Below are 287,933 nucleotides of genomic sequence, written 5' to 3' on the forward strand. Positions count from 1 at the left end.
TAAGTTTTCAGCTGTCTGCTCTGATATTAATATAAAGATTTGAGACTCGACATGAATGTGTTGTGAGGGTCAATGACCTTTGAGCCTGTAGACATGACATCTTGAGTATCTGCTGAGCTGATGCAATTTGAACTGCTTTATATAAACTGTTAATGCTGCATGCTTTTACAGCGTTTGAGCAGTCAGAGATCAAAATAAACTTTTACGCTGGTATTTATCACCTCATTTAAAAGTAATTCATTCTGTTTTTATATGTAAGACTATGAGGCCTATTTATTAAGAACTTATGCCCTTAAAGTATGCAGAAACTGGTATCTCCACATGTTTCACTTGTGACGTGAGTGCACTGTATACCAATATTCCCCATGAGGGGGGTATAGAAGCAGTTAAATTTGATCTTACCGGAGATGGGGGGTCTCAGAGAGACAGCGTGAGTTTATATTATCATCCATTTTATTTATATTGAAGCACAATTATTTTCTGATTAATCACCATTTTTCTTTACAGCGCACTGGTACCGTGATGGGGACCCAGTTTGCACTGAGTTTCGTTAACCTTTATATGGGCCGCCTTGAGGAGCGGCTCATTTGGGATAGGAGATTCGGTGCAAATCTGGTCCTCTATTGGAGATTTATAGATGTATTTTTTATTTGGGATGGTGATGAGGGTTCTGTTGTTGAGTTTTTGAGCTATTTGAATTCCAATGAATTCAATCTCACATTCACAAGCACCTGTCACTTTAACATCATTGTTGACAACTGTATTCAAACTAGTACATTCCACAAGGAAGTAGATATGTACAACTATATTGTTTACCGTAGTAATCATAACAGAAAATGGTTGGAAAATATTCCCTCTAGACAATTGCGATGGATTCGCCACAATTGCTCAACCAAGAATGTCTATGAGGAACAGGCTACTGTCCTGGTGGAGGCTTTCAGGGAAAATAAATATCCTGAAATAGTGTTACAAAGTGCTTTGGATTCCGTCTCAGGTATTAATAGGATGGATCTGTTGGATCCTTTGGGGGAAAAAAGAAAGAAAAAGGAAGATAAGGAGGATATCGATAGGTCAAACATTTTTGTTTCTAAATATAACAGCTGTGCACGAAGGATAAAAAGTATTTTTAATGAGAATTACAAGATCCTTCAAATGGATCCCCTCTTAAAATCAGAGTTAAAATCTGGTCCAATGGTCATTTTTAAAAAGGATGATAATTTAAAAAATATACTGGCTCTGAGTTTTTTAAAAAAATAGAAATAAATATAAAAATACAAATAATAATGATAAGAAACAGAGTGAACATATTGGTGGTAATTTTTTGGATCTACCCTTAAAAATAACTGGGTGCTACAAATGTGGACATACTCGTTGGTTTTTACTGCTAAAGGTGTGGACAAAAAATTCTCAATCCAATCATTCATTAATTGTAATAGCACATATGTTGTATACTTGCTAGAATGTTCTTGCAAGTTGCAATATATTGGACGTACTACAAGTTCTCTTAAGATCAGGTTTTGCGAACACAGAAGGAATATTTTAAATGAATTGAGAAACATAGTGTCTCAAGACATTACATTCAGGTTCATGCAAAAAATCCAGAGGGTCTGAAAATTGTAGGTATTGAATCCATTGCCCCTACACCGAGAGGGGGGGATAGGTACCACAAACTATGCATGTGGGAGGCTTTCTGAATATACATACTGTGCACTATGTATCCAGAGAGCTTAAATGAGACTATAGAAATGGATTTTGATTAATTTTGGATGTTTGGGTTGTTTTATGTCTTCTGTTTTTAAACCTACTATATTTGGTTAATCACTATGTATGGTACTATATAAGACTCAAATCCCTATAAAACATTTGCAAATACAAGCAATTATTCAGATGGCCAATTTTATTCATGTGGGTCGCTCTACATCTCTTTTAGGCTGAATACATGGGGTTAATCAGCTCAAGTCTCTATAGAGGAGTTGAATATGTAAATGATCACTGGTTATAATGTGGTTAATTATTGCAATGTAATTTGTGATAGATACATTTTTGGTTATATTTTGACCCATTCTCTGAGTGTCTATTTATTTTATATTTATTAATTTTTTATTTATTAATTTATTAAATTTGTTGATTTGAGATTTATTAGTATTTATTATCATATGCTCCCAAGGCTGGTTTAACTTTGCATCTGTTGTAGCATATTAATTAACGTGGATAAACAGTTGTATCCTTTTATGATTGATTGGATGCAGGATAAATAGGTTAATCTCTTTAGGGAGTGTTACTTCTTTTCCTTTTGACAAAACCCCTGAGAGAGGGGAGAAACTAGTCAAGGCTATACAGTGGACTGCTCTCATACTTTCTGCATACCTCCTATTAATGGGACATTACTTCTTTGGCTATTAGTGGCATCCCTGAATTTGGAGAACTGCCTATCACCATCAGGGGTAGAGCCGTCTTTTTATCAGTGGAGAAGCGACACACCACACGGAGTCGCAGTATACAGGTACCCATTTTCTCCACCCACAACCAATTATACTGCTTTCAGTCACTACACATGGTAGACTGGACATTGCTTTATTCACCTCTATTACCTTGTTGCGAGTCTCTGGAGTGACGTTTAACTAAGGACATTGTCACATTTACTCCCCTGGCCTGGTCAGCAGCTGCCGGAGCGGTGCCACCATAAGGAGATGCCAGAACGTGGATCTATTGTGAACACCTTAACACATAAGCTGGAGCTCTGTGATCCAGAACGTGATGCAGGATTGTGCAATAGTCAGGTTGATTCCTGGCTTTCTTAGATATGGAGTTAACGCATTGTGGTCATACAATATACGCATGAGCTTTTGTATTGGACAGGCGGCTCATTCCTCAAACGATCTTGTATGGTGACTATACATCAATATATTGTTCCACACCTAAAGCCTTTCTTTTCCTTATGTATATGTGATCAACTCCATATAAGGTATATAGAGGGGATTTAATTTTCCACTGGTCTCAAATACTACATTGAGGCATTTCATAGACACATTGTGTTTTAGTTCTATAACAACAGTATTGTGTTAGTTATTTGCCACAGGTCGTAATGTTTGGAGGCACATTTACACTGTGTATTAATGCTATTAAGAGCTGAGGGTTAGTCTTGGTTGGACCTAGTTGGTAAACAGCCTTGAGGGCTGATTTAGCTTTAAGTGGTGACTGTCAGAGGACCAAAGGTGTGATGCAGCCAATGGGCTGTTGAAGCAGCCTTGAGGGCTGGAGTGCCTCGGCTGGCAGTGGCCTGAGGGGCTGGAGCAAGATGCAGCCTTTGGGCTTGTGAAGTAGCCTTGAGGGCTGATTTGCCTTGGCTGGTAGTGGCCTAAGGGCCTGGAGCAAGATGCAACCTTTGGGCTGGTGATGCAGCCTTGAGGGCTGGTTTGGGTTGGCAAGTTGTGACCTGAGGCCCCAGGATTAGATGCAGCCTTTGGACTGATGAGTCTTAGGTGGTGGAAGTTCAAAGACGTAGCGCTGCTACCAATTTCGCCGGGATGAAACTGGCGACGTTGCGCTGGCTTGCACACTGGGGATGCTAAGTTGCTACGAATGCCACCGGGATGACACTGGTGACGGTGTACAGGGTTGTGCACTCGGAACGCTGGGTTGCAGCCAATGTCGCTGGATTGATACAAGCCGCCGGGCTAGACTGGTGCTTCCGGAGGAGGAAGCACACTGTGCCACCTGGATGACAAGAGCAGCACGAGAAGGAGGAATGCAGACTGCCTGGATGGTACAAACGGCAGTAGACAAACACAGTAAACTGACACAGGAACTCAACTGAGAATCAGGAGACTGGAACAACTGGAAGTACGAGAAACTCTATCACTGGCATGGAGTGAAGGACTGGCTGCAATTTAACAGACACAGGGCCCAATCCGAGCATGCCCTGTAAGCCTCCCTAATGACAGACTCCTGCACCTGGCCTATGCACCCAGACAAGATAATCAATTAGTGTGCAGCTGATATTGTACAGAGACAGAGAGCAATTACTGAACACATGGGATCAGCACACAGACAGACAGGAATGACTGCAATGTCTCAGTAGCAAATAAAATTATCTGCTTAACCGCAGATCCTAACAAATGCTTAATGTATGTATATGTTTTTAGTTTGAACTGCAGTTCTCTTATACTTGTTTATCAAATATATATTTAATACATTTTTATAATTATACAGTCTTGGGTTATTTTGTATTGGAATTAGCGCGGACACCTTTTTTACATCTCTGGCAAGTGCGGCTGCCAAGAAAAAACGAAAATAAAGGTGCGTATCCACTACATGAGAGTGAAACGACTGTACGATTACTATATTGTATATATTACAATCGTTCATCATCCTGTGCAGTGGATAATGTGCCCACACTGAACAATATGTCGTTCATTGCAGGCACCCACCCTCCCTCATCCCTAAACATGCACAACCTGACGATCTCGTCAGGTTGGCCTGCATGTTCAGGCAATGACAAATGCCGACAATGACCAGCAGGAGCGCGCATCGCTGGTCGTTGCCGGCATAATTACTGCATGATTTATGAGCTCATTTTTCTCGTGTAGTGGATAGGCGCCATAAGACCCACTGGTGATGCAGGTGAGTCAACACAACCAAGTTTTGACATCTGGTCGGGTCTAAAATAATTGCCTACAATTAAATTAATGAGACCAATACCGTGACTCCATCTGATATGGTCACCATTCAAAGAATAGTTGAGGACTATTTTTAATGATAGCATCCAAATAGGCATGTCAGACAGTCCATTTGACTACTAGCAGGAAATAAAGGCAATTTGCACAAACTGGCTTTGCTTTACTAGAGCTGCCCACCCTCCAGCATGTACTCTGAAAGAGTTTTCAACACAGCCAGGAACCTTGTCAGCGATCAGTATAGGAGGCTACTTCCTCAAAATGTGGAAAAGATGATGTTCATCAAAATGAACTACAAATTTCACGAGGAAGACCTTTACCGCCAATTATGTCCAAAAATTACAGAGGCACCTGTAATTGTGGATTCCAGGGAGGACAAATTAATATAGTGTGAAGAGAGATGATGTAGACACGCATGAGGGTGAGGAATTGGATGATGATGACAGCGACAACGTCTTGCCTCTATAAAGCCAGTTTGTGCACATAGAGATGATTGCCAGCAATGTCAGCTGCCCATTGGTAGCTTGTCTTCTGGGGGCCCAAACAAACCAATCGCTTCATGATTCAGGATATTGTTGATGAAGGTGTTGGTGGTGAAGATGGCAGGTGCTTGGATCTAGCAGAGAGAAGGGAGCTAGCTGATGCTGGACTGCTTGTTGGTACTTTTTTAGCCAAAGTTGCTGAATTTTGAAAAAACTTTTTTGATGGATGCGCTGCAGATGACGTAACAGGGAGGAGGTTCCTAGATGGTTAAGGTTCCTACCTCTACTTATTCTGGCTTTACAAAGGGTATAGATGGCTTGACAATTGTTATCTGGATTTGGGTAGAAATAATTCCACACATAAGAAGAAATTGATTTTTTTCGTCTTATGCCCAGACATGACAATGGGCATAAGAAACAACTGTTTCTTCCACTGGTGCCTGATTTACACAAACAACATCCTTATCAACAACATCCTCATCATCAACATCCTTATTAGTGTCAGCTACACAATTATCCTCCTCATCCTGGTGCACTTCCACAGAAGCATCCTCGATTTCTATGTCAACATGTTCACTTGTGCTTAAATCATCATAAGAGGCAGAACCACAGTCATAAATAAAGGCCAAGGCCTTAGCCTTTCCTTGCCACTTCATGTGGTGAAAGGCATATTGACAATTTTATGTCTTTCGCAGAAAAACTGATTTTTTCTGCAGCACACTGTAGCAAAATCAAAAATACTTAAATTCTACATAATAATAGAGATTCAGAGGTATTAGTTACAAACATTTGCAAATATATGAATAAGGGCCAGGCCAATCGTCAAGGCTCCTCTATACTGGCGTCCCTAGTATAGAGTATACCAGCATAGAGGAGCCTTGACAATTGGCCTGGCGCTTATTCATATATTTGCAAATGTATGTAGGATTTAAGTATTTTTGATTTTGCTACAGTGTGCTGGAGGGAAAATTCCTTTTTTTCTGTGCTCAGTGTAAACCCCACCCTTTACACTTTACACCCTTTATACCTTTGTGGTATCTCATTAAGCTGATTTGAGCAACTACCATATATTTTGTTTGCAATTTTATGTCTTTCTACAGCTAACTTTCCCTTTGATGTTTTTTTCTTTACTACTGTAAAAGATTGGTTCTTTGATTTTAGATGCCCTGACTTAAGCCCTATATGCCCTTTGGCATCGGCTTTAGTAGATGATGTAGACTGACTAGTATCGTCATGACTGTTGGTACTGGCAGCAGCTCCAGCACTAGAATGTGGTTCCTGCTCTCCTCTCAACTTATCGTTTTCCATATCAACAAACACGAATGAAGTGGGTTACAGCACACACGTTAGTTTGTACCAATTTTAAATATTACACTGCGGCGTCAGTGACCTACAGTGTCACTATTTTTTATGAATAAGAAAAGAATAACAAATTGCGCTACCACTTACAGTGTCACAAGATTTATTCTGAATAATAACACACTGCATTACGACTTATAGTGTCACAATACTTGGATGATAAACTGCGGTCATGCCAGAGAACAATATTTTTTTTTACACTGGGGAAGAGCACCCCTGGATGAGGCAGCAGCCCCTTGATGAACAACACAGCACCCCTTTATAGACAAAAAAGTACCCCTGCAGAGTGCGGATGGACCAACTGCAGAGTCACAAATACGTGGATGATAAACTGCGGTCTGACCAGCAGTGTCACCGAACAATAATAGCGTAGCTAGCACACACACACAAAAAAAAATTTTTTCAATTTTTTGTGGAATGATAATTATTAATGTTAATTAACATTTTTTTAAAAATCACACTGGGAAAGAGCACCCATGGATTGACAGAGCACCCCTGGATGACACAGCACCCCTTTATGTACTGCAGCCCTAGCCCCTTGATGAATAGGACAACACAGCAGCACCCTTTTATGTACTGCAGTCCCCCTTTATGTACTGCAGTCCCAGGCCCTTTATAGACAACACAGCACCAGCCCTTTATGCACTGCAGCTGCTTGATTGACAGGACAACAGTGACACAACAATACCTCCCCTCCCTTTATGTACGGCAGCCCCAGCCCCTTTATGAACAACACAGCAGCAGCCCTTTATTACTGCAACCTCCCAAGCCCCTTGATTGACAGGACAACAGAGACACAGCAGCACCCCCCCCTTTATATACTACAGCCCTAGCCTGACAACACTGCACCCTTAAACTGACAGAGCAGCACAGAGCACCTGTTCTCTGTACACTGGCCCTGAGTCAGAGGCGCTCGCTATTCGCTCTGAAACAAGGTGGGCCATTTTTTTTACCACCTCCAGGCCGCTCGCTAAGCTGTGGGAGACCATCCAAAGCATTAGCAAGTGGCCTGGCGATGGTCGCGATTATCGTGACCATCAGGCTTGCGACGCGACCCTTGTGGTAGGGTCTCATCCACCGCAAGCCCCAGTGAACTTCCTGCTTTAATAGAGCAGAAAGTTCACTACTGACATCACTTGTGATGCCAGTAGGGCCGCCCACAAATGGCAGGCGTTCCTTCAGGAACGCCTTCGTTTGTCCAGCCACCCCCCCTGCACGCCTAGAAAACGGGGTGAGCTGTCAATCACAATCGACAGCCGCCCCATCTTGTAGTGAGTCCCGCAGCGAGTAAAAATTCACTCGCTACGGGGCTCGCGCACGTGCGCACTGCCCGGCCATCGGCCCACTTGCGAGCGTTATGCGCCCGCGAGCGGGTCTGAATCAGGCCCGCTATCCACAGCTAGAGTGAAAATGGCACCGATCACAGGAACTTTAGCATCCAAAACGAGCAAGAATGATGATGTTTTGCCTCATTTTGGATTCCGAGTTAGGCGGGAAAACCTGAGCCTCTTTGGATCCTACTCGGATCCCCTATGTTTGGGTGGATTCGGTTCTCAGAGTACCGGACCCGCTTATCTCTAAGTATAATAATGGAGAAATATCTGGACAAATATATACAGTCAGGTGCATAAATATTGGGACATTGACAGAATTTTCATATTTTGGCCTCTATGCACCACCACAATGGCTTTGAAATGAAACAATCAAGATGTGCTTTAACTGCAGACTTTCAGATTTAATTTGAGGGTAATTACATCCAAATCAGGTGAACGGTGTAGGAATTACAATGGTTTCTATATGTGCCTCCCACTTTTTAAGGGGCCAACAGTAATGGGACAAACTAAACAATCCTAAATCTAACTTTCACTTTTTAATACTTTGTTGCAAATCCTTTGCAGGCAATTACAGCCTGAAGTCTGGAACACATAGACATCACCAGACGCTTGGTTTCATCCCTGGTGATGCTCTGCCAGGCCTCTACTACAAATGTCTTCAGTTCCTGCTTGTTCTTGGGGCATTTTCCCTTCAGTTTTGTCTTCATCAAGTGAAATGCATGCTCAATCGGATTTAGGTCAGGGGATTGACTTGGCCATTGCATAACATTCCACTTTTTAGCCTTAAAAAACTCTTTGGTTGCTTTTGCAGTATGCTTCGGGTGATTGTCCATCTGTACTGTGAAGCACCGTCCAATGAGTTCTGAAGCATTTGACTGAATATGAGCATATAATATTGCCCGAAACACTTCAGAATTCATTCTGCTGCTTTTGTCACCAGTCACATCATCAATAAATACAAGGGAACCAGTTCCATTGGCAGCCATACATGCCCACGCCATGACACTACCACCACCATGCTTCACTGATGAGGTGGTATGTTTTGGATCATGAGCAGTTCCTTTCCTTCTCCATACTCTTCTCTTCCCATCACTCTGGTACAAGTTGATCTTTGTCTCATCTGTCCATAGGATGTTGTTCCAGAACTGTAATGGCTTTTTTAGATGTTGTTTGGCAAACTCTAATCTGGTCTTCATGTTTTTGTGGCTCACCAATGGTTTACATCTTGTGGTGAATCCTCTATATTCACTCTTGTGAAGTCTTCTCTTGATTGTTGACTTTGACACATATACACCTACCTCCTGGAGAGTGTTCTTGATTTGGCCAACTGTTGTGAAGGGGTTTTACTTCACCAGGGAAATAATTCTTCTGTCATCCACCACAGTTGTTTTCCGTGGTCTTCCGGGTCTTTTGGTGTTGCTGAGCTCTCCGGTGCGTTCTTTCTTTTTAAGAATGTTCCAAACAGTTGATTTGGCCACACCTAATGTTTTTGCTATCTCTCTGATGGGTTTGTTTTGATTTTTCAGCCTAATGATGGCTTGCTTCACTGATAGTGACAGCTCTTTGGATCTCATATTGAGAGTCGACAGCAACTATTTCCAAATGCAAATGTCACACCTAGAATCAACTCCAGACCTTTTACCTGCTTAATTGATAATGAAATAACGAGGGAATAGCCCACACCTGTCCATGAAATAGCTTTTGAGTTGATAGTCCCATTACTTTTGACCCCTTAAAAAGTGGAAAGCACATATAGAAACCGTTGTAATTCCTACACCGTTCACCTGATTCGGATGTAATTACCCTCAAATTAAATCTGAAAGTCTGCAGTTAAAGCACATTTTGTTTGTTTCATTTCAAAGCCATTGTGGTGGTGAATAGAGGCCAAAATATGAAAATTCTGTCAATGTCCCAATATTTATGCACCTGACTGTATGTTTTTCCCATGCACCTGACTGTATGTTTTCCCAGTAAGAGATGTAGCAGGCTAGTAAGTGGCAATAGCCAGAATGCAGTTTGTATCCATATAAGGTTTGCATTGCATAGTCAACTGGTAACCAGAAGATTAAAATGTGAACAGATAAAATTACCATTTCATCTTACAGGATTCAAGCACTGGAAAGTATGTAGAAATACTGTAGCACATTTTGGTATAAACGGTCACTGCAAAGGTAGTACCCTTGAATCGATGTCTCCAGCACATTGTTTCCAATGCCACAATTCCAATTGACTTGTTGGACTTCATGGGAGAAGAATCCACGGATGCAGTTTCCAGGAAATTGGTTGTTGTAACAAGACTCATCCTATATGTCACATACTGAAGGATTGATAATGTGGATGCCAGGGCCGTAACTAGGGTAGTGCACCACAAGGGGCGCTGTTTGGGTCTGTCAATTTTACTGTTTATTATCATTCTCACTTGTAGCTTCCTCTTCTTTTATCCCCGGCATTTCCTGGCTGCCCCAGGAGTACCCCAAGCTCTTCCCTAGCCCTTTCCCATGAAGCCATGGCCCTATTCCCCTATTTAAAAAATGGGGGGGAGGGGGGTACCAATGCTCTCTCTGGCACAGGGCACCAAAAAGTCTTGTTACGGCTCTGGTGGATGCTGACCCATAATTGTGGATTAACTAATACCCAGAACAGAGGCGTGAAGTCTAATATGCTGGTTAGCAGTTTATTAGGATAGAAAACAGATTAGGAAGCAGGAACACTGGAGCTAGGAATGAGGCATAATACTCTGGCACTTGTCTGTGCTCAGTCTTCCTTTTATAGGGAGAAGATTTGAATTTTATGCTGGATGTGAGGTCACATTCAACATGCATCTCCCCTTTAAATTTTAAACATGTTAGTGCGCATGCTCCTATGGGAGCTGCCCCCACCTGTACTACATAGTAGGAGAGACCAGCAGAAAGGAGGGACTAGCCGCCTTCATGTCACCATGGCTGGTGCCAACGGAGACGCAGCTGCATTGGAGACATGTAAGCCCATTGAGAACAGCGCCGCTGGCCTCGGTAAGTGAACTCCAGTGTGCTGCGACACTGCACCAATGAATGATGGATATACTGTACCTTGAGACAAAAGGGATGGGATATATCAGGCTAAAAAGAAATCCTGCTTTAAAAGATTGTAGGCTGTAGATGCCTTCGAATAGCTTTATGCAAATGCTGCTTCAAAGTCCTTCCCTGGTTTTCATCCGTTCTCCAAATGTGCAAGGACCGACACACCCACTATAAGAATCCGTACACACTGTAATACCGATTGGTGCATCTTTAGATGCACCATCGGTCGCATCATTGAAACTCGCGCCCAGTTTCTACATCCGAGTATGGTCTCCTATGTAAGGGGTTGAGCATGTTTGCTAACATACCACAACATGTTTGCTAACATACCACAACATCCTACCTACTCCTTTAACATGCCCATTAGATGGACCATCTCCATGCATGCACTAAGCCACCTCCCTGTCACCACCTAGGAATGCCCACTGCATTTTCAACACATTACTGTCACTGTGCGTCTCCTGTGTGTCTCAATTGCAACTCCGACTCTGTGCCCACTATCGGGGCACATGCACAGAAGAAAAAAATCGTTCCACTGCATCCGATATCGGCAGTATACGTGACTCAGAATCAGGCCTGATGTGTTCCGGGAAATTTAATTGAAGTAATAGAAAAAGGCACCGACTTACAGTACAAATTATGATCTCTAAGTAAGATGTGTTAGGACCTCCGCAACAATGCTCCCTGTCAGCCTCAACTTCACGAGAAAAGATTAAAATGTCTTCTTAAGTACATGACTACAAATTGATGTGCAATGTTAACAAAACTCTGGAATACAGGAGAGGTAATGAATAGGCCTAGGGGCATCACAAGGTATTATTACCTGGTGTTAGGGCCCTCTTCCACAAATTGCCTTTTCTGATTCAGATAAAATTGAATGCACACCTAAGACCCACCTTAGAAAAAATGGTCACTTGATATGGAGAAAGAGCTCTGCAATAAAAAGGTAAAGGGTGTTTTTCTCTTTTTTTAATCGTGATGGAGTCCAGTCCTCAGTAAATAATGCTGGGGTGCTTACATTTTTTTTATTGAAAAAGAAGCCTACCCCTGCTGTTCATGGAGACTCCCATAAATAAAAAACCCTAAGTTCTCTTAAATGTAATCGGCTATGGTTTGTGTCTATGGTCACAAAAGTTGATAGACATGTCTATGGAGAGAGACTTTACAAGGCAGAAGATCTTTAACACAACCCCTTTCCCAATGGTGATTTAGCTCCTACACATTTGTATACTACATACATCAGCAAAGGATGAATGTTGTCGGGGTAAGAAATGCTCCAATATCATGGAAGATAAAGATGCAACCTTTTAAAGACACTGAAAGTGACAGCTAGGACTCCAAGATAACACTTGAGTGCAATACTAGTCAAGATCCTGTCATGAACCCCCTGCGTGTGGTTGTTCAATAAGTCACAGGATGTACCAGTGTTTTAATACACTTCCTGGAGATGACGTGCGCTAGTCGGCGTCTCTACATACGCTAATGGGCATCTATAGACACAAAGTGATTGCTCACCAACACAAAGTGGTCGTGCTTATGCCTTTCCGAACGAGCGCCTGCCATGCCTTCACTTTGCCGAATTTGCATACGCTGGGTGCGAGCGATCGCATCTAGCGAGCAGCTCTTAATGAGCTCCTAAGACTACTTGACTGCCTTAAGAATAACATGAAAGGAAATAGTATCCTTGTGTAAGGCTTCTACTGATATTGTCATTGGTGTATCACAATGACAAATAGCACCATGAGAAATTTTGCTACCATGGACAGCTGTCAAAAATATTAGATGATCTAGTACCTGGGTAGGAAGGGTGATCTTGGAGATGACTGAGGATGTGATGGAGCACAGGAATGCAGATAAGGAAACTGAGCCACTGGATAGGTGAATAATGAGTGTGGTAATGAAGCTGAAGGCAGCATTGTTGGAGGGAGAGTAGACAGATGAGCCTAACATGGCCTCTGACCAGCTCATCTTCCATTTGCACCAGTATTTGGAAGATAGGTCAGGGCCGCAATTAAGGGGGGGGGCTAGAGGTGCACGTGCACCGGGTGCCGGAATGCAGGGGGTGAAAAAGGGCTGACTCACGGTGGCTTGGGGACTGCAGATTCAGAAAATGGCCATCTAAAAATGGCCGCCACCAAGGAGGAGACAGATGCTAGAGGTCCTACTGGACCTCTAGTGTCTGTTAGGCCAGCGCAATGGACACAGCATTCCCGGAAGTGCCGGGAACGCTGGTGCTGCCGGGAGAAGATGCGGAAAGCTGCATCTTCTCCCGTGAAACCCCCTGGCAACGAGCAAAAAACCCCATGGCAACGAGCATGAAACCCACTGGCAATGAACATGAAAACCTTGGCAACTAGCATGAAACCCCCTGGCAAGGAGGATGAAACCCCTGGCAATGAGCATAAACCCCATGGCAACGAGCATGTAACCCCTGACAATGAGCATAAACCCCATGGCAATGAGCATGAAACCCCCTGGCAACGAGCATGTAACCCCCTGGCAATGAGCATGGAACCCCTGGTAGTGAGCATAAAATTCCTGACAACGAGCAGGTAATTTTAAAGTAATTACAAGCCTTACTGTGGGGCATAAAATGGTAGCGGGGAAATATGTAAGTGGCACTTTGGTAATAGGCATTACAGTGTGGCATAATGGTGTTTAGAATAATGTAAGTCACTATACCAGGGACGTCTGAGTAGTGCACTGCCTTATGGAGGAGCAAGGACAAAATCCAGGTATGGGAAGGGAGGGGGCGCAAAAATACTGCCTTGCACCGGGTGACAGATATCCTAGTTTCGGCTCTGGAGAGGTGTAAACCTAATGGTGGATTTGTTACAGCTTTCTCTTGTGTATTCTCTCTGAGTTGGATATCCATTCTGTTGCATAGATGAATGAGATCATCCAAGCAACATAGAAGTTCCCAGAAAGCAATTAATGTCAGGAGGTAGTGATTAGTGTATCATTATTTCACAGAAGTTCTGATGGTAAAGTATGTACCACATATTCACTCCCTGATGGAGGAGAATGACAGAAGTATGTGATGATACCTGACCAGGTTAATTGAAAATTCTCCTAAATTCATCCAGAAAGGCAGTGCAAATGTACTGAAGGCCTACACTGAACTCTTAGAAAAATGAGGCATTGATGAGAACTTGCCTAAATAATAGTAGGATTATATATAACAGCTTCACCTTTTCAAGGAAAAATAGCCTGGTTAGAGTTTCAGTTGGACGAAGCACTGGTTCAAGAACTCTCTGCAAGCTTCAAGAGGATTAGTGATGTGAAGCTGAGAGGACACAGGAATAGTGGAGGGATCACTGGTGGGAATTTAGGAGGAGCCAAAGTAGTCAGGCATTGCTTCAGCTGATCTTGGCTTACCTCGTGTCTTTAAATCCTTCCAACACTGTGCTGTAAATAGCCTCAGTGAGTACTGTCATGCTATGGAATATAATAGCAGATTCATTGTTGCCAATTGGGGCTAACACTGACCTATCAGAGACAGAGTCTAACAAACCCACAAAAGGATATTTTTGCTATGTGGGTGGGTCACAGGTGGCTGCCTTCTGCCCTGCCCCTTCATGTGGCTTGCTGGTATTAAGTGGGAAGTCTGACTAGGTGAGATCTGGGGAACTGGAACATAATATAACAGAGGCTAAGAGAAGGATCAGGACAAGTTGGGGCCAGTAAGCAGAAGACCTAATGCACAGTACCATTTTAGGTGACAGAAATTAGATCAATAACAAGCCAAAATATGGAACACAGGGCCTGATTCAGACCCGGTCGCAAGCAGTGAGCGCTCGCAACCGGGTCGATGGTGGCCCAGAGTCATGTGCACGACGGAGCCGGCTCTGTCGTGCGCATGTGCGAGACCCGGATAGCGACAGGCAATCCGTGGCTCCGGGTCTCGCACCAAAGGGGGCGTGCTGTCGTTGTTGAGTGACAGCACGCCCCCTTTGGTGGGCGGGCCAGGGGGGTGGCTGCCAGACGGAGGCGTTCCCATGAGAACGCCTACCGTCTGGGGCCGGCCCCACTGACATCACAAGTGATGTCAGTGGGAGAGCTTTCGGCTCTGTTTGAGCCGAAAGCTCTGTGGGGCTTGCGGCCACAAGACCCTACTACAAGGGTCTCGTTGCAAGCCCGATGGTCACGATGGTCTTGACCATCACGACCATCATCCTGGCCACTCGCATTAGCTGTGGGTGGCAACCTACAGCAATGTGAGCGGCCAGGAGGCCACTCCATTAAAAAAAAAAAAACTGCCCTGATTCAGAGCGAGCGCTCTGTCAGAGCATCCGGCTCTGAATCAGGGCCACAGATATCATAGCACAAGTGTGTTGCAGAATCACAAGGAAGGAGAGGTAGGAGATCAACACCCTGGAAGCAGGACACTACTTAAGTAAATAGATAAACCTGATTTGAAAACTGGTGCTTTGGTGTTGTTAGCAGTCAGGTGTCAACAGGGAACTCGGCACGTGATCGGCCACTGCTACAGAGTGGAGTAGTGCAAGAAGAATGCCGTATATTGGGACTGGTAAATTCAAGCTGGATATGTATGTTATAGTCATTAACTTTGTTTGCACTGACTTTGGCAGAGTGAGAGCCCACCCCATGTGAGGAAGGGATTCATCTTCTGTGATTCAGGTGGTGACCACCCCTCCCTCACATATGGTTAATTCAAGGCCCATTTAAGGCCTAGTAGTTGAATTCTGTTTGTATGTGTGGTAAAAGGGGTGTGTGACCCTCCACTGCAGGACACAGACTAACTGGCACACCACTTCCCCCAATGGACATATACTACCCTCCTCCTCCCCCTGGACATACACTACCTGACAACATGCCTCCTGGGACATAAACTACCTGCCTCCCCCCCAGGACATAGATTACACACCTGGGCGGCTTCTGTGTTCTCCTCACAACTCAACCAGCTCTTAGAGAAGGAGAAACCTCTTTTTGAACCCAAAATAGGCAATGTGAAACTGCTCTATTTTGATAAAGCAGGTTGCCTGGGAGCCAGCTGAGATGCTATGGGCTGCCATAACGGGTGTGTGCATGCACACCCTGTGCGCAAACCTATGAGTATGCTGTAATCCTGCTATGCATTTATACTACTATGCTATGATACTACTATGGTACAACAAGGATAAACTGATGCTGTAATCCAGCTTTGTTACTGCTGAAACACTACTATACTGTGACTACTTAATAAAGAGGTTATTTACAAATTTGTTAAGACTCTACTTACCTACCTTGCTACAAGTTGGTGTAAGAAGAGGTACTGTATCAAGGAAATGAGAGATGCACATCAGGAAGAGGTAAAAGTCATATAGGCTGAAGTAGATGCACCAATTACAAGAGTAACAAAAGATTAGGTGAGGATTCAGATGCCTTTCTGACAAGTTTCTGAACATGTGGTCAATAGCCACAAATAGCCTAAAGTACCCTAGGCAATGTGATTAGCTCAGTTTTTAGCAGGATAGGCTCAGCTAGCATTTACAGCCCTGTGTGCTGTGGAGTCAGTGGACTATAATTAAATAATAATACATGTTGGTAGCTGCTCAATCACTTCAGTAATATCACTCAGGTGCACGTAAGGGAGTGTTATTCTATACAAGAAACAACAAAAAGTAATCCTGCAGCACTCAGAATGAAATCAGCAATAAGATTTGAAAAACTACATGGTGGTAGATAATTCAGAGATCTTAGTTGCATATATTTGCAAAAATATGGCTAAGCCTCCAGGCCACGTCACGGCTTCTCTGATACTGGAGGTCCCTAGTACTTGGTCAGTCTGGGGTGCAGAACCCCAAAAAAGCCAGCAAAGACCAGCCACCCCTGGGAAGCACACCAGTGAAAGACTAAAGTGTTAATAAGAATAAAGCAAAAACTATTTGTTAATAGGTGATACATAGGTGAAAGGTGTAATTAAAATGCTAAGAACAAAAATGCTGAGACAAAGAATATATAATTTGAAGGTGTTAGAGTGCTAAATAAAGTGTTAATGTGTGCCACCATAGAGCAGCCTAGCCACACCAACCCCATGGGGCACCGCACCCCAAACTCATCCCCAAAACTAATAACTATTTCCAATTTTGGTCATATAATTGCCCAATATAAGGTCACATGATAATGGCACCTACACAAATATACCTGAATTGAGAGCCAGCTTACCTTGGAGTAACCCGTAAGTCCTCCTAATGGCACTACAAGAACCAGCATGCCCATCAAATGCTGGTCCCATCTATCAGGGCCGGCTCTAGGGGTGTTTGACCAGTGCGGTCGCACAAGGGCGCCACCCGTAGGGGGCGCACCCCTCCCCAGCATCCCGATTTCAGCGGTACTGTACCGCTGGTCCACCCGTTGGCCGAAATGGCTCGCGGGTGGTCATATCGGGAGGTTGGGTACCCCCACCGCTGCAGCCGTGCGACGGACCCCTGAAGTGTGAATGTATGCAGCACGCATGAGCACGGCATCCATTCACTGACAGGAGAGGGCTGGGTTAAGCCCAGCCAGTGACGGAGGGCTGGGCTTTACCCCCAGCCTGACGTTATTTGGAGGCGTGCCATGCGGGCTCTCCTCCAAATAACGTCACATAGGGGATGTGGCCTATGGTAATTAGGCCACGTCCCCAATTTTGGTTACGCGCCATGCAATGGCGCCTAGTTCTGGGCCGGCACAGGGTGCTACGACCCCTGGAGCCGGCCCTGCCATCTATGCCTCGCACAACAGCAATACATATTGGCAGCTGCTCAATGACCTCAGTAATATCACTCAGGTGCACGTAAGGGAGGGTTATTCTATATAAGAAACAGCAAAAAGTAATCCCCCAGCACTCAGAATGAAATCAGCTATACGATTTGAAAAACTACATGGTGGTAGATAATCCAGAGATCTCAGTTACATATTCAAGTCCCTGATACTTGGTCAAAGTCTGGGGTGCAGAACCCCCAAAAAGCCGGCGAAAGGCCAGCCACCTTTTCTTAGCATTTTAATTACACCTTTCATCTATTAACACATAGTAAGTGTTAATAAGAATAAAGAAAAAAACAAATGCGACCAGCATTTGGTGGGCAAGCTGGTTCTTGTAGTGCCATTAGGAAGACTTAGGGGTGTCTCCAAGGTAAGCTGGCTCTCAATTCAGGTATATTTGTGTAGGTGCCATTAGCATGTGGCCTTATATTGGGCAATTATATGACCAAAATTGGATATAGTTATTAGTTTGGGGTGCGGCGCCCCATGGGGTTGGTGTGGCTATGGTGCTCTGGGGTGGCACACTTTAACACTCTATTTAACACTTTATTTAGCACCCTAAAGCTGGCCACACACATGGCGATCTGCACACAATCAGCCGATGTGTACGATTTGTGTACGATTTCCCTTGAAACTCTCACCGGCAGTTCTGCACACGATCAGCACACAATTTGGTGTCCACTCTTCATACAATCTCTCCTGCATCCAGACTTTCAGAGTGCATCGCCTCCTAGATTGTCAGATCTGCCCTACTGCACAGCAGATCTGATGATGCGATGTGGGACCAGCGGGGACACGCATCGCATCGTGATTGTGAGTAGGGACTCACGATTTACTCAGGATTTGGCCACATTTTACACGATCTGTCATTCCAATGTGTCGGAATCGGCCAGATCGGGTAAAATATCGCTGTGTGGCCAGCACTATACAGTCAAATTATATATTCTTTGTCTCTTAGCATTTTAATTACACCTTTCACCTATATATCACCTATTAACACTTTAGTTATTCACTGGTGTTCTTCCCTAGGGTGGCTGGCCTTCGCCGGCTTTTTTGGGGTTCTGCACCCCAGACTTTGACCAAGTACTAGGGACCTCCAGTATTAGAGAAACCATGACGTGGTCTGGAGGCTTAGCCATATTTTTGCAAATATATGCAACTGAGATCTCTGAATTATCTACCACCATGTAGTTTTTTAAATCTTATTGCTAATTTCATTCTGAGAGCTGGGGGAATACTTTTTGCTTGTTTCTTGTAATGTCTGCCTTCTTTGACCGGTTGGCTTTGGATCTGGAATCTTATCAAGAGAGGTTCCACTCTGAGCTACTGTCAGCTTGACACAAAGATTGATGGACTATGCTACTATGTGACTGCAGTCTGTGCATAATACAGGGTGATTACTATCGATCATGTGCTGTATCAGTCAGGAGACTTTGTGTCCCATGTGGTATGGAGTCAAGCCTGAGACTGGTGCCGGCTGTCATTGAGCTGTTGGAGTCTGTTTGTGTGTACTGCCAGGAGAAGGAGCATACTGAGGCTATCTGCCCTCAGATGGATTGCTTTTTTTCAGAAATCTTTACTACTGTGAACAAGGGCTTACCAATGGTTCAGGTTACTGGTTCAGGTTGAATTTAAGGTGGTTAGGAGCATGGTGAATTTGGGCTCTGCAAATACTTTTGTTTTATACTTTAGTTATATTCGGTCTGTTTCCAGATGAGAAAGTTTCTTATAATCAACCTTTATATTGGCTGTATACATGATGGGCAAATGTATCCAACTGACTTAGGGCCTCATTCAGACCCAGTCGCAAGCGCTGAGCGCTCGCAACTGGGTCGATGTTTGCCCACTGGGCATGCGCACGTCGGAGTCGGCTCCGACATGCGCATGCGCGAGACCCGGCTAGCGACGGGCGCTCCGTTGCTCCGGGTCTCGCACCAAAGGGGGCGAGCTGTCGATGTGAATTGACAGCTCGCCCCGTTTGGAAGGTGGGCCGGGGGGGTGGCCGGCCAAACAGAGGCGTTCCCGACGAAACGCTTGCCGTTTGGGGGCTGCCCCACTGACATCAGCAATGATGTCAGTGGAGAGCTTCCTGCTCGATCAGAGCAGGAAGCTCCCTGGGGCTTGTGAGTGCCGAGACCCAACATTATGGTCTCGTCGCAAGCCCCAATAGTCGTGATGGTCTTGACCATCGCGCCCATCAACCTGGTCGCTCGCTAAGCTGTGGGTGGTAACTAGGGATGTGCAGGCTCGGTTTTACTCTGATTTACTCGGTTCTTATCGCCACTTTACCGCAAATTCGGATTTATTCTATTGGCTATCCAAAACACATGATAGGCGATAGCCAATAAAATGCCGTTTAAAGATCCGAGTAAATCCGAGTAAAACCGAACCCGCTCACCCCTAGTGGTAACCCACAGCTTAGCTAGCGACCAGGAGGCCGCACTTCAAGATGCAAGCGGCCGCCCTCAATCAGAGCGACCGATTGCATCTAACGATCGGGTCTGAATGAGACCCTTAGTCCCTTTAATTATTAAAGGGGAAACTACAATATTAAGGATAGGTGTTTGCCCTTGCTGGCTTCTGTGTTGCTTGGTTGGAACTGGCCATAATTCTCCTAACCTTGTAAAGATAAGTACAGTCCTTTGGGATTTCCTTCTGAAGCCCTTGTTGAGACAGTTCCCTTTCTCCTGATCTATTTTCTAACCAGATAAAGAGCCAGAAACAGAGAAAAAAAAGATCATAAGGATTGGAAATGTTAGTGGGAGAGAACAATGATATGCACAAATCTGTGGAAATAGTTGATATACATGAATCTATAGACATTGATACTGATGTTTAGGCTCAATGGGAAAATCTAGTAGAGCTTTGAAAATGTGGTGGCTGTGGTCAATTTTTGAATAGTACAAATAAAATTATTTAATATTAAAATTAAATATTCATAAATGTTTTGTTTTATGGAATCATATTTTATGCAGAAAATATCATAGACAATTAGGTGAAATCATTCAGAAATTGATAGTTCTCATCTCTCATCTCTTTCCATAAACATGTATTTTCATTAGCCAATACCTTGGGCATTTTGACTGCTGCCTGTAGGGGGTGAGTATTTGGGCTGTGCTCCAGTCATTACGCTATGCAGGCTTAACTGCTATATTTAGAAAATGTGGCCTGGAGGGAAAAAAAAAGAGACCAAATACTTGGGTTACATGGTAGCCAGCCAATGGTTGTCTTAAACCTTTGATAAATAAGGTCCATACCTTAAGGAATACTGTAGTGCCCACCTCAAAGAAGCAGGTGTGTTCTTCAGTATATTACAGGAGGTGTATTCCTCAATTTTCAATGTTAAAAGCACGTTTGACAGATTTATTAAACAAATCTTCTGCAAATAATCTGAAGTAGTCTCCTGAATGTGAGTTAAGATGACCATACACCAGACCAGCTTTCTTCCAACCATCCAACTAGTTGGTTGGTTGGAATGAAAATCCGGTAATGCATGTTTTTATGAAAGTTGGTCTGGTGTATGGCCAGCATTAGCTTTTGACTCTTTTAAATGAAAGCTCCGTAACAGTCTAGTATTGAAAGGGTATGCAGTCTGGAAGCGGGCGTACCTAATCCCAACAGCCAGCTTTCCGACTGCGTAATCCTGGCGAGGGTTAAATGACAGGCGTCCGTCATTTTACCGACGCCAGGAGACCGGCGCCCGGCATCCGATCGAAGTGATGCAGGGGCCGAGCGCGGACAGCTGTGCAGGGGGGGATTAGGTTTAGGGTTCCAGGGGGGGATTTAGGGTTAGGCATCTCCCCGGGAGGTTAGGGTTAGGCTAGAGGGAGGGAGGGAGGGTTAGGGTTAGGCACCCCCGGGGGGGAATAGGGTTAGGCCCCCTCCCGGGGGACTTAGGTTTAAGCGGCCGGGAAGGCGGGGTTAGGTTTAGGCACTTAGAGGGGGGCATCCGATCGAAGTGATGCAGGGGCCGAGCGCAGACAGCTGTGCGGGGGGGGGTTAGGTTTAGGGTTCCAGGGGGGGATTTAGGGTTAGGCATCTCCCCGGGAGGTTAGGGTTAGGCTAGAGGGAGGGAGGGTTAGGGTTAGGCACCCCCGGGGGGGAATAGGGTTAGGCACCCCCCCGGGGGACTTAGGTTTAGGCGGCCGGGAAGGCGGGGTTAGGTTTAGGCACTTAGAGGGGGGATTAGGGTTAGGCGCTGGGGGGTGAAGGTTGGGGTTAGGCACCCCTAAGGGAGGGTTAGGGTTAGGAGGTAGAATAGGTTAGTGAATACTTACCTGGGGTCTTACCTGGGGACGATCAGGATTTTCATCCTTGTCGGGCTGCCGTTATCGGGAATTGAACCGCCGGCCAGGGGTCCGGCGGTAAATCATACCAATTCCGTTGAAAGCACCTGATTTCTCCAAACAGTTCATTATACAAACAGATGCTTCCAATGGCAGGAATTTAAGAGGGTAGAGCTTCCAATCTTATATTTAAGTCGGTAACTCTTTCCTCAGGCGGTTTGTTACTCCACTATTGGGAAATAATGTCTTGCTATAAAATGGGCAATACGGATACTTTGGTGTTACTTATCAGAGTGTCTTTTGGTTACATTCCATGAAAGTTGGGAATCCAAGACTCGTGATATGGTACCTACTACTTGGCCCTGCAGCCATTTTGTTTGACTTCATCTTAATGTGAATTTTTTATTCCAAGGTGAACTGTAGTGCTGGGCTTCTGCCTAGGGAGGTCAAGGACTATTCTTTAAGGAAGCAGGGGCAGTGGCGTATCTATAATGGATGCAGGGTGGGCGGTGCATATGTGCCCTTGGGTCCCTGAGGGCCAACACCACACATCCAGCAAGCATGTTCTTTAACTTTTTTAATACTTACTTTCTGTAATCTTGAGGCAACAGCACTGCACAAACCACTGGGAAAATGGCGCTGCTACTATTTTCCCAGTGATCTACGCATGCGCAGTGGGAAAATGCCTGCTGCACCATTTTCTCGGAGTCCTGCGAATACGCAGTAGACCCTGGCACATCGCCAGAGTCTACTACTAACTTTTGCTGCCGACTGCTAGTGCTAGAAAGGTAGGATCCGAACGGAGACTGTGTGTGGAGTGTCACACTGCCTCATGTAAGGAAGGGGTTAATCTCCTGGGATTCATGTGGTGACACCACTCCTCCCTCACACCTGGTTAATTCAAGGCATATTTAAGGTTTGGTAGTTGAATTGATATGATACTGCTATGCTATGATACTGCTATGCTATGATACTTATATGCTGTTACACTATGCTATAATACTAATATGCTACAATGTTGCTACTGTATGCTGTGATACTAATATGCTGTTACAACTATCATAGTTGCTGACCTTCTGGCTATCTCCTCCGGGAGGAGGCAACCAGATTGCCACTGTGGGGGCGGGTTTCAGCGGAGGTGAGCGAGGCTGGGAGCGACAACAGGTGGGGCTCGACGGAGATGAGTGAGTCTGGGGGGATGATGACACAATCACGCCAATTGTAGCCCCCCCCACTATGCAATGCCAAGATTACTTTGCAGTGTGGAGTAGGGGATGGATCCAAGCTGATGTGATTCAATGCAAATTGCTTCATCGGCCTCCTGTGCTGCCCACTTCACTGGGGAAGTGGGCGGCCACAGCCAGGTGGGCCCAGCAACCGGTAGACTTGTTCACCTTTCCGTGTGGCCAGGAGTGCCATACGATTTTTGGAAACCTCCCAGCCATTCCACGAGGGTAGGCAGGTATGCTACTATGTTGTGATACTAATATGCTGCAATACTGCTGAGCTGATGCTATAACAATACTTTGTCACAGCTGAAACTTTACCGTTGCTATCACTACTTAATAAAGTGCAGTGTTTATTTATGACTGTGTCAAGACTGGACTTGAAACTGCCCTGCTACACTGGCCCATAGACTTTAGTAAATATTTTTATAAAATTCCACATTGTCCAGATGAAATGAGGAATGTAAGTGTGAACTGCTTTCCCATAGAACATTCATTTTGTGTTGGCATATCTAATTACAGGGTACATCTCTTAAGCAATAAGAAGATGAACATATCTTAGATCTGTTATTATAACTCGTATTTGGGTTATAGCAAAACCTGTAAACCATTGACAAATGTTAAACATAGCAGTGCAGATACAACTCTTGTGTTTGCAGGAAAGAATTTGTAGGAGACATATCTAAATTAAGGCTGAAAATGGCAATGAGCCAGGTTGGTATTCATATCAATGCTTGGCGGCTGTATAGGCCTATAGCAATGGAAGGAGAAGGGGCTTCATTTTACTGTAAAGATCTTAAGTTACACACAATCAGGGTAATGATTCCACTCTTAGAAAGGTAATGGCAAACTATATCCAAAGAGGGACTATGCCTTCTCGCAAAGGAAAAAATCCATCCAAAAACAGTATTTATTTATATGCCTAATTTGTGAGCATGAACATATACTGGACACTCGCTGTCTGAAGACGATGGGTGCAGACTTGTAGTTAAGGCTGTGTGAGTGGTGCCGCTGCCAAGGGTGCAAGGCCAAGCCGGCGGCACTGCCAATGCTCTGCCCTTAATGCAAATGTGTCCCATTCAGATTAGCAAGACTGCGCATATACGCAAGTTAGGAGGCATTTCTTTTATCCTTTTATTAGAAATGTTCATCCCTCTTTTTTATAATATTATTCATTGTTATATATGGTAATTAGATTATTATATACATACAGAGGCATCAGATAGGATGCTTGATGTTGAGCACTGTATACATTTGTGTTTTTTTAAGATTTGATCTATAGTGAGCTTTATCTCTTCCCTGTTGTACAGCTGCTTATAACTCAGTCACATCTAATATAGTTATTATATTTATATTGTCATTATACATTTTTATTCTTTATACAAAGGTCACAATACCATTTCCAGCACCCTATGAGAAATTTTGCTGGCAGATCTTTTGAATATCCAGTAATAAATACACCTGTGCATCAACTAGGAGATCTAGAAAACTTGCACTGTTAGGGGTGCACTGCTATAGACCATCAATAGGGTTAATTATTAATACCGTATAATAATACACTATCCAGTGCATAACGAGACCAATATGTACATAATATGTGTCCAGGGCGGTGCTAGGTTCTTCTGCTGCTCCCCCAGACTCCCAGACTTGGTCCAATGCTCTGGAATGATGCTCACATCTGAAACTTCATTATGATTATAATTATTATTATCGTTTATTTATATGGCACCACGAGTGTTCCGCAGCGCCTTACAAAGTACATAACCAAAAAAGTAACTTATAGTACAATACAATACAATACAATACAATACAGGACATGGGATAATATACATTGATACATTGGTGCCATAACACCAAAAAGAAGCAACAGAGCATAAGCAACCAAGTGTTTGGTGTCCTAGTGGTGGGTAAGAAGTAGATGAAAATATAGTAAGGAGAAGCACAAGAGGGTAGAGGGCCCTGCTTGCAAGAGCTTACATTCTCAAGGCCATTCAGCTCAGGCAGAATGGTCCTACTGCTGCATTTAATGGCTAAAGCTGGGTACACACATAAAGATTTTCTGTCCAACCATCCAATTAGTTGATTGGTTGGAAAGAAAGTCTGGTAACATATGGGAGTAAATGATGATCAGCAATTTGCTCCTAAATGGTCGTTCAGACAAGTTTGTTCAATGTTTGATCTAAACAATTTGTTCAACTAACAGTTTTTGTCCAGTTTCCGGCATTTGGGAGCAAATTGCTGATTGTCATTTGCTGTCATACCTTACCAGATTTTCATTCCAACCAATCAACTAGTTGGATGGTTAGACAGAAAATCTTTACGTGTGTATGCAGCTTTAGTGTGATCGCTGGTCCTGTATACGCTGGAATTATGACACTCAAAAGTTCAAAACACTATCTATGATGCATATTAAAGCTGGATAAGTGCTAATTATGCCCTCTTCATGGACTTGCCACACTGGTAAAATGAAGCGTTTGGAAACCCCCTTTAGAAATTCTGCGTTTGCCACGGTCATGTGCTATTCTTCTCTGCACTTTTCAGCAATTTGCACTCGTTTGGCTACCCACTCTGCATGAGCCCTAATATACTCATAAAAATGCATAATTAGACGGTATGTAGTTACCATCCCAGCAGTCGCAATGTTGGCACTCAGTATACTGGCTCTGGAATCCCGACAGCAGATGGTATCCCAGCTCCAGAATCCTCACCGTCAGCATCCCGACAGTAAGTATGAAGGTTAGGGAGAGGGTCAGGTTTAGGGTTAGGGACTAGGGGGAAGGGTTAGGGACTAGGGGGAAGGGTCAGGCTGCAGGGGAAGGTTAGGGATAGAATGCCGTGGGGGGGGGATTAGGGCAAGGCTGCGGGTGGGGAGGGTTGGGGATAAGGGGAGAGTTAGGGGTTAGGACACTTACCTACTTGTGTCAGGATACTGACTGTCGGGATACCGCTGTTGGTATTCTGACTACCGGCACCCCAACCGCCGGGATCCCGTATCCAACCCAATTAGACATTTTAGCAAGCTATTTTTACAATTGTAATTAGAAGTAGATGAAATAAATATGGTTTATGAAATCCATCAGAGTTTGTTAACTAGAGAAACAGTTATGTTTATTATGCCGAGAATCTGTCTCAAGGAAATATATCCCTGTTACTGACCCTTAAGGAGAGGAATTGCACATGTGATATGTGTCATACTCCTAAATATATACTGCCAAGTTGTTGTTTAGTGTAGCAATGTAAAGTATCATACAGTACTAAGCAGCCAAGCAATGACCTCACTTTGGATATAGCCATTGCCAACAACATAGATGGACGGAAAAAAATACCTTTAATGAAGAGAATGTCAACTTTTGAAGAAAAAAACACCCCTGAAGAGCAGAGGCAGCTGTTACTGAGAGGAGCCATCATCTAATGAGCATTATATACAGGTAAGTGATTTTTAGGTTACTGTGCATGTTCCATTTGTTGGATATCATCTAATTAAAGTTAGTTAAGTAGAATTTGTAAGAACACATTCTGCTAATACTTAGTATCTGAATAAGAGAAATTAAAGTGAAGTCAGGTATAGAAAAAGATTAAGGGGAAGATCATAAGCAGCAGCGTGTGGGGGGATCCAGTTAGCAGCAAACATGGATAGAAATAATTTACCTAATCCAATTTTACAAGAGCCTCTGTGCTTTCCCAGCGGCAGCAGCTTCTCCTACCAAGGGGGAAAAGGAATAACTTGCAACTTGCAGGCAGTGACGAAATCCCAGAGAGTCTGGCCAATGTTTTAAAGTGGAAATCATTTAAAAGGCAAAACCAACCTGGTTTTGCCTTTTAAATGATTGAGACTTTAAAATATTGTTAAAGCTGGCCATCGACTATACAATTTTCTGTCAGATATCTGTCCAATCTGGCTGGTTGGAATGAAAACCTGGTAATGTATGGGAGCAAATGACAATCGTCCATTTGCTCACAAACACTGGAAAATAGCCAAAAATGATTGTTCAGATAAATTGGTAAAAACGCACAAATTTAACCAATTTGAATAATTTTTTTCGTCCTTTTTTCAGTGTTTAAAACCATATGATCGACTGTTATTTGCTCCCATACATTACCAGGTTTTCATTCCAACCAGCCAGATTGGACAGATATCTGACAGATAATTGTATAGTGGATGCCCATCTTTATCTGGGTACACACATAAAGATTTTCTGTCCAACCATCCAACTAGTTGATTGGTTGGAATGAAAATCTTTACGTGTGTACTCAGCTTTTGACTCACCGGGATCTCTCCGATGCCTGCAAGTCGCAATCTATTCCTTTTCCCACAAGTCTGCTGTGTGTTTGAATATGAGCACTCAATCAGAAGAGACATACATCTAAACATGAGATGAGAAAATGTGTGCTTAGAAACCTTAGTTCTGTCTCTTACTAGTTATACGATGTATGTATATTTATTATGGGGTGTTTAACCTTTTCCTGACCACTTTTGTTATTTATACTAGATAAATATATTTGATAAAGAAAATTTGTTTTTTTAGACTTTCTTCTACAACCTATACTATAGACCACAGGTTCTCACACTCAGGAGCTCATTCAGACCAGATCGCAAGATGCGGGCGCTCGCTAGCAAAAGGGGGCCGGATATTTAAATGAAACGCTCGCACTGTGGCGCGTAAGGACGCCCTCTATGTCTTAGCGAGCTACGGCCAAGTGTGCTCACAAGTGTACAAAGGCGCCCCCTTGCCACTCGCAACACACATCATCTCCGGGAACTGTAGGATTAATCGTTAACATCAAGAGCCATCGGAGCTGCTCGTTGCCCTTGAGGTTGCCCTTCCCAGCCGCAAGCACAGCGATCAGTGCGGGCTGAAATACATGCAGGTGACGTGTACAATGACGCTACTTTGCTAATTATGCACTCCCTTTAAACGGCGTTTTGGCGGCCTGACATGCCTGCGTCCGTAACACCACTCCCCTATTTACAAGCACCTTCCCCTGTTACCACCCACAAACGGCACTTTCTGTCACTCAAAGTAGCGACCTGATAGTGGCTTACGAGCAACCAAAATCAGGTCGCAAAGACTGGTTTGCACACGCGCACTGCGAATTATACGCATGTGCAGATGGGCGAGTGCACCTTAGCGACTGGGTCTGAATCAGGTCCTCAGACCTCAGGACCAGAGGAGTAGCGTGGTGTCATGGCACCTGGCTGGAGCGAGTACGTGCTATGGCGCCCCCCTCCCTTCTCCCCCCACCAGCCATCCCCCACATGTCCAGCAAGAAAGCGTTGGATTTGGGAATGAAAGGGCTAGTAGAAGAAATACAATGGTAAGAGACCAGGAAGTGACATGGATAGCAGCAAGAGGGAGTGTGGTTACTGATTTGTCTTTTAGAGGGCATCTGAGATTTTGGGCTTTCATTTCCACTATAGTGGAAAACAGGTGTTTTTGTTTGAGAAGCTTAAAAATATATACGTTTATTGTTTATTTAAAAAAAATATATAAAATATTTATTAACATAAAATACTTTATTCAAGGAGTAAAGCATATTTTTATTAACTAGAATATATACCACCATAATTGTGGGATCTTTGGGAAGCATTTGCAATTGATCGCCAGTGACTCTTACCACCGCTAGGGTTATTGCTGGCATTAGAAAGATTATAGGTCAACAAGGTTCAAAGCATAAGACTGCACTTGCCTTCAATTTTCAGATTTGTTCACTTTGCTTATTATCGGTATCCAGCAGACTCCAGCGACTTCATTGAGAGAAAGGTAAAAGTGAGTATCCACTACCCGATTATTTAGAGCGATTGAACAATAACGACATCGTTATCGTTCAATCGCCTGTTAATCGGGCAGCTTAATGTCAGAAACGACCAGCAATGCGCTGGTAATTTTTTACATCTATCATTGCTCGAACATGCTGGTTAAGCTGCCGATAACGACAGATTGGCCATGTTCGGGGATGAGGGAGGGCGTCTACACTGAACGACTGCTCGTTCAGTGTAGGCACAGCACAGACTGTGAAATGACTGCATGATTACAATGTCGAAATCGTGCAGTCGTTTCACAGTCTGCTAGTGGATGTGCCCCTTAAGGGGTGAAGAGCCACAAGGGGGTGGTGTGAGAAGATGCTCAAAAGAAAAAGTGTGTGGTTTGGGGCTCAGGGAAAAGGGATGTAATAAGGGCTAATTGTAGAAGAAGGTGGGGCATAGATATAATAAGGAGTAAAGGGAAATAGAGTGGGGAGAGAGAAAGCATAATGTAGGTACACATCATTAGGAGTCAGAGAGACACAAGGGGGGAGGTGTTAGAAGAATGCACACTGGTGTGGGGGGGGGGGGGCAAGGAATTCTACATGCAAAGTAATTAGCTGCAGAATGAATGAATGAATGAAATGGGGATGAGAAGAGGTGCACAAGAGCTGAGCACCAAGGAGGAGCTGCAGTCAGGGGGGGTAGCATAGGCACAGGAAGCTGCGCCCCCAGTGAAAGAATGGATGCTAGCATGGGTGTAACTAGAACTATTAAGGCCCCACAGTACAACTTTAAAAGCCCCCCACCCCCCAGCTGATAGTCACCTCTTTCCACAGCGTTCCTCCAGACTAAGTATACCTCCTGGTTGGGCCCACCTACCAATGTGAGCTCTTCTGCAGCCTGCACTGCTGCAGACTATCACAGCTATGTGTGGGTGATGAGCGCTCACCTCTCCTTTGGGCGCCGGCTTCTGTTCGGCTGCATGAGCTCTGCAGTCAGGGAAGTGTTGGCTCCTCTAGTCCCGGCGCAGTTCATCTCTCTGATGGTGGGAGGAGGGGGCTGCCCTGCGCGGCCCATGGCTTTCTGTCACTTCCAGTAGGCCAGGCATAGGGGCATCGTGATTGGGTGCAGGGGGAAAGGCAGGCATGGGAGGAGTGATCAGGCACCCACGATAGAGGGCTGCATGCGGCTAAGCTATTGTTTAGTCTCCACTCTGCCGGAATATTAAAAATGTGATTGCTGCCTGATACCTCCATTCAGCGCCTCCTGTCATAGATGGCGCATGGAGCATAAGCTCCAGAGGCTCCGCCCATGCTACGCCCCTGCTCAGGACCCCAAACTGTGCTTGTTTTACAGATCTCAGTATCACTAGTGAAATAATTAGCACCACCTTTGGTTATTTTAAAATATTTCAGCCAGTAATGAATACTCCTGTGCACCAACTAGAAAACATGCACTGTTCCCGAGGACAGAGTTTGTGAAACACTATTATAGACTATTTATAGTATAATTATTAATACTATTACATACAGTACACTATCCAGTGTATAATGAGCTTAATGTGTACATGTCCAGGGCTAGTGCTAAGTGCTTCTGCTGCTCCCCTAGACTCCTGGACTGGCTTCATTGCTCCAAAGAGCAGGGGACTTGCTTTGTAGGACATTCAGCTCACTCGGGCAAGCCCTGTGTGTCATCCCACCATGATCCTGTGTGCCTCCTCATGCTGAGCTGTTGCCCCTGTTTCCCATGAGGGATGAGGCCAGGGTCTGCATCTATGGACGTAGCCTTCCTGGCCTCGCAAGCCTGCCAGCCTGCCAGCCTGCGTAAGCTGAGGCTTACTCAGCTGGCCAGTGCCGCACAACATTGCGATCTCAATAGCAGAGCTGGGATTACAGATGTAGACAAGAGGTGTCTCTTCAATTCAGACAACTACTGCATTTTTGGATTTTAGCAAGACGTAATTGCAAAGCCTCTTGTGTGTGACTTTGCAATTCCGTCCACTGCTGAATCAGGCCATTAGTACCCAGTCAAAATAGAAAGGGTATAACGTTAGCCCTGATCAAGGAACAGTGCCAGAATCTTATTAACATCTTTTGAGCCAAGAAACTCTCCAGTAATAATATTGAGCTCAGATACTTTCTGGAGCACAGTACTTTGTTGCTAATTACTAATCAGTGTGTTGCAATTATCTCTATGCAAAACTAAAGCTGGGTACACACCTAACAGATATATCTGCAGATGATGGTTGCTCATACACACTAAACAACCATCATCTGTCATCTGGCCACCGATCCAGCTGGCCGGGGGTCACGCTATGACCCCCTCCACGCGGCTAGTGTACGTGTAAGTGATTGCCCATAGACATAGCACGATGGACAGATATATCTGCAGATATAGTGGGCATCGGCTGTGCAGCACAGCCAGCGCGATGTCTGTGAACTACGTCGTTCACAGACATATCGCTGGTATACACTGGCCGACTGTCACACGATATATTGGCCGATCAATTCATCGGCCAATATATCTGCCAGTGTGTACTCAGCATAAGATAGTTTAGTACTTAATTAAGCACAGTTTAGCAAACACAGTACCTGCTGTGTAACATATAAATCACAGACTCCGTAACGTGGGTCATGCAGCAAGACAATAACCCACAGCACACAAGTCATTCGACCAAAGAATGGTTAAAGAAGAATAAATTTAAAGTTTTGGAATGACCAAGTTGTGACCGTAATCCAATCGAAATGTTGTGGAAGGACCTGAAGCGAGCATTTCATGGGAGGAAACCCACCAACATAACAGAGTTGAAGCTGTTTTATATGGATGAATGGGGTAAAATTCCTCCAAGCACATGTTCAGAACTAATCAACAATCACCAGAAATGTTTAGAAGCAGTTATTGCTGTACAAGGGGGTCATACCAGATACTGAAAGCAAAGGTTCACATACTTTTGACACTCACATATATGTGATATTGGATAATTTTCCTAAAAAAAAGAGCACATCAAATTTTTTTGTCTCATTTGTTTGATTTGGTTCTCTTTATCTACTTTTAGGACTTGTGTGAAAAACTGGGATAGTTTAAGCCAAATTTCAGTATAAATATAGAAAATTCTGAAGGGTTCACAAACTTTCAAGCACCATTGTACAACTGCGTAAGTGTAATATTATAAAACGGGTTCCGGGCTATAGATAGACAGTAAAAAGGTTGACAGTGTCTAGAGGTCAATAGGTCGGCTGGGACAAAAATTGACCCACTAAAGGTCGACCTGTAAGAAGGTCGACACAAAAAAATGGTCCACACATGGTTTCTTTGTTTGCTAGGGTTAGGCACTTACTCCGCCGGTTAGGGTCAGGCACTCACCCCGACGGCTCGGGTTAGGCACCATGAGGGAGGGTTAGGTACTAGAAGGGACGGTTAGGGTCAGGTACCTACCCCGATAGTTAGTGTTAGGCACCAAGGGGATGGTTAGGGTGAAGATTAGGACTAGAAAACAAAAAAAAATTGTGTCAACTTTTTTTGTCTACCTTTTGACCATGTTGACCATTTGTACATGTTAACCTGCTTACATGTCAACTTTTTGTCCCTGTCAAGCTTTTGTCCCAGTCGACCTATTGACTGTCTAACATCTGATGTCTATCTAGAAACTGTCAACCTTTTTACTGTCTATCTGTTAATCCTCATCCTTACAAAATGTTTATTGTTAGGTACAAAAGTTAATGCTGATCAACCAGAAGTTCTTTCAGCCAAAGAAGTCTACTCAGTCGAGTTTCCAGTTAGATAAATTGTATAAATTATTATTGTGGCAAAAGTTATTCGATATTTAATATTTTCTGTTTGGAACAATCCTTCTTTACCTCTCTGTTGGGCAATAGTGGAACCTGCGCTGAAGCGGTGGAACAGAATTATACGTTTCGGTAAGGAAGTCACCTCTTAACACAATACAACTTACCTGAGTATCTCACCTGCTGCTGGCATCTGACATCTTACTGTGACTGTACTGTAGTTCATGTTTGTGTGTGAAATATTACATAAAGTGCACTTTGTATGAGGCAGAGTTTAAAATGTCATGTGCTTATTATGCCCACTTCATGTGTAATACTCCGTTATGCAACAGATAATATCTGACACTGAGCAACATGCGCATGTTGTTACACAGTCAGATCATGGACTACAATTCCCAGCAGCCTCTACAGCTGCTCATGTAAACAGCAGGATATCACATGAGTAGTGTCCGGGTGTCGGGTGGTAAGGTAAGTAACCGTTAGGAGCAGAGGACAATTGGAAGTGTGAGGGAGGAGGTGAGGCAGTGAGCAGTGGTGTGAGGCATGTCCTAAAGAAAGTGTAATGTAGGGTTCACATTTGTCAGATGGATCAACCAAAGATGGTAAACTTACTAATCGGATGACCAATATGTCTGACCAGAGGAACCTTTGTTGATGTAATTGTCAGTGGTTCCTGCAGCCAGCAGACAGTTGGTCTGTCTGTCATCCATATACACAGGCAGATGCGCACGATATATCTGGACAATATATCGCATCTGCATTGCTGCATGGCCCACACAATATATCTATGAATAACGTAATTCACAGATATACCAAGTGTACACACCTGCAGATGGACCGAACTATATATTTATTGTTTGTCTGCTGAGCGAACAATATATCATTCGGTGTTTACCCAGCATTAGAAGCAGTCAGAGACGGCAGCAGAAGTAAAGATAAAGAGAAGAGAAAAGTGAATTGAGGGGAGTGGTGGAATCGTAGTGTCTGACAGAGAGCGCAGAGCAGTGAGAGAAAGAAGAGGGATTGAGAACTGGATGCCGGCACTCGAGATCATGGCAGTCAGAATCCTCCTGCCGGCATCACAACCAGGGTTAGGATACCAACACCTGCGTTAGTATCCTAAGCCTCCCCCTCTCCCTAACCCTCCGCCCCGCTGCCTAAAACTAACCTTCCCCTCTAGTACCTAAACCTAACCTCCACCTCTAGTACTAAACCTAACCTCCCCCTCTAGTACCTAAACGTAACCTCCCCCTCTAGTACCTAAACGTAACCTCCCCCTCTAGTACCTAAACCTAACCTCCCCCTCTAGTACCTAAACCTAACCTCCCCCTCTAGTACCTAAACCTGACCTCCCCCTCTAGTACCTAAACCTAACCTCCCCCTCAAGTACCTAAACCTAACCTCCCCCTCTAGTACCTAAACCTGACCTCCCCCTCTAGTACCTAAACCTGACCTCTAGTACCTAAACCTGACCTCCCCCTCTAGTACCTAAACCTAACCTCCCTCTCTAGTACCTAAACCTAACCTCCCTCTCTAGTACCTAAACCTGACCTCCCCCTCTAGTACCTAAACCTAACCTCCCTCTCTAGTACCTAAACCTGACCTCCCCCTCTAGTACCTAAATCTAACCTCCCCCTCTAGTACCTAAACCTGACCTCCCCCTCTAGAACCTAAACCCGACCTCCCCCTCTAGTACTTAAACCTAACCTCCCCCTCTAGTACCTAAACCTAACCTCCCCCACACCATAAAACTCCCCTCCTTAGAGCCTAACCCTAACCCACCCCCTAACCCTAGTACTTACCGTTGGGATTCTGACAGGCGTTGGGATCCAGCGCCGGCATTTTAAGCGCTGGCATCCGACTGTCAGTATTTTGACCGCATCCCAAAGAAGAGCCAGGAGATAAAGCATCACTCAGAGGGGAGCAGTAAGATACTAATAACAGTGAGAGAGAGAAGGAGAGACTCTTGTTGATCTGCTTTGGAAAGTAGGGTCCTTTGAGTGATGGTACACAGAGCGTAGCTCTGCTAGTGAAAGAGAGGTCCCAAATGTCAGACCCAGGGCAGTGAGTAACATTGTGCTTTGGTGGGAATTGAATAGATCTAAATATATTCCACATTCCAAAAAGACTGCCAGTGTAATGGCCTGTACACACGGGACAATCAAACAATGATCAGATATCATTGACTGATCGTCCTGCATGTGCTGGTTGTTTAATATCAAACATCCAGCAACATGCACCAACCCCCAAATGACGTAACGACCCGCAATCAACGATCGCGGGTCCCTATAGTAAACAGCCTAACCTGGCCGATATCGATATCAACATCCGTGCCCGCGCATCGACCATCGTTTGGTCATTACAGGGGGTTTAAAAAAAGGACGATATGAACGATCAAACAATATCGTTATCGTTTATATTGTCCTTTTTATCTGACCGTGTGTATGCACCATAAAGCTGGGCATACACGTCTAGATAAATTGTCTGTCAGATCGACAGACATTTTATCTGGCAGCCTGCCAGCCACAGATGTCCGCGGCATACACTGTGAGATTTCTCACAGTGTATTTGCCCGACAACTGCGCTCCACCCCCCGGGGGAGGAGACATTTCCCTATTCCTTCCATGGGAAGAAACACAGGAAATGACGGTCAGTCGGCCATGGCTGGGCATACACTGCCCGATGCGGCCGACAGGTTACCCCCTAAATATCCAATATTTAACCCTCGGTCGGCCGCAGGGCCGGCCCAAGCCTAAATTTTTTGGTAAGCGAATATAGATTTTGGCGCCCCTTACATGTGTGATAATTGTGCAATTTAAATTTAGCTTAAATATTGGTCTCGTACTCCAGGCACACCCGATATTAATAATTGCATAGTCTGTAATAATTTAGCTCTATATGGAATAGAAATAGATTTATGGGTTTCGTTTTCAGAAGATTTCCAAAAAGGTCAGATGTAGCCTTAGGCATTATGGGTGGCAAACAGGTAAAGCTGAGAATATGTAACTTCATGTAAAATGTAAATGAGCCAAGAGGTGAGGGTAAATGATGTAGGGTCTGGTACTACATTCAGCGGTGTAACACATAGCTACAAAAGATGTGAGTAGTGGATAAAGGTGCCCCAGTTATGCCCCAGGTTCAGGATAATAATGTGACAATACACAAGGTGAATCTTTAGATCAAAAGACCATTTTTATATATATATATAAAAAAAAAAACATGTCATGAACACTCATAACGATATGGAAATGTGCAAATTTTGTTTAAAGATACATAAATTATGATCGAAATAGCCCCTGTCATATGCAAGTAATGTATTAAAAGACGTCTAAAAACAGAAGGTATTCTTATAACTACTGTAGTGGATATCAACCAGCATTAGAACACAGAACAAAACAATCCTAGCAATTCTAAAGAACTGTTGCATTTCTAGCCAGGCACCAGAGCTTTAGTCTGGGTACAGACCTAAACGACCGGCAATCGTGCCGATGTTCAGGGAGATTTGCCTTCATCCTGGACATCGCATAATTGCCGGTACACACTTAAAAGATTTAATGAAAGACGGAACAATCACTGTTCCGTCCTTCATTAACATGTACAAGCTCACATGCGATATCGTGTGATTGACTGTGCAGCACAGCCAATCGCATGATATCGCATGCGACCACGGGTACTCGCAAATTGGGCATACACACTGTACTATATGCCCGATTTGGCTAAATCGGTCAAATCGGGACGATATCGTGCAGATGTGTATGCAGGGCCGGTTCTATGATTACGCATGGTACGTGGCCGCGACCATGCCGATTTGTTAATTTACTTACTTACAATAGCCAGCAGCAGACAGGTGACACAGCAGCACCGCGGTTCTTATGGGCGGCTGTTCGATGGCTTCTATAGGGCGACGTGACGTCATGACGTCACGTTGCAAGGTCGCAGGTCACCGGCACATGGCGCTAGGGCTGGATCGCGGCGGTGGAGTCTGTGACGGGAGCCTCGGCGCGTGTTTGATCAGGAGTAGTTGCCGAGTAGCTATATTGGCGCGGCGCCAGCATCAATCTGTCTATGTTGTCATTCAGTACTGTGGGCTGGAGCGCCAGCGTCTCCAGACTTCTTGAAGGGTATTCAATCCACATTCCCCTTGCTCCGGGCTGGCTGGTAAGTTGGTATTCTAACACAGTCAATTGTGTCAGTCTGTGTGTGTCGCAGGAAAATACTCTAATTGAGTGATGAGGTGCTGGACTGGCCCTGGGGAAGGGGCAGGGCTTAAACCTGCATATGATGTTGATTCATAGATATATATCTATAAGATATATATCACCAAAATAATTTGACCCCTAGGCTATCATATCATAAAGCTATATCTATCTATAGAGCTTAAACATGGTAATGGTGTGGTTTTATAGATATAGCTATAGAGATGTTGCTATATCTATAAAACCACACCATTAGCATGTTTAAGCCATATACTGTATATAGATACAGCTATATGATAGCCTAGAGACATATTATTTTTGGTGAGGAGATAGATAGATAGATAGATAGATAGATAGATAGATAGATAGATAGATAGATAGATAGATAGATAGATAGATAGATAGATAGATAGAAATATATATCTCTTATAGATCTATATCTATCTGTAGAAAGATATAGTTGTAGTGAGGCTATGCCCCATCTTTGTTATTTAACAAATAAATATGTGAGGTATACTTTACATATATATATATATATATATTATATATTCTCACACACATGCGTGTGTGTGTGTATATATATATAGGCATTACTGGCGGCACTGCATAAGGGACATTACTGGGGGCGCTGCATAAGGGACATTACTGTGGGGCTGCATAAGGGACATTACTGGGGGCGCTGCATAAGGGACATTACTGGGGGCTGCATAAGGGACATTACTGGGGGCGCTGCATAAGGGACATTACTGGGGGCGCTGCATAAGGGACATTACTGGGGGCGCTGCATAAGGGGCATTACTGGGGGCGCTGCATAAGGGACATTACTGGGGGCGCTGCATAAGGGACATTACTGGGGGCTCTGCATAAGGGGAATTATTGGAGGCACTGCATAAGGGACATCACTGGCGGCGCTGCATTTTTAGACATTACTGGGGGCGCTGCATAAGGGGCATTACTGGGGGCGCTGCATAAGGGACATTACTGGCGGCACTGCATAGGGGGCATTACTGGCAGCACTGCATAAGGGGCACTACTAGGGACATTACTGGGGGCTCTGCATAAAGGGCACTACTAGGTGCATTACTGGGGGCACTACTAGGGACATTCCTGGGGGCACAACCTAAGGGGCATTACTAGGGCACTGCATAATGGGCACAAATTCAGGGGGCATTGCATAAGGGGCTCTAATACAGAGGGGAATTGCATTGTTTTTTTAATTAATAATACACCTTTCAAAATTTCATATAAGACTTTTTTGTTGTTGCGGCCCATACACTCTTACACCTTGAATATTAGGCCTGGTTGGTATTTTGAGTTTGACATGCCTGGTGTAAGGGAATATGGTGTCACACTTTGTGTATGAAGGGGGAGGGTATGCTGATTCCCTCGTGTGTGTGTGTGTGTGTGTGTAAGGAGTGTATTTGTCGCAGTGCGTATGTGTAAAGCAGGCATGGGGAACCTCAGGTCCAGGGGCCGTATAAGGCCCCCAGAATCATTTGGTGCGGCCTTCTGAGCTTTTTTCTGCTAGCATCATCTGGCCAACAGGGAGCCTAGATTGGCACCCTGCAGCCAGAATCTATGCAGCAGTGCCGCCTGGAGTGTCCTTAGGATGCGTCAGTCGGTCACACTGCTGCCCTTACAGCTCCATGGAGCATCCTCAGGATACTCCGGGCATTGCTGTAATCACCGGTGACTGTGGAATCGCCCCCCGTGTGACATCACACGGAGGGGGCATGGCCCCCATCGGGCCCTCGAATAATGTTATATATATTAAAATGGCCCATGGACGAAAAAAGGTTCCCCACCCCTGGTGTAAAGGGATATGGTGTCACACTTTGTGTATGTAGAGGGAGGTCATACTATCACTCATTGTGTGTATGTGTAAGGGGTGGATCAGTTGCAGTGTGTATGTGTAAGGGGATGTGTGTATTGGGTGAGGATGCTATCACATTCTGTGTGTGTAGGGGAGGGGTGCTGTCACAATTTGTGACTGTAAAGGGCGATGCTGACACATTTTGTAAGGGGGAGGGCATGTTGTCACAGTGCACATTGTGTCCACCCAGCTGCTATCTACACTTTCATCCTCCATACCACCAGTGCTGGCTAGCTGCTATCCTGCCCCCTTTCCCTACCCCCAACACTGACCCTAACACCCTCCTTGCCCCCAGTACTGCCCTAGCAGCTATCTACCCTTGCATCCCCTCCCTGTCTTCAGAATTGTCTGCCCCTAGTCCCCTCCTTGCCCCTCAGCACTGTCACAACTGCTGTCTGCCCTAACCCCCTTTAATATGTGATGGACCCATAAACAGTGTATTAGGACCCCAATTTCTTAAATTGAGGGGTCCCTGGGAGACACAATTTTTTTCACTCCGCGCGATCACTGACCATGTAAAGGCTCCTGTGATCATCCACCATTTCTGTCTTCCATGGACGTCCAGACCTTTATGTGTTGCAAGATGACCAGTGCTTTGTTCTTTTCTTAAGGTGCCCAGCCACTTGACGATTTTGACAGGCGACTGCACGATAACGACGTCGTTATCGTGCAATTGTTTGCAAATCATCCGCAAATAGGGCACTTTAAAGTCGGAAACGACCAGCGATGCGCGCACCCGCTGGTCGTTTCTGACATCTATCATCAGGCAAACATGCTGGACAACCTGACAATATCGTCAGGTTCAACATGTTGCCAGATGATTGATTGAGCCTGCACTGAACATCTGCTCGTTCAGTGTAGGCTCATCACAGACGGAGAAACGACAGCACGATTACAATGTCGTAATCGTGCTCTCATTTCTCCGCCTGCTAGTGGATGGGCACCTTTAGAATGTGCCACACTGTTGATTTGGCCACTCCTATGGTTCACACTGTCTCTCTCATGGATTTTTTTGTTTTTACAGCCTAAGGATGACCTGTGTCACTTATATTGAGAGTTCACAGCAACATCTTCTAAATGTAATTGCCTCAGTTAGAATCAACTCCAAACCTTTTTGCCTGCTTTATTGGAAAATAAATAGCAAAGGAATGGCCCGCACCTGTCCATTAAATTTTTACTTTTGGTCCTTTTGAAAAGAGGGGCTACATATTAAACAGCTGTAATTCCTTAACCCTTCCAACATTTTGGATTTGAATACCCTCAATTTAAAGCTTATAGTATGCACTGTAGAACCATATTCAATATATAATTGTCACTTGAATTCATTTTGGAAAAGAGCTAAAATAACAAAATGAGTCAATGTCCAAATAAATATGGGCCTAACTGTATTTAAGCATTTAGAGCAATCTGCATGCTCACCGAGTTTAAAGTCATTCAATATTTTTATTTGAAGTAATAAATTTTTGGTTGAGTACTTTATAAGTATCACAGTGTTTACTCTATATCTTTCACTGAAAACTGTAATCATAATTAAGTTGGAAAGTAAGGGTGCATACTAGGGGTGAGCGGGTTCGGATTTCTGAAATCCGAACCCCCCCGAGCCCCCCCGATCCGAGTCTGATCCGAGTCAGGCTCGACTTTTCCCGCCTGACTCGGATCTGAAATCGAGGCAAAACGTCATCATCCCGCCTTCCGAGTCTCGCGGGTTTTGGATCCTATATAAGGTACCCGCGTCGGCGCCATTTTCTCACTCGGCTGTGGACAGTGAAGAGGGAGGGTAGGAGTTAGGGCTGTGTAGTGTAGTGTAGTGTAGTGCTGCTGTTGTCCACTACTTCAAAGTCCATAGGGGCTGGCTGTGTTGTTCTGTGCTGCTGTTGTTAATAGGGGCTGTGTCCACTCCAAAGTCCTGTGCAGTGTCCCAGTCCTAAAGGAGTGCTGTAGTGTTGTCCAGGGGGTGCTCTGTCCATCAGGGGTGCTCCCCCCAAGTGCTAAAAAAATAATATATTTTCTGTGTTTGTGAATTGTGTGCGCAGTAGCCGCACGTGCATCAACAAAGTAGTGCCAAGCGTGCGCCTGTGTCATAAGTAAAGGGCCGGCTGGCTTGACCGTTAAAGGGTGCTGTAACCCACGAAAGTACACTCCAGTCCAAACCAAAAAAAAATTATTTTCTGTGTTTGTGAATTGTGTGCGCAGTAGCCGCACGTGCATCAACAAAGTAGTGCCAAGCGTGCGCCTGTGTCATAAGTAAAGGGCCGGCTGGCTTGACCGTTAAGGGTGCTGTAACCCCCGAAAGTACACTCCAGTCCAAACCAAAAAAAAAATTATTTTCTGTGTTTGTGAATTGTGTGCGCAGTAGCCGCACGTGCATCAACAAAGTAGTGCCAAGCGTGCGCCTGTGTCATAAGTAAAGGGCCGGCTGGCTTGACCGTTAAGGGTGCTGTAACCCCCAAAAGTACACTCCAGTCCAAACCAAAAAAAAAATTATTTTCTGTGTTTGTGAATTGTGTGCGCAGTAGCCGCACGTGCATCAACAAAGTAGTGCCAAGCGTGCGCCTGTGTCATAAGTAAAGGGCCGGCTGGCTTGACCGTTAAAGGGTGCTGTAACCCCCAAAGTACACTCCAGTCCAAACCAAAAAAAAAATTATTTTCTGTGTTTGTGAATTGTGTGCGCAGTAGCCGCACGTGCATCAACAAAGTAGTGCCAAGCGTGCGCCTGTGTCATAAGTAAAGGGCCGGCTGGCTTGACCGTTAAGGGTGCTGTAACCCCCAAAAGTACACTCCAGTCCAAACCAAAAAAAAAATTATTTTCTGTGTTTGTGAATTGTGTGCGCAGTAGCCGCACGTGCATCAACAAAGTAGTGCCAAGCGTGCGCCTGTGTCATAAGTAAAGGGCCGGCTGGCTTGACCGTTAAGGGTGCTGTAACCCCCAAAAGTACACTCCAGTCCAAACCAAAAAAAAAATTATTTTCTGTGTTTGTGAATTGTGTGCGCAGTAGCCGCACGTGCATCAACAAAGTAGTGCCAAGCGTGCGCCTGTGTCATAAGTAAAGGGCCGGCTGGCTTGACCGTTAAGGGTGCTGTAACCCCCGAAAGTACACTCCAGTCCAAACCAAAAAAAAAATTATTTTCTGTGTTTGTGAATTGTGTGCGCAGTAGCCGCACGTGCATCAACAAAGTAGTGCCAAGCGTGCGCCTGTGTCATAAGTAAAGGGCCGGCTGGCTTGACCGTTAAGGGTGCTGTAACCCCCGAAAATACACTCCAGTCCAAACCAAAAAAAATATTATTTTCTGTGTTTGTGAATTGTGTGCGCAGTAGCCGCACGTGCATCAACAAAGTAGTGCCAAGCGTGCGCCTGTATCATAAGTAAAGGGCCGGCTGGCTTGACCGTTAAGGGTGCTGTAACCCCCGAAAGTACACTCCAGTCCAAACCAAAAAAAAAATTATTTTCTGTGTTTGTGAATTGTGTGCGCAGTAGCCGCACGTGCATCAACAAAGTAGTGCCAAGCGTGCGCCTGTGTCATAAGTAAAGGGCCGGCTGGCTTGACCGTTAAGGGTGCTGTAACCCCCGAAAGTACACTCCAGTCCAAACCAAAAAAAAAATAATTTTCTGTGTTTGTGAATTGTGTGCGCAGTAGCCGCACGTGCATCAACAAAGTAGTGCCAAGCGTGCGCCTGTGTCATAAGTAAAGGGCCGGCTGGCTTGACCGTTAAAGGGTGCTGTAACCCCCGAAAGTACACTCCAGTCCAAACCAAAAAAAAAATTATTTTCTGTGTTTGTGAATTGTGTGCGCAGTAGCCGCACGTGCATCAACAAAGTAGTGCCAAGAGTGCGCCTGTGTCATAAGTAAAGGGCCGGCTGGCTTGACCGTTAAAGGGTGCTGTAACCCCCAAAGTACACTCCAGTCCAAACCAAAAAAAAAATTATTTTCTGTGTTTAGCCGCACGTATATATCAAATCGATATAACATAAATGGAGGACCAAACTTTCTCCGATAAAAATAAAATAGAGAAAGATCAAGAACCACTTCCTCCTAGTGCTGAAGCTGCTGCCACTAGTCATGACATAGACGATAACATGCCATCAACGTCGTCTGCCAAGGCCGATGCCCAATGTCATAGTAGAGGGCACATACAATCCCAAATGGCAAAGTTCAGGAAAATGACCTTGAAAAAGACATTTAAATCAGCTGAAGAGAAACGTAAACTTGCCAATATGCCATTTACGACACGGAGTGGCAAGGAACGGCTAAGGTCGATCCCTAGTATGTTCATGACTAGTGGTTCAGCTTCACATGACGATGGAAGCCCTCCTCCCACTAAAAAAATCAAAATAGTTAAGCTGGCAAAAGCACAGCGAAGAACTGTGCTTTCTAAGAAGATATCACAAATCCCCAAGGAGAGTCCAAGTGTGGTGGTGGTTGCGATGCCTGACCTTCCCAGCACTGGACGGGAAGAGGTGGCTCTTTCCACCATTTGCACGCCCCCTGCAAGTGCTGAAAGGAGCACCCACAGTCCACTTGCTGATATGCAAATTGAAGATGTCACTGTTGAAGTACAACAGGATGAGGATACTGGTGTAGCTGGCGCTGAGGAGGAAGTTGGCGAGGAGGATTCTGATGGTGATGTGGTTTGTTTAAATCAGGCTCCGGGGGAGACAGTTGTTGTCCGTGGGATGAAAAAGCCCATCACGGTCATGCCTGGGCAGAAGACCAAACATTCCACCTCTTTGGTCTGGCAATATTTCTATCCAAATCCGGACAACAACTGTCTTGCCATATGTACCATATGTAAAGGTGAAATAAGTAGGGGTAGGGGCGTCAACCACCTAGGAACATCCTCCCTTATACGGCACCTGCAGCGCGATCATAAAAAGTTACTGTCAAGTTCAGAAACTTTGGCTAAGACCGTAAGCAGTCCAGGGACACCTAAATCCCTGTGTCCTGTTGTATCCAAGCGCCTGCAAACCACACTGTCAACTCCCTCCTCGTCAATTTCCTCCTTAGTCAGGATCGGAAGTAGTCCTGCAGGCCATGTCACTGGCATGACTGACTCTCCTATCCGGGATTCCTCTGGAGGATCCTGCATTGCTACGCCTACTGCTGCCGCTGCTGCTGTTGCTGCTGCTGGGAGTCGTTCATCATCCCAGAGAGGAAGTAGGAACACCACTACTTTTACTAAACAATTGACCCTCCAACAGTCCTTAGCGAGGAGGATGAAGTACGACAGCAGTCATCCTGAAGCAAAACGTATAACTGAGGCCTTGACTGCTATGTTGGTGTTAGACGTGCGTCCGGTATCCGCCATTAGTGCAGTGGGATTTAGACAATTGATGGAGGTAGTGTGTCCCCGGTTCCAAATCCCGTCTAGATTCCACTTCACTAGGCAGGCGATACCGAGACTGTACAGAAACGTCAGAAAAAGTGTCCTCAGTGTCCTGAAAAATGCCGTTGTACACAATGTCCACTTAACCACGGACATGTGGACAAGAGGAACAGGGCAGACTAAGGACTATATGACTGTGACAGCCCACTGGGTAGATGTATCACCTTACGCAGCAACAGCAGCAGCGTCACCAGTAGCAGCATCTCAGAAACGCCAGCTCGTTACAAGGCAGGCTACGCTGTGTATCACCGGTTTCAGTAAGAGGCACACCGCTGACAACCTCTTAGAGAAACTGAGGGAAATCATCGCCCAGTGGCTTACCCCACTTAGACTCTCCTGGGGATTTGTGATATCTGACAACGCCACCAATATTGTGCGGGCATTACATCTGGGCAAATTCCAGCACGTCCCATGTTTTGCTCACACAATAAACTTGGTGGTGCAGAATTTTCTGAAAAGCGACAGGGGCGTGCAGGAGACGCTTTGGGTGGCCCGAAAAATTTGTGGCCACTTTCGCCATTCAGCGACTGCGTGCCGAAGACTGGAGCGCCAGCAAACACTCTTGAACCTGCCCTGCCATCACCTGAAGCAAGAGGTTGTGACGCGGTGGAACTCAACCCTCTATATGCTTCAGAGGATGGAGGAGCAGCAAAAGGCCATACAAGCCTATACATCCACCTATGACATAGGCAAAGGAGGGGGTATGCACCTGACTCAAGCGCAGTGGAGAATGATTTCCGTGTTGTGCAAGGTTCTCCAGCCCTTCGAACTTGCCACACGTGAAGTCAGTTCAGACACAGCCAGCTTGAGTCAGGTCATTCCCCTCATCAGGCTTTTGCAGAAGCAGCTGGAGAAAGTGAAGGAGGAGCTAAGACGGAGCGATTCCGCTCGGCATGTGGGACTTGTGGATGAAGCCCTTCATTCGCTTTGCCAGGATTCCAGGGTGGTCAATCTGTTGAAATCAGACCACTACATTTTGGCCACCGTGCTTGATCCTAGGTTTAAAGCCTATGTGGTGTCTCTCTTTCCGGCCGACACAAGCCTGCAGAGGTGCAAAGACCTGCTGGTGAACACACTGTCAGCTGAAGCGGAACGTGACACGTCAACGGCTCCTTCGTCATTTTCTCCCGCAACTGGGGCTGCCAGGAAAAAACTTAGGTATCCTAAGCAACCCGCTGGCGGTGATGCAGGGCAGGCAGGACCAAGTTTGGACATGTGGTCCGGACTGAAGGACCTGGCAACAATTTCTGACATGTCTACTGTCACTGCATATAATACTGTCACCATTGACAGAATGGTGGAGGATTACATCGGTGACAGCATCCAAGTAGGCATGTCAGACAGTCCATACCTGTACTGGCAGGAAAAAGAGGCAATTTGGAGGCCCCTGTACAAGCTGGCTCTATTTTACCTGAGTTGCCCCCCCTCCAGTGTGTACTCCGAAAGAGTGTTTAGTGCAGCCGGGAACCTTGTCAGCGAAAGGCGTAGGAGGTTGCTTCCACAGAATGTGGAGAAGATGATGTTCATCAAAATGAATTATCAGCTCTTCCAGGGAGACCAGCCTCCAGAAGGTACAGAGGGACCTGTGGTGGTGGATTCAAGTGGGGACGAGTTAATACTTTGTGAGGATGAGGATGTACACACTGAAGAGGGTGAGGAATCGGTGGATGAGGAGGATGAGGATGACATCTTGCCTCCGTAGAGCCAGTTTGTGCAGGGACACATTAATTGCCAGCTTGTTTTGTGGGGGCCCAAACGAACCAATCATTTCAGCCACAGTTGTGTGGCAGACCCTGGCGCTGAAATGATTGATTTGTTAAAGTGTGCATGTCCTGTTTATACAACATAAGGGTGGGTGGGAGGGCCCAAGGACAATTCCATCTTGCACTTCTTTTTTTTCTTTGCATTATGTACAGTTTGGGGCCTAGTTTTTCTAACTGCCATCCTGTCTGCCACTGCAGTGTCACTCCTAGATCGGTCACGTATTTGTGCCGCCCACTCGTGTCGCTTAGCATAGTCATCCAGCTACTTCGGTGCAACCTTTTGGACATGAAAACACTATTGTGAGGTGTGAGGTGTTCAGAATAGACTGGAAATGAGTGGAAATTAAGGTTATTGAGGTTAATAATAGCATAGGAGCAGAGAAACCAACAAATTCTGTGATTTTAGCTGTTTTTATGCTTTTTTAAAAAAAAATACAGATCCAAAACACAAAACCCAGAACCCAAAACACGGAAGGGTGGTTTTGGCAAAACCAATCCAGATCCAAAACACGAAGAAAGATCCAGATCCAAAACCAAAACACAAAACACGAAAAGTGGCCGGTGCACACCCCTAGTGCATACACACAGGGCCGGCCCAAGCCTAAATTTTTTGGTAAGCGAATATAGATTTTGGCGCCCCTTACATGTATGATAATTGTGCGATTTAAATTTAGCTTAAATATTGGTCCCGTACACCAGGCACACCCGATATTAATAATTGCATAGTCTGTAATAATTTAGCTCTATATGGAATAGAAATAGATTTATGGGTTTCGTTTTCAGAAGATTTCCAAAAAGGTCAGATGTAGCCTTAGGCATTATGGGTGGCAAACAGGTAAAGCTGAGAATATGTAACTTCATGTAAAATGTAAATGAGCCAAGAGGTGCAAATTTTGTTTAAAGATACATAAATTATGATCGAAATAGCCCCTGTCATATGCAAGTAATGTATTAAAAGACATCTAAAAACAGAAGGTATTCTTATAACTACTGTAGTATCAACCAGCATTAGAACACAGAACAAAACAATCCTAGCAATCCAGCAATTCTAAAGAACTGTTGCATTTCTAGCCAGGCACCAGAGCTTTAGTCTGGGTACAGACCTAAACGACCGGCAATCGTGCCGATGTTCAGGGAGATTTGCCTTCATCCTGGACATCGCATAATTGCCGGTACACACTTGAAAGATTTAATGAAAGACGGAACAATCACTGTTCCGTCCTTCATTAACATGTACAAGCTCAAATGCGATATCGTGTGATTGACTGTGCAGCACAGCCAATCGCATGATATCGCATGCGACCACGGGTACTCGCAAATTGGGCATACACACTGTACTATATGCCCGATTTGGCTAAATCGGTCAAATCGGGACGATATCGTGCAGATGTGTATGCACCCTTACTTTCCAACTTAATTATGATTACAGTTTTCAGTGAAAGATATAGAGTAAACACTGTGATACTTATAAAGTACTCAACCAAAAATGTATTACTTCAAATAAAAATATTGAATGACTTTAAACTCGGTGAGCATGCAGATTGCTCTAAATGCTTAAATACAGTTAGGCCCATATTTATTTGGACATTGACTCATTTTGTTATTTTAGCTCTTTTCCAAAATGAATTCAAGTGACAATTATATATTGAATATGGTTCTACAGTGCATACTATAAGCTTTAAATTGAGGGTATTCAAATCCAAAATGTTGGAAGGGTTAAGGAATTACAGCTGTTTAATATGTAGCCCCTCTTTTCAAAAGGACCAAAAGTAATAATTTAATGGACAGGTGCGGGCCATTCCTTTGCTATTTATTTTCCAATAAAGCAGGCAAAAAGGTTTGGAGTTGATTCCAACTGAGGCAATTACATTTAGAAGATGTTGCTGTGAACTCTCAATATAAGTGACACAGGTCATCCTTAGGCTGTAAAAACAAAAAAATCCATGAGAGAGACAGTGTGAACCATAGGAGTGGCCAAATCAACAGTGTGGCACATTCTAAAGGTGCCCATCCACTAGCAGGCGGAGAAACGAGAGCACGATTACGACATTGTAATCGTGCTGTCGTTTCTCCGTCTGTGATGAGCCTACACTGAACGAGCAGATGTTCAGTGCAGGCTCAATCAATCATCTGGCAACATGTTGAACCTGACGATATTGTCAGGTTGTCCAGCATGTTTGCCTGATGATAGATGTCAGAAACGACCAGCGGGTGCGCGCATCGCTGGTCGTTTCCGACTTTAAAGTGCCTTATTTGCGGATGATTTGCAAACAATTGCACGATAACGACGTCGTTATCGTGCAGTCGCCTGTCAAAATCGTCAAGTGGCTGGGCACCTTAAGAAAAGAACAAAGCACTGGTCATCTTGCAACACATAAAGGTCTGGACGTCCATGGAAGACAGAAATGGTGGATGATCACAGGAGCCTTTACATGGTCAGTGATCGCGCGGAGTGAAAAAAATTGTGTCTCCCAGGGACCCCTCAATTTAAGAAATTGGGGTCCTAATACACTGTTTATGGGTCCATCACATATTAAAGGGGGTTAGGGCAGACAGCAGTTGTGACAGTGCTGAGGGGCAAGGAGGGGACTAGGGGCAGACAATTCTGAAGACAGGGAGGGGATGCAAGGGTAGATAGCTGCTAGGGCAGTACTGGGGGCAAGGAGGGTGTTAGGGTCAGTGTTGGGGGTAGGGAAAGGGGGCAGGATAGCAGCTAGCCAGCACTGGTGGTATGGAGGATGAAAGTGTAGATAGCAGCTGGGTGGACACAATGTGCACTGTGACAACATGCCCTCCCCCTTACAAAATGTGTCAGCATCGCCCTTTACAGTCACAAATTGTGACAGCACCCCTCCCCTACACACACAGAATGTGATAGCATCCTCACCCAATACACACATCCCCTTACACATACACACTGCAACTGATCCACCCCTTACACATACACACAATGAGTGATAGTATGACCTCCCTCTACATACACAAAGTGTGACACCATATCCCTTTACACCAGGGGTGGGGAACCTTTTTTCGTCCATGGGCCATTTTAATATATATAACATTATTCGAGGGCCCGATGGGGGCCATGCCCCCTCCGTGTGATGTCACACGGGGGGCGGGTCCACAGTCACCGGTGATTACAGCAATGCCCGGAGTATCCTGAGGATGCTCCGTGGAGCTGTAAGGGCAGCAGTGTGACCGACTGACGCATCCTAAGGACACTCCAGGCGGCACTGCTGCATAGATTCTGGCTGCAGGGTGCCAATCTAGGCTCCCTGCTGGCCAGATGATGCTAGCAGAAAAAGCTCAGAAGGCCGCACCAAATGATTCTGGGGGCCTTATACGGCCCCTGGACCTGAGGTTCCCCATGCCTGCTTTACACATACATTGTACACTGTACAATGTATGTGTAAAGCACATTGTACACATGCACTGCGACAAATACACTCCTTACACACACACACACACACACACACACACACACACACACACACACGAGGGAATCAGCATACCCTCCCCCTTCATACACAAAGTGTGACACCATATTCCCTTACACCAGGCATGTCAAACTCAAAATACCAACCAGGCCTAATATTCAAGGTGTAAGAGTGTATGGGCCGCAACAACAAAAAAGTCTTATATGAAATTTTGAAAGGTGTATTATTAATTAAAAAAACAATGCAATTCCCCTCTGTATTAGAGCCTCTTATGCAATGCCCCCTGAATTTGTGCCCATTATGCAGTGCCCTAGTAATGCCCCTTAGGTTGTGCCCCCAGGAATGTCCCTAGTAGTGCCCCCAGTAATGCACCTAGTAGTGCCCCTTATGCAGAGCCCCCAGTAATGTCCCTAGTAGTGCCCCTTATGCAGTGCTGCCAGTAATGCCCCCTATGCAGAGCCCCCAGTAATATCCCTAGTAATGCCCCTTATGCAGTGCCGCCAGTAATGTCCCTTATGCAGTGCCCCCAGTAATGCCCCTTATGCAGCGCCCCCAGTAATGTCTAAAAATGCAGCGCCGCCAGTGATGTCCCTTATGCAGTGCCTCCAATAATTCCCCTTATGCAGAGCCCCCAGTAATGTCCCTTATGCAGCGCCCCCAGTAATGTCCCTTATGCAGCGCCCCCAGTAATGCCCCTTATGCAGCGCCCCCAGTAATGCCCCTTATGCAGCGCCCCCAGTAATGTCCCTTATGCAGCGCCCCCAGTAATGTCCCTTATGCAGCCCCCCAGTAATGTCCCTTATGCAGCGCCCCCAGTAATGTCCCTTATGCAGTGCCGCCAGTATATATATATACACACACACACACACGCATGTGTGTGAGAATATATATATATATATATATATATATATATATATATATGTAAAGTATACCTCACATATTTATTTGTTAAATAACAAAGATGGGGCATAGCCTCACTACAACTATATCTTTCTACAGATAGAAATATATATCTCTTATAGATCTATATCTATCTATCTATCTATCTATCTATCTATCTATCTATCTATCTATCTATCTATCTATCTATCTATCTATCTATCTATCTATCTATCTATCTATCTCCTCACCAAAAATAATATGTCTCTAGGCTATCATATAGCTGTATCTATATACAGTATATGGCTTAAACATGCTAATGGTGTGGTTTTATAGATATAGCAACATCTCTATAGCTATATCTATAAAGCCACACCATTACCATGTTTAAGCTCTATAGATAGATATAGCTTTATGATATGATAGCCTAGGGGTCAAATTATTTTGGTGATATATATCTTATAGATATATATCTATAAATCAACATCATATGCAGGTTTAAGCCCTGCCCCTTCCCCAGGGCCAGTCCAGCACCTCATCACTCAATTAGAGTATTTTCCTGCGACACACACAGACTGACACAATTGACTGTGTTAGAATACCAACTTACCAGCCAGCCCTGGGCCAGGAGGGATGTGGATTGAATACCCTTCAAGAAGTCTGGAGACGCTGGCGCTCCAGCCCGCAGTACTGAATGACAACATAGACAGATTGACGCTGGCGCCGCGCCAATATAGCTACTCGGCGACTACTCCTGATCAAACACGCGCCGAGGCTCCCGTCACAGACTCCACCGCCGCGATCCAGCCCTAGCGCCATGTGCCGGCGACCTGCGTCCTTGCGACGTGACGTCATGACGTCACGTCGCCCAATCGAAGCCATCGAACAGCCGCCCATAAGAACCGCGGTGCTGCTGTGTCACCTGTCTGCTGCTGGCTATTGTAAGTAAGTAAGTAAGTAAATTAACAAATCGGCATGGTCGCGGCCGCGGCGCCCTTCACTATGTGGCGCCTTACGCGGCCGCGTACCATGCATAATCATAGAACCGGCCCTGGTCGGCCGCAGACATGCTACAATTATCGGGGCGATCCGCGGATATCGGGTGGATCGCCCCGATAATTGTAGCGTGTATGGCCAGCTTTAGAGTTACAACTCCACAAACAAACAGATGATATAAAAATTAGGGGCCTATTCATTATCACTTAATTTATACAAAAGCTGGTGAAAATTAACATTTTCACTTACTTTTGTAAAAATTGTTAGGGTCATTTATTATAAAAGTAATGCAGGAGATAGCACTGATATCTTCTGCTTACCTTTCAGCCCTGAGCTGTCCTCATACACTATGGCAGGGGTGGGGAACCTTTTTTCTGCCAAGGGCCATTTTGATATATATAACATTATTGCAGGGCCAGTGCAGGCCAGGCCCCCTCCATGTGATGTCACACTTGGGCGGGGCCACAATCGCCGGTGATTACAGCAATGCCCGGAGCATCCTTAGGATAAGGGCAGCGATTTGACCTTCTGAAGCTTCCTAAGGATGCTCCAGGCTGCACTGCTGCATAGATTCTGGCTGCAGGGTGCTATTCTAGGCACCTGGCTACCAGAAAAATGCTCAGAGAGCCAGACCAAATGATTTTGGGGGCCCCCGGGCCTGAGGTTCCCCATTCCTGCACTATGGGGACCTAAATTCATCAAGCTCCGAAAATACAAAATTTTCACAGGTTGACTGTGGGAACATTCGCCATCTTCAGATGGGGTTTGTTCCCGTACCCGGCTCCTTCCCTATAGGAAGGAGTCCCAGATTACGAAGCCCCTGTTTGGCTCCTTCTGCCAGTTCACCCAGGCGCACTTGCATTGCCGAGTCAGACTATTGTATCAGTGAAAGGATTAGTGGGGAAGACAGATCTTCGGATCAGCTGTCTCCATGTTGGAGCAATGTTGAATTGCTCAGGGGCTTGCGGGGAGTCATAATATTAATTATTAGGGGCCACCTGCCCCACGATAATTAACATAATAAATAGGTCCCTAAATGTGATTAAAATTTACTTTTTAGAAGAACAACTAATAACAGCCCAGTTAGCCCGCTTGTGAGGGAGACTGTACGCTAGTTTTACTGATGTCAGTCATATCAGATGCCAGGCAGTAGCTGCTTCATGAGAGAATAAGTATTAGTGCTAATAACTTCACCTGCCTTGAATAAAAGACTGTACAAATTCTTGTGAGAAAGGATTGGCAATTACTTGCCCCACAACTGGACCACCACCCCTGGTGTTACACAGCACTGTTTATGCTTGGCTGTTTATGCTATGCTTACCTGCGTTGCCATTAGCTCTATTAATGGGGACTCTATTACAGTACTCACCAGATGTGACTAGACAGGAATCAGGCCTAATGCCCACAGACTAGGAGGTCTGGTTTACATGAGAGACTATTTACGCTAGACATACGAATTGTAGAGGGCAAAAAAGTAAAACCCTTTTCTGGGGCACACTTACAGTATGTGAATCAAGGAAGAAAGATAAGTAATTTGAACTTTGGACCTGATTCAGACCCGGTCGCAAGCGCTGAGCGCTCGCAACCGGGTCGATGGTGACCCAGAGCGCATGCACACGACGGAGCCAGCTCTGTCGTGCGCATGCGCGATACCCGGATAGCGACGGGCAATCCGTCGCTCCGGGTCTCGCACCAAAGGGGCGTGCTGTCGATGTTGAGTGACAGCACGGCCCCTTTGGTGGGCGGGCCGGGGGGGTGGCTGACCAGACGGAGGCGTTCCCATGAGAACGCCTACCGTCTGGGGGCGGCCCCACTGACATTACAAGTGATGTCAGTGGGAGAGCTTTCGGCTCTGTTTGAGCCGAAAGCTCTCTGGGGCTTGCGGATACGAGACCCTACCACAAGGGTCTCGTCACAAGCCTGATGGTCGCGATGGTCTTGACCATCGCGACCTTCATCCTGGCCGCTCGCATTAGCTGTGGGTGGTAACCCACAGCAATGCGAGCGGCCGGGAGGCCGCTCCATTAAAAAAAAAAAGACGCCCTGATTCAGAGCGAGCGCTCTGTGAGAGTGTCCGGCTCTGAATCAGGGCCTTGACTTTTGATAATTTTTTCCCTAAGGGAACACTAAAGGTATATCTATTTAAAATCTATATTAATGTGAATGCCAAATTATATGATATTTCACAAATGTGTGAATGAATTGGAACCTCAAAATTGCCTAACAATGTGATTTATCACAAATATGTGACTATTTGGTGAAAATTATCCATTGTATTCATATATATACAATAAGTAATAATATAATTATTTTGCAAGGGATATAAAACTGATCCTGAGTTGCTAACTTATTTATAAGTCAATATATGACAAATTCAATAGTATCTGACCACATTGCCCATACAATGTCATGATATGAAAAATTTCAATCACAATACTTTAATATATATATATAGTCAAAGTATAGATTGGAACAGTATGTCCATGTGAAATGATATATGGAGACAGTCATCAAACAATTGTTATGTCACTAGTAAAATGACAGTGAGTTGTCTGTTTCACAATATCACAGCGAACTCAGGGCCTAATTCAGACCCGCTCGCAAGCACGTCGATGTTGCCCAAGTGCGCATGCGCATGACGGAGGCGGCTCCATCGTGCACATGCGCGAGACACGAATAACGACGGCCAAGCCGTCGTTATGGGTCTCGCACCAAAGGGGGCGTGCCGTCGATGGTGATTGACAGCACGCCCCCTTTGGTGGGCGTGCCGGGGGCGTGGCTGCCCAGACAAAGGCGGTCCCATGGGAACGCCTACCGTCTGGGTCCGGCCCCACTGACATCACCGCTCGCACTAGTGATGTCAGTGGGAGTGCTCCAGGGCTTGCAGCAGCGAGACTCTACCGCAGGGGTCTCGTCGCAAGCCCGATGGTCGCGATGGTCTTGACCATCGCGACCATCATTTTGGCCGCTCGCTATAGCTGTGGGTGGTCACCCACAGCTATGCGAGCGGCCAGGAGGCCGCTCCAAAAAGGAGGAGGGACAGCCCTGATTCAGAGCGTGCGCTCTTTCAGAGCATCCGGCTCTGACTCAGGGCCTCAATACCCAGAAAATGCTGAACATAAATAATTCATAATACATAATTTAATTATGCAGCAGGCATTTGCAGTACAAAAAGATGTTAACATATAGCAAAAGATTAGTGTGCAGCACACAAGTCTAAATATATGTCTGGAATAATATGTCCACATAAAATAATATAATTCGGAAGTAGTCGTCAGACAATATTACAGAAAAATTAGTAACTATATAATGTTTAATGCAAATAATTCAACATACATAATTTCATTATGCATCAGACATTCTGTCGGTGAGAATCAACAAATATAAGATTATTAGTACACGACGAGAATAGTCTGCAGCACAAAAGGATATTATCATGTGAAACGGAATAGTTCTAGCACAAGATGCAATAATGTCAGGGTAATATTCCCACTAGATGCTGTTTAGTGTCTGGACAAGGTTATTCATAAAAAGTACACAGGAAAGTAATTAGCACTTGGTCTGTCCAAATAGCATGTGTATCTATGCAGCTGTTTTAAACTACAGGAAATGGGTTTGTTCACAGAATCCAATGATGAGCCACAGCAAAAAGAAGACAATGCAGATGTTTCAGAGGTGGACACACTGCCGATGTTCATGTACTTGAGCGATTATTTGCAACTGGCATGTGCGAAAATCCCTAAAAACTCCTACGGTGCATGCTTTCCTGTATGCACAACTCTAATTCACAAGGAGCTGTAGATACACGCCCACAACATGCCCATCAGAAACAGCCACTCCGTGTATCATCATACTCACCGCCAAGATACGCCTACTTCAGGTTAGTCTCCATTCACAAGACCTGGCATGCATGCACCTACTTGTGACTTCAGAGGTAGTGTGCGGCACATGCACATACACTGTGACATGGGTCCATTTTCACAGATCCATCCCACTCAGAAATGTACTGTGTATATATATATATATATATATATATATATGTATTAGGCATGAGCGGGTTCGGATTTCTGAAATCCGAACCACCCCCGATCCGAGTCGTATCCGAGTCAGGCTTTACTTTTCTGAAATCGAGGCAAAACGTCATCATCTTGCCTTCCGGATCTCGCGGGTTTTGGATTCTATAAAAGGTCCCCGCGTCGGTACCATTTCTCACTCCGGCTGTCTACAGTGAAGAGGGAGGGTGGGAGCTAGGGCTGGCTGGGCTGTGTTGTGCTGCTGTTGTCCATAGGGGCTGTGTCCACTCAGTCCATAGGGGCTGACTGGGCTGTGTTGTGCTGCTGTTGTCCATAGGGGCTGGCTGGGCTGTGTTGTGCTGCTGTCATAGGGGCTGACTGGGCTGTGTTGTGCAGTCAGTTGTCCATAGGGGCTGTGTCCGCTCCAAAGTCTATAGGGGCTGGCTGGACTGTGTTGTGCAGTGTCCCATAAAGGTGTTGTACAGGGGGTGATCTGTGTATCAGGGGTGCTCCCCCAAAGTGCACTCAAAAAAAAAATTAATTTTTCTTTCTGTGTCTGTGAATTGTGTGAACAGTAGCCGCACGTGCATCAACAAAGTAGCGCCAAGCGTGCTCCTGTGTCATAAATCAAGGGCCGGCTGGCTTGTCCATTAAAGGGTGCCCCAAAGTGCACTCCAAAAAAAATTTAAAATACATTTTTTGTGTTTGTGAATTGTGTGCGCAGTAGCCGCACATGCATCAACAGAGTATCGCCAAGCATGCCCCTGTCCCATAAGTAAAGGGCCGGCTGGCTTGTTCGTTAAAGGGTGGTGTAACCCCCAAAGTGCACTCCAAACAAAATAAAAAATTATTTTCTGTGTTTGTGAATTGTGTGCACTGTGGCTGCACGTGCATCAACAAAGGAGCAGCGCCAAGCATGCGCCTGTGTCCCATAAGTAAAGGGCCGGCTGGCTCATCTCTTAAAGGGTGGTGTAAGCCCCCAAAGTGCACTCCAACAAAAAAAAAACATTTTCTTCTGTGTTTGTGAATTGTGTGCACTGTACGTGCATCCTCAAAGCAGCAGCGCCAAGCGTGCGTCTGTCTGTTAAAGGGTAGTGTAACACCCAAAGTGCGCTCCAACAAAAATAAAAAATTCTTTTTTTTTTCTGTCTTTGTGAATTGTGTGGGCTGTAGCCACACCTGCATCCTCAAAGCAGCAGTGACAAGCGTGCATCTGTCTGTTAAAGGGTGGGGTAACCCCCAAAGTGCGCTCCACAAAAAATAAAAAATTCTTCTTTTTTTTCTGTCTTTGTGAAATGTATGCGCAGTAGCCACACCTGCATCCTCAAAGCAGCAGTGACAAGCGTGCGTCTGTCTGTTAAAGGGTGGTGTAACCCCCAAAGTGCGCTCCACAAAAAATAAAAAATTCTTATTTTTTTTTCTGTCTTTGTGAATTGTGTGGGCTGTAGCTGCACCTGCATCCTCAAAGCAGCAGCGACAAGCATGCTTCTGTCTGTTAAAGGGTGGTGTAAACCCCAAAGTGCGCTCCACAAAAAATAAAAAATTCTTCTTTTTTTTCTGTCTTTGTGAATTGTGTGGGCTATAGCCGCACCTGCATCCTCAAAGCAGCAGCGACAAGCATGCTTCTGTCTGTTAAAGGGTGGTGTAAACCCCAAAGTGCGCTCCACAAAAAATAAAAAATTCTTCTTTTTTTTCTGTCTTTGTGAATTGTGTGGGCTATAGCCGCACCTGCATCCTCAAAGCAGCAGCAACAAGCGTGCATCTGTCTGTTAAAGGGTGGTGTAACCCCCAAAGTGCGCTCCGCAAAAAGTAAAAAAATTTTTTTTTTCTGTCTTTGTGAATTGTGTGGGCTGTGCATCAACAAAGGAGCAGCGCCAAGCGTGCACCTGTGTCCCATAAGAGCCAGCTGGCTCATTTCTTAAAGGGTGGTGTAACCCACAAAGTGCACTAGTCTCCAACAAAAATAAAATATTATTTTCTGTGTTTGTGTGCACCTTAGCCGCACGTATATATCAATATTACATAAATGGAGGACCAAACTTTCTCTGATAAAAATAAAATAATTCCTCCTAGTGCTGAAGCTGCTGCTACTAGTCATGACATAGACGATAACATGCCATCAACGTCGTCTGCCAAGGCCGATGCCCAATGTCATAGTAGAGGGCATATACAATCCCAAATGACAAAGTTCAGGAAAATGACCTTAAAAAAAATTAAAATCATCTGAGGAGAAACGTAAACTTGCTAATATGCCATTTATGACATGGAGTGGCAAGGAACGGCTAAGGTCTTTCCCTATGTTCATGACTAGTGGTTCAGCTTCACATGATGAATGAAGCCCTCCTCCCACTAAAAAAATCAAACGAGTTAAGCTGGCTAAAGCACAGCGAAGAACTGTGCGTTCTAAGAAGATATCACAAATCCCGAAGGAGAGTCCAAGTGTGGTGGCTGTTGCTTTGCCTGACCTTCCCAGCACTGGACGGACTGGACCCACCAATTGCACGCCCTCTGCAAGTGCTGAAAGGAGCACCCACAGTCCACTTGCTGATATGCAAATTGAAGATGTCACTGTTGAAGTACAACAGGATGAGGATACTGGTGTAGCTGGCGCTGAGGAGGAAGTTGGCCAGGAGGATTCTGATGGTGATGTGGTTTGTTTAAATCAAGCTCCGGGGGAGACAGTTGTTGTCCGTGGGCTGAAAAAGCCCATCCCGGTCATGCCTGGGCAGAAGACCAAAAATTCCACCTCTTTGGTCTGGCAATATTTTTATCCAAATCCGGACAACAACTGTCTTGCCATATGTACCATATGTAAAGGTGAAATAAGTAGGGGTAGGGACGTTAATCACCTAGGAACATCCTCCCTTATACGTCACCTGCAGCGCGTTCATAAAAAGTTACTGTCAAGTTCAGAAACTTTGGCTAAGACCGTAAGCAGTCCAGGGACACCTGAATCCCTGTGTCCTGTTGTATCCAAGCACCTGCAAACCACACCGTCAACTACCTCCTCATCAATTTCCTCCTTAGTCAGGATCAGAAGTAGTCCTGCAGGCCATGTCACTGGCATGACTGACTCTCCTATCCGGGATTCCTCCGGAGGATCCTGCATTGCTACACCTACTGCTGCCACTGCTGCTGTTGCTGCTGGGAGTCGTTCATCATCCCAGAGAGGAAGTAGGAACACCACTACTGTTACTAAACAATTGACCCTCCAACAGTCCTTAGCGAGGAGGATGAAGTACGACAGCAGTCATCCTGAAGCAAAATTTATAACTGAGGCCTTGACTGCCATGTTGGTGTTAGACGTGCGTCCGGTATCCGCCATTAGTGCAGTGGGATTTAGACAATTGATGGAGGTAGTGTGTCCCCGGTTCCAAATCCCGTCTAGATTCCACTTCACTAGGCAGGCGATACCGAGACTGTACAGGAACGTCAGAAAAAGTGTCCTCAGTGTCCTGAAAAATGCGGTTGTACCCAATGTTCACTTAACCACGGACATGTGGACAAGTGGAACAGGGCAGACTAAGGACTATATGACTGTGACAGCCAACTGGGTAGATGTATCATCTTACGCAGCAACAACAGCAGCGTCACCAGTAGCAGCATCTCAGAAACGCCAGCTCATTCCAAGGCAGGCTACACTGTGTATCACCAGTTTCAGTAAGAGGCACACCGCCGACAACCTCTTAGAGAAACTGAGGGAAATCATCGCCCAGTGGCTTACCCCACTTAGACTCTCCTGGGGATTTGTGATATCTGACAACGCCACCAATATTGTGCGGGCATTACTTCTGGGCAAATTCCAGCACGTCCCATGTTTTGCTCACACAATAAATTTGGTGGTGCAAATTTTCTGAAAAGCGACAGGGGCGTGCAGGAGACGCTTTGGGTGGCCCGAAAAATTTCTGGCCACTTTCGCCATTCAGCGACTGTGTGCCGAAGACTGGAGCGCCAGCAAACACTCTTGAACCTGCCCCGCCATCACCTGAAGCAAGAGGTTGTGACGCAGTAGAACTCAACCCTCTATATGCTTCAGAGGATGAGGAGCAGCAAAAGGCCATTCAAGCCTATACATCCACCTATGACATAGGCAAAGGAGGGGGTATGCACCTGACTCAAGCGCAGTGGAGAATGATTTCCGTGTTGTGCAAGGTTCTCCAGCCCTTCGAACTTGCCACACATAAAGTCAGTTCAGACACTGCCAGCTTAAGTCAGGTCATTCCCCTCATCAGGCTTTTGCAGAAGTAGCTGGAGAAAGTGAAGGAGGAGCTAAGATGGAGCGCTTCCGCTTGGCATGTGGGACTTGTGGATGAAGCCCTTCATTCGCTTTGCCAGGATTCCAGGGTGGTCAATCTGTTGAAATCAGACCACTACATTTTGGCCACTGTGCTCGATCCTAGGTTCAAAGCCTATGGGGCATATTCAATTACCCGCGGGACTTCTCCCCCGAGTAATTGAGGCTCGAATGTCCCGTGGTGCGGGGTTAAGCTATTCAATAAAATAGCTTTTTCCCCGCGCCGGTAAATGAGCCCTCGCTTGCGGGAACACACTGTTTCCACGAGAAGTGCGGAAACAGTGTGTTTTTCTGACGTGCGCGAGGCCGACAAGGCGGCTTCGTGCAGCTGTTACCTCGCACCTACATGAGGTAAAGCCCGTCAGCGGGGATTCGCGCGCGGGGTCTCGTGGACACCCGCGCGTGGAATCCCCATTTATTGAATCACCACCAGCGCGACAATTAGCCGTGGGGTAAACCCCGCGGCTAATTGAATATGCCCCTATGTGGTGTCTCTCTTTCCGGCCGACACAAGCCTGCAGAGGTGCAAAGACCTGCTGGTGAAAACACTGTCAGCTGAAGTGGAAAATTACACGTCAACAGCTCCTTCTTCATTTTCTCCCGCAACTGGGGCTGCCAGGAAAAAACTTAGGTATCCTAAGCAACCCGCTGGTGGTGATGCAGGGCAGGCAGAACAAGTTTGGACATCTGGTCCGGACTAAAGGACCTGGCAACAATTTCTGACATGTCTACTGTCACTGCATATGATACTGTCACCATTGACAGAATGGTGGAGGATTACATCAGTGACAGCATCCAAGAAGGCATGTCAGACAGTCCGTACCTGTACTGGCAGTAAAAAGAGGCAATTTGGAGGCCCCTGTACAAACTGGCTCTATTTTATCTGAGTTGCCCCCCCTCCAGTGTGTACTCCGAAAGAGTGTTTAGTGCAGCCGGGAACCTTGTCAGCGAAAGGCGTAGGAGGTTGCTTCCACAAAATGTGGAGAAGATGATGTTCATAAAAATTAATTATCAACTCTTGAACGTACAGAGGGACCTGTGGTGGTAGATTCCAGCGGGGACGAATTAATACTCTGTGAGGATGAGGATGTACACAACACTGAAGAGGGTGAGGTATCGGTGGATGAGTAGGATGAGGATGTACACAACACTGAAGAGGGTGAGGAATCGGTGCATGAGTAGGATGAGGACGACATCTTCCCTCCGTAGAGCCAGTTTATGCAGGGACAGATTAATTGCCAGCTTGTTTTGTGGGGGCCCAAACGAACCAATCATTTCAGCCACAGTCGTGTGGCAGACCCTGGCACTGAAATGATTGGTTTGTTAAAGTGTGCATGTCCTGTTTATACAACATAAGGGTGGGTGGGAGGGCCCAAGGACAATTCCATCTTGCACCTCTTTTTTTTCTTTGCATTATGTACTGTTTGGGGCCTAGTTTATCAAACTGCCATCCTGTCTGCCACTGCAGTGTCACTCCTAGATGGGCCACGTGTTTGTGCTGCCCACTCGTGTCGCTTAGCATAGTCATCCAGCTACCTCGGTGCAACCTTTTGGACATAAAAACACTATTGTGAGGTGTGAGGTGTTCAGAATAGACTGGAAATGAGTGGAAATTAAGGTTATTGAGGTTAATAATAGCATAGGAGCAGAAAAACCCACAAATTCTGTGATTTTAGCTGTTTTTATGGGTTTTTTAAAAAAAAAAAAAATACAGATCCAAAACACAAAACCCAGAACCCAAAACACGGAAGGGTGGTTTTGGCAAAAACAATACAGATCCAAAACACGAAGAAAGATCCAAATCCAAAACCAAAACACGAAAAGTGGCCGATGCACACCCCTAATATATATATATATATATATATATATATATATATATATTTAGGACCACACCCCACCCAGAAAATCCTGTGTTTGCCCTTGCTCTTGTTCAATACATTTTTTTGTCCCTTTGGAGTCGGCACGTGTGACTTCATGACGTCATGCCACGCCGCTGGAAGGAAGAGGTCAAAGGTGCCACGGCACGTGAGGAGCAGCGCTAGCCAGACCTGGAGGAGAAGAAGCCAGAAGGAAGGAGCATTCTTTAAGGCAATAAGGTAAGTCATGCCTCATGAGACTTAGAGGTAGCGGGGGAAGGAGGACCCAGGGACCCTGCCTATTTTGTTAGTCACAATTTCTGATGGCAGCCCTGGAAACTAATACTGACTATCCGAATGTGACTTTTACCACACTACTACTCTGCTAAGAGGAGCTAATTAAGACACTTCAAAGTTTCTATTACTGTGCTAACATCTACTGACAGCTCACCAGAGGAAAAATTGACAATATAAATATGAGCCATTGGGAATGTGTGTGTCCTGGAAAATTACTAAGCCACTAATTATTTTAATTTGCTCTCTGTTAATTATTCTTTTTATTTGGTAGAACAAAAAATACTTTTATACTAACAACATTGATATGCTTATTATAGTTTACTAATAGTATCTATGTTATATGCTTGCCGCCAGCCGTGTGATCCTTATTATTTGAGTGTTAGTGTTAATGTAGGGAATAAATGTGCTATTTTTGACAAAGCATCAGTTTATTTTCTTCCTGCTAAATGTACTAAATACATATCACACACCTTTATAGGCCACCTGCTTGCAGCATGGGCGAGAGGAAGCAAATAATGCTCCTTGGCTACTTTGATCATGTATAAGGGGCATATTAGGTATAATGTGCAGTGTGGCCCCAAAAATAGGATTCCATATCGCTGTACATTGCGGCATCAAGGAGTCTATATTCATATCAAGTTCTTACCACACCAATATATAACCTCAATAATGCTTTAGGCATTTTTACACAGAAAGGTAGGTGAAAAATGTTATATTGTACGTGATTTTTCTCAAGATTGGAATGTATGTTAATATCTGCATATTGCAATTAGAAATGATAAAACAGCATGACAGATCAACCTTAAGATCAAATGTTTTACCCAAGTTCTCTCAATATCTTTCACTATTATCATATTCATTATTTCAATAAGTAATCATATTGGTGTTCTTGTAAAGGGCTTGGCATGCCCCCAAAATACAGTGCATCCGGAAAGTATTCACAGCGATTCACTTTTTACACATTTTGTTATGTTACAGCCTTATTCCAAAATGGAATAAATTCATGTTTGTCCTCAAAATTCTACACACAGTACCCCATAATGACAACGTGTAAAAGTTTTTTTGAGATTTTTGCAAATTTAATAAAAAAAAAAATATAAATAAAAAATCACATGTACATAAGTATTCTCAGCCTTTGCCATGAAGCTCAAAATTTAGCTCAGGTGCATCCTGTTTCCACTGATCATCCTTGAGATGTTCCTACAGCTTAATTGAAGTCCACCTGTGGTAAATTCAGTTGTTCGGACATGATTTTGAAAGGCATACACCTGTCTATATAAGGCCCCACACTTGACAGTGCATGTCAGAGCACAAACCAAGCATGAAGTTCAAGGAATTGTCTGTAGACCTCTGAGACCGGATTGTCTCAAGGCACAAATCTGGGGAAGGGTACAGAAAAATATCTGCTGCTTTGAAGGTTCCAATGAGCACAGTGGCCTCCATCATCCGTAAATGGAAGAAGTTCGGAACTACCAGGACTCTTCCTAGAGTTGGCCGGCCATCTAAACGGAGCGATCGTGAGAGAAGGGCCCTATCAGTGAGGTGACCAAGAACCCGTCGCTCTGTCAGAGCTACAGCATTCCTCCGTGGAGAGAGGAAAACCTTCCAGAAGGACAACCATCTCTGCAGCAATCCACCAATCAGGCCTGTATGGTAGAGTTGCCAGACGGAAGCCACTCCTTAGTAAAAAGCACATGGTAGCCCGCCTGGAGTTTGCCAAAATGCACCTGAAGGACTCTCGGACAAACAAAATTCTCTGGTCTGATGAGACAAAGATTGAACTCTTTGGCGTGAATCCCAGGCATTATGTTTGAAGGAAACCAGGCACCGCTCATCACCAGGCCAATACCATTCCTACAGTGAAGCATGGTGGTGGAACTGGGAGACCAGTCAGGATAGAGGGAAAGATGAATGCAGCAATGTACAGAGACCTCCTGGATGAGAACCTGCTCCAGAGCGCTCTTGACCTCAGACTGGTGTGACGGTTCATCTTTCAGCAGGACAACGACCCTAAGCACACAGCCAAGATATCAAAGGAGTGGCTTCAGGACAACTCTGTGAATGTCCTAGAGTGGCCCAGGAAGAGCCCAGACTTGAATCCGATTGAACATCTCTGGAGAAATCTGAAAATGGCTGTGCACCAATGCTTCCCATCCAACCTGATGGAGCTTGAGAGGTGCTGCAAAGCGGAATGGGCGAAACTGCCCAAAGATAGGTGTGCCAAGCTTGTGGCATCATATTCAAAAAGACTTGAGGCTGTAATTGCTGCCAAAAGTGCATCAACAAAGTATTGAGCAAAGGCTGTGAATACTTATGTACATGTGATTTCTAAGTTTATTCTTTTAATTAAATTTGCAAAAATCTCAAAAACAATTTTTACACGTTGTCATTATTGGTTATTGTGTGTAGAATTTTGATGAAAAAAATTAATTTATTCCATTTTGGAATAAGGCTGTAACATAACAAAATGTGGAAAAAGTGAAGTGATGTGAATAGTTTCCGGATGCACTGTATATGGCATCATTATCACTTTCATCAAGAGAGGGCTTCAGAGGGCCCACTAACACTTATCCACAATATTATATACAGTAGTAGTAAACATCCATTCATGAAACAGCAGGTGTGAGCTAGTTGTACTGTAACTGTACATAACTAGTTGAACTGAACATGACTGTAGCCAGGGCCGGATTAAGGGGGGGCGACAGGGGCGGTCGTCCCTGGGCCCCCACGCACAGAGGGCCCCCACACCACTGCATGCAGCAGCACAGTCAGTGCTGCTGCATCAGCTTGGAGCAGGGCGGTAGTGTGGATGGCACATAAGTGCTGTCCACACTACACAGCACAAACACACAGCCGCCGGCGCCAGCAGCTGTGTGTTTGTTTTAGCAGCAGATGAGAGTCACACAGACTCTCATTGGCTGCTGCGCTGCGGCCCACTGCCGGAGCCTCCATCTTCCGCAGTGGCTGATGGGAGAGACAATGACGTCTCTCCTATCATGCACAGCGGGCCGGCCCGGGAGGACGCCGGACGGAGGAGCAGATGCCGGAGCGGGGATTAAGGTAAGTGGAGATTTTTTTTTTCCTGTATGTGTGTGTCTGGGGGTGGGGACAACTACTCCTAAGGGCACTGCTGGGGCGAGAACGGACTACTACTAAGGGCACTGCTGGGGGGGGAAGGACTACTACTAGGGGCACTGCTGGGGGGGAACGGACTACTACTAGGGGCACTGCTGTGGGGGGGGAGGACTACTACTAGGGGCACTGCTGGGGGGGGAAAGGACTACTACTAAGGGCACTGCTGGGGGGGAAAGGACTACTACTAAGGGCACTGCTGGGGGGGGGATCGGACTACTACTAGGGGCACTGCTGGGGGTACTACTAGGGACACTGCTGGGTGTACTACTGGGGGCACTGCACACTGGTGGGACCACTACTGGGGGACACTGCATAGACGGAGGTACTACTAGGGGCACTGCTGGGGATACTACTGGGGGCACTGCACACTGCTGGGACCACTACTGGGGTACACAGCATAGAGGGGGATTACTACTAGGGGTACTCCTGGGGGGACTACTGTTGAGGGGGGACTGTTACTGGGGGCACGGCTGGGCTTGGCTCAGTTCTGTGTGGCTTGAAGGGGGCCCCCGCAATTTAGTTACCCTGGGGCCCTCACAAGCCTTAATCCGGCCCTGACTATAGCTGTAGTTGAACTGAACATGACTGTAGCTGTAGATTAACTGAACATGACTGTAGCTGAACTGAACATGACTGTAGCTGTAGATTAACTGAACATGACTGCAGCTGAACTGAACATGACTGTAGTTGAACTGAACATGACTGTAGCTGTAGATTAACTGAACATGACTGTAGCTGAACTGAACATGACTGTAGCTGTAGATTAACTGAACATGACTGTAGCTGAACTGAACATGACTGTAGCTGTAGATTAACTGAACATGAGTGTAGCTGAACTGAACATGACTGCAGGGCCGGATTAACAATGGGGCGGGTGGAGCTACAGCTCCAGGCCTCCCATTGAAAATAGGCCCACGCAGATTGCATTGCAGTGCAGGCAGGAAAATTTATTTTTTTCTTTCCTGACACTACCAACTATCAGCCCAGACCACTCATCTAACGGCCGCCAGAACAGCTTAGCTTAGCCCATTCTAACCCCCTCCTTTTGGGCGATCCGTCCAGCCAGGCTGAAGCCCCGCCCACCCCCGGGCAGCCGAAGCCCAGCCGACACTCGGCAGATGAAGCCCCGCACACCTTTGGTCCGCCGAAGCCCCGCCCCCTGTTCTTTCCTGCTCTCAATCAATCGCCTAGCTGAAGAGGGAAGGAAGTTCAGCCCAGCTTGTCCGTTTATACAGGTCAGTGTGAACATATTATACATGTATATGTTACATATACTACATGTGTGTACTGTATATGTACATATACATATGTGTGCATATATATATATATATATAAGCAATCCAAAGTACAGGGAGAAAGTGCAGCATTCACTGAGTGAAGTATAGTACAAACGCAGGGGACCTGACAAAGTAATCCTTGCACCACCTACAAGGTTACTTGTATATCAGCCCAGCTTGTCTGTTTATACAGGTCAGTGTGAATATATACATGTGTGTACTGTATGTGTACATATACATTTGTGTGTGTATATATATGTATATATATATATATATATATATATATATATATATGTATACATATATATGTATACATACATGTATATATAATTATATATATATATATACATATATACATATATGTATACATACATATATATATATATGTTTACATATATATATATATATACATATATATATTATATATATATATTATATATATATGCATATTATATATAAAAAAAATCATTAATAATTGTTTTCCATTAATAATTATTAGTTTTATTAATGTCGTTATTTTCTCTTTTGGGGTTTTATTTGAGTGTGCCATATTATATGTTCACATTTATTTAATATGGTGATTGGGCCATCTGTGTATCTTGGCGCTTAATATCTTTGTCTTATATGTTAGTCTGTTTGCCAAGTTTTTGGTGCCTGTCAGACACTCACACTATTAGATCTTGTCTATGTTTACCTATGTTGATTACTATGGCAACACCTATAACATTGATGTTCCTTTGACTGAAACAAACGTGATGTATGTGAGTCACGTGCTTCTAGCTATTGGTCCATGTTTGATGGCCGTGATCACATTGCATTGTGTCCGGCCCCCAGGAGACACACTGGCATTGGCCCCTTTGCAGCGTGTTTCTCCCTCTGGGTGGACCTATTATGCCTGACCATGTGTCCGGCTGGTTAGATGGAACTCTCTGTGACATTGATTCCGGGACGCAGCGGCCAGCATGTAGTCTGGCCCCCCCGGTGACAGGTGAGATCTATGTATGTTTGTTTGATTTGGCGCCACACTCCCTATTTAACACCATGCTTTTACACTTAAGGGGCCTATCCATTAGGTGACTTAAAAACTGAACGACTAGCATTCAGTCCTTCAGGTCGCCTAGGTGCGGTGGCCGCACTGAACGGCGTTCACTGAACGTCATTCAGTGCAGGAGACCGACCTCCTATCTGAGAACATTCCGAACCTGACAATCATCTTCAAGTTGACGGGCATGTTCCACAGATAGTCGTCGTCGGCAGGGACCCAGCGTGCACGCGCATCGCTGGTCCTTGCCGGATATCCATTAGATGATTTTCTGAACGAACTTGGAGGTTTTGGTCGGATTATTCAAAAAGTCGTCTGATGGATAGGCCCATTTACTCTGTGCTCATGATGAAGGTGGTTTGCCACCGAAACGCCCGTCGGGCTCTTGATTGAGTATATGCATATGGTCACCAGGCACTGATAAGTATAACAGGAATCTACTGCATAGCAGATGTGACGTGCATTTGTGTATACCCGATTAAGCATGGCTGTGTTTTAATACATTCCATTTTACATGCATTAAGTTAAAGGTGTGCTGGTCTCGTTTTTTGATCCCTTGGGATTGAATATGATATATGCTACAATATGTGACCTCAGCATCCGCTAATTCTATTAGTTGTGTGCGGTTCTTCTTTTTGGATTTTTACACAAATATATATATATATATATATATATAAAGACCAATACTCGGCACTCCACCTGGCTGTATAGAAAATCAATGGATTTCGGTGCCCTCCGACTCCACAGAGAAAAATAAGCCACATTAGGCGGCACTCACGGAGACAATAAAGAAGGGTCACACACAGGGGCTGGCTGGCAACTTTTAGCCTGGGGGGCAAATGCATGCAGGCGGCCCTGGCAGAGGAGTAGCATGTAGCCACACTGAACGATATATTGTTCAGTGACGTCACCCTCTCTCATCCCCGTACTTGCAGAACCTGACGATATCGTCAGGTTGCCCTGTAAGTACAGGCAATGATAGATGTCATCAACGACCAGCAGGAGTGCGCATCACTGGTCGTTGACGGCATATCTACTGCACGATATTGTGGACGATGAACTATAATAATATTGTTCAAAGCATCTAATTTATCATGTAGTGGATATGTGCCTTCACTGTAACCTTCCCTAGTGCCTAACCACCCCATGTAGCCTAATCCTAACCTCCTCCACCTGTAGCCTAACCCTAACCTTCCCCTAGTGCCTAACCCCTGATGTCGACATTTTCATGTTAACATGATGAATGTTGACATTATGACTATCTCACCACACCTGCTTCGGCCCCCTTAAGTGTGCCTCAAATTCCTGTACCCTCCCAATTTACGTGTATGTGTGTGGGTATGGGTATGTGTAAATCTGTTTAAGTTATCAACGCTTCAGAACTTGTATTCATTCTTACAAGGCCATTCTTGTATTCATCAGGATTACTGAGAGAATGAATACAAGTTCTGAATTGTTGATAACTTAAATGGATTTTTAGTGTGTTTTATACAATTCGTCCAGAGTGCCTGCCGCCCATTCGACTGCTACATGGTTCCCTCCCTTCACAGGCAGAGGTAATTAGGGGGGCACCAGACGCCATAGCACTATACTTTGCACAGGAGTGCCGGCCTACACATACACATCTGCGTACCAGGACTGGCTCCGGAGCGCCGTGACGGCCCTATGCCTCTTAAGTGCATGATGCACTTATGTCATGCTGTTGCGCAAAAGTACTGAGGACACCGGAACCTGGAAATGCAGCACTGCATTGAGCGTCCTAAGAGAACGCTGCACAGGCTACACCCCTATGTAAACCCCAACCACACTGCACTGGGCATGACCCCACATTACCAGTCACACTGCTACGGCACTTGTCACACCCCTTGCAGCGGCACACAATAGGCCCATCATAAATTTCAGCTCCAGGCCCATGTGTACATTAATCTGGCACTGCATGACTGTAGTTGAACTGAACATGACTGTAGCTGTAGATTAACTGAACATGACTGTAGTTGAACTGAACATGACTGTAGCTGTAGATTAACTGAACATGACTGTAGCTGAACTGAACATGACTGTAGCTGTAGATTAACTGAACATGACTGTAGCTGAACTGAACATGACTGTAGCTGTAGATTAACTGAACATGACTGTAGCTGTAGATTAACTGAACATGACTGTAGCTGAACTGAACATGTCTATAGCTGTAGTTGAAGTGTACATGACTATTCAGTTCAACTACAAGCTCCACACCTTTTCAAATACATCTATGTTAGTTTATAATGTACATTAATCTCTAGAGCATATGTAATAACAGTACATTTAAGTTCAAAATTTGCACTAAACCACTAGTTAGACAATTGGCTGCAATGGTTTAGTGCATAATAAGTGTACTATACAAAAGGATAACAAAAGGTTTGAGTTGGACATATTCAGTTTTCACTTAATATTTGTACGTTGACTTATCATCCTTATATAAAACCACACCAGTATAGATTTATTTGAAGATCATATTTCATTTTAACCAGTGAGGCAAAATACAAAACACACAATTTACCTTTACATGTGTGTGAACATATGTAAAACATTTTCTGTTAATAATACCGATTTCTATACATATTTTGTTCACTCTGATTGTTTTAAAAATGTAATAACTTATTTGGAATTTCCATACTATTAATAAAAATTATTTACTGAGTGTGTATCTTCTTCTAGCACTATAGACTTTTATGTTCAGACTTGGCAGATCATAGACAACCTCCATGTCGAATGATTTCTGGAAATTGTTTATAAAGGCATTTTCTAGAAGAGTATTTTCTCTCCGAAATCTCATGGCCCAGAGGATAGTGGTCTTCTCCTTGCACAAATGCTGAAATGTCTCTAAAAGTTCCTCCAGGTACGGATGGTTATACACAACATCTGCTGCAAGGATGTAATCAAAGTCTGATGAAGCTTTAGGAAACGTTTCCTCCAGAGAAGATCCCCAAGTCAGTACTTTAACTTGTGGGACATGTTTACATTTTAGTTTGGTATTTCGAACAACATTATAATGCAGGTTTCCAATGAGTTCTTCAAGGTCTGTTGCTATAACTTGTGCTCCTGCAACAGGAAAAATGTGTGAATAATGGAATTGAATACAATTAGACACTTTTTTAATTAATACACCACAATATTGTTGCACATTATTAAAGAAAACATGAACCAGTTTTATGTATTGTAAGATTTCAATATTTAAAAAACAAAGGAAAAAGTATATTAGAACTGTATAGTATAGTCAGTAAGCATCAAAAGGCATGGGAGAGAACCAGGGCATTCCTTCCATGAGACAAGGATTGCCTCTCCCCACCTCCCACAGCGCTCCTATAGTGGTAAGAGTTATAGACAGCATTGTTTCTCCTTAATCCACTAGAGGACACTGGAGGCTTCATGACAGTAATGTCTGTGACAGAGCAACTTCCCAAGATAGGGGTATATTCAATTGGGCGTGAGGTTTTGCGAGGAAAAAACCTTGCGCCCCTCGCGGCCAATTTTGGAATCCCGCGGGTATGCGCGCTCCCGATACCCGCGGGATTCAATTAAAAAACAGTGGACGCGGGGTTTTCATCACTGAAAACCCAGCGCCGCGTAAATTTAAAAAAAAAAAAAAAAAGTCACTTACCTGCCCGGTCCCCGCGGCTCCCGGCGGCCTCCCCTCTCTCTTCTTACTGGAGAGGGGGCTGCTGGGACTCCCGGGGGCTGATGGGAGGAGCAAGGGCTGCTGGGAGATGTAGTTCTCCCAGCGCCAATTCCGGAGGGCCACACAAGCACTGCGGGGGCACACTGACAACGGGACACACACACACTCATGCACACACACACACTCAGACACACACACACTCTCAAACACACTTACATACACCACACACACTGATATACGAACCGCTGCTGCAGAAGAGCCGGCTCCCGACGCAGGATGAAGAAGACAACGCTGCTGGAGGTAAGTAATTAAGGACTAATTAAGCTAAATGGTTACTTCCAATTGCTTAATTAGTCCTCAGGGGGGGGCGCCGCAGGGGTGTCAGAGCAAGTGCCGGTGATTTGTCCTGAAATCATCGATTTCAGGAAAAATCACGCTTGCTCAGGAGGTGCGCAAAAAAAAACCTCCCGGCACGTGTTTTTAAACAAAACACGCACCTAATAGAATAGCAAAAAACCCGCACCTGCAGGAAAAACCTCGCAGGTGCGGGTTTTTTTCCTTTTCACGCAGCCTATTGAATATGCCCCATAGTGTTTAGCAATGATGAGATTACTTTAGAGAGTAAAGAGATGAGTAATATAAAATGGGCTAATTCGTTTACCAAGAAGTTGGGAGCAGTGCAGAAAGTGAAATGAGATCTTGGTATCAGGCAATATAAATTCCATGGCATATTCTGCTAGTTAACGAAGATAAAGAAATAAAAGCCACCGGCGCTGCAAAGAACAAATGTAAATGCTAAAATTCAATATATAACAGACATCATTGGCCAATGAGAATACACATATAAATATGAAGTGATAAAATTGCAGCAGATAGCGAAAAGTATCAAAAAATGACCAACAGATATCAATCAATGAATAGAGATTATTGGAACAAGAAAGGGTAGGAAATCATTGATTCATTTAGGTCACCACACTATTAGGTATCTACTACCATTTGAGGTAGATAATTGTTTTATTGATGTTTCACATCCCACATGTGGGGAAAAAGTTTTTGTTACAGTTCCAGCAAAAGTGTCACATATGTATCATCCCCTGAAGAATATAAAGGGTGGAATTTCACCTTGTTACTACCGCTTGCTTCAGCTGGTGGCAGGGCAAATTTAATTGTTCTTGCAAGTGCTGCAATCTTCTACATGCAGCTGCTGAATGCCAAAATTGTCCCAACATTTTTAGGGCCACAGACAGCATCTCCTGCATGCGCCTGTAATTTATCAAAAAATTCTGCACCACCAAATTGATTGTGAGTAGACGATGCCTGACTGACAGCAGTTGTAGAACCACCACTGAGAAATACAGGACAAGGCCTGAAAATTTTCTTGCCACGGCGTGTGGTGTATGGCGTGTTAGCAATTTTATGTTTTTCTGCCAGAAACTTTTCCTTTATTGTTTTTTTTATTTAGCAATGTAATAAAATGTTTTTTTTATTTATTTTACATGCACTGACTGACCTCTAATCCCCTGAGTATCGCCTTTAGTACATGACGTTAAAGCGGTACAGTTATGATGACTGGTGGTGGCTGCAGCTGCAGCACTAGTGCTTGGTTGCTGCACCTGCTTTTCTATTGATTGATCGTCGTGTTCCATATCAACGCCTGAAGGTTGTTTTAACAAAAAACATTAATGTTTTTTTTAAAAAAGCCCTGCCAACTCACTGCAATACACTGCGCAGATAGTATAAGCCAGTCTTGACCTAATGACCGTTACTGTTATATATCACGGACACAGTATCATGGCCTGATGTTTTGTTTAATAAAAAAAAAACCTCTTTTTTTAAACCACACACAAGTGATATTAGTAGTCATATTAATAAATGATGTTCCTGCACTATAAAAAACAAACAATGATTTGCTGACTGCCTATGCAAAAAACTAGCTCGGCCAGTATTACCTAGGGGACTGATGTGGATGGCACTGCCCATCAAAGACAGTGTCATTGAACCTGTCCTGACTCCTGAACTGTCTCTGTCTCTCTAACTCTCACTAGCTAGCCTAACTTCTTTCCCTTCCAGCGGCCCTGAGGCAAATGAAGCCTAATCACCATTAGAGGTACTTACATCAGTTCCAAAATGTGCGAGATATGGTGTTGGGAAGATGATGTTTGGCCTTGTTTTTGAATCTGAATATAGCGCAAAGATTACTGAGCAGAGGCTCAGATCTGCTCGGTAAAGGTAAGTTCGGATGGGTTCGGTTTCCAGGAACCTGAACCCACTCATCTCTAGTTTTCAGGGGACTGGTGACATTCGATAAAGCCAGCCGAATGGTCTGGATCAATAAACAAGTCATTTCATGATTTAGTGAAGTCTCTAAGACCTTTGCAAATATGTTTAGATCCATTTGATATTGGGCAGTAGCTAAAGCGTAAAGGTAGCTCTTCTGGATAGCTATTATTGTAGTAGAATTGGACCATGTGTGTGCCATCCATGAATGAGTTGAAAGTTGCCAAAAGTCTAGGGACCTATAGTTCAGAAAAAATGTCAAAGAACTTAGTTGTACAACTAACCAGACCAGGTGTTGAAGAGAATTTTATATTATAAAAAAATTAGCATTAGTGTATATGTACGAGTGTGTATGTACATGTCATAAGGAATATAGATTGTAAGCTCCACTGTGGCTGAGACTTAGTGAGCTGTCACTTTGTGTGAGCATACGCCCAATCGCAAAACAGAGCCGCCCAGCAGCACATCATCATCTCCTGGAATTTTATTAAAACGTTGGTACATCGAGCACTATCGTATGCTAACGCAGTGCTTGCGGGAGCTTTACCCTACCGTAAGCATTGCGAGGAAATCAGGGTAAAAAAATGGCAAGTGACGTGTACTATGACGCTGCCTGTTAATTATGCACGCCTCTGAATACGGCGTTGAAACACTCAGGCACGCCTGCATTTGCATCTCCAACCCCGTTATTAGTGTCCTGCCCCTGTTACCAAAATATGTGTACGCTATAAAAATAACTGTTAATAAATAATAAATAAATGAATAATGAGGTGATAAAGGTTGCTGTTTGTTCACACCCAATACAAGTGATGAATGTCTTGTATTTAGAAAAACTTACCTAGTAGACAAGCTACGATTGCAACTAAGCCCGTTCCAGATCCTATCTCGATTATGCATTTGTCCTTGATACATAACTGCTTTCCGTACTTTTCCAAAAAATAACACAACACAAGTGCCTGTGGAAATGAAACATTGGGTCATGTACATTGTATACATATTCATAGGCAGTGGTCAAAATATGAAGCGTAGATGGCTTTGCCTACTGAGTTTTGAAGCCTATTCAATATTAATGGAGAAAAAAGATAATCTTTTGTATTACCAGAGGCAGAGGTGTAACTCCCAGAGACAATGGAGGTGGGGGGCACGCAAAACTCTAACTTTCCTCCGGGCGACTGGGATGAACTTACGCCCCTGACCTGAAGGGGAGATGTATCAAACCTTGGAGAGAGATAAAGTGGACAAGTTGCCCATAGCAACCAATCAGCTTCTAACTGTCATTTATCTAGCACAGTCTATTGATTCTGATTATTTGGGGCAGATTCAATTAGCCGCAGAGTTTTCCCTGCGACTAATTGCCGTCCAAAATCCCTGTGACGCTGGGAAAAGCTATTCAATGAAATAGCCTTTTTCACGCACCGTAAAATCGGGACTCGGCATTCTGCGTAAACTGCGGAATCAATGTGTTTTATCCCCGTGAGCGAAGCCGATTTGGTTTTATTAACGTACAGTAGATTTTACCTCGCACCTCCATGAGCTGCGAGGTAAAGTCCGACTGCAGGGACTCGCCGGCAATTGAATTGGTCCGGCGTGGCAATTAACCGCGGGGAAAACCCAGTGGCTAATACAATCTGCCCCAATGTGTGTGCATGAATGTGTAATATATATATATATATATATATATATATATATATATTAAGGCTGCATCTAAAAAAACAGATTTCTCCATAGAGAATTCCGGAGGGGGGCATGGTGTTTAAGGGGTTACACCTCAAGAGCTATAAAGGGTACCGGGCTGAAATTTGGCAGGGGCGGGTAGAGCTGTTGCTCGGTGCTGTATGCCAAATTTCAGGGCAAAAACATAAAAAATTAAGATTTGGTAGCAATATAAATCTCTAACTGTCACTCAATTAGGACCACTTTTCTGCTGTAGTCTATGGGGGATTTTTGGGAAGGCATAGCTCAGGGTAGGGGGCGAATTTAGACTTGGGTTTGTTTTATTAGGTAGCTATTGTGCCAGGGTACATGCTTTTGGGGTTCAGGTAAATTAGAGAGTTACAGTTTTTAATAAATTACCTCAAGAATGCACCATTGAATAGATAGGAGCCTCCGGCAGGTGTATTCACTGTGGCTTCACTTGGGTGCAGCAAGATGGCTTCCTTTTTTGGGCGGCAGTGGGGGCCGGGTCCGGGGGGAAGGAAGCCGGTGTTTGCTGCGGTCGGGGTGCGGGGGAGAGGGGGAAGGGGTTAGCGGGCGTTAGCTGCGGCCAGGAACCGGGGACGGTAGCAGGTGTTAGCAGCGGCGGGGCAGCAGCAGTGCAGGCGGTGGTGTAGCAGGCATTAGGACCTGGAAGAGGTAGCAGCACACAGATGCAGGCTTGGATCTGGAATATCCATAATACCTGCATCTGTGTTAAAAAAAACAAACACAGAAGCAGGGACGGGTCACTGAGACCCGTCTGTGCTTCTGTGTTTAATTAAAAAAAAAAACATGTTTAAAAGAAAGAAATGGCATGGCCCCCTCCCCAACAACAACCAGCACTGGGCTTTGGAAAGCCAGTAGTGGTTGTGCTAAATACAGGGGACAAATGACGTAGGGGTCCCCCGTATGAAGCACAACCAGCACCAGGATTTTCAGAACCAGTCCTGGTTGCCAAAATACGGGGGACAAATAACATAGGAGTCCCCAGTATTCAGCGCAACCAACACTGGACTCTGAGCCGGCCCTGGTTCTGGAAGTACAGGCTGGAAATGCGTAGGGTCCCCCCGTATTTACGAGAACCAGCACCGGACCCTTTCTAGCGGGAGGTGATGCCACAGCCAGAGGAGCTCTTTCACCAGGCCCCCCAGCCGAAGCATCACCCCTGACTGCTAGTCAGCCCAGGCCGGGGATCCCTGGGGAGCTGGGGACCCCCCCCAATAAAGGGGTCCCCCTCTCCAGGAGACCCCAGGCTGATAGCCCGGGGCTACCCCAGCACCCCTGGGTGGTGGGTGCTGAGTTGATTGTGTTGTGTGGTGCATATGAAAATATAAATATTGTCTTTTGCAGTAGTACTACAGCTCCCAGCAGGCATCCTCGCATACTGGCACTTGGAGAACCACAAGTACCAGCAAGCAGGGCATTAAGAGCCTGCTGGTACCTATAGTACCCCTGCAAAAGAAATATTAAAATAAAAAAAACAATTTTTTAAAAGTATTTTATTTTGCTGCACCTTCACCTGAGGGGCGACAGGCTTTTAGCTCTTTTACATGGCTGCCGCTTCCCCCAGGACTTCTGCGGCATCTTCACTTGGAGGATGGCAGCCTTTAAGCTTTTTTCCAGCCACCGCCCATTCACGGTTTCCGCAGTGTCTTCTGTCTTCGGCAGCATTTCTCTGCTGCCTCCTGGCCAATGGACTGTGAGTGGATGGCACCTCGCGCTGGCTGTATATAAGCCAGCCGAGGGGGTGGGGCAATGATGTCGTGAGCCATGATTGGCTCGCAGCGGCCATGATTGGCTCGCGGCGGCTGTATTTAGCACAACCAGTACTGGGTCTTCAAAGCCCGGTGCTGGTTGTTGTTTTTGGGGGGCAAGGCACACTTTTTTTTTTTTTCATATTTACAGGTGCTTCATTGGACAGATTGGCTACAGGGATATATAGGTGAGTATGTGAGATAGTGGGTCTCATTCAGACCCGGTCGCAAGCACCGATGTGCTCGCAACCGGGTCGATGGGTAGTGTGCGCAAGCCCCCGAGTGAGAGAGAAACTCTCTTGCTTCGGAGCTCGCTACAAAAGGGGCGGCTGTCGATGTTGATCGACAGCTCACCCCATTTTGTAGGCAGGCCAGGGGGGTGGTTTCCAAAATGGAGGCGTTCCTTAAGGAACGCCTACCGTTTTGTGGGCGGCCGCACTGACATCATCAGTGATGTCAGTGGGGAGCTTCCTGCTCCATCAGAGCAGAAAGCTCCCTGGGGCTTGCGGTTGCTGAGACCCAACCTTAGGGTCTCGTCGCAAGCCCTGATGGTGATCACCATCACGACCATCAACCTGGCTGGTCGTTAAGCTGTGGGTGGTAACCCACAGCTTAACTAACAATCAGGAGGCCACACTTCAAAAATTAAGTGGCCACCCTCATTCAGAGAGAGCGATCGCTTCTTGCGACCGCCTCTGAATGAGGGCCAGTGTGTGCATGTGTGAGTACACGTGTGTGTGCATGTATGATTTTATCAAATGTAACTTTTCTATGGTGTGTGTGTTGTGGCTTTTTAATAATGCTTTTGCTGTGGAACTACAGGTACCAGCAGGCACGTAATGCCCCGCATGCTGATACTTGTGGTTCTCCAAGTACCAGCATGCGGGAGAGGCTTGCTGGGAACTGTAGTTCCACAGCAAAAGACAATATTCAAACTTTACTTGCACCACACTTTACATAATCAACCCGGCACCCACCGCCCAGGGGTGCCAGGGATAGCCCTGGGCTATCAGCTTGAGCCAGTGGTGCCCTGGAGAGGGGGACCCCTTTTTTTGTGGGGGGTCCCCAGCTCCCCAGGGATCCCCGGCCAGGGCTGACTAGCAGCCTGGGGTGATGCTTCGGCTGGGGGGGCCTGGTGAAAGGGCTCCCCTGGCTGTGGCATCACCCACCCCCACAAGAAAGGGTACAGTGCTGGTTCTGGTAAATACAGGGGGACCCTACACATTTTCCCCCCTGTATTTCCAGAACCAGGGCCTGCTCAGAGCCCAGTGCTGGTTGCGCTGAATATGGGGGATCCCTACATCATTTGTCCCCCGTATTTTGGCAACCAGGGCTGGTTCTGACTAGCCCGGTGCTGGTTGTGTTTAAGTACAGGAGACCCCTACGTAATTTTTCCCCTGTATTTAAACACAACCAGGACTTGCTGTTAAAAGCTCGGTGCTGGTTGTGTTTTGGGAGGGGCGGGGGGCTTTTTTATTTTACACATTCAATTTTTAACATAGATGCGTAGATGGATCTCACTGCTGCGTTCGTGCATCTGTGACTAATTGATTTTATTTTCTCAGGTGCATGCACACTTCCAGTGAGCCCTCTGTCACCCACTGATGCCCCCTTTGCACTGCACCGCTGCTACTGCTCTGCACCACCGCTGCTGCCACTACCATGCACGCCTACAGCCATCTCGCACTCTGCACCTCCCAAACCACCTCCTGTGTGCTGTCCCCTCTACCACCTGCGCTAATATACCATTTTGTAGCCCTCCTCCCCTGCAGGTGGCCCAGTTTGCTCATCCAAACCCTGATAGTTAATACATTTTTAAAAAACTATGAAATTCTATAGACAAAAAAACTTACGGTTTCACATGTCTCATTAAGGCTGCTTAGACATGATCTGAAAATTCACAAAACCTATTAAATTTCTGCCACTCAAACTCCAAACAGCAATGAAATTACGATCATTAAGGCTGGCACCTTAATGGACGTGTTCCTTGCGTAATACAGATATGGTATGCCATGACACAATATGGTTAATTGCAGATTCAGCACTCTCACAGAGTGATATTGCTGTCACTCATAAAATGTTGAGCTGCTAATTCACAGAATTGTGTGCTCATTGGAATACACACATGCAGTCTATGCATCTGAGTTCTGAGCAGAACATAAAGCTGCGCCTGCCATCGAGTGCCAGCACTGAAGGGGCACTTCCTCCATTGCCCATAATATATTCACCCCGGTTAAGGCTATTTTATATTAGTGTTTTTGTGCATATGTAATACATAGATAGATAGATAGATAGATAGATAGATAGATAGATATGCATAATATATATTTTCCCTTTTTTTTTTAGGGGTGGCACCAAATTAAAACTTGCCTCCGGCGTTTGGGCTGAACTTACGCCACTATGGGGGAAGGAGACATAGCGGTCTGGATGGGGCAGACAGAATGGTGTGTAGAGGGGAAGATTAGGCACTATAGATGGAGGCGAGCCAAAGTGATGCAGATTGGTGGAAAATGGTGCACATGGGGGGGAGACAGAGTGGCACTGTTTGGGGGAAGAGAGCGACATGAGACATGTGAGGTACAGAGTGGCATGGATGCGGGAAGACAGAGCAACACAGTTGGGTAAAGCCAGATTGGTGTGGATGAGGAATACAGACTAGCACAATGGGAGAACACACAACAGAAATGATTGTGGAAGACAGATTGGTGCAAAATGGAAGACAGAGTGGTATGGGTGGGAGGGGAAAGACAGAGTGGCATGGTTGGGAGGGACAGAGTGGTGCAGATGGAGGAATAAAGAGTGGCAGAGATAAGGGGAAGACAGAGTGACGTGGTTGGGGGCAAGGCAGTGGTGCAGATGGAAGGAGACACAGTGGCATGGATGCAGGAAGACAGGGCGGTGCACATGGGGAAAGACAAACTGGTGTGGATCAGGGCATGCAGACTAGCACAGTTGGGAGAACACACAGCTGTAGGGATTGGGGAAGTTATAGCAGCATGGAGGCGAAGATAGTGTACATGTATAGGCAGAGTATGATAGTTTTAGCAATTGGGAAGCTGAATGTGTATAATGAATGAGATGGATGTATGGAGTGAAAAGGATGTTGGAACTCAGTGAAATTTTTGTGGTGACTGAATGGGAAGATTGTGGGCAATGAGTGGGATGTGGGTGCCACATAACTGCTTAGACCTCAGTTGCTTAGACTGCATGTGTGTATTCCAATGAGCACACAATTAGCAGCTCCACCATTTTTTTAATAAAATAAGCAGCCTAATGTCCAGATCTCACTGGATTCCTGACAGCCAGAGAGGAAGGCACAGCCGCTCTTCTCCCCCAGCACCATTATAGTGCAAGTGCTTGAGACCCTCTTCCTGTCACCAAAGACACAGCCCATTGGAGGAAGATCAAGGTCCTCAACCACCCAATGCAAATGACAGCTGGGTCTTGCATGGACTGGGAAGAGTGAAAGAGAAGGTTCCAAATCAGTTCACGGCCCACTCCCCCACACCTGCAGGAGACATTGCCACACAGTGGATTGCGCGCACTGCCATAGGAGAAAGTGTCAAGTTGGATTGCCCCTCACCCCTTTCTACACCCAGACATACTCAGGCCCACTGATAGTCTTTTAGTCTTTATATACCTCACATAGGGGGACATTTATCAAAACTTGGAGAGAGATAAAATGGAGAGAGATGCCAACCAATTTCTGTCATTTTACAGGTTTTAGAAAAATCATATTTAGGAGCTAATTGGTTTGTACTTTGGGGTCTATCCATATAGCAGTGAAAAGCCCTTTAACAGGGCTTTTCACTGCCTTACCATATTCCTAGAAGGGGTTACCATGGAGAAATCTCAGATTTTTCCAGCGGTGCCCCTGATTAGTGTACACATCGCTTCCCCATACCGAAGTATGGGGAGAGCGATTCATATAAGCACGGAAAGCTCTGCTCTTCTTTTCACTTCACAAAAAAAATTCTCCATCTCCAGATGGCTTAAACAACCTCCTGACGGGAGATAAGCCAGCTGTCTCCCTGCCTTCTCCCTGTTCTTTCTGACCCCGGCTGCTACACCAGCCAATCAGAGGAGCCTAGTCTACTCATCTTATCCGCATACACTCTGAGTCAGGTAATGGGGAGCATTGGGGGGCACATGAGGGGGGGTCTCTGCACCACACCACAGACCTGGTCAGTGAGTGACTGACCACCATAGCATAGCATGGTGCTGCATGGAGGCTTGGAAACGCATCCGTCCCCCGCTCCATGCTTCCATTGGGCATTGGGGCCAGTCTTCCGTGGCCAGCAGCAGTAGAAGGTCCCCAGCACCATGCTGCTTAGTGAGGTCCCTGTTCTGCTGCTCCTATGCAGGTACCTGAAGGATGCTAGAGTACAAGGGGACTGTCTTCAGCCTTCAGTCAGGAGATCAGCAGCTGTTCCCATCACTTGTTTCCTCCATGACCGACATACTGAATCTGATCTACTGCTAACTGCCGGAGCATGCGCAGTCAGGTACTAATGGCTGAGAATGCGGTATCTGGTAGTACCGCACCTCACCAGGATTGGTGAGGGCCTGCTATGGGACCCACATAGCAGTGTCTCTCCTCACTGATGCTGGTAAGGACAGTTGTATGAGAGGAAAGACAGGGCTCATAAGTTTGACAGGGTAGGAGATGTACTAAGCTTTGGAGAGAGATAAAGTGGAGAGAGAGAAAGTACTAACCAATCAGCTCCTAACTGTAATTTTACAGGTTTTGTTTGAAAAACAACAGTAAGGAGCTGATTGGTTGGTACTTTTGCTCTCTCCACATTGTCTCTCTCCAAAGCTTAGTACATGTACCCCACTGTCCCGCAGCGCTGATACCCTGAAGCAAACTGCTTACTTGTCTTAGGCTGAAGTGTGCCTGTGACTAAGAAGCAGTTTGCAGGAGGCTCCAGTCAGACTTATCAGCCTCTTCCCTCCTCTCTTCCAGTACTCACTCCACCAAAATTTGGAGCAGGGGGAGACAGGCCCTGTAGGCACTGTGGACCCCGTAGCAACAGAACTCCCTGCACCCATGGTAGCTACACCCCTAATCATCACACAATTTAAATGCATGGTAAGCAGGGGAACTAGATGGAGGTAATGTCAAGACACAAATTCAGCATTGTTCAGTAAGCAAATACTGCAGAGGACTTTGATAAATCACCCAGCATTCTGTTCCCCAAACTGGCCAAGTCCACCCCCAAGGTTGCTGCTAATCAGGGAACATTATCGTTACTCAGAGGTACTTCAAATCATATATTTAAAATTTGTTGCTGACAGGCAAGTGCTATGAGTGCTGGCAGGACTCAGGAGCAGGGCACTGGTCAAAGGTGAGGGCAGTAACAGGAAAACAGGATCCGGGGTGTATGTCACCCTCACTGCTATGTGCATTGACAATTATGGATCACAGCCATTAATACTTTCATTGCTGGGACTTGGTCTACAAATTTGGATCACTGGATGGATAGGTGATTATGGATGGGTGATTATGGAGCATATTTATCACAATCTGCATCTCAGATGTGGATGGGATGTGATAAGTTTGTACAAATTTGCAATGCGATATTTGAATACATCACAAGGCTGTATCAAATATGGCATGCAGGGACAGAGCTGGCGATTAAGCTCTATCTCTGTGATCCCCTCCAAGCGCTTCTCAGGATATTTTTCACAAAAAATAGCCTGAGACTGTGCCTGCGCCGCAGGCTCTCCCTCGCCTCTCCCACTCAGCTTACACTTACCTCCGTTCAGGTGATCGGATCAGTGACCCGGTGAGCTCCTCTGTGATACAGTCATCTGATGGCTGTGCGTGACCCCGGTCATCTGATCCCTGCAGTAAACTGAGGATGCAGCCGGGACTTCACAGTATCTCACATTACTGATCAGATGACTGGGGCACAGCGATCGGATGACTGGGTCACCGGGGAGCTCACCGGATTACCAATCACTTCAGTGTTTTCTAACGCCATCTCCATATAGTGTTTTTTTTTTTTTTTTCAAGATTAGATTTTTATTGAGAGAGTATACATGCTTATACAGAATTAGGAGGAGAAAAGGAGAGGTATACAGGAATAAAAATGGGGAAGGGAAGAAAGAGGGTTTAAGGGGGAAAGGCACAAATTGTTACACACATCAAATTAGTGTCTCATAGAATAGGATTATACATCAACTTCAAAACGGTACACCATAAAAACATTGTGATAGAGAATAAAGTAGTATTGAGGAATTGCAGCAAAAATAAACAATACACAAACCAGTATCAATATATAATCTTAATCCATTTTAGGATGAAAGCGGGAGTATTGATTAATGGAGTTTTGTTACCCAGTATTCATTCCATCTAAACCATTTAATATGTAGATTGGAGGCTGACGAGGAATACATTACTCCTGCTACTTCCATTTCGTAATGGGATTGTACACTTTTCTCTACTGCATCGATGGTTGGGACAGTTGGGGAGCACCAATGGTGGGCTAGTTTAGTGGATATAAGAATGTGTCCAATTATATAGGATTCACTAAATATTTTATTTCCTTCAGGTAAATGGAATAAAGCTAGGATTGGACAAAACGTAATATGTTAGTTGGAGATTTGTGATATTAACATAAAGACCGACCTCCATAAGCTTATAATCTTGGGACAAGATCAAAAGATGTGCAATAGCATTCCGACATATCCACATTCTCGCCAACATAAGTTGGAGGTAGTAGGTTGTATAACATGCAGAAGCGCTGGGTAAGATATAATCTGTGCAGGAGTTTGTAGTACTGCTCGCTATGAGATATACATCTAGATAGACAGAAACAACTTGAGTAAATCGTATTCCATGGGATATCTGAGGCTAAGCAAGAGAGATCCCTTTCCCATTTAACCAATGAGGGGAATCGTATCGGGGTTTGAGGTTGGATTAGTGATGAATACCACCATGTGATATTACCTCTACTACCCAATTTAAATAATTTGTCTCTTATATAATTAGGGAGTGATCGAATGTCTTGGGAATTTTGTATGTTACAGCTTATCCAATGTCGCAACTGAAGATATTTATAAAAATCCTTGTGGGGTAAATGGAACTGAGATTGTATTTGAGAATACGTGGCCAGGGAGCCTCCCGTCCAAACGTCCTTTATTTGGGAAATTCCATGGGCAGCCCAGGATCGGAAGGATAAATTAGGAATCAGAAGTGCAATACTTTTTAACGATATTTCGGACAATTTGAGGGAAACATCCTCCGACAATGATATGAACTCCTGCCCGGCCCTATGGGAAGTCTGTACCGCCAACAACCCTGTAAATGAGAGGTGTATAATAGTAGCGTAGCCACAGTAAATCAGTTAAAGAGAATTGTGATATTTGACCCCGTTCAAGTAATACCCACGTTTTGGGATTCTCTATTGCTGTCCATTCATTTAATTGGACGAGGAGGCAAGCTAGTTGATAGTAATGTCGCTCTGGGAAGGAAAGTCCTCCTTCACATTTAGGGACTGACAATGTGCGTTTAGCTCATCTATGTTTTATATTTTTCCAAACATATTTACAGAAAATGGTGTAGAATTTGTTTAATAGATACTTGGGGACCAATATTGGGATGGTTCGAAATAGATATAAAATTTTAGGTAAGATTACCATGTTTAAGGCTGCTATTCGCCCCATCCAGAGACCTCCTGAAACATCCAAGCCAATAGCATAAGAGAAATTTTACTTAATAAAAGGTAGATAATTAGCAGAGATCATTGATGTAATCTTGGGAGTTATATTAATAGCTAGGTATTTTATACTATCTACCTGCCAAGAATATGAATATGTGTCGTTCAAAGAGCGTAATAGCTGGTGTGGGAAATTAATGGGAAGTGCTTCTGTCTTGGAACAATTTAATTTATAAAAAGATACTCTGGAATATTCTTCCAAAACAGAATGTACATGGGGTAAAGAGGAGGCCGGGTCGACCAAAGACAATAATACATCGTCTGCATACAGACTTACTTTGTGAATCATTCCGTATAATTTAGGACCCTTAATAAGAGTGTTAGCACGTATAGTCTCTGCTAATGGCTCAATCGCCAATGCGAATACCAGCGGAGATAGAGGGCATCCCTGATGGGTGCCGTTTGATATCTGGAATGCTGGGGACAGGAGGCCATCCACGAAGACCCTAGCCGAAGGGTTGGAGTATAATGCAAAAATAGAAGACAGGGGTCTCCCTGTGATCCCAAACTTGCAAGTGGTGGCTCGCAAATAGCCCCAATGAAAATTGTGGAACGCCTTCTCTGCATCCAGGGACAGCAACAACAGGGGATCTCCCAATCCAGAGAAGGCATCAATTACATTTAAAATTCTTCTAGTGTTGTCAGGGGCTTATCGGCCCCGCACAAACCCAACCTGATCCTGGTCAACAAGAGACGGGAGTAATGGGTTAAGGTGATTGGCAATTAACTTTACATATATTTTCACGTCCGTGTGGATTAGTGCAATAGGGCGATAGTTAGCTAGCATGTTATGGTTTTTACCGGGTTTAGGAAATGTAACTATTCTAGTTTCTAGCATTTCCTTAGGGAAAATACCAGATGTCGATGCTTCATTAAACACCTGGACCAATAGAGGAGTTAAGGAGTCTTGGAAACATTTATAGAATTTATTGATAAACCCATCTGGGCCTTGGGCTTTATCCGAGGGAAGGGCATTAATTACTGCCAATATTTCCTGAGATGACCATGGATCACTAAGGGTCTGCAAGGTCTCCATGTCTAAAGAGGGTAAATTAATGTTATTTAGAAATGTATTAATATCTTCCATTGTTGGTTGATGGGGCATGGTATCGTTTGATAAACTGTACAATTGAGAATAGAATTTGGTAAATGCATCCACAATTCCCATGGGATCTGATATTTTGACACCATTGGAATTAATGATTTGTCTGATTCTGTTCTTGGCCATCTTTCCCCTAAGCTTTCTAGCGAACATCCTACCTGCCCTATCCCCCTGTACATAAAACTTTTGTTTTAATTTAAAGAGGGATTTATGTACCTCCTTCATTGTTAATATGTTCCATTCTTCCCTCGCATTTAGTAATTCTTCTATATATTTTGTTATTGGAGGGGGAATCTTTTTGTTTAGCCTCCAAATTTGCAATTTGAGTTTCCAGATCCTTTTGACATTGCCCAGCTCTCCTCCGAAGTCTGGCAGCCGTCTGAATCGCGGGCCCGCGGACTACCGATTTAAGAGAGCACCACGTTGTGAAAATGGATGTGTCCTCTACTTGATTTGTGTCAATATATAATTATAGAGATTGAGCAATTGAGCTTTTTGCTTCGGGATCATTCAAAAGATATTCGGGTAATCGCCATGGGCTAGGGGGGATTCGCACTGCAGATACATTCCATTGTAAACTGAGAGCGGAGTGATCCAACCACAGTAACGGTAGGATAGTGGCTCGTTTGATGTACTGAAGGGACCACTTATCTGTAAGTGCCAAATCAATTCGGGAATACGACAGATGAACATGGGAGAAAAAGGTATAATCTCTTGTAGAAGGGTTTTTGGCCCTCCATATATCATATAATTCAAAATCTGAAAGGATGCGTCTGAAGGCTAAAGAATAGTTATGAGTATGATGAATCCGATGGGTATTTTTTGGTATAGATTTATCTAAATGGGAGTCTAATACCATATTGAAATCTCCCAGTATCAGCAGTAGACCTTTACAGTGTGACCGGAAGACATTGTAAAATCGTCTAGTAAACGTAATTTGTTTTGTGTTGGGGGCATATACTGTGGCTAGCGTCACTGGGATCTCATCTATTTTACCTATTAGAATTAGATACCTGCCTTCTTGATCCTTCACCTGCTTATCCAAAGTGATTTACATTAGGCGGATAAAAGTATGGCCACACCTGCCTTCTTATTTGGGCCGCTTGGCTTATAGCAGTGTGGAAATGTGTGGTTTGTAAATTGGGGGGTAGAGTGGAGGAAGTGTGTTTCCTGTAAAGCCACAATGTGTGCTTTCTTTCTTGCAAAATAGCGTAGTGCTAATTTCCGTTTGTTGGGTGAATTCAAACCCTTAACATTCAGGAAAATTGCATTAACCATTAAAAATCAAAGGAAAAGATAATGGGTGTACACAATGAGACATGTTCAGTATATTCAACAACCTTGTGCGTGGGAGAAGAAACTTAAAACAATACACAGAAATACATAAACTAAATTATAATGGAAATAGTTCCTAAATGGGGCTAACTGGGGCCACCTCCAAAGGTAGCGAATAGGGGGCGTGGAGACATTGTAAAATATCAACCTCCCTCCAATACTCCAAAGATATAACAGCAAAAGAGAAATTAAAAAAAAAAAAAGGGGTTAAACCAGTAACTTATAAAGTCACTCCAAAATTACCATATTTGATAAGATCAATCCTCTTCCCGGGGCGAAGCCCAGATTCCCAACCCCTTGTGATGCCCAAACTATTCAATTTACTAGAGACATGAAGGGGTCTTCTAATAAATTCTGCCATAGGATGGTACTATCCCAACTAAGGCCGGGTGATCCGCCCCTCGTAGGGGAGATGGAAAACCAAGGGACAAATTAACACCTATAGCTCTAATAAGATAAAATTTGATAATGTCCCAAAAAGTAATGGAGTATATTAAGAAAGTATATAGTGATACGTGTAATTATAATCTGATACCTGACTACCTTGTGAATAAGATGATAACATAAAAATCAACTATCAACTTGTGTCAGCTATAAAGTCTCTGACCTTAGATATAAATTTCGAACAATGAAATAAACCTTAGAAGTGGTAAGTAACTAGTGACAGTTATTGACAATTATCTTAACTGTAAACTGGCATCATTATCTGGGCTTAACTGGCAGTCTTATGAGGAGGAGTTCCCCACTGTAGACCACTCCTGAGCTATATGAGGGCTCCCAGGTAGTTTTGAAGAGATTTCTTCAATGTTCCATGATACCAGTAGCCGGACCCCATCTGCTGGGTTGGAAACCATGGACGTCGAGCCATTTATTCTTATAATAAGCTTTGTCGGGAATCCCCAACGATAAGGGATGTTGGCCTTCTGGAGTGTCCGGGTCACCGGAAGGAATGACCTGCGTAAGGCCAATGTGGAAGCTGAGAGGTCTCCGAAAATCTAAAGATCTCTCAGAACTTGGGAGGATGTTTCCGATGGTCTTGCTGCATGTAGGATGGATTCCTTATTATGATAATAATGCAACCACATCAATGTATCTCGCGGAGCATCTGTTGGAGCAGCTTTCGCCTTAGGGATACGATGTATTCTATCCAGTAGAAAATCAGTAATGAGAGTAGTCGGTAAGAGTTTTGTAAACAGATCTGTAACATATTGAGTGAAATCTGATTAAGAGACTGAGGGCCTGATTCAGAGCCGGACGCTATTTGCGGACGCTCGTTCAGAAAAAGGGGCTGGCTATTTAAATTAAGCGCTCGCTCTTTGCGGTCTGTTGACGCCTCTATGTCTGAGCGAGCGTCCAAAACATGCGCTCACTATTTTGGAAAAAACTCCCCCTGGCCGCTCGCATCATACGTCATCTCCGCTATTTATTAGATTAATCGAGTACATCGAAAGGCGTATGAACTGCTCGCAGTGCTTGTGGTAGCATTTTCCTACCGCAATCATGCGAGCAGTTCAGGCTAAAAGACAACCAAGTGACGTGGTCAATGACGCTGCTTTGTTAATTATGCACACCCTTAAAATGCCCGTTTTGACCATTTGGCACGCCTGCGTTCGGATCTCCTCTCCCCGTTTTCAAGCACCTTCCCCTGTTACCACCCACAAACGCCTCATCCTGTCACTCAAATTAGCAGGCATTCACTATTTTGCGAGCACACGATTTTAGACCGCACTGACTGGTTCGAGCATGCGTACTAAAATCCATACACATGCGCAGATGTGCGAACATCGCTCAGAGCGAACGAGCGTCCGCTTACGAGCGGCTCTGATTCAGGCCCTGATTCCGGGATACCTCTTATTTTTAGATTATTACGCCTCGAATGATCTTCAAGGTCACCCACTTTGCTTGGCAGGGCTACAAATTCTGGCCCTGATTCAGAGCCGGACGGTCTGACAGAACGCTCGCTCTGAATCAGGGCCGTCCCTCTTACTTTTTGGAGCGGCCTACCGGCCGCTCGCATAGCTGTGGGTGACCACCCACAGCTATAGCGAGCAACCAAAATGATGGTCATGATGGTCAAGACCATCGCGACCATCGGGCTTGCGACGAGACCCTAAGGTAGGGTCTCGTCTGCCGCAAGCCCTGGCTCTATCAGGTAAACGGTGTAGGAATTACAGCAGTTTCTATATGTTCATCCCACTTTTTAAGGGGGCAAAAGTAATGGGACTATCAACTCAAAAGCTATTTCATGAACAGGTGTGGACTATTCCCTCGTTATTTCATTATCAATTAAGCTGGTAAAAGGTCTGGAGTTGATTCTAGGTGTGACATTTGCATTTGGAATCAGTTGCTGTCGACTCTCAATATGAGATCCAAAGAGCTGTCACTATCAGTGAAGCAAGCCATCATTAGGCTGAAAAATCAAAACAAACCCATCAGAGAGATAGCAAAAACATTAGGTGTGGCCAAATCAACTGTTTGGAACATTCTTAAAAAGAAAGAACGCACCGGAGAGCTCAGCAACACCAAAAGACCCGGAAGACTATGGAAAACAACTGTGGTGGATGACAGAAGAATTATTAGCCTGGTGAAGAAAAACCCCTTCACAACAGTTGGCCAAATCAAGAACACTCTCCAGGAGGTAGGTGTATATGTGTCAAAGTCAACAATCAAGAGAAGACCACAAGAGTGAATATAGAGGGTTCACCACAAGATGTAAACCATTGGTGAGCCTCAAAAACAACAAGACCAGATTAGAGTTTGCCAAACAACATCTAAAAAAGCCATTACAGTTCTGGAACAACATTCTATGGACAGATGAGAGAAAGATCAACTTGTACCAGAGTGATGGGAAGAAAAGAGTATGGAGAAGGAAAGGAACTGCTCATGATCCAAAACATAGCACCTCATCAGTGAAGCATGGTGGTGGTAGTGTCATGGGGTGGGCATGTATGGCTGCCAATGGAACTAGTTCCCTTGTATTTATTGATGATGTGACTCCTGACAAAAGCAGCAGAATGAATTCTGAAGTGTTTTGGGCAATATTATATGCTCATATTCAGTCAAATGCTTCAGAACTCATTGGACGGGCGCTTCCCAGTGCAGATGGACAATGACTCGAAGCATACTGCAAAAGCAACCAAAGAGTTTTTTAAGGCTAAAAAGTGGAATGTTATGCAATGGCCAAGTCAATCCCCTGACCTGAATCCGATTGAGCATGCATTTCACTTGATGAAGACAAAACTGAAGGGAAAATGCCCCAAGAACAAGCAGGAACTGAAGACATTTGCAGTAGAGGCCTGGCAGAGCATCACCAGGGATGAAACCCAGAGTCTGGTGATGTCTATGCATTCCAGACTTCAAGCTGTAATTGCCTGCAAAGGATTTGCAACAAAGTATTAAAAAGTGAAAGTTAGATTTAGGATTGTTTAGTTTGTCCCATTACTTTTGGCCTCTTAAAAAGTGGGAGGCACATATAGAAACCATTGTAATTCCTACACCGTTCACCTGATTTGGATGTAATTACCCTCAAATTAAATCTGAAAGTCTGCAGTTAAAGAACATCTTATTTGTTTCATTTCAAAGCCATTGTGGTGGTGAATAGAGGCCAACATATGAAAATTCTGTCAATTACCAATATTTATGCACCTGACTGTACATAATGAGAGAAGGAAAATGCATTCGGAGGCAGTTATAAGGAGTAATTATGCCAGGGTAATCATCTCAACATTTCTTCTCTTTTACTGGGTCACCACAGCAGGGACTGGGGTAGCAGTGACAATAGTAGTAATCAAATTGAGTGGGGTGAGGAGGACTTGTACTTGCCCAGCTATTAGGAATGCGTCCGGTAGCGGCTCAGTCACTTGATTGGCGCGAGTCCTATAAGGAAGTCCGGGGACTTGGAAGGAGTGCTAGGCCTTGATCCGGCAGGACCAGCGGGCCGTCTGCCGCCGCCTGGGGCTCTCTGCTTATTCACTGGAGGGATCAGGTGGTTCCGAGCAGTGTATTGGCTGCGTGCGGTTGCTGGAATGGTTCCTCCGCAGCAGTAAACTCGGGATCTCCCTGCTCCTCACTGGGTCTCCAAGAGGATGAAAAGGGCAAGCACCGTCCCCCACCTGTGAGATGGTGAGCGAGCTTCCAGCGGCCGTTAGCAGCACCTTCCATATAGTGTTTTTATAGCAGGGCTCCCTCCTGGTATTTTTTTTTTACAGTTTCTTTTAGTAAATCTGAAACAGATCGTATTTCCCAATACAAGTATAGGAAATGCAATCTGCTTACTAAAAGAATGCAAATTTAAGGGCTTGGAGTAGTTTTTTACGAAACCTGTGATTTAAGTGATACTAAAATAATGTGAAAGGATTATTTTAGTTAAAAAAAAAAGATTGACAAATAGACCCCTATAGCTGAATATCTTTATAAAAGTAAAAGATTTGCCATAAAGAGAGGCAAGAGATGTGAAAAGAAAGGACCTTGGCATGTCGAATCTTTATGAATAGGGCCCATAATTTACATGCTGTACAGTACAATCTATTCAATAAACAAAAATATGACTTTTCTGCAGCATTTTAACTGGAGAAAACCATAAGTTTGTTTTCTCTGAATTTCTCTGTATTTAGCTACATGAAAGTATGGGTAAAAAAAGGGTGAGGAGATAGGGGATAAGAGAGGGGCAAAGAGAGTAAATAACAGCATGCACAGCCTGCCAGGCACAAAATCTAGCAGCCTGGCATTGGTGGTTGATTAACATGGATACTGCATAATTCTTGAATAATTATTTTTATTGTTAATCTTTACATGAAAATAAATATTTAGCAATGTCATTTTTTTGGGATGACTATATATTTGCATTCAGCCACCAGATGTGTGAATATTCTGTGTTCAGGATGGGTACAATGCAATTATACATTATAAGTTATAGTCTTGCCTATAAAATTTGACTTTGAACTTGTCAACAATTTAAACTAATTACTACTCTACAAGCTACAGCTGTTATCCATAGACGGGAATTCCAGCTACAGTATATGATACCTAGTTATGTGAAACCTCATGCCTCTTTTTGATGTGCTTGCTGTAAGTATTTACATTTTTTACTGATCCGGCAACAGATATTTTACTAATCATTATGTTCAATGTAACTATTTATTGATATGTTTGTTATAATGAATGGAACTGGCATCCCAATATCAGAGAACATCTGCCACATTAATACATTTGACAGATTCAGAGAGCATAATAGCTCTCTTTGAGTAAGTACTTTTGTGAAAATCATAGACTGAACTGGGTGCTAAATAAATAATTAACTAATTTTTTTCTTGTACTGTAAGTCAAAAAATGCGTGCATGTGCAACGGTAAGTTACAGTGTCACATATGTTATGTTACAAAGGCTGCATGTGCGTCCTATTCACATTGCTTTGTGCATAAGATTATTTCTTTATTATTTATTTATTACCAGTTATTTATATAGCGCACACATATTCCGCAGCGCTTTACAGAGAATATTTGGCCATTCACATCAGTCCCTGCACATGAACACACATACACACTAGGGTTAATGTTTTGTTGGGAGCCAATTAACCTACCAGTATATTTTTGGAGTGTGGTAGGAAACTGGAGTACCTGGAGGAAACCCAGGCAAGCACAGGCAGAATACACAAACTCCACACAGATAGGGCCGTGGTGGGAATCGAACCTACAACCTCATCGCTATTAGTCAGTAATGCTGATCATTACACCGCCAGATGAATTTGAAGGTAAAAAGTTGCACAAAAAGACTGAGTCGCATTGCGCTCATGCGTTATGTTTATCGCGACTTGTAGCGCACAATGGTAAGATGTATGTGGACACATCTGAATATCAAAAGTACCCCCAGTTTAGATTATACCACATTACAATGCCCCCAATACATTATAGCATCTAAGCACACCCTTATCATAATAGCATGCACTACACACACCACTTTACAGAAAATGGAATGTAAACCCATAGGCAGCCTCATCCTACATAGCAGGGCCGGCTCCAGGGGTCTGAGCTCCTTGTGCCCGGCAAGCAGCACCCTGCAATCGCGCGCGGCTTAGCCGCACCTGACTGAAATTGGGGACGTGGCCTCATTACCATAGGCCATGCCCCATACGTGACATTATTTGGAGGCGTGCCCGCATGGCACGCCTCCAAATAATATCAGGCTGGGGGTAAAGCCCAGCCCTCAGTCACTGGCTTCCCCCAGTCCTCTCCCGTCAGTGAACGCATTCACTCACACTCCGGGGGTCCGGCACCGCCGCACAGCTGTGGCGGTGGGGGCCCCAACCTCCTGATTTGACCACCCGCAGCCACTTCGGGATGTTGGGGAGGGGTGCACCCTCTATGGGTGGCACTCCTGTTCGACCGCACTGGTTGAACACCCCTAGAGCCAGCCCTGCTACATAGAAGTCTAAAGGTGGGTACACACTGCAAAGATATATCTGCAGATCAAGTGATCTGCAGTTATATCTGTAGATGATGGTCGTTTATATACAAGACCATCATCTTCCAGGCAGCTGAGGGTCCCGCTGGCCAGCAGGCGGGTTGGTCCGCCCCCTCCCCGCGGCTGCTGCTGCATGTGTATGGGCGATTGGCTGATCGCCCTACACACTTGCCGATGGACAGATATATATGTCCATCGGCTGTGCAGCACAGCTAATGCAATATGTCTGTGAACGACGACGTTAACAGACATATCACTGGTACACACTGGTCGATGGGCACCAGATATATTGGCCGATCAATTGATCGGCCAATATATCTGTCAGCATAGGAAGAGATTATGGGTCTCATTCAGACACGGTCGCAAGCGCCGGAGCTCTCTACAAAAGGGGCGGCTGTCGATGTTGATCCACAGCTTGCCCAGTTTTGTAGGCGGGCCAGGGGGTGGTTTCAAAAACTGCCGTTTTGTGGGCGGCCACACTGACATCAGCAGTGATGTCAGTGGGGAGCTTCCTGCTCAATCAGAGCAGGAAGCTCCCTGGGGCTTGCGGTTGCCGAGACCCAACCTTAGGGTCTCGTCGCAAGCCCCGATGGTCGCGATGGTGTTCACCATCGCGACCATCAACCTGGTCAGTCGCTAAGCTGTGGGTGGTAACCCACAGCTTAGCTAGCGACCAGGAGGCCGCACTAAAAAAAAGGAAGCGGCCGCCCTCATTCAGAGAGAGCGATTGATTCTTGCGACCGCCTCTGAATGAGGGCCTATGTCCCAGAGAGACATTTTATTTTATCTCACCTTTATTTCCGATGGCGATACTGCAAGTGCTCCCTTACTGTCAGTTTCTGCAGGGCCTTCAGGGCTGAGATGATTGTAGTTTTCAATGAGTGTAAAGACGGGAGGAGGAGACAGGGACCAAACAGTTCCTATCTGAGGGGTATACTTATATACCTTTCTGGGACCAGTGGCAAACGCAGGATTTTTAAAGGGGGGTTTTCATTATATATAAATATAAAAATATATAAACGCACACACACACAGTATACACACACACAAAAGCATGCATGCATACATACACACATAGCATACACACACACTTATGGCAAACACACACATTGCATAAATACACACAAATAGAGTACATACGTACAGTACACGCAAACGTACATGCATACACATAGCATATAGTACTTACAAAAGGGCTGAGGAAAAGGAGGCTCACGCGCGGGGGGGTCACGGTACCGGCCCATCCTAGTTAGCCAGTGTAGTGCCGTCCACAGTGAGTGCGTTCAGCACTACACATTTACTCAGGACCAGCACTAGGCTTCCCTGCGCTGCACAGCCGAGCCCCTTCCCTCCCCCTCCAGTGCTTACCCAATAGCGCCAGGCGGAGGGTGGGAGGCAGGCTCAGGCTGGTGCCAGCGCTCTGGCGATGTGTGTGTTAATCAGCAGCCAATGAGAGTCAGACAGACTCTCATTGGCTGCTGCTGCTGCGCCCACTGCAAGAGCCAGGCTGAAGCTCACTCATGAGCTCCGTCTTCCGGCTCCTGCAGTTGGTAATGGGAGAGATGTCATGACGTCTCTCCCATAATGCAGAGCGCGCCAGCCAGGGAGGACTGACATGCGGACAGCGGCGGGAGCAGTAGCCGGAGCTGGAGCATGGATTCGGGTAAGGGTATTTTTTTCTCTTTTAGTTACTTGCGTGTATTTATCGGGGGAGGGGGGATGTTGGGGGCACCACTGGGGTGGGACTACCACTGGGAGCACTGCATTAGGAGTCCACTACTAGGGGCCCTGCATAGGGGGGCTGCTAATGGGGACACTATATAAAGGGCACTGCATAGGGGGGACTACTACTGGGGACACTATGGGCACTGCATAGGGGTGGACTGCAAATATAAAGGGCATTGCATAGGGGGAACTACTACTGGGGACACTATGTAAAGGGCACTGCATGGGGGGGACTACTACTGGGGACACTATATAAAGGGCACTGAATAGGGGAGGACTACACTTGGGGACACTATATAAAGGATACTGCATAGGGGGGACTACTACTGTGGACACTATATAAAGGGCACTGCATAGGGGGGACTACTACTGGGGACACTATATAAAGGGCACTGCATAGGGGGGACTACTACTGGGGACACTATATAGAGGGGCACTGCATAGGGGGGACTACAAATATAAAGGGCACTGCATAGGGGGGACTACATAAAGGGCACTGCATAGGGGGGACCACTACTGGGGCACTGCATAGGGGGGGACTACTACTGGGGACACTATATAAAGGGCACTGAATAGGGGGGACTACTACTGGGGACACTATATAAAGGGCACTGAATAGGGGGGACTACTACTGGGGACACTATATAAAGGGCACTGCATAGGGGGGACCACTACTGGGGCACTGCATAGGGGGGGACCACTACTGGGGCACTGCATAGGGGGGGACTACTACTGGGGACACTATATAAAGGGCACTGCATAGGGGGCTACTACAAATATAAAGGGCACTGCATAGGGGGGGACTATTACTGGGGGCACTATATAAAGGGCACTGCATAGGGGGACTACTATTGGGGACACTATATAAAGGGCACTGCATAGAGGGAGACTAATAATACTGGGGACACTATATAAAGGGCACTGCATAGGGGGGGACTACTACAGGGGACACTATACAAAGGACACTGCATAGGGGGGACCACTACTGGGGCACTGCACAGGGGGGGATCTACTACTGGGGGCACTATATAAGGGCCTTACTACTGGGGGCACAAGGGACACTGCACTGGGGGCACTGAATAGGGAGGACCACTACAGGGAGCACTGTATAGGGGGATCTACTACTGAGGGCACTATATAAGGGGCTTACTACTGGGGGCACAAGGGACACAGCACTGGGGGGACCTATACTGGGGGTACTGAATAGGGAGGACCCCTACAGGGGGACTGGATAGGGGGGAGATCACTACTGGGGACCTGTATAAGGGGGACCACTACAGGGGGCCTGCATAAGGGGGAACTAATGGGGGGCTGCTTAAGGTGGACCACTACTGGGGGTACTGTATAAGGGGCACTACTGGGGGCATGCATAAGAGGGACCACTACTGGGGACATTGCATACTAGGGGTACTGTATATGGGGCACTACTGGGGGCACTGTATAACGGGCACTGCATTAAGGTGCATATGGAAAGGAATGTTCAGAGTGACGAGAAAGGGGTGTGTGTCATGTTGACACGCCCCATTTTTAAGTGACCACGCCCCTCGTGACAGCGCCCATTTTCCGCCCAAGGGGGGAGGGCTCCATTTTTATATTTGCCATGGGCTCTAAATACCCTAGTTACGTCACTGGTGCAGAGGCAGCCGTCTGGGAGCATAAAAGGGCATAGATTAAAGGGAAAAGTATCTCTCTTTCAAAAAGACGACTCCGCAAAAAGAGCAGCTTTTCGGAAGTGATACTTTTGTTAGGGCAGCTTGATGAATGCCTCCAAAACATTTTTTAAACTCGCAGTGAGTTTAACACATAATTATCACGACATGGTCTCTAATGCTGGGTACACACATGGCTGACCCTCAGACCTATCTAACAATTGTAAGTGCATACCAATAATTCGGCCGATGTGCCTGCGCTGGCATCACAACTGAGCAGGCATTAAAATTTGGCCGCGCAGCTCAGATGTCAGGTGGGCGGCAGGTCGCCTGTACAGAAAGCCAGATGTGCCAACATATCGTCTGTATACACCCACCGATGCACTACAGATATATTGTGTGTAACCAGCTCCAGATCTAGCCACATTTGCATAGGAGTCGCTAGTTTGTATTTTAGTAGCATCATTATTGTTACTTAATGATCTTGCTTGTTACATGAGCAAATCACAATGTGGTCACATATCCCTAAAGCAATATTAGGCAGCACTGAGAAATGTTGGTGGCCCAGAGTATTCCTCAGCGTCAACCAACACATTCCAAACACACATGTATATTTTCTAAAAATATTCCAGTATCAAAGTCAAGCTGCATACTTACCGAAGGCCAAACTGTAGCACCATAGAGATCTGTGGCTTCTACTATTTTTATATCATGTCCAGCAAAGTTAAAACCTTCCCAGGCCACACTTTTAAGATAAGCTGGTACATAACGACGATTCAGGATGTCCAACACTATAGCATCTTCCTTGTTAGGACGTTCTGCAAATAAATGAGGAACAAATACAAGATAGATGATAATTGTATGCTAAATGGATTTATATAATAATTTCTTCCTATAAATGAAGCCTCTCTGCCATCTCGCAACCTCCAAAATACAGCACTTGTCTTAGAATGAGTGATATATAAAAGTTGCTCGGAACGTTTATATGAGTTTTGTTAGATCCTTGCAAATTTCTTGGAAATTAACACCCAACAGTCATTAAAGAGCATTTTTCATTAGGCGTTATTCCCAGATTTTAGGATCAGAATGAGTCAAAATTCTCAGCAGGGGTGTATCTAGGGATCCAAGCGCCCCTGGCAATGTAATGTATTGGCGCCCCCTACCCCCCTTATGCAATGCCCCCAGTAGTAATCCCCCCTATGCTGCATTGCCCCCAGTAGTAGCCTCCCCTATACAGTGCACGCAGTAGTAATCCCCCCTATGCTGCATTGCCCCCAGTAGTAATCCCCCCTATGCTGCATTGCCCCAAGTAGTAGTCCCCCCTATACACTGCCAACAGTAGTAGACCCCAGTAGTATGTCCCTATACAGTGCCCCCAGTAATAGTACCCAGTAGTAGTCCCCCCTATACAATGCCCCCAGCAATAGTACCCAGTAGTAGTCCCCCCTATACAGTGCCCCCAGTAGTAGTCCCCCCTATACATTGCCCCCAGTAGTAGCCCCCCCCTATACAATGCCCCCAGTTGTAGACCCCCTATACAGTGCTCCCAGTAGTGGTCACCCCAATACAGTAGCGGGCACCCCCCATAAAGTGCCCCAGTAGCCCCCCCCTGTAGTGCCAGGCTTATCCACACACACACACAGAACAAAAAAAAATTCTACTTACCTGGTCCCCGCTCCTGACACGACCGCCGCTGTCCGAGTCTCGGCCCTCTCTTCTCCTGCATGGGAGAGACGTCATGACGTATGACGTCTCTCCCGTCACATGTTGCGGGGGGAGCCAGAACATGGAGCTCATGAGTGAGCTCCAGCCGGCTCCCTCCGCGGAAGACGCAGCAGCTAATGAGAGTCTGTCTGACTCTCATTAGCTGGCTGCTATTACAAACACACAGCCGCCGCTGGCGGCTGTCTGTTTGTAAACTGTGTAGGGCAGACCGCTCTCACTGCGGTCTGCCCTACACTTGTGGGGCTGAGGGACTTGTCCACCCCTCCACAGTACACCTTTGCACTCCCCGGGCCCTGGGGAAAACGGGTTGGAGTGGTTGAAGGGGAAAACCTGCATGATTCACTTGTACTGGGCCCTCCTGATATTCCTCCCCTCTTAATAGCAGTCTCAAGATGAAGAAATGTGCAAAGAAGATTAGGATAATGAATGTTCTCCGGTGATTCTTTCAACTGAAAACAGTATTGTTATATACTTGATCGCGTCTACCCATCTAGTACCTCTTCTGCCTAGCATCACTGGACACCTTATTTTCCTCTCGCAGCTCAATCTCCACTGTCCATTTCTGCCAGTCGCTGCACTGGCTCCATGTAATAAACAGTGAAACGTTCATACACCTCTCACTCAGCCAGAAAACACTCTCTCTCCCCTACACCATAAACCTCATTTCCACACACTCTGCTCTGCCAGTAACTGCTGCCTCAACTCCTCATTGGCCACCATTTAACACTTTTACACTGTTCCCAACCTCTGAAATGCCTACCATGCTCAATTACTGTAGATTTTCAATCAACCTCAAAGCTATTGAATGTTCACTTAAAACTCATCTTTCTTTCAAGACTACCAGCCCTCCTTCTAATTCATAATGTATCCCCCACCTCTGCTCCCCCCACTTCCTCTCTCTGTCAGCCCATCCCCTCTAGAATGTAAGCTCTCAGCGGTGCCCTATGTTTTCTATATGTAATTAATTATGTAATCTACATGTTCTAATCATGTAATTAAGTAATGTGTTTGCATTTTGTTAATTTCTTTCACTTTTATTGTATGTATTTCTATGTATGGTTCCTCCCTTGTGCAGCCATATAAAATATAATATTAATTATAATAATACATTAAATTCCTCTGATCCTTTCTACAACACGATTTGGATATTGAAGACTGTGGTCAGGAAATTGGATAAATCTACACTACGTAATACATAGAAGACAAAGGGCCTGATTCAGACCCACTCGCGAGCGGCTGTCCGCTCGCAAGTGGGTCGATGGTGTGCACTGAGCATGCGCACGATGGAGGGAGCTCCGTCGTGCGCATGCGCGAGACACGACGAGCGAAGGACTTTCCTTCGCTCGTTGTGTCTGATCAAAGGGGGCGTGCTGTCGATGTTGATTGACAGCACGCCCCCTTTGGTGGGCGTGACGGGGGCGTTCCCAAGGGAACGCCTACCGTCAGAAGCCGGCCCACTGACATCACTAGTGATGTCAGTGGGAGTGATTTTGGCTCTGATAGAGCCAAAATCACTCCAGGGCTTGTGGTCGAAAAACCTGATCACAGGCTGCTGGTCGCACTGGCGATGGTCGCGATGGTCAAGACCATCGCGACCATCATCCTGCACGCTCGTATGTGCTGTGGGTGGTGACCCACAGCTATACGAGCGTCCAGGAGGACGCTCCATTTTTATGGAGGACGGCCCTCATTCAGAGCGAGCGCTCTGCTCAGAGCGTCCGGCTCTGAATGAGGGCCAAAGGTTGAATTGGTAAAAATGCAGGTGACTTAAACTTTCTTAGTAAATGGTCCTGAAAAATATATTTGTTCAACATTCATTTGTTCCACATGTTCATAATGTGGACATTGACCATATCAACATTCAGCATGTCGACATTGTTATAATGTTGACATGCTGTTTTTCCTGTCAGTCTGTCCCTAACCCTAATGGCAACGGTAACCCTCTCCCTAATGTTAACCCTAACCCAAACCGTAACCCTAACCAAAATGACAACATTATGACAATGTCGACAATGTCAGATATTGACATTCTGCCGATGTTGACAACAATGATGTCGGCATGTTAACCACGTTGACATAATCATTGTCGACCTACTGTAGACCTTGTGAATGGAGACTTTATGACTGCACACCCATGGAAATGTAAGATCCAACTTCTTAGAAGCACACGAAAAGTGTAGGTTTGTTGTGGACAACGACACGTGTACAAGCTCTGAAATAAATTGTCATTTTTTTTTCTATCTGCAACTCTTTTTTTATGTATTCTTATGTGTTTTTTATTTAGAATATTCCATGCATAACAACAAATAGGGTCAGTACAACATAAAAAAGAAGAAGTAGCATAATAAATAGAAGCCACTGAGTATTATTATTATTGTTTATTTATATGGTGCCACCAGTATTCCGCAGCTCCTTACAGGGTACATAAATAAATAAGTGACCAGTGACTTACAGTACAATACAATACAATGCAGGACAAGGAAAAGGATAAAATACATTGATACATTAGTGAGCATAATACCTAGATAAGCAACAGTGTAAGCAACCAAGTGTTAGGTGCCCTAGTGGGGAGTAAGGAGTAGATGAAAATAACATAAAGAGAAGCACATGAGGGAAGAGGGCCATGCACGTAAGAGCTTACATTCTAAAGGGGAGGGGCAGACAGATAGGGGTGACACAGATGGGATAGACAGGGAGGAAGGAGCATGTAGCAGCAAGTTAGGATGAGAGCTGGAAGGCTATGATGAAGTAGTGGGTCTTGAGAGCCCGTTTGAACGATTGTAGAGAGGTGGAGAGTCTGGGGTGTGGATTAAGAGATAGAGTGTAAAAAGGTCGACAGTGTCTAGATAGACAGCAGGGTCCAAATGTAATAGGGCTAGAGTTTAGAAGATGTGAGAGTAAACTCTCAAACTTTTTAAACTCGGCCAATGTAATAGAGTCCAAGAACATGCAAACTCGAATGTTTTTCAAACTCACGATTTACACTCTCATCCAGATGTTTTCCCATTTTAAAAAATACAACTGTGCCAATGTAATAGTGTGAGAGTTTACTGTTAAACTCTCATATTTTCGAAACTCTCACCCCATCACATTTGGCCCTAGATGTTAGACAGTCAATAGGTCGACTGGGAGAAAAGGTTGACATGTAAGAAGGTTGACAAGTACAAAGGGTCGACAGGGACAAAAGGTCTATACAAAAATGGTCGACACCTTATTTTTTGTGTTTTCTAGCCCTAATCTTCATCCTAACTCTAACCCTCCCCTTGGTGCTTAATCCTAAACTTCCTCCTGGTGCCTTATTCTAACCATCAGGGTAGGTGTCTGACCCTAACCATCCCTTCTAGTGCCTAACCCTCCAATAAGTGCCTAACCCTAACCCTCCCTCCTGGTGCCTAACCCTACAATAAGTGCCTAACCCCAACCCTCCCTCCTGGTGCCTTACCCTAACCGTCAGGGTAGGTGCCTGACCCTAATCGTCCCTTCTAGTGCCTAATCCTAACCCTCCAGTAAGTTCCTAACCCTAAAAAAAATATATATAAAACTTCACATTAGGCAAGCAGCACACACCTTTAGATACAAAAGGGTAGGAGTGCCTGGCACATAAATGTTAAATGTGTATACACATAAAAAAAAGATTCAGCACATCCAAAATAGAAAATAATTTATAACCAGTAAGTGTCCATAATAGTAAACATGATCATGTCATAAATGCTAAGTAGCACGCATCTTCCCTTGTAGTAGCCAGCCCAACAGCCGTTTTGGTGGTCAGTTACCACCTTCATCAGGAGCACAGCTATACTGAGGGCTGGACAACATATATATACCCCAAGACCCTAAGTGACAATCCCGCTCACCTGAAAGAAGTCAGCCCGAGTGTGCCATCACGGTTAGGACTAGACTATACAGCGCAGATGGACCTGTGACGTCACACCCACGTGACCCGACCTGAAAGGGGGAGGGGCGGGGATGCTAACGGGGGACCAAAAGTGTCCCCTCGCGGGCTCGCTACGCTTGCCGCGCTTCGGGCACCGAATATATATTCCCCCTCTATGCCCTAGTGGATGGTAACGCAGGAGCGGTCCAGCCTCCTGCAGCGGTCACGTGGTGGATACGTCACAAAGGTCCTTTCTCCAACTAGGTAATAGCAGCAACCGTGCCATCACACAGACGCTTGTGGAAACCGGAAGTGACGCGACGACCATCCCGTGCTGCCAGAAGTTGTCGTGCGTCACCACGGAAACCAGGGGCGTGAACAAGCCAGTCTGCATAGATCACCATAGGACACGCAGCCGCCGGCAAGCAGCGGACTCACGCAGCCATAGCAACCACACAGACGGTGAAACGGGCGACATACCCAGAACACCAAGACAACTTTATACAATAGCCCTACCTAAAACTAATGCTGCCCTGGGAACAGTGCTAAGCACATGATAGAGTATAAAGGCTATCATAGTCTCATACATGGTGTCTCAAAATTAAAGGATATAATAGACTGGATCAGGTATATAAATGCAACAGCCCAAAAGTAAATCAGAAAAAAACCTAATTGAAAGGAAAGTGCCAAAACGATAATCATATATACAAAAAGACATAATAGGTATTTCAAGCTCAAATGTCCTTATTTACATAATCCAAATAATGACAGAAGGCTGCACCCTTATATATATAATCAAAACAATGTATCAAGCCTAAGGGTGCAGCCTTCTGTCCGTGTTTGGATTATGTAAATAAGGACATTTGAGCTTGATATACCTATTATGTCTTTTTGTATATATGATTATCGTTCTATGTCTGTTATTGGTTTTGGCACTGCTTCTTTTGATGAGCTTTTGAACGCCTCCCTTACATTGTGGACTGTCACATGATCATGTTTACTATTATGGACACTTACTGGATATAAATTCTTTTCTATTTTGGATGTGCTGACACTTTTTTTGTGTATATATATATATATATATATATATATATACATACACACAATATCACGTGTCGACCATTTTTTGTGTGTTACCTTCTTGACCCTGTTGACAATTTTTACCTGTTGACCTTCTTACATGTTGACCTTTAGTGTGTCGACCTTTTGTCCCTGTCGACCTATTGACTGTCTAACATCTGGTGTCTATCTAGACATTGTCGACCTTTTTACTGTCTATCTATAGTCTGGAACTTGAGAGTCTGATGGGGAGAGGGAGAGAGTTCCAAAGGTGGGGAGCAGCACTGGCAAAATCTTGGAGGCGGGAGTGGAAGGAAGTAATCAGTTGGTATGAGAGGCGATGGGCATTTGTTGAATGAAGTGAGTGGCCAGGAAAGTGAAGGGAGATGAGGTCAGAGAAGTAAATGGGAGAGCAAATGGGAGAGCAATAGAGTACAGAGAAAAACCTGTTGCAAAGCCAGTATAGCTGGAAAATTACATAGCAGATGGTGGTGGGGGCGGGGAGGGGGGTGTCTTAGCGGTGTCAGTATCTAATTAGATCAGAGCCGTAACTAGACTTTTTGGTACCCTGTGCCAGAAAGAGCAAATGCGCCCCCCTCATTTTTCAAATACACCCAAAAAAGGGGAATGGCCTTATAGGGAAGGGTCAGGGAAGAGATAGGGGAGGCCAGGAGATGCTGGGGATGAAATAAGAGGAAGCTACAAGTGAGAATGATAATAAACAGAAATTTGACACGCCCAAACAGCGCCCCCTGACCTTTGGTGCCCTGTGTGATGGCACCGGCCGCACTACCCTAGCCCTGAATTAGATGGCCTAATGCAGAGATGTACGTAATCCTGATGTTTACATACAGCTCCAATGTTTTTAGATCTGTGCATGCACAAATGCTGCACTGCGCACATGCAGATCTGGAGCTGCGATGTCGCTTGCAGTGCCCCAAGCACTGCAGCATGACTGAATGACTGACAAGGTGCTGGCAATTGGGACGGCGAAAGGCAACGGTACAAAAGATGGGGGCATGTTGGCACCGGTTTTCTGGGAATGCTGAACCCAGTGGCTGTGTCCTTCAACGCAGCTTCACTGGATTCGAAAGCATGAATTTCCTGCCCATTCTGAGTAACCTGAAGGTTACTCAGATGACTGATGTTCACGTAGATGATCTGATGCTGCGTCCTCAGCAGATCTGATAAGCCGACAGGAGGCATGTATTTACACAAGATGCCTCATGCATAGGAATGGCCATTGGTAGGGTGTCCATCGATGGTTACCATCGATGGTACACAAACCATTTATGGTGAACCATTGATGGATTGCACACCCTCGATGGCTACCGCCGGGTTGACATCTGGGAAACACTGTACACCTTGTCCTCTTTGTGGAACCTGCTTGAAATAACACATGCTTAGTGACATGGCATGTATTATCCTTCTGAAAATAACCATTAGAATATGTGTAGACTTTGGGCCTGATTCAGAGCCGGACGCTCTGACCAGAGCACTCGCTCTGAATCAGGGCCCTCCTCCATGAAAATGGAGCGTCCTCCTGGATGCTCGTATAGCTGTGGGTGACCACCCACAGCTATAGCGAGTGTCCATGATGATGGTCGCGATGGTCAAAGACCATCGCGACCATCGGGCTTGCGACGAGACCCTGCGGTAGGGTCTCGCTGCCGCAAGCCCAGGAGTGATTTTGGCTCTATCAGAGCCAAAGTTACTCCCACTGACATCATTACTGATGTCAGTGGGGCAGGACTCAGACGGTAGGCGTTCCCATGGGAACGCCTCCGTCTGGCCGCCATGCCCCCAGCACGCCCACCAAAGGGGGCGTGCTGTCAGTCACCATCGACAGCACACCCCCTTTGGTGCGAGACCCCGAGCGATATATTTCTCGTCGTTCGCCGGGTCTCGCGCATGCGCACGACGGAGCTCCCTCCGTCGTGCGCATGCGCAGTCTAACAACATCGACCCGCTAGCGAGCGAACTTTGCTCGCGAGCGGGTCTGAATGACCCCCTTTGGCCATAAAGGGATGCACATGATCAGCAAAAATGCTCAGGAAGACTGTGGCAATTAAAGGATGCTCAGTTAATATTAAGGGGGCTAATGTGTCAACAAAAAAATCCCCACACTGTTAATTACCAGCAGCCTGTACTATTGTTACAAGGCAGGATGGATCTATGGATTCATGACCTTACCATTTATATGTCACAGCAAAAACTGAGATTCCTCAGACAAGGCACATTTTTAAATCCTCAAGTGTTCAGTATTGGTGAGCATGTGTCCATTATAGCCTCACTTCCTGTTCTTGGCTGACCGATGTGGAACTCGTGGGCTTGTGATACTTTATGCCATCCACAAAAAGATCCATTCACAGATGCTGTTTAGAATAACATTGTTGCAACATATGGTTATTTGAGGTACTGTTGCCTCCCTGTCAGTTGCCCATTTTTCTCTGATCTCTCTCATTAACAAGACATTATTGCCCACAGAAGTGACTGTCACTGGGTATTTTGATTTGCATTTTGCACTCTGGCCCTGATTCAGAGCCGGACGCTCTGACAGATCGCTCGCTCTGAATCAGGGCCATCCTTCTGAATTTTAGAGCGGCCTCCTGGCCGCTCGTATAGCTGTGGGTGACCCTTGTGGTAGGGTCTCGTCTGCCGCAAGCCTTGGAGTGCTTTCGGCTCTATCAGAGCCGAGAGGACTCCCACTGACATCACTTGTGATGTCAGTGGGGCCGGCCCCAGACGGGAGGCGTTCCCATGGGAACGCCTCCGTCTGGCCAGCCACACCCCCAGCACGCCCACCAAAGGGGGCGTGCTGTCACTCACCATCGACAGCACGCCTTCTTTGTAGCGAGACCCGGAGTGACGGCTTGGCCGTCGCTAGCCGGCTCCCTCGTGCGCATGCGCACTGAGCCAACATCGACCCGCTTGCGAGCGCTAAGCGCGCACGAGTGGGTCTGAATCAGGCCCTCTATTCTTTGTAAACTCTGGAGACTGTTGAAAATCGCAGATCAGCAGTTTGTGAAATACTCAAACCACTTTGTACAGCAACAACAATCATTCCATGGTCAAATTCAATTTGTTCCACTTTCAACAACGAAATCTCTTGACTATTTTATGAACTGAGATGCTGCCACATGATTGTCAGATTAAATATTTGCATTAATGAGCAGATGTACCTAATAACGTGGCCACTGAGTGTATGTATTTGTACTAATTAAACCATTTTATATCTAAACGTTAAACCCTGTCATAGCGAAGTATCACTCGAAGGCCCCTATTTTCTACATTACGCATTTTAAATGTGGTTGTAGTGTGATATTTTTGCCTAATTTCGGAAACCGGTATCACAGGAATGCATCAAAAATCACATGCAGGGACAGAGCTTGCGATAAAGCTCTGTCCCTGCGAATCCCCTCTGCACACTTCTCAGTATTTTGCGCAAGAAATACCGTAAGAAAGTGTCTGCACATGTGCTGCCTGCACAGCCAACAAATGACCCCCTATCCCCCCGTACGTGGCCTACCCTGAGCTCTGCTTACACTTACCTCGGTGATTGGTGCTCTGGACATCAGCTGGTCTCTGGGCTACGCAACTGTGATGCTGTGATGTAAACTGAGATGCCGGCATGCATAGAGCAGCTCACCAGGGTCCGGGTGCAGGAGCCGGGAGACCAGCTGACCGGAGCCCCTGAGGACCTTACTGGAGCACCGATCACCGGTTCCTGGATACAGGTAAATGTTTGTTTTTCTTAACTATTTTTTTTTTTAAAGTGATTAGCTTGTAATCTATTTAGACTACAAAGCTGATCACAGGGGCCGGTTCGGGGAACCTGGGGAAAGCCCTGATAATACCATCTGAAGATAGCATTCTTATCACAGGGCTTTTCCATGTATTTTTTTACTATTGATTTTTAGTAAATTTCAGGCAGATCTCATTTCCCATTACAAGTATGGGAAATGCGATCATCATCTGCTTACTAAACATATGTGAATTGAAGTGATTGGAGTAGTTTTCGAGAAAACTACTCCAATTGCTCTTTAATACATGTATGTGATACTAAAATAATGTGAAGAGAGTGTGAAAACACCCTTTTTCACATTTTATTAGTAAACATAAAATTGATAAATAGGGCCCAAAGTGCTCTCCCTGCACATGTACAATTGTAGCTGTAGAGGAGCCACAGCTGCAGCAGAGGCTCTGGATTGCTTAGCAAAAAGGACTGGGCCAGCATAAGGGAGCACAGCTACAGTATACAGGAGGATGGTCACATGCTGCCAGTGAACATTCCAGACAAAGTATATAAGAGGAGGAAAGCCGATAGGCCAGCTGATTTGATGTGAGGTAACTGTGAGGGAGAGGATCTGTGTTTGTTATCTGTGCTGAACACACAGATGGAAGTAGTCTGAAGGTGGTCTGTTACATATACTTCACACCTCACCTCAGGGGCTCCTTCTTTTTTGGACGATCAATAATTCTCTGAAAAACTTGGTTTAGGCTAAACCAATTTGTTGAAAGGACTTATGGGAAAACTTAAAAAACCCACCTTTGTATGATCAGGATTCGTATGAGCAGCATACGTATTTATAGAAATCACAGATTTTGCTATCAGTGTCCTCCTCTCAACTGTAGGATTATCAAGAGGCTCCAGAGGAAGACCAGATGTTCTCCTACCCAAGGAAGCATTGTGCAGCATACTCAGCTGACCTCAATGACTGACCCAATCTGGACTTTATAAAACCTACTTGAAGAGTTGACTCAAGACATAACAAAGATGTGCTGGGAGTTGCAAAGTCTAAAAAGAAGACAAACTCTACAGCAATAAGATAAAAAATGCGCCTCCATAAGGGCAGGGTGCAATTTAGTAGTTTAAAAATGGGGCAGGGTGTGGTGCCTCACTGAAACATCCTAGCGGGAACGCTAAGCCTATCCCCCAGCCTGCATTGCTTTAAGCGGGCGCTGAAAACCCACTTGCTCATAAAAGCATAACCGTCCACCACTTAACCCTGTCACCACGTAGTCTACCTCACCTTCTTGCACTCTCCAGTTCTCTCACACCTGCTTCCTGCCCGTATTTCTCTTTACACTGGCTCACTTCTTATGTCATCTATTTGTCTCACTCCCTCCCTTTAGACTGGAAGCTGTATGAGTAGGGCCCATCACCTTTCGGTTCTCATTACCTACTTCTCTTGCACACCGGCTACACTCTACACCTCCTCCTTGGGCACTCTGACCTGGACTCCACTTCTCCATTGTTTTCGGTACTTTCAACGACCTAGACCCTTTATCTGCAATCACACTAATAGGTACAGGTTTCATCTTTCGCCGAATAATTCTATTGCACCACTTGCACTAGTGGCTTTGTTGAGATTTGTAGTGCTATTTGTTACTTGTCTACTGTGTCGTACTGTACTGCTTTAAACTGTACTGTCTTATTGTTTGCCCTCTGTACAGTGCTGCAGACCACTTGTAGAGCCCTATCAATAAAGTTTAATAATAATGGTGACTAGTATCAAACCAAGTGCGTGGCTAGGAACAGGGAGTACTGCAAAGATACATACAACTCTGTATACAGGCAGCTATATACGCATTCATTTGCATGCACACAATGCAGGAGCATCTATGCCTAATTCACTTACAACTTTGCATCAGGCTCTGCTATTGCATATTTTAACATTACTACAATATGTATGCCATAAACAATTGTTCAACAACTGCTCCATTCAGCACAGAGACATAGCTCACTCGTCTGGTACACTATAATCTGAAATTGTGTAGTACTTCAGTACTTCATTATTCAAACCATATTCCATTATGTACAGTCCCATCTAAGCAAGAAATGTTACCTTGTTCATCTTCCATTGTGATAGTCCTGAAGATATTAAATATTTAGTTGACCCTCTTCTGTTGGAAAGTGGAAAACATAAAACATATTCCATTAAAGTTGAAACTACAATATCCACACAAGAATCTTCACCGGTGGCCAACACTATATATGGTGGAGAATAAAGGTGGAGCACTATTGCTTTCCACTAAAAATATGCGCCATGCGTATATTCTGTGTGCGCCTCGGGGTAATCTGCATGCGAAAAGCTACTTTAAATTGTCACAGCCGCTGACAGTGTAAAGTAGCATTACGAATACAGATATAACCGTAGTCGCACACAGAATATACGCATGCCGCATTATCATTTTAGTCAGCAGAAGCTGCTTGTGCGTCCTATTCACATTGCTGTGTGATTAAGATGCATTTTAAGGGAAAAAGTTGCACGAACAGACGATCACTGCTACAGTGTCGCATAACTTTTAGTGCATGGAGGATAGATGTATGTGGACACATCTGCATATGTATCTGTTACAGCTGTGATATATATATACATTTTGTAGACAAAAGTGATTGGACACTGACAACATATAGATCAACAAGATTTTATTGACTTCTTTACTTTGTAGGTCCACCACGTGCAGTGATTACTGCAGACATCATTCTTGGCAAACTGTTCACAAGTTCCTGGACAACAGCAGGGGGTATGTTTTGCAATTCTGCCTTAAGTACAGTGACCAACTGTGATACTGAAGGAGGTCAAGTCAGCCTAGAACGCACCCATCGCTCCAATTCGTCCCAGAGGTTCTCAATGGGGTTAAGATCAGGACTCTGAGCTGGCCAGTCCACCTGGGTTACTGAATTTTCTGTATACAGTCCAGCGTTGCCCTGGAAACATGACAGGTGGCATTGTTGCCCTTATTCAAAATATTTGTTGTTTCCATAGAACTGCAAGTGTATGGGCTCCCTACGAAGTGTTCTTGTTGAAACCGCCACAATAGTGGCCATTGGAACTCGTGTGCAATGGTATGCATTTTGCTTGTGCAGGGGTGTTTAATCACTTTTGTCTACATAGTGTATATTTGGATAACAAGTATATACCTCTACAAAATTGTGGTATACTGTACTGTAGATTGCATGCTTTATTTTGATCTATCTCTTCTTCAGAATATTACTGTTTGTAATGCACCAAACCAAATATCTAGTTCTAAATATGGTTTTCTACCATGTTAGTTTTTACATTTAATGACACCACTGAAAGAATATTTAATTTATGTGAAATGTAGATATTGTGAGAACCTTTATCAGATGGTTTTCCATTAACTACAGTAGCTCAAAAATATATATCCACTTTACTTATACAATACATCAAACACCCTTCCACATTAATTTTCAAATATCATTTAGTGCTATATATTGGGCCGGATTATTAATGGGGCTGATGGAGCTACAGCTCCAGGCCCACAACCACAATAGGCCCACAGCAGCATCTGCTGTTTGCAGACAGCTTCATGCCTTCATTAGCCTGCCAGTTCAAGACCCCGCCCCCTCAACCCGAGAGCAAACCTCCGCCCCAGGTTCGGACTGGGCTGTCGGGGAATTCGGTAATTCAGCGGTAGGCCCCACGCCCCTTTATGTGAGGGGGTGGGGATTAGTGGGCCGCGAAAGAGGGGGGTGCGCTGCCATCAGGGCTGGATTAACAATGGGGCAGCTGTATTAAGCTCCAGATCCCTGCCCATACAGCCCCCTGCCAGCCAAAGCCCCGCCCATGGCCAATGAAGCTCCACCCACTCGCGGATAGGCAACCCAAAGTTTTTGTCGATTTACATCACCAAATAAGTCAGTTGGAGACTGTAGTGAGCACTAAAGTAATGAAAATAAGTGGAGCCGCAGAGGCAGAGCTGCCTTCAGAAGTAGGACAAAGGAAATACCTATCATCCCCACAGGTCAGAGTAATATGATCTGGTGCTGCTCTGTGTTTTAGTGTGATCTTTCCCTGGGGCTGTATATATGTTTTAGTCTACTGAATGTAACTATATATATATATATATATATATATATATATATATATATGCATGTGTGTGTATAATATATATATATAATTAATACACGTATGTATGTGTGTGCAGTATATATATAATATATATATATGTGTTTGTGAGTGTGCATACATATATACACATAAATATATATATACACAGACCCTTCATCATGGCCTGTGCAATTAGGTACAAAATGTTCTGCTCTTGGACTTCCCACCTGATATATGATTGAAGCCACCTGTGTTTAAGCTTCCTTCTCATCAATTAACTAGTTCAGCACAGGTGACTGCAATCTAAAATTAAGTGGAAGTCCAGGAGCACAGCATTTTGGCCTGCAAAACTGACCACCCACCCACTGCCCCCAGTGTTTGCATATTAGTGCTACAAAGATCACAGAAGCAACGGTAGCCGGCAATATCGCTGAAGCACTGCAAGTTGCTGTCGTGTTTGACTATTGCATATCATCAATAAATGATTCCGCGCAGCAGCAGCATCATGGGACCTGGCTGGGTAGAGCCCAGAAGAAGGTGGAAGGAACAGGACACAGGCGGCATAGAAAAAAAACAGTGTCTCAAGTTTAATTAGAGTTGGGGACTAATGCTGCATGACACTGCACAGATAGATCTGCAGATACTGTATATCTGTAGATGAGGTCGTTCATATACACTAGAACGACCATCATATTCCAGGCAGTCACGGGTCCTGCTGGCCGTGGTTCGCATCCCCGCCCCGCGGCTTAACGCGCGGGGTAATCATAGATTCCAGACACCTAATGCGGACTCTATGGGCTAACAGCACAAGTGAGCCACAGGTTTACCGCGCAGGGAAAATGCATAATAATTGAATAGTGCCGGACGTTAAATCCGGATCTTTACCTGCGCTGTAAACACTGTGGCTAACTGAATCTGCCCCTATAAATTAAAGTAGTTGAAGGTAGGCGCTAGCTATGCCCCATGAAATGAGCCACACCCCATCGCAGAGACTACACACCCTGTGCTGACTACACCCACACAGCTCTGATCCCGCTCCCACATCACTGGTCACACCCCCCTGTAGTGGCACACAATAGGCCCTTAATAAATCTCAGCTCCAGGCCCATGTGAACCTTAATCTGGCACTGATTGTATATACTGTATAACAAACTGTTAATTTGTTCATTAGGTGTATATATTATCTCTGTCCCACGGTCATCTTCTAAGCACAATTAGTAGAGTTTGCACTGTTTATACCTGTGTGCCCAATCATGCTGTACACCTTTCGTTTGCCCTTTGAAAAAAAATATCACAGTAAATTTTACAAAACAGACACAGGATCATTCTGGAAAGCTGCCAAATAACCATGAAATTGCGCAGCCATTTCCTGCAGTACCATTTCATAAGGGTTCCATACTTTGGATAAAATAAAATATGCCCTGCTGTAAATTGCACGTTTATTGGAAGTCACCATCAAATCTTGGATACATAAGTGAGATGAAGCAGAATGCTATTCTACTGGTCCCATAACAACGTTTACTATCCACATTACTTACAGCAGGTAGTAAATATATCATCACTAAGCATTGACTTGTGTGAATTAATGATATCACTAAGCACTATCTATATAGACCTAATTGATAGAAATGTACATTTGTTAGAATTGATAGAATTTATAGAAATGTACTGTTCTTTATAACCACTGTTTTATTACAATGCTACTTTAGCTATAAACTGAAATGTTCACAATTTTATTTCTGAATCGTATCGTATTTTATTTCTGTATCGTATTCTTTTCTTCACTGGATTAATCACAGGAAAAACAACATATGTTATTAGACATAAGATGCAGATATTTTCTCCTGATATAAAGATGTAAATGCCCCTGAAAGTGTTGCTTAATAAAACATTTTTATTGCCAAATAAGTTATTCAAGAATGCAAAGGACATATCCTGGAATTTTCATATTGGAATTGTAATGTCGTTGCGGAAAACTGAAGGCTCAAGCTTGTTTTGCCTGGGACAGTCATGGATATTATTATGTTGTTCTTTATCAACTATGAACAATGTTTTCTGTAGTTTTGTAAACAGAGTTAAACATTAATATTACTGCTTTATTTTATCCACAACTGTGTAATCCAGTAACTAGCATGGAACAGGACAAAACAAAGCTACGTTCTAAGATATTGGTAGGACAATAACATTACCTTTCACTGGAGCAGACTATGACAATATTCACTGCATTCCTTGTTGAAAAACACTTGAACTTGGATGTTGTACTTAGATGTTGCTTCCATGGGGACTGTATTCCTAGTGTACGTTACATGCTGATAGTGTCATTGTGAGGTTTTCCCTACAAGGAAAAGGATTAGTGAATGCTGACAGCTGCAGCTGGAACGTCCTATCACAGCATTCCTAAAAAAGGCTGCGGGAGCAAGTATGCTTAAGATCTCTTAGAGCAGGGGTTCCTCAAAGCACACTAACAGTCCAGGTTTTAAGGATAGCCATACTTGAGCACAGGCATCTTACTTAGTACCTCAATTATTTAACTATCTGTGCTCAAGCACAGATATCACTAAAACCTGCACTGATATACTGATTTTATACAGAAGTTCCGGGTCTGACCTGGAGTTGGAACAGAGTTCCAATCCAGATCAGGCCCGGAATTTCCCCGGCACCGACCCAAGATATTCCTGAGTTGGCGCTGTTCACACCGGTGCCGGGTCTGCAGAGACCCGGCTTTTCTGGCGTTGAAGTGGACACTTGAAGATGACGTCATCTCCAAGCGCCACTGAAGCTGCCTAATCGGCAGGAATGCGGCACGATCCAGGTCACTGTGACCCGGATCACGCTGTTTACACTACAGGGTTTCACAAGTTATTCCCGTGTTAAAGCCTGCAACTTACCTGGGTTGGATTTCCGGCTCACTCGACCCAGCAATCCAACCCTTTACCCTTTTACACCAAGGAGCTACCCGAGTTAACCCTGCAATAACCGGGTTTTAGCTCTGGTGTAAAAGGGGTATTAGTGTGCCTAGAGGACTGAGGTTGGGAAACACGGTCTTAGAGTAACCAGTCCAGAGGAAAAGGACATTAATAGTAGTATGCTACTCTACACATAATGGGATTTTATACTACTACTTGTTGTGATATTTGCAATAAAGAAGTCCTTCTATACCTGAAGGAACTGTGTGAGAAACCAATTAGAGAAATAATCACAATTTCATATATATAAATCCATTGCTATGGTACCCAGAAACTTATTAGGGGGTCCATCTTCAATGCACACAGAACATATAGTTGTTTACCAGGTCCCTGGAATTGTCTGCTAAGCAATTGGGTCCAATCCATTGCCCGGCCTGAAAAGAGTGAATTGTGATATAGGAGATGGTCTCAGTCTCTGCCTCTCAGTAAAACTCCACACTGATATGATCCATCTCCTGCACATCTGAGCCAATCAGTGAGCCAAACACTGTCGAATAGTAGACTTTCCTTGATTACAACTTCTGTGAACGTGGGGCGGGATTGAGCTCTGATATTAGGATTGTCCCAAAAAGGGACAGTGTGCCGAAATTAGGATGATCTCTACTCAAAGTGAAATTTCCTGCATTAGCATCGGAATGGGATTGTAATGCCGGCGGCTGTTTAGCCGCTGGTTCAAATTCTGACACCGTGAGCCCGACAGATGGAAATCCCAACAGCGTGAGGTAAGTACCCTAACCCTCCCCCCCCCCTAACCCTCTTTTAGGGGTGCATAACCCTAACCCCCCTAGTGCCTGACATCCCCCCAGGGGTGCATAACCCTAACCCCCCTTTCCCCTAAGCCTCCCGGGGGGGGGGGGGGGGGGGGAGAGGGTGCCTAATCCTAACCCCCCCCCCTCCCGCGGCTAACAGTACAGGTGTCCCGTACTCACCTCGTTCAGGCCCGCGTCGTTCTGGATTCTGGCGTCGGTATCTCAACGTCTGTCATAAATCCCTAGCTGGCATTCTGCCATCGGGATTGTGACCAGCGCCTTGCAGCCGCCAGTCACATCACTACATACCGGAAGCATCCCCTCAGGTTTGGTCCCAGCCCCCTCTTCTCGTGTTTACACTGACTGAAAACTGTAATCTGCTTAGCCCTTATTTTGTCATGTGTATGACGGGGTGTGGTACATTATGTTGACATGTGTAAGGTCAACATGAGATTGTCAAAATGCTAAGCATGATAGTGTGTCGACATAACATCTCTGGTGGCAGCAGCATCTCCAACCTCATCTTCCGGCGGTCATGTGACAAGTAGTTCTGGTGTAAACATGCGATGAGCGGTGGTTTTGGTGAGTATTCTCCCCCTATCCCTAATCATTAACCATAAACCTCCCCCAGTGCCTAACCAAGACACCAGCTGGTGTTCTACGTTATGTTGGTCCTGTCCAAATCTACCTGCATTTAAAAAGTGTCAAATAATTTAGATCCTTCCTCTAAATCTGCAACTGCCAGCCAACATACAGCATTAGAATGCATGGATATCTCCCACTGCCCCTTCATATGTTTCTCACTGCTCATAACTATTTTACTGTCCCCTCCATAACAGTCTCATTGTGACCTTCCCTCATATCTCTCAGATTTTCCCCTCCATGGAAGCTCAGTGTGTACGCTGGTACACACAATCGGAATGACCATCAAATGATCGATGACCCATCCAGGTGTGTAGCCAGCTTTACTATGTGTGGTAGATAATTTAACACTGTTAGCTCCGACGAGTCAGGGACTGTGAATGATTTAATATTCTCTCTAAAGTATAGTGTAAATAAACTTTAATAATATAAGAAAAAAAAGTACGTGTTGAAAGTATAAATAGCAGTCTAGTACTACATTCATAAAAATTATTTTCTATAAAACTTGCAAATAAGTGGCAGAGATGAAAAAGTTTAAGGTTTAGCTGTATAATAATTAATCTTGTGGAAAGGATCGGTTGTCTAGAGTGATCTATATTTAGGTAGTGTTACAAAGCAATGCTAACTCAGCCTCTCCATGCACAGATCAGCAAGCAGGCTAAACTATTTGCTGTTGGCAAGGCTGCCACAAATATCTAACAGAATCTTTTATGATTGTGTTGTTTATTAAGAGAACAACAATGGTAAATATTTAAAAAAGTTTTGATAAGAGTGTACTCTGAACTTGTAGTTAAAACATAATAATAATGAATTAAAGCAATAAGGCTGTGTGCCGTCCAACACTGAATGTGCCACTTCTTAAGTAGGGGGCATAACCTTTAGTCAGGAGTGATTATTACAAGATTAGTTCCCATTAGTCTCAGGCTCACTGATTTATTTTTTCCCTTTTGTTTCTCAGCTGTACCCATACAAACTCCATTGTATTGTCTCTACTCTGAGACCTAAGCTCAAGCAAAGCAGCCAAAATCTAGACAGTGCCATACTCAGTGCTCAAGGCACCCTAACAATCCAGATTTTTTTTTTTGTATTCGTTTATTGAATATAAATGATAGCACAGTAATTTGTACAAATTACGTATTGGGCAATATTATTCAATAGCATATCAATAACAGTCAGGTAACGAAACACTTGCCACAGAATGTATGGGTAATTAACAATCAAAAACAGTTTATAATGTAAGTATGGTGGATTAGAAAAGGGACTAGGAGAGAGTAGGATTAGGATGGATTTATATGAGATGGAGGGAGGGGACAGATAACAAAAAATGGGGAGAGAAGTGTAAGAGAGTGAGCCACAAGTAAGTAGTGTATTTATATATAATTATATGAGGAACGGTAGGCCGAAACTAACCACGGCCTGGGAGAGGTAAGTTTTGAAAGGTATACCAGGGATTCCACACGGTATGACATTTCCGAACAGCATTGTTTTTGTAGATTGGTGATATATTCCATATTTGCTATAAACCAAATTCTGTTCAATAGCTCCTGGTGGCTGGGAGTGTGTTGAACTTTCCAATTCCGAGCGATTTGAAATTTGGCTGCGCAGGAGATATGAAGGATTAGTTTATTTGTAGTGTTGGGGATGGAGTCGATCGGAGCACAAAGTAGAAGAGTAGCTGGGGTAAGAGAGATCGGAATGGTAACAATTTGGGAAAGTAGGGTACGGACCATGTTCCAGAATGGGACAATCAGGGGGTATGACCACCACGTATGAAAATAAGTTCCGAGTTGACCGCACCCTCTCCAGCAGAGATTAGAGGTGCTGGGGTAGATCTGATGTAGACGTTCTGGCACTAAATACCATCTGGTGTATACCTTGTATGAGTTCTCGCGGATGGCCACATTGATGGAGCATGTAGAAATGGTCAAGCGTATAGTGTCCCATGCTTCTTCCCCGATAGAGAGGCCAAGATCCGATTCCCAAGCCTGTTCGTGTGTTTCAAGCGGAGGTTTCAACGCCAGTATGAAGTGATAAAGGTGCGAGATAGCTCCTTTGTCATTAGGTCTATACATGCATAGTCTATCTATAGGTGTGGGGTTAGGAGGGGAGCGAGTGGAGGGATTTGAGCTAGCGAAGTGGCAGATTTGTAAATATTGATAGTGGAGTTTACTGGGAATTTTATGTTTGTCTTGAATGTCTGAGAAAGATCTAGGTGAGGATACTTCAACTACATGATGAAGCCTAGTGATGCCTGCTGATATCCAGGGGCAAGCCACTGTTTGAGATAGACCAGGGGGGAATGCAGGGTTGTTCCAAATGGGGATTAGAGGGGAAGGGTGTGGAGAGAGATCCAGTTTTTTATTAAGGGAGTCCCAGTTATTAAGTGTCAGTGCTATAGTTGGGAATAGAAGAGCGGATCTAGGTCTATGTTTACGGGGCATCCAGGGTTGAAGAGACATCCACTAAGTCGCTTTCCAGATCAACCCATCTCTTAACATGGCGGGTTGAGTGCCAGGCGGCCAACTGACTCAGTCGGGTTGCATTATAGTAGGGGTGCAGGGAGGGTAACCCCAAGGCTCCGTCCCAAGAACGCTTAGTGGGTATATCTCGACGAATTCGGGGTTTTCCGTAGTTCCAGATGAATTTACAGAGTGCGGTTTGAAGTGTGTTGAGGGTGTGGGAGGGAATAGGAATAAGGAGAGTTTGGAATAGGTATAATAGTAATGTCGGGGTTGGCCCATACACGAGAGGCAAGTGGTTCAATAATAAGGGCAAATATGAGTGGCTATAGAGGGCATCCTGGTCCCATTTGCTATTGAGAAGGAGTCGGAGAGCAGGCCTCCTGCTGAGACCGTAGCAGAGGGATTGGAGTAGAGTGTTTGGATGGCTTGTAAAAACTGTCCTCGGAATGCGAATTGGCGCAATGTTTGGAAAAGAAAAGGCCAGGAAACCCTGTCGAAGGCCTTCTCCGCGTCCAGAGCAAGCACCAGGGAGGGGAGTTTGTGAGTATTGATATAGTGAACTAGATCGATTGTGCGTCTAGTATTGTCCAATGCTTGTCTGGACGGGACAAAGCCCACCTGGTCGGGGTGGATTAATGAGGGAAGGAGGGGGTTGAGCCTATTTGCAATTACCTTAGCAAAGAGCTTTAGATCAGTATTGAGTAGTGAGATGGGATGGTAATTAGTCACTAAAAGGGGGTCCTTATTAGGTTTTGGGATGATGGTTATGGTAGCTCTAGTCGTGTGTGGGTGGAATGCAGTTGAAAGCCACAGTAAGGTGAGGTATCAAGGAAGTTTGAAAAGTTTTATAATAGGACATTGGAAGTCCATCGGGACCAGGTGCCTTCGAAGATTTTTGTGTTCTGAGAGCTGAAACAATTTCTTCTGCAGAAATAGGGTCATTTAGCGCGGAAGAGGTGGCAGTATTGATTCGTGGGAGATTACAGGAGGCCAAATAGTCCGCGGTTGAGGTGTCAACGTTGGTGTCATTTGTTGGGGGGAGATTGTAAAGGCATTCGTAATCATTTTTAAATAAAGAATTGATGGTGGATGGACTATAGTGGCTGGTGCCGCGGTCATCATTTAATGCTGGGATAGCGGTCCTGGCCTTCCGAGCTTTCAATCTATTGGCTAGTAGGGAATCAGCTTTGTTGCTCTTTTCATAGAATTTTTGGTTGAGCCAGCGTAGGGCCTGTTCAGTCTTTTCAGCGTTAAGGGCATTAAGGGCCGTCCTGGAGGAAGTCAGTTGGGCGTATAGTGAATGATGGGGGGGGGGGGGGGGGGGGGGAGTACATTTATGAGCGGTTTCAAGACGTTGAACCTCTGCGGTCATGGATATTATTTGGGACCTACGTTCTTTATTTCTAAAGGAAGCATAATTAATGATATGTCAACGAATAACACCTTTATGCGCTTCCCATACCAAAGGGGTACAAGTAGGATCATTGTTTAAAGAAAAATAGTCCTCAAGAGCGGACTTCACCTTTTCCTGAAATTTTGGAATGGTAAGCAGAGTTTCATTTAAACGCCATGGGGGTCGTGAGGGTGGAACATCAAAAAAAATCGAAGGACGCAGTGACGATGGAGTGGTCTGACCAAGCGTTAGACAAAATAGAGGAGTCAACAAGGTGTTCGCTGGCTGATGTGCTACATGAAATAAGATCTATTCTTGAGTAGGACTGGTGGGGTATCGAGAAGAAAGTAAAATCCTTGGATGAGGGGTTGAGGGCCCGCTGTGTATCAAATAGACCCGATTCGCGGAGGTGGTTGTTTAGAGAGCGAGTTGCTGGGCAGGGTCGTGTTCTGGTAGGGGTAGGACCTTTCAGAAGCTCGTGGCTAAGGACTGCATTGAAGTCTCCTCCGACAATGAGGCTGCCTATCCTATATTTGTTTATTTTAGAGAAAACAGAATTAAAGAATGATGATTGATCTGAGTTGGGAGCATATATATTAGCAATCGTGCATTCTAAACTGCCTAATTTGCCTGTCAAAATAATATACCTCCCGTCTGAGTCTGTATGTACTGTGTGTAAGGAGAAGGGGATTTTGTTATTAATCAGTATCGCTACTCCATTGTGTTTAGACCGACTAGAAGAGTAGTATGCGGTGGGGAAACTCTTAGTATGTAGTGAGGGATGTGACTGCGCTTTAAAGTGGGTTTCCTGGATCAGAATAATCCCAGCCTTGAGATCTCAGATAGATCGGATGAGCGCTTTTGAGGGGTGTTTAAGCCCTTGGAGTTAAGGGAGGCAAAAGTTAGCGACATTTGGCTGGAGTGTAATACTCAATGTAGATAATGGAAGCGGGAAATTCCTGACTCGCTAAGAGGCAGAAGGAAAAAGAAAATAAAGACAGTGGGGGAATAGAAAAAGAAAAATAAAGAAATGAGAAAGAGAGTGGTTAAAAGTGCGGAAGACAAGAGGGAGAGAACCGGGTGGGAATTCCCCGTGTCCAGCAAGGGAAAACACACTCGGAGAGTGGGACTAAGCAGTCCAGGAAGGTAGTAGGGAGGGGAATCCGAACAACCTTTAGGTAACTAATAAAAATAGGTTAGAAAACAAATAATTGTATATACCGAAGAGTACTGAGTATGTATAGAGGAAAGAAATGAGAGTGTCAGAGAGCCTTGGCCCTCCAATTGTGGTTGTGTAGTAGAGGTAAATGAAGACCTAGTAATGATTGAAGAGATGTCAATGTGAGTTGTCAGAGGGGGGGGGGGGGGAGAGAAAACATACAGTAGAAAAGCCCAGATAAGGGTATACCTATCAATTACAAAGTCAATTATAACTGTATATATCACGTACATAAACATTTCAAATATGTTCGTCAGATATTCCTAGAAACAAAGAAAGAATAGGATAATATTACTCGCGTGGGACCCGCATGCGACGTCCTGATGAGCAGAGTGTTCCAGTAGCTCCAATGGAGTAATAAACTACTAAAGATACAGCTACAAGAAATAAAGTAGACATATAGCCAAAATGTTCTACTATGAATCAGTAGAGCAGGTAAAACAACTACAAATATCTTAACACATAGTAATATGACTGAGAAAAAGGATATGAAATGGCCGTCTGTGTAGAGACTCAGGGCCAAGATTAGGATCCCATGGCGGAGGAGGGTAGTCTCTGCCCAATAGTAGTATGTTTCTCAGAAGAGTGTCCAGTTATCGTGGGTAAACCTAAATGGGAATAAGAAACAGCATGTAACTTTAATCATATTATATGTTCTCTGAGGCGGTTGGAGAGGGGCCGGAGTCTTCCAGATGGGAAAGAAAGTCTTTGCCTTCTTTGGGGTCTCTGATGATAATTGTTTTACCGTTGAAGTCAACCATTAGTTTGAAGGGGAAACCCCATCGATAACGGATCCCCCGTGCTCTTAGTGCCCTCGTTAGATCTTGAAGTTCTCTGCGTTTCAAAATTGTAATGGGGGCTAGATCTTGGAAGAATTGTAATTTGATGTTATCATAGAGAATATGGGATTTTCCACGTGTCGGGGCCAAGACTTTTTCTTTGTCCTTAAAGCTTAGGAAGCGTATGACTACATTTCTTGGGGGTTCACCATCTCTTGGTTTAGGTGTCAGGGCTCGATGGGCTCTTTCAAGGGACAGCTGATGAGGGCTTAAGTCAGGGAGAATGGAGGAGAACACGTTGTGGAGATAAGTCTCTAAGTTATCCGGAGACACCGCTTCTGGGATGTTTCGTATGCGGAGATTGTTTCGTCTTTCTTGATTCTCCAGATCCTCATTCTTGGTACGGAGATCAGCGAGATCCTGGACAATGTGATCAATGTCCCTGTGAATCTTATTTTGGAATTTTTGAAGGGTGTCTTGGCGTCATTCTAATTTAGAGGTTTTTGTAGAAAGTGAGGATAGGTCTGATTTGATTGAGGAAACTGCTTTATCCAACTTGGACTCTAGAGATTCTTTAAAATCTGTAATAAGGGATCGTAGTGCCATAATGTCTTCTTTTGTGGATAGAGCTGAAGAAGGTGTATCCTCTCCCTCTATATGGGGTGGACTGGGGGAAGGAGGGTCGGCAGCCGCCAAGGACTTGTCACCTTTAGGGAAATGTTGGGAGATATCACCACCCACATGTTTTCTGGTATTAGTATTTGACCTGTTCATAATGGCAGTGAGGGGGTAAGTAGTCAGGGGTAAGTATGGTGATTGAAAGGACTCTATGGGCCTAGTTGATCAGCGACAGAGGACCCGAGATGGTGGACGTCTGCAAATATGCAAAAAGTGTAATTGTGCGGCCTTTGTCTAGAAAAGAACCAGAAGAGGGCACTGCTCCAACACTCTCAGGGGGTCATTGCTTCAAATTGTAAACACATTTATTACAGTATCATAGAGCGGTTTATAGGCGGCAGTGGAGCTCTGCTAGAGTCGGATGTGCGTGCTCGCTTCAAAACTACTTTTCAGCCCAGCCAGCGGTATCGGAGAATGAAAAAGTTTAGTGACCTCTATCAGGTGTGGATTTTATAAGAAGGGGTGCAGTCTGTGTGATATAAAAGTGTGGACAAATCAGAATCTGCACTTATCCACGTCTGCTTAGCTTGCCTGCCAAGCCACGTCCCCCATAAAATCACTTTTTATATAATCAAATGTTCAGTTTATTGTGAATGCACTCACCCTTCTGGTTAGTAGTAGGTAATCAAACGATGTAATCGGGGTGAGGGAGACCCTTGATGTTAGATCACTGTGCAAGTTGATGTAGTTGGTAGACCGCAGGCTGTAAAAGGGACTGCCAGTATTATAAGGATTGTCAATCCAAGGTGGTTAGCATAGAAGGGGAGAGAATTACAGTGGAGGAAGGGTCCAGCAAGGAAGGCGAGTCACCTGGGGGCCCACACGCTGCAGGACAGGGCAGAGGAGCTGATCCGACAGGAGGGAGGCAGCACAGCAGGGAGAAGGTGACCAGTAGAAGCTGTGAGCAGACTAGCGTGGTCTGAAATGCAGGCCAGTCTCCAGGGCCGTTTTCAAGATGGCGGCCACCCGCGATTCGCGGCTCCAGCCGTGGTTGCTTATAGGGGACCTCCGGGCTATGAAGCACCCCTCCGCATATCCCCACACCGCCAGGGGAGTCCAGGGAGAGGACCGGAAGGTAGCGCTGGCAATCTGAGCTGGCCGCGGCGCCGCCGACCTGCTGGGCTCCAAAATTGAGCCCCCGGATTCTGGAGGAGTAGGCCGCGATGCTGCTGGAGCCGGATATCACTCCCGGAGCTCAGGTAGGAGTTCAGAGGGGTGGTAGGAGGTCAGGAGGTGTGAAGGGATCCGCTGGGACAGCAGTAATGGGTTGGTTTGAGGTGGTTTTCTGGGGAGCTCCGGAGAAACACAACCTCTCCACTTGCTAGACAGGCCACGCCCCAACAATCCAGATTTTCAGGATATCCATACCACAGGTAACTTAATTAGTACCTCAGTCAGGTTGATTATATCTATGCACAAGCATGAATATCCCCAAAACCTGTACTGTTAGGGTGCCTTGAGGACAGAGTTTGGGAACCCCTGATCTAGAGTAATGATTGCAGCACGGCCTGTAATACCAAGCTGGATAACGGATTAGTGGTTTAATAGTGAAGATGATGGGTTATTTAGTGTTAAGGCGGGTATCCACTACCCGATTAAACAGAGCGATTGAACGATAACATAGTTATCGTTCAAACGTTTGTTAATCGGGCAGCTTAATGTAAAAAACGACCAGCGATGCGCGTTCGCCGATAACGACAGATTGGCTATGTTCGGGAATGAGGAAGGGTGTAGGCACAGCGGAGACTGTGAAACGACTGCACGATTAGAATGTCGTAACCATGCAGTCTTTTGACAGTCTGCTAGTGGATGTGCCCCTTTAGACAGGGCAACTCACAGCTATCAGATACCATTTTATTTTAGCACTAGACACCAAAATGTTAAAGCCCACTTACTGACAAAACCAGCATTCAGTACCATCATTAAGCTGGCCACAGCCATAGCGATGTGCTCACGATCAGCCGATGTGTACAATTTGCCGTGAACTCTCCACGGGAGCTCCCCGGCAGTCGTGAGCACGATTTGGTCAAAAAAAACTGCCAATTTAACTTCCAATCTCACGATCCATCGGATCGTACGAATCGTGAGTTTCATCTTGACTTTCCCAAAACAAGATAAGAGGCTCTTCATGATTGGTGGGAGATTTAAATAATAACAAATGGCGGGGCTAGCCAGGGTGTATAAAAAGCAGCCACCATTTTAACCCTGTGCACATTCTGCTCTGCTACTAGTGAGGCTAGGTGTATACCAGCTGAAACCTGTACATTGCTACTGTGCTCTGCTTTGTATTTGGCTTTTACCTTTTACAAAGTGTCTTCTACCTGCAAGTGTGTGCAACTGCATTCTATCGTGTTCCTGAATTCTGTGCTGATGCATCCCTATCAGTATAAAGTGTTGGTCGCCCATGCTGGGGTCCAGTTGATCCAGGAAAGGGTCCAGCGAAGGAGAAGAACATGCTGGACCAAAGAGTGGCTGCAGCAAAGGGATACTCGCTATCACATGTCCCTGCTGATGGAGATCAAGGACAATAACCCGGACGATTATCACAACTACCTGCGCATGGATGACGCCACCTTCCAGGAGTTGCTGACTATGGTGACCCCTTCACATCCGAAGGCAAGACACAAGGTGGCGGAGGGCAATCCCTGCTGAAGAGAGGCTGGTGGCTACCCTGAGGTACCTGGCTACAGGAAGGTCATTTGAAGACCTGACGTTTGGGACACTCATCTCACCTCAGTCGTTGGGCGCCATCATTCCGGAGACCTGCAAGGCTATCGTTAAAGTGCTGCAGTGCCAGTATTGCAAGGTAAGAAAAAAAAAAAAAAATTATATATATATATATATATATATATATATATATATATATATATATATATATATATATATATCACACAACACATTTGTTTCTTGTCAAAGAAAAAAAGTTTTTATTTTTTTGGTTCAATTTAACTCTATATATAACTATGACAGCCATTAAGGCTGCATTAACAAGACTGTGCTGCATAGCAGTCATGAATATTTGTGTGGCAAGAACACAACAGTATGCAATTGTAAATATATTACATAAACATATGTATAAACAGTACAAAACAGCATTATCACCAAATTTTATCAATCCCAATAGGTAGCCTGCTATATGCTATATGGCGGGTCAGACACCAGATTGAACAGGCCAATACACACATGGCACAAGTACACATTGTGGCCCTGGCCTCCAGCAATCTGTACTTGTGCCATGTGTGTAGTGACCTTGTCCAATTGGTGTCATCACCACTATATAGCATACAGCGTGCACCGATTGGGAGTGCTGAAAATTGGTGATAGAACGGAAGAAAAAAAAAAAAAAAAAGCATTAGGAGTAACGTGGCAAATCCTCCTCTGACTCCAGCATAGCAATGTAAACAGTGTTGCTTGTGGTTGGGATGCTAGGGGGGGGGGGGGGGAGGTGGCTAGAGAGGGAGTCATCTACAACTGGGCTGGGGGGTGCCTGGCATTTGGAGCAGGGGAATAAAGCATAGGGTCACGAATATAGGTGGAGTTGTGCAAATTACTGTTGACGGATCGAATGAGAGGCTCATAGACGAGCCTATGGAAATTTTTGGCAGTTACCGCATCCATTTTTCTCATCTATTTATGTGAGCAGTAAAGTAATCTATAGCATCAGGTGATTTTTGGAGGATGCTTTCAGCTTTTTGGAGGTGCTTTTTTGTTTTCTTTTTTTTTTTGGGATGATACCGAGGAGGATGATGCTCCTGCTTCAATGGGTGTGGTGAAGTTTTCAACCTCGCTGTCCCCGATCAAAGTTAAGACCGGCGTCACGGACAAATCAGGATCTTGGGTGGGAGTCTATATAGGAATAAAAAATAAAAAAAATTCATGTTTTTCTATATACTTATTTTTCAATATTTCCAGTTTCCTAACACCGTGGAAGAGCACCGCTGAAGAATTTGAACAACGTTGGAATTTCCCTAACTGCGGAGGAGCCATCGATAGAAAACACATCCGCATCAACCCACCTGCCAACACCAGATCATATTACTACAACTACAAAGGATACTTCAGCATCGTTCTCATGGCAGTGGTGAATGCGAACTACGAAATTCTGTTTGTGGATGTCGGCAAGAAAGGCCGTGCTTCAGATGGTGGGTCCTTCAAACAGACTGCTTTCTACCAGAGACTCACCAACAAAACCCTCCACTTGCCATCACTGGATGAGACAAAGCACGGGCTAAATTACGTTTTCGTCACAGACAAGGCTTTTGCATTACATGAACATGTGATGAAGCCATTTGCACAGGAGGGGCCTGACCAGAGAGAAGAGGATCTACAACTATCGCCTATCCCGGGCACGGCACATTGTGGAAAATGCGTTTGGAATACGCAGCAACCGGTTCCGCATTTTCCACACCACCATAAACCTACGTGTGGAGAAGGAAAACTACACAACGAGGACCAGTCCCAGCTAGACCAGAAGATGTAGGACAGGACATTGCCCAGTTTATATCAATGCCTGCATCAACAAATGCAACAACATCAACAGCACGTGCCAAAGTAGTGAGGGAGGAGTATATGGCCTATTTCAAATGACCAGGTGCAGTGCCATGGCAGGAGGTCTGTGAGAAAATTGACTATAGTGGACAACTGTGATTGAGCAACAAAACTTATAAGGTTTTGGTTTATGAACTGTGGGCCCGATTCAGAATGGGAATAGAGTGAGATATCTCTCTCAACTGTGAACCTGAACAAACCATGTTGCAATGCAAAGGGTGTAAATACATAAAAACTTTTACATGTGGGGGTAAATACTGGCTGATTATGCCTGTAGCCCACAAAACTCTACAATTTAGATGTCAGTTTGGACACACTCCTCCCAAATCTAAATCTCTCTGCACATTTTATATCTGCCCCACATGCAGTGCAGCATGGTTTCACCAAGATGATCAGTTGAGATATCTCACTCTATTCCCAAGTCTGAATCAGGCCCTGTGTCTCTACTTACCAACAAATCCTCAGACGTTGCAATCACTTCTGCCGCCTCCTGTTCTCCCTCTTGCTCGGCCATCAGGACCACTGACTGACATTGTGGCTCTTGTTCGCTTATGAAACTTATAAAGGTCATAGTACCAGAGTGTTGGCTCGTACACGTCGTCACTGCCTGCCCCTGAACTTTTGGGCTCATCGACTTTTCGCTTTTCTTTTATATACACGGTACGCAGGTTCTGTATTTTGTGCCATACTGCTTTAAGGTCAGCATCCGCAATGAACCTTTTTGTGTAGTCCAAAAGGACCCCCAAAGCAGCCAATTTTGCCGACTTGTGGTGATACTGCCAACAGGATATCAGCCATAGACACTCCTTTTCTTGAAGGATCTCTAGGAAACCAGTTACAAACTCACATTCACTATCCACAGACATTGCTAGGAGGAAATAAGGACATTTTAATAATCTACAAATGTGAATTGTTTTGTACATTTTTAATGTATATTTTTACATTTTTCAAAATTTTTGTATATTTTATTTGTTTTTTTATATTATATCTTTACAGGAATTTAATGTTTTTTTAAAATGTATTTTAAAGTGTTTTTTTTTTTTTTTTTTTTACAGGAATGTTCTGTGATTTTATATGTATTTTAAAATGTTTTTTTCCAGGGATGTTTTGTGGTTTGTCTATGTATTTTAACATATATTTTTTTGCAGGGATGTAATGTCTATTTATATGTATAGTAATATGTTTTATTTTTGTTGTTGCAATATATTTGTTTATGTTGGTGACATACATTGGTTTATGGTGGTATACTCAAACATCATAAAATAATGTACCACAGCAACAAAAACAAATTTTATATATGTATTGATGTTATTGTAATGTTTTAATATTTGTTGTTGAACAAAATTTTTTATTCAATTTATAAAATTTTTGAGTGATTTTTTAATTGTGAGGTTATTTTATAGGCGTCACATGAGATTGGTGGGTGGCACACATAGGTAAGCAGTGGGAGGTTAATGCATGGCCCAGCCACCACCCGCCTCATTCTGGCGGGCGGTGGCTGGGTCATGCATTTATAAATGGCTGGCACACATTGGTGGGTAGCACACATTGGTGGGTAGGTGGCTGGCACACATTGGTGGGCAGTGGGGTTGCATTAAATACAGTACCAATACTCACCAAAAGTGCTCTGTAATCCAGACTTCACTGTGCAGGCTCTATCGTGCTTCCCTCTTCTGCTATCCACAATGCTGCACAAGATGGCGATTGGGCGTGTACAGGATCCTTTCAGTCAAATTCCCCAAAGTATGATGAATCGTGATACATCGTGAGTAAAAAAAAAAACTCACGATTTGAATCAAATCGGGTCCCTGATTGGCAAATCTGGCCTACAGCATGGCAGATCTGAAGATGTGAGGTACGACGAGCGGGGACGCGCATCGTGATCAGGAGTAGAACTTCACGATTTGGCCATATTTTACACGATTTGTCGTCACAATCCCTCGAAATCGGCAAAATCATGGAAAAAAAATCACCATGTGTGTGGCCAGCTTAAGTGTTTTAAATGCTTTAAGTCTATAGAGAAGCTTGCATGGCCTATTTTTATACAGGAAAGTAAGCAATCCAAGTGTTTATCATTATTTTGGGGGGTGAGAATAAATAGTCTGTCTTGGGGAATCATCAAGAGCAGCTGCCTTATCCACACGTGGAGCATTGAGTCTGCAAGGACAGCCGCTGTCTCTCGATTTGCAGCAGTCTTCAATCTACCCAGTTCCTCCCTTGGTCTTACCAGGTGGGATGATACAGACATCAGAATGGCAGCCCTGACTAGCTCCTGGGTAAGATCCTAAGAAGGATGCCTGTTCTGTTTGTATTGAGTCAAGGTGGGGATTTAGAATTTCTCATGTGCTCAACTGAAGTTATGCGGTGTAGACCATTATGTGTACAGGGGTTTGATTTGTGCTAAAAACAGTTTAGCGCTGACTATCTAAATATGTTTAAATGTATTGACTTAACGCTTTTAGATAAGACATTTTTCCATAGTGTGTGTGTGACCGTTGGAAAGTGCATTGAGTGGCAACGTTGCCCGTTAAGGGAAGTCTATTGTGTCACACAGACAAAAGTACTAAATCAGATTGTAAGTGAAAATAATTGTTAAGTGGTGAAGAAAGTCCATTCACGCTGTTCTCGGAAGAGTAACCTTTTCTTTGATCACCTAGTAGAGCGAGGGCATCCAATCACAATGGGTAATTCTACATAGCCCGGCAAGAGGGGAAGAAAGGTCCCTCACATATGTTCCTTCACTTGAACTCAACAGGATTCAGAGTACCAGCACACCAGCCAAAAGGCTGCTGTTACTACTGGTTTTTTAATATCTGATATTTATTTATTAAGTTACTTATGTAGCACAAACAGATCAGGTTGAAAGGAAACCAACAACTATGTGATGGCTTGTCCGATTGTATACTTTTGTACTGTTCCCTTGGATGAATAAATAAACCCACATCATTACGTGGATTCATCTATTGTCTCCCCTTATACTGTATGTTGATTTGGTTTGGTAATGTTTCATCTCATCCTGACATTAAAGTATAGTTATGTAGACAGAGTATTACAGCATTTTCAGAATCGGTTATTCCTCTGCAGATGTTGTTCACTTAATCGTTAAAATAAAGCTCTATTATACGCAGACTTTTTCACATCAATAACAATTTAATACATTATATAGATTTGCTCTAGACACGGGATAGCACCAGTAACGTGTATTACCTATGGGATTGTTACATATACATTTGTGATAATTCTTGAAAAAAATATTTTACCATGTAATTGTTTTTTGAAAAAATTAAATGTATAGTAGAATGAACTTCGGGTTGACCCTTCTATCTGGCTGGTGAAAATGTGTTATATTTAGACACTTCATTCCATCTTATTGACTTACCATTTTCTACCTATTATAAATAATGGGTAGCTGTGCTGTTTAAAGCACATACAGACTGGTTGCTACTTTTCCATATTGGAACAAAAAAATCATGTGATGTCATTAGGAGTTCCTCCAGCTAGACATTCCCAGGGTAGTACATATATCTTTACTAGGCGACTCATGCCTGTTAGCACTATTGGATCCATGTAAAATGGATCTGCAGCTCAATTAAAGAAGGTCCTGACAAAAAGGGTGACCAAAACAAAATCAGGGACGCAAAATTACAAATAAATAAAATGGAAAAAAAAAAAAAAAAATCTACAAATTCCATTACAGCCCTATGACAACTTCCTATTTTCTAAGAAAAACTACATATAGGTTCGTATTGCTTTAGTCAAGAAATCTAGCAAATTAAGGGGTCTATTTACTAAGCAGTGCTAGGAGACAGAATGATAAGTGATAAGGTGCCAGCCAATCATCTCCCAACAGTAATTTTTCAAACACAGCCTGTGAGATGGCAGTTAGGAGCTGATTGGCTGGCATCTTATCACTTTTCACTCTGTCTCCTAATACTGCTTAGTAAATAGACCCCTAAGTTTTCGATAACTTAATGGACTTACAGCAACGGTTGTGGAAAAAAAAATTTTTATAAAAAAACCCAGAAATTAAATAGTGTATTTTCATAAATAAGTAGTTTTAGTTTCCCTATAAACTGCACTAAATAATAAATATACTTATTCCAATGTTACCAAAAGTAAAATGGACTAAAACAAAGAAAAATAGAATTTCATTAAACAAATACACCCCAAACGTTAAAAGAGAAAACAAATATCCTGGTTAGAAGGAAGCTTGTTCCAGACATGATGTGGTTACATTTTTGTGGGAATTCCTAACTAAAAAAGACAAAGAGCAGTAACCAATATTCATATTACATTTCATTATGAATACAAGTTGATGTAAAATCAAATTAAGAAACATCAAATTCATATACAGTAATAGTAATTATATAGCAGCTCTGTTTCCCAATTTCATTTCTTTCTCCCTCTCATAGCTCTTGGCTTTTTCTTGTTGCCCTGAAACACAGGCTTGGCGGTTACCAGTGCCATAGTATTCTCATCCTCGCTTGAACTGCTCGTTTCCACTTTTTCAGTCTTTCCTGGTGTTGGAACATTTCCAGCCTTGCATATTTTTGTACGAGTGTGTGCGTCTTCTGCGCCAGTTTCCCAGTCAGTGAGGGGGCTTTCATTCTTACGAGGAGACCAAGCTTTGTCTCCATCACCAAGAAATCCCCCCATCACACTCACAGAGTCAGCATTGTCAAGCTGTGTCCCACTTTTCTTCCTTCCTTTGTGAGATTTTCTATTGGACTTTGCACCTTTTTGATCCCCATGAGCATATTCCTTCTCCATCAGTGCTGTAGCCTCTTCTACCTCCATAGTTTCTTTTTCGCTTTCCTTTCTTTTCATGCACGTTACAGCCCGCCGCAGTCGCTGACTCTTCAGAGCATGAGCCTCATGCTGCTCTACCCGAAAGAATGAGTCTATTCGGAGCTGGGTCTAAGGAAGGAAACATTTTTTTTATAGAACACATTCAAAACAAAAGTCTATTAAGTCAAAGGGTATTTTAAATACTTTAATTCCCTATCTATAGAATTAATGTCATCATTCTATGTGACTTCATAAGTGCAGATAGAATTTACTGTGTCCATCTCCAGTGTAAAATACATGTGTTTTTGTCAAAATCAGTTATGCTGACTACTCGGAATACCATCTGTGCTCCTTGGTAATACGGTACACACAGCCATGACCACTGAGTGTTTCCACCCTAAGTCACTGTGAGGAACACTGCTAAACAATTTGGTCATACGGGGGTTACCAGGAGTAGTGTGTGTAAAGACAGGTCATTCTTAATTGAAAGTTAGCACATTTTATGAATTATGTCTCCAAATAATGGAAAAACGTAAAGATTAAACAGTATGGAAAATGGATGTCCCGCATACAGACAAATACCTAGAGACCATAAAAGCGTATATCACCTTGGAGAATTTTGTACAACCAACTTGCTTAAGTAGTTAGACTTGGAAATATAGTATAGCATAAGTGAAACATTAATATTTCCTATATGCACTTAACTTAAATCGTTTCAACACATGCGTGTATTACCTGCTTGAAACTGTTATACTGTACACTATTATCTTGGACCTGTCATTCGCCAGGTCACTAGCTATTGTGGCAGCGATATATCCTCATTCCCCAGGTGCCTCTCCACACCCATCCTTCAATGTTCTCTCCAGTGCCATCCCCCAATGTTCTGACAACAAAATCCTCTTTTTTTTATTGCAATCCCCCATGGTCTCTCCAGCCTTATCTCTCCTGTATCTCTAAAGCCCTATGCTCCTCCCCCGTGTCTCTCCAGTCCCATGCCTCCTGCACCCTTGTCTCTCGATCCCCATGCCTCTCCACCAGGAGGTAGTTATGAGACCAGCGGCCTCGATGCCGCCGGTCTCAATACCGACATCTAAATACCGACAAGGAACTTATGACATGCGTCGAAATACTGACGCCGACCTTAATCCCGATGCCGGAATACCAAAGGACGCCAAACTGAACTAAGCAAGACTACGGCACCCTTAGTGTTAGCCTCGGGGGGGGGGAGGTTAGGTTTAAGGAGCGTAGCAGGGTTAGGTTTTGGGGAGTTAGGCACCCCGGGGGAGGTTAGGGTCAGACACCCCCGAGTAAAAGTTAGGGTTAGGCACCACTAAGGGAAATTTATGGAGGGGGGGTGGCGAGGGGTAGAGATAGGTTACTTATTTGCCATGTTGGGATCTTCTACCATCTGGCTGCCAGCATCGGGATATGAACAGTCAGCTATTCACCCGCCGGGACTACATAACCATTCCCTCCCCACCATGCCTCTCCAGCCTCATATGTGTGTCTGCCCCCATAGCATCTGCCAGTATGACACGGGCACAATGGACGCATAGTACATTCCTGCCAATATCGGACCTGCTGGAAAGCAGCCATGGCAGGTCCACAGGTAGATGGGGCCTCCTGACTATGGGAACCTACAGAGAGCGCCATGGGGTCAGGGAGTGCATGCTCCTCCATTCAACTCTCACGGTTGACTGTCACTGGCAGAGGGCACAGGCACACTATCATTCTATCAGCCTCCAAGAGCTCTGAGGGGGGTACAGAGCATCCCCTCATCACTAGCACACAGAGAGATAGACTATATATAAACGTAAACCTGTATGTTTCTGGCATTGAAATATGAATATCTTTAAAGCTATAAAATTTCAAGAATAGTCACCTTATGTAAATATTCAATTTGCATATTAAATCTATATACACATTTGTGAACAAAGACAATAAAAGTCCAGATTAAACTTAATAATGTACCTGTTGCGTGTTCAACTGTTTAAGCACTGGCAGAAGCACTTCATCTGTCTTTGAACGAAACCACCCAAAACGGGTCTCGCAGAATGTACATATGTTGATAAGAAAGCAACATCACATTGACAATGCAAACTATAGGATTCATTTTGGTTACCAGTCTACCTTAAAGAAAAATACTTTAAGTGATTCTCCTAAAGGACCACCCGCAACACAAAAAAAAACAAACATAAAACACCAAAAGATAAATTGCTATACATATAAAGGATATTCTCGGATTTGTTCTAGGTCTGGCCTTCCCCAGGCAAATGCTCCTTTGGACTCGTCTGCAACAGGTCTCAGATATGCATCAGCCACTGCCTGGTTAGGAAAGCCAGGATGTAGCTCTAGATCCCGTAACTTCTTCTTTACTCTGGTATCATGTGGATTAGGTCTTATTTTCTTATTCTTTTGGGCTTCTACCCACCACTCCCTGTAAAAGACAATAAACATGCAGTTATGGTGATCACAACTCAAAACCCTGTCAGAACTGAAGACAGATGTTACTCTGTGGTAAGAGTAAGTATAGTGAGCATCAGACGGCATGCCGAGAAGTATAGGCAATGCTACAGTAAAGCTGCTAAAGAACAAATTGCGAAGTTTAGAAGAGAAATAGTAACGTACACTTTTCGTCACCAATTGTCTCTGCAAAAAAGTATTCATTGGGCGGTATTCAATTGTCGATCTTCCGTCTAAAGCAGGGGTGGGGAACCTTTTTTCTGCTGAGGGCCATTTTGATTTATATAACATTATTTGCCGGCTCGGTGCAGGCCATCTTCCTCCATGTGACATCACAATGCAGCGGGGCCACAATAGCCGGTAATTACAGTAATGCCCGGAGCAACCTCAGGATGCTCCGGGGAACTGTGAGGGCAGCGGTGTGACCACCTGAAGAGTCTGCTGCATAGTCTGGCTGCAGGGTGCCATTCTAGACACCCTGTTAGCCAAATGAGGCTAGCAGAAAAAGCTCTGAGGGCCAGACCAAATGATTCCGCGAGCCATATACGGCCCCGGGCATGAGGTTCCCCCATCCCTGGTCTAAAGTGACAGGATATCGCGGGGCGCTATTCAATTAATACCGATTGTCGCGCCCATAAGAGGTCGGATTTAGTCATGTAAAACGGCTACCCCCGACCAAAGTGCTGGACGCGATCGCGAAAAGTATGGGCACCCAAGCGGGTCACTTTTTACCCATTTCAGCTCACTCCCCCTGTGGGGTGCAAGCTGAAATTGTGCGCCGGCAGCTGATCACACCCAACAGGAGCAACAATTGAATAGCTCCGTCAGGCGCAAACAATTGAATACCGCCCACTACACACACACACTCTGAAGGCTTAAAATACCATCACTTTAATTCTCATGGATCAATTTGGATTTTACAATTATTTTTGCATATGAATCAGCTAAAACTTTGTTCACCTCGATTTAACTCAAAACAAAAAGCATGACATATGTAAAAGCACAACATAATAATACAAAACAATAGGCTTTAGATACCCTTGATACATATGTGAATGATAACCAGATGTCACACTGTCATTTGGAGAAGGAGTTTCATCATATGGTAATCTGAAGATGGTGTAAACTACCGGGGCTAAAACCTGAAAAGCTTCACTTTTTGGAGCTTGGTACATAGGGGTCAGATAGTAGTCCCTATTGAAAATAATAAAGGACTGATCTGCAACTCTAATTTGCACTTTGCTGGAGATTTCTGTGAAATCTCCCAATACATAAAATTATACAGAAACTGCAGTTTCTATATAATTTTATGTGAAAAACAGCTTGACACATAGGCCCTTAAATTAGAAGGGCTGCGTTTACGTGTGGAAGCCGATGGATCCACAGGTTTGGATAATTAAAAATATGGCTGTAAGAGTACTGTAGATAAAACTGAAAAACACCACCTTTGAAAAAGTCACATGGTCTGTGACGAAACGCGTTGTACGGGACGCTATTCAGACACACTGTTGTAAGATATTATTGATGCATGCTTTATCCACACAGATTCTGGATACCGTTAAAAGTATAGTGGATCCTTAGCTTTCGGCCAGCTGTGGTTACTCCGGAAACCTAAACAGAACTCAGGACACTACAAGTAAGGGGGCCCCCATTATGTCCCATCAGATTACTGTGAGTACACATCAGAACAACTGATGATTTATTTGTTACCGGATGTATGCAGAGTTCATCATACAAAGTAAGGCTGATAGTGTCCTATCGAGTTGCACTAAGAAATGCGTTTTCTCACTTCTGCAGTGAGTTCAGGATACACCTCAGTGTATTTATATCCGAATATAAAATATATAAATACTCATAAAAGGAGGACCAGTGAGAGGCAATTACATTACACTACAGAAACATCAATACACGCAAGTTATTTTTCTCTCTATACAGGAGGAGACTCAGCTATTTTTGGAGTAATAGCATTCATATGGACACTGGTGTCCAATAATACATAGGGGCCGTATTCAATTAGCCGCGATTAGTCAGTTTCTGCGGAAATGTATCGCCGGTGACGTCATTTCGCCATGCAAAAAGTTTCCTCCGTATTCAATTCCAAAGACTTTTTCGCCGGTGTGGTAATTTAATTAAATGGGACCTGCGATAAATTTTTGCCTATGAATAGGTGTCGAAAAAAATCCAGAATTGGTGTTTTGGGGTGTTTGGAGCTGAGGACACAGGGCTGGGGGGTTGAATTGAAGCTGATGACATAGGGAAGGGGGGAGATTGGCGCTGACGACAGCTGAGGTGACACAGGGGTTGACACAGGGGCATGTGCAGAGAGATGCACTGGGACTGCAAGAGGCATACTGGGTCTAGGGCAATGGGGCTGAGAGACGCACACTGGGTCTGGGGGAGTGGGGCGAAGAGACGCACACTGGATCTGGGGGAAAGGGGCACAGAGACACACACTGGGTTTGGGGCAATGGGACTAAGACATGCACTGGGAATGGGGCTGAGAGACGCACACTGGGTCTGGGGGAATGGGACAGAGAAGCACAAAAAGTTTGGGTGACTGGGGCTGAGTGACGCACACTGGGTCTGGGGGACTGGGGCTGAGTGAAGCACACTGGGCCTGGGGGAATGGGGTGAAGAGATGCCCAAAGAGAGTATCATTCATCAAGATTTATGTTACCGACCCTGCTTTCCTCAGTGGCTTGCAAAAGTCCCTCCAGACCCTAAGAGGAGGGAGTATCCTCCCAGACCCTGCCCCCTCAACAGACCCACCCCCGTTAGGGCTGCTTCCAGAAATTTCCCAGGCTGGTTTTCCATCCCAATCCACCCCTGACCCAGGGTTATCCCCATTAACTCAGAGCCCCGTGGGAGGGCGGGGCCCAAAGCTGAACCAACACCTGGCCACAGCAAGGCACCGACCGATGGCATGTGCTGAAGTGAGTCCTCTCAACACTAAAGGGGCAAACGCAAAATTTGTGAGGAGGAAGGGGATGGGGGTTCTGCATGTGAGATATATAGATCACCTTGCTGCTTGTGTTTCTGCTTTGCAGTGAGTGCCACCTAATGGGGGTATATACAAGGACCTGTAAACTGCCTGGCAGGTCTACACTCACTTGGACTGCAGACAGCTACCCAACACACACAAAGCCCTCTCCTCCCACTCCCCCACACTTGTGCTACAGACTACTACCCTACACCCCGAACACGCTTGGACTGCAGGCATCCCCCCCACTGATGCTTGGACTGCTGCCAGACCCCTCTCCCATCACACACACATGGACTGCAGACCACACACACACACACACACACACACCTGTACTGCAGACTGCTGCCCTCCAGCCCCCACACAGACCCCTGGATTGCAGACTGCTGCTCTCCATTCACCACACACACACCTGGACTGCAGACTGCTGCCCTCCACCCCCCACACACACACACTTGGACTGCAGATATCCCTCACCACACACACCCCTGGATAGCAGACTGCTGCCCTCAAGACCCCTCATACACACTTGGACTGTAGACTGCTGCCCTCCACCATCCCCCCCCCCCTACACACACACATACACACCCCTGGATTATAGACTTCTGCCCTCCAGCCCCCCCCACACACACATACTTGACTGACACTGATGGGCTGTTATGATATGTGTGACGGTCAGTCAGTTGCGTTATGTGTGACGGTCACATGTGCATTACACTCTCCCCTGCCAGGGGCACAGCAGTTGCTGGGTCCTCAATGCCTGCTATGGGGACCGCATCACTATTGCCATGTATAGATGGAGCAAGCGGTACATTAATACGCTAAATTTACAGCTGTTTGTTAAATACTGAAAGGACACCATAACCTCTTCAGTAAGTGCTAAAGGGATTAGGTTTCATTTAATTTTCAAATGGGAACCTATATTGTCTCTTTTTCTGAGAAATATCCACCATTTTATTTTCCTCTTAGTATGTTTTATTTATGTAAGTGTATGTACTGAGACTAACATCCCTATGTGAGTAATTGATTTGGACAATCATTTTTGAATTGTGCCGGTCGGTCTACGCACGAGATCTCGCAATCTTTATGTAAGGATGAGCCATTGCATATGGGCCAGTGCTATGAACTTGCCCCACAGGCTAAAAGTTTTGGGGACAAACTTAAAAACTAGCGAAATCGACTCCAAGGGGGTCCCCAAGTATGCCCCAGGTGTTTTTAAGTTTGCAGGTGCTTGCAGCAGGTGGATTTTTAAAACTTCACTTTAGCAACTTCATAATATGCTTGCACCCATTTTCAGGTACCCCAAATTTGCTGGGGCTACTTATTTTCTTAAAAAAAAAAAACCTGCTAGATGCTAGTCTTCACCACTTCTGCAAAGACGCTAAATAGCAGCTATTGAGACCATTTAATTACCCCAAATACCTTCAGCGGGCCTATTCGGGGGGTAACTAGAGTGAACCCCAATGTCAGTGCATCTTTTGGGGGGTGTCAGGCTGATTTCCCAATATCTGACAGGACTTTTCGCATATTACAGTTTCGCCGGGTCCTGTTTTCTAATTGAATATGGGGATAAGCTGGGACGCGCACGACCCTTTTTCGCATTGAAAACCATAGATGTCGGCGAAAAGTACACCATGCGAAAAGTACGGGACTTTTCGCGGATAGTTGAATACGGCCCTTAATGTGAATGACAAATACATTGAGTGAAGTGAGCCGATGACCGCATTGTATGAATAACTTTTTTACTTGGGAAGGGTCACCTGCACATTTTTCTTTTTGCCGGACTCACTGTGGTGACTGCATATATTCTGAGTATAAATCTCCTGAATAATTCCAAAGGATTCACACCTGTCATCAATTTATGAACGGTATTTTGAGATCAGTGATAACATCTGTATATCTGCAACATTGTTTCCAAATTGTTATTATTTGATTGATAATGTATTATTATTTGTTTATTGCTATTTTTTTATGTGATAAGTGGTTTTTTTTAAGCAGGTTATAATAAATTTATTTTTCTTTCATTATTTGTTAACTTTTAAAATTTGGTTCAGCTCCTATACAGCACTTATATATTATAGCTTGTACCTACTTAATTGATATACCATGGGGTTTTGATACTGCGGTGGGTCATTATTTGGTGGTAGCGCAGACTATGGACCTCATTCAGAGCCGCTCGTAAGTGGCCGTACGCTCGTTCCGAGCGATGTTCGCCCATCTGCGCATGCGTACGGTTTGTAATACGCATGCGCGAACCAGTCAGTGCGGACGAAAATAGTTTGTTCGCTATATAGCGAATGCCTGCTACTTTGAGTGACAGGAGGAGGCGTATGTGGGTAACAGGGGAAGGTGCTTGAAAACAGGGACTGGAATTCAGAACGCAGGCGTGCTTAAAGGTCAAAACGGGCGTTTTATGGGAGTGCTTAATTAATACAGCAGCGTCATTGACCACGTCACTTGGTTGTTTTATAGTCAGAACTGATCGCAATATAGTGGTAGGAAAAACCAGCCACAAGAATAGCGAGCAGTTCATACGCTGTTCGATGTACTCGATTAATCTAATAAATAGCGGACATGGCGTATGATGCGAGCGACCAGGGGGCGTTTTTATAAAAAAAACGACCGCATGTTTTGTTCGCTCGTTCAGACAGAGGTGGCAACAGACCGCAAAGAGCGAACGGTTCATTTGAATAGCCACCCCCTTTTTCTGAACGAGCGAGCGCTAATAGCGTCCGGCTCTGAATCAGGGCCAATGTTCTGTGAACAACAACACCATGAAGTGAAATAAAACGGGATATTTGTATTTGCTGTTAAATCATTTTCTCCGATTCCAACTGGGGGACACTGGACCATGGGTTGCTCGAGGGGACTTTAGGAACTGGAACTTAGACTAGTATAACTTTAAGAGTGTAGTCGCCCCCCGTGCAATTCGTGGTCTTCAGTACAACTTTAAAAGTAGCCCTAAACCATAGTTGAAAAACAAAGTGTACTTTACGAACCAGCAAGAACCAACAAATCAAAAAGCTGAACATAAAAGGGTGGGAACACAGTGTCCCCCAGATGAAATCAGAGAAAAGGATTTAACAGTAAGTACAAAAATGTAATTTTCTCTTTGTTCCTATCTTCCCCAGCAATCGCATGCAAAAGAAGAGATGTTCAAAGCCCAGGATTCTCTGGACCAATGCCTATAGGGAACAGATCTTCCCAGCAGATGGAATCCCGCTGAATGCTAGTATTGAAGATCATGCCTAGAAACAGCAAGCACTGACAGTGTACCTTATAGCAGTTCAAGTTCAGGATCTACCCATGCCCCTACAACAGCTGCACTGTGACATTACTTTTTTGTTAAAAAGTCACCACAGAGTCCGCGTTGAAAAGGAGATTGTCAAAGAAGGGTACAATCGTTATACCTTCCTTGTGCAAGATGGACGTGATAACACAATTGTAAAAACTCCCATAGCTGTGACCAAATGGCAGGGCCCAAAATGGATAGCAGGTTTTCTCCATAGCGAATCTGAGAAGTGCCTGGTGCCCCTCCCAGATGAGGATGTTGAGGTATGAGTCTTGATGTTTATGGAGAATTAGAATAGTTGAGAATTAGAATTACCAACCTCAAGGATCCATCTGGAAACAATCCATCCACAGAATGATGTTAAGAGAGAATGGGTCAGAATAACCCGTCTGGCTTCTAGACAAGAAATACATTTGAGTAAAACCTCCCTCGTTTGCTGATCCTCTGGAACCAGAACAATTACTCCGCCTGTAAGAAGAGTAGCAATGGCCACCCTGAAACGAAAACACTTCAAGAGAATGTTTGGACTCTAAGTTTGCCAGCTAGAAACAGAACTACAAAGCCTGTCTTTCAGAAATACCTGTTGCAGTGACGCTGGAAACCGCATCCTACATCGCTTCACAAAACGTACTCCGCAGAGCCTCTGAGTTTTTCTGCTAAATCCAGCAGATAGTCCCTAGTAGGATTGGTATGAAACCAGTGAGAAGCTGGTGTGACTAATACTATAGCCACTGATGCTGAAGCATTCATGGGACGCATGGACACGAATGCGCCTGGGTCCTTAAAGGACGCCGACCCGGGACCAGAAGAATGGTGGTCTGGGCTAAATGCGCCACTGGAACATCCACCTTAGGAGACTGCTCACACTTCAGCATGTAATCCACATGAGGAAAGTTTTGTGGCACGGTGAATACATTATCCAAGGCTTTCCAAGTCTCCTCAAGTAATTTTGAAAGATCTGAAGAGGATGAAAAAGTAATCGCTCTTTTTCTTATTCTTAAAAAGGTCCCACAGTCTTGGCTGGAGAATACACGTCCAAACACTTGCGGACCACCGTAATAAGATGTTCAATCTCTTGAACAAATGAAAGTTCCAAACTATCCTGAAGAGGCGAGTAATCTGATCCTCCTTTTCCTACTAAGGAATCTGGAGGTAGTGATGATGTTTTTGTAAGTTCGGAAAACAAAAGTTCCTCAAAGAATCTCCCAAAGTATGAAGAGACCTTTACGAACCCAGAAGCCAAATGCTCCATGAAACGAACCCAAACAAGCTCCCCAACAGGGGCAGTGAAAGACCCCACTACCCCTTGGAAGCCCTGCACATGCACCAGAAACAGCAGGTGTAGGAGATGCCTTAGCTTGTTCCTCCCGTTGGTAAGCCACCAAGTTAACAACGGACCTGCCCAAAGCCTGGGCAATTTGATGTTAAATTGGGCACAAGTAAAAAATGTGGCCACTGCACCCCCCTTAGACTTAGTGGACTTAATAACCAGGAGCCAGCTGGATTGCAGAATACACAGTAGTTGACACAGTAAAGCTAGCAAACGTAATACAACTCACAGTAAATAGATTATAGTGGTGGAAGAAAAATACAGATAGCTAACAAAACAGTCATGAAATAAAAAAATAAAAAAAAAAACAGCTGGAATGCAGATATCCTTTAAAACAAATTGCACAATAAGGTACTGTTGTACTTAGCCATCCAGAGAGAGATCAACAGACAGGAGCTGCAGAGGATAGGAGCTAGGATCTGGAGCAGTGACCCCAGAGGCAGGCTGCCACAGGAACTCTGAGGAATGACGCCCTTCAAACTGGAAGCTGGTCAGCAAGCTGGACTGCTCCATTGCAGGAAAAAAGGCAGGCACACAGTCAGCCAATCATCTTTCTGCTACCAGTCACAACTTCCCCTCCAGGGGAACTCTATAGTTTAGTGTGTTGCCAGGCTGCCCGATACCGGGTCCTCCTCCTAAGAGAAGGGGAGTTGTGAGGAAAAAAACAGGATGGCAGCTGTCATCGTAGGTCTGCACGGCCACGTTACCTTCTAAAACAGTAACGGTGCTGGCCGTGTGCCGTTCCAGGCAGTCTTTACATTGGAGAACAGAGTAGGAGAAAACCAGGGAGTGAACAGAGTCCAGGAGCAGCGCTGCAATCTGTTGGCAAAGCTTACGCCAGAGCTTCCGGATCTCCTGATGTATGCAGCGTGCAGCAGGGGTAGCCCACATCACAGCATAAAGTTTACAGGTAAAATGAAAAACTAATCTAAAAGTACAGGGCTGCTGCAGCCCTATTAAAAGATAGCCCAGTTTCCATGGGCACTTAAATACACTGGAGACCACGGATTGCAGAGGGGAGGATCTACACTTAAAATTATACTAGTCTAATTATGTGCCAGCTCCTAGTTACCGCGAGCAAACCCATGGTACCCCAGATAGGAAGAAAGGGAAATTTATTTTATTAGAAAACTATTTTCTTTGGGTTTCTCATATATATTAAAACCACATTGTCCCTTGAATTAATCCCTATTGGGGACCCTTGTACAGTATAACCTTGATTATGAAGCAGCAAAAGCCTGGAACTGTAACCTGATAAAGACTACATTTCATAGTAGCATCAACATTTCTGGTTCATAACCTATACAAGATTCTACCACCAAAAATAGGTGCGGTGTCTCAAGTGTGTCATAGCTGTACCCTAGGTGCCCTTCACATTCTCATCTCCAAACCAACATCAATCACTACTACATAAGTGTCAATATAATGTTACCTAATTATTCAGAATGATTCACCAGAAGGAGGAAAAATACACTATTACCACTAGTCAGCAACTAGAATTCTCTGAGTCATCTTGTAGATAATATGAATATATTTTAGAAATGTATTTAACAAACATTTTAGGTTTTTGTTTGCAGTGTAACAAGCCTTAGTAATTTGTATATTTCCTTTCATGGACTCCAGAGTACTATTCACTTATGTGCATTAAACTGGTAAGTATTTTACAATACAAAAACTAGCATATATACAAAATCAAATGGAGTACAAAACTAAACAAAAAACAAAGACAAACACAGTTAATCTTTCTATCACCCAACTGTTCACGTAGTTATGAGAGCTAAAAAAACACAATAGTTGTTAATAGCCAAAAAGAAAACTACTTTGCCCATGCTTTGATGCCAGTCCTCAAAGGCTACCGGGAAAAATCATTTAGCATGTGTTTAATGATCATTCCTATTGTATTTTCCCAAAGTTAAAACGGTTTGAACTACTAGTGTAAAGGTGTGTTTAAAAGGTTTTAAAAACGCTTGTTGAAAGCGTACAATTAAACTCACATGTTGAGGATTTATAGGAAAGAATATAGCTAGCTGCAAGGTTCCAGCTAATGCATGGAATGAAAACTGGAATAACCCCACATATGTATAACCTGCCCCCTCCCCATCACTTATGACAGAAACGGTTATATATTAAGGTAAATAAAAGTCAATTGGTAAAGTTATCCAAAAGTCAACAACCCATTTAATATACTTTCATTTCCATAGATATGCAGCAGAATATTCAACAATGATTTCAATCAATTTACAATTCCCCTATCCACTGGAAAACTTAATTTTTTTTATGTATTGGCCAGTTTAATAAATATTTAATGGAAAATACTTACTTGAACTTCAATAGAGGTTCTAAACCATGCCCAGGGAATTCATTTAATATCTCCATGGCGGACACAAAGCCAACCGAGGGTACTCCGTCAGTATAGTCACTCCCCATCAGGTAGGCTAAATTAATCAGTTTAGCGCGATTTAGGCCTGCATATGTTAATTAAGACACAACAAGATTTTATTTAGTAATAAACCACTATTTACTGCATGTTACAAAGGAGAATAACAATTCCTTGTGTTCATAGTATGACATTATTGCAGAAGTATACATTTGCTATATTGCACATATCTAATAAGATACAAATTCTGTAACCGAGCAATTTCAGAAAAGTGTATGTATTTTCTGGTACTCATTACTATAAAGTCATTTTTAATTGTTAGATATTTTGTACTTACCAGTAAAATCCCTTTCTCCGATTCCACAGGGGACACTGGAGCTATACTGTCAGACATCTGTCCCAATAGGGTACCTCCTTTCCTATTAGTTTGGCTCAGCCTCCTTCTGGACCATACGAAGGGAGGAGCGGGAGCCGCTAAGCCCTGCCCCCAGCCCCGATGCCAGGTAAAACCGTTAATGGCAGGGTACAAGTCTCTGACTTGAACCCCATCAGAGTATATTCTCCAGTCTGCTAGCGCTACTAAATGTGCTTATGCAGCAGAAATTACAGTAAGATTACCCGCACACTAATGACACGGCCACTGCCATCTCCAGCACGGCCCGCTCGTTCTGAGCTACAGCAGCGGTAAAATTAAGCTAACTGCGCTGTGCTGATGCTAGGGAATCCGTGTCCACCGTCACAGCGCGGTAACTGTGCCCAGTCATTCCCTGGCGTCAGACATTACAGAAACCACAGTGCCATAGGTTCCCTATATAATAAGCAGCGCTGTCACCCCTCATATATAGGGAGCACAGCATTGCAAGCAGGGAGGTGGGGAAGAGAACTTAATTTCCCTGCTAGCCGGGGAAAGATACTTACACCTGCTGGCGAGCAGGTCTTCGGCTAGGCGTGGGCAAGCACGGACACAGCTTCTGTATTAAGCTGTGGTGTGTCCCTCCCTGAGCTACTGCCAGGGACTTGGACACCCAATCTAGGATAGCAGTGGCGGGTCCCTCCTGATGCCTCCATGTAGTAGGCCGACAGATGCAGCTCCATGTCAACCTGTCCTCAATGTGTGGAAAATTGGGCAAGTGAAACTATGAACATCTATGTACCTCATAAGGCAATGCAGATATAACTTCCCAAGGAGACATAAGCGCACTAAAGGATTGGCAGACACAGACTAACCAACATAGAAGGATAGAGAACCAGCAGGATACCAACAAACAAAGTAACAAATGTAGTATGTTATGTACATTAGGCCAGTGCGAAGAAGAGTCAATGCTTCACTCTGGCTCATCTTTCATATACAAGGAAGTATTGAATATAGAACAAAATTTCTAGGGTTTAGAGTCAAACTGATAGGAAAGGAGGTACCCGGGACAGATGTCTGCCAGTATAGCTCCAGTGTCCCCTGGTGGATGAAGGAAAAATACACTATATGGACAGAAGTATTCATTGACGCCTGCCCATTACCCCAACAAGGACTGTAATGACATTGCATTCAAATACATACAGTCAGGTGCATAAATATTGGGACATTAATAGAATTTTTATATTTTGGCCTCCATTCACCACCACAATGGCTTTGAAATGAAACAAACAAGATGTGCTTGAACTGCAGACTTTCAGATTTTATTTGAGGGTAATTACATCCAAATCAGGTAAACGGTGTAGGAATTACTACTGTTTCTATATGTGCCTCCCACTTTTTAAGGGGCCAAAAGTAATGGGACAAACTAAACAATCATAAATCTAACTTTCACTTTTTAATACTTTGTTGCAAATCCTTTGCAGGCAATTACAGCCTGAAGTCTGGAACGCATAGACATCACCATACGCTGGGTTTCATCCCTGGTGATGCTCTGCCAGGCCTCTACTGCAAATGTCTTCAGTTCCTGCTTGTTCTTGGGGCATTTTCCCTTCAGTTTTGTCTTCATCAAGTGAAATGCATGCTCAATCGGATTCAGGTCAGGGGATTGACTTGGCCATTGCATAACATTTCACTTTTTAGCCTTAAAAAACTCTTTGGTTGCTTTTGCAGTATGCTTCGGGTCATTGTCCATCTGCACTGTGAAGCGCCGTCCAATGAGTTCTGAAGCATTTGACTGAATATGACCATATAATATTGCCCGAAACACTTCAGAATTCATTTTGCTGGTTTTGTCAGCAGTCACATCATCAATAAATACAAGGGAACAAGTTCCATTGGCAGCCATACATGCCCACGCCATGACACTACCACCACCATGCTTCACTGATGAGGTGGTATGTTTTGGATCATGAGCAGTTCCTTTCCTTCTCCATACTCTTCTCTTCCCATCACTCAGGTACAAGTTGATCTTTGTCTCATCTGTCCATAGGATGTTGTTCCAGAACTGTAATGGCTTTTTTAGATGTTATTTGGCAAACTCTAATCTGGTCTTCCTGTTTTTGTGACTCACCAATGGTTTACATCTTGTGGTGAACCTTCTATATTCACTCTTGTGATGTCTTCTCTTGATTGTTGACTTTGACACATATACACCTACCTCCTGGAGAGTGTTCTTGATTTGGCCAACTGTTGTGAAGGGGTTTTTTTCACCAGGGAAATAATTCTTCTGTCATCCACCACAGTTGTTTTCCGTGGTCTTCTGGGTCTTTTGGTGTTGCTGAGCTCTCCGTACGTTCTTTCTTTTTAAGAATGTTCCAAACAGTTGATTTGGCAACACCTAATGTTTTTCCTATCTCTCTGATGGGTTTGTTTTGATTTTTCAGCCTAATGATGGCTTGCTTCACTGATAGTGACAGCTCTTTGGATCTCATATTGAGAATCGACAGCAACTGATTCCAAATGCAAATGTCACACCTAGAATCAACTCCAGACCTTTTACCTGCTTAATTGATAATGAAATAACGAGGGAATAGCCCACACCTGTCCATGAAATAGCTTTTTAGTTGATAGTCCCATTACTTCTGGCCCCTTAAAAAGTGGGAGGCACATATAGAAACTGTTGTAATTCCTACATCGTTCACCTGATTTGGATGTAATTACCCTCAAATTAAATCTGAAAGTCTGCAGTTAAAGCACATCTTGTTTGTTTCATTTGAAAACCATTGTGGTGGTGAATAGAGGCCAAAATATAAAAAAATTCTATCAATGTCCCAATATTTATGCACCTGACTGTATACTTTAATATAGAGTTGGTCTCCCTTTTGCAGCTACAACAGCTTCCACTCTTCTTGTAAGGCTTTCCACAAGTTTTTGGAGTATTTCTGTGGGAATTTGTGCCCATTCATTCTGTAGAGAATTTATGAGGTCAGGCATTGATGTTGGACGAGAAGGCCTGGCTTGCAATCTCCGTTACAGTTCATCCCAAAAGTGCTCGATGGGGTTGAGGTCAGGGCTCTGTGTAGGCCAGTCAAGTTTTTCCACATCAACCCATGTCTTTATAGTCCTCGCTTTGTGCACTGGGGCAGTGTCATGTTGTAATAGAAAATGGCATCCCCAAACTGTTACCACAAAGTTGGAAGAATAGCATTGTCCAAAATGTCTTGGTATGCTGAAACATTAAGATTGCCCTTCACTGGAAATAAGGGGCCTAGCCCAAACCCAAAACAGCCCCATAGCATTATCCCTGCTCCACCAAACTTCACAGTTGGCACAATGCAGTCTGGTAGGTAACATTCTCCAGGCATCCGCCAAACCCAGACTCGTCCATCTGACTGCCAAACAGAGAAGCGTGATTCGTCACTCCACAGAAAACGTTTCCACTGCTCCACAGTCCAGTGTCTGTGTGTTTTACACAACTCCATCCGACGCTTGGCATTGGACTTGGTGATGTGAGGCTTGCATGCAGCTGCTCGCCATGAAAGCCCATTCCATTAAGCTCCCGCCGCACAGTTTTTGTGCTTACATTAATGCCAGTGGAAGTTCGGAACTCTTCAGCTATGGAATCAGCAGAGAGCATTTGCGACTTTTACGCACCATGTATCTTAGCAGTCATTGACCCCGCTCTGTGATTTTAAGTTGTCTTTCGCTTCGAGGCAGAGTTGCTGTTGTTCTTAAACACTTCCACTTTCTAATAATATCATTACAGTTCATCCAGCAGGGATGACATTTCACAAACCGTCTTATTGCAAAGGTGGCATCCTATCATAGTACCACGCTCTTCACGACCAATTTTGTATCACAAATGTTTACAAATGGAGATGCATGGCTAGGTGCTTGATTTTATACACCTGTGGCAACGGGTTTGATTGAAACACCTCAATTCAATAATTAACAGGTGTGGCCAAATACTTTTGTCCATATGGTGTATATGGTAAAGACATTTTGCCTCCTCATACATAAAACTTCTTGATTTGCAGATTGTAGAGAACATGCTATATCGCACTGTGAAGAATGGTAAAAGGACTACAGTATTGAACTACTGTACAACAAGAAAGGTAATATAGTATATTAATAGTTAAACCTTTATTAAGAGATCAGCATCATCAAGACAATAATAGCTGGTGCCTGTGGCTGGACACCCAGATATCCATCCTTTGAAATGACTGACAGCCAATAGCAACTGGGTTAATATTACCTCTTTCACTTGCCTGGACACAGAGCAATGGCAGCTGTACTGTTTATTTCAGTAAATAAGTCACCCCCCCCACCCCCCCATATGTCTCACACCAGTGCAGAGATGTAGAACTTTAATGACTGTGTGTATAACAGAGAAAATATTGGTCTTACCTTGTCAGTGCTAAGGCTAATGCAGCATTTTTACTGTAGGCATTGCTGACACTAGGATGTTTTACATAGGAAATATATTCACTACGTGTAAAGAAATAAGACATAAAAAAACCAACGACTCCACTTTTTTGTCCTGCTAGAAACATAGAAGTGTGTTCAGCATAAAAAAATGCATATTAATTGTATTTCTTTAGTGCTGCGTGATCAGATTGTTAAAAGTACTTTACAATAGTGAAAGAAATTGTTTTATTATAACTTTCTCTAGAGGAAAATTACCTCCCTTCCCTATGCTGTATTAACCCCCCCCCCCCCCCTCCGGGTGTGCTGGCCTTATACATGGCCGTCGCCACTGTCCCTGGCGCTAGACTCACATGCCCTGGTGGTCTAGTGGGGGAGCGTACGCACCAGTTGCCCCACTACAGCAACCTCCGGCAGGTCTCCAACTGCCTGAGGCACGGACTGCCAGGCGGTTCCCCATGAGCTGGGAATCACCTTACCTGCTCCGCTGGTGCCGCCGAAATCACCAGTTCAGTTACTGGTGTTGCGGCGCCAGCAAGGTAGGTGGAGCAGCAGCACAGGCATCCTTTAGGACGCCTAGCGCTGCACGCTCTGAAGTAAAAATAAATAAAATAAAATTAACAGCTTGTGGCTGCCTGAGCAGTTCCCCTGTTATACAGGTGCATCGGAATCCTGCTGCACCAAACAAAAATCAGACTGAATGCCTGTGGCCAGGGGTGGGGTATATGTGGAGGAGGACCCGAGGTATCCTGGGAACTGAAAGCTTATCTGCTGGTGCCTGGATCACCCCAACCACTTTTCCCCATGGTATCCCCTGTGGACCCCCTACGGACCCTGAAGAAGAAATGTGGGTACAAAAAAAAGCAAGTTGAGGTGCTTAGCCCTATGAGATGTAGCGAGGGAGGAGGCATCCCACAACAAGTTTGTTTCGACTTGTGCCTGCTCCTGGAACAGAGCCCTCTACACCCCATCATTATCAAGTGTCCATCCAGATAGGATGATAGAGAAATATTATATTGTGAGAGGATTACCTCACCTACATGAGACAGAAGAGCTCTGGGAGAAGATAATAGGATAATGGGAAATATAATGCCACTTTTCCTAAGTGGTGCATTATGCAATCAAATTAGCACTGCCACAGAAAGTCCCATCACAAGAATATTTTATACAACTATCCCTGAATATTTACAGCACATCCACTCTATACCTAATGATTTATGAACAATTCTTTGCGCAACTACAGCAGTAGTCGTGGCTCTCTTCCTTCAGCGAGATCAATGATAGATGAGCGTACAAAAATGTCCAGTTAGGAGCCTCGAACTGAATAAATAAGAATTGCTGCTACCATATAGAGCGCAATCTAATGCAATATTGTCTGCACACAGGCCTGTGACGCATTTCTCTACTCTTTCAGTGTAGTTTCTTCAGGGGTTTGCAATACACGTAATTTTTTCAGATATTTAAATCCGGATGGACCAATTGGCAAAGTCCTCAAATATACTGTTTAACACTCCTCCCAACTAACCTAACTCAGCAAGCACACTGAAAATACTGCTCTATATTAGTGTTCAAAATTATCTGAAAGGTCTCCCAAAATAGGAGCTGACTGAGGAGGTTTAACTAAGCATTGCCCAATGAATGATATTTAAATTAAATGTTTATTACTTTATTGATCACGGTTATATTAATTTGGCTGTTTTTTGGGAGGGGGGGGGGGGGGGGATACATTGAAAATTAATAACGGACTCACAAATGAAATTCCTAATCTAATAAAATAAATATTCCAGACTATGGGATCTGTAAGTATGAAGAAATCAATCGGGGCAGTATGCTCTCCTTTAAGCCACTGGAATGCATTCACCACATAGGCAAAGTTTATCATTACATTCACTACATACATCAGATACTTCCGAGTGCACTTAATATAGTGTTTCAAAGAAATATTACAACAATGGCTGACCTGCTAAATATATAAAAAGGGGAGGGGTGGAGACTAACTTCATTCTACACGGCCACCAAACATTAAGAATTGCTAAAATTAACCAAGTTGAAATAATGCTATTTAAACTAATCACAAGCAATGCTGGTGTCAGACTGATAGCAGGTCATTATTCAGGATTACAACAGGTACAAGAGTAAAGCTTTGTGTAACAGCTGTTAGTCTTAACAAGATTTAACACTGGTTAAATGATATCTATGCCCTACTAACTAAGCCTCATTATGAGCCAAGAGGCTACACATGTAAAACAGCACAATGATGTCACTAGGGAACAAACATCTCACAGACAAATGAAAATCAAGAAGGCATAAATGTTCTACTTCCTAAAGTCATAGTATTCCTATATAGCCCCATCTAGGCTGAAGTATTTAATATAACATAAAAAGTGCTTTCATTAGTCAAATATTTGTATGTATTTTTAAAAAAAAAATACATTTCCTAAAATAAGACTATTCATGCCTTACTAGACTTTGAACTTTTTAGTGGGTGGTACCCTAATGTATTTACAGAGAGAAAGTTTAATCCTATTGTGGTTTTTGTACGGTTAAAAGGTGTATTAACTGACCTAAGCCAGTAACTGGGAGCAAATTTCACAGAAAAAGGACATGGATAGGCCAATGGCATGCATTTTAATTTTTGTGCGTTATACCAAGGGTCAGATAATACAAATTAAGGCAATAAGCACCCATCATCTGCTAGAAGAGGCAAACAAACACATGCAATGTATTCATACTGAGAAAATGTAATTACACACACACACACACACACACACACACACGTCTGCTTGAAGTGAGCAACTGCTGAATGATGTTGTTATGAACTAGTAATGCGGTTCTGATGTCACACAATTGTAAGATCCTACAGATTCCATCAATCTACAACAGATCAAAGCTTTCCATTTCTTTAGGCTTTACTGCAGCATCTCAACAAAAACATTTGCCCATATGCACCTGTCTGACGTGCTGCTCAGTTGAAGTGCAGCAGCAAAGCATAAAAGAAATAAAGTTATATTTTATGTAGTATTTTTGACCTGGTATATTCATTTCCTACTGTTAAATAAAAGATATTAGAAGTCTCTATAGGAATTTTCTAACACTATAAAAAGCATTAGGCGGAAGCTTTTATACTGGTACAGACAAGTATACCAGCTTTCCCACTTACACACAGATATGAGTTATGGAAGGTTAAATTGTTATGTATTTGAATGCAGAAAAAAAAAGAGATTTGCCCCCCAGCACACTGCAGCAAAAACAATACTTAAATCCTACATGATAATAGCGATTCAGAGGTATTAGTTACATACATTTGCAAATATATGAATAAGCGCCAGGCCAATCGTCAAGGCTCCTTTATACTTCACTATCACCTTTTTCGTGTGATGCCCTGGGGATGGCCCTTGGTTGGAATTTTTTTGGGGTGCCTTGCTTCTCGGACGTGAACCCCTTAATGCTAGGGACGCCAGTATAGAGGAGCCTTGACGATTGGCCTGGCACTTATTCATATATTTGCAAATGTATGTAACTAATACCTCTGAATCGCTATTATCATGTAGGATTTAAGTATTGTTTTTGCTGCAGTGTGCTGGGGGGCAAATCTCTTTCTTTTTTTTCTGTGTTCAGAGTAAACCCCGCCCTTTACAAGCACCTGTGCTATGCAATTAAGCTGATCTGAGCAACTACCATTTCTTTTGTATGTATTTGAATGTCAACCTAGTAACATGATCATTATTACCTGTGCCTAGAATTGTACATATTGTTATTTTTAATCATTCACTGTGCTCCATAAATAAATAATTGTGTACAGTTTATTATATCAAAAACTTCAACATGACTTACCCAGCTGATTCTGGATATCTGAAAACTGGTAATACTCCACATATTTGTTTTGAGAGAAGAAGTTCTTGTAAACATGTCGTGCACCAAAGAGCCAGATGTCACTGTCATCTGTGATAGTCCCTGATGTTTGGTCTGTTAGGTCCAAAATAGCACATTGAGCTTCTGCCTCCATAGGGGCCACGATGAAAGGAATGCCAAAGAGGCGCAAAAGTTCCTAGATAAAAGGAACCATAAAGAAAGATAGCACAAGATTTACACAGCTGTCAAGATTGAATCGGAAGACAAACCAGTTATGTGACCAGGGAATAACATGGGCTATGCAGACAAACTATAGGGCGAGTTCTGATGTACTATTAATAGGACTATAAATTATAGTGTTGTGCAGGATATTTATGTCTTCGCATGTGAACTGCTGCTCAGAACTGGGCATTACTGAAAGCTGCACGTGGTCGTAGGAGATAAAGAATGGACAGTGCAGCAATGAGCAGCCGTTTGACAGAATACAGAGTAATGTATTATGTAGTATAATGCACTGGGTAGCTTAGTGTGTAATGCAGACAACCATTGGTTCTCCAGCTGCTGAGGAACTACAGGTCCCAGTATTCATACATGTTTCTAATACACAGTACAATTTAAAGTTGAGTCAAAAATAAAGCATATGACAGATTGAACAATGTTGTTGGCTGCAGACTATATCAGAGCCTGTAAATACACCACATGGACCTGACAATTTCCCAACAGTTTTGTCAGCAATATGTATATGAGAACTGTAATTGCCTATTGCTTTACCACTAGCCAATGCCAACACAGGAGTAATATGCAGATCAATCAAGCAAGAGTTAGGGGCATATCAAATTGTAGGCGAAGTTTTCCCTGCAAACATTTATGTGGGCATCACGACTAATTTTCTACTACCGCAGCTATGCACACTCCCAATGGGAAAGTCGGAAAGCCGATGGACGGAATCCCGACCGCCGACTTCCCAACTGTATAATCCCGGCAAGGGTTAAATGACAGGCGTTGAAATCCAGACACCCGTCATTTTCCCTACACCGGGAGACCGACACCCGGCCTACCGATCAAAGCTAAGCGGGTGACGGGCAGCCGCAGGGGGGGTGGGGGGGTGTTAGGTTTAGGGTTCCCGGGGGGCTTAGGTTTAGGCACCCCCTGGGAGGTTAGGTTTAGGCTAGGGGAAGGGGGGGGAGGGGGGTTAGGGTTAGGCACCATTAAGGGAGGGTTAGGAGGTATAATAGGTTAGTTAATACTTACCTTGGGACGATCGGGATTTTCATCCTTGTTGGGCTGCCGCTGTTAGGATTTGAACCCGGTAAATCATACTTAATCCCTCCCAATACCCGCTGTATCCAAAAGAAAAGAAAAATAAGTCGGAACCTAAACAAATAAAAAATATATTGGGTAACAGTAATAATGGTTATTACTGTCCCAAAAAAAAAATATATTATTTTATAAAAATGCATTAAATGGCTGATTTGTTTTTTTTAAGTAAAAAAATTTTACACTTTTTTTTGTTTTATTCCAAAACGATTTTGGGGTAATTTTAGGCCAATTAAAAAAAAAAACAAAAACTGATAATGAAGAAATTATTTCTCATTTAAATACATGCTTTCATTAAATTTGGGGAGTAAAAATTATCAAATATTAATTTCAGGTAATTTGAGGCCATTAGTGGTTTTAACAACCAATAATGACATGTAATTATTCAGCCAATTGGGCTAAATGAAAACTTCCAATTGCCTAATTGTCATTAGGGAGGGTGTCCAACAGGTTTTGAAGGGGTCCTTGACCTTTTTAACAATAGGGATTTACTTTTTTTAGATCTGCTCTGGAGCTGCGAGAAACTAGCCATGGTAATTCCTATAAAGATTATCCATTTGGCAATTGAATAGGAAAAAACCTTACAGTTGCGGGAAAAACCCTTTGTCAATTATCCAATTACAGTATATACACTACCATATGAAGAACATGTTGAACATTTACATAAAGCCATTCTCTACCTGGTAATGGTTCCTACATGTACTCAATGATAGTTAAAAAATGGCTGAGAGAACTAACCTGGCTTTCGATGCACATCTGTCCTGTAACCGTTGCAGCAATGCGTTCCTGCTGCTGCCTCTGTGCCTGGAGTGAGGTCTGCTGAACAAACAGATTGTTCTCTAGAGACTCAAGTTCTTCCTGTGCGAACACAATACCAGAAAACATTCTGTGTCAGAAACCAATTATTGTCATCTATTAATCTTTGTACAGCCCCAGCATACTTCACAGTACAAGTGGGAAAAAAACACAGTAAGAAAATAAGACTGGGGGAAAACAGATAGACAAATAACAGACAACGTGTAAGAGGGCCCTGCTCACAAGCTTAGTAGGTTTTAATGTCCATATTTAATTTCTGAAATTGAGCAGAACGTAGCATATCTATCATAAATGTTTGGATGTTCGCAAGGACTGTATGAATTGTTATTGGACTATGTAACAAGGATAACCATGGACGGCTATTATCGGCAGTAAGAACAAAGCGCAATATTGTGTGATCGTTACAATAATATAAGAGAATCAATAATGATTAATAAACATTACATATGTTGCAGGCAGCTTTTTTTATGTTAGAACAGAGATAAGAGTTAGACATTTTACTTATTTATCCATTTAGAAATCAGGGGTTTTGCACTGGGTAAAAGATTGGCGTTAATGTATTATGGTTTAGAAAGGGTAAACTGTTCTTAGGTGAAATTCTGACTGCACACCTTTTACAGAAAGAAAAACAAAATTACAGACAGCTGCTCTCGGGCGCACACTTCTATCTCACAGCAATACTGTAGGCAATATAATGGAGATCAATTTTCATGCAATAAATTTTTTTTCACACTTCCCAGTTTACACTTTCGCCTTTAATATACACATCCCCACTACTAATATGATCAGACTAGTTAGCTTGATTACCACACTTATATCTTGCCATTCACTGGCTGTAGTTTCCGCTTCTCCCGGTTCCTCGCCCTGCTGCAGTATGGTATCCTGGGGATCTGGATAGTCATCTTGTTGGAAAGAGCTTTCTAAAAGTGTGTTAGAGCTGAATGCAACGTCAGCAGGAGCAAAATCTGCACGATTTGGTCTTAGTACTGTATCCTTGGGAGATCCCATCACTTGTACTGGTTGTGAATTACCATCATCTAAATCACTCGCTACTTCAATGAAACTACCTGAGGAAAATTTAAAAATAAAAACAAAACAAATATAACTAATAAACAAAAACAGTGCCCTACGTTTTGGAGGAATAGAGCCTCTGAAAAGGTTACGTACTTTAAACAAATTAACATCCATAGAGCTCCTGCAATGAGGGAGGGAGTGGCACTTGCAATTATTTTTATCATCATTTAATTGTATAGTGGCAGCCACATTACACCGCCGAGATCCTGACTACATCCCCTGAAAAATCTATATACACATTTGAGATTATTCTAGAAACTATTCTATATAAAGAAACATTGTAAGTTGTGCAAGAAAGATTATTTACCATCTGAGTCTGAATCCATTTCTTTATCTCTGCCGGATTCTGCTTCACTAACAGATATACTTTCTGGAGTCATAGGAACGTAAGTGATCTCTGGGACATTACTGGAAGACGGTTGTTGACTGTTGGGATTCTTCTCTTTGGGATCAATAATCTCTTGCTCCTGCACTAGCTGAGCCGGTGACCTGTGGTCTGCATGTACAACGGACACAATGTTCATGAATGGCGACGCTCGTTCAGAAGCCTCAGATGGGGTGTCACTCCGTATACCCACAGATGTTGAAGACTGAAGAATGGTTTCAGTATTTCTGGGAGCCAATTCAGCATGAGGATTTTTACAGGATTCAAGACCAGGGATCTCTGTTTCAGCATAATTCAGAATGGTCATATCTACATTTTTGGGTGCATCAGATGTGTTGCTATCCAAGGCAAGTGAAGGCATTAGGGAAGATGTTGCAGCAGCACAACTGTCTGACTTAACAGACATATCTTCTGAAAGGAAAAGATTTCTCTTAACAACATGCAAATCCACACCACCTACTTTTGACGCATCGGACTTGTGAAGTGGTTCAATCTTTGCAACAGGGTCGGAACTTCTAGTGAATAACTCCTCATTCTGAGCAATTGCCCTACCATGGGTGGGACTGGGAGAGATTTCAATGCTGGCTAGAGACACAATGGGGGCAGTACTTAGCCCATGCTCATTGGCCAAAACATGATCCTCCTCATCTGAGCTACTGATAATCAGCACCTTGGCTTTTGGTTGCTCTTTCTTTAACTCATCACTTCGATCAACTGACCTTTTCTTGCTCATTCCTACTTCATCTTCAGCAAGAGCCCGTTGAATTGCATGCAGGGTTCTAGGTGACACATTACCATCCACTGCATCAAGAGACTCCGAGGGTAACTGGGAGCAGTGTGTTAGCCTGTTATTAGGAGTCTCATCATCCGAGCTGTTCTCCTCCATTGCTTCCTGTATAGCAAAAAGTGTTCTTGGGGAGGGTGGTGCTGCATCTGGGACACTATCTTTTACCTTCTTAGACTTATGTGCAGATGCCAGCTTTAAATCAAGGTAGGTTTTTAGTGATACATCACTAGAACTTGAGGGCATGGCTTGTTCAGAGAGCTCTTCTTTTTTATCCTCAGTCTTCGACTGAATTCCTATAAAAGAAAGAATCACTATGGTTTAATGAAACATTTACACTTCTCCATAATAGTTTATTACGTATTTGACACTTGATGGATATGCAAGGCCGAGTAGGTTATGTGGGTAAAAGGTAGTGGTGGTAGTAACCTTGAATGTAGACGTGCGCACTAATAAGAAACAAAATGTCCCAATACATCGCATATCATGATATTATACAGCTGGCATGATTCATAAACATAGTGCTGCCATGTGTAGTTATACCTTTAATTAGGATATAATGGGATGTGTCCTCTGAAACCAGACGGCGAGATTCAACGTCTTTCATAAATCCTCCTTCTGTCTCAAACTGAGCTGTGACCTCCCCCGTGTACTGCTGTGTCATCTCCTTCCGCACATTATTAAGGCACCTGTTCAAGTTGTTTTTTTTCAGCAGTCCTTTTAGTTGATACTGTGAGAAATCATTGGAGTCCTTCAAGGAACAGACCAATGTCATAATTATAGAAGGTGTGCCCATAATAATTACATTGATTGAATATTAAAATGCCCAGAAGATCTATTTGTAAGAAACAAAACTAGATAAAAAAAAAAGAAAAATGAAAAACAAAACAATGTCAAATGAGCAACTAATCAGGCCCTTCCACTGATCAAATGCGAAATAGCAGGAAGTTTCTAATCAAGTGTGATTACAGTCTGAGAGCATTAAGCTGCTACAACAGAATTCTCTCTGGGAGGAAGGAGCACATAGAAAACATAACAGCCAAATTGTCTAAACATAGCAAGATCAAATCACAAGGATGTAGATACATTGGTCATCATGCCTTTCTTCTAAGCAACATATTGTCTGAACGTATGCCCCATTTTCAATCTAAATTGACAAAGAATATCTGGCGTATACTGGCCCTAATTCAGCACTCCACATATGTGCAATGCTGTATGCAGAATCCCAATTATCGAGAATCTGCGCATGCGCAGGACCAGTTCTGCGAATGTGCAGAACGGGTTCTGCATGATCGCACGCAGACCCTGCCCGACTGACTTGAGCAGAACGGATCTCCTTTCTACAGCTGGGAAAAAGCAGCGGGTTGTATGTGTAAAGACCAGGTCAGCCTAAGCACTACTGGTTGCAGTCATCACACATACGACCGCACCAGTTAACTGATTAAAGCATTCAACAATATAAATCAGTAATATTTTAGGCAACTTACTTGACCTTGAGGAAGAGCAGTAAAGTGCCCAAAACGTTGCCGATTTATGTTTCTATACGATTTAATAAACACACTGGTGTTGCTTTGAAACTTGGAGTGACGTTTTTCCCATATATAGACAGACAAGGGCTGCTAGTGCAATAATAGGGGTATTTATCAAAGCTTGTAGAGAGATAAAGTACTAACCAATCAGCTTCTAACTAAAGCTGGGTACACGCTAGACGATGTCGTCCATAGTTATTGGAGCAATAAAACGGGTACATCATCTAGTGTGAACTCATGATATGTGCAGGTCATGTCGCTAACGATGCCATGCTGAACAATGCAACATTGTGCATCCCTCCCCCAGTCGGACCCGGCATCAGCAAGGGTGTATGCACTTGCTGCATGCCGGGTCCCGTAGCCCACGTCGTCGGGCTGGGTACGCATCGTCTGATGTGTACCCAGCTTTACATTTTATAGGCTGTGGGCCGGATTCCATAAGGATCGCTACGCACAAGCAGCTGCAAATTTGCACGGAATGCAGCTGCGAAATGCCTGCCATGGCTCAGCCGGGAAAGAGACGCCCACTGCCGCTTTCGCACATCCATACTACCTTGCACTCCTGCGTATACATCGGTACCATCGAAGCCCATCATGCAACATTTACACCAGGTCTGACCAGCCGCTGAAACTGCAAGTCTCGTTGCTCGTAGTGAATACTGAAGTTGTGTATGCAATCGCAGAGGCTAATTTATGCACGCCCAAGAAATGGCGTTCAAACGGACAGGCACATCTGCATTTTTCGAACCACTCTCCCGTCACCACCCCCAAACGCTCACAGCCTGTCACTCTCTGCGATGGATTCCTCAGTGCGTCTGTCATCGCAGCGCTCGTACAGTGTGGTGCATGCGCAGTGGTTAACAATCGCTTAATCTGCGTACGTTAATTGCAATTGCATATGCTGCTGAATCAGGCCCTGTGTTTGAAAAAACAGGATTTTGGTACTTACCGATAAATCCCTTTCTCCGATTCCACAGGGGACACTGGAGTTCAAGACAGTGGGGTATAGACGGTGGTAGAGTAGAGCCTGGCACTTTAAATAATCTAGAAGTGTGACTGGCTCCTCCCCCTCTATGCCCCATCAGCCCCAGTTTAAGAACTGAGCCCGAGAGGAGACGGAGGACAACAGGAAAACGAGGAGAAGGAGAAGACCACAGAACGGAACAATACCGACTGAAGGAGAACAGAGGAAACCACTGCAGGGAACACATGCAGCCACACAACTATATAAAGACCCACAACAGGCAGGTACGCCGCGCCGGGCGGGCGTCCAGTGTCCCCTGTGGAATCGGAGAAAGGGATTTATCGGTAAGTACCAAAATCCTGTTTTCTCCTTCATCCACTAGGGGACACTGGAGTTCAAGACAGTGGGGACGTCCCAAAGCCAACCTCCCGGGTGGGAAGCGCGGAGAACATGCCGACCCTTCAGGCAACCGAACAGGGACCGCATAGAACCGGAGGTTCAACGGAAGGCAAGAGCTGAGAATCAAGTGTCGTGAGCCAGGAGACAACCAGAACTCCGTGCGGAACAGACACAGAATACCACAACGTACAGTAATCGAATGGAATAAGCGGCTAGCGAGAAAACACCCTCAGATGAGAAGCATCAGAACACTGTAAACTCAGCTGAAAACAGACCAAGCCAGACTGTTGGGAGCAGAGAACTCCTACCCGAATCCATAGGAGAAGGGCAGTAACCCGAGAAGAAACCTCGAGGAAACCGTACCAGATTCGGAAACAGGAAGCTGCCACATTTTGCAGATAGCAGAATACCAGCACTGCTGGACATAACTCATATAGATAGAAGTATAACGATACCAATCTACAAAAACAGAGAGTCCACAGACTCCTCACAAAAAGTATAAGGTAAAAGTCAAGGCCGCACAGTCGCCCTGAACCCTTCCGAAAGTCCAACTACTACAAAGTTGTGAACCAGCGGAAGGATGAGACCATAGAAATCTCCAACGAGTGGAGATCACCCTGGGCATGAGGCCGAGGCGGCTTCGAGAAGATTGAGATTACAATACCTTCCAGAGGGTCAGACCGCAGTACAACCCCTTCTGAGAACAGGAATAAACCAGCAACTGAAACCCTGACGCTAAAGAGAAAACAACGGACAACTTCCAACATGATGGAAGTGCATAGGTAGTAGTAACTGCTGGCCTGAACATAGCATGAAAACAACCAGGAAGATACCAGTCAGGTACCTGTCAGTATGATAAAAATATCAACAGCTACTGAACAGGAAACCCACCAGGCCCCCTGAGTGGAACATAGTGACTGTCACACTTCTATGTAAAGATGTGCAGTAGCCCAGAGATGTGCTTTGGTCCATAACGCCAACAGATTCTAGTAGAATTGGTTCTCAATGTTGTAACTATGCACCCACACTCCAGGAAAATTCTAAAGTGTAGAGCCAACTGATTAAAAGAGCGGATGGCTGCTAGGAGGCAGTAAGGGAGAAGAACTCTATGTATGTCAGTTTACATGAAATAGGAGCCTCTACCGAGGCATTAGTGGGTAAGCTCTCACCTGTGAGCGACCAGAAGCCCTCTGGCCCGAAATGTAGAATGTCACTGACCTGTTGTATCGCAAAGCAACCCGCCACATTAGGAATAGAGAGTAGCTTCAGTGGGCTAAGACCAATGCCCTACAGCACGTACTTCAGTCTGGAGATGTGCAGTAGAAAATACTGTGGAAACTAGCAGAATGTTAGTGGAGACAAGAAGGTCGTAAAACAGGACTCTATACCTGAGCCTGTTCCATTAGAGACGTGTATCTGAAGATTATACTTATACCCCAAAAACGGTCTGCTAGTTTAAGTATCCTTACATAAATATTTACAATGTGTATTATGCCCACCAATCTAATATAACCCAGGTCTGTCCCTGCCTAAATCGGTAGGTGGCCCTAGGCCTTCAAGATATGAATTGTACCTAAGGGCCCTTTAGACTCATTCTATTGAGATATACGACAATAATATGGAGTATCGGAATCGATACTGAGAAGGGTACCTGTACTTAGACATAGAACTCGTTAGTTATCCCAAGCAAAGAAGGGAGATAGCAGTAGTGATAACCCCAGTAGGGTTAAACAGAAAACAGGTTTTTGTTTCCCAATTATTAGGAAATATACATACAAGGAATGGGCGTCTTACCAGTTTGCTACCAAGTGCATCACTGTAATGATAATAGGTCCCCCGAAACGGGGCGCCATAGATATAGACTAACATGAACCGAGCTATATAAGTATATATCCTTATATACATGTGACATGGCTAGGGTCCATACTAGAAGCAATGCCTTAGGGAATTGTGACTATCACTATGTAAGCTGCAGCACATGACTTTAGATTATAGAGCCACCATATAATATGTATGGATATAGCCTACAGCTTCTGGTAATCCCTGGCGGCTTCCCATGCGTGGTATTATAGGTAACCTAATGCTTGTAGAAGTATAGGCCTCCTACACATATACATGTATATACACACAACCCAATCCCCCGGGAGAGATCGTGTTAAGCGGAGTTATTGTACCATCTACCGCATCAGGAGTCCAGCCTCCAATCGCAGCCTTCTATCAATATGCAAGGTATCAGACATAAAACTGATAACAACAGATCCTACCCCTGCTCTTATGGTAAGGATAAGAAGCGATATCCACATATGCATATGCATACCTACATACAAATTTAGTAGGTGACAATAATATTGTAAAATTAGAACATGAGCAAAAATTAAAGCCATGGAAGGAACTGAGCCCAAGGACAAAATTCACTCCAGCATGTATATGTTCTACTGCAGGGCTAGTATAAAATACAATATACATATTACATATATATATATATACACACACACATATACATACCATACACGTGGCTTACCCCCACGCAGGGGAACTGCTCATGTACCGCGTGTGGCCGTCACTCTGCTACTGCGCAGGGGCAGGGTATGTTAGCTGCGTGCTGTCCCAGACTGGTTTCAATCCTGGGACCCTTCTGTTACAGGTGTACTCGCCTTAGCAGGTGAGCCATTTTAGCGCCAGATTAACCCATTTTTCGAAGTGGGAATCAAAAAGACCACCTCAGTGCTGTGAGGCAGCAATGCCACGTTACTAACCTCTTCCTGTATGTGCTGCCGAAGGGAACACATGAGAAATAAATAGATGCACATATGCATACCTTCTAAAGTAAGCACAGAAAACTGGTGAAAGGTTTTAAGACCAGCCTATAATGTAGTATATGTAGTAATGTAGTATATGTGCTGCCACATATATGCATGGGAAGATACTGCCCCTCTTTAAGGCGAGCCCATGTGAGGCATAAGCCTGGGGATGGGACGCCAAAATGTGCTAACCCTGGGTGAAGGGTATGCTATAACCATAAGTTCTGGCAGCAGCACCAGAACAGTAGAGCTAGTACACCATGAGGCTATGATACTTCACAAGCTAAGATACCAAGCCATTAGATTAAGCTAGGCGCCCTTTGTTATAGAACGAAGGGAAGCCTGCCAAGCGGCGCTGCATTGGCGGGACTGTCTCGTCAATCCCTCGCTTCTAGCTGTGATGCATCGACTGAACTGGCCTCTTTCAGAACCGCCTAACGTGGTGTTATGGTGCAAAAGGGAATTGGGCTAGTTCCCATACAGCTAGCAACCAGCTATGCACTGTAGCTAGCACTAAACTCCTGTCATACAAGGACAGGGCCTCCCCTACCCTTTGCGCTGAAGCACTCCCAGTGTGGAAGGCGTAAGAGACCCACGCTAAAGCACTCCCTGCTGCAGGTAGTGCACTGAGCTATCATGCTTGTGTGCAGTAGTAACTACAGTCCTTAAAAGGGAAACAGGGGGCGCTGTTTGTACATGAATACCGCGCTGTACGTGTGCAAACTGCTACACTCCAGTTAGCACAGCGCTGCTAGCCCCCTTAATAGTATAAAGCGGTGATGCTGTCCTGCTGTGACAGGAGTGTGAAGGTCATACAGCACTGCATCGGGGAGCCGCATTGTGCTGGTATAACGTAAGGCTATTAGCCCTATGTTATAGCTAACAGGGAAGCCTGCTCAGCCCAGCCAGGAGCTGCGGGACGCGGCATCTCCTCCTGAGATCTAGATGAGGAGCGTTGCTAATTTTTTAAAACCAGCCTAAGCAAAGACAGTGCTGCCTGCACCGGGAGAACATACAAACTCCACACAGCAAGAGCCGTGGAGAGATCCGAGCCCTGCGCTGATACTTATTTGTAGCCAGCCCTATACTCCTATCTCTACTTTTGTGCTAGCAGCACTCCCAGCGTGGGAGAAGGAGGGAGTCGCGTAGGATACCCACGCTAATTAACCCTGTTGCAGGAGTTAGGAGGCAGCCGCGCTCTTCAGGCGCTGGTCTGCACTGCACCTTTAACCAGCGGCAGGCAGTGGTACAGATGGCGCGGCTATTATGCATGACGCGCCCTTCCCTAAAATCCCGGCTATCAGTGTGTGCGCGCGCGCGTGCACTGTTATGCTCGCCTCTGCCCACTTACTAGGAAAGAGTGGGCTGGGCGTAATGTAGGGAACACAACCTTCCTCCCGGCCCTGCAGAACGGGGTGCGGGACCAGCAGATACATTTATAAGGCTGGGCCGCTCAATAAGGGAAGCCTCTTTACGCGGGTACTCCTTACCAAGGATCGCGCTGCTTGTCAGCGCTGCAACTGCCTCTGTAGAGGGACGCGTCTGGCCTCCTGAAGCCGGCCATTACACCAGATGGCAGGACCTCGCCTGTGCTGCACTATTTAGTGAGCAGCGGTGCGGCGTCTGTCTTACTCACACCTGGCTGCCCCGCTGGTTGGGCTGCCCCGCAATTAGGGCCGCGAAGGGGGGCGTGGCTTTTCCCCGAGTGCGGCCGCCATTTTAATAATGGGGGGGCTGCTGCTGCCCGCTCTAGACGCGGCAGGATGCCCTCCCAGGTACCTCTGAGGTCCCTTCCCGGGGGGACTAATGCAGAGTATGTCAGCGCAGCAGCGCTAATGGACCGGCAGACCGCGCTGCTCTCAGATGAGGGCTTAGAGCACGAGCCCGACTCCATCCCCTCGTTAATAGGAGGGGGATGGCTAGGAATAAGTCAGTCAGCAGCTCCGACACTACCACTTTCACTGGCAGGGGGAAGGAGCAGTGTGTGACAGCCATGCAGTGTGCGCTGTCCCTGAGCCCAGCGTTTTGGCCCACCACTCCAGCTAGTCAGGAGTAGTGGGATATACTTACGGACTGCTGCGGCCGGGTTGCTGGGCTGGGGGCCAAATGAGGAAACCCGGACACGAACCGGTTTCAGTTGTGGCGGGTCCTCATGGAGTCCGATGACTCTGTTTAAAGTCCCCCCTCAGGGTCACCGGACACAGACTGCAGTAGCCGTGTGGTGCCCTCCCGGCGGCTCCCACGTAGCAGGCAGACTGCCACAGTAAGCAGCCTGCCTGTCCTCATTGCTTGTATAAAAGCTTAAAATATGATTATATGAGAAAGGCTGGAGACAGCCTGATGTGCGACCGGCTCTCTCGGGCACATTCTAAAAACTGGGGCTGATGGGGCATAGAGGGGGAGGAGCCAGTCACACTTCTAGATTATTTAAAGTGCCAGGCTCTACTCTACCACCGTCTATACCCCACTGTCTTGAACTCCAGTGTCCCCTAGTGGATGAAGGAGAAATGACAGAAACTTGGAACACAGCGACATTTTGAACAATTTGCCCAATTTCGATGGATCGGAATGATAAATCGTTCAAATCATACAGTGTGCATCCACTATGTTGGGCGGTGCGTGCTCCCGTGGGGTCGTCAGCCGCATTGCCAGGGTGGCCCTACATGCAGCTCAACCTGACGATGTGGCTGACAAATCCATGCAGCAGTGGCTGACATGTCGGGCACCAGATCGCCTAATGTCTACTGGCTGTCTAATAGGCTGCCCGTCGGCGGGGGTGTCGCCCATCGGATTTCTGGGTAATCACATCATTTAGTGTGTACCCAGCTTTAGGAGCTGATTGGTTGCTATTTTGTTTCTCACAATTTTTTGTCTCTGCAAGCTTTGATAAATACCCCCCTAAATGTGATAACATACAATTTTAATAAGACTATTGCTTCTGTTTATTTCTAAAGTTGGTGTTCACATTGCTCATCTCAATCTGTCTTTTTGTCCTCTTTTTTTTTTTTTTTATTCCCCAACATCGGAAGTTGGCATCTCGGTACAAGTGGTGTGGTCATGTCATGGAGGCAGTGCCTGTAGAACTGAAAAAACACTAGTCCAGTGTTTCCCAAACATTTTTGTTTATCGGTCATCCTTAGGTTCAGCTATGTGGTGGTGGACAGTGTTGTGCTTCCGTTTGTCCACATATTTTATGATTGGCAACCAACTGCATTTGCCTATAACATTAACCATAAATAAGATGATTTGGTACTGGACCCCCAAGCTGTGGCACTCCTACAAGTGCCCTGCGGCACCCAGTTTGAAAACCACCAACCACCAAGCTAACCACCAGTTGGACAACTGCCCGCAACTGTAAATCTTTAACTGCCGTGTTCAACACTGGCAGGTGCATACAATACTTGCTCATGCATAGCAAAGCAGCAATGGATGAACATACCTCCCCAAGTGCCCAGCAATCACGACAATGCAGTCCCGATTGGGACAGCTGGACAGAGCCCTCAAATAGTAACTGTGCCTTTGGGACGGTTGGTAGGTATATGGACTGGGGATCTCTAAACAGACAGGTGGACCACAACTACCACTAAGACACCACGAAGCAAAAGTATATACTTATTACCAGCAACATTACTGACAATCAGATGATTTTTGGTACTTGTGTACTTTATGGACTCATTCCAGAGAGAACCCCAGTGCCCTACACTCATTATTATTATCAATCACGGTAATGTCTAAATCCCCTTCACGGAGAGGACCCGGACGTCATCAGCCAGTGTCCAGCGTCATTCCCTACCATCCAAGTGAGCATAGAGGGGGAATATAACCTTGTGACGAGCGCAGCTTGGCCACCGAGCCTGAAGCGTGGCCAGCGCAGCTAGCCCGCGAGGGGAAAACTTTCGGTACTTGTGTACGTAAAGTACACAAGTACCATTTAAAACATTCATTGGGTTCTCTCTGCAATGAGTCCGTAAAGTACACAAGTACCTGATTTTTTTTCTGTCTTTCACAGTGGAATCTCTCCAGACTGTAGCTCCATTTCCATAATTTATTTTAAACTACCAGCAGCAAAATTGACATTAGGACAAAAAAAAAAAAAAAAAAACACACCTAAGTAGCATTTACTACAATTGTGAACTCTGGACACTGTTTAGGTTTACTTTAACAATTACATCAGTATGCACAACCCGCACAGTATATGGTGACAGTTCACAGCACTATAGTATACAGTTATTGTCTATAATGGTCTGATAACTGCGATGTCCAATAATAACCCCATCAAATAGTAGATCATCATTTTGCATATGCTGATAAATGAGTGCAGAACAGTGCAGCAGATCACTACAACTGGCATCCAAGCAGGTTCCAGCCAGGCCAAAAACCTCATGCAAATTAGCCTCTATCTGTGTAGCCAGACTGGACTTCAGTTTTGTCTCCTGTACACGTGCCTAGTGGTATAAAGGAATCGTGGTGTGCTTCACACGGGGCCCGATTCAGAGATGGACGGAATTGCACAGCCGCACACAAGCGGCTGTGCAATTCCATCCATTTAAAATGCAAATGCAGAAGGTGGTGTCAGACAGCTCCTTGCTGCATTTGCGTGATCCCAGCGCTGCGACAGAGGTCACAGCCTGGGGTCACCATCGGAAGAATCTCGACCAACGGCCGGGTCCTGACAGCTTGCGAGGCCAGGAAGTCTGCGTGCACCCACACAGACTCTGGCCTCATCTCTCCCGGAAAATGGGGGCGGCCCCGTTCGCTTCCTGGGAACACCCCCGCGCCACCTCCCAAACACCGCAGCCTGTCAATCAGGCTGCGGCTGGGAGACGCTGCGAGCGGACTCGCAGTCAGAGGGCTGCACATGTACAGTACACATCCTGTGCATGCGCAGTCCTTCCACCATCGGAGATGTGCGCTGACCATCAGGTTAGCGTACATCTCTGAAACAGGCCCACTTTCCACACTTCAGTCAAATCACTCAATAAACATGAGCCAAATCCATCTCCCAAAGAGGAAGAAGAGAGGACAGGAGGAAATTGCATTTATATAGCTAGTACTGCTATATTTGGACCGCTCTGCTATGCATAATATAGCTGAGGGCCCATCACTGGATTCCCCATCATCACTGCTCCAATATAAGCTGCATCTCCTCTCATTTTAATAATTTGAGGTCCGGAAGGTGCTGATAGTGTACCAGGCCAGCTTAGTTTGCAGAGACTGCTGCCCTATAAAACAGTCTCTTATATACCACTGATGTTGGCCCTGCCTCCATTGACAGGAATGATGTGAAGTCAATTGGCAGAATTCAATTCAGTGCGATGTTGAATAGCCGTGGGAAGGAGCTCCCGCAGCTATTCAATACACCGCGCTGTTTGGACGGCTAAAGGATTTCTTCACAAACCCCCTGGGGATGCGAGGAGAAATCCGACAAAAGTGCCAGGCACGCAGCCGTTCGCTGGCTTAGCGTGGCGGTAACAATCGCACGCCCGGTAGTTGGAGAATGCCGGTTACCGCTCAACACCCAGGTTAAGTCGCGAGAACCAGCATTCTCAGACTTACCTGCTTCCCGTCCAGGCAAATAGCGCATTAAATTGAATTGCTTTACCAGCTCCCTCCCGTGGCTATTCAACATCGCAGTGAATTGAATTTGGCCCAATGAGAGAATTGAAGTGATTACTATGAGAGTAGCGTTCATCATGGCTTGTCTACGGATGTGTCATGAAGAAGCTGTTCTATGATGCTATTAGGATTCCACAATAAAACCAAGTCTAAGCTTAAAAACGCGCAAAGCAATGCTGTTCATTGTTTTTACCCATACAGCATGCACTCCATTAGATTATTTGTATAGTTAGTTACTTCTGGTTCCTTAAGTTCCTGTATGTGCCAGGCTATGGCCAGTAAAATACCTTTCCATGGCTGTCATTTCATGTAAATATGTCAATCGCTCATCCTGAACACCTCACCTCTGGCATAGTTTCAAATAATGTCCGCCTTCGTTTTGTGAACTCCTTCATATCTGTCAGTATTTCATGCTTCATCTCAGGAGGAAGGCTAATAAACTCCTCGGAGTCTATGTCCACTGCATGGGGATCAGCAAAAAACTCTTCCTATTTATAAGGAACAAACAAATGCTGCAGTAATCCATGTCCCCACATAGTAAAATGGAAGGATATTTAATGGACTGCACTTTGCCATGCAGTCAACTATTCACACAATCTGTTCCTCCAACTTTTAACTGTTACTTTGTATTATTTATCCATCTTCTGGGAATAGATTTCATGCAGTTACAGGTTTTTAAAATTTGTTTAAAGGAACCCTGCTTGAATGTGAATTAGGAAAATATGTAGGACATTGCTAATATTGCTAATTAAAAGGAATTTTCCATTTTAAAGATTTCACTAAGTTTATTAAAAGCTCACAGCATCAGCAGAGAGTCTGCCTGTACTACTTCATATAGAGACCTTCTGTTGAACTGTACGTGACATGCATGGACAGATGTGAATGAGACTTCCTCACAGAGGTTCATAGCTTTAGATAACCTGGATGTGAGGTGTGACATTGGGAGTGATTGCGAATAAGTGGACATACCCCTTAAGGAGAGGGGCAGAATGTGAGTAACGGCTGAAATGAACAGGATGGGGCTGGTGTGGTAGCTGGTCCATGGAGAAAACATCAGGAATGCCTTAGTTATGTTTATTCAGTTAAAAATAGAAACTCATCTTACTATTACTAATATTACACAATGGGAAACATTTATGACACCTGTTCCACAGGTAAGTAAGGAAAAGGTTTTGAAACCCCAAATAACCAGACATTTCTTTATCTAAATAGAATTAGAAGTTGATTAGATGCTATGGGCAAAAAGTCAGGTCACTCCATGAAAGCCCCATGCAGTACTCCAAACACGACAATTTTTATCACAGAACTCTTAACACTGACAAGAAGGAAAATACTATATGTTACACAATTCAGCGTAGTGTTTCAATCACTAGTACTGCCATACACCATGGAAGAAATGAAGAGCACCTGAAGAATCCGTTTTTCATTCATTCGTTCTTCCCATTCCCTATCTTCTTCTTCCTCAGAGCTAAAATCAAAACAAGTCAATTTAGCAGCTTTACCAGATGGGCAGAAAAAAAAGCAGAGATTATAATAAATTGAATGACTGGAAACAAATGGGAGACTGACAGCCTCTCTGGTTATCAATTTGTCAATGTAAAATGCAATGCGATACCAGAAAATTAAGAGTATAATACAATAAGAGTGTCCCACAACTTTATGGAGTATGTAGACACATGTACAGGACAACAAACTTCTGATTGATGCCAAAGACAGAAATAAACTTAGATTGAAATGTTGGCTCTGTGTGGAGGACAGACTAGGTTTCATGACAAACAAGGTACAGTGGGCCTGATTCAGCTTGGATCGCAGTTGCTAATGCGCATGCTATCGGTTGATTGTTGCGTACTGTGCATGAGTAGGCATCACAGTGCACGAACTCACCCTTGCAAATGCACGGACACCACAGACTACACGTAGGCCATTAGCAGATTGACTAACAGGCAGAGAGCGTCTGGAGGTGGTGACGGGAGGGCGGGGGTTGTCAGGGAAACGCAGGCGGGCCTGTGCTATAGAACGCCATTGCATGGGTGTGCATAATTTAGCCTGAGCTTTCCACGTGACCTAGAAAGTTAGCAATTTGTGAGTAAGGTCTGACCAACGCAATGCTGGGTTCGATGTGTCCAATGTTTGGCCTCTTAAACTATAAAGTGTCAAACTGATTTGCCTCACAACTGCATTGCTTTGCAATTTGATTTTATATCTATTACTTTCTTGTAAAACACTTTCTTTAAAATCAGAAGGGAGAGAAAAAAAATAAAAGGTTTCCAGCTCAGAAAATGAGCCCGCCAAAACAATATAAAGCCAAGTGGAAACCAGGATGTATGGGCTCCCAGTGAGCACCCTGAAGAGACCTTACTTGTAGTGTATGTTTAGTTCTTTGTAGTGTAAGGAGGAGACTGACATACCAGCACTGGTCCTCAGAGTCTGTGTGCATGTGCGACAGTCACTTGTAACTTTTTATCTCTGACCCCATGATGATAAAGGATGCTAGGTTATTGTTCAGTTTAATAGCTGCTATTTCTGGGCGTGTTACCTGCCCTTTGACTTCCTGTGTACCAACCTGATAGCTGTGTTCCTGACTACACTCTCCCTCCATTCCCATTTTCTGCTGTATTGCCCAAAATGTACCAGACCCTTGGATAGGGATTACACCACGCTTATGTCAGATCCCGGTACTAAGGTGCTTCCTGCTATGCTGCTTATAAGCATTACCAAATACCATATTAAATATACCTCTGCCTCAAATACTTTGTCTATACAACATATGCAGCACCTGTACACACCCTTTACATCCAGCCTTGGCTCCGACTACAGAGCTCTGTCCATAGGCTCCTTCTTAACTACTTTACTGGCGTGGTAGTATGTGTAACGACGGCAGCCAATATTGCTTAAGCTGACCTGATCGTCACACATACGACCGCGCCACTCCTTGCCCCGGGTGTAGAAGTGGAGATCAGTTCTGCACAAGTGCAGAACTGATCTCCTTTGTCTCCCCAGACGCAAGGGTAGTGATGTAGTGACATCATTGCCAGAATCGCGTCCCAGAATGCCGTGCGAACGGCACTCTGCAACACATGCGCCCGGGGATCACAGTTCCTCTACAGTACTTTAGGCATATCCTTGTGTGTACAAAGATCAGCAGCAAGGAGGAATAATGATCAGTCCCCCATACACAACGCTCCACTGTGCTCTGCATGTGGGGGAGGGATCTGGCACAAGTGGAGGTGGGGAGGGATAAAGATAAAAGCTTATGACGCTGGGAGGGGGGGGGGATAAAATAATTCTAAAATACTAAACTGGTCATAGGGTAGGTGCAAAAAAAAGTGATTTTATAGGGGGGGGTGTTTTATAAAACAGGGTTTTTTGTTTGTTTTTACTATTTAGGGGGTGTGCTAATGGGGGGTGTGAAGTTATTTTATAATGGGGCCTATGAACATGAGGGGTGCAGATTGATCTAGGCTTGAAGGATTAATCCCAATACTGCCTGGGGGACAAAATGCTTGCACTGCATTGCGTCATTTAGGTCTGTTCTGGGAAAGGGAGGTACTCTCCACAAGAGTGGCTTCCTTGAGAATATTCAACACTGAAGATATCCTTAACTGGGAAGGTAACATACAAGGCTCTGGTCAGCAGACTGGCTTTGGCCATGAAATGCACATACACAAATTAGGTCTTTTCTCTTCCATGGCATAGGTATACCTAGCTGCAACACTGATAAAATGCACAATGCTACAGGAACCAGTCCACGAATAACACCTTCGTCATCAACATTATCTAGCCCACATCTCTTTTTTTCAAATGAGCATAATTAGAAAAATAAAAAGACCAATTCAGGATATTTTGAGAGAAAAAGAAGAGCAACTCAATTTTAGGTACAGTACTTAGTGTACAATGTAGATATTACAGAAGCATATGAGCAGTAGGGAATACTGTTATAGTGTGTTACAGTTTACCTATTTTTCTCTTTGTCCTCCAAAGGGGGTAAAGCATAAATATCCTCCTCTTCCTTTTTCCTTGTATAGGAAAGGCTTGGCAATTCCTCATTGCTTAAATAAAGAATAAAAGAAAGAATTAAATAAATCACATCAACATTAGCAAAGCAATGAGACATTGGAGTACTGTTATGATATATATATATATATATACACACCTTTGTTTGTTTCCTGACAAAGCCACTTTAATAGCTTGTCTCTTCAAGAAGGTTCTCAGCAACTTCTCATTAGTTTTCTTAGCCTCGCTGGATGCTACATCCTTTCTCTGTCTTCTTTTTGCCTAAACATGCAGAACGCAAACATGTTACTATAGCCATTTATAACAGTTTTAGATCTCATTGAATAGATACACCTAGTTTGAATCTCTGCACATCAGGATAATGGTTTTTAAAAAGCGAGCTTGATCATCAATGACTCTCTCGTGAGAGAACAGGATTACAGAGCAATACATTTTTGTTTCTTTTTTAACCTAAATAATTTAGTTTAGAAACTGGTAACAGGATCTCTTAATGAAGGTTTCTAACAACAACAAAAATATCGATTTTTATACTTACATTAAAGCTTTTTCTCTGCATTCACTGAAGGACACTGGACCAAGGGGATAGAGAGCCTCCATTAGAAAGTTGACACTTGCAATAGGGAACACAGTTATTTTCCTAACCGAACCCCACAGGAGAGAAGTAGAGGAACAGAAGAACCACGGCATAACTGTGTTGGTGCTCAGTGTCCCGCAATGCTTCCAGAGTAAATGATTTAACACAAGTGTAGAAATAATGTTCTTTCATTCATACTGTTAGGGGACACCAGACCATGGAAACATTCAAAATGCGTACAATAAAGCACCCCAGAAGTAGTAAAAGAAAAAAAAAAAATAGAATTTTGGTACTTGCCAGTAAAATCCCTTTCTCCGAATCCACAGGGGTCACTGGAGATCAAGACACTGGGTACAGATGGATGAGAGGAGTTGGCACTTTAAATCTTTAAGTGTGAGTGACTCCTCACCCTCTATCCCCCAGAAGCCCCAGTTAGAGAAATGTAGCCCCAGGAGCTGGAAACAGGATCAGAAGACAAACTGAAAAGAAGGAATCAAGCATCAAGGACGGCAAAGCCGAATAGAAAACACACATAACATAGTGCTTACAATGAATGTAAAACATAACAGAATGGCAGGTAAAGCAGTGCTGGGAGGACGTCCAGTGTCCCCTGTGAAATCAGAGAAAGAGATTTTACTGGTAAGTAGAAAAACCTTTTTTCTCCATCATCCACCTGGGAACACTGAAGATCAAGACACTGGGGACGTCCCAAAGTTATCCTTCCTCGGGTGGGAGAGCGCTTAAAAACCTGCAAAAACCCTGCGACCAAAAGTAGATTCTGAGGCCGCAAAAGGTATAAAACAATAGAAACAAACAAAAGCATGGACCATGTGGCTGCACGGCAAAACGGAGTTGCTGAGGCACCACGAAAAGCAGCCCAATAAGCACCCACCACACAAGTGGAATGCGCAGGAAGAGAAAAAAAACTGCGGTGGCCAGGGGCCTAACATACGCCGGTCGGGTGGCCAAACGGATCCATCTGGTCCTCCTTCTGCGAAGAAGCAGGCCAGCCTTGTTAGCCGCATCTAAAAGGACAACAAGGAAACCAACTTTCACAATGCTGCTGTACGGGCCACAGAAATCCAAAGAACCTGCACCACATCCAAGGAGAAGGACAGAGAGCCATCCGACAAAACCGGAACACAAATTTGTTGATGTGGAAGGCTGAAATCACCGTAGGCAGGAAAGACAGACAGCATGAAAAAACGAGATAAGGAGGCTGACAAGAGAGGACTCCAAACTCCGAACCAGTTTGGCCGAAACCAAGACCAATAGGACGACCGACTTCAATGGGAGGAGTTTCAGTTCCACATCCTAGAAAGGTGAGATGTAGGCCGGACAAACGGAGGCCCTTAAGAAAAGTTTGAATCTGAGGGAACAAGGCTAGGCAGTGCTGAAAAATATTGACAATGCAGAGACCTGAACCTTGAGAGAACAGAGGCATAACCCAGCGTCCATGCCCTGATGAAGATGAGAACGAGACAGGACAAATGAAGCAGTGTTGGGAAAACCCCCAATCTGCACACCAGGTCACATAAGATTACCAGATATGATGATAATGAGCTGACGTAAAACGTTGTGAGAGTCTAGAACATAGTGGGAACCACAGAGTCCACGAACCCCGCTACGACTAAAGATAGCGGCCTCAACAGCCACGCCAATAAGAGCAGCCGCTGTAAGTCTGGGTAAACGAAAAACCTAAAAGCAGGAAGTCTGGGCGTAGAGGTAGTAGCCAGGGATCCTCGATGAGGAGCAGTTGGAGATCTAAGTACCAGTCCCAACAGGGCCAGTTTGGAGCCACTAGGATAACCATGATCATGACACTCACTATGATAGTGGCGGCGTGTCCCCTGACGCTTCCATGTAGAAGGCTGGCAGATGTAGCTGTCAGCCTGTCCTCAAGGAGGGTACTAAAAATAAAGAGAAAATAAAATGTATTACTAAGTATGGGCTGATCTCCAGTGTCCCCTGGTGCATGAAGGAGAAATGAAGAATAAACCAAAAACACACCAGCTGCCTAGGCAGGACATAAAGCAAGCAACCTGAGGATATAGAGGAGGGTGGATCATAAACAGTTTGAAGATTATTTAAAGTGTCAAAGTCCTAATGGAGGATCTATAGCCCCATGGTCCAGTGTCCTCTAAGTAGATGAATGAAAAACATAATTATGAAAATTTGCTTTAAAATGATAAAAAATGCTTTGTCACAGATTATGCAACAACAGATAAGGGATGAGTTTTGGTCCTCTTTTAGCAACTGTAGAAATGAAATCTACTTACTAGAGTCTGTTTCTTCAGCAGAGGAGCTTCACCATCAAACACAAATATTGGACGTATCCTGAAAAATAACAGCTTACAGAGTCGATGGAATAAGGTCAGCAGGTGAGCATTTTCAATAGCATTACCGTGACGATCTCTTGCCCCCTTCACTGCTTGATTCAGCCAAATACTGATATCTTAAAAAATGGTTAAGGGAAAAAATTTGTACAAGATAATCACTGCAATATGGCATAGGATAATTGGCAAGTTTACTTCCTATCAACCCAATCTGAATATATACTAAAGGAAGAGACAAAACAGTAAGTAGTAAATGTCATCAGGGTAGTTCCCCCCTCTGATTTCTTACACCTCTTTTACACCAAAGTCCCAAGTCTGGAATTTGCAACACGTTTCCAACCCGTATCAGACCCAATTTACACTGCGGCGTCAACCCAGGGTATGCCTGGGTCGGCACCATTCACATCAGAGTCCGGTCTGCAGTGACCCGGCTTTTCCGGCATTGAAGTGGACGCTTGGAGATTATGTAATTAGGTAGCATGCGTCACAACCCGGGTCTTCATGACCCGGATCGCGCCATTTACACTGCAGGATGACACAGGAGCAACCCGTGCCTAACCCTGCAAGCTATCAGAGTTGGATCTCCGGGTCACTGGACTCGGGGGAAACCATTTACACTGACAAAAATCACGGATGGATGCGCGTTCATCAACCCGGGATTTTCAGGACGGTGTAAAAGGGATATCACTCTAGCATTTTGTACTGTCTGTTAAAAGTAACAAATGCAAAGAGTTGTCTCAGATACAGTCATTGTTTTACCAATTACACAGAAGACATCAGACTTTTTAAATGTAATTCACAAATATAGCAGCGCTTGGTCCCCAATGTATATAATATTATGTCCAGCAGTATAACAATAGATAATAATAAAATAGACCGTACCTACATGAAAGGATTAAGAAGATCACACTTTAATAAAAAACACATAAAAAGGTATTACTTTAAAATATCTAATACAATTACCACATATATAAATTTCTACTTAAAGCAACATCCACGGGTACTTAGCACTCTGGCTGCCTGGAAACTTTAAGAATGTCCTTTATCATCATCAATAGGACTAACTGAATAGACTTTGCAACAAAATATATTGTTGCAAATACTTATTAGTTCCTGCTTCAAGGGTATGTTTAAAAACAAGTCTCTTAACCAGAACAACTACCGGCAAGTCTCTAAATGATGCATTTTTCTTCTAAAATACACGGTTATGGTCTCCTATGATAAAGAGCAAGTCCAACATCCTTGGTACAAGTTGAGATACCTGATCCCGCTATGCTAAATTAACAACAAGTTCCAGCACATCTAAGCCGTGCTAAGGTAGAGTGTCCCGCAGCTATTTGTGAAATGAACGAACACTCCCCGCCGACTGCACTCAGCATTGGACTGGGACCTATATTTTCTATCAGAACCTAATATCCTCCTTAAAAGGACAACATATCCGCCGCGATCACAACCGGCCGGTGTGACCTGCGTGCAGACGCTGCCGGAACACTGGCCAGCATCTTCAGTGATAAGATCCTGAGACCTGCTCTCACCTTAGAAGAGCGTTCACAAACAGCAGGCAGACGCTGTGAAAATACTGGCCTCTACTACTAGCCATAAGTTCTTGACACCGGTTCCTATCTCATAAGAGCGGCTACCTGCAGGGGCCAATTAGGGATGGACTGGAGGGTGAGTCTCTCATTAAATTATACACCGAGTATACAGAGACTAAGGCGGAATAGTTTACAATTATCCTATACAAATGACTTTATCATTGGAAACCATAACTGTGTATTTTCGAAGAAAAAGGCATAATTTAGAGACTTGCCGATGCTTGTTCTGCTTAAGAGACTTCTTGTGTCCTAAGAGCCATTTTTAAACATACCCTTGAAGCAGGTATTAATAGAAGGAACTGAAAGTATTTGCAACAATATATTTTGTTGCAATGTCTATTCAGTTAGTCCTATTGATGAGAATAAAGGACATTCTTAAAATTTCCAGGCACCCAGAGTGCTAAGTACACATGGATGTTGCTTTAAGTAGAAATTTATATTAGAGATGAGCGGGTTGGTTCCCTGAGAACCACACCCACCCGATCTTCAGGGATCCCCGGGGGCGACCTTCGAATCTCTCCTCCTGGCCCGGATCCCTAATCGAGGCAAAACCTCGCGACTCTATCGGATCTCGAGGTTTTGCCCCGAGCGGCCATTTTTAAAAATCCCTTTGCCTTCAATGGGCAAAGCGCTGATTGGCTGACAGAGCAGTCTGTCACAGCTCTCAGCCAATCAGCGTTAAGCCCATTGAATGCAGGGAAAAATAAGATGGCGCTGGTTCACACAGCCGGCATCCCCGCTGCCGACAGACCAGCTGTCGGCACTCCCATTGCTGACACCACTGGCTCCCCCATGCTGCCGACACCGCCGCAACCCTGCATTGCCGACACAATCAGCAAACCTGCACTGAGGACACTGCTGGCACCCCCACTCTGCCAACACTCCCACACAGCCATTCCATGTACTGAGAACACAGTCAGCAACCCCTGCACTGCCGACACAGCCAGGAAACCTGCACTAAAGACACCGCTGGCACCCCCGCACTGCCGACACTGTCAGCACACATGCACTGAGGACACCGCTGCTTTGCCGACACCACCGGCACCCTGCACTAAGGACACTGTCCCCGCACTGCTGCTACTCCCACACCGAGGGCATCCCTGCACAGCTTGCACTGTCAGCACTCCTGCACTGAAGACACCGCTGGCACTCCCTCTCTGCCGACACTATGCACTCCGCACTGCTATCACAGTAAGTGCACTATTGGTGTATCCAACCCACACTGTATAACACACTGTATCTATGTTGGAACTTGGAAGCTGAACTGCTACATGTTAGTGCCGCCCACTGTGTCGCTTAGCTTAGTCAGCCAGCTAGCTGGATGCAACCTTTTGGCCTTAATTAGATGAAGCAAATAATATTGTGAGGTGGTCAAAATTGATTGGAAATAAATGTTAGAGGTTAATAATACTGTAGGAACAAAAACAGGCCCATTTTATGTGATTTTAGCAGTTTCTATGATTTATTTTTTTAATACAATTTTATTAGGAAGAAAGATGATACAAATTAAGATTTTACATACATAATCAGTATGATTGGAGAGAAATGAATATCAAGAAAAATATTTGAACACAGACATATTTCAAATTTTTATTTTATTAGAATATAAGTATATAGAGGAATAGAAAAAAATAAATAAATGAAGTGGGGAGGGGGAGAAAAGAAAAAACAAGAGATATTGTAAGAACTTACCTTTGTTATCTCTGTTTCTACGAAGTCCATAGGGTCCACAGGGTGACCTTGGGGTATAGCTGGATCCTGGATCCTCAGGCACCACGGAGTTAAAGCTTTTAGCTGCTCCCAGGATGCACTTGGGTCGATCCTCCCCTATACCCTGCCCCCGAGCCACAGGCACCTCAGTTGGTAAGCAGCCCAGACCAGAAGAGGAGACGAAATAGAGAGAAGGAAGACTGGAACACACAAGAACCATACTCACAGAAATGGGAGACGGAAAACCGGTGACCAGTCACAGAGCCCATATGAAGCCAGGTGCGTCAGGGCGGGTGCCCTGTGGACCCTATGGACTTCGTAGAAACAGAGATAACAAAGGTAAGTTCTTACCATATCTCTTGTTTTCTACTTCTTGGGGATGTCCCAAAGCAGTCCAACTAAGGGCGGGGACGCTCCTGTGCTGATAGGAGAACCCGGCGCCCAAAGGATGCATCCTGAGAGGCAAAGGTGTCAAACGCATAGAACCTCAAAAATGTCTGAATGGAAGACCAGGTGGCCGCCTTACATAGCTGAACAGCAGAGGCGCCACGGCTAGCAGCCCAAGAAGGGACCACAGACTGAGTGGATTGAGCCTTAACAGAGCTGGAACAGGTAAACCCTCCTGCATATAAGCCTCAATAATAACAGAACGATGCCAACGGGCTAGAGTCTGTTTGTTGGCAGGCCAACCCCTCTTGTGAAAACCAAAGAGGATAAACAAAGAATCCGACTTACTCACAGAACTAGTCCGGTCCACATCTAAGGAAGTCTCCCCAGCCGAAAGAGCAGGCGACTGAAAGGCTGGTACAACAATTTCCTGATTAATGTGGAACCTGGGAACCACCTTAGGCAGGAAATCAGGACGAGTGCGAAGCACCGCTCTGTCCTGATGAAAAATCAGAAAAAGGGGGACGACAAGAAAGCGCCCCCAAATCTGAAACCCTCCTGGCAGAAGCAATTGCCAAGAGGAAAACAGTCTTAAAAGTTAGCCACTTGAGCTCCACTGACTCCAAGGGCTCAAAAGGCGGACCCTGTAAGGCCCGAAGAACCACCGCCAAATCCCACGGGGCCACAGGTGGCACAAAGGGAGGCTGGATTCTTAAAACACCCTGGAAAAAGGTGTGTACGTCCGGCATAGCAGCAATCCTGCGCTGGAACCACACCGACAGAGCAGACACGTGCACTTTCAGTGAGGAAAGACGTAATCCTAAGTACAAACCCGACTGAAGGAAAGCCAGAATACGCGAAACCCGGAACACCTGGGGATCATATTTTCTGGCCTCGCACCACTGAAAGTAAGTGTGCCACACTCTGTGATAGATCCTCGCGGAAGCAGGCTTGCGCGCCCCCAGCATGGTGGCAATAACGGAGCTAGAAAAGCCCCGAGACCTCAGGACGGCAGTCTCAAGAGCCACGCCGTCAAAGATAGTCGACCCAGATCCGGGTGAAGACAGGGCCCCTGAGACAACAGGTCCCGCCGTTGAGGTAGGAGGTACGGAGCGTCGATGGACAGGCTCCGCAGATCGGAGTACCACGGCCTTCTGGGCCACGCTGGGGCCACCAGGATCAGTGTGCCTCCGGCCTGCTTGAACTTGCGCAGGACCCGAGGCAGCAGAGATATCGGAGGGAACAAGTAAGCCAGTTGAAACAGCCATCTCACCGACAGCGCGTCTATCAGACTTGCGCCTGCGTCCCTTGTCCTAGACCCGTACACGGGCAGCTTGTAATTGTGATGGGACGCCATCAGGTCCAGCTCTGGCCGTCCCCACTTGTCCACGAGTAGTTGGAATACCTCTGGATGAAGCGACCATTCCCCGGGATGCACGTCATAATGGCTGAGGAAGCCTGCCTCCTAATTGAGGACTCCCGGGATGAAGACTGCCGAGAGAGCTGGAAGATAGCGCTCCGCCCAAGCCAGGATGCGGGACACCTCCGACATCGCAGCTCGACTGCGAGTCCCTCCCTGGTGATTGAGGTACGCCACCGTGGTGGCGTTGTTTGACTGCACCTGAACGGCCCTTCCGTGAAGAGCGGTGCCGGACGACTGCAGGGCTCTGTATACTGCCCGCAGTTCCAGGATGTTGATGGGAAGAAATCGCTTCCTTCGCCGACCAACGACCCCGAAGTGACAAGGAGCCTGTCACCGCCGCCCAACCCCGGAGACTGGCATCTGTCGTGAGCAGAACCCATTCCGGGATCCAAAAGGGGCGCCCCTCGAGGAGATGAGCCGTCTGCAGCCACCAGGCTAGGGACAGACGCACCTCCGAGGACAACACCAGCATCTGAGAGCGGATCCTGTGTGGCAATCCGTTCCATTCCGAAGCAATCAGCCTCTGCAGGGGCCTGGAATGGAACTGGGCAAACTCCACCATGTCGAATGCCGACACAATGGACCCCAAAACTCTCATTGCTGAGTGCACCGACACTCTGCCACTGCTCAGACAACTGTGAATCCGCAGCTGTAAGGAGGAGACCTTCTCTGGAGTCAGAAAAATCCGTTGCTGACGAGAGTCCAGCAGGGCCCCCAAATGAACCATCCGCTGTGATGGGATGAGGGAGGACTTCTTCCAGTTGATCAACCAGCCGTGCGCCTGTAGACAAGCGACCGTCAGGTGGAGATGCTGGATCAGTACCTCCGGGGAGCTCGCCAGCAAGAGGAGGTCGTCTAGATACGGTAGCAACCGTATCCGCTGGCTCCGAAGGTGAGCAGCCATGACCGTCATCACCTTCGTAAATACCCTTGGTGCCGTGGAGAGGCCAAAGGGTAGAGCCCTGACTTGGTAGTGGTTGTGGAGAATAGCAAACCGCAGAAACCGTTGGTGCGATGTTGCTATAGGCACATGGAGGTAGGCGTCCTGGATATCCAGGGAGACCATATAATCCCCCGGTTCCATCGCCAGAATGATGGAACGCAAAGTTTCCATCCTGAATTTGGGAACTCTGAGAAACCTGTTCAGGGACTTCAAATTGAGGATGGGGCGATGAGAGCCATTGGGTTTCTGCATCAGAAACAGTGTAGAGTAATACCCCATCCCACGTTGAGACTGTGGTACGGGTATAATGACCCCCGCCGTCAGCAAGGCCTCTATGGCTTCCTGAACCTGCAAGGCCTTGGTTTTGTCCTGAGAAGGACTTGTGCAAAAAAACTGGTGAGGCGGCCTGTGCCAAAAAGACAGGGCTTACCCCTGGGAGACCACTTCTCACACCCAGGCATCCGTGGTGGTATTGTGCCAGCACTGGGCGAATTGAAGAAGTCGGCCTCCCACTCTGGGGTCCCCCAGAGGGAGGCCCGTCCCATCACGCAGAAGGCTTATCTTTTTGATTGGAAGAAGGGCGCCTAGCACTCCAGGCTTGCTTCTTTGGCTTTGAGGCGGTCTTGGGTGCGGACTGCCTCGGGAAGGACTGACCCTTTGCCTTGCCCTGAACCCGAAAGGAACGAAAGGCCGAGCTCCGGACCTTAGCAGGTGTAGCAGCTGAAGGGAGGAAGGCTGACTTGGATTTTGCCAGGGTATCTATTTTGTCCAGGTCCGGACCAAATAGTAACTCTCCATTAAAAGGTAAGGCCTCCAAGCCTTTCTTTGAATCCGCGTCTGCTCTCCAAGACCTCAACCACAAGGATCTGCGAGCAGACACTGCTGCCGCCAAAACCCTAGAGGTCAGCAGGCTAGCATCCAAAGATGCTTCTCCAATGTAGGAGGCGGCATCTCTCATCTGTCCTAACAACGCCCTCTGGACATCCGGAGCTTCATCCGTAAACGTGTCCTCCAAGGCGTTGGCCAACCCCTCAATGGCCTTAGCCACCCAGGAGATGGCCATGGACGGCCGGGCTACAGCCCCTGAGAGAGAATAAATAGACTTTAGACAAGTCTCCACCTTCCTGTCCGTAGGATCCTTCAGCGAGGATATAGACGGCAATGGCAAAGTAGCACTCCTGATGAGGCATGTTACATGGGAATCGACCGCAGGCGGAGTTTCCCATTTCTTACAATGCGCTTCCGGAAATGGATAATTGGACGCCAAGCGTTTCTGTGGCAGGAATCGCTTACTGGGCGTCTGCCAGGCCACCGCCATGTGATCAGTCAACTGATCAGACAAGGGGAACGCTGCAGAAGGAACCTTAGCTTTTTTAAAACTAGGATACCTCGACTTGGGAGCGGGTGCCTCATCCTCAATCAGAAGAATGGCCCGCATCGCCCTAACCAGATCCCGCACATTGATGGAAGACTTAGTGTCTACCTCCTGGACTGAGGCATCTGAGGCTGAGTCATCCTGCACCTCACCATCATCTGAGGACCCCTCAGAGTCCGAAAAGTGCGCAGCCTGCGCCGTAACTGTGCGTTTAGACGCCCTGGAGGGCACGTCACTGCGCAACATCGACTGAAAAGCCGAAGATGCTGCCGCCAAATCTTGGACAGTGTGGGAAAGCGCATCCACCCAGGGTGGAGGAGCTGCCCCAGGAGCCTGAAACGGCACCACAGCCTGCTGCGCCACAGGGGTGAACTGTATATACATTGGCAACCCCGCATAGGGACCAACAGGCTGAGACCCCGGTGGAGTCTGCAATAGTTGTGGGACACCCGGGGAATGGGGGATGGCAGGCTTGGGCAACGCCCTAGTAGGGGCGGCAGTCGGGACCGACAGACGGTCCGCGATGGACACCAGCACCGGGGAAAACATCGCCCATGGTGGCTCCTGCGACCTAGGAGGTTTAGACATACCAGGGAGCGCCTGGCACCGTCCGCACAGGCCGTCCTGTGACAAATCCTCCCTATCCACTCCTGAAGAACAGCGCCTGCAGGAGAACAATACCGGAGCCCCGGAGTGCTCAATCTGCTCCTCAGACATGACTTAGGAAGAAAACATGCGCACTCACCCGTGTGCTGGACAACAGCCCACAATATGGCACTGTGTAGCACACAACTGTATGTGACGGACCTCACAAATACGTGATCTATATAAGTGAGGTCAGTAGAAACACCCTTCCCCCACACACCTGTAGGGCTTGTAGGAGAAGGAAAGGGATAGGTATAGGCTGACAGTAAGTAGAAAAAAGACAGACAGGCAGCACTAGCAAAAGTCACATACCATGCAGGAAGATATACTCACTGCACCTTTCCACTACAATCAACCTGCCCAGATTCAGTGTCTGGGAGGGCTATAGTGCTGTGTACACTGTCCTTTTGCAGGAGAGAGGTACACAGGGGGACCGGTCCGCGTGCTCCCTGAGAGTATCTGCGCTGCCACTTGGAGAAAATGGCTGCTGGAGACCTCAGAGGAGGAGTGGCCGAGGAATCTGCAGCTCAGCGACGCCAGACTACTAGCTGAAAGGCGAGCTGAGGAGCCGCTAAACAGGGAAGGCTTCCTCCCCTGGCTAGCAAATTTAACCCCCGGGTTGCCGGCATCCCGCTTGCCGTTTATTTACCCTGGTGGTCTAGTGGTCTGGCGGGGTATGCCTCCGCTGGAGGGGGGGCCCGCCACCACCGCTAGCGTCCCCGGTCTGTCCCGTAGACCAGGGGCATGGGACTGCATTTAAAAGGAACCCGCGCACCGCCGCTAATCAGTGTTGCGTGGCTTACCTTGATCTCCCCGGCGTCTCCGGCAGCAGTCCCGGGGGAAACCAGAGTCCGGCTAGTACAGACTCTGGCTTCCCCCGCCGCGATCCCCAGTTCAGTGCTGGCGTCGCGGCGCCAGCAGGGAGAAGGAGTGGCAGCGTGGGCGTCTGTACAGACAGCCCATCGCTGCCGCTCTGGTGAACAAAACTAAAAAAAATTAATTTAACCTAGTTAAATAAAAAGCTTTAGGGGGCTGCTCCTGCAGCCCCCCCCCCCCCCCGCAGGGTGACCCGACTCCGGCCGGGCACCATCTTAAACTGAGGTGCCTGTGGCTCGGGGGCGGGGTATAGGGGAGGATGGACCCAAGTGCATCCTGGGAGCAGCTAAAAGCTTTAACTCCGTGGTGCCCGAGAATCTAGGATCCAGCTATACCCCAAGGTCACCCTGTGGACCCTGAAGTAGAAAGTCTACAATACTATTGTTTGTACCTGTGGAGACAGTGCGTAGGTGAGAGCCCTCACTGGGTATTGCCAGCAACCACCGTTGCCAATGACACAACCGAAATTCAAGACAGATTACGCACCAGAGACCAGGTTGTGCTTTCAAATACCTTCATGATCAGTTCTGACTGGGGCATAGGTAAATAAGTAAGATATGCACCCCATCGATCATGGAATCTAAACTCCCTTCTCAATGTCTAGCAGCGCAGTGCATCTATCAAAATATAAAATGTTGAGCAGATCTTGTTTTACCAGCTCTAAGGAAGGGGCCTGCAGAGAGATCCATTTCTGTAATATAGCTTTCCTAGCCACGGTAACTAGAATAGTAAGAAATGGGGGAGTTTTTATGATATTTTAAGAAAAAATCCAGATCCAAAACCAAAACACCAAGGAAAAAGATCCAAAACCAGATCCAGATCCAAAACCAGGGGAGATCCAGATCCAAAACCAAAACATGGGGGTTGGCGCACATCTCTAATTTATATATGTGGTAATTGTATTAGATATTTTAAAGTAATACCCTTTATATGTTTTATTAAAGTGTGATCTTCTTAATCCTTTCATGTACTTTAGGTACGGTCTATTTTATAATCTATAGTTATACTGCTGGACGGAATATTATATACATTGGGGACTAAGCGCTGCTATATTTGTAAATTATAGTTTGTGTGTTTATTATAGGTGGTGGCAGCCATCTAGTGGCAGCTGCTGGTCCATCCTTTCATATCTGGTCATTTTGCTACGCTTTTCTTGCACAGTACCAAGGGGACTTACGTGTACAGAGTTTTTAAATGTGTTGTAATACAATTTATGCAAAAACCCATCCTTCTGAAACGTACTATGTATTGCAGACTATAGTTCCTAAACCTATAATGCATTTCACTACATCTATCTTTGCTAAGAAGGCATAGACGTTTGGAAAACAAGCACTTAGTGGCAGTGTCTTAAGGATACCAACAGCAAGGATTTTCCCTTCCAGTGTCTCTGGATTTATCGGCCTTCCAGAGCATTCAAGTAGTTTCCATAGTCCTTGGACTCCCATACTGGCATTCTATTTAGAGAACTCCCAGATTTACCTACACATTAAAAATGCATTTAAAACTATTACATGTTGTTGCATTCTCTTTACAAATATTATTAAGGAATAAGTAAACAAAGAGAAGCTCTTCTATCTGGGATAAGGAGACAAACATAACAAATAAAGATATTGGTGAGTAAAAATAAAGTGAGATGTGTTCTTCAATTAAATGTAGACACTCCAATAAAGCATAAATTGGAATTTTAAAATCTGGTACAACTTTCAATGTTTATTAACAATAGTTCAATTCAAATAGACACAGTGGCATACTGGGATCAGTGCTGGTGTAGACAACTTACTCAGGGTCAGATTAAGGGGGGCCGACAGGGGCGGTCATCCCTGGGCCCCCACACACGGAGGGGCCCCCACTGCACCCGCCGCTAGTGTAGTGTAGACCGTAGTGAGCGCGGTCCACAATACACAGTAACAAACACACAATTGCAGCTGTATAGGGTGGCAGCTTCATGGGGGCACTGTATGGGGGGGGGGGGGGTGCTACTAGGGGCAATGCATGGAGGGGACAACTACTGGGGGCAATGCATAGGGGGGGGACTACTACTGGGGGCAATGCATAGGGGGGGGACTACTACTGGGGGCACTATATAAGGGGAACTACTGGGGGAATTATATAAGGGGCACTGCATACTGGGGACCACTACTGGGGGCACTGCATAAGGGGCATTACTACAGGGGGCACTGCTACTGGGGACATTGCATAAGGGGCATTACTACTGGGGACATCAAGGTTAACAGAAAAAAAAAAAAATGTTCCTAGGGTGACAAGAAATGGTGGTATATAGGGGGCCCCCACAAGCTGCTTGCCCGGGGGCCCCTGCAGACCTTAATCTGGCCCTGAACTTACTGTAGGGTAGAATTCAGGAGTCAGTCAGTGAAATCTACAAGCTACCTGGATTCCTAGGGAGCCAGGGAAGTTGTGAATCCACTTCTAATAAACAGCAATAACTCCAAAAAGTTAGACACCAGGGGGTAAATTAACTAAAGTGAGTTTTGATTTTTTTTTAGGAGTGGAGATGTTGCCCATAGCAACCAATCAGATACTAGCTATTATCTTTTAGAAGGTTCTAGTTAAATGTTAAGTAAAATCTGATTGCTATGGGCAACAACAATATACCCAAAGCAGTTTTTTATTAGGTATGTTAGTTATGTGGCTCTTGTGAATTGTCCAACCCTGAGTCAGCATGTATAGGAGAACACATCAGAGTGAACTCCATGTCCGGCGTTTCCTAAATGATTAGCATGGCTAATTGAGCTTGTTGGCATCTATATGATTACAATGAGGTTTTTTCAGTAAACAATAATAAAAAAATCTTAAATGGATTTGTGATTTCAGGTATTCCATAATTTCAACATAAATCCCAAATCATGACTGTTGAGAGCTTACATTCTAACAAATCCCAGGAAAAACGCTCAATTACTTTGTTTAATTTATCAAAGGGTTAATGGCCTTAACCTATTTCCCGAATTGCCGACATCCACTCAGACCTCTGTGGGGATGCTGGATTCAGGTGATACGTAAATGCCATCCTAAGATGGCATTACAGTTTGAGTCTCCCATATCCAAATATTCAGAAATACAAAATATTCCGAAATACATTTATTTTGAGCACAACTGAGATAGTGACACATTTGCTTTCTGATGGTTCAATGTACACAAACTGTTTAAAAGACAAACTTATTAAGAATGTTGTATAAAATTACCTTCAGGCTGTGCGTATAAGGAATAAATTAATTTCATGTACAGTATATATACACAAACTTTGATTCATGCACAAAATTATTAAAAATATTGTATAAAATTACCTTCAGGCCATGTGAATAAAGGTGTATTAGAAACAAATGTATTGTGTGATTAGATTTGGGTCCCATTCCCAAGATCTCATTATAGTATGCATATATTCCAAAATACACAAAAAATACGATATCCAAAATACTTCTGGTCCCAAGCATTTTTGGGCAAGATGTGTGAGACTCAACCTGTACCTACACCCAAAAACGGGGACCAGCAAAGCCAAAGAGGACTTGCTGGAATCTCTCAAGGTGAAACTACTACACACATACACAGAAATTTGCTGCACATGTGCAATTTAGGTTAACTGAGGAGACCACTGATCTGTGAGATTGCCGAGAATTGATGAATACCGGTGGTATCCAAATATGAAACATTTTAGTTTTAAGCTGGGTACACACTGAAAGATGTGTACACAGCCGATATGTCTGCCAGAAGGGCTGACATACTGAATCATGGGTACACATCAGAAAGAGGAAATGAACGATGGAACGATAGCGCGTTCCGTCTTTCATTACCTGTAATGGGACCGCTTGCAATATCGTCTGGTTGAACATGCAGCAAGACCGACCGGACGATGTCGCAAACGTCCGCAGGAGCACGCATATTGACCGTACACACAGTGATACGACCGATATGTCGTTCAGATTAGGCCGGAAACTACATATTGTGCAGACATCGCTCCAGTGTGTACCCGCTTTTAGAGGGCCTGAACCATCCTAAGCAATCAATCTGCTAGGAAAGTTATGTATTGCGCCACTTGCTGTAGATACTCGCTCTTTAGGTCCTGCATTCAATGTCTATCCTGTCGGGTTGGGTACGGGATCCTGGCGGTCATGATGCAGGTGGTCAGAATACCGACAGCGGCATCTGGACAGTCAGAATCCCAACACATTGCTGCAACTATTATAACCCTTACACTCCCTCTAGCACAGCCCTCCAGCAGCCTAACCCTAATCCTCCCCATAGTGCAGAGGTACCCAAACGCTGTCCTCAAAGCACCCTAACAGTCCAGGTTTTAAGGATATCCATGCTTGACCAGAGGTGACTTAATTGATACCTCAGTCAATTTGATTTAACACTTGTGCTTAACCATGAATATCTCTAAAACCTGAACTGTTAAGGTGCCTTAGGGACCACGTTTGGAAAACCTCTGCCCTAGTGCCTAACCCTAAGCCTCCCCCTAACCCTTAGCTCTGCACTGTCAGTTTTCTGACAGTCGGGATGCCGCTGTTGGTACTGTGACCGTCGGCATCCTGACTGTCGGGAAGACGACTACATCCTTTCCAGAAACCAGCTCGGTCTCCTGTAAATATGTACAGAATGACAGCGGAATTCCACCAACAACATGTGCTCAAGATGACTCATCATCTCAAGAGTAACCACTCATTTAACCCTTACGCAACCAGAGATTTGTGCTGATTTTGACAGCTAACCACTTTACATTCCTCATTTTTGCATGTCTCCAAAATAACTAAGTTGTTCAACTCCGTCTTCCCCCACAGTACCAATTCCTAAACTGAGTCCCTATAGGAGGGTTGGGTCCCAAGCCGGTATACCGAAAGGGTTAGGATACAGACACATGCAGGTAAATATTCTAGCCCTACCCCTAAACCTAACCATCCCACCCTGCAGCCTAACCCCAATGCTTACAATCGGTGTTCCGGCATCTCGACAACTGGGATATAAAACGCATCCCCCTACTGCAGTGTTTCCCAACCATGGTCCTCTAGGCACACTAACAGTCCAGGTTTTAGTGATATCCATGCTTGAGCACAGATGTTAAATCAAAATAACTAAGGTACTAATTAAGACACCGTTGCTCAAGTATGGCTATCCTTAAAACATGGACTGTTAGTGTGCCTTGAGGACCAGGGTTGGGAACCCCTGACCTATAGGATCTCAATTTAATAGCAAAATAGGCTCCTTTAATTATCCACTCACAACTTCTACTCATAACTTTACTGTGTCACTTCTATGGAAATTTTCTACTTCATCCCATTCAACTCTCCAAATTCTGCATCCAACAAACATTCCCTCAAAGCAGACCACTATAGGGAGGCCTTTTATCTTGTCCCGGACTCCTAAACAACATCTCTTAGGGGTTGGGGGATCTATTAAATTAAATGTAAATAGTGTACATATTTATTTACCATAGCACGTTAACAGCCATTAGCTATACGCTCAGTTGTCAGTGACAGCTAAGGTTATGCAAACCTATGAAGAGACAGATTTTATAGTGAAAGCACCTTAAAGTTCATTTTAGCACCCTGTACCTGTCAGAATATGTGCAGTTCCTCTTTCCTGCCTGGGGTGTCGCTGCAGTATTTGTAGCTTCATATAAATCAGGAATTAGTGTTCACTCTAGCTCCGGCATGAGGCAGGGCGCCGGAGCTAGAGAGGGCACGTTCGCACGCGACCGAGAAGGGGCGTGGTCATCGAAAAGGGGGCGTGTCTATAAGACGCGTCCCCTTTTCGTCACTCTTGGGGGCATGCTCGGCACTTACGGACACGCCGGGCAGCCCCCAAGCCCTGCAGACAGGGAGAATAGATGCCGGGCGTCTATTCTCCGGTGGTGACCGGGTCACCGCACATTTATTCATCTGCGGGACACTGCGACCCTAGGGAACCTCAGGCCCGCAGAATCATTTGGTCTGGCCCTCTGAGCTTTTTTTTGCTAGCCTCATCTGGCTAGCAGGGCACCTAGAATTGCACCCTGCAGCCAGAATCTATGCAACAGTGCCACCTGGAGTGTCTTTAGGACGCTTCACATGGTCATACCGCTGCCCATACAACTTCCCGGAGCTTCCTCAGGATGCTTCAGGCATTGCTGTAATAACCAGCGATTGTGGCCCCGTCCCCATGTAACATCACATGGAGGGGGCGTGGCCTGCACCAGGCCCACAAAATTATATATATCTCAAAACAGCCGTCTGCAGAAAAAAGGTGCCCCACCCCTGTTATAAATAAACGATGATGAATCCTGCCGCACTGGCAACAAAGGGTTACAGGCTATTCAATAACCCAATATGCATTAAACACAAAGAGTTAAACGCTATTCAATTACCCAATGTGTATTACGCGCCACGATGGGAGTGCGAGGTAAAATGGGTAACGCTGTTGTGCCAGCAATTGTCCCCTAAATACCATTCACACAAGTTATAGCTTCAGCCTTTCATTATACATCTCCCTAACCCCCTTTGGTTTTGTAAGTGATGCAGGTTGCAATATAAGCAATACATGCAATGCGAGTCCTGCTGCACTATGGGGCTGATTTTGAGTCGCACACAGACGCTGATGACTTTAGTTATACTGAGATTCCCACTTGCAGCGTCTGGAGGCGTGTTTAGATGCACTATGGAAACTTGCACCAGCCCTATGTCAGGTGCAACTTCTCCTTCTGACCACAACCCCCTGTGTGGGCTTCTCTGCATGCAGCCGTTTACAGCAACACACGTGCATCTACTTAGCCAGCCCCGTTACCTTCAAGGAACTCCCACAGAACGTGTTCAAATCTGTCCTGCGTCTCTGAACGCTAACAATCGGGACGAATGCACTGTGCAACTGGGATGCATGCATAGGGGGCAAACCAATTAGCCACGAGGAGTGCAAATCAGGGGCATTTTGTTCGCCAGCAGCACCACCACACCTAGCGCCCCTCTTTCAGGCTGAATTCGCTCAATTTTGTACGCAGTGCTACAGGGCTGCTCATAGTTTTGAGCGAGTTCAGGCTGCCATCAAGTGCGTCCGTTGTCGCACCCGTGAATTTATCACGTTTAATTGGACTGACCCCATAGGCTTAAAACATTGGCCAACAGTGTGCGCCTTTAACACTGTTTGCTATCTGCCCCTATGTGTTTTCTTACTCATGGAGTGGAGGTGAATCGTAAATTACACTGACAGTGTGGAAGATTTATATTACATTAGTGTCAGTGATGTCCGTGAGATTGGGATAATTTCCCACTTTGTCTTGATGATTTCACAGGTAAGAGCAGTATATGACATGCATGTGTGTGTGTGTATAGAAATAAGAAAGTTCATGGAGACTGGGCAAACAAAGGATGAAAGAACACAGCTCACATATACTAGCATCAGCAGCTCACACTGTGACCGGCACAGTCACACCGGACACCCGGCTATTACCTCCTCCTGTGCCGGGCAGCACGCACCGTGGCCCTCCCGGGGGTAGACTCACTGACCCAGGCCGGCCTATAGCATCATCTCAGCAACAGCGCCCCAAGTGAGTATGGGAGGGAATACTGCGAACACTTCCTGTAAAGGGGCAGAGACTGATCATTGGTATAAAGTCACGTGGCCATCGGTTTTGCCGCTGTGCTCTCTGGGACTTGTGGTTTTGCTTTAAAAAAAAATAAAAATTAAATTAATTACTCTGACCTGTGCACAGTGCCCGGGACTGGCTCGTTTAGTGATAAACAGAGGTCCGGCAGCCAGAGCGCCTCCACCCACATGCTTGGCAGGTGCATCTGTGACCACCCCGGCACTGACTGCTTTCTATATGGGAGGTGATTGCGTGTAATAATTAATCCTGCAGCCGTAACTGTTCCCAATACTGCGCGTAGCTCCGAGAGCTGCTTCACTGTAGGGACGCAGAGACACCGCTAAGAGGGAGAGGCACGGACAGGGCAGGCACAGCATGGGGCTCTTGGGAGGAGAAGTGAGAGTACTGAGTGGGGGCTTGTCTACTGAGCTGGAGGCCGCTGGGTTCCTGATCCAGGTATCTCATCATCCTCTCAGTCCGTAGGTGCTGCTGTGTTCTATCTTCTGTCCATTATATGTGTGTGCATATATATTATATACAGTGTTTCAAGTGGATCTAGAGAGGTTGTGGAACTCATCCATTTATAAATATAAATATGACAAAGTGCTTAGTGATAAATAGAAAGTGCAATCGTGCTCAAAATGACCTCAAAACGTATAATATTAATATATATATATAATCAAACTTAATAAATAATTGCTAAAATATTTTTACAAAATATTTCATAAAATATTTGAAACAAAATTCATATAATACTGTGTAATAATCAGTGCAATAATGAAATATAAAATTGATATAAAATATATTTATTTAGAACAACAAAACTGTCCTGAAACTCATCAGGACAGTATTTAAAAAATAAATAAAAGAAACGTACAAAAAAAAAAAAAAAAAAAAGAGTAAAAAATATATAGGAGTAGCTTCTCTGATCACAACAACGGTAAGTTCATGAAAGGAAAAGCCTCCAATGCGTTTTGTCCTTTCCTTGGACTTCTTCAAGGGATACAAGAGCTCCTAAGGGGTGTCTGATATTTATACCCCCTTCATTAGGACAAACAAGCAGAGATCCCAGTCAATTATGACCTCACTTTTCCGGTTTGGACCACCATGTGTTGTTAAATAAAAATAATAAAATCACTGGCTTGTAAGGTGGACCAATCCCATTATTTGTTAGCTATATATATATTAATAGTCGCGTTTGATATTTTGTTGTGAATAGTTCATATAGTGGTAAATTGGCTCCCACGATCGGGTCCTGATATGACATCACTTCCGCCCCTCTCCACGTCCAGCGCTCATCACTTCCGCCCATGTGAATAGGGCGCTTGTATTCTTTAACCGGATGCCGATGTTGCCATCCATTACTTCCACCCTTGAGCCACAGCGGAGGACATCTTAGTACTCCACATCACATCTGCATCCGCGGCCATCTTGGTGTTTCTTGTATTAGATTCATTGATAGCCATCTTTAGCCATCTTGGTACACCCGCGGATATCTTTTGTGCTGTTGATCCGATTTTTAAGAAGCAGTAGATTTCAATTACTAAATTGTATACTAACATTTTCTTTATTGTATGTATCCATCAGGCATAAGGGATAGGGGGGGGGGGGAGAGTGAAACTATTCCTTGTATTCGTTTCTTATATCTAAACTGCTCATAAGACATGATGGAATAAAGTAATTTCCATAAATATTAATCTTGTCAGGAATCATATATACACATATATAGACATGAATTTTCAACATTCTCCTTTATTGAAATCTCTTATTTTTAACACTAATATTAGTATCATTGGTCTATTTGCTTATAGGATGTGGTGATGAGAGAGAGAGAGAGAGAGAGAGAGAGAGAGAGAGACTGACTGACTCCTAGTGCAATCTCGTACCAACTGTATGACCCTTCACCAATAATATACACCTATGTGATGGAGGTGTACCTTAGGCAGTGGATTAAATCCACAAAATAATCAGCATAGAACAACCAGTAGTGTATTCAGCACTTCTACTTCTCATTAGGAATAAGACAGCTCCAGCCATGAAAAATGGGGGCGTGTCAACATGACGTGCAACCGTTTCTCGTCACTTTGGGAACATTCCATATGCACCTTTATGCCCCAAGTAGTAGTGCCCCTAGTAGTAGTTCCCTTTATGCAATGCCCCCAGTAGTGGCCCTTATGCTGTGCCCCCAGTAGTAGTTGCCCTTATGCATAAAAGACAGACAGACATGCACACATAATACTATACTTACCTGAAACCCCGCTCCTGCGCCCGTCGCCGTCTTGCTGCTCCTCTTGCTTGGCACCATGGGAGAGACGTAATGATGTCTCTCCCTTCACCCACTGCGGGAGCCGGAAGGCGGAGCTCAGGAGTGAGCGACAGCCTCTGGCTGCCGCTGCAGGGAAGGAGCTGCCGTGTGCCTGCCAATAACGAAATCTCAGTGGCGCCCGTCAAATGGAGCAGGCAGCGGCGACGCCTCTCCAGCCTGGCACTGACTCTGGGTGCAGCAGCAAATAAAAACCTGCCTGACTCTTATTGACTGCCGCTGTGACCTGGGCGGCGGTGGCACACTAACCGCCGGGTCCAACACAGCGCCCAGGGCCTCATGACAGGATTCGCTTCCATTTCTGAATTGGGACATAAATTCTAATCAAATTCAGATACATCACATCAGGGGAGAGATGTATCATACCTTGGAGACAGATAAAGTGGAGAGTCATTAAGTACCAACCAATGAGCTCCTAATTGACCATCCACTATACAATTTTCTGTCATATATCTGTCCAATCTGGCTGGTTGGAATAAAAACCTGGTAATGTATGGGAGCAAATGACAATCGTCCATTAGCTCACAAACACGGGAAAATAGCCAAAAATGGTTGTTCTGACAAATTGGTTAAAACACATGGATTTAACCAATTTGAACAATTTTTTTTGTCATTTTTTCAGTGTTTAATACCATATGATCGGCTGTCATTTGTTCCTATACATTACCAGGTTTTCATTCCAACCAGCCAGATTGGACAGATATCTGACAGAAAATTGTATAGTGGATGCCCAGCTTTAATGTCATGTGTGAAATATGTCAGTTAGGAGCTCATTGGTTGGTACTTTATCACTCTCCACTTTATCTATCTCAACCTTTGATGCGTCTCTCCCCGGGTTACATGCATGTGCTGCCTTTTCCTGTGTAAATGTCTCATGGTCAAGTTCTGTGCTAAGCAATTAAGGGACTTTTTCATAAATGCAATTAATGTTTTTTTTGCCACAAGTTGCATTTCATTTAATGGGCATGTGCGAATTATTGCAGTGCATGGGCCAAATGTAATAGGGTGAGAGTTTAGAAAATGTGAGAGTAAACTCACACTTTTTAAACTCGGCCAATTTAATCAAACTTGCATGTTTTTCAGACTCAAAAAAACACAGACGATTTAAACTTTCGTCCAGATGTTTTCCCATCTTGAAAATACATCTCGACCAATGTAATAGTGTGACGGTTTACTGCTAAACTCTCACATTTTCTAAACTCTCACCCTATTACGTTTGGCCCCATGTTTTTTTCAATCATATGACTAATGTGCAACTATATACATCTAGACGGCTGACACCTGGGCTGGAATGGGCATGCAGATGCTGCCAACTTGCCAAGTACAGTAAGGACATGTACAGTAGTCACGAATTGTGACTAAAATGGCCAGTGAATAGTAGTTAACATATGTGTTGTGGGTGATCCGACCCTGGTGTAAGTGTAAGATTGATGATGATGTGAATTGTAAATTAATTGACAGTGTGGAAGATTTATATTCGTATCAATGCTGTCTGTGGGGTTGGGATAATTTTCCACTTTAAATGTCTTGATAGTCTCACAGGTAAGACATGCATATGGGATGTGTATATAAATAAGAAAAAGTTCATAGAGGCTGGGCAAACAAAAGATGAAAGAACACAGCTCACATATACTAGTATCAGCTCACACTGAGTGTGAAATTGATGATGATGATATCTACATGTGATACGTCCATACATCAGGACATATCCCACAAGAGCCCCAGCACTCAACCCCCTCCGTTAGTAGACCATCCCCCTATCCATCTTACCAACTCTTATATCCTTCTCCCCTGTATCTGGAGAGGAAGTCATGGCCCTCATCCTGTCCTTTCCCCTCCCCCCTTGACCCTATTCCTTCCCGCCTTCTCCGCTACCTCTCTCCTTCCTGTTCCCATCTTGCCCACCTCAATCTCCCCCTCATCAGGCACTGTCCCTCCTGCATTCAAACATGTCCTTGTCTTCCACAGTCTTAAAAAACCTACCCTTGATCCTAACACTTTCCAATTACCAACCCATCTCTCTCGCTTTTGTCTCCAAACTTTTAGAGTGTATTGTTAACAACTACCTTACCGCCTTTCTTTCCTCCTACTTCCTCCTTGACCCATTTCAGTCTGGCTTCCATGCTCTCCACTCCACTGAAACTGCCCTCACAAAAGTCAGCAATGATTTCCTTGCTGCCAAATCCAAGGGCCATTACTCTCTGCTCATTCTCCTTGACCTGTCTGCTGCTTTGACACTGTGGACCACCCTCTCCTCCTGCAAATCCTTCACTCCCTTGGTATACATAACACTGTCTTCTCCTGGCTGTCCTTCTACCTCTCTGACTGATTCTTCTCTGTTTCCTCTCATGACCCCCTCAACTTCCACTAACAATAGGTGTTCCCCAAGGTTTTGTTCTTAGACCGCTCCTACTCTCCCTCTATACGTCCTCTTTAGGTGAACTCATGAGCTCTTTTGACCTCCAATATAATCTCTATGCTGATGATACTCAGATCTACCTTTCCTCCCCTGACCTCTCCCCCTCTCTACTCACTTGTATCTCCAACTGTCCCTCTGTTATCTCTTCCTGGATGTCCCAGCGCTTTCTTAAACTTAACATGTCTACACATTTGCTGACCGGCCGTTGGTGCCGATGAATGATATATCAGGTGGGCGGTACACATTGAACAATCCAGTGACCGACTGCCCGATATGTTGTTTACCGGCACCATTGACCTTGCCGGCATCGGCAACTGGGTTGCTCTGTCGTACGTGCATGCATGGATGACGGAACAACCCCCATGTCAGCCAGCGGGGGTTTGCGCATAGTGGGTGCACACTAGACAATGTACCCGATATCATTCTGATCCGCGGGATCGGACGACATTGTCTAGTGTGTACCCGGCATAAGACTAAACTGATCATCTTCCCACCCTTCCGCATTACCTCACCTCCCACAATTTCATTATCAAGTGGCACAACTTTCTCTAGCCCCAAAGTGTGCAGTCTTGGAGTTATCCTGGACTCCTTCCTCTCCTCCAAACCACACATTCAGCACCTCTCGTAGTTCTGCTGTTTCCAGCTCAAAAATATTTCCAAGATCAGATCCTTTCTCACCCTGTGTGCTACTAAAACCCTCATCCACTCATTGGTCATCTCCAGATTGGGCTACTGTAACCTCCTATCTGGCCTCCCTGTCTCCCACCTCTCTCCTCACCAGTCTGTCCTCAATGCTGCTGCCCAGCTCATCTTCCTCTCCAAACGTTCTACATTTGCCTCCACTGGCTCCCCTTCAGAATCCAATTCAAGGTTCTAAAGCTGGGAACGCACTAGATGATAACCGTAATAACGGACCACATTTCACATAAAATAATGGTGCCGGAAAGTACAACAAAGCCCCCCTCTTCTCGTGGTCACACCACTATCCCTCTGAAGCCGCTCCACAATCCCTGGCCACACATAGACCCTACTGGAGAGCTCTATGCAGCTGGAGATAGAAGACAGTAGACAGCCGGGACGTACAAGAGGATCAGCAGAGAGTGGGACAGACATCAGGGATCAGAGCAGGACAGGATGAAGAGGAGTCGTCCGTGCAGGCTGTGACGCACAGCAGTCACCGCAGGCGACACTCAGCACATACACTCCCGTGCATGATATGCACACTGCAATACTATAGGCACGAATCTCCGTTGGAGCTGATGAGGATCTGCTTTCTCCCTCACTGCAAAATCTAGTAGCTAGGCAGCAAAATCTGGTAGCCATGGCGACCTGGCCCTCGGGATTTGTCGAACCCCGGTCTAGTGTTTACCCATGATATGCATGCTCCCACGGGGCGCTAGCATCATGGCTCATCGCCCCTATAGCAGGGACGACAGGGATGTTGCTAATGACGTACCCGCCCCTATCGGACCCGGCATCAGCAAGTGTGTATATACTTGCCACATGCCGGGTCCCTTCGCTGGTGATGTCGTGCTGGGTACACATCGCTGAGTGAGTACCCAGCTGTACACTAACTTACAAAGCCCTCACCCAATCCTCTCCCATTTACATCTCTGAACTCATCTCCCTTCACACTTCTGCCCACCCACTTCGCTCAACAAATGCATGCCGCCTATCATGCCAAATTTACTTCCTCCCACTCCCGCCTCCACGATCCTGCTCTCTAACTCTGAAACTCTCTCCCTCTCCGACTCTCCACAAATCTTCACATGGGCTCTCAAGACCCACTACTTCATCAAAGCCTTCCAGCTCTTATCCTAACCCGCTGCTACATGCTCCTTTCTCCCTGTCTACCCCAATTGTGTCACGCCTGTTTGTCTGCCCCTCCCCTTTAGAATGTAAGCTCTCACGGACAGGGCCCTCTTCCCCCATGTGCTTCTCCTACTTATACTTTTATCTACTCCTGAATCCCACAAGGGCACCTAATACTTGGTTGCTTATGCCCTGTTGCTAATTTGAGTGTTATGATCGCTAATGCAGCATTGTGTATAAACCATGTATTATACTGTAAGTCACTGGTTTCTTATTCACTTATTTGTTTATGTACTCTGTAAGGCGCTGCTGAACACTAGTGGCGCCATATAAATAAAGTATAATAATGTGATTGGTTTCGGAGTGAGAAAACACTAAAACTTCTGCAACTGTTTGAAAAGTGATTTTACACTGTAGTGCACATTCCTTTTACGCAGACAGTGGCCCTGATTCAGAGCCGGACACTCTTTCAGAGTGCTCGCTCTGAATCAGGGCAATATTTTTTATTTTTCAGAGCTGGCCGCTCGCTAAGCTGTGGGTGACCACCCACAGCTTTTGCGAGTGGCCAGGTGATGATCGCGACCATCGGGCTTGCGACGAGACCCTTGTAGTAGGGTCTAGTCCATCGCACGCCCCAGTGAGCTTTCGGCTCTAATAGAGCTGGAAGCTCACTACTGAGGCCGCCTCCAAACGGCAGGCGTTCCTTCGGGAACGCCTCTGTTTGGCCAGCCACCCCCCTGCCCGCCTCCAAAACGGGGCAAGCTGTCAAATCAAAATGGACAGCCGCCCTGTTTTGGTGCGAGACCCGTAGCGACGGAGCGCCTGTTGCTGCCCGGGTCTCGCGCATGCCGGAGCTGGCTCCGGCATGCGAGCGCTGTGCGCTCGCGAGCGGGTCTGAATCAGGCCCAGTGCTTCATACTTTGTTGGTGAAGGAAAACTTGTTCATATATATTTTAGTAGTAAAAAAATTAATTTTATTTTAAATTAAAAACTACTAATTGCATCAGCTTTACTTTGCATTTTACATGATCCAAGCCACTTGGGCGCTTATAATGTGCACTGTCTGGCCATTAATTGTAATGTACTCCATCACTTCTATTCAGACGGAACCAGTTCCGCCTCCTCAGATCCACCTTAGCCCGGCGCCGCAGGGAGACTCCATTTGCTGAGCGCCTGCTGAGATTTTGTTACCAGCGGGCGCCCGGCTCCCTCCCCTCAGCGTCAGTCAGAGGCTGGAGCTCACTCTTGAGCTTCGGCTTCCCCCACGGGCACTATGGGAGAGACGTCATGACGTCTCTCCCATAGTTCAGTGGAGCAGCCAAGCAGACCGGATGGCAGAGATCCAATGGGTCTCCACCATCGAATGTACAGAGGGCCTGATTCAGAGGCGCTCGCACTGAATCAGGGAGGCCGCTTTTTTTTTTACTTGGCCTCCTGGCCGTTCGCTAAGCTGTGGGTGACCACCCACAGCTTTTGCGAGCAGCCAGGTGATGGTCGCGACCATCGGGCTTGCGAATAGACCCTTGCGGTAGGGTCTCGTTCCCGCAAGCCCCAATGAGCTTCCTGCTCTAATAGAGCAGGAAGCTCACTCAGTAGGGCCGCCCACAAATGGCAGGCGTTCCTTCAGGAACGCCTCCGTTTGTCCACCCACTCCCCGCTTACAAAACAGGGCGAGCTGTCGATCAACAATGACAGCCGCCCCATTTGTAGCGATCCCCGGAGCTAATGAACACGTACCCTAGCAACAGGACACATACCCTAGCTCTGCTCTCTGATGCGACCCGCAAAGCCCCACCACCACCTCTGATTGGCCCTTTTTCCAGTAATTGATAGAGCAGGGGTGACCATCAGTCAGGTGAAACTATAGATGGTTTCCCCTGGCGATGGTTTCATACCTTTGAAGTTAACCACCAATGGTATCATCGAAGGTTAAGCCACCAATGGTCATCCTTAATGTGTTCCCTTTGTTTACTGGGATTACGACTTCAGTCATACTCCAGGTGCATCATACCCGGGTACGTCAATGGGAGAAGCTGCAGCTTCAGATGTGCGTTTTTGTCCAACTGTGAATAGGTCACAAAATTGCAAACTTTTTATGGACGCATATTGTGATTCCTTATGTGAGGACTTCAGTGTCATTATTCAGGGGGCATTAACAGTTGTACAATATCTTCTCTCTTTCAGATGCTATTTGCAATGTAAGAAAGGAATGGGAATCTGCAGATATAAATCTATAATACCTTACACTTATTATTTCTACTTCCTCCATAGGGGACACAGTATAGGTTGGTGGGATGGAGTCTGGCACCACACTTAACTTTGTTCATCACAGCCCAGGCTCCCCGTATACCCCGGCCCCAGCCACAGGCACTTCAGTTTTAGTGTTGGTGACTGCTTCATGCGGCATATTGTGGAAATTGTACAGACAGCTTTAAAGTTTTTACTGTATTTAATTTTACTGAGTAAGCAGCTCTAGGCATCCTAGAGGATGCCCGTGTTGCTGCTCTATCACCCCAGCATCGGTGACTGCAGTGCTGGCGACTGGGTTAGCGTCTACGGCCAGAGCTCCAGACTCAGCAGGGAGCCAGAAGCCGTGGCTGGTGCAGCAGGGGACAGGTAAGGGGGCTCCCTGCTTTTCACCACCTGTCAGGGAGACACCTGCGGTGCTGGCAGTGGGGACCTACGTCCTTTCCGCTTCCTTACTAGACCACCAGGGCAGCTGGGTATGGGTTGCTGAGATGTAGGCGACCATATTGCCTTTGGGTCCATGACAGAAGGGGGAGGTAAGCTCTCCATGTTAGCTCCTCCCCCGCCCCTGGGTGCTGTCCCTTAAGAGGCATTCCATTCCAGGGCTACTCCTACTCTGTCCCCTCCTTCAGTGACGCTGGGCAGCTGTTTTCAGAAGTGCCTGCTATGCACTAGTTGGTCTCCAGAGACTGCAGGTTCCTGGTCTCCCTCGTACTCAGCGGTCAGGTTATACTATACAGCTCCTTCCTCCCCTATTGGGGCTGGATTATTGAGCATTTGTTGCCTTTTGTTTTTTGCATCGAATGTTCTGTGTGTATGACTATATTGTGCACTTTGTATAGTCTCAAGTCTCTGCATAGCCCCACTTATTTGTCTATTTGTGGTGCATTTACATTGATTGCTCAAGCCCTTATTTGCACATTACAGTTCCTTTCTCTAGTGTGTGGGGACTTCTTTGGAATTCTATACTACAGTATGTCTTCTAGGGGAAAAGCTGCAGAATTGTAGGACTTGTGCTGCTGTGTTTTCTTCACAGGTCTCGGACCACGATGGTCTCTGTGTTCGCTGTTTTACAACCTCTCAGCAGGAGGCTCCTTCAGCTTTATCTGTTAGTCAGGAGCCTGCTTGGGCTTCCTCGCTATCCCAGGTAATGTTGCAGGTGGTAGATAGGTTTGCATCCCCTGGGTCCGCTCTTTCGGGTGTCTCTTCAGGAGCGGCCCATATCTCCAATGTGATGCCGTCCCCTTTGCTGCCTCCTGCTATAGAGCCTCCTTGGATGCAGTCTTTTACGCAGTAAGTACAGAGTTTAGTGCATGTGTCTGAATCTTTCAAACAAATGATGGACAAGGACCGCACTTCTAAGCGTAAGACCTCTAGAAGGGACAGCGCTACATCCTTGTCTCATTTTGAGTCAGTCTCTGAGGTTTCTTCTGATCAAGAGGAAACCAGTTCTATAGCCTCTGAGGTTGAGTCCTCTTCTATTCTGGAGGATTCTCAACCTCAAGTAGATGTACTTTTTTTGATTAAGGCGGTTAAATCGGTACTGTTAATCAAGGACGCTGAGCCAGCCCCTTTGTCCAACGCTCCAGTATTTAAGCATCAAAAGGAGGTAGTTTCAGAGTTTACTTCCTGTGCGCAGCTTGTGGACCTTTTGGCGGAGGAATGGTCCCACCCTAATAGGCGCTTCCATGTTTCTAAGTGCATTACTTTTATCCTCCGCCTGCTGCCGATCGAGCTAAATGGGAGTCTCCTCCTCCGATTGACGGGAGCACCCTCTGGCTAAGTTTTTTCCACAGGTCTTCCTTTGGATCAAGAAAAAGCAGGAGCTCTGAGTGAGTCTATTCGCTCTCTTCTGGCCTCCAAAGTCATAGTTCCGGTTCCTATGTCTTAGCGGGGCATGGGCTTCTATTCCAACCTCTTTCTTCTGGCCGATTTTCAACCTAAAGTCACTCAACAGATGCTTGAGAATTCCCAAGTTTCGCATGGAATTGCTTTGCTCCATCATACTAGCTATGGAGCCAGGGGACTTCATGGTCTCCTTAGCCATCCAGGATGCCTATTTGCATGTTCCCATCTGTCTCAATCATCAGAGATTCCTCAGGTTTGCGTTCCAGGAGGATCATTTCTAATTTAAGCTTTGCCATTTGGACTTTCTACGGCTCCTCGTGTTTTCACGAAGGTCACGGCAGCTCATCTTCGGAGCAGATGTCCTTATCTGGACAACTTGATTCTCCTGGCTCAGTCTCAGGAGGTTCGCAGGGAGCACGTTCTGGTCATGGTGGATCTTCTCTAGGCTCACAGTTGGGTCATCAATTGGAAGAAATCCTCTCAGGAAATGGTGCATTTGGGGGCCTTGCTGGACTCCAGGGTTCAGCGGGTGTTCCTCCCGGCAGACAAGGTTCGGGACTTACAGTCCAAGATTTGGTTGTTTCTGCATCACTGCCGGGTGTCAATTCTCTCTTGCATGCAGATTCTGGGCTCTCTGGTCTCCACCTTCGACATGGTGGAGTATGCCCAGTTTCATTCTCGGCCTCTCTAGTTGAAGATTTTAGCCTGGTGAAACAAAAGCCATCTACAGCTCAGGTGTCAGATGAATCTTCTCTCTCAGGAAGTGTGTCACTCCCTCTTCTGGTGGCTCCAGTTGATGTCCCTTTTGGGTTCAGGACTGGGTCCTCCTCACCACTGATGCAAGTCTTTGGGGGTGGGGGGGCAGTATCCTATAAGCAGACCTTTCAGGGTCAGTGGTCGGCTCAGGAGAGCCAATTGCCGATCAACATTCTGCAACTCCTAGCGGTTTACAAGGCTCTGTGTCGGGCTTTGCCTCTTCTTCGGAGACTCCCTGTCCAGGTACAGTCCAACAACGCGACGGCTGTCGCCTACACAAACTATCAAGGTGGCACTCACAGTCACGCCGTCATGAGGAAAGTCAGTCGCATTCTCCTGTGGACAGAAAGGCATCTTCCGTCCCTGTCACAATTTACATTCCCGAAGAGCAAAATTGGGAAGCGGACTTCCTAAGCCGTCAGGATGATGTTCATTTGGGCGAATTGGCTCTACATTTTGAAATTCCTCGACTTGACACAATCACCAGGTTCCGAGGTACTACTCTCGCACCAGAGATATGGCGGCCTTTCTGGTGGATGCTCTGGCGGTTCAGTGTGCCTTCCTGCTCCTGTACATCTTCCCTCTAATCTCTCTGATTCCCTGGGTCCTCCGCAAATAGAAGTTGGAGAGCGGCACGATGATCCTGGTGGCTCCTGATTGGCGGCGAAGGGCATGGTATGCAAATCTTCAGGCTCTCCGTCGACGCTCCTCTGCGTCTTGCACTGCAGCCAGATCTTTCTCAGGGCCCATGCTTTCATCCGGATCTGGTCCATCTCGCTTTAACGGGGTGGCTCTTGAAACATCCGTCTTGAGAGCTAAGGGGTTCTCCAAATCAGTCAGTGCATGTTGCGGCCCATTCTTTTCTCAGATTGCGCTGTTGCCTGATGTTCGGACCTTTCTTCAGCGTGTCCTCAATGAACAACCTCCATTTTTACTGCCGGTGGCTCCTTGGAATTTGTCTCTGTTTCTTAGGGCCCTTCACTTTTCGCTTTTTGATCATTTGGGCACGGTGGACATTAGTTGGCTTACTTGGAAGATTGTCTTCGTTCTTGCCATAACCTCTGCTCGGCAGGTGTCGGACTTGAGCGCAATGTCCTGTCACTCTCCGTTTCCAATCTTTCACCAGGACAGAGCGGTCCTTCGAACGTGACTAGGCTACCTTCCTAAACTTGTTTCCAGGTTTCACATCAATCAAGAGATTGTGGTTCCTGCTTTCCAGATTCCGGATTCTTCTCCAGAGGAGGCCTCCTTGGATGTTGTGCGGGGTCTCTGGATTTATATGGATAGGACAAAGGATTTGCGTAAGACAGATGCTTTCTTTGTCCTGTATGACCTTCGCAAACAGGGCTGGCTGAAAACTAAGCAGTCGCTGGCCAGATTGATCTGTTTGACTATTCGCCACACTTATGCTGCGGCGGACCTTCCTGCACCGTCTCCTTTTCACATTTCCTGTGTGTTTGAACCTGAGTACGTGTTGGTCTTCCTTCTTCTCCTTCTCGAATTAGGCTTGTTAACTTAACTGAAGTGGCTGCGGGCGGGGTATAGGGGGAGGGGGAAGCCTGGGCTGTGATGAACAAAGTTAACTGTTTGGTGCCCAGACTCCATTCCCACCAACCTATACATAGCGTAGAGCGTGTGTCCCCTATGGAATCGAAGAAAAGGATTTAACAGTTAAGCACATTGATCTCTTTTTTTGGCATCAGTTTACCAACAAGGAAGCATTGTGATCATTAATAAATGTACTCCAATGTTACATAATTTCTATTGTAATTAATGTTTGTAAATTAATGCTTGCAACACTTCATCTCGTTGCTGAGAAGTTGCAAAGGCAAACTAAACTCTGATGCATGAAAAGGGGGATAATTGCAAACATAAAATTCCATTGTAAGTCATTAGTTAGACCCCATCTTAAATTTGTTGTGCACTTTGATTTAGAATTTTAACTTGTTACATCAATTGATATCACAAGTTCAAACTTCAATTGAAATAACAAGTTCAAAGTCTAAATCACAATGCCACAGCGCCAGATGTCCCATTCAGAGATCAGCTATATAGCAGACATTTTATGAGATTACAGTTCATTATTCTAGGGTGCTTTGCAGACAGTCTTATACTAAATCTGTGAGCTGCATTAACCTTATAATAAGGAATACAATAATATGAAATATATTCTATGGATGGCATTAACCAAGTACTGAGTGGATATAATCAATGGTATAAATAACAGTGAATTATTAATTAACTCAACAGAAGAAACAAGTCTAAACATTTGCTTATATTACTGAAAAAAAACAAAAACTGTATTACCAGATGTTCTGCTGAGAGATTAATTTTGTAGATACCTAGTTATCGAGGCTATTTCTGACTATTTCAGACTGCGGGTGGGATGTACTAAGGGCAAAATGTGCTAAAAACTCAGAAAACTGCTGTTATCGGGGGGTTTGCTGCATTCCCCATATGTATCAGGCTCTAGAAGACAAACCTTTCCAGTGCTTATACCCGATTGGCAATGCCCCCCCCCCTGCACACATTGCTTGCACATACGCAGGCTGACAGAGATATATGCCCAGTAGGACTCCTGGGTCATAAACCCGGAAGTCCTCACAACACAAGCGACAGCTCTTATTGGAAGAGCTGCACTTTGCATTTATAGTCACAATTATCCATGCATATGGGGCCAAATGTAATATGGTGAGAGTTTATAAAATGTTTAGCAGTAAACTCTCACACTATTAAATTTATCGAGTTGTATTTTCAAAACGGGAAAACATCTGGATGAGAGTTTAAATCATGAGAGTTTTTTTGAGTCTGAAAAACATACGAGTTTGCCTGTTCTTGGACTCTATTACATTGGCCGAGTTTAACTCTCGCATTTTCCAAACTCTCACCCTATTACATTTGGCCCATGGTGTTAAAAAAATTGTGTTAAGTGGCGGAATATATCGCATGCAATATGTTACACATGATGCATCGTGCCCTGTATGTCCTTATAAGGAGAAATGTTCATTAACCTAAACATAAAATCATTCAGCCACAAGAAAATGCAGTCTGTCATTTATAATACTGTACTCCAAATGAATATCTTTAAGGAAAGAATTAAGGTGTGTATCCACTACACGCAGGGCCGATTCTACCATTACGCATGGTACCATATGGGCCGCGGGCAGACTGTGTCTCTATGACACAGCTGCACCACGTGTTTAGCGCTGACCGGACGGAGTTACACAGTGCCAAACACACAGCCGCCGGCAGCTGTCTGTTTGTTGTAATTAGCAGCCAATGAAAGTCTGTCAGACTCTCATCGGCTGCTGCGCCCACTGCCGGAGCCATCTTCCGGCTCCCGCAGTGGGTAATGGGAGAGACGTCATGACGTCTCTCTCATAATGCAAAGTAGCCCGGGAGGATGGACGGAGGAGCTGATAGCGGCGGCTGGAGCAGGAGCGGGGTTTCAGGCAAATGTTTTTTTTTATTTTTATTATGTGTCTCTCTACTGGGGGGGGCTACTACTGGGGGCACTACAAGGGGGGGCTACTACTGGGAGCACTACAAGGGGGGGGACCTCCACTGGGGGCACAACAATGGGGGGACTACTACTAGGGGCACTACAAGGGGGGAGACTACTACTGGGGGCACTATATAAAGGGCAATATTGGGGGTACTGCATAGGGAGGGGAACTACAACTGGGGCCACTGTTTAAAGGGCACTGCATAAGGGGTACCACTATTGGGGGCACTGCATGGGGGGACTACTACTGGGGGCACTGCATTGGGGGGGAAGTACTACTGGGGCACTATATAAGGGTCTTACTACTGGGGGCACAAGGGGCACTGCACGGGGGGGACTACTACTGGGGGCACTATATAAGGGGCACTGCATAGGGGGTACCACTACCGGGGGCACTTCATCGGGAGTACCACTACTGGGTGCATTGCGCAGGGAGGACCACTACTGGGGGCACAAGGGGCACTGCACAGGGGGGACCACTACTGGGGGCACTATATAAGGGGAACTGCATAGGGGGGCTACTACTGGGGGCACTATATAAGGGGCTTACTACTGGGGGCACAAAGGGCACTGTACAGGGGGGACCACTACCGGGTGCACTGTAAAAGTGGCACTGCATAGGGGGGCGCCAAAAAATATACTCGCTTACCAAAAAATTTGGGCTAGGGCCGGCCCTGACTACACAAGAGTGGAACGACTGTTCGATTACAACATTTAATGGATTCAGTATGATTTACCGCCGGCGGTTGAAATCCCGACAGTGGCATCCCGGCAGCAGTGAAAATCCCGATCGTCGAGAGGTAAGTATTGACTAACCTATTCTCCCCCCTAACCCTAACCTTCCCTCCAAGTGCCTAACCCTAACCCACCCTCTAAGTGCCTATCCCTAACCCTCCCTTCCCCTAGCCTAAACCAAACCTCCCGGGGGGTGCCTAAACCTAACCACCACCCCCCTGCGGCTATCCACGCCCGGCTTACCTTCCATCGGTAAGCCGGGTGTTGGGCTCCCGGCGTAGGTAAAATGACAGGCGTCGGGATTTCGACGCCTGTCATTTAGCCCTTGCCTGGATTAGACAGTCGGGAAGCTGACAGTTGGGATTCCGTCCATCGGCTCCCCGACTGCTTCCCCATTGTAATCGTGCAATCGTTTATTATACTGTGCAGTGGATATTGTGCCCACACTGAACGATATGTCATTCAGTGCAGGCACCCTCCCTCATCCCCGAACATGTCGACAGGTTGGCCTGCATGTTCAGGCGATGACAAATGCTGATAACAATCAGCGGGAATGCGCATCGCTGGACGTTTTCATAATTTTACTGCACAGTTAATGAACGATTAATGAGCGATAGACCGATTACGATGTCGTAATCATTCAATCGCTCATTTTTCTCGTCTAGTGGATACACGCCTTTACCCACAGCGATGTATGGGATAAATGATGTTACAACTGGTGAAGAAATAAAGAACCATGTTATATTAGCCACATTATTTCCCTAATATTGAATTAATCATTAGTCTGCTATCTATAAGATATAACACTAGTTATAGAAGATATAAAACTATATAGTCACAATGCCTGTCTTTCATTTATAGGATAACAATCCAATATACATGAACTATAGTTATAGCCTCTGTACTAATGTTTTAATTCTCATTATTTAACTTTTCTACACTTCCTTTTTATGATGTTTTATTATGTTTTTAATATATTGTTTCTGTTTCAATTGGAGAAAAATTTTAATATTATGAAATAAAGGCTATTAAGTTTTATATTAGCAAATTATCAATGTCGCACGCAATCCGGATGCAATACAGATGGTCATGTAGATGGTCTGAAAACTCCTACAACGAATGCTGCTGAATGGGTTTGTGCAGGCGGGACAGAGGATGGACAGGTCCCACACCCCTTTTAAGGTGCCCGATTCTACCTCGGATGCCTGTGGAGAGCTGTCGGCGGGGAGCAGGGGGCTGCTTGATAGATTGTGCAGGTGGGACAGTGGATGGCCAGGTCCCACACTCACTCCAAACAAGTGCCCGGTCAGCGCGTCTCTTAATGTGGTAAGCCGCGAGGCTGCTGGCAGTGTCCGTGAGCTACCAAGATTGCGGCCGCGAGCTACCGGTGGCTCGCGAGTGACAGGTTGGCGACCACGGGTCTAGGGCATGCTTAGTTACTATTCAAAGTAATCATTCACATCAGTCTCTGACCCGTTGGTGTTTACAGTTTAAGGGGCATATTTCTTTAAATAATTTTGTGGAAAATCCCCTGAAAACACTGCGGTTCCCCCATTTCTGATAGCAATAGGTGCCTATGGGGGCTGCTATAGTGTGAGATTTACCAAGCTACGGAAAGCAAAGTATTCCAGAGCTTGGTCCGGGTAGCTATAGCCATCTAGGGTTAGTAGCCCTTTCCTAGGGAAGCAGTCGGGAAGCCGATGGACGGAATCCCGACCATTGGCTTCACGACTGTCTAATCCCGGCAAGGGCTAAATGACAGGCGTCGAAATCCCAACGTCTGTCATTTTACCTATGCTGGGAGCCAAACACCCGGCTTACCGATCGAAGGTAAGCTAGGCGCAGACAACCGTGGGGGGGAGGGTTAGGTTTAGGGTTCCCGGGGGGACTTTGGGTTAGGCACCTCCCGGGAGTTTAGGCTTAGGCAGCAGGGAAGGGGGGTTAGGTTTAGGCACTTAGAGGGGGGATTAGGGTTAGACACTTGGGGAGGTTAGGGTTAGGCACCCCTAAGGTTAGGTTAGTGAATACTTACCTTTCGACGATCAGGATTTTCACTGCTGCCAGGATGCCGCTGTCGGGATTTGAACCGCCGGCCATGCTTGTTACAATGCCTTATTATTGTATGTGTGATGTGCCTTTAAGAATGAAGTTAATAGGAGAAAACAATATTATATTACCTCCCAAATTATGAAAATACAAACATTTATAATTTGTGCACATCCTTCTTTGCTAAATGCACTCATGATGACACCCCCCCCCCCCCCACAATACATATGACTATTTTGAGAAAGCTAAATATTAACATATAATACTTTGATGGGTTCATAATATTATTAAAAATTACAACTACATTATCTCTGCTAATAATCTTGGCACATGTGTAAGGCAGAAAGAACTGACCCGTAAGTTGTTCATATAAACATTATTGTTGATTAATTGTTGTTTGTTTTTTATTCTTTTATCTGTTTATTGATTTTAATGGAGAAATGACAGTAAATGTGATCTTGTCTTTTCACTCATTTATTCTGTTTAAGGGAGACCCACTATGGAGTGCGAGACTTCTTCATACGAATCCTCAAGCAATTAAAAAAGTACACACTAAGTAAGTTTACCTTGAATTGAACCCTAACTATGCGCCCCTGTTATTATCGGCATTGCTATCTACAAGATATCAGTGCCAATGTGATGGGCAATGTATGAACGATCAGTGGCACTGACTGTTCCGACAGCTGCAACTATCGATATCGACAGCTTCAGCTGTCGTTGCCCTATCACCAAAGCAGGAACAACGCAGGCCAACCCACCAGGGTTTCGGCGTCTTCACCTGGCGGGTACCAACCTGCTAGGGCTTCAGCGTCTTCATCTGGCGGGCGCCAACCCGCCAGGGCTTCGACGTCTTCACCTAGTAGGCGGCAGCCTGTGTCAGCTCTTTTTCGTGGCTGCCTCCCACTAAGACTTCTGGTGTCTTCGCCTGGCGGGCGCCAACCCGCCAGGGCTTCGGCATCTTCACCTAGTGGGCGACAGCCTGTGTTAGATCTTTTTCATGGCTGCCGCCCACTAGGACTTCCGGCGTCTTCGCCAGGCGGGGGTCAACCCACCAGGGCTTCGGCATCTTCGCCTAGTGGGCGGCAGCCTGTTAGCACTTTTACATGGCCGCTGCCCACTGGAGCTTCTGGTGTCTTCGCCTGGCTGGCGCCAACCCGCCAGGGCTTCAACGTCTTCACCTGGCGGGCACCAACCCGCCAGGGCTTCGACGTCTTCACCTAGTGGGCGGCAGCCTGTGTCAGCTCTTTTTTGTGGCTGCCTCCCACTAGGACTTCCGGCGTCTTCGCCAGGCGGGCGCCAACCCACCAGGGCTTCGGCATCTTCACCTAGTGGGCAGCAGCCTGTTAGCTCTTTTACATGGCCACTGCCCACTGGGGCTTCTGGTGTGTTCGCCTGGCGGGCGCCAACCCGCCAGGGCTTCAGCGTCTCCGCCTGGTCAGCGCCCACCCGCCAGGGCTCCTGGCATCTTCACCTGGGGGGTGGCTGCCACCTCCCCAGGACTTCTGTGTTCCTCTTCAGGTGCCGCCGCCTCCAATGACGTCGTGAGTCGTGATTGGCCGCCGCGAGCCAATCACATTTCGCGGCGGCACCCGGCAGCTGTGGGACCTGCGCCTGTTCAGGTGTCGGCGATGGGCCTGCATCAGAGAGGATCCAGTCCCTGCCAGCCATTCTGCCAAGTACGGCAGCGGCACCCATTTCAAAAATGGCACCTCAGCACCATTTTTGAAATTCAAACATTGCTGCCACGAGCCGTGATTGGCTTGTGGCGGCCATCTTTGAATTTTAAAAATAGTACTTGCCAGAATGGCTGGCGGGGACTGGATCCTCTCGGATCCAGGCCCGCCTGCACTGCCGCCGGACCCTCCGCCGCAACTGCGTCCCGCTGCCGCTGATGTCCCCATCGCCGCCTCTGTGTCCCCGCTGCTGCTACCATTGGTGTTTTCCAGCGCCGCTATCGCCCACAAACAACGGCCATTTTTATGCAAACACCTGCTGGAGGCTCCTACTGAGGCTGCACAACAAGTTGGAAAGTCCTATCTTTTATAATGGCGCATTCTTGAGGTAATAGTTTAAAAACTGTAACTTTCTAATTTACCTGATCCCCAAAAGCACGTACCCTGGCACAATAGCTACCTAATACAACAAACCCGAAGTCTAAGTTTTGCCTTCCCAAAAAAAACCATAGACTACAGCAGAAAAGTGGTCCTAATTGAGAATGTCAGAAAACTGTGACAGTTGGAGCTTTAGATTACTCTCATGTCCTCATTTTTTATGTTTATGTCCTGAAATTTGGCATGCCGCATCCAGTGACAGTTCTACCCGGCCATGCCAAATTTCAGATCCGTACCTCTAATAGCTTTTGAGGTGTAGCCCCTTGAATACCCTGCCCCCCCCTTCGGAATTCACTATGGAGAAATCTGTTTTAATAGATGCAGCCTTAATATAAGGGCACGACTGTGCCATTATAATATATATTTATATATATATCTATATCAAACATATGATATGTGCTGCTGGATACATTAGAACTCAGAGCCGCGGCAGCTGAGACCCCATCCGGGAACAGGTGCCGTCAGACACCTGTTCTCGGCAGGGTCACACCGACCCTGTGTGGGGGCCCCAGGGATGACCGCCCCTGCCGCCCCCCCCTTAATCCGGCCCTGTTCCCGCAATTGCAACTTTTTTGGTGAACGCATTTTACATCTGCGTTCATCAGCCCCGATATGTTTAACAATATCTTTGTCTTTATAAGTGTCTGTGTAAATGTTTTTCAGCTTTCTGAAGAGTGGGGCTGATGTACTGAGCACAGCAACCTATCAGGCAAGCATTGAAGGATTTAAAAAATATCTTGGGCTGAATGGCGATGAGGCAGCAGAACTTTTTAAAGTGGGAGTATGTTTAGCAAAAGAAGCTGCAGAAGAGTTCACCAAACAGTCCTCAGGTAATGTATCTTTTAATGTTCTTTGGTATTGGACTAAGACATGGATAACCCAAATCAGCATCTATTACAGTCAATATGTAGACAGTCACCACCACAGTGACATACAGAAGTGTCCACACTCATCCTTGCTGTAGTCGCAGCAGACAGGCGTCCTAGTCGCGGCATGAAAATAGCGTGGGTTGGCGTGGTAAGAGGATCCATGACATGCAATACACAGCTTCTCCACTGGGTGGCAATTTCTCTACTAATGAAAAGTACAGTGCTGAATAATACAGCAGTGGATGGATTCGGCACTACAGAATACAATAGTAACCCCTGACAGACAGGCCAATCTTACTGTAAAGTGTAAACAGTCTTTTCAATATACTGTAGTAATACTAATGGTGGTTTTTTTTTTTTTTTTATTGAAGACTGCCCGTGTGATTACTTGTGCCATGTACATTGTTCTGCAGGCACCTGCTGCGCACACACAGTGCTGTAATTCCTTACAAATGAACGGTGGGGTTGAGGGGCGCTCTATGAAATCACCACTCAACTACAAACACTGCTTGTGCGACTTTTACGGGAAACTACTGTAGCTGTAATATCTAACTGTAAATACTGAAAGTCGCACACACAGAGTAATTGACGTAGAAAAGTAAATGCAGGGTTGGGAAACACACCACAATAAAAAAAAAATTCACTGCATTCAGTGACATTACTGCATGGGTGCAGCTCCATGTGGCTACCTTGGGCTAGTGGTATCGTCAATGCTTTACACATCCTTCAACTTGGGTTCGATTCCCATTAAGGAAAGATGCTGGATATATTTTTTAGCAACTTCAAATTTCAGCAAAATAACACCTCATTTTATTAAACATATTATTAATAATAATAATAATATACATTTTTAAATTCTTATTATTATTGTCGCACAGAAATGAAAAAAAAAATGAAAAGGAGTATCACCCAGCAGATACTCGGTGATCAAAATAAATTCAGCTTTCTAGCTATTATAGTGTTTTAATACATTCAACTCCAAGACAAAATAGCTTACAGTACTTGCACCAGAACCTCTGTTCTTATTGTTTGTGCAGCTTATTAATAGAGTAGCAATGCCAAATACACATATGCAAATTTATAGTACACACACAAACATATACAGATGTGTCCTCATATATCTAGCCTCAATACGCCACACAGCACGACTTGCCTGGCATGAGTGAGCCACCAGCTCTCGTGCTACTCTGCTAGCATCGGGCATCTTGTTTTGCCAAAAATGTGACACTTTCATTTGGTATGTGTATATCTGTGTGCACTTGAGTCTGTATATGAACAACAACGGAACTTGGGATGAAAAAAGCTGCGGCCGCTACATTGTAGCACTTCGTATACAGATTCAGAGACTCAGTCACACACAGATATACAAGTGTTGCATATCAAATGAATCAGCACAGTCTGCTGCTGCATCAAAGTCACAGAACATTGTGACTTAGACGCATTTTCAGCAAAGAAAGAAGCAATAAAGACCTCACTGGACCTTAGCACAACTGCAGAAAAGATGTATAAGGGCACATCTGTATATACTTAGAATGAACTCCAGCTACTGTTGCATAGGATTCTGTTAACTTTGACTGTATGCAAACCCTATAATTTTTATTCATATTTAATAGATGTCAGTGTAATTCATTGAATGTTTTCACTGTGAGGACAAGATCAGTGCTGGAAAGTAATAATTCTGTGTTTTGCCAACCCCAAATCATTTTAAATACTCTTAGTACTCGGCTGAATCCCAATCAACATGGGTTTTGTGCACCTATACTTATTACCAAGAGCAAGTATAGAATTGCAACATGGCTAGATATGAGTATATGTGTAACTTGTACCCTGACAGATTGCATTGGCATTAGTTTCCCAACTGAACATATTGTAAAATGTAATACGTTAGGTAGTTTGACTGATCTGTTATTTCAATGTCATTTTGCAGGGAGTAGAAAAGCTATAATTGCTGGCTCTATAGGCCCATATGGAGCGTTCCTCCATGATGGCTCTGAATACACAGGAAGTTACATGAAAGACCGTAGTATTGAGGTATGCGCACAACTGCTTATGCTTTAACAGTTTATAATCTAATAATAGTCTGCTAAGGCTTCTTTTAATTTATTGTGCTTCTTCTTCTTCTTATTATTATTATTATTATTAGAAGCATCCTGCTAGTTTCTGTTCTGGCACTTAGGGGTATATTTACTAAAGTGAGAGGTTTTAGAAATGGAGATGTTGCCCATAGCAACCCATCAGATTCTACTTAACATTTAATTAGCACCTTCCAGAAGATAATAGCTAGAATCTGATTGGTTGCTATGGGCAACATCTCCACTTCCAAAAGCTCTCACTTTAGTAAATATATCTCTTATAATATAATAATGCATTGTGTTGTTTTATGTAGGATTTAAAAGACTGGCATCGTATGCAGATGCAAAGTTTAGCATCTGCTGGAATTGACCTCTTTGCTTTTGAGACCATTCCTGGTCAAAAGGAGGCAGAGGCCCTTGTGCAGCTTCTGAGGGAGTTCCCCAACACTAAAGCATGGCTGTCCTACTCATGCCAGGTGAGTGAGCGCTGACTAGTAATAGAAGCTCTTCTGCTCTCATAGAAATATGGTAATCAGCCTGACATCTCTCCAGGAGTTCTGTAATTGTTCTGCTGTTATCCAAGCACTGACACCTGTATTGATATTTGCAAGATATTTAGGGGCCTATTAATCATTCAATATTTGCGATACATCCCCTAAAAAGACCCATTTTCGGGGGATACCCCATATATTAGGTATTACCCCAATGTATGAAGGAAGGACCACAGCAGATATCTCCTATATCTGGTGCAGTCCTTCCATTTCCAACAGCAGCTGCAACCCCCATAGGTTTCTATGGGGATGCGATGCTGTCAGATTTACCAAGCTCCGGACTGCAAAACATCTAAAGTTGGCGTTAGCCATTGTATCCTATTGGCTACATTTCCCAAAAATTACCAGGAGAGGGTTCCTCCGGAACCCTCCCCGGCAATGGCAGCTGCATATGCATGGTAAGTAGACCGCGCATGTGCAGTAGCGCTCATGAGTGCCGATAGAGGAGTGAAGACCACTGTCTCTGCATGTGGTATATGATACATTAGGGCGGCATATAATTTCTTATTGCCACGAATTGTCTGATACCCGATAATTGCTACATATGCCCATTAGGGAGATATAAATTATACTTGAAAAAGGAGCAGTGGTCAGAAGTACAGTAAGTTCATTAATTTGATGTGCACAGGCAAAACAGATATATACATCAATATAATAATATTATTATTATTTATTCACATGGCACCACAAAGTTCTGCAGTGCCAGACAGTGGTAACATGGAAATTTCTGCAAAATAAGCAAATGCAATATATAGAACATTCAAAAAGAATACATGCACTCGTACATAAGATCTAAGAAACAAGGCACAGAACAATCCTAAAGCATGATACAAAACGCGCAAGAGAATAGACTTATACAAAACACATGTATGGAAGCCGTGCTAGCGAGATCTTACAATCTAATAAAATGAACCTCTGGAGCAAGTGGATATTTGAATCAAATGTAGTCTGTAAAAATCTGTGTAGAATTTATTATCTTGATTTATATCTTGCGTACATCGGTTACCCGTATGGTTTCTTTTTTGGCTACCACACAAATGTATGAAATGTTAGAATGTAATGGAAATGTCTAACAAAAAAAAAACCACTGTCGTTTAAAAAAAAAAGAATGTTATCACATCCGAAGAGCATAAAATGCAAAGAAAGAAAACTGAAGCACCAACTGCAAATAAATAATATTTAAAATAGCAGCACCATGTATAAAGTGCAAAGTGAGCTGGAGATGTGCACTAGGAACGGTGGTCTAAATGGCAACGTAATTATCTTTAATTAACACAGATCAACACAAAAGGAATAGCAGCGCTACACAGGGACACACTGTCCAAGTCAGAAACCAGCACAAAATTAGAAAGGTTTATTGCACTAATAAAAACTATTCAAATAATATATACTAATAGTTCTAACGAATTATGTGTTATGAATGATACTTTAGAATGCACAGTCAAGGAATTCAGTAGCTTTATAAGCCATAAAGAACAATACTGGAATCTGGATCCCCAATCACAGAACGTAAAGTTCCAATTCTTTTTAAAATCCTGTTTACATTTTCAAAAAGTAGTTTGTCAAAGGATAAACAGTCAAGTAGTCCTGTTGGGAAGTAGTTACGGGATTGACAGTGTAGATGCCGGCATGCTGGTGCTGGCATGTCGACAAGTTGAACATGTTACTTACCGTATGGTAATTGGATCACCTCCACAACTTTGAACATGATGCTTTACCAGCATGTTTACAGTTTAATGCTGATCCGGTTAACATGATCTAAGTGGTCGCCATGTCGCCACCTGCATGCCGGGATCCCACATACCCATCCTGTCAGCTCCCTTTTTACACATATATATTGGATGGAAAATAGGAACTTGTGATTTTGTGCTTGGTTTATATCTTGTGTACACAGCCCACCTTGTCTGCCAGTTGCTCAGGCAGATTATGTGCATGCCCTCAGAGCTGAGATCTTGCTTGCACAATTAGGCAGAAACAAAGCTGAGGTAAACTGGATTTTATTTTTAATTTTAGACATCTTTTGTATGAATTTAGAGATGTTTTGTCTTAAGCTCTATCTAACTGAAATTTTTGCATTATCTTTTATTACCCACTATTGTTTCATTACTGTTTTGTTTCCAATTACAAAGCTTATATGCTGGCGATGTATAAATAAATGTTAATAATATCATTAACAATACAGAGCATATCATCTACGAGCTACGGAGAGAGTTTTGAGAAAGCAGTAAGAATTGCTGCAGGATCCACCCAGCTGGTTGCTGTGGGGGTGAATTGTACTGCCCCTGATTTTGTGGGTCCACTCCTAACTTCTGCTAACAAAAACAGAGGTCTAAACATTGATTGGATTGTTTACCCCAACAGTGGAGATAAATGGGACCATAGTTTGGGGTAAGTAATTGAGTTGAAATAATGACAGTTGAGTTGAAATAATGTCTTAATATACAGGAAAATTTAGATTTTTGCACTGATGTGTCACAAGCTTTCTGCCCATCCTAGCACATAGAAAAAGCAATATACACTTTAGCATAGTGTATATAGTGAGCATAGCATAGTGAGTGGCTTAGTATAACTCCACAGATAACAATTGCTGTGAAATATAGCTGTTTTACAGCATATTAATTTTAATATATTAAGTTTGTATTGGAATATCATAACTCAATCTGTAGTAACTTTGAATGATCTCTTTTCAGTTTGGTTACTATTTAATTAATTAAAGATGATTAACTGAATTTAAGCGACACCTTTAAGCTGTAAATCTTCATTTGTATGTTTTCCTTTTGTTTCTAATGTAGCTGGCAAAGATGTAATACAAACAAGCCACTGTCTGAATATGCTCTAGAATGGGTCCAGCTGGGTGCCAGATGGATTGGTGAGTATGAATTGTCTGTACTTTACAGTGTATTTAATAATGTAATATTGGGGTTATACACCTTTTCACTCATAGGCAGATCCGGTTGTCTATAAGCCAAACAACTGCATCTACAGTATGTCACCATTCCATTCTGGAACCTTTATATATTATGGTCGTTCTTTTGAAACCACAATCTGTGGAGCATATATATTATGTCCCACAGATTTTCCCTGATAACTAACACATATCTTATCATCGCTATTTGTGGCGGTAGGGGTTGTAGTTTTATTTATAATTGTACACTTGCAGGGACAGCAACACCGATAAGCAGCTGTCCCAGCAAATGCCAAATCCTGTACTGTATAAAGAATATACAGCCAGGTTCTGTCCCATCAGTGTTCCTGCACATGCAAGAGGAGCAGCGGAAGTGGTACAGGGATGCGAAGAGATCTCTTTTCGCAGTCTGATAGTTTTCCCATAGGAAAAAGCGCTAATACTCTCTGAGAGCACCAGTTATCAGCTTATTAAATTGTGTCAGACTGCTGTCTCCATTGTAAATAATGGTGACTGTGGTCTGTAGTATGTGTGTTAGGCTGTTTTTATACAGACAGGTGACTTAAATAATACATAAACTGCCATTTCCAAATGATTTTCGTGTAAATTAGCTTAATGAACAGGTCCATGTATGTGAAATGACTGGATCTGTGCCTAGTTATGCACACGTCACCTGAACACACTGAAGAATCATGTATGAATCCTCAGGTCATTTGAAGTACTCCCTTCGATTCTCTGAAATTGTGACATAATCTGTGGAATGCTGTGATACTGTTTGAGACAATACAGACCATTTGCATTGTTTGTCTGAAGACCTAGGGGCTTATGTAATAGGTTGCGAGCTGCAGCCGCTGCAAGAACACCTGTGAGTCTTCTCGTATTTTTAAAGCAGCAATCATTTTTGCCTTTATAAGAGTTAATAAGATATGAAACCTTAAATCTTAAATTTAGGTTTCCTCAATAGTATTTTTAAAGCTGAAACAGTGTATTCCTCCTTCAGGTGGACAGCTCTATCCTGAGAGACTGCTCTGAGGACAGAGGGCCTGATTTAGCAAGGATTGTAGTTGCCTTTACGCATGCTATCGGATGATTGTTGCGTACTGCGCATGCATCGCAGTGCGCAAAGTAGCTATTGCGGTCAGGACTGCGACTGCATAGGCTACGCAGACCCATGGCAGAGTGATTGACAGGAAGTGCTGTTTGTGGGAGGTGACGGGGTGTTGGTCGGGCGAATGCAGACGTGCCAGTGCGTTGGGACGGCGTTGCAGGGACGTGCGTAAATTAGCCACTGCAGCCTGAGGCCTTATAGCGCGCGCTGAAATTAGAAATTCCTGAGTGAGGTCTGACCTGCCTTAACTGTGCATATGGGTCCGATGTTACCGATTGTTTAGCTATGTTGCCCAAGTATTCGGATGTGAGTAAGGGGAAGTGGGTGTCTTTATGTTAGGCTGCGATCGCAATGCGAATGCAAACATTTGCATATCACCGTTTATATTAGCAACTGCAGAATAGCAATCCTTGCTGAATCAGGCCCAGAATGCTTTTGGATTTTGTTTAGTTTTTTTTTCATGTCCCTGAGTTAGACCATGACTTAATTTATATGAACACATTAAGGGGCATATTTAATTGGCTGCGTACATTTTTTTTTTTTACAAATTGTGGCCAGCCGCAGGGTTTTTCCTATTCAATTGGCCTCAAGAATTTTAGCCGTGGTAATTTCAATAGGAATTAATGCAGCTTTTTTTCTCGTAGCTCCAGATCAGGTGCAAACATTGCAGGTGGGAGTTACAGGTGTTTTTTTGTTTTACTTAAAATTACTAAAAACAGGCATTTTTAAGCATACATATGAATAGTAGAGTATTTATTTACTTAGAATTATTTTTTTATCATTTTTAAACAGAAATAGATAATACTATTAACCAATATTAAATTGTCTTTTTTTAGGGTACAGGCTGATTTCCCCATTTAAAAAAAAAAACTGAATTTAGATAATGCGAGAATTGGGACTGCACATAGCCACGGTAATTGGAAATTGGTCATGATAGGCACGTTAATTTTTGCTGCAAAAAATGTTGCTTCCGGTTGGATATGCCCCTAAACCATTACTTGACTGATTTTACTATATATGTAAATATACGTATGTTTATCATGCTAGGGGGCTGTTGCCGGACCACTCCATCTGATATTGCAAGTTTGAAAGAAATTCTGCTGGCCAGCAATCCCAATGTGCATTAATTCAGTGCACGTCCCCTGTCAGAACTGCTGCTATGGAAGTATCACTCTTTGTGCTAATAAGTCCTTATGGACTAAAGTAATTACTTTGCAATTCACACACAAAAATTTGGAAAGCCTTTGATTCTGTGGCATGGACATATCTTTAGGAGGTATTGCAGAGATTTTAGGTGAAAGTTCTGCATTTTAGGGTTATGTTGCTGTACTCCAGCATATGCGCATACCACTGGGAAAATGGTGCCAGATATATGTGCATTTTCCCAGCGATTTCCACAAGAAAAGTACATTCAATGGGTGCAGGGTGTGAGCACCCCTTAATTCAGGTGCCCATGTGCACTGCAGATCCTGCACCCATTAGATAAAAGCCAGTGCCACCCTACTGCATATGGGATGCAAGGAAAATTGGGCAAAGATATATTGCTGCAGAGTGCCTTCCTGACAGTACCATAAGCTCAACTTGTTGCCTACAGTTTTTCTGGTACTTCTTCCTTGGGATTACGTGCGAGATGTCGACATTCATCATGTTGGCATGAGAATGTCAATATGGTCATAATGTCGACGTTGGTCATGTAGACAGTGATGAAATGTCAACATTTTAGAATGTTGACATTTCGTCCTGGTGACTTACCTTGCTCCCAACAGCTCCAGCGGTCATGTGACAGTCACTTCTGGGTCAGAGCTCCGATCCCCCAACGTTCCCTAATCCTAATGTCGACATTTCATCTGTCGACATTCTGAGAATGCCATCCAGTTGCCTGTCGACATTTAAACGATTGACATTACTGTCAACGTGATGTCGACATAATGAATGTTGACTCTATTGTCTAAGTTTTGACTACATCTCCTTCCTATGAAGCAGCTAGCCTATTGTAGATCTGTAATTAGCTCTGTATTTTTGTATTGGCACCTTACTGTATGCAAAGTCTTATATAGTCACAATGTTGTAACCCACATCTACCTACCACACCTTCAGCTCACCCAATAGCCTGCATAAGTGGTGAATTGTTTTCTAGGCACATATATTTAATTCAACACAAAGCATAATATGTTATGGCTGCTGAATGTCTGGAAGAAAAGTAAAGCACTGTATTGTATGAGGTGGTTACACCCTTGTATTATGCTGGCCAACACTTCTCTGTGTGGCACATCAGTCTATAATGAGTGCTTACCATCTTCTTAGTTACAATAGAGAGATTTCCTATGCCTATTCCTAATTCAACTAAAAGTGGTAATCCCACTGAAAGAGCACTTCTACTCCTCTATTAGAAGAAGTTTAGACACTACGTCACCTTATGCCCAGTAGACCTCATGATCAAGTAGCCAACACATTACGTTATGACTTGCGTCCTATTACATACCTCACCCTTGAAAATGATGTGGAAAAAGTTTAATTGGTTAGTTTTTTTTTATAAATTCTTTGTTTTTAGACAAATAAGAAAAACAGCATAGCATAGTCCATGCTATAACTAGAAGAAATAACTAAACATAAACAGACATTATAACACATCCCTGTACTTACAAACAAATATAAACAATAAAGGAAAAAAAGCACACGTGGAATAGGAAGGAGAGATAATAAGCCCGGAGACTTCTTCACAGCACAGCAAGCAACTGGTAGGCCCTCAATATTGCAAAAGATTGGTAGGCACATTTCCTTGTCAAGAAACTTAAGAACTGACAGTCTATGTGGAGATGAGGGATTAGTCCTTGAAGTTCATCCAGCTGCACCAGGTACACATGTAATCCTCGTCCTATCTGTAGTTGAGAGCAGGATGTCATCCATGGACATCTAGAAGTCCATTCTTTGGCACTAGTCTCTAATTCAGTGATTTTCAACCTTTTTCAACTTGAGGCACACAGCGCAAGATTTGAAGATTGCCAAGGCACATCATCCGGCAATGCGGCGTGCGAGACAGATGAAAAAACATACATATTGGCCTCCGCAGGAATAAACAACACACTACATTGGCCCCAGAAAAATAAAACACATACTTCGGCCCCCACAGGACTAAAACGCATACATTGGCTGGCCCTCACAGAAACAAAAAAACAAAACACATTGCTCCCCACTAAAAAATAAAACATGACTGGCCTCCACAGGCACAAACAAAAAAAACACATTGCTCCCCACCATGTCACTCACACACTGCAGCAGGCGAGTGAGCGTACGGGCGTGCTACCATGCAGGTGGCTGGATGAGCGTGCGGGAAGGCAGTGGCCAACGTGGCGTGCATGACCTGTGATGTCACGCCGCGTCGTCTTTTGCAGGTCACTACCCGGGCGCACCTGAGTCCCCCAGAGGAGCTCAGCGGCCCGGGCTGCTGCAGTACTGTGAAATGTACCCAGTGGCTCTCTGGCACAGCTGTTGAAAACCGCTGCTCTAATAGAGGAAGGCAAGAGCTCCAGTGATCAGGAATAATTGCTTGTGCTGCATTATTAATATGCTTAAGCAGAGATTCCTTGTATAAGCGCACTGAAATATCTGAGTAAGAGAGGAGCCAAAACCCAGGGCCGACGGGACAGAGGGACCCACTAATTTCTTGGCCAGGCTGATTATTGTGTTCCAAAAGGGGATAATGAGGGGTCGAGCACACTAAACTTAGAACATGGAGCCCTTTTCTTTACGGCACCTCCAGCAGGGGAAACAGAAGCTACATATGTATGTATTGTTTCTGGGCACCTGTACCATCTCGTCAAAACTTTGTGTTGGGTCTGAAGTACTTAAAGGATAGGTGAACAGGCATTGATGAACTCATATACAGTGCATCTGGAAAGTATTCACAGCGCTTCACTTTTTCCACATTTTGTTATGTTACAGCCTTATTCCAAAATGGAATAAATGGATTTCTTATGGGGTTTTTTTTTTTTTTTTTTTTAATTATATTAGCAAAAATCTCAAAAAAACTTTTTAGATGTTGTTACTATGGACCATTGTGTGTAGAATTTTGAGGGCAAAAATGAGTTTATTCCATTTTGGAATAAGGCTGTAACAACAAAATGTGGAAAAAGTGAAGCGCTGTGAATTCTTTTCGGATGCACTGGACCTTGTCCCAGACCATCATCACCTCCTGGTTGTCAAGTCTTTGTTTCACAATTGCATGAAAAAGGGTTCATCATCGAATGGGTCCTGCAAACTGATTTTGTATATGCCAGATATGGTATGCGCCAGTTTTTTTTTTTTTTTTTGTGTACATGTCATTTTAAAAGAAATCAGGTCTCTACCGATGATCAATACACCACCCACTGATAAATACTGTCTCTTTATGTTGAAGTTCCCCAAAAGGCTTTGTATGTACCCTTTGATAGCAACTGATCAAGTCTAGACATCCCACAGCCAACCAGTAACTAAAGATTTTTAAAGCTGGTCTGAAATAGAGGATTGAGGGTAGAAAGGACAGAGGAGACCCCTCTCTGGGTTCTAAGTCATCTCCATACATCTTAGGTTGGACCTATGGAGGGATGACGTACATTTAGGATTTTTGCACATCATGTGAGATAAGCCAAAGGAAGAGAAGGACAATTCTTCTATCCCTAGCCACTACTTCCCCCCTCCACCCCTAGTCCAATCAGAATCCTGTTCAGAGCAGCTCTTTGAGAACGGCTTGCCACCCTGATGTTTATGCCTATATAGAACAATGTGTTTGAATCTGGGATTCCTCCTGTCCCAAACAAAAAAAGCAGATAACCTGCTGAAAATCTGACTGAAAGCTAGAAGGGATCCTCACAGATAATCTTTGAAACAGATATAAAATCTGGAACAACAGTCATCTTAATAATATTCATACTACCAAGGCAGGAAAACTTCTGAGAGGACTACACCACCAGCTCCCTGTGAATCTCTCTCAATATTGTTCGATACCAGGACCCCTAGATATGAGATGCGTGGGGTGCTACTTAAATGGAAGAGACTGTTGCAAGTCAGCTATAACTGGCTTGGGGGTAGATATCAAGGCTACCAATTTTTTTATAGTTAATTTAAAGATTGGATAGATGTCCAACCCTATAATGTTAGAGGATGTGTGTTATCAGCAAAAAGTGCCAAATGTAATCTGTATGGCCTAGGAGCAGGGATGGGGAACCTCAGGCCCGGAGGCCGTATAAGGCCATCGGAATCATTTGGTCTGGCCCTCTGAGCTTTTTTCTACTAGCCTCATCTGGCCTAGAATGGCACATGGAGGTAAGGGAAGGGGAATCAGGGAAAGGTTTCTGCACCAGTAGATAATATGTTATCCTCATAAACAGGAAACCCCAATATCAAAAATAATAAATATCGGTATATATACACAGTACTTGGGACGTGCTGCCAAGGACAAGATTAATCATACAAGAAGAAAGAAAAAGAAAACAGTAATGTCCTTTTGCTGGTGCACTTACTTAGAATGTAATAAAAATTAACTTTTATTAGTGAATATTAAAAATATTTATATAATAAATTGTATTCTCTCCAGTGAAATATTAAAATAAAAGAACGTCTTTGTGTGCTAATTGTTGAATAAATTATCTTATTACCACACCTGCTCGTGTAATGGCAGACCAAGGATGGAAACTAATAAATAAAAAATCTATCCCAAGGAGATCATAAGTATATCTGAATCTAATACAACAAATCAAAAATGCATTTAATTGGGACCAATTATCTGTGGAATACTGTTAGCCTAACATCCTTAACAATAATCAGATAATATTCTACAATATCCACTGCATATTCAAAATATATAGGACATACATATAAATTATGACCGCAATGTGTCCCTGTAATTAGGTCACCAACTGAGACTGAAATAAACATAAGATCTCACACTTATAATGAGAGAGATTTATTGGCTGCTGGACAAACCAGTAACTTCTAATATCTTATGAGCTAAAGCCATATAATCAATATGGAACCGATAGTGTAATTACAGTAGGTTGAATCAATCCAAGAACATAAAGTATATGAGCATAACATCAGCTCGGTGATTATTAGTTAGTTTTAGTCTAGCGTTCTGTGTAGTATCGATGTTACATCGGTTCCAACAATATCAATTATAAAAGCATTACATTAGCTCTACTGCTAAAGAGTTCAATATCTATATACAGCACGTATTTTAGGAGGAGATCCAGTTCCTCAGAAATACGATGTTGCTGGTATTGTTAATTGTATCGATGTTACATCGGTTCCAGCAGTATCAATTATGAGAGCATTATATTAGCTCTAATGCTAACAGAATCAATGTCTGTATTCAGCACATGTTAAGGAGGGAATCAGTTCCTCAGAAATACAATGTTGCAGTATCCCAGCATATCATTAATTAATTAGCAACATATGTAGCCATGCAGGTTATAAAGACATTGTTTTGGCTAAATTATTAGTTATATCGATGTTACATCGGTTCCAGCAGTATCATTTACAGTATAAGAGCTTTACATTAGCTCTACTGCTAAGGGAATCGATGTCTATATTCAGCACATATTAAGGAGGAGAGTCAGTTCCTCAGAAATACAATGTTGCAGTATCCCAGCATATCAATATTTTATTAGCAACATATGTAGCCATACAGATAAGAGAATCGATGTCTGCATTCAGCACATATTGAGGAGAGTCAGTTCCTCAAGAATACAATGTTGCAGTATCATATGTAGCAACATATATAGCCATGCAGATAAGGGAATCTATGTCTGTATGCAGCGCATATTAAGGAGGAAAGTCAGTTCCTCAGAAAATACAATGTTGCAGTATCCCAGCGTATCGTTATTTTATTAGCAACATATGTAGCCATTCAGATTATAAGGGCATTATATTAGCTAGTACGCTGAGCAAAAACAAATGTCCGTATCAAAAAGTATCTGGGAAGAAAACCCCCAAGATACAATATTACAGTAACACAGCGTCTTATTAATATGTTAGTAGCACCTTAGGTATATGAAAGTAATGACACAATCTTTGCTGTTCGACAGTCGACTAACATAAAGTTAAATCTAGCACAAAAGATTGATAGCTAGATGAGCCTAACATCTGCTCAGTTGGTAATATAAATCAGTCACATAACATGAATTGTCTGAGCCTAAGGCTCGTTCGCTGATAATAGATAAATTAGATCCAGCAGCATAAACTGTATGATCATTGGTTTAGCTCAATTAATATAATCTGTATGAGCATTACATCAGCTCAATAAAAATAGTACATGTCTCAGATACACAGCGCATATATCAGGTGAGTATTGGGTAAAGTTATCTTTTTTGTTTTTACATTATCACATCACTTATAGACGTTTGAGCAGTGATATGTCTGCTCATTACAGCAGAATATTCACTGCTAGCGCCGCCAACGTACGTTTCACATATGAGTTTTCTCAAGGCAACCCGAACATGCCCTGTAATTAATCTTTATTGAAAAAGGAAGCTCATCATAGCATCCCTCTGTAGTCATGTGTTTTCCTGAGCCTATGATGAGTCAGAGGGCTCACAGATCAATCACATCTCGTGTAATAGGTCACATGTGCACAGGCAGCCTATTCACGTATTGGAATCCAGAGATTCAAAAATATATAGAGATAGATAAAAAAACGGAAAGGGAAAATAAGGAAGTGGAAGATCTGGTGAGAGATGGAAAATATAAACTCTGTCATGGATTGTAGAGCAACTAAGAATATTATTGCACCTATGAATGGCATATAAAGAGAACATGCATACACATCAAAATCATATGCCCATGAATTGAAAAGAACCCAAAAAGTCGCATAAAACATTAACCTCTAGGGTACAATATAAATAAAATTACAAGTAAATATAAACAGTAAAAATTAATAACAACAGATATTAATAAAAAGTTATATAATAATAAATACATTACCACATCATACAAAATAATACATTGCTGTATGGTAAGCATCTGGGGCCACAGCTAGCGGTGACCCCAGATGTTTAGGACCATGGCCGGACTCAAGGGGGGCAGCAAGGTAAGCAGCGGGGTCCCGCGGTGGGTCCCCGCTGAAACATGGTCCAGAAGTCCCCAGGCAGGGGGCTCCCTGGGGACTGGCTGCAGCGTGGAGCCAGGTACTAACCTGCGCTTCCACTACCCCCCTGGGACAGCAGAGCGGTAGCGCTGCGGCGTCCCAGGGGTTAAATGCATGCCAGGGGAGCGCGCCTTCTCTGTCTCACAGCCGGCGCCTCCCCCGCTGCACACAGCCCTCTCTGCAACACGCCGACTGGCCCTGTGGCAGCGCTCTTCCCCCAGGCCAGCCTCCTCTCTGCTCCTCGGCGGCCATCTTCAGAACGCATGGTGAATGCTGCTGGAAGTCTGGATGGTGGCATCGTGGTCTGGGTCCCCCCGCATACCTCTCCTCCGCTGTGGTCAGGTCTGTGTATGCAGCGCTGTGTCCTACCAGACTCTGTGTCTGTGTAGTTGATTTATCAGTGCTGTTAGTGCAGGAATTGAGTTTCTTTGCATTGTATGTGACTGTGCTAGCGCTGCTGCCTGTACTTTCCTTTCTGACTGTCAGCCTCATTACTGTCCCTGTTCTTTCTGCTAAAGCCCTTGCGGTGTGGTGCTGCAGGGTGGTCTCTCGCCCTTTTTAAAAATTGGTGAGAGGGGTCACATACTTTCTACCATCATGTCTGACTTTCCTCTCCGGCTGCAGTGTACTACGTGTAAAGTACCTTTAGCGGAGGGGGAGGGTAGCGCGGAGGGCTTATGCCAGCAGTGTTTGTTGTTGGCGCGGCCTATTACGGTTACAGCACCGGTACAGGAGCCGCCCTGGGCTTGTTTCGCTCAGGCGCTTACAACCTTAGTGGGCCAGTTAGCTCCGCAGCCCGCGTTTACGCAGATGGGTTTGTCCCAGCAATCAGTGGTGTCGTCACCCATGCAGGGTTTCCCAAGACAATTGGTGGTACCCCGCAGTCTCCCTATTTCCCCTCTCCCGGTTTCTCAGGAGCCGGCGTGGGTTAACTCCCTGACGAGTTCTGTACAGCACTTGTCGGATGTGTTGCAAGGGGAGTCTGTGATGCGGCCACATAAACGGCCGGTGGCGTCTCTGTCTGCTCCTTATGAGGATGATGAACGGACGTCTGATGACGGGGAGATTCTGGATCTTTCCGATCAGGAACCTCTTCGTACTAAGGAAGCGGACGCTAGGTCCAAGGTATATTCCTGGACTTATTCGGGCAGTCCGCACAGCCTTGGTGATTGAGGACGAAGTTCCCCCAGCGGCTACATCCAAATATGCCTTTTTTTAAGGATGTGAAGGGTGACGCCACAGTCTTTCCTCTTTCGGGTCAGTTAGTGGACCATTTAGAGGAGGCGTGGAAACAGCCTGGCAAGCGATACCAGCCACAGAGGCGTCTGGCGGTGGCTTATCCGTTTGCGGATAATTATTTTGCTAAGTGGGAATCCCCTCCACAGGTGGATTCTGATGTGCCACGTCTTGTCCGTAGTGCCACATTACCAATGCCATCCATGTCCTCCCTTAAGGATGCAACGGACCGCAAGGTGGAGATCTGCCTGAATTCCGCTTATTCACTTGCGGGGGGGGGCAGCGCGGCCAGCTATGGCCATTTGCTGGGTTGCCAGAGCTATGGAGCGCTGGGCAGATACGTTGGAGGCGTCCTTCGATTCCGACTGTCCGGCTGAGCAGGCGGAGTTGATTGGTAATCTCCGTGATTCGGCCACTTATATCAACGAGGCGGCCTTAGACATTAGTACTCTGGCATCTCGAATTTCTTCGGCAGCGGTGGCTGCTCGTCGCACCTTATGGTTGCAATCCTGGAAGGCAGATGCTGATTCCTAAAAGGGTTTGGAGGCGTTGCCCTTTAACGGAGAAGTTCTCTTCGGTCCAGATCTGGACAAGATTGTAGCCACACTGGCGGCAGCTAAATCAGCATGTCTCCCGTCGTCCGCTGTCCCTTCTGGTTCCGGACCATCGTCCTTTCGGTCTTATAGGGCCCAGGGCAGGCCCAAGCCACAGTCTTTTCCCCGACAGGCTGGCCCCAAGAAATCGGCCAAGCCCCGGAAGCAGGCCTGGAGTACCAGACGTCCGGCTCCTAAGCCAGATGACAAGCCTGCGGCCTGACGGTCCGGGCCTCCCTTTGGGGGATCCCAAAGTGGGAGGCCGTCTGCTGCAGTTCGCCCGGTGGTGGTCGGTCACCACGACAGACACTTGGGTTCTCGAGGTGGTCTCCCACGGGTATGCCCTCTCCTTCCGGCACAGACCCCCGGCTCGATTTTTCACCACGGGTCTACCATCAGACCGGAACAAGGCCACGGAGCTGCGGAAGGTCTTGCACACTATGTTCCAGGCTGGAGTTTCTATTCCAATCTCTTTTTGGTGCAGAAACCCAATGGGTCGTATCGTCCGATTCTCAACCTCAAGGCTCTCAACAAGTCTTTGCGGGTGCCGAAGTTTCGGATGGAGACCCTACGGTCGATCATTCTGGCGCTGGAACCTGGGGACTACATGGTGTCATTGGACATACAGGACGCTTACCTGCATGTCCCTATTCTTTTGCGCCATCAACAGTTCCTCAGGTTTGCAATCCGCAGCGACCACTTTCAGTTTCGGACGTTGCCTTTTGGCCTGGCGACAGCACCGCGTGTGTTCACCAAGGTGATGGCGGTCATGGCGGCTTCTCTGCAGCTGCAGGGAGTCCGCATGTTGCCGTACTTGGACGACCTTCTCTTAGTGGCAGTATCGCCGGAGCTCCTTCTACGTCACCTGGACCTGACCATTGCCCTACTGCACCGGCACGGCTGGTTGATAAACTGACAGAAGTCCACTCTAATCCCGTCTTAGCGGATTCTGCACCTCGGAGCCTTATTGGACTCGGGACAGCAAAGGATCTTTGTGACGGGGGAAAAGATCTCTGCCTTACAGTCGAGGGTGCACAGTTGTCTGCACAGCCGCCGGGTGTCTCTACACTCGGCGATGAGGTTACTGGGCTCCATGGTGTCGGTGTTCGACATGGTGGAATATGCCCAGTTTCACTCCAGACCTCTGCAGCACCTGATCCTGTCCAAATGGAACGGACTGCCTCAGTCTCTAAAATCCCAGACGATATCACCCTGGAGGTTCGCCTGTCCCTTGCCTGGTGGTTGCAGACGACCCATCTCCGCAAGGGACGTCCGTTCTGGGTGGCGAATTGGGTCCTATTGACAACGGACGCCAGTCTTCGGGGCTGGGGAGCAGTTTCGGGTCCACACTTGTTCCAGGGCAGGTGGACTCCGACAGAAGCAGAGCTTCCAATAAACATCTTGGAACTCCGAGCGGTTTTCAATGCTCTCCAGCAGGCACATCAGGTTCTCCAGGGTTGCCCAGTGCAGGTCCAGTCGGACAACGCCACCACCGTGGCCTACATAAACCGGCAAGGGGGAACCCGAAGTCGGGCGGCTCTCTTAGAGGTGTCTCGGATCCTGGTATGGGCGGAGCGCAATCTTCCGGCTATATCAGCTGTCTTCATCCCGGGAGTGCTAAATTGGGAGGCGGACTTTCTCAGTCGCCAGGACGTTCATCCGGGGGAATGGTCCCTGCACCCGGACGTTTTTCAACTGCTGGTGGACAAGTGGGGTCTTCCAGAGATCGACCTCATGGCGTCCCGGCACAACAAGTCGTTGTTGTGCCGGGACGTACGGGTCTCGCACAAGAGACGAAAAGGTGTCTCTGGTGGATTGCTCTGTCCATCCGGTGGACATTCCGGTTTGCTTACCTGTTTCCTCCGGTTTCCCTTCTTCCACGGGTAATCCGGAAATTCAAACAGGAAGGAGGGACGCTCCTGTTGATAGCTCCCGCGTGGCCCAGACGGCACTGGTTCTCAGACCTTCAGGGTCTGTCCGTGGACAGTCCTCTGCGGTTGCCGCTACGACCGGACCTTCTGTCGCAGGGTCCTTGTCTTCACCCGGACCTGACTCGGCTGTCTTTGATGGCGTGGCTGTTGAGACAGCCATGTTAAGGTCCAGGGGTTTTTACAGCTCTGTATTGCGTACCATGTTAAGAGCTCGGAAACCGTCTTCCGCGAGGATATACCATCACGTGTGGCATACGTTCTTCCAGTGGTGTCGACCGAGAGGTTATGCACCGCTGGAGTTTTGTCTGTCTCGGATACTCGCCTTCCTACAAGTGGGACTAGACCATGGGCTTCGCCTTGCTTCTTTGAATGTACAGGTTTCACCGTAGGATTGCTACAATCCCTGATGTGCGCACCTTTATGCAGGGCGTTCTGCGAATTCAGCCGCCTTTTGTTCCACCTGTTGCGCCTTGGGACTTGACTGTGGTCCTGAGGGCTCTCCAAGGACCACCGTTTGAACCACTGGGCTCAGTGGATCTTAAATGGCTTACAGCTAAGACTGTTTTCCTTCTGGCCATAGCTTCGGCCAGACGTGTTTCTGATTTAGGGGCTCTTTCTTGTAGACCCCCTTTCTTGATTTTTCATGGGAACAGGTCAGTGTTACGCACTCGTCCTGAATTTCTTCCCAAAGTTGTTTCCCAGTTTCATGTTAACGAGGAAATAGTTGTTCCGCCTTTTAACTCACCTGGCCTTTCAGTGGGTGAGGCCACTTTGGATGTTGTGCGGGCCTTGAGGTCTTATGTTGATCGCACTTCTTCATTTAGGAAGTCGGACGCCTTGTTTGTCCTCTATGGCTTCCGTAAAAAGGGTTGGCCTGCTTCAAAGCAAACTTTGGCAGCCTGGATCCGTATGGCTATTTCTGAAGCTTATCTTCATGAAGGCCTGCTGGTTCCTCCTTCTGTGAAGGCTCACTCCACTAGGGCTGTGGGTCCTTCGTGGGCAGCTCGACGTGGTGCCTCTGCAGTCCAGATCTGCAAGGCTGCTACGTGGTCCTCTGTCCATACCTTCGTGAGGTATTACAAGTTTGACACCTTCGCTTCTCAGGATGCTTCCTTCGGGCAGCGGATTCTCCTTTCAGCACAGGAGCGTCCCCACCCTTAAAGGATACTGCTTTGGGACGTCCCCAAGGTATCCTGTGGATACCCTATGGACCCTGAAGTAGAAAATATGAGATATGGTAAGAACTTACCTTTGTTATCTCTATTTCTACGAAGTCCATAGGGTTCCACAGGACTCCCGCCCTGTCGCACCTGTGCTGCAGATGGGCTTTGCTCTGGTCACCGGTTTTTCAGTCTCCCTCTGGTGAGAATGTGATTCTTGTGTGTATCCAGATCTTTTTTCTCTCTCTTCCTTCTCCTCCTCCGGCCTATGGCTTGGTACAAAACTGAGATGCCTTGGCTTGGGGGCAGGGTATAGGAGGGGGTCCCTAGTGCATCCTGGGAGGCTGAAAGCTTAACTCTATGGTGCCCGATGACTGACGTCACACCTATACCCCAAGGTATCCTGTGGAATCCTATGGACTTCGTAGAAAGAGATAACAAAGGTAAGTTCTTACCATATCTCATATTTTTCTCAGAAAGGACACCAATAACCTTCACATGTGCAGAAGGCATTGTATATAGCACTAGTATCCCATGAAGGTACATATTGCCCAGTCCCATATGCTCCAAAAACCCTCTCATAAAGCCCCAATCAACTTAAATGCTTTTTCAACATCATTAGAGAGAAGTACTCTGGGGAACGTAGAACCGGACATTTTATATATAAAGTCTGAGTTTTGTGGTGTTATCTTTGACCTCCCTCCCATGCACAAAACCACTTGATCAGAATGAATCAGTGTTGGCAGCAGAGGCTTCAGACTGTTCACTATTAATTTTGGATTAATCTTAACATCTACATTGAGCAATGAAATTAAGCAGTAACTGACACACAACACAAGGTACTTCTCTTCCCTTGGAATGACCCAAATATGAGCTAAACCATGTTGACAGCATGCAAAGGTGGGGGGACCAACAAGTCAGTAAACACTTTATAGTATGTTATGGAAAACCAATTGGGCCAGGTATTTTGCCTTGAGGTGAGACTTTCATAGCCTCTCATAGTATGTGATGGAAAACCCATCAGGGTTAGGGATTTTTGCCCTGAGGAGAGACTTTGATAGCCTCCCGTAGCTCAGTTTCAGTAAGAGTAGAATCTAAGACTAGTAAAGTCAGTATCTGGTATACGATGAAAACAATCTCCTCAAAAGGTAGTGGCAAATCTCAGTATTACAAAGGTGTTCATGGAGGGCACAGGTTATATCATTTGGAGCAGAAAGACTGAAATGCCCCAGCAGTCAGTGAATCTGCAAAGTAGATAAAGAAGAGACAAAAATAGAGAAAGTAAAATACAACACATATTTGACAAACATGCAAGAATAAGACACAGAAGGGAAACATAGTGGCAGGTGTGGAGAACCAACCTGCAGCACTTTTCTATAGGGGTAGCTAAAAGCCAAACCAGAGCCCCTCCAAGCAGATCCCCGCACCTGGCAAGCAGGAGAGGATTGAAGCTGCAGTGTTAAACAATGGGGCAGGCACAGCAGAAAGTCAGAAGTGGAGGACAAGCCGGAGCAAGCCAGGCAACACCGATGGGCAGTGGTCGCCAAAAGGTAACCTCTCCTAGGAAGCGGGGGAAAATTTCCGGAGCGGTCCTAAATGCAGAGAGGACGGGCTGCAGGCCTGTTTGCTGCATACAGGTAAGTCCTGAGGCAGTCCATAGGGTCAGGTTAACTGTCCCAGGCAGCAGACAGATTGGGAATGTTGGAGAGGAATCAGGAGGAGGTGGGTGTAAGTGATTTGGTGGTGCAGGGTCCCGATAGCAGCAATCAGAAGCTAGAAAGGACATAGCTTCAAACAAATGTGGCTGTCCAAGATGGCTGCCAAGCCACGCCCCAATATATTCAGATCTAATAAGCTCCAGAACATTTTAATATATATTTATGCATTTTATTGGTGAGGTTTAGACAAGCTAGCTATTTTCAGTGAAATTTCTTTAGTTGAGAATTCTGGCAGAATATTGGTTCACGGCCTGATTCAGCAAGGATCACGATTCTGCTTGCATGCAGCGCAGTTGCTAATATCAGCGGTGACATGTAAATGTGTGCATTCCCATTGCGATCGCAGCCTGACCTAAAGACGCCCACTTCCCCTTACTAACATCCGTATACTTTAGCAACATAGCGAAATAAATCGGTAACATCAGACCCATACACACAGTTAAGGCAGGTCAGACCTCACGCAGGAATTGCTTACTTTAGCACACGCTATGAGACCTCATGCTGCCTATGGTATTGCAGTGGATAATTTACGCACACCCCTGCAATGCCGTTGAAACACACTGGCACGCCTGCATTCGCCCGGCCACCCACAAACGGCACTGTCTGTCAATCACTCTGCCTTGGGTCTGCATATCCTCTGCGATCGCAGTCCTGATCGCAGCATCTGGCACAGACACTGCTATGCATACGCAGTGCGAATTCATCAGCCGATTGCCTGCATATAAGCAACTGCGATCCTTGCTGAATCAGGCCCTCAGTCAGTTGTGAAAAGCTTTGGATATTAAATCAGGTAATTGGAAAATACATGTTGTAAACTACCTTGTTCATGTCTATTCCTCACATCTCACACAAAAAAACAACATTTTCCATACATATATCCAATAAACGTTTTCAAAAAAGGTTTTATTTATACATGAAAAATATACTAAGTAAAGAACAGAAAGATAAATAAAGTTGGCACTTGTTTGCCAAATTAATGGTACATTAAATGAACATACAGATATGCCCAGCTATATCCTTGCCGCTGGCACAGCAAATCACACCACGCATTGCACGAGCAGGTACGCACACTGCGTTTGCACCTCCAAAGGAATGCATGGTGCGATCGCAGTGCACACCATACCGTAGCATATGCAAGCGCGGGGAATCGCATGGCGCGATACGTTTGTGGTGCAATCAGCCACAATGTAACTGAGCATGTCTGTATCAAATGACACATTTCTATGCTATTTCATAAGATAAACACTTGCAGAGCCGGGTTCATTCTCCTGGTTTGACAAGAAAAAAAATTATACACTATGAAAGGAAACAAACGTAATGTACTGTAGTAAAACTATAAAAGTAGAAAATAAGTTTTTACCAGTAAGCAAAGTTCTGAAGATAAATAAGAATATCCAGCATAAATATCATCATACCTATTATACAGTTTGGTATGGCAAGTGTAATTTCTTTGCAGAAATATTATAAAATTCCCTATACAAATCGATGAACAGAAAATGTGTAGACGATTGTTCAGTCCCGGACCTTGCTAGATGTGGGGGGGGGGTGACAATATGTGGAAACCTCTATTCTCTGCCAGGAAACCATGCAAGTCAATGCCAATAAATGTACTTATTAATACAATGTCAGGCTGTCTATTACATTATATAGATTGTACTCTGTGCACACCAATGTCAAATGTATTACTAAAATGATTACTATTGTAGAGACTTGCGCTATCCAAAAAAAACCAGTGAACGGCAGGATGTAAAACGTCTCTTTCACCGAGTGGCATGTGGAATGGTTGCCTCCTATAGAAACAAACATGGCTCTAATAAGTTAACCAGGGTATTCTCTTATCTCATGCATTGGCAAACACTATCAGAATGTGTGCCACCCCAGCTCTTTACAGTAGTCTTATACTTTGGGCATATTACTTGTGTAGCATACTGTATATTCCACAGATATACAATTAACTGACTCCCAATTGGAACAGGATCATTTCTAAACATCTAATACATGATGAACTAGTTATGCAACTACTAGAATAACAAAAATTCAAAAAGTAGTTCTATCTAGAGCAGTGCATCTCAAATCCAGTTCTCAGGGTACCCTAACCATGCAAATGTGCCAGGTCTCTTCATAGGATCATAAGTGAAATATCAGCACCACCTGTGGATCTTTTACAATGAAATCTGTCCATGAATACGCCTTTGCTCTAGCACGGAGATATTATTAATAAATAATTATATAGCGCATCTATATTCTGTTGTGCTTTACAATTGGGAAATATGCACTGTTAGGGTTCCTGGAGGGGTGGATTTGAGAAACACTGATTTTTAGGATCTATGCCTGTAGTAGCAGACATATGCAATTGATTTATTTTCAGCCTGAAGTGCACCAACCATTGCACCCACAGTGGCACCAAATGTCCCTTAGAACCATCAATAATGCAAAGATCTCATATCCAGGTATAAGTAGTCTTCAAGTGCTTGGCACCTACTGCCTTCCAGTGACATTTATATGCCTTTACATGTCAGATTCTTATAAGTCAGTTTAGTGCACAACACCCAAAATAAAATCAGCACACAAGGCATGAATTATATGTTACAGAAATGGCTATTGCCTTGCCACATAGTGAAAGCTCTCTAACAAAAATAGTTGAAAATTGTTTCGCAATCCTGGCGAGATGTCAAAACTGGACAAAGAATATAGTTTTCAAATAAATGTACTTTATACCTCCGAAACATGTTCCTCAATCCAATGCTAATGCTATGATCCTTTTAAAAATGATAAAGGTTGCTAGCTTATTACTTATATTATATTAGTCAGTTCCTTCACAGTCTGTGTCACTCTCGGGAGAACCACTGCTCCGTCTCTCATTGATGTTACATATCCTCTTCCAGGCAAAATCTTGATGAAAGCCTGCACTGAATGACCTCCCCAAACGTCCATGTGGTTTCTTGGAGACATGATCTTCACTCTCAGATTTGGGGATTCTTCTAGTATGAACTGAAGGTTGGGGTTCAGGTTGCAGGTTGCCAAGCTGCAAGGCCCAGGGACCAAATCTCTGCCAACTAAGTCTTTGAAAAGCCATAAGACAATGAAGGTTTCCTCCAGTCTGGAAAACATAGTATGAGAATACAATAGATCACAAATGAAAAGGAAAACAGTACTAAAGAAGGAACGGATACTGGAGAAAAACGATCTACTTGACATTATCCTCATTTTATTTACTGCTGCACATATACTGTATTTCACATAAGCCAGCTGTAGCTTACTTTCTTCCTATGAGACACAAAATATTCTATGATTAATTATAAACAACTTTACTTTTGTGGTACATTTTGATAACAGCTCAGTATCAAATTTGCTCTTTTGGGGGTGTGGTTGCAACTCAGTTTGAGTGCTGAAAGAAAGTGGCCAATTAGACAGGGAGCACTGGCTGGACAGTTCTAAACCAAGCAGATCCTCCCCTCACACACACTCATTGCGACCAAAGCCTCACACACTGCTGTCATAGCCCAACGTTCTAGTACCTCCTCCAGCAGCCTCAGAGTCCTCACAATTCTGTGTGGGGAGCCCTCCCACAGACCGCAATTCAGAGGAGGCAGGCCACGGAACAGGTTTGGAAAGCATAGCCTTTGGATTCACATAAGGCCACAGTGCTGTGCCTTCGGCTCTTATCATGCTACAGTGTACATACAGCATTGGCCACTAGGTCTAGCACACAAAGCAATAACTCTTACAGGAATTGCAGTTGGGACTTGACATGTATTGTCATTAAGGTTTTGACAGATCCCATCTTCCATACAAGGTCACTCTGGATTTAAGACTTCGCACTGACTGCAACATTTCAGTGCCCTATTTTATTCGTGTGGCACTTTCAGCCTGATGAAAGTGCCACACGAATAAAATAGGGCACTGAAACGTTGCAGTCCATGGCGCAGTCAGTGTGATGTCTGTTCAATCCAGGAGTGCTGCACCACTTGGGAACTAATGCATGGATCTCAGAAGCCTGATGCACATGACTTAAAGCGTCAAATGGAAGTAATGTTTGATATGTGTACAGACTGCCATGCCGATTCACTGAATGAAGCCTTCACCCACACCAGTAAATTGAAACTGTCTGAACCAAGCTTTCAAGTTGTTTTTTTTTTTTTTTAGAATGGGATGTACTAAGCATGCCGCGATGCCATACATTCCGCCACTTCTAAGATACATACTTACGCCGGGTACATACCTAGGTTGCTATCCCGCTAAGAGCTGTCCTTTGCGCTAGAGAGACTTCTGGTTTTATTACCCAGAAGTTCCTCTGTCATCTCTCTGTGCATGCCGCCGGGGGTGCTGGGAGGCCCCTGACAATAAGCGATGCAAGACTAGACAGCCTAATGTTCTTGACGTGTGAAAGTGAATTAGGGGAGATGATCGAATTAGATGAAGAATTGGAAGAAAAGAAAAAGATTATTAAGTGAAGAGAAGACTAGATGTTATCTAATCTTCCTTACATTTTGTTTACATTGTATTTCACTTTATAAATGTATTTGGTTGTTTGTTAATATATAATAAAAATCTTGTATTCTGCATTTATTTATATCTGGGAAAAAAAAAAAAGATAATACTTTGCAAATTTATCTGCACTTATTTTGAGTTGGAAACATCTCTAGCTACACCCCTGTATGTGTGGGGATATAGAAAAAAATATATATATATACACACACACAACGTGTGTGATAAAGATTATAAATCTAGATACGTAGCAAATATACTGTATGTAACGTCACCCTACAAATCCTGGATTTGCCCTTGTAATGTGCCCAGTAACTGTCTAGCAGAATGTTTACTGTGGGACATGTACTAAGCCTCGTAGAGAGATAGAAGCTGATTAGTTGGTACACTACCACTTAACAGGCTGTGTTTGAAAAAAGAAAAATGACCGGAGCAGATTGGTTGGTACTTTTGGCTAGATGTACTAAGTCTTTGGAGAGAGATCAAGTGGAAAGAGATAAAGGGGTCTATTTACTAAGCAGTGTTAGGAGACAGAGTGAAAAGTGATAAAGTGATAAGGTACCAGCCAATCATCTCCCAACTGTCATCTCACAAGCTGTGTTTGAAAAATGACAGTTGGGAGCTGATTGGCTGGCACCTTATCACTTTTCACTCTGTCTCCTAACACTGCTTAGTAAATAGACCCCAAAGTACCAACAGATCACCCCCTGTCATTTTTCAAACACAGCCTGTAAAGTGACCGTTAGAGAGAGTGCCAGTTAATCGGCTCCTCTCTCTACAGCCTAGTACATCTCCCCTAGAATCTCTCTCCACTTTCTCTTTCCAAGGCTTTAAACATCTACCCCACTGTCTTTTGATGCTACAGAATCCTACTTGTACCAATCCATTTGACACTTCTGAAAAGCAGCACAGAATTTTAACCATTCTGAAGATACTGATTACTCCCTTGTAGACCTCTGAAGTATAATTGTTTCACAGTAGCAGTTTGTGCCACCAATTAGAGGCTAGTGATGCCACGCTAATCTAATCATATAATGTATGACACAGGGGCAAATTCAATAGCATGCAAACTGCCATGGACAGCTCGTGTTGTGTTTCCTTCCTGCTAGTTACGATAGGCTGATTCTTCTGGCACCTCCAGAGGCTTCTGCACTTCAATGAATCTACCTCATAGTATTGCTGGGACTAAAGCCTCTAGCTGCATTGCAATCGCTTTTATTTGTCCTGGTAACCGAAGAATAAAGTCAAGTTAACCATAGTGTGGTAATTGTATAGTAGTAGGCAGTTCTGGGTCTCTCGTAACACTATTTGTTTCAAAGTTGTATTCATGCTCCTTAGATGTCATCCACATTTTACTACTTTTACTTCTAAAAGAAAGATCAGTGTTCTGTACTCGCTCACCTTTTTTGTTTTCCGATATTGTAGACCTCTTTCTGTGTGACGAATATCAAAGAATTCAGGATTTTGGGTGTTCAAATCAGTAACAATGTCTGTCCATCTACAGGAAAAATATGAATGAAATGGTTACATAGCAAGCACAGCTATTTTCTAGTACAGTAATTTAACATTTTTAGTAACAGAAAAATAGAAATGTTAACTATTTTAATACTAAATTAAACAAATTAGCGTTTATTGCATTTTTAAGGTTTCAAACGTTAATAGATAAAAACAGAAATCCTGTTTTTATATCTATTAACTAAAACATTTTAACACTGGCTTGTCAAATAGAAATGGTTCATGTGGCTTCAGTGTAGGCAGGCGTGGCACAACACAGATTTAATGCTGGTATAGACTTTAATTTTCACACAACATAGGTTCCAAAACCATGAAGAGGTGAGGGCTTTGTGGTCATAAAGTACAATTATATGTGCCACTGTTCTATAGTCTTAGTTTATTAATTATATATTTTTTTTTATTTTTTTTTTATTTTTTAAGGCTGAACATACTTTTTACAATGAATTGTTGGGTGTTTTCTGCTTGGCTCGCCAATTAATATCCAATATTCAACTTCATGCTGGAACAACGGACCCCTGCAATGCAAACACATATGCTCCATATAACATTATAAGAGGAAAGATGGAATACATTTCTCTTTACATGTCAGAAGTTGACAGTAGATAAAACAGTAAATGATATTTAAATAGGTTTATGCACTTGTTTTCACATTTAGACAAATTATACTTTCATGGTTTAAAGTTACTGTATCTAAATAGCTCTGGCACGTATTGTGTAGATTCTGCTCACCTGTATGCTTTACAAGGCTTTACTGGAGTGGCTTCAAATCCAATAGGGCAAAAATAGTGGTTCTGGCAATGATAAATATAGGCCATGGAATCATCCTTCAAGCCCTGGGTCAGTTTTGACAAAGCGCCAACAGCTAGAAAGTACATATGTGGAAACCAGGTCAAAACAGCAGCTTTGAATTAATCACAGCAGATTCAAACTTCATGCAGTCATGCCTGATCCAGTCTGCTTATCTGAATGTATATTGAAAAATACTTTTACAGCAGGAAATTGCCTACAGCCAATGCCATCTACGCTCCACTTCTGTTTGTGGGGTTATGTGATATTTTGCAGGGGGTGGATTTGGATTAGGTGCTTATCTTTAAATCCAAATTTGGGCAATATGTCCCACACAATAACTACTGGGAGACTATTACATAGCTCAAGTCATCCTTTCTGGAAAACCATTATTCCTTTTGAAATCTCTCTTCAGTTCAAAGTGTTTCCCATTTATTCTAGAACTACTGATTTAAAGAAAAAAAAAAATACTGCCTTCTCTTCAGTTTCTGAATTTAATGTAGATAACATTAGATACAGGATGGGTACAGGATGCCAGCGCTCGGGATCCCGGTGGTCAAAATCTTGATTCCAGCATCCCGACAGGGTTAGGATATCGATACCTGTTGGTAGGTATCCTAACCCTCCTGGACCTAACCTCCCCCCAGTGGCTAAACCTAACCTCCCCCTCCTTGTACCCTAAGCCTGACCATCCCCCCCCCCTACACTGCTACTTAACTTAGGGATGCTGGCGATCGGGATTCTGACAAGTGTTGTGATTCTGGCGCCAGTATTCTAAGCGTCAGCATCCCCTGTGCCGGGATACTGAGCGTATCCCTTAGATACCATTGCTACAGTAGATCCACCAAACCACCCTCATCACCTTCAGTCAAATGAAAAAATAAATAAAATCACGCCACAAGATGTGTCACATGACTTATCACCAGCAAATCCATGATGCCTTGGATCTAGTCACTTGTTTGACTCTAAAAATAGTCAACTAAGATACTATTAAAAGAAAAATAAAAAAAGAAGAAGGATTTATCCTAACTGTAATAAATTAGCAAGGTAGTTTTAATGTTTAAGTGAATTAATGAAGGTAATTTATGCATTGCAATGCTTTCTTATGTGCACAAGGGCCATTCTTGCCAGTCAAATTCAAACTGCATGCTCAATTCACCCTCTTTACTCACAGGCTGGCTGACAAGGCACAGGGTGTTAACAGTAATAATGAAATACTGCATGGTTTAGCTTCAATTAGGTTTATATCTTAAAAAGGGACACATGTACGCTCACTCATGATTTATTTGTTTCATATGTACTATATGGACAAAGTGCACCTGGAAACACGCTTCCTTGCAGAATATGCAAATGAAAGTGTAGTGTACATGCCAATAAGCAAGACCTCTTAGTTGGCAGATAACTGAAAGCCTTTTGTGGTAAGGAAAAGGCTGTTCGCTCCCCTGCACACTCTGTCTGTATTTTCAAGGGAATTCAATTGCAGGTGTGAAATTTTATCAGTTAGTGGACTGAAAATGGGAAATGTGTGCCTCTTTTCTTGCACCTCCAGAACAAGGAGCCCCCCCCCCCCCCCCCTGAGGACTAATTAAGCAATTGGAAGTTTCCATTTAGCTTAATTACTCACCTTCTGAAGCGGTCTCGTCTGCATCCAGCATTGGGAGCCGAGTGTTCTGCAGCAGGGCAAGTATGAGTGTTTGCAAGGGTGTATGAGTGAGTATGTGGGCACGCATGAGTGCGTGTGACTCCCCATGTGAGTGTATACCCCGCCCCCCTGTAGCCAGCGCTGGGGGAACTACATTTCCCAGCAGGCCTTTTGCCTCCCAGCCACCGGGAGCTACGGACACCACCTGAGACCACCGACTATCATTTTTTTATTAATATTTTTTTTTTTATACGCTGCATGGTTTTCAGCTCTCAGTACCCCGCAACGCGTTAAAAAAAGAAAAAAGTAGTTAATTATTTTTAATTGGATACCCTGGGTATTGGGTGCGTGCATACCCACGGTAATCCAAAATTAGCCGCAAGGTTTTTTACCTACTGTAGCTAAACCTTGCGCCAAATTGAATCACCCTCCAAGTGTTCACATTAGTGATCTCAGACAAAACCGTCACTGGACGAAAACTCAGTACACACTTATACCCCTTTTACACCAGATTCCCAGATCCAGGCCTGGTCACTGGTTTCAAATCATGTCACAGCGGCTTGAAACCATTTTACGGCGCAGGTTGGACCTGGGTTATTGCCGGGGCTTCTCCTCTGCCGGCGCCTGGAGAGGACAATCTCCAAGCGTCGGTAAGCTGTCGCTCAATAGGGTGTAAATAGGTCCCAGGTCACCCATTCACACTGCAGGATTACATGGGTTGTTCCAGTGTTCAACCCTGCTCGAACCGGGAATCCAACCCTGGCCCATTTTCCACTAAGCCCCAATCTGGGTTGAAACTGCAATAACCAGTTATTTGGCCAGTGTAAAAGGGGTATTATATCTCGTAAATGTATGGCGAGTGCTCATGTTTACACCCAAGCAAACTATAAACCAAATGTAATACAGTAGAACGTGATTCGCGGGTACTAGCTCAATTTCTGCGAGATAGTCATTAGATTTATAGTGATGACTAGTTTAAAAGGCAAAACCAGGTTTTGCCTTTAAACTAATTTACGCTTTAAATCCAGTGACAATCTCACCAAAACGCAAGTTATTACATTTGGCCATATGAATGGAGGAATACTTTGCTTAGTGGTCATCACGTAGAAGTGTAGGAGGTCTGTTCTTCCCCAGACAAACTTTCCACAACCATTTAAAAAACGTCACTGTATTTGCATATCAAAATAAATCAGAAGAGGCAAAGTCGTAAAATTAAGCAATACCATTGTAGACATTCGGCCAAAGCTTGCCGAAAAAGCTTTTCAAGATTCTGTGCATCCTTTGTTTTATCCTAAATTTTCACCTTTAAATTATATGGGTGTATTTTTCCACATAAGCCATGATACTATGAAGTGTAAACATAATGGGCAATTGACAACAAAGCAGAGCCCTAAAACTTGACTTGCCATACAGGACAGCAGGAAAACTACAAACAAAAAACAGGATCCTTGTCCCTTCAGGAATGTAAGGGCCCAGGGAAAATACCTCCTCTTCAGTGCTGTAAATTGCTGCTGCAACTCGGTGTGTACTCACCGGATTCTCCTGCAGTCTTATTCTTCCCATGTGGTTTGTACAGCATATATGAACACCCTTTCACATGAAAGTGATCATTGATTTGTCGGAACCATCTATGAAAAGGAAAAGAAGGTTAAAATGCAGATCCACACAGAAGAGCTAATGAGCAGGGCTGTAACTAGAGTAGTGCCACGGTACAGGGCACCGCAGGGCAGGGGGCGCTGTTCGGGTCTGTCAGTTTTCCTGTTTATTATAATTCTCACTTATAGCTTCCTCTTTTATCCCCAGCATCTCCCGTCCTCTCCTAGCTCTTCCCTGGCCCTTCCCCACGAGGCCATGGTCCCTTTTCAGGTGCACCTTATGTCCCCATTTAAAAAAATAGGTAGGGGGGGCACCAATGCTCTCTCCGGCACAGGGCACCAAAAAGTCTGGTTACGGCTCTGCTAATGAGGTACAGTATATGTAATTGCCTGCAAGCAGCTGTGGAGTTAATTTTACCTAATTCTAATGACTATTTTAGGACAATAGGTATCTGACAGCTATAATTTACTGTGTGTAGTATTCAAATAATCTGGTCTTCTGCTTTTTTCCTGCATGACAACTAATAACTTTGAAAATATGCAATCTGCAATATGGCATACCTATTTTTAGGTCACAAATCTGAATTAGAGAAATTCCCATTCAGTTGCATTACCAATTATGTTAATGATTCAGGAGCGATTCAATGTGCAACAGATAGGAGGAAAGGCAGGGGGATTACATGCTGTCACCAGATAGGACACAAATCCTATGTGCTAGGCATACAAGTCAGTTCTATCCAGTGATGTAGTGACAGATCTGCATCAGGAATTTACCCTCCAGTCAGTTAGGGTTGGTTTAGGACAGGGTACAATGTTGACTTGCAACTTAAAGTTAATAACATCTACCTATATAGCGCTTTACAATTGGGAACAAATCAGTAATAAAACAAGACTGGGTAATAACAGACATACAAAGGCAAGGAGGTACTGTTCGCAAGCTTACAGTCTATAGGGAGATAGGCATTGATACACAAGGATAGGTGCTATATATTGCATTTTGGTCCAGACAGAATGCACAGTTTCTTGGTGGGCAGCATGATCCATTTACACCGGAATGTCGGCCAAATGTCATGAGGATGTGAGAGAAAGATGATGTGTGAGGTTGTGTGTGGACTGTGAAAGGGGATGTAATTACATATGGAGGCTATGAAGGTTATGTGGGAGGTTCTGGAATCTGATAAGCTTGCCTGAAGAGGTGAGTTTTCAGGGAACGCTTGAAGGATTGGAGACTAGATGTAAGTCTTATTGTGTGTGGTAAGGCATTCCACAGAGTGGGTGCAGCCCGAAGAAAGTCCTGTAACCATGAATGGGAGTAAGTAATGTGTGGGGATGAGAGACGCAGATCTTGTGCTGAGCGGAGAGGTCGGGTTGGTAGCTATTTTGAGATGAGTGAAGAGATGTATGGTGGTGTGGTTTGGTTAATAGCCTTATGTGTAAGTGAAAGTAATTTGTATTGAATACGTTAGAAAACAGGCAACCAATGGAGGGACTGACAGAGCGGGACAGCAGACGAACGTTTCGCAAGGAAGATAAGCCTCGTAGCTGCATATCTTGTGCAGTGGAGGGTTCAAATCAGGAGATATTTTGAGATAAGTAATGAGATATAGTTTGGTTAACTAGGGATGGGCGAGCAGTGCCACCGTGCAAAGCCCTATGGGCATCACAGCCGCTCACCCACGGCCCCTGCATCTGGCTAGCAGGGTGTCTGGAATGGCAACCTGCAGTGCCACTAAGTGTCATTGGGACACACCAGCTTTTACAGCCCCCAGAAGCATCTTGAGAATTCTCTGGACTGTGCTGTAATTCCCAGCGCTGTAATCTCCACCCCCTCCACGTGACTTCATACACTTCATGGGGTCGTGGGCATGGCCGGCACAGGGCACAGAAAAGCTCTGTTATGGTAGCTGAGGAAACAGTTTATAGTCAAGGATGATACCTAGGCAGCAAGCTTGAGGGGAAGGGTTAATTGTCATGTTATTAACAGAATTAGATAAGTCAGGAACTACTATTGGCCAGGGGAAATATTCATTTTGTTTTAGTAAAAGTAAGTTTCAGGTGGAGAGATGACCAGAGCCGTAACTAGACTTTTTAGTGCCCTGTGCCAGAGAGCATTGGTGCCACCCCCCATTTTTTTAAATAGGGACATAAGATAGTGCAACTGAAAAAGGGTAATGGCCTCATGGGGAAGGGCCAGGGAAGAGATAGGGGAGGCCAGGAGAGGTTGGGGATAAAAAAAAAAAAAAAAAGGGAGGAAGCTACAAGTGAGAATGATAACGGGAAAACTGACGGGCCCAAACAGTGCCCCCTGCCCTGTGCCATGGCATTGGTCGCACCACCCTAGTTACGGCCCTGGAGATGACATCAGAGATGAAAAGGCAGGAAGTTTTGAAGCTTGCGCCACATGTAAGCCATCATGCTGTACCTCATCAAAGTTGTATTCCCCGTAAAAGGGCCAAAACGAATCTCTTCAAAGGGTGGCTGGAAACCCAATATATGCAGAGCTTCTTCTTGGGTTATTGGTGGAAGACTGTGGGATAGAAAGAAAAATAAGCTGAGTTCGCTACCTGGAGATGGGGGTAGAGGGAAATTACAAAGTAACCACACCTTGGTAGCACTCACTGTCATGCTCCTGAGCAAATGCAATTGTGATTTTAGATTGGTCAGTCACACTTATCAGTGCAAATGATTTTCCTCTCCCCAAAAGACCCCCCTTTTGTAATATACCTCCCTCTACTCTGACTCTTCAACACAATCAGTTTTCATATGAAACAGAAAGCAGAAGGGGAGCATTAGCATTTAAACTTGTAACATCACTGTGTGCTTAAAGCCAACAATCAGTGATAACTAATTATATTACCTAGGAGACTGCAAGTCAAATATTTTTAGCTTTATGAATAACATGCACATCACAAAACACCCAAGTATTATTTAGCTCAATAACACAGAGGTTTTGGTATACAAGTAGGTATATTTGAACAGCTACTTAACGCATAAAACATTTATTTTTGGTCTTACTACAAAGCACATATAGATCTGACATAGTGACAGTGCCAGAGAAGACATTTGCTGCATTAGATTATTTCCAGCCAATTGGATGTCACCGTCGGCCTTTCCAAGTAGTCAGAATCTGGGATATTTACCATCTGAATTTTACATTTCAATTTGTACATTTCAATGCAAGATGAAGGGGGATATTAGCAAACAGTGTCTAGTTGTATTTTTCAAATACATTCTATGAAATAAAAGGTAGGTACTGAATGATTGCTATAGACAACTTTAGCATCTATAGAAAGCTTGATACATATCCCCCTTATTCATTAAATGATTAAACTTCATTGAAACCCTCCCAGGGCTAGACCTCTACCTCATGTGCAGTGTCTAAGACTAATACCCCTTTTCCACCAAAATTCCGGGTCTGACCCGGAGTTGGAACAGGGTTCCTATCCGGATCAGACCCGGAATTTAGCCAGCGCCAACTCAGGATATTCCCGAGTCAGCGCCGCTCACACCGGAGTCGGGTCTGCATAGACCCGGCTTTCCCCGCGTGAAAGTGGACACTTGGAGATGACGTCATCTCCAAGCGCCGCTGAAGCCGGACCAATCGGCCAGCTTACAGCACACTCCAGGTCATCGTGACCCGGAGTGCGCTGTTCTCATAGCAGGGTTTCACGGGCTAAGCCAGTGTTAAACCCTGCTATTTACCTGGGTTGGATTGCCGGGTCAATCGACCTGGTGATCCAACTCTCTCCCCTTTCACACCAGGGAGCTGCCCAGGATAACCCTGCAATAACCCGGGTTTTAGCTCCGATGTAAAAGGGGTATAAGTAATTTAGATCAGTGTTTCCCAAACTCATTCCTCAGGGAGCACCATTTTTCCTACTTGGTGCATTCATTACTGGCAGACACATTTTAAAAGATCCACAGGTGGAGCTAATTATTTCACTTGTGATTCTGTGAGGAGCCCTGGAAAATATGCACTGTTAGTGCTTCCTGAGAAATTAGTTTCGGAAACACTGCTCTAGGACATATAGGTACTCACCATGACCTTTCTTTTTTCTTTGACATTTCAACACTTCTTTTTCTGCCCCTTAAACCCACTGTTCCACCTTCTTTACTTCTCTCAAAAAAATTTTTTTTAATGTCATGGTTGATGTCATCAGACCCTCCAACATGACTCTTTCTATCTGGTACAAAACGCTCTTCTCTTGGTCTTCCAGTTAATTTATGATTGCAGTCACCTGTGTTGAAATGATTAATAGATAAGGGTGTTTTTAACACCGGTTACTGCAATCATAACTTAAAAAGGAAAGTCCAGGAGCATAGTATTTTGTAGTGGAAGGGGTCCTGTTGGAAAGCACAAGTTATGCAACGCAATATCTGTCCCTTGAATAAAGAAACCTTTATTTGAAAGAAAAAAACTACAAACTAATTCTGCCATGATTATATTTGGCTCTGTTCCATTGCAGGCAAGATCATCATACCAAAAACTAAGATGAACCAGTTGACTAGTTTGTTAGAAATTATGCATTCAACGTTGAATGTGAATTAACCAGACAGAACATACTGACAGATTGACTACATGCAGTATCAATAATGATCCTCATTGGTGCCACACTGTACCTTCCAGATCCCAGAGTACTAAAGAGAAAGTTCCAGCAGGATACTAACGAGGAAATCCCACATGATGTCTTATACTGCGGTCGACTGATACAGTACCTGTAGCGACAAATGTGGAAGTTTAGTGAATAGATAGGAATTAAATTTAATTCTAGGTCTGTTATTACCTAAACTGTACTAAACAAATTACAGCATTGATGGATTACAAAGACACTTTGTTTTATTGAAACACTTCCCATAGAGCCTTCAGAGGTCATTGGACCAAATTTAATCATAATGTGCAAAACGTAGTTCTTAGGATATCAGAAGGGTGAACAAAGCATCAGCATACCATGTTTGTTTTAATAATATAGTCAAATACATTGCTATACTGAGGTTATTTTACTATGGCTAAGAGAGTACTAGGGCAGATTACATGTAACACATGCAGATATATACTTATCTACACAGAATAAATTATGCCCAAGTGTTTTATTACAGTTTTTTTTTTAAAGGACATTTCATATCAGACTCGATAGTAAAAAAATAAAATGTTATTCACAAAAGTGCAGTCTGTAGATCAGACAAGGTTGGGGATAGGTCACGCTCCTTTTCCCCAATGTTGTGTATCTGCAAGTTAGCATAGAGGCATCTGCGGAAAAGCTAAACCTTACACCTACAAATGAGAATCTAAGCCAATGTCCCATTACGGTCACTCCTCATTTAAGATCTAGATGAGGCTAAACATATCAGTATTTTTATGATGAACAGGAATATGCTGAGTACGTGGTCTTAAAGCGGCAGTTGGCTTATCTCAAACAATGTTTTTACCCACCACTATGTACATTACAAACCAGACCAGCACCAGAAAAGGGATGCACAGAGCACTTTTCATGGTGACAGTTCTAATAAATGGAATATTCGGGGAGATGTATTAACGGCAAAATGCGGTAAAACCCCCGAAAATGCCGTCATCTTCTGGTTGCACTAGCAGGCCCTGAATCTGGAAGAGAACAGAGGACCTCATTCAGAGTCTCTCGTTAGGGCACGCTCGCTCGGAGCGATAATCGCACATCTGCGCATGCGTATAATTCGCAGTGCGCAAGTCATTCGTTGCGATCTGATTTTGTTAGCTCGCAAGCCACTTTCAGGTCATTGCTTTGAGTGACAGATAGTGCCATTTGTGGGTGGTAACAGGGGAAGGTGCTTGTAAACGGGGAAGTGGTTGTGCGAACACAGGCTTGTCTGGTTGCCAAAACGGCGTTTAAAGGGCGTGCATAATTAGCAAAGTAGCATTATCGCACACGTGAGTTGGTTGTTTTTTAGCCTGAACTGCTCGCAGTGCTTGGGGTAGGTTAGGTCAACCCCAAGCACTGCGAGCAGCTCCGATGGCCCTCGATGTTCACGATTAATCAAACTCTTCCCGGAGATGACGTGTGCTGCGAGTGACAGGTGGGAGGTTTGATAGTGAGCGACGGCAGTTAGCATATGCTGGACTAAGACATAGAGGGCGTCCTTACAGCGCAAAGCGCGATCGCTTGATTTGAATACCCGGCCCATTTTTGCAAGTGACCGATCGCATCTTGCGAGAGACTCTTAATGAGGGCCAGAGTGCTGAAGGCTGGGTCATGTCCAATTAGGCATTAATTCTATTCGGCACTCATGACAGTATTACAACACGACTCCTGAATGCCAAAAGATCTGCTCCACTGGTGGTAATAGAAGGTCTGGACAATTTTAAATCATTGTTTTATTTTACATAATTGGCTTCCATATGTTATAGTATTACACTAGTTTTTACATTTCTCATGTAGTTTAAGAGTATAAGCCTGCATGCCAAATTACCATCTCCGGAGATCTAGAACTTTGCGTTGTTTAATGTCATCCGCAATGAAGTGTTGGGTACATTCTTTTAATGGCTTCATCTTCCTCTCAGCTTTCTTCTTTGGGACCTGCTTATTAACCACACCTGCAGACAAAGGATACATGCAAGTTACAGAACTAAACAGTGTTTATATGATAAACGCTTTTATAGGAAAAAGGTTATACATCCACAAAACAGCATGTTATGACTTTGCTCGGGTGTGGTATGAAAAGTTAACATTCAAAATGCTAACACCAAAATGTCAACAACTTCTGAATGTCGTCATGGGCGTTAGGACGACATGTTCATAATGGCAACATAACATTTTTTTTTGCATATTTTAGCCTGACCCTTAACCCTCAAAATGACACTAATATTTTGACCATGTCGACATTAGTGAATGTCAGCCTGTCAGGTCGACATTCTTACTATCGACACTGACTGGAGCAGGGTTAGGGTTACCCACTTATAAAGATCTATTAGGACACAGTCAGGCCATAGATATTAAATATATAAAAAGATAATTTAGCAATATATTTGAAATGCCGTAAATGTATGTACAGGCTGAACGCACTGCTTGTAGGCTATGTCTCTTTACACACATTTTTCTAATCCGAATATACTGGACATAGTTTTCACGAACTTGTTAGCGGAGACTAATAGTGACTGCTTTTATTTCACTGCAGTTACGGAATGCCCCAGTGTCGCTCCCAAATCAATTAAAAGCCATTGTTGTACTCCCAAACCTTCATGTACCTGCTCAGTGCTGATCAGGGCCGTAGCTAGGGTAGTGCGGCCGGTGCCATCGCACAGGGCACTGTTTGGGCGTGTCAAATGTCTGTTCATTATCATTCTCACTTGTAGCTTCCTCTTATTTCATCCCCAGCATCTCCTGGCCTCTCCTATCTCTTCCCTGGCCCTTCCCCATGAGGCCATTCCCCTTTTTTGGGTGCATTATGTCCCTTTGAAAAATGAGGGGGGCGCCAATGTGCTTTCTGGCACAGGGCACCAAAAAGTCTAGTTACGGCTTTGGTGCTGATCATGGTATGAAAGAGACTGAAATAGGTGACTGCAATGTCTGTCAAACTCTGGAGTTAGAGGCTGTGTAACAAGGAACTATGAAACAGCACATCACTATGCTTTCTGCTTACTAACTAAAAGGAACTCAGTCATGGCTTTATATTCCCATTAATGATTCATTTCTAAAGCTGCATGCACACACAACGATTTTGTTACCAAAGATTTTCTGAACGATTTTCTGTCAGGTTTTTTAAAGTGTAATGAAAGATTTTTTTGAACTACAAATGATTTTTGCATATTAACTTAATGAAAATAATTTAGTTGGCCGGTCTGACTGAACTACAAACGTGAACGCGCATGAACGATAATCGTTCATCGTTTTCACTCAGAAAGTGAACGATTTTTTCAACAATTGAACGATATAGTTAACGATAATTGTTAAAAAAAATCGCTGTGTGTGTATTCACCTTAATAGTGTTATTTTTTTCTGCATCTAACAATAGGGACAAAAGTAAAAAAAAAGTTTCACCTGATTTGGTTTTCATCTTTGTAGTCATTGTGTTAAAGTCAGATGTATCAATTTCCCAGGCAAGAGGAAGTGTCCTGAGATCATTCGATAAAGAATCCAAGCTTGCATCTTCATTATAAATTATGTCAGGGACACTGCTAGACTGAACATCAATGTAATTTAATGCATTGTTTAAGGAGGGGTTCTCTTGTAAATTTAAACTGCTCACAGCGCTGGGAGCTTTGTACAGAGATGTTGCCTGGTTCAGGAAAGCATAATCTGAACAGATCGTATAAAACTTTTCTCTTGTGTGAGTAACCAGGCATCCCCAGGGATAATGACGGTCACCACCAAGCTCTAGGTTTCCAGAAGCAGCATCTCCAACATCAAAGGATTTCACATTTTCTTGTATATTGTCCCTTGGAGATTTCCCTCTGGACTTGTGGTCATTGCTGCCAGAACCATTAGCTTCTCTGTCAGCCTCTACGTTAGGCATTGAATGAAGAGGTAATATGAAGTATACCAAAACCTTGAGGCCAACAACTTTTCCTTCAGTAAGAAAGACTAATTATTTCAGCTGTTAACTTCATAATGAACATAATACCTGTAAGGGAAATATAGGACATTAAGTTCCCTGCAAGTTGCCATGCATAGTTCAACATCAAGATACTAGTTTGGGAAATTGTAACATATTCTTTTACTTATCTCAGATTCACAGAAACAACATTTTTGGAAATCATAAATTAATAATGCTTCCAGGTAGATAAAAACAAAACCACTTCTGTACTATTGTATGAACTTACACCATTGGAAGTCATTGCATTTTTATATTGGGATTACATTGCTGTTAAGACAGTTGATTGATATTCATAAGCCGTGATGAAGATCATGTGCCAGCAGGATATACAACAATTAAGGAGTCTATTTACTAAGGCTTGGATGGAGATAAAGTAAACAGAGATAAGGTGCCAGCCAATCAGCTCCTGTAATGTCACAGGTTGTGTTTAAAAAAAAAAATGACAGTTAGGAGCTGATTGGCTGGGACTTTATCTCATTCCAAGGCTTAGTAAATAGACCCCTTTTTGTCCTTTGTTCTTACTGTATGGATCGATCACAGTCATCCTATTGTGTTTAGTAGTGAACTTACATATGTTTAGTGCTCTACAGGACAAATATAAACTACCTCCAGCTCACATGCTCCATATATCAGCGCAGAGACATCTGTCTGGTATGTGTGCAATGATCATGCCATACTACATACTATTCTGCTAGTGCTGTGCCCATACACCAACGTGCCAACATAAATCTTTCACACTGTGATAATAATCTGATGGTAAAGTGGTTGGTATGCTCTGCAAAAGCAGCTTTAAGCTGGGTACACATCTATACAATCCTTGGTCCGATCACCAGTTATCGGATGATTGGGTCGATGACTGTATAGGCGTGTATGCCATACCATTGCAGGAGCGCTACGCGATAAACTGTTTTTAACGCTCCTGGAAAGGTCGGGATTGACAGTTTGCATTTTATGTTCCGTTTAACATTTCGCAGCCCGACCTCCCAATCCCATAAAAGCCTGTACACACTGAGCTATGGCCCTGATTCAGAGCCGGACGCTCTGACCAGAGCGCTCGCTCTGAATCAGGGCCCACCTCCATAAATATGTAGCGTCCTCCTGGACGCTCGTATGGCTGTGGGTCACCACCCACAGCATATACGAGCGTGCAGGATGATGGTCTCGATGGTCTTGACCATCGCGACCATCGCCACTGCGAGCAGAAGCCTGCGGTTGAGTTTCTCAACCGCAAGGCCAGGAGTGATTTTGGCTCTATCAGAGCCAAAAATCACTCCCACTGACATCACTAGTGAGGTCAGTGGGGCCGGCTTCTGACGGTAGGCGTTCCCTTGGGAACGCCTCCGTCTGGCAGGCACGCCCCCGGCACGCCCACCAAAGGGGGCGTGCTGTCAATCAACATCGACAGCACGCCCCCTTTGATCAGACACTACGAGCGAAGGAAAGTCCTTCGCTCGTCGCGTCTCGCGCATGCGCATGACGGAGCTCCCTCCGTCGTGCGCATGCGCAGTGCAGACCATCGACCCACTTGCGAGCGGACAGCCGCTCACGAGTGGGTCTGAATCAGGGCCTATGTCTGCACAGTGTTCTGCAGTAGCTGACAGTCAGTCATGCTGGGAACACACTGCACAGCTGATCGGGAGAGTTTTACCTGATCAGCCGCTGATCGAAAAGGTGAGCACCCAGCAAGCCATGTGCCTTGTCCACAGGACTATGCATGTTTACAGAGTAGCAGCAGTTTGCACAGTCAGCGTGGAAGAGTTGAACAGGGGGAAAGGATTCCTAATGAAGCATATACAAGATCCATAAACAATCTAGAAAAATGCGGCAATTCTAAATACACATAAAAGTAAAGAAAGTTTATATATAATCTTGATAGATGCTTTTATGCAAGTAATCCAAAACCATGGGGTCTATTTACTAAGCAGTGTTAGGAGGCAGAGTGAAAAGTGATAAAGTGCCAGCCAATCAGCTCCCAACTGTCATTTTTCAAACACAGCCTGTGAGATGGCAGTTAGGAGCTGATCGGCTGGCACCTTATCACTTTTCACTCTTTCCTAACACTGCTTAGTAAATAGACCCCCATATATGACATCTACTCACCAGAAATAGGTGAGCATCAGGCATGGAAAATTTTTCTATTTTGCAGCACATCTCAGGAGTGCTTCTTACAATAGACCATCTGTTTCTGGCCTCCAAATAATTTTCCTAATGCAATAACCTTGGCTTAATTAACTAACTAAAGTTAATTTTAACATTAGCTCAAGTTATTGCAATGCAATTGAAAATATCAGAAGCAGCCTAATATGCTATAAAAAGGAATCAGGTTAGCAGGTATACTGTACTAGAATTACAAAGCATAACGGTCAACACATTTTGGCTCAGCTATGACTTTGATCATATTAATTTCAATGTGTGAATTAAATACTTCACCATTGTGATATCCTCAAATGTAATGAACCCATTTGTTACAACATACAAAGTTAGCAGTCAATTTAATAACACTGGATAGCGCAATTAAACAAAAAAAAAATCAGATTGATTAATCTAGGCTCTAGAGCCAGTGTCAAATGGACAATGGTAAGTAACGATTGTTTGACTCTTTGCATTCTAGAGAATTTAATATTTATACAAATCAAATAAAAAATAAAAAAAACACCACACATTTAAATCTGCCATCACCATTTAGTAAATTAGAGTTAAAATGTATCTTGTGTGCTGATAACATCACAGATTGTCAATCTGTGGTGTTATCAGCACACATTGTATATAGTGTGCTCTTTCCACATTTCTTAATCAAAATCGCTACAAATGCTGAAGGGAAAAGCAGCACAGTGATGAAGGACCAGGCCTGTGTCCCCAGCTCCAAGACAACCTAACCACAACAAAGCATGAGTAGATGGCTGGTGCAGCCAGACAGCAGCTACATACGTGCAGAGGTGACATGATCATTGCAGGCATGATATCTCTACCGACTGTGTAACACTGAAGCTTAAAGCTCTATGCATTCAGCCTTCAATTCAGCTTCAGTCCATCTTACCTGCCCCAGCACCCCCTGAGGATGGCTCCTCCAGCACAGCAGTGACAGGTGCGTGCACTATACCCCGTGTGAGGTCAGATGGGACTATAGCACAGACTAGGAAGCAGCGGCTCTCATCCCCTGTCCACCTATTCTCCTTAGTATTACCACTCCCAGGCTAGCAGCAGTAATGACCCCGGTCCTGGTGTTACTCTACATACAGTCATCGCCACCTGCTGTATGGAAGACCTCATCTTTTAACCCTTTCAGTGCTTAATTCAAGTGCATTGCAATTAGGAGCTAATGACTATAGTTATCTCATTGCCACTTCATTTCTCAGCTATCGTTTTTTTTTGTGTGTGTGAAAGTGTGAAAGTAAATAAATAGTGGCTTATCTATACTGATAGTACTAATTAGTATATGATGTCATCTGTTATTGCACTGCAACCAAACAGATGTATAAAGGAGAGAGAACTACATGTGCCAGCAGCGTACTTTTCAATCATCCGATCTCAGTGGGACAATTCTGGTTTCAGGGACTGTGCCACTGTTTCCCTATGATCAGGACATTTTCTAGATAAGCAATAGGTTGGGAGTAGTGATGTTCATCGATGGTTAGCACCTGCTGGACGTTCACCATCAATGGCAGATCCTCCAACATGACCCGTTCCACGAGGTACAAAATGCTCTTCTCCTGGACTTCCCACCTAATTTATGATTGCAGCCACCTGTGTTGAAACACCTTTCTCATCAATCAACTATTTCAACACAGCTGTCTGCAATCATAAATTAGATGCGAAGTCCAGGAGCAGAGCATTTTGTACATAGTGGAATGGGTCACATTGAAGGGTAGGCAATGGTCGATACTTGTTGAATTGATGGGAGATCCGATGTTTCGCCAACATTTATTTTTTTATGGTCTCCTGTCTTCAATGTAGTACTAGGGATGGACATCGGAAAACCCACTATCAACTGATGGCTGGGCTTCCGCCATCAAAACTTTCAATGCAGTTGTTAGAGGGCATCTGGGCTCACAGCTGATCTAAGCTACAGCCATCTCTAGCTGCTGCCTCCATGCATTGTGATGTCACAATGCAGGTCACAGCCCTATATAAAGGATGCCCAGCTACTGGCAGCCATTTTGTGGTTACATTTTGTCCTACATTGATACACTCTAAGTATTTCCTGCTTTATTTAAGCGACTTTGGATAACGACTACTGATATAGACTTTGGATTACAACTACCAATAAGGTTCTGAACAGCAAAATCTTCCGAAAAATAATCTGAATAACATTTTCAGGTAAGGACTATGGGGCCTATTCATCATTACTAAAAAATCGATGGAGGTAATTAGGTTTAGAACTCGCATGGAGTTCTTCCTTAATTACTGGAGGAATTCATCATTCCCCCTCTCCATAAGTATCAATCCCGAAAAGCTGTCATTTTTGCGATGACAGCTTTTCAGAAAATAGAAACTTTTCCCTATCAGCTCTATCTTACTGCAGCTGTAATCAGGTTACTGCGCATGCGCCGTTACGTTCACAAAAGCAGCGCATGCGTAGCACTGATTATAGCTGCGGTAATACTGTGTCCGTCCGCCACCCCCAACCTCCATACTAATGTATGGGGAGTGTGGAAATTAACGCAGGCGAATTTAACTAGGAGATATCAATGATATCTCCTGTGTTAAGTGTGTTTTATCTGCAGTTTTTAATTTAGAAATAATGGATAAAGCAATTTACTCATCTGATACAGTGGTGCATGAAAGTTTGTGTACCCTTCAGAATTTTCAATATTTCTGCTGAAATTTGCCCTAAAACTACCTCCACACAAGTCCTAAAAGTAGATAGAGAACCAAATCATGCAAATGAGACAAACAAATTCCACATGCTCATTTTTTTTATTGAGGAAAATTATCCAATATCACATATGTGAGTGACAAAAGTATGTGAACCTTTAGGTGTAGCAGGTATTTTGAAGGTGAAATTAGAGTTAGGTATTTTCAATCTATGGGATGACAGTCAGGTGTGGACAACCTGTCTTTTTATCCACATGTTTGTGGAAGTGTATCATGCCACAAACAAAGAAGATTTCTGAGGACCTCAGAAGAGCTGTTGATGCTCATCATGCTGGAAAAGGTTACAAAACCATCTCTAAAGAGTTTGGACTCCACCAATCAACAGTCAGATTGTGTACAAATGGAGGAAAGTCCAGACCATTATTACCCTCGCCAGGAGAGGGCGACCAACAAAGATCACGCCAAGAGCAAGGCGTCTAGTATGCAAGGTCACAAAGGAACCCAAGGTAACCTCTAAGCAACTGAAGGCCTTTCTCACATTAGCTAATGTTAATGTTCATGAGTCCACCATCAGGAGGACACTGAACAACAATGGTGTGCATGGCAAGACTGCATGGAGAACACCACTGCTCTCCAAAAAGAACATTTCTGCCTATCTGCAGTTTGCTAAAGATCACCTGGACAAGCCAGAAGACTATTGGAACAATGTTTTGTGGACAGATGAGTCCAAAATAGAGGTTTTTGGTTTAAATGAGAAGCGTTATGTTTGGAGAAAGGAGAACACTGCATTCCAGCATAAAAACCTCATCCCATCTGTGAAACACGGTGGTGGTGGTGGTGGTATCATGGTTTGGGCCTGTTTTGCTGCATCTGGTCCAGAGCGACTTGCCATCATTGATGGGACAATGAATTCTGAATTATACCAGAATATTCTAAAGGAAAATGTCAGGACATCTGTCCATGAGCTGCATCTCAAGAGAACGTGGGTCATGCAGCAAGACAACAACCCAAATTACACAAGTCATTCAAACAAAGAATGGATAAAGAAGAATACATTTAAAATTTTGGAATAGCCAAGTCAAAGTCCTGACATTAATCCAATCGAAATGTTGTGGAAGGATCTGATCGAGCAGTTCATGGGAGGAAACCCACCAACATAACAGAGTTAAATCGGTTTTGTACGGAGGAATGGTGTAATTTCTCCAAGCCAATGTTCAGGACTAATCAACAATTACCGAAAACGTTTAGAATCAGTTATTGCTGCACAAGGGGGTCATACCAGATACTGAAAGCAAAGTTCACATACTTTTTCCACTCACATATGTGATATTGGATCATTTTCCTCAATAAAAAAAAATTAGCACGTTTAATTTTTTTTTGTCTCATTTGTTTGATTTGGTTCTCTTTATCTGCTTTTAGGACTTGTGTGAAAATCTGAGGTAGTTTTAGGCCAAATTTCAGCAGAAATATAGAAAATTCTGAAGGGTTCACAAACTTTCAAGCATCACTGTATAATGCTGCATGACTTAAGATAGGTACATTCCTTTCCAATCCTCCAGGGATCTATCGCCAGACCAGACTGTTGACACAATCCTACTGGAGACCTGGATGCAAATTCAACACCCAATATATAAATCCACACCTGTCCAATTTTGCAGCAGATCTCAGATCTCCATCTATTTAAAACATATTCTAAAGGATTGTGTCACCGTACACACTCTTCCAATCTTTGGCAGACCAGATGCCACTCATAAACAAGGGCTTAGCTTTAGTAGGTGCAGAATATGGGGCTGCTACGTGGCCAGGCCACCTCTGGGGCCTGGTTTTCTCCAGGCCCCAGAGGGCCTGCAATCTCCTGATCCCTGGCTTTTCAATTCTCATCAGAGTGCTGCTGCAGAGCATCTAGGCCCACAGCTGATCTAAGCTACAGCCATCTCTAGCTGCTGCCTGCATGCATTGTGATGTCACAATGCAGGTCACAGCCTTATATAAAGGATGCCCAGCTGCTATCAGCCATTTTGTGGTGACAGTTTGTCCTACATTGATGCTCTCTGAGTAGTTTCAGCTTTATTTAAGCAACTTTGGATAACGACTACTGATATGGACTTTAGATTACATCTTCCAATAAGATCTTCAACAGCAACACCTTCAGAAATAGATTCTGAAGATAAGGTAAGGACTATATAACAAATTTTGGCCTGTCACCCTTACTCTTTCAGACACTTCCCTCCATTTTATCTTCACACTGGTCTAATTTTGCAACAGATCTCACATCTGCATCTGCTAAAATAATCTACTAAAAGGATTTTTTTCACTGTACACACTCATCCAATCTTTGGCAGACCAGCTGCCACTCACAGGCAAGTGTGTAGCTAAAATAGGTGTAGAGAATTGGGCTGTAATGAGGCCCAGGCGGAATCGGTATGATTTACCGCCGGACCTGTGCCCGGCGGTTGGAATCCCGACAGCAGGAGGCCGGCAGAGGGGGAAATCCCGATCGTCGAAAGTAAGTATATACTAACCTAATTCTAACCCTCCTTTAGGGTGCCTAACCCTAACCTTCCCCCCCATTGCCTAACCCTAATCACCCCTCTAAGTGCCTAAACCTAACCCCCTCTTCCCCGCCGCCTAAACCTATGTCCCCCGGGGGGTGCCTAACCCTAAGTCCCCCCCGTGGGTGCCTAACCCTCCCTCCTCCTAGCCTAACCATAACCTCCGGGGGGGGGTGCCTAACCCTAAGTCTCCCCCAGGAGCCCTAAACCTAACCCCCCCCCCTTGTGCGGCTGTACGCAGCGGCGCCCGGCATCCCTTCGATCGGGATGCCGGGCGCCGGTCTTCCGGTGTTGGTAAAATGACAGGCGTCTGTATTTAGACGCTGGTCATTTAAGCCTCGCCGGGATATGACAGTCGGGAAGCCGGCTGTCGGGATTACGTCCGCCGGCTTCCCGACTGCATACTGGCCCAGGCCACCTCTGGAGCCTGGCCCTCTACCTGCAGGTAAACTGCTATCTCCTGATCCCTGGCTTTTCAATTCTCACCAGAATGCTGTCAGCCATTTTGTGGTGACAATGTGTTTTACATTGATTCTCTCTGATAAGTTCCTGCTTTATTTAAACAACTTTCTATAATGCAGTGGTGTCACAAGGGGGGTGCGGGTCGCACCTGTGTCACCTGCCGAGGGGTGACACCAAAGTGCAGAGTGAAAGGAGCCGGGTGCTGCAATATAACATTACATGCAGCACTCAGCTCCTGACAAAGTGAGGGAGCCGGCTTTGCCCCCAGAGTGGTCCCCGGGTGCAGTCCGCTACTCCGGGACTCCCCCCTCCACCGGAGCTCCCAAGATGTTACGGGGTTTGGGCTGCGAGGCCATGCTACCTTCCGCGAGGCCACTTCCCATTGCAAGGCCACGTCCCCTTTCTCCCGAACTAAAGCCCTCCCCGCACCGAGTGCAATAGCAGCAGCCCGGCGTCTTGACTCCACATTGCCTGGAGACTAAGGAGATATTCAGACCATGTGGCCGGAGGATACGGGGTGAAGCCGTGATGGCAGCTTGTGATAGATACTTCCTGAGTAGTTCCTGCTTTATTTAAGCGACTTTGAATAACGACTACTGATATTGGGGCCTATTCATCAACACTAATTACCGTTATTTTAGTATTCATGCAGACACTTAACACAGGAGATATCACTGATATCTCCTGGTTAAGTTCACCTGCGTTAATTTCCACACTCCCCATACATTAGTATGGGGATATGGAAATTATGCTATTCATCAAATTCCGAAAATTATGTATTTTCGGAATTTGATGGAGTTTCTATCCGCCACTGTGAAGTGGCGTATAGTAGGCGACACTTACCTGTGTCAGCGTGGGCAGGTCCTCCTCCGCTCCCTCTGGCGCTCCCTGGTCTCTCCTCTGGCTTCGGTGGCTGTTCTGACTCTGGGCCTGATTCAGACCCGCTCGCGAGCGCTGAGCGCTTCCAAACGGGTCGATGTTGCCCAAGTGCGCATGCGCGAGACCCAAATAACGACGGCCAAGCCGTCGTTATGGGTCTCGCACCAAAGGGGCATGCTGTTGATGGTGATTGACAGCACGCTCCCTTTGGTGGGCGTGCCGGGGGCGTGGCTGCCCAGACAGAGGCGTTCCCGTGGGAACGCCTACCATCTGGGGCCGGACCCACTGACATCACTAGTGATGTCAGTGGGAGTGCTTTTGGCTCTGATAGAGCCAAAAGCACTCCAGGGCTTGCGGCAGCGAGACCCTACCACAAGGGTCTCGTCGCAAGCCCGATGGTCGCGATGGTCTTGACCATCGCGACCATCATTTTGGCCGCTCGCTATAGCTGTGGGTGGTCACCCACAGCTATGCCAGCGGCCAGGAGGCCGCTCCAAAAAGGAGGAGGGACGGCCCTGAATCAGGGCCACTGTGCTCTCCAGGCAGAACACAGTAAAGTTTAGAAAAAATAATATTGTTGTTTTTTTTTCCCTAAACTTTACTGTGTTCTGCCTGGAGAGCACAGTGTCAGAACAGCAGGTGAGGTCTGGTGTCGGGTCATTCCTTTTGTAGGAGACTGGGGCAATGAACGTGTGTTTTATTTTTTTCCTGTGTGGGCCAATGTGTGTGTTGTTTTCCTTTAAAAAAACAAACAGAATAATACACATACCTCCCAACATTCGTCCCTGCCGATTCGGGAGTTCCCGAAAAGGGGCATGGCCTGATAGTAAAGGAGGTGTGGCTGGACAGCAGGCCCTCTCCCCACCGTTTCCATCAATAAGGGGCGTGCCCAGCACTCTCCGAGATGCTGGGCTGCGCCCGGGCTGCCCCCTGCACTGTGAATAAATGCTGTGGGCATGCACACAGCATCTATTCTCTTTGCTTACCTGCTGCTCTGCATAGCATAGTGTGCTCCTCCCAATTCTCCCCCCCCCCACCACTGTGGGACACTGAGGCCCGTGGGTGGGACAGCGGGACACCTGTCCCGCTGATTGCGGGACAGTTGGGAGGTATGAATAAAATTGAAATCCAAGGAAATCCCAAGATTTTGATTTATTAAATCCAAGATCCTGGGATTACAAAAAGGGGGCGGGATTGGCTTCCCTAGTTTCTAGGTGGTCTTGCAGAGGTTACAACTGACAAAAGCATAACATTTTTTTTTTTTAGTATTTCTAATTATTTATGAAAGAACCTGATATTATAAAGAAAAGGAAAAAGTTGGTTGTATAAAAAGGGTTTGAGCGCAAATCAAACAAACACTTTAATCGCTCTACATGTATATGTCACAAAAAGGCATAAACAGGTCCAGAAGGCCAGCTAGCCACCTTCAGTGAGAACCTAGAGCTGGCAGCATGAGGGTTCGGCTATCCAGCGCTATTTTTAAGAACTCAGGCCCTGATTCAGACCCGGTCGCTAGGCTGCATTCGACGTAGCCTGCTGATGTTTGCAATCTGCGCATGCATATAAGATGCAGTGCATTGACCAGTCCATGCGATCGCGAAGCGATCGCACCCAGTATAAAGACACTCCGCAAGCATGAGTGACAGGACGTGCCATTTGTGGGTGGTGACGGGGTGGTCGATGGTAACGTGGGTGTGGTGGTGTGAACACAGGTTTGTCTGTGCATTGGAATGCCATTTCAGGGGCGTGCATAATTAAGACGCAGCATCAGCATACCCATCACTTGGCTGAATTACACACAGCAGCACTCGCAGTGCATGCGGTAGGGTATGGTCAGCCACAAGTGCTGCGTATTGGTCCGATGTTACTGATTGTTTAATACACTTCCTGGAGATGACGTATGTTACTAAGGGAAAGTGGACGTCTTGTGACAGGCTGGTGGGCGTCTAAATACATACCGCGATCGCACGGCAAGACATAGTGGGCGTACTAATGTCTTGGTAGCGATAGCGGGATTTGCATACTTTGGCTGCTGACGGCTGCGTGTGAACACAGCCTAGCGACCGGGTCTATATCAGGCCCCCAGGTCCTGAACCTCTCATTAACTATGACATAATGTCCTGGGCCAAAATGTATTTTCCATAAGATAAGTTTTATTTTAAAGTCCCTTTTGAGTGCCTTCCTTTCTAAATATATATAGTTGTTTTTTTTATAGTTCCAACCCCAGTAGCTTCACCCACAGTTCCTGAACCTATTTTTCCAGAAAAATAGCCCTGCAGCCATCCATTTATTTATTGACATATCAGCATACCTGTCTGCTCTCTCAGAACATCCAGGAGACTCCCGAATATTGGTCGGTTCTCCTAGACTCCGAGAAGAGCAAGTAAATCTCCCGGAATTCTCAGCTGGCTCTCAATGACCGCCCACTTCACTCTTAAAATAGGTGGTCAGTGTGGCTTCATGACGTGATTTGCGCTGCATCACACCATTGTGGCCCTGGCCCTCAGATTGCTGCAAATCATACTTTAATGGTAAAGACGAGGTCTAGTGTGAGGCACTATTAGGTACATTTTACAGTTCTTTATAATACATTAATGTAATGCTTTCAATGTTTATAGTCTTTTAAGACTAATTGGGAGGTGCAGGATGGTTCAGGTGCAGATGTTATTCCAGTGGCTGGTGCAAAGACACGGATCCACAGATAGGATACTTTGTCAAGGATGAATTCTGATTAGCACGTTTCAAAATTCATCCTTGACAAAGTACCCTAGCAGTACAAAATGCGTCAGAGAACAAGCGTGAATTAGCAGGTGATAGCCGGGACCATATAGTTTACAGTGTGCTCGGCGTATCCTAATGGTAAGTATGTGGAAACTCACCTAAATTACTACAATAAACCTTCAATACAAGTAAGGTACACTGTCCAGCAAAAAACTATAAACATCAATATCATATTTATTTATTGCCCCTTCTAGGGCTCAAACTCCTGACCCTAAACTTGACAAATTATTGCCTTAACCACTACTCTATGTTAATGAGCAGCGGCTTTTTGAGGCACAAAAAGGTTTTATACTGATATTGGTTCTAAGGGCCTGATTCAGAGCCGGACGCTCTGATCAGAGCGCTCGCTCTGAATCAGGGCCCTCCTCCATGAAAATGGAGCGTCCTCCTGGACACTCGTATAGCTGTGGGTGACCACCCACAGCATATACGAGCGTCCAAAAAGATGGTCACGATGGTCTTGACCATCGCGACCATCGGACTTGCGACGGAGACCTTGCGGTAGGGTCTCCCTGCCACAAGCCCTGGAGTGATTTTGGCTCTATCAGAGCCAAAATCACTCCCACTGACATCACTAGTGATGTCAGTGGGGCCGGCTTCAGACGGTAGGCGTTCCCTTGAGAACGCCTCCGTCTGGCAGGCACGCCCCTGGCACGCCCACCAAAGGGGGCGTGCTGTCAGTCACCATCGACAGCACGCCCCCTTTGGTGCGAGACCCGGAGTGACAGCTTGGCTGTCGCAGTCCGGGTCTCTCACATGCGCACGATGGAGCTCCCTCCGTCGTGCGCATGCGCAGTGGGGAACATCGACCCACTTGCAAGCGTACTGCCGCTTGCGAGTGGGTCTGAATGGGTCTAAGGCCCTCATTCAGAGCCGTACGCTCTGAGCAGAGCGCACGCTCTGAATGAGGGCCGGGCTCCATTTTCATGGAGCGTCCTCCTGGACGCTCGTATAGCTGTGGGTCACCACCCACAGGCTATACGAGCGTGCTTTTTGATGGCCGCGATGGTCGAGACCATCGCGACCATCGAAATTGCGAGCCGGAGCCTGCGGTTGAGGTTTTCAACCGCAAGCTCCGGAGTGATTTTGGCTCTATCAGAGCCAAAATCACTCCCACTGACATCACTAGTGATGTCAGTGGGCCGGCTTCTGACGGGAGGCGTTCCCGTGGGAACGCCCCCGTCAGGGAGGCACGCCCCCGGCACGCCCACCAAAGGGGGCGTGCTGTCAATCAACATTGACAGCACGCCCCCTTTGATCGGACACAACGAGTGAAGGACTTTCTTTCGCTCGTCGCGTCTGGCGCATGCGCACGACGGAGCTCCCTCCGTCGTGCGCATGCTCAGTGCATAACATCGACCCACTTGCGAGCGGACAGCCGCTCGCGAGTGGGTCTGAATCAGGCCCTAAGTTCTTTGTAAAGGATATAAGACAATATCAGGTTCTGCATTTGGAGATCCCAAATTACTAGTAGTAGTCTGGCTTTTTGTGTGTCAAATGGGCTCCTTTAACACCAAAGTAATGTCTCCAAATTCATCTAGTGTATGTATAACATGCCAGCTACAATGTATCAAAGCAGTACTAACAGTTCCCGTCACTAGGGCTTACCCGAGTTAATCGCCTATAGAATGTGTCCAAATCACGCTGTTAGCTGACAGGTACCTGCTAGCAAGGCAATATGCCACTGTGTATGGAACCTGCAGCATCTCAGGCTCAGAACTCCATGTACCTGCGCACTGGATATCGCTAACCCAGGGCCGCAACTAGGGGGGGGCTGGAGGTGCACGTGCACCGGGTGAGCCGCTGTACCTGGTGCCAGTGACCTCCAGCCCGGCGCTGCAGAGAGGCTCCAAGCCGGACGTCCGCTGGTAATATTTATTACCAGCGGGCGCCCGGCTCCTTCTCTGCAGCGACGCGGTGTAGCTGGAGCCGGAGGCTGGAGTTCTCTCCCGAACTCCAGCTTCCGGCTCTCCCCACGGGCACTATGGGGGAGACGTCATGACATCTCCCCCATAGTTCCAAGGAGCAGCCGGCGGACCAGACGCGACGCTGGATGCAGGTGCGGGGTTCAAGGTAAGTATTTTTTTTTTTAATAAGCTGCACTACAGGGGCATTATTATGGGGGCAGGGGCATTACCACAGGGGCATTACTATGGGGGCATAGGCAATAAGGGGCATTACTAATGGGGCATGAGCACTACAGGGGCATTACTATTGGGGCATGGGCACTACAGGGGCATTACCACAGGGGCATTACTGTGGGGGCATGAGCACTACAGGGGCATTACTGTAAGGGCACTACAGGGATATTACTATGGGGCATGGGCAATACAGGGGCATTACTATGAGAGCATGGGCACTACAGGGGCATTACTATGAAAGCATGGGCACTACAGGGGCATTAATATGGGAGCATGGGCACTACAGGGGCATTACTGTATGGTGGGCACTACAGGGGCATTACTATGGGGGTATTAACATATGGGCATTACTATGGGGGCATTACAATATGGGCACTACTGCAGGGGGAATTACATGGGGGGGCGCCAAATTACTGTCTTGCCCCTGGTGACAAAAATCCTAGTTTCGGCCCTGGCCAACCACTGTAATCTCCAATAGGAACTTTTAAAGTAACACTGGAAAGATGTAATGCAACAAAAATGTGGGTCCTTTGACGGGTTTTGGCCAAATATTTGGGGGCCTTTATCTGTAAATCATACTTGACTACTCTCCCGGAATTTTCCAGACCCGTGAATTTTAAGGAAATCTCCAGCACTCCCAGGAGTGTAGACCAACTTCCTATATACCGTACACTTCTTGGATGCATGATGATGCAATTTGCGGTGGTTCACATCATTGTGACACCCCCGCTACCCACTGCACAATTCAGCATATCACAGCATTATACAGCAGGGATGAGAGCACAATGACCTGATTTGCAGCACCACACCTTGCATAACCACACAAAGTAGGTAAATACTGTATGCTGGTAAATATAAGTAAGATCCTTTAGATAACTAATAAAGCATTGGGGTTTGTATCAAAGTTTGTTTGGTGCATTCAAAAAAATTAATTAGATTGTGGTGGAAAGGGTGTGGCCACCAACTGCCTATAGCCAGGAACTGTCACAGTGCCAGTGGCCACCAACTGAATATAGCCAGGAGCTATCACAGTGCCAGTGGCTACCAACTGAATATAGCCAGGAGTTGTCACAGTGCCTGTGGCCACCAACTGCCTATAGCCAGGAGCTGTCACAGTGCCAGTGGCCACCAACTGAATATAGCCAGGAGCTGTCACAGTGCCAGTGGCCACCAACTGAATATAGCCAGGAACTGACACAGTGCCAGTGGCCACCAACTGAATGTAGCCAGGAACTGTCACAGTGCCAGTGGCTACTAACTGAATATAGCCAGGAGTTGTCTCAGTGCCTATGGCCACCAACTGAATATAGCCTGGAGTTGTCACAGTGCCTGTGGCTACCAACTGAGTATAGCCAGGAGTTGTCACAGTGTCAGTGGCTACCAACTGCATATAGCCAGGAGCTGTCACAGTGCCAGTGGCTACTAACTGAGTATAGCCAGGAACTGTCACAGTGCCAGTGGCCACCAACTGAATATAGCCAGGAACTGTCACAGTGCCAGTGGCTACTAACTGAATTTAGCCAGGAACTGTCACAGTGCCAGTGGCTACTAACTGAATATAGCCAGGAATTGTCACAGTGTCAGTGGCTACTAACTGAATATAGCCAGGAGCTGTCACAGTGTCTGTGGCAACCAACCCAATATAGTCAGTAGTTGACACAGTGCCAGTAGCTACTAACTGAATATAGCCAGGAGTTGTCTCAGTGCCTATGGCCACCAACTGAATATAGCCTGGAGTTGTCACAGTGCCTGTGGCTACCAACTGAGTATAGCCAGGACCTGTCACAATGTCACTGGCTACTAACTGAATATAGCCAGGAGCTGTCAAGTGTCTGTGGCAACCAACCGAATGTAATCAGTAGCTGACACAGTGCCAGTAGCTACTAACTGAATATAGCCAGGAGCTGTCAAGTGTCTGTGGCAACCAACCCAATATAGTCAATAGTTGACACAGTGCCAGTAGCTACCAACTGAATATAGCCAGGAGTTGTCTCAGTGCCTATGGCCACCAACTGAATATAGCCAGGAGTTGTCACAGTGCCTGTGGCCACCAACTGCCTATAGCCAGGAGTTGTCACAGTGCCAGTGGCCACCAACTGCCTATAGCCAGGAGCTGTCACAGTGCCAGTGGCCACCAACTAAATATAGCCAGGAGCTGTCACAGTGCCAGTGGCCACCAACTGAATGTAGCCAGGAACTGTCACAGTGCCAGTGGCCACCAACTGAATATAGCCAGGAGCTGTCACAGTGCCAGTGGCTACTAACTGAATATAGCCAGGAGCTGTCACAGTGTCAGTGGCTACTAACTGAATACAGCCAGGAGCTGTCACAGTGCCAGTGGCTACTAACTGAATATAGCCAGGAATTGTCAGTGTCAGTGGCTACTAACTGAATATAGCCAGGAGCTGTCACAGTGTCAGTGGCAACCAACCCAATATAGTCAGTAGTTGACACAGTGCCAGTAGCTACTAACTGAATATAGCCTGGAGTTGTCACAGTGCCTGTGGCTACCAACTGAGTGTAGCCAGGAGCTGTCACAATGTCAGTGGCTACTAACTGAATATAGCCAGGAGCTGTCAAGTGTCTGAGGCAACCAACCCAATATAGTCAGTAGTTGACACAGTGCCAGTAGCTACTAACTGAATATAGCCAGGAGTTGTCTCAGTGCCTATGGCCACCAACTGAATATAGCCAGGAGTTGTCACAGTGTCAGTGGCTACTAACTGAATATAGCCAGGAGCTGTCACAGTGCCAGTGGCTACTAACTGAGTATAGCCAGGAACTGTCACAGTGCCAGTGGCCACCAACTGAATATAGCCAGGAACTTTCAAGTGTCTGTGGCAACCAACCGAATGTAATCAGTAGTTGACACAGTGCCAGTAGCTACTAACTGAATATAGCCAGGAGCTGTCAAGTGTCTGTGGCAACCAACCGAATGTAATCAGTAGTTGACACAGTGCCAGTAGCTACCAACTGAATATAACCAGGAGCTGTCAAGTGTCTGTGGCAACCAACCGAATATAACCAGTAGTTGACACAGTGCCAGTAGCTACTAACTGAATATAGCCAGGAGTTGTCTCAGTGCCTATGGCCACCAACTGAATATAGCCAGGAGCTGTCACAGTGCCTGTGGCCACCAACTGCCTATAGCCAGGAGCTGACACAGTGCCAGTGGCCACCAACTGAATATAGCCAGGAACTGACACAGTGCCAGTGGCCACCAACTGAATATAGCCAGGAGCTGTCACAGTGTCAGTGGCTACTAACTGAATATAGCCAGGAGCTGTCACAGTGTCTGTGGCAACCTACCCAATATAGTCAGTAGTTGACACAGTGCCAGTAGCTACTAACTGAATATAGCCTGGAGTTGTCACAGTGCCTGTGGCTACTAACTGAATATAGCCAGGAGCTGTCACAGTGCCAGTGGCTACTAACTGAATATAGCCAGGAGTTGTCACAGTGCCTGTGGCCACCAACTGCCTATAGCCAGGAATTGTCAGTGTCAGTGGCTACTAACTGAATATAGCCAGGAATTGTCACAGTGCCTGTGGCCACCAACTGAATGTAGCCAGGAACTGACACAGTGCCAGTGGCTACTAACTGAATTTAGCCAGGAGTTGTCACAGTGCCTGTGGCCACCAACTGCCTATAGCCAGGAACTGTCACAGTGCCAGTGGCCACCAACTGAATGTAGCCAGGAACTGTCACAGTGCCAGTGGCTACTGACTGAATATAGCCAGGAATTGTCACAGTGTCAGTGGCTACTAACTGAATATAGCCAGGAGCTGTCACAGTGTCTGAGGCAACCAACCCAATATAGTCAGTAGTTGACACAGTGCCAGTAGCTACTAACTGAATATAGCCTGGAGTTGTCTCAGTGCCTCTGGCCACCAACTGAATAAAATCAGTAGTTGTCACAGTGCCAGTGAGCCCCAACTGAATATAGCTAGGAGCTGTCACATTGTCAGTGGCTACTAACTGAATATAGTCAGGAGTTGTCTCAGTGCCTGTGGCCACCAACTGAATATAGCCAGGAACTGTCACAGTGTCAGTGGCTACTAACTGAATATAGCCAGGAGCTGTCACAGTGTCTGTGGCAACCTACCCAATATAGTCAGTAGTTGACACAGTGCCAGTAGCTACTAACTGAATATAGCCTGGAGTTGTCACAGTGCCTGTGGCTACTAACTGAATATAGCCAGGAGCTGTCACAGTGCCAGTGGCTACTAACTGAATATAGCCAGGAGTTGTCACAGTGCCTGTGGCCACCAACTGCCTATAGCCAGGAATTGTCACAGTGCCTGTGGCCACCAACTGAATGTAGCCAGGAACTGACACAGTGCCAGTGGCTACTAACTGAATTTAGCCAGGAGTTGTCACAGTGCCTGTGGCCACCAACTGCCTATAGCCAGGAACTGTCACAGTGCCAGTGGCCACCAACTGAATGTAGCCAGGAACTGTCACAGTGCCAGTGGCTACTGACTGAATATAGCCAGGAATTGTCACAGTGTCAGTGGCTACTAACTGAATATAGCCAGGAGCTGTCACAGTGTCTGAGGCAACCAACCCAATATAGTCAGTAGTTGACACAGTGCCAGTAGCTACTAACTGAATATAGCCTGGAGTTGTCTCAGTGCCTCTGGCCACCAACTGAATAAAATCAGTAGTTGTCACAGTGCCAGTGAGCCCCAACTGAATATAGCTAGGAGCTGTCACATTGTCAGTGGCTACTAACTGAATATAGTCAGGAGTTGTCTCAGTGCCTGTGGCCACCAACTGAATATAGCCAGGAACTGTCACAGTGTCAGTGGCTACTAACTGAATATAGCCAGGAGCTGTCACAGTGTCTGTGGCAACCTACCCAATATAGTCAGTAGTTGACACAGTGCCAGTAGCTACTAACTGAATATAGCCTGGAGTTGTCACAGTGCCTGTGGCTACTAACTGAATATAGCCAGGAGCTGTCACAGTGCCAGTGGCTACTAACTGAATATAGCCAGGAGTTGTCACAGTGCCTGTGGCCACCAACTGCCTATAGCCAGGAATTGTCACAGTGCCTGTGGCCACCAACTGAATGTAGCCAGGAACTGACACAGTGCCAGTGGCTACTAACTGAATTTAGCCAGGAGTTGTCACAGTGCCTGTGGCCACCAACTGCCTATAGCCAGGAACTGTCACAGTGCCAGTGGCCACCAACTGAATGTAGCCAGGAACTGTCACAGTGCCAGTGGCTACTGACTGAATATAGCCAGGAATTGTCACAGTGTCAGTGGCTACTAACTGAATATAGCCAGGAGCTGTCACAGTGTCTGAGGCAACCAACCCAATATAGTCAGTAGTTGACACAGTGCCAGTAGCTACTAACTGAATATAGCCTGGAGTTGTCTCAGTGCCTCTGGCCACCAACTGAATAAAATCAGTAGTTGTCACAGTGCCAGTGAGCCCCAACTGAATATAGCTAGGAGCTGTCACATTGTCAGTGGCTACTAACTGAATATAGTCAGGAGTTGTCTCAGTGCCTGTGGCCACCAACTGAATATAGCCAGGAACTGTCACAGTGTCAGTGGCTACTAACTGAATATAGCCAGGAGCTGTCACAGTTTCTGTGGCAACCTACCCAATATAGTCAGTAGTTGACACAGTGCCAGTAGCTACTAACTGAATATAGCCTGGAGTTGTCACAGTGCCTGTGGCTACTAACTGAATATAGCCAGGAGCTGTCACAGTGCCAGTGGCTACTAACTGAATATAGCCAGGAGTTGTCACAGTGCCTGTGGCCACCAACTGCCTATAGCCAGGAATTGTCACAGTGCCTGTGGCCACCAACTGAATGTAGCCAGGAACTGACACAGTGCCAGTGGCTACTAACTGAATTTAGCCAGGAGTTGTCACAGTGCCTGTGGCCACCAACTGCCTATAGCCAGGAACTGTCACAGTGCCAGTGGCCACCAACTGAATGTAGCCAGGAACTGTCACAGTGCCAGTGGCTACTGACTGAATATAGCCAGGAATTGTCACAGTGTCAGTGGCTACTAACTGAATATAGCCAGGAGCTGTCACAGTGTCTGAGGCAACCAACCCAATATAGTCAGTAGTTGACACAGTGCCAGTAGCTACTAACTGAATATAGCCTGGAGTTGTCTCAGTGCCTCTGGCCACCAACTGAATAAAATCAGTAGTTGTCACAGTGCCAGTGAGCCCCAACTGAATATAGCTAGGAGCTGTCACATTGTCAGTGGCTACTAACTGAATATAGTCAGGAGTTGTCTCAGTGCCTGTGGCCACCAACTGAATATAGCCAGGAACTGTCACAGTGTCAGTGGCTACTAACTGAATATAGCCAGGAGCTGTCACAGTGTCTGTGGCAACCTACCCAATATAGTCAGTAGTTGACACAGTGCCAGTAGCTACTAACTGAATATAGCCTGGAGTTGTCACAGTGCCTGTGGCTACTAACTGAATATAGCCAGGAGCTGTCACAGTGCCAGTGGCTACTAACTGAATATAGCCAGGAGTTGTCACAGTGCCTGTGGCCACCAACTGCCTATAGCCAGGAATTGTCACAGTGCCTGTGGCCACCAACTGAATGTAGCCAGGAACTGACACAGTGCCAGTGGCTACTAACTGAATTTAGCCAGGAGTTGTCACAGTGCCTGTGGCCACCAACTGCCTATAGCCAGGAACTGTCACAGTGCCAGTGGCCACCAACTGAATGTAGCCAGGAACTGTCACAGTGCCAGTGGCTACTGACTGAATATAGCCAGGAATTGTCACAGTGTCAGTGGCTACTAACTGAATATAGCCAGGAGCTGTCACAGTGTCTGAGGCAACCAACCCAATATAGTCAGTAGTTGACACAGTGCCAGTAGCTACTAACTGAATATAGCCTGGAGTTGTCTCAGTGCCTCTGGCCACCAACTGAATAAAATCAGTAGTTGTCACAGTGCCAGTGAGCCCCAACTGAATATAGCTAGGAGCTGTCACATTGTCAGTGGCTACTAACTGAATATAGTCAGGAGTTGTCTCAGTGCCTGTGGCCACCAACTGAATATAGCCAGGAACTGTCACAGTGCCAGTGGCTACTAACTGAAAGGTAAAATATTTTTTTTATTTTTGAGAGGACTGAAATATTGCCCTAAAATATTTGAGTGCCAAAGCTCATATAAGCACATGCTGAGCCCTAATTGGATCTGCTCAGGATTTATTCCTGACCCTCAAATAAGGATCAGTGACATTTGATAGAGTCATTCTGCAATTGTGGAACAGACATTGAGCTTTCCTTCCTCGTTATGGCATTGCTGGTGGTGACCCTAGAGGTCCAGCGTGGAGCTGTGGCGCTTGGAGCAAATGCATGCTACAGCACCCCCTACCCACTTCTACTGAATTGCGCATGGGGAGGGAACATGGCCAGCATTTGGGAAAAAGGCCTGATTCAGCACGGATCGCAAGTCTGCAATCGCATGTACCCGCTTGCTGCGAAAATATGCAAATTAATGTGATCGCAGTGCAATCCAAGACACCCCATCAGCTTATAAAGCTGCCCACTTCCCATTACATACATCCACAAGTCAGCGAAAACATCGGTAACATTGAGAAACATTGGACCTATACGCAGAGTTGTGGTTGAGCATTACATGCCACACTACCTGCAAAGCTTGCTATTGTCATGTAGTGCTCTGGCTGCATATGCTGTCGCTGGGGTTTATACACGTCCCTGTAACGTTGTTCAAATGCACAGGCACGCCTGCGTTCCTTCGACCACTCCTCTCTTCACTCCCAAACAGTGATCCTGTCATTCATTTCTGTGTCCGCTGCGTTCACATACCTAATTGCAGTGGTCGGCTTGCGCGTGCACTGCGATGCATATGCATGCGCAGAATGCAAACATCGACCGGTTGTGTGCGGCCGCAGCCTTGCGATCCAATCTGAATCAGGCCCTAAGCTCAGGTGATAAAAAAAAGTCAACAAGGACAGTGGGCCTGATTCAGAGCCGCTCAGTAGATGTGATCGCTCGCACAATGTGTATGCAAATTGCGTCGCAATGCATTAACACACCTAGTATTTCTTAGACAGCGATCACATAGTGTATGCAGACACCCACCAGCCTGTTTTAAGACGACCACTTGTGCACGTCATGTCCAAGAAGTGTATGCAACCATCGGTACATCGGGTAATATTGGATGCTATCGCAGGGCTTTAGGTTGACCATACCCTGCCGCAAGCACTGCGAGCACTTCAGTGTAAAAACAAGCCAGGTGACGTGTACTGTGATGCTGTCTTATAATTATGCACACCTCTGATGGTGCATACACACGGTCAGATTTTCCTTCAGCTCTGAACGATAACTGTTTTAAAAATCATTCAATCATTCATATCTGAAAGAAAAATCTGACGTGTGCAACAATGAACAATGCGCTTTCCCGTTTGTCAGATAACGATATCTGATGTGTTTACAGTCAGTTTTGTACGATTTCCATTCATTTTAATACAGGCTGAAATCGTTCAATCGTTTGCAGATCGTTTGCAAATCATTCAATCGTTCAGTCGTTCTTCTGACATATCTGACTGTGTGTATGCACCTTAAAAAGCCGTTGAGCTGCTCAAGCACGCCTGCATTTGCACCTCCACTCTCCCGGTTTTCATGGCCAGCCCCTGTTACCACCTACGAACGGCTTCCCCTGTCACTCACTCTGCTGGGCTGTCTATGCGCAGCGAGCGAATGCATTGTGAACTTTCGCTAAAATATGCGCATGTGCACTGAGATGCATGCACACGATGCATACACACCCCATACCATCGGCAGCAGCGAGAGTATGCATCTTAGCAAGCGGATCTAGACAGGGCAATCTCACTTTTCCAAATATGGGGATACACATCCAGATAGATCGTTATCTCACCATCAGAGAACTAGATCTAAAGCCAGAACTGACACAATCTCTCCTTCATTTATAGAGAATATAATGAATACCACTTCTATACCCCCATCACATAAAAACCACTCAAAAAACTCTTATCCTTTTCAATACAACAGAGAAAGAGATCACAATTATATATCAAAGACCAAACCGGTGGTCAGGGTACCCCTACTGGAAACACAACACAGAATAGGAACCCCAAAAAGAATAAGAGATTTAGAGTTAGAGGAACAAGAGGGGGTCGAGTGGTATCAACAAAAAAGAAAGAGAACAAAAAAACAGATATTAAAATCGCTCAGAACGTCAGATAAATTAAACAAGGGTGTATTTAATCTTTCCTCTAAAGTATTGACAGAAGCTCAGAAAAGCCTGCTATCAAAAGGCCTGAAATTTGCTCCTTCATCTGAACCAAATCTTTTTAATTTATTTATGGAACTAAATAGATATACTAGGAATTTATGCAGGAAATGATAGTTCGCTCTTAAAAATTTGAAAAAACACCAAAATGGAGGTATACCCATTATTACAGACCATGACAGTCTGAATGGTGAAATTGTTCTAAATGAGGATGATAATAGACTGTTAAGTGAACTCCTTGATTTATTAGAGGAGAATAACCATGTCTCTGATTTAGAGATACCGAATTTCGATATTGCTAGTACCCCCAAACAACTGATATGTAAACAGAAATTCTATCCTTTAAGATATAAAAATCCCCCAATAGACATCTTTTATGAGAAGACTATGAAAGACTAAGAGTCTTTGCAATAAGTTCCATATGGGCTTCAAATATATGCAGAACCTTACTAAGACGGAAATTAAGGCACTAAAAGAATTACAGAAAGATGGAACTGTTATTGTAAAACCAGCAGATAAGGGGGGGGGGTACTTATACAAAATACTTCTGACTATATCTCAGAGGCCCGTTGACAACTTACTGATAGTAGATTCTATGCAGTACTAAATAGAGATCCCTCATCAGTATACCAAAAAGATCTACATCAAATGTTGTTGACCTACCAAGAATTAGGCGTTATGGGCCTGATTCAGAGCCGGACGCAATTAGCGCTCGCTCGTCCAGAAAATAGGGGTGGCTATTCAAATGAACCGTTTGCTGTTTGCGGTCTGTTCACGCCTCTAGGTCTGAACGAGCGAACAAAATTTGCGGTCGTTTTTGGGAAACTACGCCCCCTGGCCGCTCGCATCCTACATCATGTCCGCTATTTATTAGATTAATCGAGTACATCGACCAGGGTATGAGCTGCTCGCTATTCTTGTGGTTGGTTTTTGCTACCACAATTTTGAGAGCAGTTCTGGCTATAAAATAACCCAGTGACGTGGTCAATGACGCTGCTGTTTTAATTATGCACACCCATAAAACGCCCGTTTTGACCTTTAAGCACGTCTGCGATCGGATCTCCACTCCCCGTTTTCAAGCACCTTCCCCTGTTACCACCCACATACGCCTCATTCTGTCACTCAAATTATCAGACATTCGCTATTTTGCGAGCACATGAATTTCGGCCGCACTGACTGGTTCGCGCATGCGTATAACGATCCGTACGCATGCGCAGTTGGGCAAACATCGCTCGGAGCGAACGAGCTGCCGCTTACGAGTGGCTCTGAATCAGGCCCTATATCCAAAGATTAATTTAATTTTCTTTTTTGCACTTATCCAATCACAGCCACTTATTATCACCTTCCTAAAATTCATAAATCACTACACAATCCACCAGGATGCCCTATTATTTCTGGTATAGGTTCTTTAACGACAAATCTCACACTATGTGGATCAATTTTTGCAGATGCGTGCTGTGGCCATGAGATCTCACTTACAGTATACCACTCATTTTCTAAATTTAATCTCTGGAATTGAGTGGGAATCAAATTTTCCCTATAGATTGTAAGCTTACGAGCAGGGTCTTCCTACCTATATATCTGTGTGTTACTACCCAGTTTTGTTCTATTTATGTTTCCAATTGTAAAGCGCAACGGAATATGCTGCGCTATATAAGAAACTGTTAAATAAATTTTCAATTTTTGACATGTGACGTATCCTCATTATGTACTAACATCCCGCATGAGCTTGACCTTTTGGCAGTTGAAAATAGCCTAAGGGAGGATTCGGGGATCTCGGAGCTACAGCGCACATTTATTTTAACATAGATCAAATATATACTCACAATTATTTTTTGTTTAATGGCACTTATTATTTACAGACTCTTGGCACGGCAATGGCACATCTACATGTGCATTTGAACAACACCATGTATGGGATAGCGGGTTCGGTGCGAACCTGGTCCTCTACGCCAGATATATAGATGATTTATTTTTCATTTGGAGATGGGATTCACATTCTATCACTCAGTTTGTTAATCATCTTAACTCAAACACATTTAATCTCACTTTCACGAGCACTGCACATTCACATGTTATTAATTTTTTGGATATAACGCTTACAGTCTCAGAGAATAAGATTGTTACATTAACATATACCAAAGATGTAGATTGTAACAACTATCTTGAATATACTAGCAATCATCAAAAGGCATGGTTAAATAATATCCCCAAAGGGCAACTGCGAAGATTGAAACGCAATTGCACTGATTGATAATAAATTCAGGGAACAAGCGTCACAATTAATAGTCTCTTTCAAAGAAAAATCCTATCCGGAAAAGTTACTTGAGGCAGCCTATGCTGAAGCGAATGTACTAGACAGATCCTCATTGTTACTTTCTAATTGCGAAAAAAACAAAGTAAAAAATAAGGAACAATGGTTTCCGATGACAATCTAATAGATAGATCAATTGTCTTTGTATCCAAGCAAAACAGCACCTCATTTAAAATTAAACAAATTATTAAAAGTAATTTTCATCTATTACAACTGGATCCTATTCTAAAGAAAGAATTAGGAAACCACCCTACGGTCATATTCAAAAAAGCAGACAATTTACAGTCCAAATTAGCCCCCAGTCATTTTAGGGAATCAAATAGTAATACAATGATCAAAAAATCTTCCATAATACCCTGGGCCAATAAACCAATAGGCTGCTTCAGATGCACCCATAATAGATGTATCACCTGCAAATCAATAACTAATAGGTCAAATATTTTTATCTGTGAAGTAACCACAGAGGCTCACTTCATTAAGTCCTTTGTGAACTGCGAGACAGACTTTGAGGTCTATTTATTTTATTATCATGTCCGTGCAAAAATCAATATATTGGACGTACGACTAGAAAATTTAAAATTAGGTTCCTCGAGCACTGTAGGAACATTAAAAAAGCTTTCAGAACCACAGGCATTATGTACCACTTTTCAGAGGTACATAATGCGAGGCCAGATCTTTTGACTGCTGTCATAATAGAACAGATTGGATACAATGGGCTCTATTTATTAACATTATTTTGACTAAAATAAAGTGAAAAAGAGTGTTTTCACACCCTTTTCACATAATTTTAGTATCACCTATAGTTATTACAGGGCAATTGGAGTAGAATTTGTACAATCCGACCACAGTTACTAAAAATAAAATGTGAAAAAATATCGTGGAAAGCCCTGTGATAATAACGCCACCTGGAGGTGGCATTATCCAGGGTCTCCCCCGGTTACCGGGCTCCTACTCTGCTCTAACGGGCAGAGCAGAGCCGGGAGTCGGTCCCAGTAATCAGCTGTGTGGTCTAAACAGACCGCAAGCTGATTACTGTAAAAAAAAGAAATAAGAAAATAGTAAAAATAAAAATTATTTACCCGATTCCAGGGACCGGTGATCGGGCCTCCGGTGATGACTCCCCTCCGTTCAGCTGGTCTCCCATAGTGCACTTGCTGCCCAGTCATCAGGTGATCGGGTCCCAGTGCAGTATGGGAGATCACCTGACCGGAGGAATGGAGAACATCACCGGAGGCCCGGAGCATACAGGTAAGTGTAATTAAGGGAGGGGGGAGGGGGGGTCGCGGGGAGGGTCTGCGATCACAGGGGGCAGGGCTTAGCACTGGGGCAGGGCTTAGCACCAGGGGGGTAGCAGCGGCGAGAGGATAGATACCGGAAGTTGTGTGCCAGGGAAGCATACTGGATACATGTTATGCACACTCTCTTCCCAGAAGGATATAATGAAACCATAGAATTAGATATTTAAGATGGAGTTTTTTCATTCCAATATTATACAGATTGTGCTGGTTTTGTTATGTTTATTTATAGTACACTCAGACTAGAGCGGCTTAATTATATATGAGGGTTTTGATATAATTGTGATATCCATTATAACTCGGAAATATTATGGGCATTAGCTAAACTGTAAATTTAAATTATGGAGACCAAGAAAAAATAAAATGATTAATCTGTTGAATCATTTAATTTTTGCAAATAGAACGCTATTAAAAACACATATATTTGATTAACACCATCCTGTTATCATAATTTTTATATATTTTTGAGAATATATTTTGTATGTTCAGATTATTAGAGAATTTCGAACTAAAGATTTTATATAATCTGCTTTTTAAATTATATATTGTATTATTTGTAAATTAATCTCAATTAATAATCATTGATTAATGTATATTTTTTTGCATATATATTTTTTTGCATGTATATTGTTTTCTATCTTTTCAGTATAAAAAAGAATGCTACTCAGTATGATTACTATTTTTATTTTATTCTATTTTCAATGCAATGCATTAAGCGAATTAAGTGAGACCATGGTATGAACAAAGTGCTAATTACTTATTAATGAAAGGTGTGTGATTAGGCAGCCTATTTAAACCTTTCATGGGACTGCAAATTATCCAGCCCTCCTTCTGAAGAAACCGGGAGTGTTGTCCCGGAGAAAAGCGTTAAGGCTATTGGGCTATATGCTGCTGCTTTACACACGGAGACATACAGCTGATCACTTCTCCTCTGGGTCTTCCCACCACTGAGACATCACACCCGCAAGTATTTGCAAACCATCCATCTTGGTTCTACACACCACGTCTGTTGCTGTACAGACCACGCTGCAGCCGTGTCATCACCCTCCTCACGGACCCGGCAGTCGGTGCACGGGCTCACAGCACACAGCTGGGACCCTAAGCGGACAACCTGTTGGAGTTTGGCGGACTTTCCACACAGCCGCAACCCACAGCCATGTCATCACCCTCCTCACGGACCCGGCGGTCAGGGTGCACGGGCTCACAGCACACAGCGGGGACCCTAAGCGGACAGCCTGATGGAGTTTGGCGGACTTTCCACACAGCCGCAAACCCACAGCCGCACTGTCCCACCCGGCGGTCAGCATGCACAGGCTGAGAGCATCAACGCGGAGAGGCCCGTTTCTCCTATTGGGGAGTCATGTATTCAGCCATTGTCCACGGTGTTGGATCCTGTTAAGGTACTATCCATTTATCCAGTGGAATTGCCACTTAAATCCAGTGTAACCCCCACCTCCACTGGTTTTATTTTTATGTATTTTTCAGTGGAACACTTTTACTATTGTGGAGAGACTTTGGCCCTCATTCAGAGCCGCTCGCTAACAGCAGTACGCTCGTTGCGTTCCGATGTTGACTAACCGCGCATGCGTCGGTGTAACACTGCGCATGTGCGTACGGCAGATTGCGAGCTTATTTTGTCTCGTTCGTAAAATAGCGTACAGGAAGTGACATGTCCAATGTGATTGACAGAACAGGGCGTTTTTGGGTGTTGACGGGGGTGGAGATGGAAAAACGCAGGCGTGTCGAGGCGTTTTTGGGGCGTACATACATTAGCAGATGCGAACGTAAAATGTGTTCGGACCGACTCATACGTCACTGGATGATCCTCTTTCCCTTCAAAATGCTCGCACAGCTTAGGGTCTGGATTACTCGACCACATTGGCGATGGCCTTCTCCTCCGTCCCGGCACTCCACGATGTTGCAGCGATTAATCGCGGGTGGTCAAAACAGCAATTAGTGTTGGATTGAAAACCGGCTTGGTATGTGTTTTGAAAGCAGTTTTTTGGGTTAGCACAAAAGCGTACGCAGGTGGAAATTATAGCTGCTAATGTCAGGATTACACAATCAATTTGCGTACATTTGTGGGGGTTTCTTTTGGACTCAATTTGTTGGTTTGGGCCTATTGTAACAATAATGTCATCATGTTTTTTTTGTTTTTACCTTTTTCTTTTGGCCTGTTGAATTTGCATCGTTATGTAAAATTTTAAACGTTCCTTAAAGAGCCCTTTTTTTTATTTCATGTAAAATGTGGTTTTTGCCAGTTTTTGCCTTTTGGCCCAGGATTAAATGTAACCCATTTTGACAATAATGTGAGAATACAATGTCAGACTTTTTTTTTATTTTTATTGCTCAAACAAAAACTAAAATAAAGAACAGATTTTAGAAAAAGTTTTTTTGCAGGGTTCATTCCCAAAGTTACAATAATTGGGCCAACATAAAAGATTTATGAAACGTAAAACACAAAATTAAAAACAATTCACAAGAAAGGAGAGGAACGTTTTGACCAGAAAGGAATATGAGCCAAGCACAGAAGGAGTGTGGGAAAAGTCGCCATTGCTGTCACCGTTTTTTCACCCGTTTGGCTTGGGGAGGGAGGGCGCCAGACCGGGTCCGGGATGTCATCGGGCTGGCCTGTCCAGAGGCAGATGTTGTGGCCTCTGGACTAGGCACAGGGCTAGGCACATTTGGAGGATTGGCTGATGTTGTGCCAGAGGTGGAGGATCCTGATGTTCCGGCAGGAAGGGGGGTCGGCTCCACCATGTGCTGGCGAACGAGCTGCTCCAGGGCATTGGCGATGCGGATGTTGGCCCTGGTATTTTCCGCCAGGGCCTGACCAATGGTCACGTTGGCTGCAGCATTTTGCTCCAGGGCCTCAGCCACCCGTATCAGACTGGCGTCCATCCTCTGCAGAATCTCCGTATGGAAATCCGATTTGAAATTGAGTTCTGTGAGGAGGGCCACTGCCTGCGAGGGGGATTGCCCTGGACTGGCCTCTGCAGGGTCCTCAGCCGGATGTACTGGTTCCTCCCCTGCAGAGCCAGCAGAAATTCTGCGGCCAAGGCTCCCCTCTGGAGCAGACTCATCCGCCTGTGTCTCTGTTTGGAAAAATGAGAAAATACTCACATTAGAATCTACATATTGGCACAATAACATTTCAGAGTTGGTGACATCACAAGATTTACCTGGGACAACATGCAAAGTCTGGCTTGTCCGTATCCATGTTGGACACGCCAAACACCTCCACAGGCTGCACACACCCCTGTGCCAGCTCTTCTAAATCCGTCAACTCCAATGACACAGGGGTGGGACCCCCACCTGTCCCCCTTGCATGCCTAGCCCTGTCCGCCAGTTTTTGCTTTAGGCGATATTTGAAGTCGCCCCATCTGTGGGATAAAATTGGAACCATTATCCTTTTGTTTAAAATGGGGTTTGTTTATAGGGGGGGCAAGTGTTTACTTACCGCCGTTTGACATCCCGGGCTAGACGGACATAATCACCCACCCTATTGACAGCAACGGCTACCTCTTCCCACATTCTCCACTTCTGGCTTGTACTCATATTCCTGTCTGCCTGTGGCAGGATGTCCACACACTTCTGAATCAAAACCTTCATCTCCTTTCTTGTGAAATGTGGCTGCCTTTTCTTTGTGGCAGCTTTGGCCGGAATACTGGGCCCAGCAGCCTCTTCCATGTCATCCTCCTCACCTATTTGTGTAAATATGCAGATTTCTCAACTTCACAACTTGCCCAATATTATGTTTCAAATTAATCATTGAGACAAAATGCATGAAAGACTTACCGCCTGACTGTTGTCCATTGTTTCCCTGGTCTGTAGCCATGTCTGAGCTCCAAACAAGAAATACACCAGAATTTAAATGGTGTTTCGTGACATATTTTATACATGCGTCCTTATTTTGCGGCCGCATCATTGATTGTGCGTTCATATGATCCCTCCTTAATTTTTGCGGGAAACTAAACACTATTTATGGCTTGGTGTGTCTCGAGTCGAGGTGGCGTTTTTGGATTGTTGGAGGTTACCTTGGTTGGAGTTTCTTGTTTGCGGATTTAGGAGTAGGCGTTGTTTGGAGTTTATTTTGTTTGCTAGAGTTGCGTTTTTATTTTCCGGTCGCTTTTTTTTTGGATTTTTTTTTGGCCTTGTTACTTGATTTGGTAAGTTTTGTGAAGTCTAACTTTGGTTCAATTTGTGTCTCCTTCTTTTTCTTATTTTTCTAAAGTTTTTTTTCCCTAATTTCATCTCTGTTAGTTTTTTTTTTCTTTCGGCCCCAAAGACCTTTGGGAATCTTATATATTAGCTCTTGGTAAGTCCATTCTTTTACTTGTATTTGCGAACTAATTAGCGCATTTTTCTCTGTTTGTATAGTGACTTGTATTTGCGAACTAATTAGCGCATTTTTCTCTGTTTGTATAGTGACTTGTATTTGCGAACTAATTAGCGCATTTTTAAATGCTTATTCATCCTGTAAAATTGTTTTTGTTTTCCCTTTAGCATTTTTGGCTTACATTTGACCCCAATTTGACGTACTGTGTGCAATGTCGTTTTGCTCGTTGGCCAAATGTGTGTTTCGCCTATTTTATGTTTTGTCTTGCACCAAATTTAGAAACATAAATGTACAGACTAAACAGATTTTTTTTAATATTGGGAATATTTTCAGTTTGGACGTATCATGACAATACCCCGGCATGTAAGCAGCAATGGATGGTATCATCAAGCTAAGTTGTTTTAATTTTATTTTGGGGTGGGTAAAAAGCCTTACATTCAAATCTTGCCATTTCAGGTTGATCTGGGGCGGATTGTTCTGGCCATGCTCCCGGAAGCCGACCAACCTCAATCTCGTCCCAGGCGTAGGCATCGTAGGCGTGCAAGGCCTCAGATATTTCGAACACGTGTCACCCTTTTTGGAATGCCCGATGATGAGGTTTTAAGACGCTACCGTCTTCCTCCCAAAATCATCATAGACACTCTCTCATTAATAGAGAGTGATCTTGAGCGGCAAATTGACAGTCCAACAGCAATACCACCACTTACGCAATTTATGGCGGTGTTACATTTCTGTGCCTCAGGATCGTTTCAAACAACGGTGGGAATAGTGGCGGGCATCTCACAATCCTCCTTTTCCAGGATCCTGAGGGCAGTGATGGAGGCACTTTTCAAGCACCTCCATCATTTTATTAAAATGCCTTTGGATATGGGTGCCCTTAGTGTGGCCAAGGCCAATTTTTACCAAATAGCTGGCTTCCCACACATCATAGGGGTTGTGGATGGTACTCACATACCACTTCAACCTCCAGCACGGCTGGAGGCCATATTTCGCAACCGTAAACACTATCACTCCCTGAATGTAATGGTGGTATGTGATGCCTCCCTCCAGATCCTGTCCCTGAATGCAAAATTACCAGGAAGTGCACATGACTCCTTCGTCATCCGGCAATCAGGGATATGGCACAAATTAACCAACCTACAAGCTGGTGATGCGTGGCTTCTGGGTAAGTGGAGTCCTTTAGTACATAACAATGTTAAGCTTGATACACAGTGATCCTGATGTTGTCTATTCTTTTTCACAGGAGACAGTGGCTACCCTTGCATGCCCTGGCTGCTCACTCCTTATTTGGCTCCCACACCAGGCCCACAAAGTGAGTTTAATACCGCACTTACAGCCACCAGGCAAGTGGTGGAGTGCTGTATCGGCCTTTTAAAAGGCCGATTCAGATGCCTCCACCGCTCTGGTGGCGAGTTCATGTATTTGCCGGATATGGTTTCGAAAATTGTGGTCCTGTGTGGGATATTTCACAACATCGCCATAAGGAGTGGTGTCCCAATGCAGCCAGAGGATGCCTTACCTAAGGATGGCCCCCCCGAGGTTGGTCGGAGGTCAGTATGTGGGGGGCCATACGCGATGATGTGGTGGCCAGATATTTTAGGTAATTATTGACCAAACAACAGTGTTTATACCCAATGTGTTACGGTTTGTTTGCGTTCATCTTTTTTTAAATTAATTTTTGCCCCATCTTCTGTTTGTTTGCATAATCTTTGGCACTCCCACGATGACTACTTCCTGCTACCCTTCAAAAACCTTTATGTGGAAACTTGTGGAATATATTATGTCACCCATATTGCAACGCCATATTTGTTGAATCATGTGGGCATGGACCTTCGTCAACCAGTTCTTGATTTGTTGTGTGTTTGTTTCCTGTTTTTGGTATGTGGTGTATTTCTGATTATCACTGTGTGTTTTGTTTGTGAGTGACCACTTTGGTTTTTGATTTCTGTTGTGAATAAATATTTTGAGAGTGTAATTTGTTTCCTTTTTGGGCACGTTAGAAGCAAGTGTAACCAAACTCACAAACGTTACATTTGCCTAAGGGGTAACCCAGTAATGAAGCAAGTTGAGCTAAAATGTAATATGTTTTCGGGGTACAAACTAACACACCAAGGAATCCTGTACAATCAGTTGGCTTCGTAAGATCGGCCTCAGCAGCTTGCCCACCAAATAGGAACCTGTAAAATGTTGTAAACTATAATGTTGCCCACCCCAAAAAAGGAAAATGACATTGGTACTGGTAGGTGTTTCTTGTGCCTGTTTGCCTTCAAAATACAACACACAATCTGTAGTGAGATTAATTGGCAATCCTTGCTTGAAGAGTCTACTTATGTCAGTGTAAAGAATCTTTGATTTACAAAAAATGCATGAGACAGAGCGTTAATTAAAACTGATTTATTTTTAAACAATTTGTAAAAAAAACAAAAAAAAACCTAATTCCTAAGGAGGACCGCCAGATGGTCAAGGCCCTGCAGCAGCCCGGTGACTTGCTCCCGCATACGGGCCACACACTGACAGATTTCAGCCCGACGCCTCTGTTCCTCTGTGGGTGACAAAAGTTTGGGGATTAATACATCAATAATGAAGCCACATTCAAAAACAACACAAAACAAGCAAACCAAAACTTAAAAGCTTGTGAAAAAAAACAACATTACACGGATAAAACCCAGCACCCCAAAATGTGGTAGGCCAAAAATACAAGGGCCCCAAAAAAATGCACACAGGTGTGATATGTGTATGGTGAAATCAGCAGGAACAGGTAAAGACAACCCCCAAAAATACAAAAAGGCGACAAAAAGCCCACAAAAAAGGGGACGACACATGATTACATACAAACAGTTTGTGGTGCCCCCCCCAAAAAAACATACCGTTCTGCAAAACGCCAGAGCGAGAAGCCACTCCCTCGACCTCCTCGGAGGTGGCTATATTCCCCAAACCTAGGGGCAGGGTGTTGGCAGAATCCTGGGAGGGGGTATTTGGAGGAGGGGCGGTTGGAGGAGAGGGGGAATTGGGCTGGAGGGGAAGTAGCCCCGAAATCTCGGCCACAGGGTCTGGGGAGGAGGGGGTAATTGAGGAATTGGGGGTTGGCGAGAGGGGCCGTGACCGGCGTCTTGTCTGCCGATGACGCCGTAGTCTTTGCTGTGCCCCTAAAAGATGTAAAAAATATTGTGGTTAGTTTCAACATGAATCCAAAAAAAAAAAAACAAATAGGAAAACATGCACATGCAGATATGACTACAATGAATAAATAGGACAGACATGAAAACATGCACATGCAGATATGACTACAATGACTAAATAGGACAGACATGAAAACATGCACATGCAGATATGACTACAATGAATAAATAGGACAGACATGAAAACATGCACATGCAGATATGACTACAATGAATAAATAGAACATACATGAAAACATGCACACGCAGTTAGGGCCCACAAGATAAACATGAAAACCACAGTCCATAAAACTTACTTTCCGCGATCTGCATGCGAAAGCATGCCAGCAAGCGGGGCGTCCGCCGGTGCAGGTCCGACCACCTGCGCTCCAGCTGGCCGATATGTCGGCGTGAGCCGAAGGAGCACAGGCGGCGACGTACCTCCGCATATGCGGAACGCTTTCTGCGATTTGTGATGGGTGGAGGCTGCCTGGTGATCCGCCTGTCCATCACCTCCGTGAGCACCAGCAGCTCGCGCCTGGTGAATGCGGCGGCTCTCATGATGGCAATGGTGTATTTTTAAAAAATTTATTTTAATAAAGCACCAAAAAAAAATTTGATTGGCTAATGTATTTGGGAAATTAACAGGACCAATTCTATTGGTTAGTGTATGAGTCATGTGTTCGACAGGGCCAGAAATCTCTTGAGAGTTATGATAGGCTTGATGCAGTGACATGTGTAAGCAAATTTAAATAAAGAAATGAACCACAGAAAATTTGCGGGGATCCAAACAAATAGAACAATTGTTTAATTGGGGCTAACATGTATTTTGACCAATAAAAGCGAATGTTTAAGCCGTACGTATTCTGCGGGTAAACACAAACACGGACAAGATTAAAGTTTATTGCATTGTGTTGAAAAAAAAACCCAATTAAGCTAAATGATACATTGATTGGCATGATACGATTGAGGGAGGTAGGCAGAATAAACGAGCAGGTAATCGGAATCTGACAGGCCCACTTCCGGTTTGTACTTGTGCGTGCGCTCCCTTCAAGCCATTTCGGGGATGTACGCTCGCTATTTGGCACGCTCGTTAGTTAGAGGAGGGGTCTGTTGAGTTTGGGGTGGATTTTTAGCTGCGTACGAAAATACGAGCGAGTGCTTGAATTTAAATATTTTTTTACGTACGCCGAACGTACGTACGCCCACTTGCGTCCGGGTCTGAATCAGGGCCTTTGTCATCTATTGATCAGCTCCATTTCATTGCCAGCATATTTGCACATTGAAACTATGTTTATTATAATTTTCTATTGCTTGTAACATTTGTACATTAAATTGTTTTTATATTGTCTACTAGCGCTACCTTGTTTCCTTCTTTTTGTATCTTTATTGGTGGATTGCAGGTTAGACCCAGTGTAGCTGCTCTGTAGACAATTGAGTTCTATCAGTGACTCAGTTGCGCACCTATTTTTTTTCTATCTTAGCGAGCGGGTCTGAATGAGCTCCAGTGTCCGACTGGGGCTTGAAGTGCCCACTGGAGAAATGCAGCTATATGGGGCCCATGAAACACTCTCTACCTGTTACCTTTGATCTGAGAAATGAAAAAATGTATCTGCATCCCACATAGGTGAAACATTGGATAGATGTGGCTACTATGCTTATGCAGGTGTATAGCAGTCACCCATTGTCACACACACCAGTCAGACATGTATCACATACAGCAGTCATTAATTATCTCACATACCCACAGCAGTCACCCATTGCCTCACATGTGCGCGCACACATACACGCACACACCAGTGTCACACAG

The 287,933-nt window shown here is 44.8% G+C and overlaps 5 protein-coding genes across 8 annotated transcripts; 2 read left to right on the forward strand and 3 right to left on the reverse strand.

Moving 5' to 3' along the window:
* Positions 1 to 69,745: 69,745 nt before the first annotated feature.
* Positions 69,746 to 106,751, reverse strand: LOC148538102 (methyltransferase-like protein 21E). The gene is made up of 4 exons (XM_088459580.1): positions 106,728 to 106,751; positions 97,176 to 97,382; positions 73,915 to 74,032; positions 69,746 to 70,222 (listed from the first exon to the last, which is right to left on the reverse strand). The coding sequence occupies exons 1-4, from the start codon at positions 106,749 to 106,751 to the stop codon at positions 69,810 to 69,812; spliced, it is 762 nt and encodes a 253-aa protein (XP_088315706.1). The 3' UTR covers positions 69,746 to 69,809.
* Positions 106,752 to 124,659: 17,908 nt separating this feature from the next.
* Positions 124,660 to 127,656, forward strand: LOC148538103 (uncharacterized). Its single transcript, XM_088458271.1, has 2 exons — positions 124,660 to 124,729; positions 125,836 to 127,656. The coding sequence occupies exon 2, from the start codon at positions 125,996 to 125,998 to the stop codon at positions 126,401 to 126,403; it is 408 nt and encodes a 135-aa protein (XP_088314397.1). The 5' UTR covers positions 124,660 to 124,729; positions 125,836 to 125,995; the 3' UTR covers positions 126,404 to 127,656.
* Positions 127,657 to 130,408: 2,752 nt separating this feature from the next.
* Positions 130,409 to 191,467, reverse strand: ERCC5 (ERCC excision repair 5, endonuclease). 2 transcript variants are annotated; one of them, XM_088458218.1, is made up of 16 exons: positions 191,325 to 191,467; positions 185,251 to 185,372; positions 174,883 to 175,058; positions 172,169 to 172,290; positions 171,972 to 172,064; positions 169,423 to 169,483; positions 168,360 to 168,503; positions 157,250 to 157,457; positions 155,845 to 157,002; positions 155,271 to 155,530; positions 154,386 to 154,505; positions 152,313 to 152,526; positions 143,645 to 143,789; positions 133,494 to 133,696; positions 133,231 to 133,313; positions 130,409 to 131,388 (listed from the first exon to the last, which is right to left on the reverse strand). In XM_088458218.1, exons 2-16 carry the CDS (start codon positions 185,336 to 185,338, stop codon positions 130,861 to 130,863), a joined length of 3,603 nt encoding a protein of 1,200 aa, XP_088314344.1. In that variant the 5' UTR covers positions 185,339 to 185,372; positions 191,325 to 191,467; the 3' UTR covers positions 130,409 to 130,860. The 2 variants fall into 2 exon arrangements, with proteins under 2 accessions (XP_088314344.1, XP_088314351.1); XM_088458225.1 differs by having other exon boundaries at positions 191,262 to 191,332.
* On the forward strand, positions 190,627 to 222,865 carry LOC148538105 (betaine-homocysteine S-methyltransferase-like). 2 transcript variants are annotated; one of them, XM_088458259.1, is made up of 8 exons: positions 190,627 to 191,166; positions 209,640 to 209,707; positions 211,926 to 212,092; positions 214,059 to 214,162; positions 214,518 to 214,679; positions 216,937 to 217,142; positions 217,547 to 217,623; positions 219,815 to 222,865. In XM_088458259.1, the coding sequence occupies exons 1-8, from the start codon at positions 191,155 to 191,157 to the stop codon at positions 219,892 to 219,894; spliced, it is 876 nt and encodes a 291-aa protein (XP_088314385.1). In that variant the 5' UTR covers positions 190,627 to 191,154; the 3' UTR covers positions 219,895 to 222,865. The 2 variants fall into 2 exon arrangements, with proteins under 2 accessions (XP_088314385.1, XP_088314376.1); XM_088458250.1 differs by lacking the exon at positions 190,627 to 191,166 and adding an exon at positions 191,586 to 191,916.
* An 11,543-nt stretch (positions 222,866 to 234,408) lies between these two features.
* On the reverse strand, positions 234,409 to 255,823 carry BIVM (basic, immunoglobulin-like variable motif containing). Of its 2 annotated transcripts, none has more exons than XM_088458239.1 (10): positions 255,754 to 255,823; positions 251,560 to 252,142; positions 249,992 to 250,115; positions 248,171 to 248,266; positions 245,973 to 246,077; positions 243,489 to 243,583; positions 240,257 to 240,389; positions 239,959 to 240,042; positions 239,414 to 239,510; positions 234,409 to 236,624 (listed from the first exon to the last, which is right to left on the reverse strand). In XM_088458239.1, exons 2-10 carry the CDS (start codon positions 252,032 to 252,034, stop codon positions 236,328 to 236,330), a joined length of 1,506 nt encoding a protein of 501 aa, XP_088314365.1. In that variant the 5' UTR covers positions 252,035 to 252,142; positions 255,754 to 255,823; the 3' UTR covers positions 234,409 to 236,327. The 2 variants fall into 2 exon arrangements, with proteins under 2 accessions (XP_088314365.1, XP_088314357.1); XM_088458231.1 differs by lacking the exon at positions 255,754 to 255,823 and adding an exon at positions 255,153 to 255,665.
* Positions 255,824 to 287,933: the final 32,110 nt, after the last annotated feature.

Source organism: Taudactylus pleione, unplaced genomic scaffold, assembly GCF_031769625.1.
Source record: "Taudactylus pleione unplaced genomic scaffold, aTauple2 ptg000041l, whole genome shotgun sequence".
In the NCBI taxonomy this organism is placed as follows: domain Eukaryota; kingdom Metazoa; phylum Chordata; class Amphibia; order Anura; family Myobatrachidae; genus Taudactylus; species Taudactylus pleione.

What these genes read in the sequence shown, in the direction of transcription:
- LOC148538102 (XM_088459580.1), bottom strand. Translation starts at nt 106,751, where the DNA reads ATGTCCAGAGCACCAATCACCGAG. An exon ending in GTGCTACAGTTTGGCCTTCG is followed by an intron (nt 74,033 to 97,175) that starts GTAAGTATGCAG and finishes TCATTTCCACAG; the next exon opens with GCACTTGTGTTGTGTTATTT. An exon ending in AATCGTAGCTTGTCTACTAG is followed by an intron (nt 70,223 to 73,914) that starts GTAAGTTTTTCT and finishes TTCCTGTTGCAG; the next exon opens with GAGCACAAGTTATAGCAACA.
- LOC148538103 (XM_088458271.1), top strand. Translation starts at nt 125,996, where the DNA reads ATGGCAGTGGTGAATGCGAACTACGAAATTCTGTTTGTGGATGTCGGC.
- ERCC5 (XM_088458218.1), bottom strand. Translation starts at nt 185,338, where the DNA reads ATGGGAGTCCAAGGACTATGGAAACTACTTGAATGCTCTGGAAGGCCG. An exon ending in TATTTGAAACTATGCCAGAG is followed by an intron (nt 157,458 to 168,359) that starts GTGAGGTGTTCA and finishes TGTTCCTTGAAG; the next exon opens with GACTCCAATGATTTCTCACA. An exon ending in AGATATCCAGAATCAGCTGG is followed by an intron (nt 143,790 to 152,312) that starts GTAAGTCATGTT and finishes TAACATATGCAG; the next exon opens with GCCTAAATCGCGCTAAACTG.
- LOC148538105 (XM_088458250.1), top strand. Translation starts at nt 191,836, where the DNA reads ATGGGGCTCTTGGGAGGAGAAGTGAGAGTACTGAGTGGGGGCTTGTCT. An exon ending in CCGCTGGGTTCCTGATCCAG is followed by an intron (nt 191,917 to 209,639) that starts GTATCTCATCAT and finishes ATTCTGTTTAAG; the next exon opens with GGAGACCCACTATGGAGTGC. An exon ending in ATTAAAAAAGTACACACTAA is followed by an intron (nt 209,708 to 211,925) that starts GTAAGTTTACCT and finishes AATGTTTTTCAG; the next exon opens with CTTTCTGAAGAGTGGGGCTG.
- BIVM (XM_088458239.1), bottom strand. Translation starts at nt 252,034, where the DNA reads ATGCCTAACGTAGAGGCTGACAGAGAAGCTAATGGTTCTGGCAGCAAT. An exon ending in GTTCTAGATCTCCGGAGATG is followed by an intron (nt 248,267 to 249,991) that starts GTAATTTGGCAT and finishes TTGTCGCTACAG; the next exon opens with GTACTGTATCAGTCGACCGC. An exon ending in CCAACAATTCATTGTAAAAA is followed by an intron (nt 239,511 to 239,958) that starts GTATGTTCAGCC and finishes TTTTTCCTGTAG; the next exon opens with ATGGACAGACATTGTTACTG.